We start from the raw sequence: 282,480 nt of genomic DNA, 5'->3' as shown, positions 1-282,480 counted from the left end.
GCTAACATCCAAAAGATCCAAGGGGTGAGACAGGAGAAGAGTGAATCTTCCTCAGCATTTTTGGAGAGACTAGAAGAGGCATATAGGAAATACAGCCCATATAATTTAGAAGATGAAAATGGGAGAAGGGCACTGCAGCAGTCTTTCATCAGCCAGGCAGCAGATGACATCCGAAGAAAAATTCAAAAACAACCGGGATTCATAGGAAAAAGTATGAATGAACTCCTAGCCATAGCAGAACAGGTGTATATGGCCAGAGATCAGAAAGAGGAAGAGAAGAAGAAGAGAGATCGTAAAGAAGGATATAAAGTATTGTTGACCATGATGGATGGAGAGACAGGAGGATCGAGAGGGAAAGGAAGGGGAAAAGGAGGAGAGCGAAAGAAGTTAGGATGGAATCAGTGTGCCAGATGCAAGAAGTATGGTCACTGGAAGGGGGAATGTACAGAGAAGGTGTCTGGAGAGGAAGGAGGCGAAGGACGAGGCAGAGGAAGAGGTAGAGGACGTGGAAGAGGCCGTGGAGGTTATACTCCGCACCAGAAGAGGGAAGCAGTAGTGGCTGCAATAGCAGAAGAAGAATGGGAGGATGCGGAGGAAGAAGAATGAACCGACCAGGCTCTCGTTTTGCTGGACCCCGGGGAGCCGATGGTCACTATAGAAGTAGGGGACCAGCAAGTTGACTTTTTAGTAGACACTGGGGCAGAACGATCAGTGGTGAACAAACTTATTGGTCCTACCAGCGCAGAAGTCACCAAAGTGGTGGGGCTGTCAGGAAAAATTCAGAAATGCCCTTTTCTACAGGAACGAACATGTAATCTGGCAGGCCATAGTGTGAGTCATAAATTACTATATCACCCTGATTGCCCAGTGTCATTATTAGGAAGAGACATTTTGTCAAAATTAAGAGCACAAATCCAATTTTTAGACGATGGCCAAATGGAGTTGACAATACCCATGGAAGAGGAATGGAGGATATACTTAGTACAACAGGAGAAGTCTACCCCGCAGCCAAAAGTTGAATGGCCCTGGGAGCGAACTCCTTTGGTGTGGGCTGAAGACAATCCTCCAGGACTGGCTAAATATGTGCCCCCAGTGGTAGTAGAGGTGAAGAAAGGAGCAGTCCCAGTCAAAAGACCACAGTACCCAGTGAGTCGGGAAGCTTCTGCAGGGATACAAGTTCACATTGACAGGTTGTTAGAACACGGAATTATTGTGCCCTGTAGTTCACCATGGAATACACCTCTGTTACCGATAAAGAAGCCAGGAACTAAGAATGAGTACCGCCCGGTGCAAGATCTTAGGGCAGTCAACCAAGCCACGGTGCTCCTCACCCCAGTAGTACCAAATCCCTACATTATGATGAGCCTAATCCCTTCGTGGACGGCGTGGTTTACAGTTTTGGACTTGAAGGATGCGTTCTTTTGCATCAGGTTAGCTCCAGTCTCCCAACCCATCTTTGCTTTCCAATGGAACACCCAGCAAGCGGGCCAAAAGACTCAATTTATGTGGAAGCGCCTTCCTCAGGGCTGGCAAAATAGCCCGACCATTTTCGGCCAGGCGCTCGCTAAGGACTTAGAGGAGTTCAAGATCCCTGAATCTGAAGGAATCTGGCTCCAGTATGTAGATGATTTACTGATAGCTTGCAAGACGCAAGAGGGATGCAGGCATTACACCTTACAGATGTTAGGAACATTGGAGGAAAAAGGCTACAAGGTATCAAAGAAAAAGGCCCAGCTGTGTCAAAGGACTGTAAAATACCTGGGATTTGAAATAACTGAAGGACATAGGTCTTTGGGAACAGAAAGAAAGGAAGTAATTTGTGCAATTCCTACACCGTCCACTAGGAGACAGGTGAGGGAGTTTTTGGGTGCAACAGGATACTGTAGACATTGGATTCCTGGGTACGCTACGTTGGCTAAACCTCTGTACCGAGCTACCCGAGGAAATAGAGAAGACCCTTTTGAATGGACTAAAGAGTGCCAGGAGGCTTTTGAGGCCCTAAAAGAAGCCTTGATGTCATCTCCGGCGCTCGGGCTCCCAGACTTGGAAAAACCGTTCGACTTGTTCGTGTCAGAAAAGGAAGGAGTGGCTATAGGGGTGCTTACCCAGACATTAGGATCATGGCAGAGACCAGTGGCTTATCTGTCAAAACAGTTAGACACGGTAGCACAGGGAATGCCGCCCTGTCTTCGTGCAGTGGCAGCAGCAGTAGATTTGATAAAAGAAGCAAGTAAATTGACCATAGGACAGCCACTGGCCGTCAAAGTACCACACCATGTAAAGGCGTTGTTAGACACCAAGGGACCGCGCTGGCTCACAAATGAGAGACTGACAAAATATGAGGGGGTGTTGTGTGATAACCCGATGGTGACCCTAGAAACTTGTGCCACCTTAAATCCGGCCACCTTGTTGCCTGCCCCAGGAGAGGAAACAGTCCACCAGTGCATTCAGGTGATGGAACAGGTATATTCCAGCCGACCTGACTTAAAGGACGTACCAATGTCCAAGGCAGACATGACCCTGTTCACAGATGGCAGTAGCTTCATGGAGAACGGTGAGAGGCGTGCAGGATATGCGGTGGTACAGGGGGGGGGAGAGATTCTGGAAGCAGAGTCGCTCCCTCCGGGAACCTCCGCTCAACGGGCTGAATTGATAGCCCTCACCAGAGCACTGCAGTTGGCAAAGGGAAAACGGGTCAATGTCTACACGGACTCAAAATACGCCTTTACTACGCTCCATGCCCATGGAGCTTTGTACAAGGAGCGGGGACTCCTTACGTCGGCTGGAAAGGGCGTTAAAAATGCAGCTGAGATTGTGGCCCTCCTGGAGGCGGTCTGGGACCCGGACAAAGTGGCTGTAATGCATTGCAAAGGACACCAAAGGGGAGAAGACCCAGTGACACAGGGTAATAGACTAGCTGATTTGGCCGCAAGAGAGGCAGCTAAGCACCCCCACAATAAGCAGCACCTGTTGGCCGTGACGGTAATAGGAGATCCCCCATTAGAAAAGTTTACATACACAAAAGAAGAGGAGAATTGGGCTTTGGGGGAAAAAGGAGAATGGAAGGGAGAGGTCATTGTGATGCCAGATAACCGCGTTTATGTCCCTAAGGATATGGCGTGGCACATAGTCCGACATATGCACTCCAACACACACCTGGGTAAGACAGCCTTAGCTAAGCTGCTAGAACGGCAAATGTACATTGATGGACTCCATAGCCTGGCAGCAGCAGCAGCACACAGATGCTGGACATGCGCCAAGAATAATCCTCGAGAAGGACCCTTAAAGCCACCAGGAATCCAACACATAGGCAACGTCCCATTCGAGGCAATTTTGACTGATTTTACTGAGATGCCCCCGCAAAAGGGCTACAAATATTTGCTTGTTTTTGTGGACACCTACACCGGGTGGGTAGAGGCATACCCAACCCAAACTGAAAAGGCAGTAGAAGTTTCAAGAGCACTTTTAAAGGACATAATCCCCAGATTTGGAATACCATTAGAAATAGGGTCTGACAACGGTCCAGCTTATGTACACAAGGTGATTCAAGGACTGTGTCAAATATTGGGCACAAAATGGAAATTGCATTGCGCTTATAGGCCCCAGTCCTCAGCTAAAGTTGAGAGAATGAATCGGACTCTAAAGACTGCTATGTCAAAAATCTGTCAAGAGACAGGGTTGGGTTGGACTGTAATACTGCCCATGGTACTATTGAGAGTAAGGTGTACCCCTCACAAGAGAACAGGTCTGACCCCCTATGAGAGACTATATGGCAGACCACCATTAAATTTGAGGTCGATACTGGACAAAGGGGGAGACCAACATGTGATTGGAGATAAACAAACCATTCAACAAGTGCAAGCCCTGGCTGGACAGATAAAACAAATTGCACAATATACTTCAGAGTTAAATCCACCCTATCCTACCACACCTTTGCATTGTTTCTCGCCAGGTGACGAGGTGCTTGTGAAAGAGTGGAAGATTGACCCACTAGGACCTAAGTGGAGAGGGCCCTATACTGTGCTGATATCAACCCCTACTGCCATTAAAGTGAAAGAAGTTAAACCTTGGATACATTACACCCGTGCCAAGCTGGCACCCCCCATGTGGGAGATAAAAAAGGCAGATCAGAGTGACCTGAGACTCAGGATCGTCCGGCAACTCCCTGAGGGGTCAACAAGGCCATGAAGCTGACCTCTTCGGGAACAACAGATCGTCGCAGGTCAAGTATGACGCAGTGTGGCCCAACGAAAGCCCTATCTTGGAAGTGGTGGATAAAGATTATAATGGGGAGGAGGGAAAGATGCCCTAGAAAACCAATAGGAGTTCGAACGGTTTTTGGATATATGATGCTTATAAACATGATCACTATGATACAGGGAAATTGGCTAAAAGAACATGCTAGATTCATGTTTGATCAGCATGGAAAAGATGTGACACTCCTATATGAACATCCAGAAAAAGTAGGTGACTTCTCTTTCCTCCCTACCCTAATAGCTGACCCCCAGGTGGTGCTCGGGGGGTTACAAGGAACTATTCAAAATCCCACCATATTTTCTCAGGTCCCCGATGGATTAAAACACATTAAATTTAGACGAATAAGATATACTGCCACCACGAGGGGAATGTGTTTTTGTTGTGCAAACAAAGGTACATGGAATCAAAAATGGAAAGGCTGGGAACACAGAAAAGCCTTCCTAACAAGGTTGACAAATTACACTCACTGTCAGGACAAGTTTTATTTGTATGGAACCTATAACTCTACATATGTTAACAAACAAAATCTGGCCGACACGGACTGGAAAGAACTGTACCCTGAATACCCACTGTTTGAGTCAAATTACACATCCCTGAGAAATGGAGGCAGTATTTGTTCAGGATGGCATATTAGAGATCCCAATATGTGGTTTTTCTTTGATAAATGGGCAACCAATTTTCATCCAGGAAGAAACCAGTGTGTTGGGGTAGGATACCTGACATTCCCTGTACGAGTCCTTAAACACCCTAGGAGGCTTCAGAGATCTTTAAAAGCCATAGCACCCCTAGGACCTGAGTGCTCAGACGAAGTGATTATGGACTCACAACTGTCCGAAACTGAAGGCTCAAGGATAGGAGGAGGATTAATAACAGGGCTCCTAACTCTCGGGTCCTATCCTGGAATAATGGCCCAAGAAAACAGAAAGAGTATCATGGGACTCACATGTAGATTAGAGAAAAGCATAAATGCCACAGGAAAAATAGTTAGACAATTACAATCAGAAATTGAAGAACTAAGCCAAATGGCAATGCAACACAAGCTAGCCCTAGATTATTTGTTGGCAACGAAAGGAGGATTCTGTTCTATAATAAAGGGCCAGTGCGTGGTCCAGTTTCATAATCTGAACCAAACAATTGAAGATGATTTGGAAAAATTGCAAGAGTTAATAAATCATAACGTAAAGGAAGATGGATGGCAACCTTTCTCATGGTTGACGTCTCTGCTTCCTTCAGCATCATGGCTTAGAGAAATAATACTTGTGATTATGCTATGCGGTTTTGTCTTTTTGTTGCTAATGTGCTGTTTTCCAATTTTGCTTCAAGTTTGCCAGAGATATATACATCAGGCAGCTTCGGTAGAAAAGATAGCTCTCATTAAAGGGCATAATTGGAGAGATCCGTAATATCTAACCCTTGCTGATTTGCTCTCGCTTTTGTAAATCGCTTCGCAAAACAAAAACATGTGGGAATAAGGCAGAAAGGTACAGCTGTAGGTATGCAGAAAGTTTGCATGTAGAAAAGAGAACGGATGGACTTGACCATATATGGGAGACAAAGATAGGCCCAAGATGAGTTTTTTATAAAAGGGTGAAAAATCGGTCATGAGACTTGCCAACTTTGCAGAAAGGAAATGGCCAAGGCTAAAGTTGAAACTCGCCAAGATCAGCAGATGTTTTCAGCTGTATTTTGCATGTCAGCGTCTTGAGATGTTTCCAAGAAGGGGCTTGCTTATTGCGAAGCGAAACTTAAAAATATATGAGCTAATTGCTTAATATAACTATAATATTGACAGCTTTCTTAACCAATGATTTAATCTTCGGGGCGGCTCTTAAAGCCGAACCCCTTTTGATGTATAAAAGAACACTACCTTTGATGCTGGTGGGCTTTCCCCAGAGACGCCATTGTTGCGTCGGAGAGCCTCTGGCAGCTGCTATGAATAAACTTTGATATTCTTGCTGAACCCAGTTGGCTGTCTTTCCTGACTCATCTGCGTCCGCAATTTGAACTGAAACGGAGCATTTTGGCTGAGCCTTTGAGCAATTGCTCAGAGAAAGAGAAAGCCTGCTTCAGCAGGGAGGATTGAGCAAGCTTGTCTTCTGCTTCCCTGGAGACTAGGACGCAATGGAACAATGGCTTCAAACTACAAGAAAGGAGATACCATCTGAACATGAGGAAGAACTTCCTGACTGTGAGAGCCGTTCAGCAGTGGAACTCTCTGCCCCGGAGTGTGGTGGAGGCTCCTTCTTTGGAAGCTTTTAAACAGAGGCTGGATGGCCATCTGTCAGGGGTGATTGAATGCAATATTCCTGCTTCTTGGCAGGGGGTTGGACTGGATGGGCCATGAGGTCTCTTCCAACTCTTTGATTCTATGATTCTATGAATCGTTCCAGGAGTTGCATGTGACGTCTGTAGACAGTCCACGTTTCGCAAGCATAAAGCAGGGTTAAGAGGACAATAGCTTTATAGACAAGCACCTTGGTATTCCTACGGATGTCCTGCTCCTCAAACACTCTCTGCTTCAGTCAGGAAAATGCTGCACTCGCAGAGATCAGGAGGTGTTGTATTTTTGTTTTTTGATTATTGTTATTATTTTACTACTGGTATTCAGATTTTGTTCATTTTAATGCTTTCCTCCTTTTTGTTGAAATTGTCCACATGCTTGTGGATTTCAATGGCTTCTCTGTGTAGTATTATTATAATCTCCCTTCGACCCCATTTAATCTCTATTAATATTTTATATATCCTACTGGTTGTCCTTTCCTGATACTCATTTTCTTCTTTCATCTGGTCTTTTAATATTAGGTTTCCAATTTTCATTAGCTCTCTTTTCCCTAAGCTCTTTTCTCTCCAACATCTAAACCCTTGCTCCAATTGTATCCAGTGGTTTGTTGTTTTTTTTGTTGTGTCAGGAGCAACTTGAGAAACTGCAAGTCGCTTCTGGTGTGAGAGAATTGGCCGTCTGCAAGGATGTTGCCCAGGGGACACCAAGATGATTTGATGTTTTTATCATCCTTGTGGGAGGCTTCTCTCATGTCCCTGCATGAGGAGCTGGAGCTGATAGAGGGAGCTCATCCGCCTCTCCCCGGATTTGAACCTTGGCAACGTCCTTGCAGATGGCCAATTCTCTATGGGAATTTGATCTTTTTTTTTTTGTGCTAAATTTAGTGCTTTGGACTTTATATTAAGGGAATAATAGCTTTCAGTTGAACTGCACAGAAGCCTAGGATACATAGTGCTTTATAGTGTCGAAGTTTTAGACGGTTTTAACCTATTTTGACTCATTATTTTAATGTCCTCCAAATAAGGACTTATGTTCCAGTTTGGGATATTTATAATGGTTTTGTTTTATATTGTGTGCTTTAATTCTGCTGTCCGCTCCAGCTCCTCATGCGGGGACTTGAGAGAAGCCTCCCACAAGGATGATAAAACATCGAATCATCCTGGCGTCCCCTGAGCAACGTCCTTGCAGACGGCCAATTCTCTCACACCAGAAGCGAGTTCCACAGGTGAGGGGCCACCACTGAGAAGGCCCTGCTCCTCGTCCCCACCAGCCTCACTTGTGATAGCGGTGGGGTCGAGAGCAGGGCCTCCCCAGATGATTTCAAACTCCTTGGAGGGCCATATCCGGCCCCCGGGCCTTAGTCTGAGGACCCCTAGTATATGTAATTCCCTTGAGTGCTCTAACTGGAGGTCAGCTGTGACCAGCAGTGCTGCAGAATTCGAAGAGGCACAAGTGGAGGGCGAAAGGGAGAAACGTGCCAAGAAGAAGAAGGCGCCTCACGCCAACCTTGACCGGGTAGACCCACTTATGACTCCACTGTATTGTCCACTCCTTTGCAGAAGTCATGCATAAGACTGAAATGTGGAAATCTGTGACACCCTTCCAACACAACTCTGATTTCTCAAAGGCTGTGGGCATGAATAGCTTGCTTGTGGTGGGTGCTTTGGTTGCATCTCCCACCCAAGCCTGTGTTCCTCCTCCTTGGGAAAAGGGAGCTGTGGGCCTTGACCCCAGGCTGAGACCTTTCTCTCTTGTAGGTGGAGGCTCTGCTCTGCTCCCTGGATTATTATTATTATTATTATTATTATTATTATTATTAAACTTATTTGTACCCCGCTAGCATCTCCCGAAGGACTTGATGCGGCTTACAAAGGCCAAGGCCTCAACACAACAACAGCAAAACAATAACGATACAATACAAAGCAAATTCAAAACATAAGCAATAACAAAACACGCAATAAAAACCAGGGCCGGGCCAGTGATGGGTACAGGTTAAAAAGTGCTGGGTGTGACAGGTGGTATGTTGGGATTCTGGGCAAGTGCAATGTGCAGAGAGTCTTAAACTCTAATAAAGTGCTTCTGGGACATCGTGCTGGGAGTCATCCTATTCTGGAAAGGCACATCGGAATAACCAGGTCTTCAAGTTCTTCCTAAAGACTGCCAACGTGGGTGCTAGTCTAATGTCTTTGGGGAACGGTGTTCCAAAGTCAGGGGCAACCACAGAGAAGGCCCTGTCCCTCATCCCCACTAAACGCGCCTGCGATGCAGGTGGGATCGCGAGCAGGGCCTCTCCGGATGAACGAAGAGAGCGTGTGGGTTCATAAACGGAGATGCGGTCATGCAGGTAGGCAGGTCCCAAACCGTTTAGGGCTTTGTAGGTAAGCACCTGCACCTTGAACTGGGCTCGGAAAATAAATGGCAGCCAGTGGAGCTCCTTAAACAGGAGGGTTGACCTCTCTCTGTAAGGAACCCCAGTTAACATCCTGGTCGCTGCCTGTTGGATTAGTTGGAATTTCCGAGCCGTTTTCAAGGGCAGCCCCACGTAGAGTGCATTACAGTAGTCCAGTCTAGAGGTGACCAAGGCATGGACCACCCTGGCCAGATTCCCTTGAGCGCTCTAACGGGAGATCAGCTGTGACAAGCAGTGCTGCAGAATTCGAAGAGGCATGAGTGGAGGGCGAAAGGGAGAAACGTGCCAAGAGGAAGAAGATGCCTCACACCAACCTTGACTGGGTAGACCTACTTATGGCTCCAATGTATTGTCCACTCCTTTGCAGAAATCATAAGACTGAAATGTGGAAATCTGTGATACCCTTCCAACACAAAGGCAGTGGGCATGAATAGCTTGCTTGTGGTGGGTCCTTCGGTTGTCTCTCCCACCCAAGCCTGTGTTCCTCCTCCTTGGGAAAAGGAAGCCGTGGGCCTTGACCCCAAACTGAGACCTTCTTTCTGTGTTGTAGGTGGAGGCTCTGTTCTGCTCTCTGAATGGATTGATCACCTTTAATGTTCAGTGGGGTTGGGAAGCAAGGGTTTGACAGAGAATAGTAATGGTAAAGGTTTTCCCCTGACATTAAGCCCAGCCGTGTATGACTCTGGGGGTTGGTGCTTATCTCCATTTCTAAGCCGAAGAGCCGATGTTGTCCATAGACACCTCCAAAGTCATGTGGCTGGCATGACTGCACAGAGCGCCTTCTCTGTGGTAGGTGGAGGCTCTGCTCTGCTCCCTGCATGGATGGATTCCCGTTAATGTTCAGTGGGGTTGGGAAGCAAGGGTTTGGCAGGGAGAGAAGATATCTAACTATCCAATTCTGGGCACCACAATTCAAGAGAAATATTGACAAGCTGGAATGTGTCCAGAGGAGGGCGACTAAAATGATCAAGGGTTTGGAGAACAAGCCCTATGAGGAGCGGCTTAAGGAGCTGGGCATGTTTAGCCTGAAGAAGAGAAGGCTGAGAGGAGATATGATAGCTGTGTATACAGGGCCGTAGCTAGAAAAAAAATTCGGGAGGGGTTGAAATTTGGGGGGGGGGTTTAAAATTCCATGGGGAGGGGCCTTGAAACCTGCCTCCTAGCTCACGCTGAAGCAAAGAGCACAGCAGGGGGCCGAGCAGCCTTCAATAGCCTGCAGCTCTGCCCCTGTCAACCACCTCCACCAAGTCTGGCCTCCTTAATGAAAGTATTCAACACACACACCCCCAACTTGGATGCTTCGCTACATCGGCTATTGCTGCAAGTAATGACAGTGTGAATAAATTGTCAATATTTGCTTGAGATAGTGCTTACAGTTCTGGAGGGACTCTTAATTTCATAGACTTAGCATGAGGATTTGGTTAACCAGTTAAAATTCATGAGTAAACCAGTTATTTAAAAAAATCTGAAACATTTCGGGGGGGGGGGGGGTTTGAACCCCTAAAACCACCCCCTCGCTACAGGCCTGCGTGTATAAATATGTGAGAGGAAGCCACAGGGAGGAGGGATCAAGCTTGTTTTCTGGAGACTAGGACGCGGAACAATGGCAATGGCTTCAAACTACAAGAGAGGAGATTCCATCTGAACACGAGGAAGAACTTCCTGACTGTGAGAGCCGTTCAGCAGTGGAACTCTCTGCCCCAGAGTGCGGTGGAGGCTCCTTCTTTGGAAGCTTTTAAACAGAGGCTGGATGGCCATCTGGATTGGCCACGGTAGTCCACGCTCTGGTTACATCCAGTTTAGACTACTGCAACGCTCTCTACGTGGGGTTGCCTTTGAAGACGGTCCAGAAGCTCCAACTAGTCCAACGCTCGGCAGCCATGATACTAACAGGAGCGGAGCGCAGGGAGCATACAACTCCCTTGCTGCACCAGCTCCACTGGCTGCCGATTTGCTACCGGGCTCAATTCAAAGTGCTGGCGTTGGCCTATAAAGCCCTAAGCAGTTCTGGCCGAAGCTACCTATCCGAACGTATCTCTGCCTATGAACCCACCAGGACTCTAAGATCTTCTGGGGAGGCCCTGCTCTTGATCTCGCCTGCATCGCAAGCACGGCTGGCGGGGACGAGGGACAGGGCCTTCTCTGTGGTGGCCCCTCGGCTGTGGAACGCCCTTCCCATGGACATTAGATCAGCCCCTTCGTTAATGGTGTTTCGAAGAAAACTAAAAACCTGGCTGTTTGAACAGGCGTTCGGATAAACAGTTCAATTGTACACGACGAATATAGGAAACGGAATTATGGATGACGAATTGGATCACGATTTTAGTTACGAGACGTTAATGTGTTGTTATTGATGTGTCATTACTTTGTATATTATGCTGTTAATGGTTTTAAATATTGTATGTTGTTATGATTGTCTTTTTGCTCTTGTTGTGAACCGTGTTGAGTCGCCTACGGGCTGAGAGCAAAGTAAATAAATAAATAAAATAAATAAATAAAATCTGTCAGGGGTGATTTGAATGCAATATTCCTGCTTCTTGGCAGAATGGGGTTGGACTGGATGGCCCATGAGGTCTCTTCCAACTCTTTGATTCTATGATTCTATGATCTTTCCATAGCTACATCTCTGCCATCATCTTGAGTCCTTTGGTTGCAGGGCTTTTGAGAGAAGCTCTTTCCTCTCCTTCCAGGGTCAGGCTGGGCAAGGAAGGGTTAAGGGCAGGGAGTGTGGTTCCCAGAGAGGCAAGAAGGAAGTGGGCCTCCTTAGACCTGCCTTTCCTGTCCCTCTAGGAACTAAACTTCCTCCCCTTCACCCTTTCTTGCCTGGCTTGGAGAGGGGAGTTTCTCCTTTGGCCTCCTCCTCCTCCTCCTCCTGGTGAGTCTTCTTCCCATTCCTTCTCCAAAGGGCCAAAGAGGGGCCCAAGCCCACCACACCTGGAGGGAGGGCCAAAGTGGGCCCAGGCCTCCTTCCTTCCCTCCCAGGCTGGCCTCCTAACACACACCCTGGCTGAGAACAAAGAGAAGCCTCTTCCACAAACTGTTGAATATTTCCCAATGACTTGTGTTGGTTCTTTCTTTCCAGGCTGCAAAGAGTCCTTCTTCTGGCAAAACGGATGATGTCTGAAATAAATACAACCTTCTTGGGATCACATTCATTTTGATTGTTGACATTCTCCCCAGTAGAGATCGGTCTAAACTCTTCCACCATTGTAAGTCTTTTTGTATCTCTTTCCATACTATTTCCATACTTTTTTCCCTTAATCATTCAGTTTCTGTTTGTCATCTGGATTTCCAAATATTGTACTTTAGCCGTAATATTGATTTTTGTCTCTTGTTTCAAAGTCTCTTGGTTCTTCTTTCCAGGAAATTATTATTATTATTATTATTATTATTATTATCATTATTAACTTTATTTGTACCCCGCTAGCATCTCCCGTAGGACTCGATGCAGCTTACAAAGACCAAGGCTTCAAAACACAACATAACAATACAATGGGAGGCCAGGTGGGTTTGGAGGCTGGAGAAGCAGAGGCCCAAGTGGAAGGAGGGCCCAGCATTAATAGTAATAATAATAATAATAATAATCTTTATTTATAGCCCGCCACCACCTCCCCAGTGGGGACTGAGAGCGGTTGACATGGGGCCAAGCCCGAACAACATATTACAACAAAATAAAACCAAAGTATAAACAAGAAACAACATGACCTGGCTCTGAAGTCAATAACGGGCTTGTTATTTCATTCTCCAAGAAAAAGCCTCCCGAAGCCTGTTGTCTCATTCTGCCTTTCTTTCACAGAGGAAAGGTGATTGTTGGCTGAGAATTTTGGAGTAGAGCCTGTTGAGGGATTTCTTTCCCTTGAGAGAGGAGGGAGGAAACGCATCTAGGATCCAGTTTGATTCTTCATCCATCAGTACTTCCAACATGGAGAGACCCAACTCACCTGGACCTGAAGCAGGCAGGCCTCCCGGGAGCAGTGGGGGATTCTGGGAAAGAACCACGCAGATGTTCCTAGATGCGCACATCCAGTGCCAGCGCTTCAGGCATTCCTCCTTCCGAGAGGGCGAGGGACCCAGAGAGGTTTGCAGCCGCCTCCACTCTCTCTGCCGCCAGTGGCTGAAGCCAGAGCAACACACCAAGGCGGAGATGCTGGACCTGGTGATCCTGGAGCAGTTCCTGAGCATCCTGCCCCCAGAGATGGGGAGCTGGGTCCGAGAGTGTGGGGCAGAGACCTCTTCCCAGGCGGTGGCCCTGGCGGAAGGCTTCCTCCTGAGTCGGGCAGAGGACGAGAAGCAAGAAGGACAGGTGAGAGCATTCCCTCTTGGCTTCACTCACCTTTGGACTGACATACATCCTGCCTTCCTTTTTTTTTTTAAGTAAGATTTTATTTACATACAATAACAACTTACAGAATAGACAAAACACAAAACAGTGAACATTTTACAAACACATAGCCCCACCACCAAGGCCTGAACAAGTATCATTTCCTTCACCATGTATTTATAAATCAACCATTAATCAAATGTCATCTCCAAAATTCCTGACCAACCAAATTCTGTTGTTTTCCATTTTCGCTCTCTAAGACATATTTAATAAAGACCGACCAGTATGCCTCAAAATCTGATCTGTTAATTTTGTCCTGCCTTTCTTCCAAGATGAGACCGATGGGAGTGAGAAGCCGGACTCTGCCCCCTCGGTCTCTTTTCCCCGCTGCTCTGCCCCTCCTGCTCTCACCTCCCTATCCACTGTAAGCTCGGTTGCTGCTCTATCCAAATTTGTTGACCCTAGATATCACATTGCAAATGATGGGAGGTGGAATATGGCCCACCTCAGAATGCAGTTTCTGCACATTTGGAAAATAACCCTTTTCTTATCTTTTTCCACACTACTTCCGAACGTCTCTGTCCTTTCAGGCCTTAAATAACTGTATTGAAGTCCAGCCTGATGTCTCTGCATCATCGGGTACCACCCAGTGCCTCCAGCAGAAGGAGTTCAAGCAGGAAGCAGATGGGGCTGCAGCCTTGGAGGGTAAGAAGGAACCCTTCCGGGAGTTTTGATGTTTTAGGCCAGTGAAAATTCCTCTTCAGGGAATCCACAATCAGTTTGAGCTAGAGAAGGTGCATATGCGGGATTGTTTGGCCTTGAGATGAGTGTATAGGTATGGAATGGATAAAAAGTGGCAAAGCCAATGCAAATATTGTACAGAGATAGGAAAATATGAGCTCTTGAATCAAGTTAAAGTTATAATGGAAATTGTGGTATGGGTATTGGGTGGGCGTAGAAAAGAAAAGAGTGACAAATAAGAAGAGGTTGGGGAAACATTGTCATTGATCAGGGGTCCATAAACGTTTTAAACAGAGGGCCTGGTAACGGTTCCTCAAACTGTTGGAGGGCTGGATTATAATTTGATAAAACAATGAATGAATTCCTATGCACACTGAATTCCTTTGCAGTGCAAAAAACACTTAAAGCAATAATACAATAATTAAAATGAAGAACAATTTCAACAAATATAAAATTATTAGTATTTCAATGGGAAGTGTGGGCCTGCTTTTGGCTAGTGAGATAGGATTGTTGTTATTGTTGTGTGCATTCAAGTCATTTCAGACTTAGGTTGACCCTGAGCGAGGGCTGGGTAAATGACCTTGGAGGGCGACATCCGGCCCCTGGGCCTTAGTTTGAGGACCCCTGTCATAGATGAATAAATGTACACAATCTATTTGTATAATGAATAATTAAAAATCTTTTCTTAAAAAGATGAGTATATAGGTAGGCATTTGGTTGCAAAAGGCGTAATTTGTTAGGGCATGTAAAATTCAGATGGTGAGTGTATAAACTGAAAATGCAAGATACGAAGCTGATTGGTTGGGCCATGCCCAGGAAACTAGCTGAGCCTGGGAGTTTTGGTAACAGATACATTTTGAGGCTTGAGCTGTGCAGAGAGAGAAAAAGTGCTTGCTTGATGAGCTGCTAGAAGGAGATTTTCCACATGGACACTGAAAGGCCCTTTATATCTCTCTCAACGGACATTGTGTAAGTCAATGCAACTGTTCATGTGATTGTATAAATGTTACTCTGCATTACAAAGAGTAAATTTATTTACTGATCATCTGTGTGGCATATATTCTTTCTCTGGCAAGACAGTGTGTGAACCATTCGTGATTTTCATTAGGCCAACATCATTTCAGTATGATTTGCAGTTTTTTTCTGGCAGTACTTCTACATTTGCATATTGTTGTGTGGGACTGAAAAATCAGCCCTTCAATATCATCCCAGGTGGGATCCGAAGCTAAGATGAGCCCTGAAACTGAGCTGGAAGACAGACAACAAACAGTAACTTTAGTCAATTGAAGTACCAAGCCCAGGACTAGTTTCACTCCAGCCTATTCACAGCACTGGTTGAGAGAAAAAGTCCTAATCTCCAAAATATTACCTATTATTGGGCTGGAGAATGCTTCTGCGTTTATTTCCTCATAGGTTTCTTTTTAGGACTATAATTATAACTTCTGAGACATGTCTGTGTGATCAGCTTTCCACACCTTGCTCTCTCTCTCTCTCTCTCTTTCTCAGGGGCTAGAATGATGTTGTTGCCGATTCCACAGTTGAATCTCCCCTTTTGTGATGGAGTGGAACTGAATCAGGTAAGCAGAGGGTTTCCTGGGAGAGGAAGAAGGGAGCTGCCTGGGGGTCATTTCTTCCAGGCTCAATCGTCTCTTCAAACAGAAAAGACTGAATGGGAGTTTCTTAAAAGTGAAATATTGAAGGCACAATTGCAAAGAGTCCCAAGCAGAAGGAAAAAAAGGGGAGATCTAAAGAAACCATAATAAATGGCTAAAGATCTTTCAGCTGAGCTAAGATTTAAAAGAGATGTGTACAAGAAATGGAGAAGGGGGTGGGTGGGAATCCCCAAAGAATAGTCCAAACGACTAACCAGCATAAGTTGGGAAAAGGCCTGACAAGCTAAAGCAGAAAATGAGCTCAGGCTTGCCAGAGAAATTAAAAACAATGAAAGGGGGTTCTCTGGTTGTGTCATTAGAAGAAGAAGAAAAGAGCAATTAAGACCAATTAAGATGGTCCGCCCCAGGAGGCTCATGGATCCGGACGGATTCCTGGTGGCTCTTGGGGGTATTTCCCGCCACCTCAGTGCTATTGGTGACTCTCTGGAATGGAGAGATGACTAGGGCAACAGACACAATTGCTCTGGAACATCCCCTCTCAAGTAGCCGAGCTAAACCAGCTCCTTAGTTCAACGAGGAGCTGGCAGCGATGAAGCAAACAAAAAGGGGCCTAGAGCACAGTGGTGGATGAAGCGCAACCGAACACGGCTGTGTCTTTATCTAAAAACATATGCTGCAGCAATCGACGCCATAAATAAACTCTCTCTGCGGTCAACATTGCGTCCACAAGGAACCTTCTGGCAGACGTTTGTTAAACCCTGCCTCACAAGATAGGGTCCCTGACCATTCAGCAGCTTGCTGTGAAGCATTTGCTCGGTTCTTTACAGACAAAGTCGCTTTAATCCGTTCTGACCTGGACACCATGTTAACTGCAGTCTCCGAGGATGTAAAATGAGCACCTGCTTGTCCGGTTTTAATGGATTCATTTCAACTGGTGCAGCTCGAGGATGACGACAAGATCCTTGGAGAGGCGAGGACAACCACATGCATCTTAGACCCCTGCCCATCCTGGCTGGTAAAGGAGGCCAGATGGGGTTTGACATGGTGGGTGGAGGTGGTGATTAATGCCTCCCTATAGGAAGGCAAAATTCCAGCCAGTCTAAAATAAGCTGCCATAAAACCACTGTTGAAGAAAGCACCACTGGACCCCACCCAGTTGAATAACTTTTGGCCAGTTTCCAATCTCCCCTTTCTGGGCAAAGTCCTGGAATGAGTGGTGGCCTCGCAACTCCAGGTGTTCTTGGTAGACACTGATTATCAAGATCTGGCGCAGTCTGGCTTTAGGTCGGGACATGGGAATGAGACAACCTTGGTCGCCTTAGTGCAGTGGTTCTCAACCTGAGGTCCCCAGATGTTTTGGGCCTACAACTCCCAGAAATCCCAGCCAAGCTGTTAGGATTTCTGGGAGTTGTAGGCCAAAAATATCTGGGGACCCCAGGTTGAGAACCACTGCCTTAGTAGATGATCTACACCGGGAACTAAACAGGGGGAGTGTGTCCCTGTTGGTTCTGATGGACCTCTCAGTGGCCTTCGATACCGTTGACCACAATATCCTTCTGGATGCCTCACGGTAATGGATCTTGGAGGTACTGTTTTACCGTGGCTCCGGTCCTTCCTGTAGGAACGTTCCCAAAGGTGGTGTTGGGGAACACCTGCTTGGTCTCACAAAGATTGTCTTGTAGGGTTCCACAGGGCTCAATACTGTCCCTCATGTTGTTTAACATCTACATGAAGCTGCTGGGAGAGACCATCCAGAGTTTTGGAGTTCAATGTCTTCTGTATGCAGATGACGTTCAGTTCTGTCACTCCTTCCCACCTGCTACTAAGGATGCAGTTCAGGTCCTGAACTGATGCTTGGCTGCTGTGACAGTCTGGATGAGGGCGAACAAATTGAAATTGACTCCATACAAGACAGAGGTCCTCCTGGTCAGTCGTAAGGCCGACTGACTAACCGAACACCTCTATAAAGCTTAAACTATGGCACGGAGGCCTTCGCTCTTTCCCTTTCAAACAACCAATAGGAATGTAAATCTGCTTTAAAAAGTTTATTGTAATTATTTTTCTTGATAGTTCTTATGTGAGAGGGAAATGTTTTCTTTTTCTACCAGGGCCCAATTGCCTTTGAGGATGTAGCTGTCCATTTCTCCCTGGAGGAGTGGGCTCTCCTGAATCCTGATCAGAAAGTCTTGCACAAGCAAATCATGGAGGAGATTCATGGGATGGTAGACTCTCTTGGTAAGGCTCACTCATTGTTGGGGATTTCTATTTCAAAAGTGCAGTCTCCCAGTCAACACTGGAAGGGATCAGGATCCTAAATCATCCCAATCTCTGAAAGTTCTCAAAGCAGGTCTTATGTTAGAAATATATGACAGAAGTGTAACATTGACTTGGTGCCTGAGTAACAGTGATGTTGGCACTAGTTCAGACTCCAATGGGAAGACTTTAGTAGTCAAATCCAAGTGTACCACACTTCCTCACAGCACCAGGGCCCCCTGGAACACCTCTCAAGTGTTCACCCCAGATCAGTCACACTATCTCTCTATCTATCTCTCTATCTATCTATCTATCTATCTATCTATCTATCTATCTATCTATCTATCTATCTATCTTTGTGAGTGTGTGTGTGAGTGAGAGAGAAGCAGGGGAAAGGGAAGAAGCAAATTTCCAATAAGGAACCCAGCAAACCTCCTGACTTCAGGCACACATTTCCAGCCAACTGCTTTTGCATCCTGTGTACCCTTGGAAGGCTTAGAAAGCCACTGTGTGCTTGAAGCCAATAGAAGTATGGAAAATGATGGGAAATAGTGGTTTTGCAAAAGCTGACTTGCTCTTGATGTCTGCTGACATGCTTCTTCCCAGTTACTCGGGTTCCCTGGAAATCTGTTAAGAGCCATCACCCAAATTGATTGGCGGGAGAGTGGGGCCAGCAAATGGATCATCAAGAAGCACAAACTTCCCCAAGCTTCACATACACATGCGCAGCTATACATCTTTTTATCAGAGTCATATTCAGACATGTTTTCCTCCCAGCCAGGCAGTCTAGCCTCTGCATGCCGGAAAACCAGGCTCTTGTCCCTTGCCTCAGTCATTTGCAAGATGGTGACCTGCAACATAATGTGTTCTATGTTCTGTGCTTCTGAATGGTTTGGGCTCGGGGATTTTTGTTTACAGTACAGAGAAAGGATTCCCCAAAGTACAAAGGCACGAGGCCACTATAATATAATCCAATAATGTAAACCATAAGAATGTTTCCCATTTATATACTATAATCATAGAGCATTCAGTGTACAAACAAAGCTTGTCGAATTTCAAAGTATGCTACACAATGATTCAAAATACAAGTATCTTAACACAAAATCTTCCTTACATGGGAAAGACAAATGATTCCTGAAGCAGAATCCAAAGGAATATGATGCATGTATTACAAACAAACATACTCATAGAGGGCATCTCTCCTATAATCAAGATTTGTGAGTCCAGTATCATATAAAGTTCATGTTCCACAGGTTGTAAATCTAATCCTATAAATCAAAGTTTGTAGGTCCTTATTAAACCCAAAGTTTTTTAACACAACTGGTTTCAACTGTGTAGAGTCTTCCTCAGGTGGTAATTTGTGAAGGTACGGAAATCATAGAATAGCCAATTTTCCAATGCAGAGAGTTCTTCAAGTGGATCAATATATAAGTGGATCTACAGGGAATACATATGAGTGGCTAGAAAACAGTACAAGACAAAAATTGCCAGGTGTATTAGAAGCATCAAAGACAGGAACATAAATACTCACGTAAGTTCTACAAGGATGCTCTGCTACTAGTTTGATTCCATGGCAAGCCCAGGAGAAGCAGGTAGAAACTACTGTATATAGGGATAAATTTAAAGGGGCCCAATATGGATATTGGTGTGGCTATGTTACAAATTTTTCATAAGAAGAACCAGTTTAAACTTAAAAGAGGCATGCACGGGCTCACAGGAAACATTGGAATGAAATGGAATCATTTAGACCCTTAGGGTGAACAGTTTTAAGAGTAAAGATCTAGAAGGCTTCACATTGTTGTAGTTTAGTGCATAAATCTATATTTGAGGAGGATGTCACTACCTCTAAAACTAAGACCCGAAATGAATCAGGACTATTGTTCATGACATTGAAATGTTTATACAGGCTTGAGTCAACGTCCTGATTCCTAATTTTGCTCTTGTGTTTGGTTACTCGGACTTTAATTTGCCTTCTGGTCTGGCCAACATACATCAGGAAACAGGGATAAATAATGATATAAATGACACCTTTGGTGGTGCACGTAGCAAAATGTTGCAGTTGATGAACTATCATAGTGTGAGGATTCTGAAAAACCTTAGTTTGAATAAATTGCGGCACAATGGTGATAAGGAAAAAATCCTACAAGATTAGGTCTAATTCTCATGATTTGGGAATGATAGTCAATATCTGAGGGTACCAACATGTCTCTCAAGTTCTGTGTTCTTTTATGTGCCACCATGGGGGATTTTTCACATCCCAGTATGTCACTTATCAGTTGCCAATTTTCTTTTTGCAGTTTTAATTACCTGTCTAGAGAAATTGGTTAATGTCAAGGGCTAGACCAATCTGCTGTCTGTGGACACAGATTTGTCTGCCAACAGGGTGGTATATGAAACTTTGGATGCCCTGATTATGGCATTATTGTCAAGATGTCCAGGATAGCCCATAGACCTAAATTGATTTTTAATCGATATTAAATTATGTTCAAAATATTGTTGCAGTGTGCAATTGCATTTGATTCTCAATATTTGAGAATAAGATAAATTGTTTTTTAAGGATAGTGAATGTTGGAATAATGAAGAGTTGAGCTTCAATCTCTGGGTTTTTGGTAATTGTTGACTACTCGTCTACTATTAAGTTTAGTAACCAAAATATCTAAATACGGAATGCTATTTGGGTCAATATGTCCAGTGAATTTAATGTCCAGATGAATGGTGTTGGCCCATATCAATAAGGTACGTGCAAGTTGTTGATTACTCATGATAATGAACACATCATTAGTTATCTAAAGTATTTATTCATTTGGCTATAAACTGGATTCTGTGTGGGGTTCAAAACAGATTTCATTTCCAAATCATCCATGAATAAATTGCCAATGGAGGGGGCAATTGGGCTACCCATGGCAACAACTTGAACTTAAAGGTAAAATTGACCATTGAATTTAAAATATTTTTTTCTCCAGAATAATGTTTTTGAATATAATTTAATGTTGGTTAAAAATCAACTTAGGTCCAAGGGTTATCCTGGACATCTTGTCAATAATGCCCATAATCAGGACTCGCAAACCTTGATTATAAGAGAGAAGCCTGTGAGACTGTGAGAGCTGTTCAGGAGTGGAACTCTCTGCCCAGAGTGTGGTGGAGGCTCCTTCTTTGGAAGCTTTTAAACAGAGGCTGGATGGCTATCTGTCAGGGATGATTTGAATGCAATATTCCTGCTTCTTGGCAGAATGGGGTTGGTCTGCATGGCCCATGAGGTCTCTTCCAACTCTAGGATTCTATGAGTATGTTTGTTTGTAATATATTGATCATATCCCTTTGGATTCTGCTTCAGGAATCATTTGTCTTTCCCATGTAAGGAAGATTTTGTGTTAAGATACTTGTATTTTGAATCATTCTGTAGTATACTTTGAACTTTGACTAGCTTTCTTTGTACTTTGAATGCTCTATGACTATAGTATATACAGTATATTCTGGCGTATAAGACTACTTTTTAACCCAAGAAAATCTTCTCAAAAGTCAGGGGTCGTCTTATATGCGGGTGTAGTCTTATGCATGGGAGTCATCTTAACTCTATATTTTAACTGGAAAAGTTGGGGGCCGTCTTATACGCCCAGTCGTCTTATATGCCGGAATATACGGTACATGAAAATCATTCTTACAGTTTATATTATTGGATTATATTATTGTTTGTAGTGGCCTCATGCCCTTGTTTTTTGTTTACAGTCACATGGGGAGAGAGAACTGGAGGTTGGGGGAGAGAAAGAAAAAGAAGGGAATGATGGTGAAATGGGTGGTAGCAAAGTAAAGTTTCAGCGAGAGAAAAATGCAAGAATTTGAATATGAAAGGAAAAGTGAGAAGGAGACAGAATAAAAAAAATGCGCTGGGCTGGGCTAAACAACAGGTATACTCTGGAACATATGTTACTCAGCTCTCCCTTAGAGGCTCCAGGCAGTCAGACAGGGCCAATCCGTACTGAACAAGGGGTGGGGAGAGGACAGTGTTTATATCTTAGACTCCATATCACTCACACTAAGGAATGATTGTTTCTGTCCTTCTTCACAACAGATAACTGGAAAAAGAGCAATGTATACTCCAAGCCTTGTGAGCACATTGGGGGCATTCCTAGACACCAGCAAATCCACAGTGAAGACGGAGGGTCTGCCATAGAAAGACCCTACAAATGCAGTGTATGTGGCCAGTGTTTTACCCATAACATGGCACTTGTGCTTCACAAGACACTCCATGCTGGGAAAAGCCATCTTAAAGTATCAGCAGAATTTGTTGCTAATTACAAATTCCCACATCTGAGCCAAGAAGAAATCTTTGAAGGAACTGAGGATATCTTAAGCCAGGAGTGTAGGAAATCTTTTATCCAGAGTTCACCCTTGGTGAAACATGAGAGATTTCACACAGGAGAGAAGCCATACCAATGCCAGGAGGGGGGAAAAGGTTTTGCCTACAGTTCACTTCTGGTGAAACACGAAAGGCTTCCCACAGGAGAGAAGCTATACCAATGCCAGGAATGTGGGAAATATTTTACTCAGAGTTCAGTATTGCTGAAGCACAAAAGAGTCCACACAGGAGAGAAGCCATACCAATGCAAGGAGTGTGGGAAATGTTTTGCTTACAGTTCAGATTTGGTAAGGCACAAAAGAGTCCACACAGGAGAGAAGCCATACCAATGTCAGGAGTGTGGCAAATGTTTTACTCAGAGTTCAATATTGTTGAGCCACAAAAGACTCCATGCAGGAGAGAAGCCATACCAATGCCAGGAATGTGGGAAATCTTTTACTCGGAGTTCACACTTGGTGACTCACAAAAGACTCCACACAGGAGAGAAGCCATACCAATGCCAGCAGTGTGGGAAATGTTTTACTTACAGTTCAGGCTTGGTGAGCCACAAAAGACTCCACACAGGAGAAAAGCCATACCAATGCCAGGAATGTGGGAAATGTTTTGCTTTCCGTTCAGTCTTTGTGAGCCATAAAAGACTCCATACAGGAGAGAGGCCATACCAATGCCAGGAGTGTGGGAAATGTTTTGCTTCCCGTTCAGCCTTTGTGAGTCATAAAAGACTCCACACAGGAGAGAAACCATACCAATGCCAGGAGTGTGGGAAATGTTTTGCTTCCCGTTCATCCTTTGTATGTCATAAAAGACTCCACACAGGAGAGAAGCCATACCAATGCCAGGAATGTGGGAAATGTTTTGCTGACAATGCAGCCTTGATGAGTCACAAAAGATTCCACACAGGAGAGAAGCCATACCAATGCCAGGAGTGTGGGAAACGTTTTGCTTCCAGTTCAGGCTTGGTGAGGCACAAAAGACTCCACACAGGAGAGAAGCCATACCAATGTCAGGAGTGTGGGAAATGTTTTAGTCGGAGTTCAGTCTTGGTGAGCCACAAAAGACTCCACACGGGAGAGAAACCATACCAATGCCAGGAATGTGGGAAATGTTTTCCTGACAGTTCAGTATTGGGGAAGCACAAAAGACTCCACACAGGGGAGAAGCCATACCAATGCCAGGAGTGTGGGAAATGTTTTACTTACAGTTCAGTCTTGATGAACCACAAAAGACTCCACACAGGAGAGAAGCCATACCAATGCCAGGAGTGTGGGAAATGTTTTACTCAGCGTTCAGGCTTGATGAACCACAAAAGACTCCACACAGGAGAGAAGCCATACCAATGCCAGGAGTGTGGGAAATGTTTTACTCAGAGTTCAGGCTTGGTGAACCACAAAATAGTCCACACAGGACAGAAGCCATACAAATGCCAGGAGTGTGGGAAATGTTTTGCTGACAGTGCAGCCTTGGTGAGGCACAAAAGACTCCACACAAGAAAGAAGACATACGAATGCCAGGAGTGCGGGAAATGTTTTACTCACAGTTCAGGCTTGGTGAACCACAAAATAGTCCACACAGGAGAGAAGCCATACCAATGCCAGGAGTGTGGGAAATGTTTTGCTGACAGTGCAGCCTTGGTGAGCCACAAAAGATTCCACACGGAAGAGAAGCCAAACCAATGCCAGGAGTGTGGGAAATGTTTTGCTCGCAGTTCAGCCTTCATGAGCCACAAAAGACTCCATAAAATCATAGAATCATAGAGTTGGAGACCTCATGGGCCATCCATAAACCTTTAAAAAAGATGAGTAAATATGTAGCATTTGGTTGCAAACGGTGTAATTTCAGTGTGATTTGCAGTTTTCTTTCTGGCAGTAATTCTATATTTGCATACTGTTGGGTGGGACTGAAAAATCATGTCTTCAGTATCTTCCCAGGTGGGATCTAAAGCTTAGATGAGCCTTGAACCAGAGCTGGAAGACAAACAGACAAGAAACAGTAACTTGAGTCAATTGAAATGCCAAGCCCAGTACTCGTTTCAGTCCAACCTATTCACAGCACTGGTTGACATAAAATGTCCTAAACTTCATCCGAGCCAGGATGAAAAACTCAATGAAGCCTTCTGTCAACAGTTGACGAAACAAGCACAAAGAGAAGATATAATAGTCATGGCAATTTCAACTATCCCGATATTTGCTGGAAAACAAACATGGCCAAGAGTACAAGAGATTCCTTGCTTGCCTTGCAGACAGTTTTATGGTCCAGAAGAGGCTGAATCCTTAGGGGCAAGTAACCATGTGTTCCTGCAATTTGCAAGACAATGGAAGGCTGAAACTAAGACAAGTCAAACTTGCATTCTGGATTTTAGGAGAGTTGACTTCCAAAAAATGAAGGAAATACTGAGCAGCATTCTGTGGACGCTGATATTAAAAGACAAGGGAGTTACGAATGGATGGGAGTTTTTCAAGAGTGAAATACTCAAGGCGCAACTGCAAACAGTGCCAACAAAGAGAAAAAAATAGGATAAGTGCAAAGAACCCAGAATTGATGTCAAAAAGAAATTCTAACTGGTCTAAGACTCAAAAGAGACATGTACAAGAAGTGGAAAAGGGGAGAAATCACCAAAGAAGAATTCAAACAAATAACCAACTCCTGTAGGGAAAAAGTTTGCAAGGCTAAAGCACAAAAGGAGCTCAGGCTTTCCAGAGACATTAGAAACTGTCTACGGTAGTAGAAAAAGGAAAAACAAGGAGGCGATAGGGCCTCTGCAAGGACAAGATGGGGAAATGCTGACAGGGGATAGGGAAAAGGCAGAACTATCTAATGCCGTCTTTGCCTCAGTCTTCTCACAAAAGGAAAGTCATCCTCAACCTCAGCAACATGAAGTGGACAAACGATTAGAGAAAATCCAACCCCAAATAGGGGAAGGAATATCTGGCCGCTCTAAACAAATTCAAGTCATAGAATCAAAGAGTTGGAAGAGACCTTGTGGGCCATCCAGTCCAACCCCATTCTTCCAAGAAGCAGGAAAATCATATTCAAAGCACCCCCAACAGATGGCCACCCAGGCTCTGCTTTAAAGCCTCCAAAGAAGGAGCCTTCACCATACTCCAGGGCAGAGAGTTCCACTGTTGAACCGCTCTCGAAGCCAGAAGTTCTCCTTAACTTTGGATTTCTTAGACAATTCTCTTCTTGGTTTCGAACTTTTTTTTTTTTTTTGGCTTTGTTTGACCTGGGACTGTTTTAGAGAACTCTTTTTTGCTTCTCTGGTCACGGGCATCACCATGGGACTGACTGGACTGGCTTTCGTCTGTTCAGCCTTTCTGGGTAAACATTTGATTTCAAACAGGACTGTTTGAGAAATTCTGCCTACGATTTGGTAGAGGCCACTTCCTTGTCCTTTGAATTCCTAAGTTGAGGTCTTCTTCTCTGGAGCAGCTGAAAGCAAGCTCCCTGTGACAATCCTTCAGAGGGTTAAATATGACTTGAGATGTCACTTTTTTCAAAAAACCACATGTAATTCCATCAGTTGTTCTTCTAGGCTTAGTTTCCAGCTCGTTTGCCCCCTAGGTTGCTAATTTCCAGTTTGTAAGTGTTGTCCTCCAGCAAAGATGGTGCTTCTGTTGAGGCCAAGCCAAAGGAAAATATGCTTGCACGGTTATTTCCCTTGATGTGCAAATCATATCTCTGGCTAGAATTTACTGCCTGTTTCCTTGGTCCTGGCACACACACTTTTAATCTGCATTAAATTGAAGAACACGAGTCTTGCTGTTATTTTAGTATTTATTTATTTACATACATCACTTCCATTTTGCCCTTCTCACCCTAAAAGAGATTCAGGGTGGATCACAGAACACATATACAGCAAACATTCAATGCTGATTATGCAGTGACATGACAGACAACGGAGAGAGGTATATTTAGGCTTTCTCTCATCATTCGGCATCTTTTGGAGGCTGTGCTCAGTTCTGGCCACGGGAGTGCGGACGCTCCATGTCCTTGCCGAAGAGCTTTCTTATTTATTTATTTAAAAGTTTTCTGTACCGATCTCACCTCCAGGAGGGTGTTCATATACAAAATACAAACCACACAATGCATTATCATTACACGTTAAAAACATATTACAATACAACATCGTCATCATCACAATTACACAGCCAGGTCATCAAAAACATTCATGGTCATAATTCACAGTTACTCATTCTCCTTCCATGTGGACCAGAGTTGACTCAGTTGTCAAAGGCCGCATTCCATAGCCAAGTCTTTGTTAATTTCCTGAACGTCAGGAGGGAGGGAGCCGTTCTAATCTCCTGTGGGAGGGAGTTCCAAAGCCGGGAAGCCACCACCGAGAAGGTCCTGTTTCTCATCCCCACCAACCGCGATTGTGACAGTGGTGGGATCGAGAGAAGCCCCCCCCCCCCGAAGATCTTAAAAACCTTGATGGTTCATAGGGGAGAATCCGTTCGGACAGGTAAACAGGGCCAGAGTCGTTTAGGGCTTTGTAGGTCAAAACCAGCACTTTGAATTGTGCTCGGAAGCTAATCGGCAGCCAGTGGAGCTGGCGTAACAGAGGGGTTGTATGCTCCCTGTACCCAGCCCCCGTTAGTAATCTGGCTGCCAAGCGTTGGACTAGCTGCAGCTTCCAGGCAGTCTTCAGAGGCAGCCCCACGTAGAGAGCGTTGCAGTAATCTAAACGGGATGTAACCAAAGTGTGGACCACCGTGGCCAAGTCAGACTTCCCAAGATACGGGCACAGCTGGCGCACAAGTTTTTTCTTTCTTTGTTCGTTAATTTTCTTCCGTGCCTAAGATACCTCCCCACTTAATGCAGTTGCTATTCATTTACTCACGTTGCTGTTTTCAATCAGCTAGGTGGGCGGGGGAGCTGGGATAAAGATCAGGAGCTCACACTGGCCCAGCTTCGAACATTCAGTTGGCTGCAGCTGCTGATTAACCTGCTGTGCTATAACCGGCCTAATGTTATATATCATTGATTTTGTTATAAACAGAGAATTTGATCTATTTTGCAAATTTAAGTCTCTGGATGTGATATTAAGGAAATAGTAATCACTTTTAATTGAACTGCACAGAATAACAACAACAACAACTTTATTTTTGTATCCTGCCACCATCTCCCCGAACGGACTCAGGGTGGCTTACGTGGGGACAAGCCCGGTCAAATATAAATTAAAATAAACACAGTAAAAATTCTAAAAGCAACATAAAACAACATACAAACAACCATCAACAAACAACCAATAGCCTGACATGGTAGTCAGATTACTAATACAATTGCAACAACAGGGCCGATGGAAAAAGTGCAGGAGCCAGATAATAAGTGGAGGTTAGAAGGGCAATGTCAATTAGAACAGTATAGCTATAGGGCAGGAAACAGTGGTAACGTGCAAGACACAAATATTGAGTTATGACTGGTGCAGGGGCAAATTATCTACTGAACTGTTTAATCAAAGTCACAATGGAACAGCCACATTTTTAGGTCTTTACGATTAGTGGACAGAATGGGCACCAGTCTAATCTTCCTGGGGAGAGAGTTCCAGAGCCGGGGAGCCACCATTGAGAAGGCCCTCTTCCTCGTCCCCACCAGCCACGCTTGTGACGGAGGTGGGAGTGAGAGAAGAACCTTTCCAGCAGATCTTAGGGCTCGCGCAGGTTCATAGGGAAAAATGCGATCACAAAGTTTTATTATTATTATTATTATTATTATTATTATTAAGTAAAGGTAAAGGTTTTCCCCTGACATTAAGTCCGGTTGGTCCGACTCTGGGGTGTGGTGCTCATCTCCATTTAATAATAATAATAATAATAATAATAATAATAATAATACTTTATTTGTACCCCGCTACCATCTCCCCAAGGGACTCGGTGCGGCTTACTTGAGGCCGAGCCCAAAGTACATCAAACAAAACATCAATAACACAACATTAATAAAACAGTCAATAAAATACAAAACATAAATCACATAAACAAAAAACAATAATCGATAGTGACATATAAACAGTTTTTAAAAAATGGCCGGGCCAAATGTAATATATTAAAATTGAAAATATGCTGATGTGAACAAGGGTAAATATAACTGGGATAGGATTTTTCAAAGAGAAACGAGGGAACGCAGTCCATCCTAAGTCAGTATTAAAGTGCATTTTGAGGACACATTGCTGAGAGTTCTCCTTATTCTGGGAAGGCTGGAACAACCACGTTTTCAGGCTCCTCCTAAAGACTGCCAATGTTGGGGCGTGTCTAATGTCCCTGGGAAGTGAGTTCCAGAGTCGAGGGGCCAGCACCGAGAAGGCCCTCTCCCTCGTCCCCATCAGTCGCACCTGCGAAGGAGGTGGGAGCATGAGCAGGGCCTCTCCAGATGATCGTGTGGGTTCATACACAGAAGTGCGGTCACGCATGTAGGAGGGTCCAAAGAGTCGACATTGTCCATAGACACCTCCAAGGTGATCCTGCCGGCATGATTACATGGAGCGCCGTTACCTCCCCGCTGGAGCGGTATCTATTGATCTACTCACATTTGCATGTTTTCAAACTGCTAGGTTGGCAGAAGCTGGGGCTAACAGCAGGAGCTCACCCCAGTTATCAAGCTTAGCAGCTCAGCAGTTTAACCCACTGTGCGACTGGGAGCTCAATACAAACTATCCTATGAATATGGAATGTTTCTTCCTTCGGTATATCTATTTATTTAGGGAGCTGGACAGGGGGTGTGTGACCCTGTTGGTTCTCTTGGACATCTCAGCGGCTTTCAATAACATCGATCATGGTATCCTTCTGGGATGCCTCTCCAGGATGGGCCTAGGAGGTATGGCTTTGTCATGGCTCCAGTCCTTCCTGGAGGATTGATCCCAGATGATGAAGCTGGGAGACACCTGCTCGGACCCCTGGCCTTTGACCTGTGGGGTCCTGCAAGGTTCCATTCTGTCTCCCATGCTTTTTAACATCTACATGAATCCGCTGGGTGAGGTCATCCGGAGTTTTGGAGTTGGGTGCCATCTATGCAGATGACACACAACTTCTTTTCCACCCAACTCCAAGGAGACCCCTCGAGTGCTAGACGAGTGCCTGACCGCTGTGGCTGTCTGGATGAGGATGAACAACCTGAAGATTAATCCCAACAAGACAGAGGTCCTCCTGGTCGATCGTAAACCAGACCAGCGTATAGGGTGGCAACCTGTGCTTGACAGGGTTGCACTCCCCCTGAAGTCACAAGTCTGCAGTTTGGGGGTCCTCCTGGATTCTTCACTTACGTTTGAGGCTCAGGCGTCGGTGGTGGCCGGGAGGGCCTTTGCACAACTAAGACTCATGCGCCAACTGCGACCGTACCTCAGGAAGGCGGATCTAGCCAAAGTGGTCCACGCCTTAGTCACCTCTAGACTGGATTACTGCAGTGCACTCTACGTGGGACTGCCCTTGAAAACGGCCCAGAAATGTCAGATGATCCAATGGACGGCAGCCAGGTTGCTAACTGGGGTGCCTTACAGGGAGCAGTCATCCCAACTGTTCAAGGAGCTCCACTGGCTGCTATTCATTTACCGGACCCAATTCAAGGTGCAGGATCTTACCTACAAAGCCCTGAACGGTTTGGGACCTGCATACCTGCGTGACCGCATCTCCATATACGAACCCACATGATCCCTTCGATCATCTGGAGAGGCCCTGCTCTCGATCCCACCAGCCTTGCAGGCGCGTTTGGTGGGGACAAGAGAGAGGGCCTTTTCGGTGGTGGCCCCTCGACTCTGGAACTCACTCTGTAAAGACATCAGACAGGCCCCAACTCTGGCAGTCTTCAGAAGGAGTTTGAAGACGTGGCTGTTCCAGTGTGCCTTCCCGGAATAATGATCCCATAGCACTTTGTCCTCCAAGCACTTTACATTTCTTTAGGTCTGCTCATATGTCTTCCACAAACACCACTATCACCTTTTCGTCCATGTCCCAGCATCACTTCCAATTTTAATTTTACATTTGGCCTCCCCACTGTTTTTAATTGTGTGCTGTCTTATTGATATGTTGTATATTTTATTGTCTATGTTTTTTATTTTAATTACTTGTATTGTTCGTTGCTTGTATTGTTGTATTTGGGCTCGGCCTCATGTAAGCCGCACCAAGTCCCTTGGGGAGATGGTAGTGGGGTACAAATAAAGTGGTATTATTTATTTATTTATTTATTTATTTATTTATTTATTTTATTTTGCATATTTCTCAGGGCAGCTTCACAACAGGCATTCATTTGATGCCAACGACAGTGATAAATAAGAATTACAATTAAAACAATTACATCCCGTTTAGACTACTGCAACGCTCTCTACGTGGGGTTGCCTTTGAAGACGGCCCGGAAGCTCCAATTAGTCCAACGTTCGGCAGCCATGATACTAACAGGAGCGGAGCGCAGGGAGCATACAACTCCTCTGCTGCACCAGCTCCACTGGCTGCCGATTTGCTACCGGGCTCAATTCAAAGTGCTGGCGTTGGCCTTTAAAGCCCTAAACGGTTCTGGCCCAACCTATCTATCTGAACGTATCTCAACCTATCAGCCCACCAGGACCCTAAGATCTTCTGGGGAGGCCCTGCTCTCAATCCCACCTGCTTCACAGGTGCGGCTGGTGGGGACGAGAGACAGGGCCTTTTCTGTGGTGGCCCCTCGCCTATGGAACGCCCTTCCCATGGAGGTAAGATCAGCCCCCTCGCTGATGATGTTCCGTAGAAAATTAAAAACCTGGATGTTCGAACAGGCATTTGGTTAAATCGGTGCAATGAATGTAATGATTAAAGGTTTGGTAATATGGACGACGAAACTGGATTACGATTTTAGTCAGGAGATGCATTGGTCTGTTATTGATGTGCGAATATTGTGTATTATGTTTTTATGGTTTTAAATTGTATACTGTTGATTGTTGTATTTTGTTGTAAACCGCGTTGAGTCGCCGGCTAGGCTGAGAAACAGCGGCATACAAGTATAGCAAATAAATAAATAAATAAATAAATTGACACATTACATTTTTTAAAAAAACTCATTTTAAATCACGCAGGTTATTATTATTATTATTATTATTATTACTAAACTTTATTTGTACCCTGCTAGCATCTCCCGAAGGACTCGATGCGGCTTACAAAGGCCAAGGCCTCAACACACAATATAACAATACAAAACCTAAGGCAAATTAAAACAATTAAAGCAATATTATTATTATTATTATTATTATTATTACTATAACTTTATTTGTACCCCGCTAGCATCTCCCGAAGGACTCGACGCGACTTACATAGGTCGAAGCCTCGAAACACAGTACAACAATACAATACCTAAAGCTAATTAAACACAGTTAAGCAGAATAAACAACAACAATAACAGTACATGAAGACACTATAAAACTGGGCCGGCCAGAGTAGTGGGTACAGGATGAAAAGTGCTGGTGTGGCAGGAGGTATGTAGGATTATAAAGTAAGTGCAGTGTGCGGTGTGCAGTGATCTTAGTTCTACTAAAGTGCTTCTGGGACTTGGTATTGGAGATTCCTAATCTGGGAAAGCACATCGGAACAGCCAGGTCTTCAAGTTCTTTCTGAAGACTGCCAGTGTAGGGGCCTGTCTAAGATCTTTTGGGAGGATGTTCCAAAGTGGGGGGGGGGGGGGGGGGCACCACAGAAAAGGCCCTGTCTCGAGTCCCCACCAAGCGCGCTTGCGACGCGGGCGGGATCACGAGCAGGACCTCTCCAGATGACCGAAGTGAACGTGTGGGTTCGTATAAACAACAAGCAATAAACAATACACTAAGACACAATAGTCTGACATGGTGGTTGTTGGTGTGGTCCAGCATTTCTGTGTTCTCAAATAATATGCTGTGTCCAGAGAGAACACAGAAATGCTGGACCACACCAACAACCACCATGTCAGACTAGACAGAGAAGCCATTGAAATCCACAAGCATGTGGATAATTTCAACAGGAAGGAAGAGGCCATGAAAATGAACAAAATCTGGCTACCAGTATTAAAAAAAATCCTCTAAAATTACAACAGCAAAACAACAGAGGGGAAACAACCAGGCACATCTTAACACCTCTCAACAAAAGATTTTCCCAGGCTCAGTGAGGCCTTCAAATGCTAATGAAGGTGGTCGGTTGAAACATTCACAGCTAGCTCCAACAGACAAGAGTCCTTTGTCCCACCCTAGTCATTCCACAGATATATAAACCCATTGTCCTAATTCCAACAGATCTCACTATTATTTATTTATTTACTTTACTTTACTTTACTTATATACCGCTGTTCTCAGCCCGAGGGCGACTCACAGCGGTTCACAACCAATAAAAACAGCAATAATTCAATGCAACAAGGTAACAACAATTAACAAATTAACATATTATCCAAACAATAAACAATTGCCTCTAGAACATGGCTCTATAGCCCGAAAAAAACCCCACAAGAACCTAGTGATTCCAGCCATGAAAGCCTTCGACAATACAATAAACAATTACTATATTAATCAATCGTCTCATCCTCCAAAAACATAATCCAGAATTCGTCATCCATTGTTCCATTCCTATGTTCATTGCCAATCATTGCACTGGTTATTCGAACGCCTGCACAAACAGCCAGGTCTTCAGTTTTTTGCGGAATACCATTAGAAATGGTGCTAGGCTAATGTCCGTGGGAAGAGCGTTCCACAGCCGAGGAGCCACCACCGAAAAGGCCTATCTCTCGTCCCCGCCAGCCGTGCTTGAGAAGCAGGCGGGATCGAGAAGCAGGTGGGATCAGAGTCCTGATGCTTGCCATAGATGCAGGCGAAACGTCAGGAGAAAATGCCTCTAGAACATGGCCCTATAGCCCGAAAAAAACCCACAAGAACCTAGTGATTCCAGCCATGAAAGCCTTCGACAATACAATCTTAGTTCTAATACAGTGCTTCTGGGACTTGGTATTGGAGATGTCCTATTCTGGGAAGGTCTTCAAGTTCTTTCTGAAGACTGCCAGGGTAGGTTCAAAATTATAGTCCAGGTCAATCCATGGTCAGTCACACAATGCCATCTCTGCCTTCATCTTCAGCCCTTGTGGTTGCAGGGCTTTGGAGAGAGGCTCTTTTCCCCTCCTTCCAGAGTAATGCTGGGCAAGGAAGGGTTAAGGGCAGGGAGTGTGGTTCCTAGAGAGGCAGGGAGGAAGTGGGCTTCCCCCCTCCCAGACCCGCCTTTCCTGCCCCTCTAGGAACCCGGCTGGGAGAGGAGAGTGTCCCCTTTGGCCTCTCCTTCCTCTTCCTCTCCTGGTTCCCTTCCTTCTCCTCCTCTTTCTCCTTCCTCCTCTTCTCCTCCTCCTGGTGAGTCTTCTTCCCATTCCTTCTCCAAAGGGCCAAAGAGGGGCTGAAGCCCAACACACCTGGAGGGAGGGAGGGAGGGACAAAGGGGGCCCAAGCCTCATTCCTTCCCTCCCAGGCTGGCCTTCTAACATCAGTCCCATCTTGCCTCCTGCCTATGTCATCAGCTGGGGACCCCCTCCACCAGCACCAACTGCTTCTCTGGGCCAGAGTGAAGAGAGAGGCGGGCAGGAGACAATTCCATCTTGTCTCCTGTGCTTTACTCATAATCTATACACTTAGAAACAAATGCAGTCATCGCTAATAGTCAACATGGATGTATCACAAACAAGTCATGCCAGACTCATCTGATCTCTTTCTTCGATAGAGCTACAAGCTGGGTAGATGCGGGGAATGCCGTGGATGTGGCGTACCTGGATTTCAGTAAGGCCTTCGACAAGGTCCCGCATGACCTTCTGGCAAGGAAACTAGTCCAATGTGGGCTAGGCAAAACTACGGTGAGGTGGATCTGGAATTGGTTAAATGGACGAACCCAAAGGGTGATTCTCCCCAAGGCTTCCTCTTCTTCATCCTGGAAAGAAGTGACGAGCGGAGTGCCATCAGCAGCGTTCCGTCCTGGGCCCGGTCCTGTTCAACATCTTCATTCATGACTTAGATGAAGGGCTAGAAGGCATGATCATCAAATTTACAGACGACACCAAATTGGGAGGGAGAGCCAGTCCTCCAGAGGACAGGAGCAGGATTCAAAGATCTTGACAGATTAGAGAGATGGGCCAAAGGTAACAAAATGAAGTTCAACAGTGACAAATGCAAGATACTCCACTTTGGCAGGAAAAACGAAATGCAAAGATACAGAATGGGGGACGCCTGGCTTGAGAGCAGTACGTGTGAAAAAGATCTTGGAGTCCTCGTGGACAACAAGTTAAACATGAGCCAACCATGTGATGTGGCGGCAAAAAAAGCCAATGGGATTTTGGCCTGCATCAAGAGGAGCATAGTGTCTAGATCTAAGGAAGTAATGCTACCCCTCTATTCTGCTTTGGTTAGACCACATCTGGAATATTGTGTCCAATTCTGGGCACCACGACTCAAGAGAGATATTGACAAGCTGGAATGTGTCCAGAGGAGGGCGACGAAAATGATCAAGGGTCTGGAGAACAAGCCCTATGAGGAGCGGTTTAAGGAGCTGGGCATGTTTAGCCTGAAGAAGAGAAGGATGAGAGAAGATGAGTTTTGTCGGTTTTTCCTTCCAGGCTTCAAAGAGTGCTCCCTCTGACAAAATTGGTATTGTCTGAAATAAATAGAGCATTTTTGAGATTACATTCATTTTGATTGTGGACATTCTCACCAATAGAGATGGGTCCAAATTCTTCCAACTTTGCAGGAATTTTTGTATCACTTTCCATATTTTTTCATAGTTGTTTTTAAATAATTCAGTTTCTGTTTGTCGTCTGGATTTCCAAATATTTTACTTTAGTCGTTACATTGATTTTTTTCTCTTGTTTCAAAATCTCTTGGTTCTTCTTCACAAGGAAGGCTATGGATCACGAGGCATCAGCTGAAAGAATCACGGGGGGATTCAGTATGGGTTGGGACTGAATGGGAGCTCAATGGGAGGCCAGGTGAGTCCAGGTGGGCCTGGAGGCTGGAGAAGCAGAGGCCCAAGTGAAAGGAGAGCCCAGCATTACCTGGCTCTGAAGTAAATAAAGGGCTTGTTATTTTACTCTCCAAGAAAAAGCCTCACGAAGCCTGTTGTCTAATTCTGCCTTTCTTTCACAGAGGAAAGGTGATTGTTGGAGTAGAGTTTTGGAGTAGAGCCTGTTGAGGGATTTCTTTCCCTTGAGAGAAGAGGGAGGAAACGCATCTAGGATCCAGTTGGCTTCTTCATCCATCAGTAGTTCCAACATGGAGAGACCCAACTCACCTGGACCTGAAGCACGCAGGCCTCCCGGGAGCAATGGCGAATTCTGGGAAAGAACTACGCAGACAATCCTGAATGCGCACATACAGCTCCAGCGCTTCAGGCATTCCTCCTTCCGAGAGGGCGAGGGACCCAGAGAGGTTTGCAGCCGCCTCCACTCTCTCTGCCGCCAGTGGCTGAAGCCAGAGCAACACACCAAGGCGGAGATGCTGGACCTGGTGATCCTGGAGCAGTTCCTGAGCATCCTGCCCCCAGAGATGGGGAGCTGGGTCCGAGAGTGTGGGGCAGAGACCTCTTCCCAGGCGGTGGCCCTGGCGGAAGGCTTCCTCCTGAGTCGGGCAGAGGACGAGAAGCAGGAAGGACAGGTGAGAGCATTGCCTCTTGGTGTCACTCACCTTGGGACTGATGGATACATTCATCCTGCCTCTCTTCCAAGATGAGTCCGATGGGAGTGAGAAGGCGGATTCTGCTCCCTCGGCCTCTTTTCCCACCTGCTCTGGCCCTCCTGCTCTCACCTCCATATTCACTGTAAGTTCAGTTGCATCTCAGTTCACATTTGTTGACCCCAGATATCACATTGAAAATGATGGCACGTGGAATATGGCTCATCTCAGAATGCAATTTCTGCACTTTTGAGGGGGGGGGGGGGGGGACATTTTCTAATCTTTCTCCATACTACTTCTAAAATTCTCTGTGCTCTTCCAGGCCCAAAATAACTGTATTGAAGTCCACCTCGGTGTCCCTGAATCAGAAAAGTCTCACTCAGACACCACCCAGAGCCTCCAGCAGAAGGAGCTCAAGCTGGAATCGGATGAAGCTGCAGCCTTGCAGGGTAAGAAGGAACCCTTCTGGGAGTGTTGGTGTTTTATGCCAGTGGAAATTCCCCTTCAGGGAAAATACAATCTGTTTGAGCTAGAGAAGATGCACATTTCAGCATGATTTGCAGTTTTCTTTCTGGCTGTACTTCTACATTTGCATACTGTTGGGTGGGAGTGAAAAATCATTCCTTCGGTAACTTCCCAGGTGGGATCCAAAGCTAAGAAGAGCCATGAAACTGAGCTGGAAACTGAACTGTTGGTATTTCAACAGTAACTGGAGTCACTTGAAATACCAAGTCCTGGACTCGTTTCACAGGTTGAGATAAAAAAAGTCCTAAACTCTAAAATGTTACATATTCCTGGGCGGGATAATGCTCCTCTGTCCATAGGGTCAATTCTTCATATGTTTCTTTTTAGGACTGTGATATTAACTTCTGAAACATGTTTATGTGATCAGTTTTCTACACCTTGCTCTCTCTCCCAGGGGCTGGAATGATGTTCCCGAATCCACAGTCGTTTATTCCCCTTTGTGAAGGAGTGGAACTGAATCAGGTAAGCAGAAGGATTTCTGGGAGAATCAAGGGAACTAGGACTCAAAAAGATCTCATCGTAGGCAACTACTACAGACCTCTGAGCCAGGATGAAAAGCTCGACAAAGCCTTCTGTCAACAAACAAGCACAAAGAGGAGATACAGTAGTCATGGGCAATTTCAACTATCCCGATATTTGCTGGAAAACAAATGCAGCCTAGAGTACAAAGTCCAACAAATTCCTCGCTTGTCTTGCAGACCGTTTTAGGGTCCAGAAGAGGCAACATCAATCTCATCCTAACAAATGCGGAGGACCTAATCAATGCAGTCAAAGTGGTTGAATCCTTAGGGGCAAGTGACCATGTGCTCCTGCAATTTGCGATACAAAGGAAGGCCGAAACTAAGACAAGTCAAACCCGCATTCTGGGCTTTAGAAGAGTTGACTTCCAAAAAATGAAGGAAATACTGAGAAGCGTTCCATGGACGCTGATACTAAAAGACAAGGGAGTTATGGATGGGTGGGAATTTTTCAAGAGTGAAATACTCTTGAAAATACAGTGCCAACAAAGAGAAAAAATAGGACAAGTGCAAAGAATGTCCAAAGAACCTCTAACTAGGCTAAGTCTCAAAAGAGACATGCACAAGAAGTGGAAAAAGAGAGAAATCACCAAAGAAGAATTCAAACACATTTCTGATTCTACATATCAATCAAGAAATGGTTCTTAACTGTGACCAACCAGATGTCTCTACAAGACTCAAACTATGGAACGGAGGCCATAGTCCTTTCCCTTTCAAACAAACAACAGGAATATAAATCTGTTTTAAAGAGTTTCTTGTAATTATTTCTCTTGATGACCCTTATGCGAAAAGGAAATGTGTTCTTTTTCCACCAGGGCCCAATCGCCTTTGATGTTGTGGCTGTTCATTTTTCCCTGGAGGAGTGGGCTCTTCTGAATCCTGGTCAGAAAGTCTTGCACATGCAGATCATGGAAGAGATTCATGGGATTGTGGACTCTCTTGGTAAGGCTTCCCCACAGATGGGGATTTTTATTTCAGAAGTGCAGCATCCCAATCAGCAGCTCCCTGGTGCGGGCAGGATCCTAAGTCATCTCAATCTCTGAGAGTTCTCAAGGCAGGGCTTATGTTAGAAATATATGACATAAGAGTAATATTGACTTGGTGCCTGAGCAACAGCCATTTTAGCACCATTTTGGACTCCAGTGGGAAGTCAAGTCCAAGCTCCCTCGCAGCACCAGGGCCCCCTCGAAAACCTCTCAAGAGTGATCACCCTAGATCAGTCACTAGATGAGTGTGTGTGTGAGGAAGAGGCAGGGGCGGGGGCATGGAGGGGGGAGCAAATATTCAATAAGTAGCCCAGCAAACCTATCCTGACTTCAGGCACACCTTTTCAGCAACCTGCTTTTGCATCCTGTGTACCCTTGGACTGCTTGGAAAGCCACTCCGTGCCTGAAGCCAAAAGGAGTACAGTGTCCCGTGGTTTGCTTTTAATGGACTTGCTGTTTTGCGGATTTTAAAAAAATATTAATTTAAAATATATATCATGGCATTTTCACTGTTTTGTGAGTTTTTGCCTCCACCGCTATCTGAGGTGCTTTCCCTCCTCAGTCCTCCCTGCCCCCCTCCAGCCTTGGTCCTTCCTTCCTTCCTTCCTTCCTTCCTTCCTTCCTTCCCTCCCTCCCTCCCTCCCTCCCTCCTTCCTCCCTTCACTTCACTTCACTTCACTTCACTTCATTTCACTTCACTTTATTTTAAGTTTATAAAGACTTAAAATAGTATATACCTACTAAAATAATGTATAAATATTAAAATAATCAGAGCATCCCTACTTTGCGGTTTTCATTTATTGCGGGAGGTCCTGGAATGCAACCCCCACAAGGAACACTGGATGGAAAATGATGGGAAATACTTGTTATTGCAAAAAGCAGACTTGCTCTTGATGTCTGCTGACATTCTTCTTACTCGGGCCCCAAGGAAATATATTGGAGTGGGGCCGGAGAATGGAACATAAAAAAACTTCTCCTGGCTTTAGATATGCAGACAGAGCTATACATATTTTTATCAGGGTGATATTCCACCTTCTTTTTCTTGCCAGCTCTTCATGTCTGCAGGCCAGGCTCTTTTTGTACGCTGCCGCTCCCAGCACACAAACTGTCCCTTGCTTCAGTCATTAGCAAGATGGTGACCTGCAACATAATGTGTTCTATGTTCTGTGCTTGTGAATGATTAGGGCTCGGGTTTTTTTTTTAGTCACATGGGGAGAAAGAAGGAAAAAGAAAGGAATGATTGTTAAATGGGTGGTAGCATGATACAATTTTAGCGAGAATAAAAGGCAAGGATTTGAATGTGAAGGCAAAAGGGAGGAGGAGACAGAATAAAAAAACATACTGGGCTGAGCAACAGGTATACTCTGGAACATATGTTACTCAGCTCTCCCTTAGAGGCTCCAGGCAGTCAAACAGTGTCTATTGTTAATGAACAAGGAGTGAGAAGAGGGCAGCATTTATATCTTTAGACTCTTTATCATCCACGCTGAGGAATGATTGTTTCTGTCCTTCTTCACAGCAGATAAATGGAAGAAGAGCAATGTCTACACCAAACGCAGTCAGCATTCTGGGCACAATGAGGGCCTTCCTAGACACCAGCAAACCCACAGTGAAGACGGAGTTTCTGCCAGAGAAAGGCCCTTCCTATGCAATGTATGCGGGCAGTGTTTTAAACATTATATGGCACTTGTGCTTCACAAGACACTCCATGCTGAGAAAAGGCATCTTAAATGGAAAGTATCAGCAAAATGTGTTGCTGATTACAAATTGCCACATCTGAGCCAAGAAGAAATATTTGAAGCAACTGAAGATTTCATAAACCAAGAGTGTGGGAAATCATTTATCCAGAGTTCGCACTTGAAGAAACATGAGAGATTTCACACAGGAGAGAATCCATACCAGTGCCAGCAGTGTGGGAAATGTTTTGCTGACAGTTCAGCCTTGGTGACGCATAAGAGAGTCCACACAGGAGAGAAACCATACCAATGCCAGGAGTGTGGGAAATGTTTTACTCACAGTTCAACCTTGGTGAACCACAAAAGACTCCACACAGGAGAGAAACCATACCAATGCCAGGAGTGTGGGAAATGTTTTACTCAGAGTTCAACCTTGGTGAGCCACAAAAGAATTCATACAGGAGAGAAGCCACACAAATGCCAGGAGTGTGGGAAATGTTTTGGTTACCGCTCAGACTTGGCGAGCCACAAAAGACTCCACACAGGAGAGAAGCCATACCACTGCCAGGAGTGTGGAAAATGTTTTGCTGACCGTTCATCCTTGGTGAGCCACAAAAGATTCCACTCAGGAGAGAAGCCATACCACTGCCAGGAGTGTGGAAAATGTTTTGCTGACAGTTCAGCCTTGGTGAGCCACAAAAGACTCCACTCAGGAGAGAAGCCATACCAATGCCAGGAGTGTGGGAAATGTTTTGCTTACAATTCAGCCTTGGCGAGCCACAAAAGACTCCATACAGGAGAGAAGCCATACCACTGCCAGGAGTGTGGAAAATGTTTTGCTGAGCGTTCATCCTTGGTGAGCCACAAAAGAGTCCACACAGGAGAGAAGCCATACCAATGCCAGGAGTGTGGGAAATGTTTTGGTTACCACTCACACTTGGTGAGCCACAAAAGACTCCACACAGGAGAGAAGCCATACCATTGCCAGGAGTGTGGGAAATGTTTTACTCAGCGTTCAGGCTTGATGAACCACAAAAGACTCCACACAGGAGAGAAACCATACCAATGCCAGGAGTGTGGGAAATGTTTTACTCAGAGTTCAGGCTTGGTGAACCACAAAATAGTTCATACAGGACAGAAGCCATACAAATGCCAGGAGTGTGGGAAATGTTTTGCTGACAGTGCAGCCTTGGTGAGGCACAAAAGACTCCACACAAGAAAGAAGCCATACGAATGCCAGGAGTGCGGGAAATGTTTTACTCACAGTTCAGGCTTGGTGAACCACAAAATAGTCCACACAGGAGAGAAGCCATACCAATGCCAGGAGTGTGGGAAATGTTTTGCTGACAGTGCAGCCTTGGTGAGCCACAAAAGATTCCACACGGAAGAGAAGCCAAACCAATGCCAGGAGTGTGGGAAATGTTTTGCTCGCAGTTCAGCCTTCATGAGCCACAAAAGACTCCATAAAATCATAGAATCATAGAGTTGGAGACCTCATGGGCCATCCATAAACCTTTAAAAAAGATGAGTAAATATGTAGCATTTGGTTGCAAACGGTGTAATTTCAGTGTGATTTGCAGTTTTCTTTCTGGCAGTAATTCTATATTTGCATACTGTTGGGTGGGACTGAAAAATCATGTCTTCAGTATCTTCCCAGGTGGGATCTAAAGCTTAGATGAGCCTTGAACCAGAGCTGGAAGACAAACAGACAAGAAACAGTAACTTGAGTCAATTGAAATGCCAAGCCCAGTACTCGTTTCAGTCCAACCTATTCACAGCACTGGTTGACATAAAATGTCCTAAACTCCAAAATGTGACATATTCCTGGGCTGGAGAATGCTCCTGTGTCCATAGCGTCAATTCTTTATAGGTTTCTTTATAGGACTTTTTTGTAATAACTCTTTATAACTCTTTTTTGCTTCTCTGGTCACGGCCATCACCATGGGACTGACTGGACTGGCTTTCGTCTGTTCAGCCTTTCTGGGTAAGCATTTGATTTCAAACAGGACTGTTCGAGAAATTCTGCCTACGATTTGGTAGAGGCCACTTCCTTGTCCTTTGAATTCCTAAGCTGAGGTCTTCTTCTCTGGAGCAGATGAAAGCAAGCTCCCTGTGACAATCCTTCAGAGGGTTAAATATGACTTGAGATGTCACTTTTTTCAAAAAACCATATGTATTCCATCAGTTGTTCTTCTAGGCTGAGTTTCCAGCTCCTTTGCCACCTAGGTTGCTAATTTCCAGTTTGTAAGTGTTGTCCTCCAGCAAAGATGGTGCTTCTGTTGAGGCCAAGCCAAAGGAAAATATGCTTGCACGGTTATTTCCCTTGATGTGCAAATCATATCTCTGGCTAGAATTTACTGCCTGTTTCCCTGCTCCTGGCACACACACTTTTAATCTGCATTAAATTGAAGAACACGAGTCTTGCTGTTATTTTAGTATTTATTTATTTATTTACTTACATCGCTTCCATTTTGCCCTTCTCACCCCAAAGGAGACTCAGTGTGGATCACAGAACACATATACAGCAAACATTCAATGCTGATTATGCAGTGGCATGACAGACAACGGATAGAGGTATATTTAGGCTTTCTCTCATCATTCTGCATCTTTTGGAGGCTGTGCTCAGTTCTGGCCACGGGAGTGCTGACGCTCCATCTCCTTTGCCGAAGAGCTTTCTTAGTTCGTTAATTTTCTTCCATGCCTAAGATACCTCCCCACTTAATGCAGTTGCTATTCATCTACTCACGTTGCTGTTTTCAATCAGCTAGGTGGGCGGGGGAGCTGGGATAAAGACCAGGAGCTCACACTGGCCCGGCTTCGAACTTCCTGACTGTGAGAGCAGTTCAGCAGTGGAACTCTCTGCCCCGGAGTGGTGTCGGAGGTCACAGGGGTTGGGTTCACGGGTGTGGGGTTAGAGGGACAATAAATGTTTATTATAACTGTACAGTCAAAGTTGATTTTTTTATATGTTTAATGAGCGCTGACTGTATACCATTCTGTAAACTTGCATACTCTTTTGTATATCTTTTGTATAGGGAAGGTGGTTCAAATATGTGGTGAACCAAACTAAGGGAAAACTTTTAGCCTGAGTGATTTAAATAAGTCAAGGGGACTTATTTAGGTTTGTGGTTTAGCTGTGTGCTAATAGGAGAAGTAATCCTACCGGGAATCTTTACTTCAGCAGGAAGCTGAAGGGAGACAAGGACATTAGCTGACCCTAGTTAATCTGTTAAATAAGGAAACGTATTTAGAAGTGTAACAACTAAAGAACTAGTTGGTTGAGTTAAAAACCTCCTAAAGTTATATTAAGATTTGTTGAAACTGTAACTCGTGAAGCTTTATACCTCAGGAGAGAGAACTCTGAAACCATGAAGACACTTCCATACTCCAAATAAACTTGCTCTAGTTTAGTAACTCAAGCCTCAGTATACTATTTCAAAGAGAAAACAAAATAACCTTGCTACACACCAAAAGAAACACTACAGAGTGATAGCAGCGAATCTATATGAAAATAGGGGAATCCATTAATCAACTGAATATTAATTGGTGGCAGCATAGCCTAGTACTTTGGTAACAGCATAGCCAGCATAGCCTGGCTCGAGAGCAGTACGTGTGACAAAGATCTTGGAGTCCTCGTGGACAACAAGTTAAACATGAGCCAACAATGTGATGTGGCGGCACAAAAAGCCAATGGGATTTTGGCCTGCATCAATAGGAGCCTAGTGTCTAGATCTAGGGAAGTAATGCTACCCCTCTATTCCGCTTTGGTTAAACCACACCTGGAATATTGTGTCCAATTCTGGGCACCACAATTGAAGAGAGATATTGACAAGCTGGAATGTGTCCAGAGGAGGGCGACTAAAATGATCAAGGGTCTGGGGAACAAGCCCTATGAGGAGCGGCTTAAGGAGCTGGGCATGTTTAGCCTGAAGAAGAGAAGGCTGAGAGGAGATATATGAGAGCCATGCATAAATATGTGAGAGGAAGCCACAGGGAGGAGAGAACAAGCTTGTTTTGTGCTTCCCTGGAGACTAGGACGCAAAACAATTGCTTAAAACTTCAACAGAGGAGATTCCATCTGAACACGAGGAAGTACTTCCTGACTGTGAGAGCCGTTCAGCAGTGGAACTCTCTGCTCCGGAGCGTGGTCTGGAGAACAAGCCCTATGAGGAGCGGCTTAAGGAGCTGGGCATGTTTAGCCTGAAGAAGAGAAGGCTGAGAGGAGACATGATAGCCATGAATAAATATGTGAGAGGAAGCCACAGGGAGGAGGAGGGAGCAAGCTTGTTTTCTGCTGCCCTGGAGACTAGGACGCAATGGAACAATGGCTTCAAACTACAAGAGAGGAGATTCCATCTGAACACGAGGAAGAACTTCCTGACTGTGAGAGCCGTTCAGCAGTGGAACTCTCTGCTCCGGAGCGTGGTCTGGAGAACAAGCCCTATGAGGAGCGGCTTAAAGAGCTGGGCATGTTTAGCCTGAAGAAGAAAAGGCTGAGAGGAGACATGATAGCCATGCATAAATATGTGAGAGGAAGCCACAGGGAGGAGGGAGCAAGCTTGTTTTCTGCTTCCCTGGAGACTAGGACGCAATGGAACAATGGCTTCAAACTACAAGAGAGGAGATTCCATCTGAACACGAGGAAGAACTTCCTGACTGTGAGAGCCGTTCAGCAGTGGAACTCTCTGCCCCGGAGTGTGGTGTAGGCTCCTTCTTTGGAAGCTTTTAAACAGAGGCTGGATGGCCATCTATCAGGGGTGCATTGAAGACAATAGTCCTGCTTCTTGGCAGAATGGGGTAGGACTGGATGGCCCATAAGGTCTCCTCCAACTCTTTGATTCTATCTTGAGTCCTTTTGGTTCCAAGGCTTTGGAGAGAAGCTCTTTCCCTCTCCTTCCAGTGTAACACTGGGCAAGGAAGGGTTAAGGGGAGAGAGTGTGGTTCCCAGAGAGGCAGGAAGGAAGTGGGCCTCCTTAGACGCGCCTTTCCTGTCCCTCTAGGAACCAAACTCCCTCCCCTTCACATTTCCTTATCCGGCTTGGACTACCTCCTCCTAGCGGGCCTTGCAGCCTGTCTCTCCTTCTCCTCCTCTTCCTCTCCTTCCGGTGAGTCTTCACAACACAAGGAGTTACCATCACTCAAAATTTTATGATTTTGTCATTTGGGACTTGTAGTTGTTGGGATTTATAGTTCACCTACCATCAAAGAGCATTGTGAACTCCATCAACGATGGAATTGAACCAAACTTGGCACACAAACTCTCATGACCAACAGAAAATACTGGAAGGGTTTGGTGGGCATTGACCTTGAGTTTGGGAGTTGTAGTTCACTTACATCCAGAGAGCACTGTGGACTCAAACAATGATGGATCCGGACCAAACTTGGCACAAGCACTCAATACGCCCAACTATGAACACAGATGGAGTTTAAGGGAAATAGACCTTGACATTTGGGAGTTGTCGTCACTGGGATTCACAGTTCACCTAGAAGCCCCCAGTGGCGCAGTGGGTTAAAGCCTTGCGCTGGCAGGACTGAAGACCGGCAGGTCACAGGTTCGAATCCCGGGAGAGGCGGATGAGCTCCCTCTATCGGCTCCAGCTCCTCATGCGGGGACATGAGAGAAGCCTCCCACAAGGATGTGTGCTTCACAGGTGCGGCTGGCGGGGACGAGAGACAGGGCCTTTTCTGTGGTGGCCCCTCGGCTATGGAACGCCCTTTCCATGGGGGTAAGATCAGCCCCCTCGCTGATGGTGTTCCGAAGAAGATTAAAAACCTGGACGTTTGAACGGGCATTTGGTTAATCGGTGCAATGAATGTGATGATTACAGGAATGGTAATATGGACGACGAAACTGGACCACGATTTTAGTCATGAGATGCATTGGGTTGTTATTGTTGTGTCAATATTGTGTATTATGCTTTTATGGTTTTAAATTGTATATTGTTGGCTGTTGTACCTTTGTTGTAAACTGCGTTGAGTCGCCTGTTAGGCTGAGAAACTGCGGTATACAAGTAAAGTAAATAAATAAATAATAAATAAAACATCAGAAATCGTCCCCTGGGCAACGTCCTTGCAGACGGCCAATTCTCTCACAACAGGAGCAGTTGCTCCTGACACGACCAAAACAGTTCACCTACAATCAAAGAGCATACTGAACCCCACGAATGAGAAAATCGGGGCAAACTTCCCACACTGAACCCGCATGACCAACAGAAAATACTTAAGGCCACCCAATCCAACTCCCTTCATCAGGGCAAGAAAACGTAATCAAAGCCCTCCTGAAAAAGAGCCATCCAGCCAGAGAGAGAGAGAGAGAGAGAGAGAGAGAGATATGATTCACACACACTGATAAAGTATCATAGATTTGAAAGGGACCCTTAAAGAAGGCCAATGATATGTTGCATGTTCCAGGGTGGGCAAACCAGACACTCTCCACAAAGAAACAGCAAGAAATACGGTTTACTCACAGGCATAAAGAAATTACATATATTAGAAACCAACACTTTCTCATTACTTTATTTTCCAGATCAACAGACTGGGCCACAGCAACGCGTGGCAGGGGACGGCTAGTATAATATAATATCTTGTATATACACACAATATTTATATATTACTAGCCGTCCCCTGCCACGCGTTGCTGTGGCCCAGTCTGGTGATATCTGGAAAATAAAGTAATTAGAAAGTGTTGGTTTATAATATATGTAATGTCTTTCTGCTTGTGGGTAAACAGTATTTCTTGCTGTTTCTTTGTCAGTGTTGATGTGGAGAGTGTCTGGTTTGCTTTGGTTAGACCACACTTGGAATATTGTGTCCAATTCTGGGCACCACAATTCCAGAGAGATAATGACAAGCTAGAATGTGTCCAGAGGAGGGCGACTAAAATGATCAAGGGTCTGGAGAACAAGCCCTATGAGGAGCGGCTTAAGGAGCTGGGCATGTTTAGCCTGAAGAAGAGATGGCTGAGGGGAGATATGATAGCCATGTATAAATATGTGAGAGGAAGCCACAGGGAGGAAGGAGCAAGCTTGTTTTCTGCTTCTCTGGAGACTAGGACGCAATGGAGCAATGGCTTCAAACTACAAGAGAGGAGATTCCATCTGAACATGAGGAAGAACTTCCTGACTGTGAGAGCTGTTCAGCAGTGGAGCTCTCTGCCCCGGAGCGTGGCGGAAGCTCCTTCTTTGGAAGCTTTTAAACAGAGGCTGGATGGCCATCTGTCAGGGGTGATTTGAATGCAATATTCCTGCTTCTTGGCAGAATGGGGTTGGACTGGATGGCCCATGAGGTCTCTTCCAAATCTAGGATTCTATGATTCTATGAAAGGTCACAGGTTTGAATCTGGGGAGTGGCTTGTGCTTCTGCTGTCAGCCTCAGGTCCTACCAACCAAATGTAATAATAATAAACTTTATTTATACCCCGCCACCATCTCCCCAATGGGGACTCGGGGCGTCTTACATGAGGTCAAGCCCAAACAACAAATTACAACAAAATAAAACCAAAAACACAAGAAACAAACAACAACCTCATAATTACATAAAACATATGAATACATTAATAATAAATAATAAAACTAATAATAAAACTTTATTTGTACCCTGCTACCATCTCCCCAAGGGACTTGGTGTGGCTAAAATGAGGCCGAGCCCACAATACATCAATTAACGATATAAGATAACAATAAACACAGTCACTGTGACAATGGGCGGGCTACATATGCGAAAAAATGGTTTTAAAAAACAGATAAAAAACTTGGGTGAGATAAAAAGAAGAAGCAGGTTATTTGCAGTTTGCAAACATGCAAATGTGAGTAGATCAATAGGTACCACTTTGGTGGGGAGGTAACGGCGCTTCATGCAGTCATGCCAGTGGCCACATGACCTTGGAGGTGTTTACGGACAACGCCGGCTCTTTGGCTTAGAAGTGGAGATGAGCACCAATCCCTAGAGTCAGACATGAATGGACTTAATGTCAGGGGACAACCTTTACCTTAACCTTAATGTAATACAATATAATAATAATAATAATAATAATAATAATAATAATAATAATAGCAGAGTGTCTGCTGTGAACTCATCTTGTTGTGTTTCAAATAATAATAATAATAATAATAATAATAATAATAATAATTGTTAAAAAACAAAGTATGGATTGTCGATGTTGCAATCCCAGGTGACAGCAGGATTGAAGAGAAACAACTGGAAAAGATGACACAATATGAGTATTTAAAGATCGAACTGCAAAGACTCTGGCACAAGCCAGTAAAGATGGTCCCAGGGGTGATTGGCACACTGGGTTCAGTGCCTAAAGACTTTGGCCTGCACTTAAACACAATCGGCACTGATAAAATTATCATCTGCCAGCTGCAGAAGGCCACCTTACTGAGATCTGCACGCTTTATTCGCCGATACATCACACAGTCCTAGACACTTGGGAAGTGTCCAACGTGTGATCCAATACAATAGCCAGCAGAGTGTCGGCTGTGGACTCATTTTGTGGTGTTTCAAATAATAATAATAGTAATAATAATAATCAGAGTGTCTGCAGTGGACGCATCTTGTTGTGTTTCAAATAATAATAAAAATACAATATTATAATTATATATTTTATATTGTAGGGGCAAAGAAACCAAAATATTTCCCAAAAAGCCGAAGCCTCCTTTCCAGTAGGGAGGGCGAGGAAGGACACCACAAAAGTTAAATCTTTTAAACTGCAAAAAAACTATTTATTGCATGGCCATAAGCAGTAACAACAAACAAGCATCCAGGAATGCAATCAAAGGGTTTGTCGCAACCCCCAATGGGACTGCAGGGTTTTTATCACTTTGGTAGTAAATGGAATACACATTTTCATTGGTTCCCAAAGACAAATAATTTCATTGGTCTAAGCTAGCTATACAGTTGTTCATTTGTTGTTTATTATTTCAATTGACATTATAGCACACATGAGATCCTAACAATGGCACAACTATAACACAACTATAGGAGATATGATAACCATGTATAAATATGGGAGAGGAAGCCACAGGGATGAGGAGGGAGCAAGCTTGTTTTCTGCTTCCCTGGAGACTAGGACGCGGAACAATGGCTTCAAACTACAAGAGAGGAGATTCCATCTGAACATGAGGAAGAACTTCCTGACTGTGAGAGCCGTTCAGCAGTGGAACTCTCTGCCCCGGAGTGTGGTGGAGGCTCCTTCTTTGGAAGCTTTTAAACAGAGGCTGGATGGCCATCTGTCAGGGGTGCATTGAATGCAATATTCCTGCTTCTTGGCAGGGGGATGGACTGGATGGCCCATGAGGTCTCTTCCAACTCTTTGATTCTATGATTCTATTGTTCTCTGACTGTGACTGTATCTTATCTGTTAGTTTCTTGCAAACATGGCTCCAGAGTGGCTGGGAAACTGGGGAGTACTAACTAGCCACCAGCTAGCCGGTTTTGTCTGGATATACTGTTATCCTTGAATAGTAACATCTTCTCTGGAGTACTGATTTCTCAAACCATCTGTAAACATAGGCCTACTGCAGAAATAGGCCAATATGGCAGTAAATCGGGACATATGGGCATTGGGAACATCTCTGAGAATTCCCTTTTTAAAACGATGTCCCCTCTAATATTGCATGTAATATTACTAATCATATTACAATATAATATTATACTGTACAATATAGTAATATGTAATACTGATATTGTACTACACTAATAATATAATATAATGTGTGTATATGTATCTTGTAAGCCGCTCTGAGTCCCCTTCGGGGTGAGAAGGGCGACATATAAATGTCGTAAATAAATAAATAATAACACACTGGCCGAGAACAAAGAAAGCACAACTTTCTAAACTCTCCTCCTTCCAAGGCGATGGATCATGGCCTTGCTTCACATGCACCATGGAGAAAAGGGGACCTGATGCTCAGTGATTGTAGGTGAACTATAAATCCCAGCAACTACAACTCCCAAATGTCAAGATTCTATTTTCCCCAAAACTCCACCAGTGTTCACATTTGGGCATGTTGAGTATTCGTGTAGAGTTTGGTCCAGGTCCATCATTGTTTGAGTCCACAGTGATCTCTGGATGTAGGTGAACTACAACTCCAAAACCAAAGGACACTGCCCACCAAACCCTTCCAGTATTTTCTGTTGGTCATGGGAGAACAGTGTGCCAAGTTTGGTTCAATTCCATCGTTGGTGGGGTTCAGAATGTTCTTTAATTGTTGGTGAACTATAAATCCCAGCAACTAAAACTCTCAAATGACAAAATCATTTTTTTAGTGAAGGACATACATTGGGTTGTTACGTGTCTTGTGTTCAAATTTGGTGTCAATTCGTCCAGTGATTTTTGAATTATGTTAATCCCACAAACGAACATTACAATTTTATTTATATAGATTTATGATATTTATAGCCCGCCTTTTTCAGCCATATGGCGACTCAAGGTGGGTTACAGATTGGCACAATTTGATGTCAGGCATTCACAAAACCATTCATCTCGAGAACAGAGAAGCATCCTGAGCTCTGAAGATCACCTGGGAAGGAATCCCACTGGAGCATTGCAGCGCACCCAAATACCTGGGAGTCACTCTGGACCATGCTCTTACCTACAAGAAGCACTGTGTAGTGAAATCTACCTTTAAGGCGACCAGGCTGAAGCCTGAAAGTCAGTAGCTGTCATCTTGAAAGACAGGCAGAAGCAGGAGGAGGAGTCAAGCCGACTCCTGATTGGTTAGAGCAATTAGGGGAGGAGTCGGTTGAAAGAGGAAAAAAAGGCTGTCAGCTTTTGACAGGAGAGAGAAGTGTCTTGACATCAGACACAGAAGGATGGGATTTTAAGAGAGGAAGCTAAAATAGGAGTCTGACAGGGCAAGAAAGCTTTAAAGTGAGCCTTAAGGATAGGGAATAAGTCGCAGACAAGGGCTAGGGTTACTGTATTGAGAGGATCAGTAACAGAAAGACTTGTCTTCTTATACTTAGGGAAAGTATAAGAGAGCTTATTGCCCTGTGTGTGAGACAGATAGGGGTCTGTTCTCCAGTATATACTGTTTCCAAGAGGGAGACAGTGTGATTAAGGAAACTCAGTTAATAAAAGCTTTATTGTCAGTAGAACTAACTGTTTAACCCAACTAAGTCTCTACAACTGAATCAAGTTTCTGTACCACTCATTCTATGAGTCGAAATACTCTTAAAGTTTAATAAACCTTTTCTAGTTCACTTTTAACTGGTGTCAGCCTCAGTCTGTCAAACCCTTTTAAAGACCAGTCAACCAGTAAAGGAGTTACAGAAGAACCAAGGGCAAACACACCTTACCTACAACACATTCACACCTTTGGTTCCTCAGACCAATAAAGCTGAGGTGGTGGCAGCTAATTCTACCAGAAACATCGGTCATTGATATATTTAACCTATGGTCAGCCGCTAATTATTTTACAGTGGTGTCCAGCGGCGAGTTACGTCACGTATAGTCTACATTATATTACATTGGTGGCAGTGGTCGGATTGAAAAGTCTTCCCCCCTGCCAAAGTCAGAAAGGTCAACGCTAATTTCTTTATACACTGCCTGAACATCATGCAAAAAGTGGGTGCTAGAAACAATATCATACGAAAGCTGACTGGCACAACCTGGGGATCACAACCAGATACAGTGAAGACATCTGCCCTTGCGCTGTGCTACTCTGCTGCGGAGTACGCATGCCCGGTGTGGAACACATCTCACCATGCAAAAACAGTGGATGTGGCTCTTCATGAGACATGCCGCATTATCACAGGTTGTCTGCTCCCCACACCACTGGAGAAATTACACTGCTTAGCCGGTATTGCACCACCTGACATCCGCCGGGAAGTAGCAGCCAATAGTGAAAGGACCAAGGCAGAGAATCTCCAGCTCATCCCCTGTTTTGGTATCAGCCAGCATGTCAACGACTTAAATCTAGAAATAGTTTTCTAAGATCTACAGAGACACTCGCTGGAACACCCCAGCAAGCGAGAGTCCAAAAGTGGCAGGCTCAAACCCAGAACCTCAATCAATGGCTGATACCAAATGAGTGACTCCCCCCTGGGCACACAGAAGACTGGGCGACATGGAAGGTGCTGAACAGACTGCGCTCTGCAGAGCCAACCTTGCAGAGCCAACCTTGCGGAGCCAACCTTGAGAAATGGGGCCACAAAGTGGAATCCACGACATGCGAGTGCGGAGAAGAGCAAACCACTGACCACCTGCTGCAATGCAACCTGAGCCCTGTCACATGCACGATGGAGGACCTTTTTGCGGCAACACCAGAGGCGAGTGGCCTGATACTGGTCAAAGGACATTTAATCAGCTACCAAGTTTGCAAAACTTGTGTTTCTTTGTTTTTGTTGTTGTTGTTGTTGTTTTTAATCGGTTAGTTTGTTTCTTTTGTTCTGTTAGAAATGTAATACAATGTTCTGGTTGCGGATGACACGATAAATAAATAACAAAACCATTAAATCATATAATCATCAGTGTCATCCTGTTAAAAACGTTATCCAGTAACATCGTCTGGCCATTCCATGTTCATCATTCATAGTTCCATGTTATCTATTCTGCTCCACTCTCAAAAGCTTGCTCAAAGAGCCAGGTCTTTACTTTTTTTCGGAAAATCAGGAAGGAGGGGCCGATCTAATATCCCTGGGGAGGGAGTTCCATAGCCGGGAACGTAATTAGATTAAGGAAAAACGTTTTCCCCTGATGTGAAGTCCAATCGAGGCTGACTCTGGGGGTTGGTGCTCATCTCCATTTCTAATCCAAAGAGCAGGCGTTGTCTGTAGACACCTCCAAGGGCAGGTGGCCATAGGGTTGACTGCATGGAGCGCCATTACCTTCCCTTGGTAGATTAGGACTGTTTAAATGTGTCACCGAGGAAGATTAAAGGGTCGGAGGGGGAAAGAGAACGCTTGTATTTGTTGTAATTGTTACATGTATATCTTTAACCCAAGCACTATTATTATACACACCATCTAAAGTTCCAAATGTCCTCCACCACAAATTCTTCATAGGTTTCTTTATAGGACTGTGATTGTAACTTCTGAGACATGTTTATGTGATCAGTTTCCACACCTTGTTCACTCTCTCTCCCAGGGGCTGGAATGATGTTGTTGCCGAATCCACAGTCGTTTCTTCCCCTTTGTGAAGGAGTGGAACTGAATCAGGTAAGCAAAAGGATTTCTGGGGGAATCAGGGGAACCGGGACTCAAAAATATCTCATCGTAGGCGGCTACTAGAGACCTCTGAGCCAGGATGAAAAGCTCGACAAAGCCTTCTGTCAACCAAACAAGCACAAAAGAGGAGATATAGTAGTCATGGGCAATTTCAACTATCCCGGTATTTGCTGGAAAACAAACACGGCCTAGAATACAAAGTCCAACAAATTTCTCACTTGCCTTGCAGACTGTTTTAGGGTCCAGAAGAGGCAACAAGGGGATTGGCTACTCTCAATCCTAACAAACATGAAGGACCTGATCAATGCAGTCGATGTTGTTGAATCCTTAGGGGCAAGTAACCATGTGCTCCTGCAATTTGCGATACAAAGGAAGGCCGAAACTAAGACAAGTCAAACCCGCATTCTGGACTTTAGGAGAGCTGACTTCCAAAAAATGAAGGAAATACTGAGAAGCGTTCCGTGGACACCGATACTAAAAGACAAGGGAGTTATGGATGGATGGGAGTTTTTCAAGAGTGAAATACTCTTGAAAATACAGTGTCAACAAAGGGAATAAAATAGGACAAGTGCATAGAATGTCGAAAGATGGGCATTCTTTGGATGTCCAAAGAACATCAAACTAGGCTAAGTCTCAAAAGAGACATGCACAAGAAGTGGAAAAAGGGAGAAATCACCAAAGAAGAATTCAGACAAATAGCCAACCCCTGTAGGGAAAAGGTTTGCAAGGCTAAAACGCAAAACTAGCTCAGGCTTGCTAGAGACATTAAAAATAATAATAAGGGCTTCTTTATCTACATCAGTAGAAAAAGGAAGAACAAGGAGGCGATAGTGCCTCTGCGAGGAGAAGATGGGGAAATGCTAACAGGAGATAGGGAAAAAGCAGAACTACTTAATGCCGTCTTTGCCTCATCTTCTCACAAAAAGAAAGCAACATGAAGTGGACGAAGGATTAGAGGAAATCTAACCCCAAATAGGGAAAGAAGTTATCCAGGAATACCTGGCCGCTCTAAACAAATTCAAGTCATAGAATCATAGCATTGATTGTGGGCCATCCAGTCTAACCCCATTCTGCCAAGAAGCAGGAAAGTTGCATTCAAAGCACCCCTGACAGATGGCCATCCAGCTTTTGTTTAAAAGCTGCAAAAGAAGGAACCTCCACCACACTCTGGGGCAGAGAGTTCCTCTGCTGAATAGTTCTCACAGTCAAAAAGTTCTTCCTAATGTTCAGGTGGAGTCTCCTTTCTTGTAGTTTGAAGCCATTGCTCCACATCCTAGTTTCCAGCAGAACACAAGCTTGCTCCCTCCTCCCTATGACTTCTCCTCACATATTTATACATGGCCATCATGTCTCCTCTTCTGAAGGCTAAACATGCCCAGCTCTTTCAACCAGTCCTCATAGAGCTTGTTCTCCAGACCCCTGATCATTTTAGTCGCCTTCCTCTAGACACATTCCATCTTATCAACATCTCCCTCCAATTGTGGTGCCCAGAACTGGACACAGTATTCCAGGTGTGGTCTGACCAAGGCAGCATAAAGGAGTAGCATGATTTCCCTGGATCTAGACACTATACTCATATATATGGAGACCAAAATCCCATTGGCTTTTTTTGCTGCCACATCACATTACTAGTTCATGTTTAACTTGTTGTCCACAACACATGTACTTCCCTCTAGCCAGGCCTCGTCTCCCAATCTGTCTTTGCATTTCCTTTTCTCTGCCTAAGTGGAGTATCTTGCATTTGTCCCTGTTGAACTTCATTAGGTTAGTTTTGGCCCATTATCTCTCTAATCTGTTGAGATTAGATGTTGATGTTGAAGGGGACCTTGCTGATGACACTCCACTCGTCACTTCTTTCCCGGATGAAGAGGAAACATTGGGCAGAATCACCCTCTGGATTTGTTCGCTTAACCAATTACAGATCCACCTAACCATAATTTTGCCTAACCCACATTGGACTAATTTGTTTGCCAGAAGGTCATGGGGGACCATGTCAAAGGAAGGCCTTCCTGAAATCTAGGTACACTCCATCCATGGCATTCACCACATCTACCAAGCGTGTAACTCTATTGAAAAAGGAGATCAGAGCAACGTTGGTGGAATACTCGAAGCAAATCTGACCGAGCCAACAATATGATGCAGCAGCTTAGAAGCCTGTGTGATTTTGGGTGCATCGAAAGGAATGTAGTGTCTACATTAAGGGAAATCATGGTGACTTTCTTTCTGCTTTGGTGAGACCTCACCTGGAATAACACTGTGTCTGATTCTGGGCAACACAATGAAAACTGGAACATGTCCAGATTCCATTTCTGATTCTACATATCAATTACGAAATGGGTCTTAACTGTGACCAACGAGATGTCTCTACAAGGCTCAAGCTATGGCACGGAGGCCTTAGTCTTTTCCCTTTCAAACATCCAACAGGAATATAAATCTGTTTTAAAGAGTTTCTTGTAATTATTTTTCTTGGTAGCTTTTGTGTAAGAAGGAAATGTGTTCTTTTCCCAGCAGGGCCCAATCACCTTTGAGGAGGTGGCTGTCCATTTCTCTTTGGAGGAGTGGGCTCTCCTGAGTCCTGATCAGAAAGCCTTGCACTTGCAGATCATGGAGGAGATTCATGGGATGGTGGACTCTCTTGGTAAGGCCCCCTCACGGATGGGGATTTCTATTTCAGAAGTGCAGCATCCCAATCAGCAGTTCCCTAGTGGGAGCAGGATCCTAAATCATTTCAATCTCTGAGAGTTCTCAAGGCAGGGCTTATGTTAGAAATATATGACTTAAGAGTAATATTGACTTCTCATGTCAGGGCAGCCAGTCAATTATATTGCATTTCTAACAGAACAAAGCAAACAAACAGAGAAAATACAAAATGTGTGGGTTTGGTAGTTGATTAAATGCCCTTTGACCAGTATCTGGCCACTTGGAGTGCCTCTGGTGTTGCTGCAAGGAGGTCCTCCATTGTCCATGTGGCAGGGCTCAGGTTGCATTGCAGCAGATGGTCAGTGGTTTGCTCTTCTCCACACTCGCATGTCGTGGATTCCACTTTGTAGCCCCATTTCTGAAGGTTGGCTCTGCATCTCGTGGTGCCAGAGCGCAGTCTGTTCAGCGCCTTCCAAGTCGCCCAGTCCTCTGTGTGCCCAGGGGGGAGTTTCTCATTTGGTATCAGCCATTGGTTGAGGTTCTGGGTTTGAGCCTGCCACTTTTGGACTCTCGCTTGCTGCGGTGTTCCAGCGAGGGGACATGAGAGAAGCCTCCTCGCAGGATTGCAAGACATCCGGGCGTCCCCTGGGCAACGTCTTCATAGACGGCTGATTCTCTCAATCCAGAAGCAACCAGCATGCAAGCAAGTATTGACTTGGTGCCTGAGCAACAGCCATTTTAGCACCATTTTGGACTCCAGTGGGAAGCCAAGTCCAAGCTCCCTCGCAGCACCAGGGCCCCCTCGAAAACATCTCAAGAGTGATCACCCCAAATCAGTCTCTCTCTCTCTATCTCTGTGAGTGTGTGTGTGAGGAAGAGGCAGGGGAGGGGACATGGAGGGGGGGGGGGAGCAAATATTAAATAAGTAACCCAGCAAACCTTTCCTGACTTCAGGCACACCTTTTCAGCCACCTGCTTTTGCATCCTGTGTAGCCTTGGGCGGCTTGGAAAGCCACTGCATACAGTGTTCCCTTGCGGTTTGCTTTTAATGCACTTGCTGTTTCACAGATTTTTTAAAAATCTTCCCTTCCCTTCCCTTCCCTTCCCTTCCCTTCCCTTCCCTTCCCCTTCCCCTTCCCCTTCCCCTTCCCCTTCCCCTTCCCCTTCCCCTTCCCCTTCCCCTTCCCCTTCCCCTTCCCCTTCCCCTTCCCCTTCCCCTTCCCTTTATTTTAAGTTTATAAAGACTTAAAATAGTGTATACCTACAAAAATAGTGTATAAATATTAAAATAAATAGAGCACCCGTACTTTGCAGTTTTTCACTTTTTGTAGGAGGTCCTGGAATGGAACCCCCGCAATAACTGAGGGAACATCAGATGGAAAATGATGGGAAAGACTTGTTTTGCAAAACCAGACGTGCTCTAGCAATGAAAAGGTACATTTGTAGGAGAGGAGCTCATGGGGGATTGAACAGTGGAATTAGACTTTCAGTAAGGTGGGGAAAGTGCAATATGAGGCAAGCAGTGTAGGTGAAACAACAGGCCTGGAATATATGGTCACTCTCCAAAGGCAATGGGAAAAGCCCAGTCTTTAGATCTTTCTTAAAGCCTGCTAGGGTGGGGGTTTGCCTAATCTCACAAGATTGCGAGTTCCATAGCCGGGGGGGGGGGGGGGGGGGGCACAGTGGAGAAGGCTCTCTCCCTCGTTCCCACAAGTCGTGCCTGTGATAGAGGAAGAAGTGAGAGGAGGGCCTCCCCTGAGGATCGGAGGGAACGTGCAGGTTTGTGAAAGGAGATGCGGTCATAAAGGTAGACGGGTCCCAAACCGTTTAGGGCTTTATAGGTGATAACCTGCAGCTTGAATTGGGACCAATGGAGCTCCTTAAACAGGGGGGTTGACCCCTCCCTGTAATTCGCCCCAGTTAGTAGTCTGGCTGCCAAATGTTGGACATATTGAAGTTTCTGGGCCATCTTCAAGGATCCTAAATCATCCCAACCTCTGAGAGTTCTCAAGGCAGGACTTATGCTAGAAATATATGACATAAGGGTAATATTGACGGTGCCTGCGCAACAGCAGTCTTAGCACCAATTTGGACTCCAGTGGGAAGACCTCCATAACTGGAGACAAGTCCAAGCACACTATAACCTCTCACAGCAGTGGGGCTCCCTGGAAAACCTTTCAAGAGTGATCAGCCCAGATCAGTCACACTACGTCTCTCTATCTCTGCGATTGAGGGAGAGCAGCAGGGGAGGGAGGGAGGGATGGAGGAGGGGAGTAAATATTCAAAAAGTCACCCATTAAATCTCTCCTGACTTCAGGCACACATTTCCAGTCCCCTGGTTTTGCATCCTGTGTTCCCTTGGACAGCTTGGAAAGCCACTTCATGCCTGAAGCCAAAAGGAGTCTGGAAAATGATGGGAAAGTGTGGTTTTGCAAAAGCTGGCTTGCTGTTGATGCCTGCTGACAGGCTTCTTCCCAGTAACTGGGGCTCCAAGGAAATTTATTGGAATGAGGCCGGAGAATCGAGCTTAAAAAAACTTCCCCTGGCTTTAGATATGCAGACATATTTTTATCAGGGTGGTATTCCACCTTGTTTTTCTTCCCTACTTGTGAATGATTGGGGCTTGGGTTTTTGTTTGTTTTGTTTTGTTTTGTTTACAGTCACACGGGGAGAGAAAACTGGAGGTTGGGGGAGAGATAAGAGAAGAAGGGAATAATTGTTGAATGGGTGGTAGCAAGGTAAATGTTTAGCTAGAGAAAAGGGCAAAGGTTTGAATGTGAAGGGAGAAGGCAGAAGGAGACAGAATAAAAAAACATGTTGGGCTGCGCAACAAGTATACTCTGGAATATAAGTTACTCAGCTCACCTTTAGAGGGTCCAGGCAGTCAAACAGTGTCTATTCTTAACGAACAAGGAGTGAGGAGAGGGCAGCATTTATATCTTTAGACTCTTTACCACTCATGCTGAGGAATGATTGTTTCTGTCCTTCTTCTTCACAGCAGATAAATGGAAGAAGAGCAATGTATACACCAAACACAGTAAGCATCCCGGGCACAATGAGGGCCTTCCTGGACACCAGCAAAGCTACATTGAAGACGGAGCTCCTGCCAGAGAAAGGCCTTTCCTATGCAATACATGCGGGCAGTGTTTTAGACATTATATGGGACTTGTGCTTCACAAGACTCTTCATGCTGAGAAAAGGCATCTTAAATGGAAAGTATCAGCAAAATGTGTTGCTGATTACAAATTGCTACATCTCAGCCAAGAGGAAATATTTGAAGGAACTGAAGATTGCATAAAACAGGAGAGTGTGGAATCTATTATCCAGAGTTCACACTTGGAGAAACATGGGAGATTTCCCACAGGAGAGAATTCATACCAATGCCAGGAGTGTGGGAAATGTTTTGCTGACAGTTCAGCCTTGGTGAAGCATAAAAGAGTCCACACAGGAGAGAAACCATACCAATGCCAAGAGTGTGGGAAATGTTTTGGTTACAGTTCACACTTGGTGAGCCACAAAAGATTCCACACAGGAGAGAAGCCATACCAATGCCAGGAGTGTGGGAAATGTTTTAGTTACAGTTCACACTTGGTGAACCACAAAAGACTCCACACAGGAGAGAAACCATACCAATGCCAGGAGTGTGGGAAATGTTTTACTCAGAGTTCAACCTTGGTGAGCCACAAAAGAATTCATACAGGAGAGAAGCCACACAAATGCCAGGAGTGTGGGAAATGTTTTGGTTACCACTCAGACTTGGCGAGCCACAAAAGACTCCACACAGGAGAGAAGCCATACCACTGCCAGGAGTGTGGAAAATGTTTTGCTGACAGTTCAGCCTTGGTGAGCCACAAAAGACTCCACACAGGAGAGAAGCCATACCAATGCCAGGAGTGTGGGAAATGTTTTGCTTACAATTCAGCCTTGGTGAGCCACCAAAGACTCCATACAGGAGAGAAGCCGTACCAGTGCCAGCAGTGTGGGAAATGTTTTACTCAGAGTTCAACCTTGGTGAGTCACAAAAGAATCCATACAGGAGAGAAGCCACACAAATGCCAGGAGTGTGGGAAATGTTTTGGTTACTACTCAGACTTGGTGAGCCACAAAAGACTCCACACAGGAGAGAAGCCACACCAATGCCAGGAGTGTGGGAAATGTTTTGCTCAGAGTACAGCCTTGGTGAGCCACAAAAGAATCCACACAGGAGAAAAGCCATACTAATTCCAGGAGTGTGGGAAATGTTTTGCTCACAGTTCAGTCTTCTTCAGGCATCAAAGACTCCACACAGTAGAGAAGCCATTCCAATGCCTGGAGTATGGGAAATGTTTTGCTCACAGTTCAAATCTGGTGAAGCACGAAAGAGTCCACACAGGAGAGAAGCCATACCAATTCCAACAGTGTGGGAAATGTCCATAGAGATCATAGAAATGCCAGATGTGTGGGATATGGTATTCTTGCACGTCATCACTTCTGAGACACCAGAGCATCCATGTAAGAGAGAAGCCATACCAATGCTAGGAGTGTAGGAAACGTTTTGCTCGAAGTTCATACCTTGTGAGCCACCAGAAAATTCATAGAGGAGAAAAACCATCCAAAGAGCTGGGACAAAAGTAATAACATGAATTGCAATAGGGAAATTGCAGGTTCTAGACCTTCTGGTGCTGTAGAGTATGCATTCAGCATTTCCCAATGAACTTAGTTAGCACTTGGCTTGACTTTCGACCAAGACAATTCTCTTCTTGTTTTCAGAATATTTTCAGGGTTGTTGCTTGTTTGTTTTTGCTTTGTTTGACCTGGGACTTTTTTGAAGAACTCTTTTGCTTCTCTAGTCACAGGCATCATGTCACTTATTTTAAAAATAAACCATATGTAATTCCATCAGTTGTTCCTCTGGGCTTAGTTCCCAGCTCCTTTACCACCTTGGTTGCTAATGTCCAGTTTGTGAGGGTTGTCTTTCAGCTGGGATTCCAGAATTGAACTCGGTGCTTCTTTTGAGGGGAAGCCAAAGGAAAAGATGTTTGCACTCTTATTCCCCTTGATGCGCAAATTGTATCTCTGGCTAGCATTTATTGTCTCTTTCCTTGCTCCTGGCACATACATTTTTAATCCACATTAAATTTAAGAACACGAGTCTTGTTATTATTTTAGAGTTAACCATTGCTTGAGAAAATCTAATTACCAGTAAAGAGATTACCATATATATGCAAATCTGAGGCGCACCCTGAGGCAGCGGGAACATGCACAAGCCTTACTGCCTGCCCCATAACGCCTTTGTCTTCGTCTTCGCCTCCTACACTCCCGGGGCCCACAAGAGCCAAATCACCTCAAATGGTTTGAGGAGCAAAGGCATACGTTGGATATCAAGTGCGCAGGGGCGGCTTGTCCATTACGCGAAGTAAGCGGTCGCAGAACACTTTTATTTTGTCAGGGGCGCAGAGGCGCCTCTGTAAATGCCCCTCGACCGCCACTTGAGGAGCGCCCCCTCAGCTCACAACAGCCCTAGCAATCCGGGGGGAGCCTCGGCTTTCTTGCCTCGCTGCCGGGCGATCCTCTTCCCAAGGGGCCGGGCCCTTGAGCCCCTCTTATTTCTGCCCCATCTGGCCACGGGGTGCGCGAGCAGAGCCGGCGCTCAATCGTTCTCCACGTTTGATCCCTTCCGCATGACCGGCTGCCTTTCCCGATCCCCCGGCACTCCACCTGCCTCCTCTCCTCTCCCCAATCCGCGGGTGGGCCAAGGGGCGGAGCCGCCGCGGCTGGCCCGCTTCGGGTCCAGAGGTGTGTCTGAAGACCAAAGTGTGCGCACCAAAAGTCGCCTCTTCTCCTGACTTTCTCTTCAGCCATTGGGACCAAGAGAGAGAGAGAGAGAGAGAGAGAGATAGCCAATACTCCAGAGGACAGGAGCAGGATTCAAAACGATCTTGACAGATTAGAGAGATGATTGGCCAAAACTAACAAAATGAAGTTCAACAGTGACAAATGCAAGATACTCCACTTAGGCAGAAAAAACAAAATGCAAAGATACAGAATGGGGGACAATACCTGGCTCGAGAGCAGGACGTGTGAAGAAGATCTTGGAGTCCTCGTGGACAACAAGTTAAACATGAGCCAACAATGTGATGCGGCAGCAAAAAAAGCCAATGGGATTTTGGCCTGCATCAATAGGAGCATAGTGTTTAGGTCCAGGGAAGTAATGCTACCCCTCTATTCTGCTTTGGTTAGACCACACCTGGAATATTCTGGGCACCACAATTCCAGAGAGATATTGACAAGCTGGAATGTGTCCAGAGAAGGGCGACTAAAATGATCAAGGGTCTGGAGATCAAGCCCTATGAGGAGCGGCTTAAGGAGCCGGGCATGTTTAGCCTGAAGAAGGGAAAGCTGAGAGGAGATATGATAGCCATGTATAAATATGGAATGCCCTCCCGAAAGATCTCAGACAGGCCCCTACTTTGGCGGTTTTCAGAAAGAACCTGAAAACTTGCCTGTTCCAACGTGCCTTCTCAGATTAGGAACCCCACTACCAAAGCCCAGAAGCACTTTAGTAGAGTCAAGATCACCTTCACCGCACACTGCACTTATATTTTAATCCCATATCCCTCCGACACTTAAGCACTTTTAACCCTGTACCCCACTCCGGCCGGCTCAGTTTTTTAACAATGTCCTGTTGTATTGCTATTGCTATTGTTTTTCTGCTTTAACTGTTTTATTTGCTATGTATTGTGTTGTTGTATTGCGTTGGGCTCCGGCCTATTGTAAGCCGCATCGAATCCCTTGGGAGATGCTAGCGGGGTACAAATAAAGTTATAATAATAATAATAATAATAATAATAATAATAATATGTGAGAGGAAGCCACAGGGAGGAGGAGGGAGCAAGCTTGTTTTCTGCTTCCCTGGAGACTAGGACGCAATGGAACAATGGCTTCAAACTACAAGAGAGGAGATTCCATCTGAACATGAGGAAGAACTTCCTGACTTGTGAGAGACGTTCAGCAGTGGAACTCTCTGCCCCGGAGTGTGGTGGAGGCTCATTTTTTGGAAGCTTTTAAACAGAGGCTGGATGGCCATCTGTCAGGGGTGATTTGGAATATTGTGTCCAATTCTGGGCACCACAATTGAAGAGAGATATTGACAAGCTGGAATGTGTCCAGAGGAGGGCGACTAAAATGATCAAGGGTCTGGAGAACAAGCCCTATGAGGAGCGGCTTAAGGAGCTGGGCATGTTCAGTCTGAAGAAGAGAAGGCTGAGAGGAGACATGATAGCCATGTATAAATATGTGAGAGGAAGCCACAGGGAGGAGGAGGGAGCAAGCTTGTTTTCTGCTTCCCTGGAGACTAGGACGCGGAACAATGGCTTCAAACTACAAGAAAGGAGATTCAACCTGAACATGAGGAAGAACTTCCTGACTTGTGAGAGCCGTTCAGCAGTGGAACTCTCTGCCCCGGAGTGTGGTGGAGGCTCCTTCTTTGGAAGCTTTTAAACAGCGGCTGGATGGCCATCTGTCAGGGGTGATTTGAATGCAATATTCCTGCTTCTTGGCAGAATGGGGTTGGACTGGATGGCCCATGAGGTCTCTTCCAACTCTTTGATTCTATGTCTCCTTCTAAGGGTGGCATTCCTCCAAGCCTGAGGGTTGTCCACATCTGAGGTGGTTTCCTCCTGAAACTCCCCATAATGTTGGTGTGACGTGGGTTGCGTGTCTAGGAGAGTGTGCTGTGCGGTGTCCAAGAACAGCTTGAGTTCCTGAATGTCCTTAAGACATCTTCAGTTCTTGGCTTCCATCACTTGGAGAGATGTTCTTTCCCCCTCCTTCCAGAGGAATGCTGGGCAAGGAAGGGTTAAGGGCAGGGAGTGTGGTTCCCAGAGAGGCAGGAAGGAAGTGGGCCTCCTTAGACCTGCCTTTCCTGTCCCTCTAGGAACCACACTCTCTCCCCTTAACCCTTCCTTGCCCAGCTGGGAGAGAAGAGGGGAGCCTCCCCCTTTGGCCTCTCCCTGCTTCTCCCCCTCCTTGCAAGGTGTTACTTCTCTTCCTCTTCCTCCATCTCCTTGCAGTCTTTTCCTTCTTCTTCTTCTCCTCCTTCTGGTGAGTCTTCTTCCCATTCCTTCTCCAAAGGGCCAAAGAGGGGCTGAAGCCCAACACACCTGGAAGGAGGGCCAAAGTGGGCCCAAGCCTCATTCAGTCACAGAACAATGGCTTCAAACTACAAGAAAGGAGATTCCACTTGAACATCCTGACTGTGAGAGCCGTTCAACAGTGGAACTCTCTGCCCTGGAGTGTGGTGGAGGCTCCATCCTTGGAGGCTTTTAAACAGAGGTTGGATGGCCATCTGTCAGGGGTGCTTTGAATGCAATATTCCTGCTTCTTGGCAGAATGGGGTTGGACTAGATGCCCAGCTCCTTAAGCCACTCCTCATAGGGTTTGTTCTCCAGATCCTTGGTCGACAGCAAGCTACACAAATTAGTTGGAAGCTCATTCCGACCTGGGCTGGCTTCGAACTCATGACCTTTTGGTCAGTAGTGATCTTAATGCAGCTGACACCCAGCTAGCTGCGCCACAGTCCGGACGCAGCTATCATTCTATCACTGCACCAACCCCCAGAGTCAGACACGAGGTCTCTTCCAACTCTAGGATTCTATGATTCTATTATAACTTCCTGACAGTGAGAGCCGTTCAGCAGTGGAACTCTCTGCTCCGGAGTGTGGTGGAGGCTCCTTCTTTGGAGGCTCTAAAACAGAGGCTGGATGGCCATCTGTCGGGGGTTCTTTGAATGCGATTTTCCTGCTTCTTGGCAGAATGGGGTTGGATGGCCCATGAGGTCTCTTCCAACTCTTTGATTCTATGATTCTGTGATCCTCGATTGGCCTTCTGACTCACTTGCCGTGTATGTGTGTGTGTAAGGTGAAGGTAGGTAAAGGTTTTCCAGTGACATTAAGTCCAGTCGTGTCTGACTCTGGGGGTTGGTGCAGTGATAGTATGATAGCTGCGTCCGGACTGTGGCGCAGCTAGCTGGGTGTCAGCTGCATTAAGATCACTACTGACCAAGAGGTCATGAGTTCGAAGCCAGCCCAGGTCGGAATGAGCTTCCAACTAATTTGTGTAGCTTGCTGTTGACCAAGGATCTGGAGAACAAGCCCTATGAGGAGCACCTTAAAGAGCTGGGCATGTTTAGCCTGCAGAAGTGAAGGCTGAGAGGAGATATGATAGCCATGTATAAATATGTGAGAGAAAGCAACAGGGAGGAGGGAGCAAGCTTGTTTTCTGCTTCCCTGGAGACTAGGACGCAATGGAACAATGGCTTCAAACTGCAAGAGAGGAGATTCCATCTGAACATGAGGAAGAACTTCCTGACTGTGAGAGCCGTTCAGCAGTGGAACTCTCTGCCCCGGAGTGTGGTGGAGGCTCCTCCTTTGGAAGCTTTTAAACAGAGGCTGGATGGCCATCTGTCAGGGGTGATTTGAATACAATATTCCTGCTTCTTGGCAAAATGGGGTTGGACTGGATGGCCCAGGAGGTCTCCTCCAACTCTTTGATTTGATTCTATGATTTGCAGCCTGAAAGACAGTTGCATCTGTCAAGTAGGAAATTTAAGTACCACTTTGTGGGGAGGCTAATTTAACTAATTTACGAGGCTATAAAGATCAGCGAGCATGCAGGGAATGAGGAAGTACTTCATCAGTGTCGCAGATGGACAGTGAAGCAACAGCTCTCCTGGTGGCCAGAAGAAGCTGGAATGTTAAATAGCCTCTGACAGTCTGTCTATATGTGTTGTGTGTCTATGGCATTGAATGTTTGCCATATATATATATGCACATTGTGATCCGCCCTGAGTCAGGATTTTAATTCGGGGGGGGGGGGGGTGAGTTTGATTGGGCCGGCTCAGGATCTACCCTAGCAAACCTTTTGTATCATTATCCCAATACCCCCATGCATATGGGATATCAGATCATGCTATTTATTTATTTGTCGTGTCAGGGCAACCAGTAAATTATATTACATTTCTAACAGAACAAAGCAAACAAACAGACAAAATACAAAAAAATTGTGAGTTTGGTAGTTGATTAAATGTCCTTTGACCAGTATCTGGCCACTTGGAGTGCCTGTGGTGTTGCCGCAAGAAGGTCCTCCCTCGTGCATGTGGCAGGGCTCAGGTTGCATTGCAGCAGGTGGTCAGTGGTTTGCTCTTCTCCGCACTCGCATTTCGTGGATTCCACTTTGTAGCTCCATTTCTTGAGGTTGACTCTGCATCTCGTGGTGCCAGAGCGCAGTCTGTTCAGCACCTTCCAAGTCGCCCAGTTTTCTGTGTGTCCAGGGGGGGGAGTCTCTCATTTGGTATCAGCCATTGATTAAGGTTCTGGGTTTGAGCCTGCCACTTTTGGACTCTCGCTTGCTGAGGTGTTCCAGCGAGTGTCTCTGTAGATCTTAGAAAACTATTTCTTGATTTAAGTAGTTGACGTGCTGGCTGATGCCCAAACGGGATGAGCTGGGGATGTCTCTGCCTTGGTCCTTTCGCTATTGGCTGCTACTTCCCGGCGAATGTCAGGTGGTGCAATACCAGCTAAGCAATGTAATTTCTCCAGTGGTGTAGGGTGCAGACACCCTGTGACAATGTGGCATGTCTCATTAAGAGCCACATCCACTGTTTTAGTGTGGTGAGATGTGTTCCACACTGGGCATGCGTACTCAGCAGCAGAGTAGCACAGCGCAAGGGCAGATGTCTTCACTGTGTCTGGTTGTGATCCCCAGGTTGTGCCAATCAGCTTTCGTATGATGTTGTTTCTAGCACCCACGTTTTTCTTGATGTTCAGGCAGTGCTTCTTGTAGGTCAGAGCACGGTCCATGGTGACTCCCAGGTATTTACATAACAGTTTAAATAATGTACCAGTAAGGCCTTCTCTTTGAGGAGACAGCAAAGACAATGATGCTGGGGAAAGTGGAAGGCAAAAGGAAGAGGGGCCGACCAAGGGCAAGATGGATGGATGGCATCCTTGAAGTGACTGGACTGACCTTGAAGGAGCTGGGGGTGGTGACGGCCGACAGGGAGCTCTGGCGTGGGCTGGTCCATGAGGTCACGAAGAGTCAGAGACGACTGAACGAAGGAACAACAAGGCCTTCTCACAGACCACCTTGAGAATTTGGGGGGGGGGAGGCTGAAGCCATTCAAGCCCCCCCCCCCAGCTATGGGCCTGCGCCACCCACAGTAGAGTTACCCCTCAACCCACCCCCAGTGCTACCCACCACTTTGGCTTCCGTCACTGCTCTCCATAGAGTTTATGCACATTTTGTTTAACCCTCTATGCTTCTAGCTCAATAAATTCCTCTTGTTTTTATTTCTTTAAACCTCCCGTCAAGTATGCTAAGGCCAGCTTCCAGCGTCTTTCAAATATTTCATGATTTTCATATTTCAAATTGCTAGAAATCTTGGGAGACCAAGGCTGCCTCAGTTCCATGACCCGGTCTGAAGCCAGACTGCAACGGATCCAGATAATTTATTTACTATTTATTTACTATTCTTGTATAGCGCTGTATCTCAAGCCCGAGGGCGACTCACAGCGGTTTCCAAACAGCAAAGACAATAAAAACAACAGTAATTAATATACAGTAACAGTTAAATTACGCATTTCCCTTAATCACTAATAAGCAATCATCAATACACAGATATCACAATCTCCTCCCTAATCGCCTCATCATCCAAGCGTAATCCAAATTCGTCGTCCATTGTTCCATTCCTATGTTCAAATTACCAAAATTGCACTGAATTACTCAAACGCCTGCACAAACATCCATAATCAGCGTCATCTCCCATAATTCCTATCAGCCTTCCTAACAGCCTTTTTGGGGTTGGAGTTGTTTTTGTCGCTGTGAACAGAACTAAGATATGTTAGATGAGTGAGTGGATAATATAGAAGGGAGGAAGAGTGAGAAATAGGAAGAGGTTGGGGAAGCATTGTCAGAGATGAGTGACGTGTATGGAATAAATGTACAAAATCTACTCATAGAATGCATAATAATAATATAGGTAGGCATTTGGTGTAATTTCAGCGTGATTTGCAGTTTTCTTTCTGCCATTACTTCTACATTTGCATTCTGTTGGGTGGGACTGAAAAATCATTCCTTCAATAACTTCCCAGGTGGGATCCAAAGCTAAGAACAGCCATGAAACTGAGCTGGAAGACAGACAACAACAGCAACACGAATCAATCGAAATATCAAGCCCAGGACTCGTTTCAGCCCAGCCTATTCACAGCTCTGGTTGAGATCAAAAGTCCTATACTCCAAAATGTGACATATTCCTGGGCTGGAGACCATAGGGTCAATTCTTCATAGCAGGCATGGGGAACCTTCGGCCCTCCAGGTGTGGTGGACTTCAACTCCCACAATTCCTTGAGGCTCGGCATTCGCCCCAAAGGCTTACCGAGCCTCAAGGAATTGTGGGAGTTGAAGTCCACCACACCTGGAGGGCCGAAGGTTCCTGACCCCTGCTTCATAGGTTTCTTTATAGCACTGTGATTATAACCTCTGAGACGTGTTTGAGTGATCAGCTTTCCACCCCTTGCTCTCTCTCTCTCTCTCTCTCTCTCTCTCTCCCAGGGGCTGGAATGATGTTGTTGGCAAACCCAGAGTCGTTTCTTCCCCTTTGTGAAGGAATGAAACTGAATCAGGTAAGCAGAAGGATTTCTGGGAGAATCGAGGGCTATAACTTCTTTCACAGAAGCATCTGGATAAGAATCAAGGGAACTGGGACTCAAAAGCTCTCGTTGTGGGTGTCTACTACAGACCTCCGAGCCAGGATAAAAAACTGGGTGAAGTCTTCTGCCAACAGTTGACCAAACAGGCACAAAGAGGAGATATAGTAGTCCCGGGCAATTTCAACTATCCCAATATTTGCTGGAAAACAAACACGGCCTAGAGTACAAAGTCTAACAAATTCCACACTTGCCTTGCAGACAGTTTTAGGGTCCAGAAGAGGCAACAAGGGGATTGGCTACTCTCGATCTCATCCTAACAAATGTGGAGGACCTGTTCAATGCAGTCGAAGTGGTTGGATCCTTAGGTGCAAGTGACCATGTGCTCCTGCAATTTGTGATATGAAGGGAGGCCAAAACTAAGACAAGTCAAACTCGCATTCTGGACTTTAGCAGAGCTGACTTCCAAAAAAATGAAGGAAATACTGAGCAGCATTCTGTGGATGCCATAGTAAAAGACAAGGGAGTTATGGGTGGATGGGAGTTTTTCAAGAGTGAAATACTCAAAGCACAATTGCTAACAGTGCCAACAAAGAGAAAAAATAGGACAAGTACAAAGAGGCCAGAATGGAGGTCCAAAGAAGTTCTAACAGTGTTAAGACTCAAAAGAGACATGCATAAGAAGTGGAAAAAGGGAGAAATCACCAAAGAAGAATAGCCAACTCCTGTAGGGAAAAGGTTTGCAAGGCTAAAGTGCAAAACGAGCTCAAGCTTGCCAGGGACATTAAAAACAATTAAAAAAGTCTTCTTTGTCGACGGCAGTAGAAAAAGTAAAAATATGGAGGTGATAAGGCATCTTCAAGGAGGAGATGGAGCAATGCTGACGGGATAGGGAAAAGGCAGAACTACTTAATGCCATCTTTGCCTCGTTTTCTCACAAAAAGAAAGCCATCTTCAACCTCAGCAACATGAAGTGGATGAAGGATTAGAGGAAATCCAACCCCAAATAGGGAAAGAAGTCATCCAGGAATACCTGGCCACTCTAAACGAATTCAAGACGTAGAATCATAGAGTTGGAAGAGACCTCATGGGCCATCCAGTCCCATTCTGCCAAGAAGCAGGAAAATTGCATTGAAAGCACCCCTGACAGATGGTCATCCAGCCTCTGTTTAAAAGCCTCGAAAGAAGGAGCCTCCACCACACTCCGGGGCATAGAGTTCCACTGCTGAACAGCTCTCACAGTCAGGAAGTTCTTCCTAATGTTCAGGTGGAATCTCCTCTCTTGTAGTTTAAAGCCATTGTTCCGTCTCCTAGTCTCCAAGGAAGCAGAACACAAGCTTGCTCCCTCCTCCCTATGACTTCTCCTCACATATTTATACATGACCATCATGTCTCTTCTCATCCTTCTCTTCTTCAGGCTAGACATGCCCAGCTCTTGAAGCCACTCTTCATAGGGCTTGTTCTTCAGACCCTTGATCATTTTAGTCGCCTTCCTCTGGACACATTCCAACTTGTCAACATCTCCCTCCAATTGTGGTGTCCAGAACTGGACACAGTATTCCAGGTGTGGTCTGACCAAGGCAGAATAAAGGAGTAGCATGATTTCCCTGGATCTAGACACTATACTCATATATATATATGGAGGCCAAAATCCCATTGGCTTTTTTTTTTGCTGCCCCATCACATTGCTGGCTCATGTTTAACTTGTTGTCCACGAGGACAACTAAGATCTTTTTCACACGTACTGCTCTCGAGCCAGGCATCGTCCCCCATTCTGTCTCTTTGCATTTCCTTTTCTCTGCCTAAGTGGAGTATCTTGCATTTGTCCCTGTTGAACTTCGTTTGGTTATTTTGGTCCATTATCTCTGTAATCTGTTGAGATTAGATGTTGATGTTTAGCGGGACCTTGCTGTTGGCACTCCACTCGTCACTTCTTTCCCGGATGAAGAGGAAGCATTGGGGAGAATCACCCTCTGGGTTCGTTCGCTTAACCAATTACAGATCCACCTAACCATAGTTTTGTCTAGCCCACATTGGACTAGTTTGTTTGCCAGAAGGTCATGGGGGACCATGTCTAAGTAAGGCCTTACTGACGCCCAGATACGCTACATCCACAGCATTCCTCGCATCTACCCAGCTTGTAACTCCATCGGAAAAAAAGATCAGACGAGTCTGGCATGACTTGTGTTTGAGAAATCCATGTTGATTATTAGCTACGACCGCATTCGTTTCTAAGTGTTTGAAGACCACTTCCTTAACAATCTTTTCCAGAATCCAGCCTGGTTTGCTCAACAGTCTTCCTTCCTGAGCTAGCCAGGTTGCTCTCGAGGTTGGCCTTGGTCTCAGTGGCTAATAGTGCTAGGAGACTTCAACATCCAAGATGGGACTGCCCTGTCAGGAGTGGCTCAGGACTTCATGGCCTACATGACAACCATGGGTCTGTCCTAGGTGGTGTCTTACTCTACCCATGCTGTGCAGGATGGGATTGTGGTGATGGTGGTGTGGAGGAACTGGCCACTATTCTGTTGTCATGGACTGACCACTACCTGGCCAGGTTTAGACTCGCTGGGTCTCCAAACCTCTGCAAGGGTGGGAGACCGACTAAGACGGTCCGTCCCAGGAGGCTTATGCATCCGGATGAACTCCTGAGAGCTCTTGGGGACTTTCCTGTCACCTTGACAGGCGATTCTGTTGAAACCTTGGCTCACCTCTGGAATGGAGAATTGGCTGGGGTGGTGGACACAATCATTCCTGAAGGTCCCCTCTCATGGAGCAGAGCCAAAGCAGCCCCTTGGTTTTGCAAGGACTTGGCGGAGATGAAGCAAGTGAGATGGAGACTCAAGCAATGTTGGTGGAGATCTCAAAGCAAATCTGACCTAGCCAACAATGTGATGCAGCAGCTTAAAAGCTTATGTGATTTTGGGTGCATCCCCAGAAATGTCGTGTCTACATTAAGGGAAGTCACAGTGAGCTTCTTTCTGCTTTGGTTAGACTTCACCTGGAATAACACTGTGTCCGATTCTGGGCAACACAATAAAAACTGGAACATGTCCAGATTCCATTTCTGATTTTACATATCAATTACGAAATGGTTCTTAACTGTGACCAGCCAGATGTTTCTACAAGACTCAAACTATGGCACGGTAGGTCTTAGTCCTTTCCCTTTCAAACATCCAACAGGAATATAAATCTGTTTTAACGAGTGTCTTGTAATTATTTCTCTTGATGGCCCTGATGTGAGAAGGAAATGCTTTCTTTTCCCACCAGGGCCCAATCGCCTTTGAGGACGTGGCTGTGCATTTCTCCGTGGAGGAGTGGGCTCTCCTGAATCCTGGTCAGAAAGCCTTGCACGTGCAGATCATGGGGGAGATTCATGGGATTGTGGACTCTCTTGGTAAGGCTCCCTCACTCGTGGGGGAGAAATGCAGCATCCCAATCAGCAGCTCCCTGGTGGGAGCAGGATCCCAAATCATCTTAATCTCTGGCAGTTCTCAAGGCAGGGCTTATGTTAGAAATGTATAACATAAGGGTGATATTGACTTGGTGCCTGAGCAACAGCCATTTTAGCACCATTTTGGACTCCAGAGGGAAGTCAAGTCCAAGCTCCCTCGCAGCACCAGGGCCCCCTCGAATACATTTCAAGAGTGATCTCCCCAAATCAGTCTCTCTTTATCTATCTCTGTGAGTGTGTGTGTGAGGAAGAGGCAGGGGAAGGGAAAAGGATGGGGGAGCAAATATTCAATAAGTAACCCAGCAAACCTCTCCTGACTTCAGGCACACCTTTTCAGCCACCTGCTTTTGCATCCTGTGTACCCTTGGACGGCTTGGAAAGCCACTGCATACAGTGTTCCCTTGCGGTTTGCTTTTAATGGATTTGCTGTTCCGCAGATTTTTAAAAAATATTAATTTAAAATATATGTCATGGTATTTTCACTGTTTTGTGAGTTTTTGCCGCCACCGCTCTCCGAGGCGCTTTCCCTCCTCAGTCCTCCCTGCCTCCCTCCCTCCAACCTTGAAGGGCCTTTCCTTCCTTCCTTCCTTCCTTCCTTCCTTCCTGCCTTCCTTCCTTCCTTCCTCCCTTCCTCCCTTCCTATCCTTCACTTTATTTTAAGTTTATAAAGACTTAAAATAGTGTATACCTACTAAAATAAGGTATAAATATTAAAATAAATAGAGCGTCCCTACTTTGCGGTTTTTCACTTATTACGGGAGGTCCTGGAACGTAACCCCCGCAATAAGTGAGGGAACACTGGATGGAAAATGATGGGAAAGAGTGGTTTGGCAAAAGCAAACTTGCTCTTGATGTCTGCTGACATGCTTCTTCTGGGGCTCAAAGGAACTTTATTGGAGAATAGAGCATTAAAAAACTTCCCCTGGCTTTAGATATGGAGACAGAGCAATACATATTTTCATCAGGGAGATATTCCATTTTGTTTTTCTTCCCTGCTCTGCATGTCTAAAGGCCGGGCTCTCTTTGGACGCTGCTTCTCCCAGCACACAAACTGTCCCTTGCCTCAGTCATTGGCAAGATGGTGATTGGCAACATAATTAAACTCAAACTACAAGAAAGGAGATTCCATCTGAACACGAGGAAGAACTTCCTGACTGTGAGAGCCGTTCAGCAGTGGAACTCTCTGCCCCGGAGTGTGGTAGAGGCTCCTTCTTTGGAAGCTTTCAAACAGAGGCTGGATGGCCATCTGTCAGGGGTGATTTGAATGCAATATTCCTGCTTCTTGGCAGAATGGGGTTGGACTGGATGGCCCATGAGGTCTCTTCCAGCTCTTGGATTCTATAATGTGTTCTATGTTCTGTGGTTGGGAATGGTTGAGGCTCAGGGTTTTTGTTTTTCGTTTTTTCGTTTACAGTCACGTGGGGAGAGAGAAAGAAAAATAAAGGAATGATTGTTGAATGGGTGGTAACAGGATACAATTTTAGCTAGAAAAAAAGGCAACGATTTGAATGTGAAGGGAAAAGGGAGGAGGAGTCAGAATAAAAAAAACATGCTGGGCTGAGCAACAGGCATTTGTTGTTCATTCGTTCAGTCGTCTCCGACTCTTAGTGACCTCATGGACCAGCCCACGCCAGAGCTCCCTGTCGGCCATCACCACCCCCAGCTCCTTCAAGGTCAGTCCAGTCACTTCAAGGATGCCATCCATCCATCTTGCCCTTGGTCAGCCGCTCTTCCTTTCACCTTCCACTTTCCCCAGCATAATTGTCTTCTCTAAGCTTTGCTGTCTCCTCATGATGTGGCCAAAGTACTTCAGCTTTGTCTCTAGTATCCTTCCCTCCAGTGAGCAGTCAGGCTTTATTTCCTGGAGGATGGACTGGTTGGATCTTCTCGCAGTCCAAGGCACTCTCAGCACTTTCTTCCAGCACCACAGTTCAAAAGCATCGATCTTCCTTCGCTCAGCCTTCCCTAAGGTCCAGCTCTCACATCCGTAGGTGACTACAGGGAATACCATGGCTTTGACTAGGCAATGGATCTTTGTTGCCAGTGTGATGTCTCTACTCTTTACTATTTTGTCGAGATTGGACATTGCTCTCCTCCCAAGAAGGAAGCGTCTTCTGATTTCCTGGCCACAGTCTGCGTCTGCAGTCATCTTTGCACCTAGAAATACAAAGTCTGTCACGGCCTCCACATTTTCTCCCTCTATTTCCCAGTTGTCAATCATTCTTGTTTCCATAATCTTGGGTTTTTTTATGTTTAGCTGCAACCCGGCTTTTGCGCTTTCTTCTTTCACCTTGATTAGAAGGCTCCTCAGCTCCTCCTTGCTTTCGGCCATCAAAGTGGTGTCATCTGCATATCTGAGGTTGTTAATGTTTCTTCCAGCAATTTTCACCCCAGCCTTGCATTCCTCAAGCCCCGCACATCGCATGATGTGTTCTGCATACAAGTTAAATAGGTTGGGTGAGAGGATGCAACAGGTTACTCAGCTCACCTTTAGAGGGTCCAGGCAGTCAAACAATGTCAATTGTTAATGAACAAGGGGTGAGAAAAAGGCAGCATTTATATCTTTAGACTCTTTATCACTCATGCTGAGGAATGATTGTTTCTGTCCTTCTTCTTCACAGCAGATAAATGGAAGAAGAGCAATGTCTACACCAAACGCAGTAAGCATCCCGGGCACAATGAGGGCCTTCCTGGACACCAGCAAAGCTACATTGAAGACGGAGCTCCTGCCAGAGAAAGGCCCTTCCTATGCAATACATGTGGACAGTGTTTTAGACATTATATGGGACTTGTGCTTCACAAGACTCTCCATGCTGAGAAAAGGCATCTTAAATGGAAAGTATCAGCAAAATGTGTTGCTGATTACAAATTGCTACATCTCAGCCAAGAAGAAATATTTGAAGAAACTGAAGATTGCATAAAACAGGAGTGTGTGGAATCTATTATCCAGAGTTCACACTTGGAGAAACATGGGAGATTTCCCACAGGAGAGAATTCATACCAATGCCAGCAGTGTGGGAAATGTTTTGCTGACAGTTCAGCCTTGGTGAAGCATAAAAGAGTCCACACAGGAGAGAAACCATACCAATGCCAAGAGTGTGGGAAATGTTTTGGTTACAGTTCACACTTGGTGAACCACAAAAGATTCCACACAGGAGAGAAGCCATACCAATGCCAGGAGTGTGGGAAATGTTTTAGTTACAGTTCACACTTGGTGAGGCACAAAAGACTCTACGCAGGAGAGAATCCATACCAGTGCCAGCAGTGTGGGAAATGTTTTGCTGACAGTTCAGCCTTGGTGAAGCATAAAAGAGTCCACACAGGAGAGAAACCATACCAATGCCAGGAGTGTGGGAAATGTTTTAGTTACAGTTCAAGCTTGGTGAGCCACAAAAGACTCCACACAGGAGAGAAGCCATACCAATGCCAGGAGTGTGGGGAATGTTTTACTCGGAGTTCAATCTTGGTGAGCCACAAAAGGATCCACACAGGAGAGAGGCCATACCAATGCCAGGAGTGTGGGAAATGTTTTAGTTACAGTTCAAGCTTGGTGACCCACAAAAGACTCCACACAGGAGAGGAGCCATACCAATGCCAGGAGTGTGGGAAATGTTTTACTCGGAGTTCAACGTTGGTGAGCCACAAAAGGATCCACACAGGAGAGAAGCTATACAAATGCCAGGAGTGAGGGAAATGTTTTGTTTCGTTCAGACTTGATAAGCCACAAAAGACTCCACACAGGAGAGAGGCCATACCAATGCCAGGAGTGTAGGAAACATTTTGCCCGGAGTTCATACCTTGTGAGCCACCAGAAAATTCATAGAGGAGAAAAACCATCCAAAGAGCTGGGACAAAAGTAATAACATGAATTGCAATAGGGAAATTGCAGGTACTAGACCTTCTGGTGCTGTAGAGTAGAGTATGCATTCAACATTTCCTGATGAGCACGTGCTATTCCTTTGACTTTAGCTAGCACTTGGCTTGACTTTGGACGAAGACAATTATCTTCTTGTTTTCAAAGTCTTTTCAGGGTTGTTGTTTGTTTGTTTGTTTGTTTTTGCTTTGTTTGACTTGTTACTGTTTTGGAGAACTCTTTTGCTTCTCTGGTCACGGGCATCACCATGGGACTGGAGTGGCTTTCCTCTGTTTAATCCCTTGTGGGTAAACATCCGATTTCAAACAGGACCATTTGAGAAGTTCTGCCTACGATTTGGTAGAGTTCACTTTCTTGCCCTCTGAATTCCTAACCTGGGGTTCTCTTCTCTGGAGGAGCGGAAAGCAACCTCCCTGTGACAATCCTTCAGAGAGTTAAATACAATTGTCATGTCATTTATTTTAAAAATAAACCATATGTAATTCCATCAGTTGTTCCTCTGGGCTTAGTTCCCAGCTCCTTTACCACCTTGGTTGCTAATTCCCAGTTTGTGGGTGTTTTCTTTCAGCTGGGATTCCAGAATTGAACTCAGTGCTTCTTTTGAGGGGCAAATTGTATCTCTGGCTAGCATTTTTGTCTGCTTCCTTGCTCCTGGCACATATATTTTTAGAATTAACCATTGCTTGAGAAAATCTAATTACCAGTAAAGAGATTACCATATTTATGCAAATCTGAGGCGCACCCTTTTTAGCTAAGTGACCGTGCCAAAATTGAGGTGCGCATTACATTTGTGTAATATGGTAAAGTGTGGGCGGGCAGAGGCATTCACACAGGAGAGGCAGCGGGAACATGCATGAGCCTTACTGCCTGCCCCATAACGCCTTTGTCTTCGTCTTCGCTTCCTACACTCCCAGGGCCCACAAGGGCCAAAGTCATAGAATCATAGACTCAAAGAGTTGGAAGAGACCTCATGGGCCATCCAGTCCAACCCCATTCTGCCAAGAAGCAGGAATATTGCATTCAAATCACCCCTGACAGATGGCCATCCAACCTCTGTTTAAAAGCTTCCAAAGAAGGAGCCTCCACCACACTCCGGGGCAGAGAGTTCCACTGCTGAACGGCTCTCACAGTCAGGAAGTTCTTCCTAATGTTCAGATGGAATCTCCTCTCTTGTAGTTTGAAGCCATTGTTCCGCGTCCTAGTCTCCAAGGAAGCAGAAAACAAGCTTGCTCCCTCCTCCCTGTGGCTTCCTCTCACATATTTATACATGGCTATCATATCTCCTCTCAGCCTTCTCTTCTTCAAGCTAAACATGCCCAGCTCTTTAAGCCGCTCCTCATAGGGCTTGTTCTCCAGACTCTTGATCATTTTAGTTGCCCTCCTCTGGACACATCAAATGGACTGAGGAGCAAAGGCATAAGTTGGATATCAAGTGCGCCATCAAAACTTCAGTAATATCCATTGTATTTTGGGCTCTATTTTGGTTTTATTTATCATTCTAACAAAGTGGATGAAAATCTGCCCCTCACTGAGTTACAACATACAACACAATAGCCCACTTGTACACAGAAAGAAAAATAAATCGGTTCAGCCAGTAATGTGACTGGTGAAATTTACTATACAGTTCCAAATCATAGCATTCACAAAACAATATTATATGCGTTTGGTTCAGTAACTCAAAAAAGTATCAATGCTGTATGTTCTTGCGTTGAGTTGAACTTAAATCCGTTGTCTGTAGTTAATACTTTTTAACTACGGTCTATGATTGGGGATGGAACATCTGCATGATTGTGTAAGTGCGAAAGTTGTGAAACGTTGTCCCTGTCCGGGCTATCCCACACCCACTGATCAAGGATAAGCCATTCTGGTCTTCCCCAAGATGTTGCATTTCCTGGTCAGGTGTTAGTTGTGTGAGAATTTGGAATCTGTTGTGTAACTGCAGCTGAGAAGTAGTATTCTGAGGCGGCTTCCTGGTCCACTTTACCTGGAATATTGTGTTCAATTCTGGGCACCACAATTCAAGAGAGATATTGACAAGCTGGAATGTGTCCAGAGGAGGGCGACTAAAATGATCAAGGGTCTGGAGAACAAGCCCTATGAGGAGCGGCTTAAGGAGCTGGGCATGTTTAGCCTGAAGAAGGGAAAGCTGAGAGGAGATATGATAGCCATGTATAAATATGTGAGAGGAAGCCACAGGGAGGAGGGAGCAAGCTTGTTTTCTGCTTCCTTGGAGACTAGGACGCGGAACAATGGCTTCAAACTACAAGAGAGGAGATTCCATCTGAACATGAGGAAGAACTTCCTGACTTGTGAGAGCCGTTCAGCAGTGGAACTCTCTGCCCCGGAGTGTGGTGGAGGCTCCTTCTTTGGAAGCTTTTAAGCAGAGGCTGGATGGCCATCTGTCAGGGGTGATTTGAATGCAATATTCCTGTTTCTTGGCAGAATGGGGTTGGACTGGATGGCCCATGAGGTCTCTTCCAACTCTTTGATTCTATGTCTCCTTCTAAGGGTGGCATTCCTCCAAGCCTGAGGGCTGTCCACATCTGAGGTGGTTTCCTCCTGAAACTCCCCATAATGTTGGTGTGACGTGGGTTGCGTGTCTAGGAGAGTGTGCTGTGTGGTGTCCAAGAACAGCTTGAGTTCCTGAATGTCCTTAAGACATCTTCAGTCCTCTGGTTCCAGGGCTTTGGAGAGATGCTCTTTCCCCTCCTTCCAGGGTAATGCTGGGCAAGGAAGGGTTAAGGGGAGGGAGTGTGGTTCCCAGAGAGGCAGGAAGGAAGTGGGCCTCCTTAGACCTGCCTTTCCTGTCCCTCTAGGAAGCAAACTCTCTCCCCTTAACCCTTCCTTGCCCAGCTGGGAGAGAAGAGGGGAGCCTCCCCCTTTTGGTCTCTTCCTGCTTCTCCCCCTCCTTGCAAGGTGTTACTTCTCTTCCTCCATCTCCTTGCAGTCTTTTCCTTCTTCTTCTCTTTCTCCTTCTGGTGAGTCTTCTTCCCAGACCTTCTCCAAAGGGCCAAAGAGGGGCTGAAGCCCAAAACACCTGGAGGCAGGGTTGGAGTGAGCCCAGTCCTCATTCACTCATGGAACAATGGCTTCAAACTACAAGAAAGGAGATCCCACCTGAACATAAGGAAGAACTTCCTGAGTTGGAAGAGACCTCATGGGCCATCCAGTCCAACCCCATTCTGCCAAGAAGAAGGAATATTGCATTCAAATCACCCCTGACAGATGGCCATCCAGCCTTTAAACAGAGGCAGGATGGCCATCTGTCAGGGGTGATTTGAATGCAATATTCCTGCTTCTTGGCAGAATGGGGTTGGACTGGATGGCCCAGGAGGTCTCTTCCAACTCTTTGATTCTATGATTCTATGACTGTGAGAACCGTTCAGCAGTGGAACTCTCTGCCCCGGAGAGTGGTGGAGGCTTCATCTTTGGAGGCTTTTAAACAGAGGCTGGATGGCCATCTGTCAAGGGTGATTTGAATGCAATATTCCTCCTTCTTGGCAGAATGGGGTTGGACTGGATGGCCCATGAGGTCTCTTCCAACTCTTTGATTCTATGATTCTATGACTGTGAGAACCGTTCAGCAGTGGAACTCTCTGCCCCGGAGAGTGGTGGAGGCTTCCTCTTTGGAGGCTCTTAAACAGAGGCTGGATGGCCATCTGTTAGGGGTGCTCTGAATGCGATTTTCCTGCTTCTTGGTAGAATGGGGTTGGACTGGATGGTCCACGAGGTGTCTTCCAACTCTAGGATTCTATGATTCTGTGATCCTAGGTTAGCCTTCGGACACACTTGCTGTGCGTGTGTGTGTGTGTAAGGTAAAGTTAGGTTTTCCCTTGAATCATAGAATCCTAGAGTTGGAAGAGACCTCATGGGCCATCCAGTCCAACGCCCTGCCAAGAAGCAGGAATATTGCATTCAAAGCATTAAGTCCAGTCGTGTCCGACTCTGGGGGTTGGTGTGGTGATAGTATGACAGCTGTGTCCGGACTGTGGCACAGCTGGCTGGGATTCAGCTGCATTAAGATCACTACTGACCATAAGATCATGCGTTCGAAGCCAGCCCGAGTCAGAGTGAGCTTCCGACCAAATTTGTGTAGCTTGTTGTAGACCTTTGCAGCCCGAAAGACAGTTGCGTCTGTCAAATAGGAAATTTAGGTACCACTTTGTGGGGAGGCTAATTTAACTCATTTACGAGACCATGAAGATCAGCGAGCATGCGGGGAATGAGAAAGTACTTCATCAGCGTCGCAGATGGACAGTGAAGCGACAGCTCCCCTGGTCGCCAGAAAAAGTTGGAATGTTAAATAGTTTCTGACTGTCTATCTATATGTGTTCTGTGTCTATGGCACTGAATGTTTGGCATGTATATGTACATTGTAATCTGCCCTGAATCCCCTGTGGGGTGAGAAGGGCGGAATATTGTGTCCAATTCTGGGTACCACAATTCAAGAGAGATATTGACAAGCTGGAATGTGTCCAGAGGAGGGCGACTAAAATGATCAAGGGTCTGGAGAACAAGCCCTATGAGGAGCAGGTTAAGGAGCTGGGCATGTTTAGCCTGAAAAAGAGAAGGCTGAGAGGAGACATGATAGGCATGCATAAATATGTGAGAGGAAGCCACAGGGAGGAGGGAGCAAACTTCTTTCCTGCTTCCCTGGAGACTAGGACGGGAAACAATGGCTTCAAACTACAAGAGAGGAGATTCCATCTGAACATGAGGAAGAACTTCCTGATCATGAGAGCCATTCAGCAGTGGAACTCTCTGCCCCGGAGTGTGGTGGAGGCTCCTTCTTTGGAAGCTTTGAAACAGCGGCTGGATGGCCATCTGTCAGGGGTGATTTGAATGCAATATTCCTGCTTCTTGGCAGAATGGGGTTGGACTGGATGGCCCAGGAGGTCTCTTCCAACTCTTTGATTCTATGAATATAAATACTGTAAATAAATAAGATGTGAATAAGGGAAGAGAGGGGCCGGAGTGAGAGTGGGGAGAGCGAAGGAAGGATAGAAAGGAGGGGACACTTAGGGTAAGGGTTAGGGTAAGGTTTTTTTTTGAGAAAAAATTTAAAAGGTAATACACCAACCATATACATTGGAGACATATACACATACACATACCACCCGCCACCCACAGTAGTTACCCCTTGTAAAGGAGGATAAAACTACTGCCACCAAATGTGTGAGGAAAGCCGGCCAATGATCAATATCAGTTTAAGAGTTGGTTTATAAAGGGACTATTAGTTACAGAAGTATTTATTTATTTGATAGCGTAGCATTTACTGTGCCTGGTTTGGTTTTCCTACTTATGCAGGCTGTTCGACTTAGGAGAAACTGTATCAGGCAAGGCTTGAGGAGAACAGTAACAATGTTATTGGAACAAGCAAGGTATAACAGATTTGATAGTTTCTTCACAAGAGGCACGGATCTTGACTGGTTACATTAGTAAGGTTTCATGAGTAACCTCAGGCACAGACTTCCAAAGGTTTCTATAAGCAGATGTATTTTTCCTGGACAACTGTCCCAACAAAACAAATAAGCCAAAAGGCCTATTCAACAGAATTGGCTCCCAGCCAAACCTTGATTCTTAACCCAGAATCAATAACCCCCTGTAGCTTTATCACTACCAGGTCCTTTCCTGTAACCCCTTTGGTCACAAATTAATTCCCTGTTTCTCCCACTAGAGAAACCAGTCCTTCCCTGTAGCTCACCAGCTTACAGACTGCCACTTTCAAACAGCTGCCCCGTGAAGAGGCAGTTGGCTCCGCCCCCGTTGCTATGGAAACTCAGCTCAAGCCACCAGCCACCATCTCTAACAAAATATAATCCTACATACTTACCATTTATTAACTACTGTTTAAACACATAACCATAAGAATAAAAGTTACACATCGTCACACCCCTCAACCCACCCCCAGTGCTTCCCACCACCTTGGCTTCCATCTCTAATCCCTGCAGAGTTTATGCACATTTTGTTTAACCCTCTATGCTTCTAGTTCAATAAATTCCTCTTGTTTTTATTTCTTTAAATCTCCCATCAAGTATGCTAAGGCCAGCTTCCAGTGTCTTTCAAATATTTCATGATTTTCATATTTCAAATTGCTAGAAATCTTGGGAGACCAAGGCTGCCTCAGTTCCATGACCCGGTCTGAAGCCAGATTGTGACGGATCCAGATAATCGTGTCATAGAATCATAGAATCAAAGAGTTGGAAGAGACCTCATGGGCCATCCAGTCCAACCCCATTCTGCCAAGAAGCAGGAATATTGCATCCAAATCACCCCTGAGAGATGGCCATCCAGCCTCTGTTTAAAAGCTTCCAAAGAAGGAGCTTCCACCACACTCTGGGGCAGAGAGTTCCACTGCTGAACGGCTCTCACAGTGAGGAAGTTCTTCCTCATGTTCAGATGGAATCTCCTCTCTTGTAGTTTGAAGCCATTGTTCCATTGCGTCCTCGTCTCCAGGGAAGCAGAAAACAAGCTTGCTCCCTCCTCCCTGTGGCTTCCTCTCACATATTTATACATGGCTATCATATCCCCTCTCAGCCTTCTCTTCTTCAGGCTAAACATGCCCATCTCCTTAAGCCGCTCCTCATAGGGCTTGTTCTCCAGACCTTTTATCATTTCAGTCGCTCTCCTCTGGACACATTCCAGCTTGTCAATATCTCTCTTGAATTGTGGTGCCCAGAATTGGACACAATATTCCAGGTGTGGTCTAACCAAAACAGAATAGAGGGGAAGCATGACTTCCCTAGATCTAGATCATCTCCCACAATTCCTAACAGCCTTCCTAACAGCCTTGTTTCTTTCTTACAAGAAAGGTTATGGATTATGAGGCATCAGCTGAAGGAATCCTGGGGGGATTCAGTGTGGGTTGGGACTGAATGGGAGCTCAATGGGAGGCCAGGTGGGCCTGGAGGCCGGAGAAGCAGAGGCCCCAGTGGAAGGAGGGCCCAGCATTACCTGGCTCTGAAATAAATGAAGGGCTTGTTCTTTTTACTCTCCAAGAAAAAAAACCTCCTGGAGCCTGTGATCTAATTCTGCGCTTATTTCACAGAGGAAATGTGATTGTTGCCTGAGCATTTTGGAGTTGAGCCTGTTGAGGGATTTCTTTCCCAGAAAGAAGAGGGAAGAAAGGCATTTTGGATACAGTTTGGTTCTTCATCCATCAGTGGTTCCAACATGGAGAGACCCAACTCACCTGGACGTGAAGCAGACAGGGACTCTTGGGGAATCGGGGAAAGGACTACACAGACGTTCCTGAATGCGCACATATGGTGCCAGCGCTTTAGGCATTCCTCCTTCCGAGAGGGCGAGGGACCCAGAGAGGTTTGCAGCCGCCTCCACTCTCTCTGCCGCCAGTGGCTGAAGCCAGAGCAACACACCAAGGCGGAGATGCTGGACCTGGTGATCCTGGAGCAGTTCCTGAGCATCCTGCCCCCAGAGATGGGGAGCTGGGTCCGAGAGTGTGGGGCAGAGACCTCTTCCCAGGCGGTGGCCCTGGCGGAAGGCTTCCTCCTGAGTCAGGCAGAGGACGAGAAGCAGGAAGGACAGGTGAGAGCATTGCCTCTTGGGTTTCCTCACCTTGGGACTGATCGAGACATTAAACATACATCCTGCCTTTCTTCCAAGATGGGACCAATGTGAGGGAGAAGCCAGACCATGCTCCCTCAGCCTCTTTTCCCACCTGCTCTGCCCCTCCTGCTCTCATCTCTATATCCACTGTAAGCTCACTTGCATCTCAGTTCAGATATAACATTGAAAGTGATTAGCGGTAGAATATGATTAGCAGTAGAATATGGCACGTGGAATATGGCTCTTTCAGAATGCAGTGTCTGCACATTTGGAAAAAAAAATCCCTTTCTAATCTTTCTCCATACTATTTCTGAAATTCTCTGTATTTGTTCAGGCCCAAAATAACCGCATTGAAGTCCAGCCTGATGTCCCTGCATCAGAGAAATCTCACTCAGACACCACCCAGAGCCTCCAGCAGAAAGAGTTCAAGCAGGAAGAAGATAAGGCTGCAGCCTTGCAGGGTAAGAGGGAACCCTTCTGGGAATTTTGGTGTTTTATGCCAGTGCAAATTCCCCTTCAGGGAATCCACAATCGGTTTGAGCTTGAGAAGGTGCATATGCGGGATTGTTTGGCCTTGAGATGAGGATATAGGTATGGAATGGATAAAAAGTGGTGAGGCTAATGTCAATATTGTACAGAGATAGGAAAAGTGGAGCTTATGAAAGTTATAATGGAAATAGTGGTATGGGTATGAGGTGGGGGGAGGAAAGAAAAGAGTGAACAGAACTAAAATATGTTAGATGAATGAGTGGATAATATAGAAGGGAGGAAGAGTGAGAAATAGAAAGAGGTTGGGTAAATGTTGCCATAGATGAATGACATGTATGGAATAAATGTACAATATGTACTCATATAATGCATAACAATAACAATAACAATATCTTTTTTAAAAGATGAGTAGATAGGTAGGCATTCGGTTGCAAAATGTGTAGTTTCAGTGTGATTTGCAGCTTTCTTTCTTGCAATACTTCTACATTTGCATACTGTTGGGTGGGACTGGAAAATCAGCCCTTCAGTATCTTCCCAGGTGGGATCCAAAGCTAAGAACAGCCATGAAACTGAGCAGGAAGACAAACAGACAACAACAGTAACTTGAGTTAATTGAAATACCAAGTCCAGGACTCGTTTCAGCCCAACCTATTGACAGCACTGGTTGAGATCAAAAGTCCTAAACTCCAAAATGTGACATATTCCTGGGCTGGAGAATTCTCCTGTATTCATAGGGTCATTTCCTCATAGGTTTCTTTTCAGGACTGTGATTGTAACCTCTGAGATGTGTTTATGGGATCAGCTTTCCACACCTTGCTCTCTCTCTCAGGGGCTGGAATGGTATTGTTGGCAAATCAAGAGTCGTTTCTTCCCCTTTGTGAAGGAGTGGAACTTAATCAGGTAAGCATAAGGATTTCTGGGAGAACTGAGGGCTATAACCTCTTTCAGAGAAGCATCTGGATAAGAATCAAGGGAACCAGGACTCAAAAAGCTCTCGTTGTGGGTGTCTACTACAGACCTCCGAGCCAGGATAAAAAACTCAATGAAGTCTTCTGCCAACAGTTGACCAAACAAGCACAAAGAGGAGATATAGTAGTCATGGACAATTTCAACTATCCTGATATTTGCTGAAAAACAAACACAGCCAAGAGTACAATGTCCAACAAATTCCTCGCTTGCCTTGCAGACAGTTTTAGGGTCCAGAAGAGACAACAAGGGGATTGGCTACTCTCAATCTCATCCTAACAAATGTGGAGGACCTGTTCAATGCAGCCCCTTATGGGCAAGGGGTTTTTTTTGGTTTTGTTTTGTTGTTGTTTTTTTGTCATGTCAGGAACGACCTTAGAAACTGCAACTCACTTCTGGTGTGAGAGAATTGACCGTCTGCAAGGACGTTGCCCAGGGGACACCCGGATGATTTGATGTTTTATCATCCTTGTGGAAGGCTTCTCTCATGTCCCCTCCTTGTGGGAGGCTTCTCTCATGCTCATCTATCAGCTGGAGCTGATAGAGGGAGCTCATCCACCTCTCCCCAGATTCGAAACTGCGACCTTCAGTCCTGCCAGCACAGGGGTTTAACCCACTGCTCCACCGGGGGCTCCTTAGGGGCAAGTGATCATGTGCTTTTGCAATTTGTGATACAAAGAAAGGCTGAAACTAAGACAAGTCAAACCTGCATTCTGGACTTTAGGAGAGCTGACTTCCAAAAAATGAAGGAAATACTGAGCAGCATTCTGTGGATGCCAATACTAAAAGACAAGGGAGTTACGGGTGGATGGGAGTTTTTCAGGAGTGAAATACTCAAGGCACAATTGCAAACAGTGCCAACAAAGAGAAAAAATAGGACAAGTGCAAAGAAGCCAGAATGGATGTCCAAAGAACTTCTAACTGTGCTAAGACTCAAAAGAGACATGCACAAGAAGTGGAAACAGGGAGAAATCACCAAAGAAGAATTCAAATGAATAACCAACTCCTGTAGGAAAAAGGTTTGCAAGGCTAAAGCACAAAACGAGCTCAGGCTTGTTAGGGACATAAAAAACAATAAAAAGGTTTTCTTTGTCTACGGTAGTAGTAGAAAAAAAAAAACCAAGGAGGCAAGGAGAAGATGGGGAAATGCTGACAGGGGATAGGGAAAAGGCAGAGTTATGTTGGAGGAGAACTCAAAGCTAATCTGACCAAGCCAACAATATGATGCAGCAACTTAGAAGCCTATGGGATTTTGGCCTGCATCCAAAGGAATGTAGTGTCTACATTAAGGGAAGTCATGGTGAGCTTCTTTCTGCTTTGGTGAGACCTCACCTGGAATAACATTGTGTCCCATTCTGGGCAATATAATAAAAGCTGGAACATGTTCAGATTTTATTTCTGATTCTACATCTCAATTAAGAACTGTTTCTGACTGTGACCAACCAGACGTCTCTATAAGGCTCAAAGTATGGCACAGAGGACTTAGCCCTTTCCCTTTCAAACAACCAACAGGAATGTCAATCTGTTTTAAAGAGTTTCTTGTAACTATTTTTCTAGTTAGCCCTTATGTGAGAAGGAAATGTATTTTTTTTTCCACCAGGGCCCAATGGCCTTTGAGGACGTGGCTGTCAATTTCTCTTTGGAGGAGTGGGCTCTTCTGAATCCTGGTCAGAAAGCCTTGCACTTGCAGATCATGGAGGATATTCATGGGATTGTGGAATCTCTTGGTAAGGCACCCACAATGATGGGGATTTCTATTTCAGAAATCAGCAGCTCTCTGGTGGGAGCAGGATCCTAAATCATCCCAATCACTGAGAGTTCTCAAGGCAGGTCTAATGTGGAATGAATTTACGGACTCTGAGCTGGCAAACGTTGAGCACTAGATTGGTTTTTATTGATTATGATGTATAATTGATTGTTTTAATTGTTTTAATTACTGTTTATATATGTTTATTTTTATCTTATTGTTGTGTTGACATCAAATTGTGCCTTTTGTAAGCCGCCCTGAGTCCCCGCTCGGGGGTTGAGAAGGGTGGGGTAGAAGTGTGAGAAGTAAATAAATAAATAAATGTTAGAAATATATGACATAAGAGTAATATTGACTTGGTGCCTAAGCAACAGCCATCTTAATACCATTTTGGACTCCAGTGGGAAGACTTCCATAACTGGAATCAGGTCCAAGCTCCCTCGCAGCACCAGGGTCCCCTCGAAAACCTCTCAAGAGTGATCGCCCTAGTCCCCCCCCCTTTCTCCCTCTGTGAGTATGTATGTGAGGCAGAGGAGGGGGTGTAGGGGTGGGGAGAGCAAAAATTCAAAAAGTAACCCAGTAATACTCTCCTGACTTCAGGCACACATTTCCAGCCCCCTGCTTTTGCATTCTATGTACCCTTGGAAGCAGGGGCGGCTCGTCCATTACGCGAAGTAAGCGGTCGCAGAACACTTTTTTTTGCCAGGGGCGCAGAGGCGCCTCTGTAAATGCCCCTCGACCGCCACTTGAGGAGCGCCCCTCAGCTCACAACAGCCCTAGCAGTCCAGGGGGAGCCTTGGCTCTCTTGCCTCACTGCCGGACGATCCTCTTCCCAAAGGGGCCGGGCCCTTGAGCCTTGCCTAGCCCCTCTCGTTCCTGCTTCACCTGGCCACTGGGTGCGCAAGCAGAGCCAAAAGAGAGAGAGAGAGAGAGCATCTCCGGCTGGAGGTATCTCCCACCTCCGCTCCCTCCTCTGTTTTTGCGCCTACCTTCAGGAAAGGTGGGCATCTCCACCTCTGTCTCTCTCTCTCTTGGTTCCAATGGCTGAGGAGAAAGTCAGGAGAAGAGGTCACTTTTGGTGTACACGCTGGGGGTCTTCAGGCACGCCTCCGGACCCAAAGTGGGCCAGGCAAGGGAGTAAGTGCGGCAAGTGTAGTTACTGCATAGTTCACCTACAATCAAAGAGCATTCTGAACTCCACCAATGATGGAATTGAACCAAATATGGCACACAGAACTCCCACGACAAACAGAAAATATATATCAATGATTGGTTGGGGGGGGGGCACCAAAATACTGTTTGCTTACCGTTGAAAATTACCTAGGGCCGCCTCTGCTTGGAAGGCTTGGAAAGCCACTGTGTGCCTGAAGCCAAAAGGAGTCTGGAAAATGATGGGAATGAGTGGTTTTGCAAAGGCTTACTTGCTCTTGATGTCTGCTGACATGCTTCATCCCAGTAACTTGGGCTCCAAGGAAATTGATTGGCTGGAGAGTGGGGCTGGAAAATGGAGCATAAAAAACCTAACTTCCCCTAGCTTTAGATACGCAGACAGAGCTATACATATTTTCATCAAGGTGATATTCCACCTTTTTTTTCTTTCCAGCTCTGCATGTCCGAAGGCCAGGCTCTCTTTGGACGCTGCCTCTCCCAGTACACAAACTGTCCCTTGCCTCAGTCATTAGCAATATGATGATCTGCAACATAATGTGTTCTATGTTCTGTGCTTGTGAATGATTGGGGCTCAAGGTTTTTTGTTTACAGTCACATGGGGAGAGAGAACTGGAGATTGGGGGAGAGAGAGAAAAAGAAAGGAATTGTTGTGAAATGGGTGGTAGCAGGATAAAGTTTTAGCTAGAGGATTTGCGAGGATTTGAGGCGAGGATTTGAATGGGAAGGTGTCCTCTGGAATGTGTCCAGATGAGGGCGACTAAAATGATCAAGGTTCTGGAGAACAAGCCCCATGAGGAGCGGCTTAAGGAACTGGGCATGTTAGCCTGAAGAAGAGAAGGCTGAGAGGGGATATGATAGCCATGTATAAATATGTGAGAGGAAGCCACAGGGAGGAGGGAGCAAGCTTGTTTTCTGCTTCGCTGGAGACTAGGATGCAGAACAATGTCTTCAAACTACAAGAGAGGAGATTCCATCTGAACATGAGGAAAAACTTCCTGACTGTGAGAGCCGTTCAGCAGTGGAACTCTCTGCCCCCGAGTGTGGTGGAGGCTCCTTCTTTGGAAGCTTTTAAACATAGGCTGGATGGCCATCTGTCAGGGGTGATTTAAATGCAATATTCCTGCTTCTTGGCAGAATGGGGTTGGACTAGATGGCCCATGAGGTCTCTTCCAACTCTATGATTCTATGATTCTAAGAGAAATGGGAGAAGGAGACAGAATAAAAAAACCATGCTGGGATTAGGAACATATATACTGTGGAAGATATGTTACTCAGCTCACCCTTGGAGGCTTCAGGCAGTCAGTGTCAATTGTTAATGAACAAGAGGTGAGAAGAAGGCAGCATTTATATCTTTATAGCCTTATCACTCATGCTGAGGAATTATTGTTTCTGTCCTTCTTCACAGCAGATAAATGGAAGAAGAGCAATGTATACACCAAACACAGTCAGCATTCTGGGCACAATGAGGGCCTTCCTAGACACCAGCAATCCCACAGCGAAGATGGAGGTTCTGCCAGAGAAAGGCCCTTCCTATGCAATGCATGCGGGCAATGTTTTAGACATTATATGGCACTTGTGCTTCACAAGACTCTCCATGCTGAGAAAAGACATCTTAAATGGAAAGGATCAGCAAAATGTGTTGCTGATTACAAATTGCCACATCTGAGCCAAGAAGAAATCTTTGAAGGAACTGAGGATATCATAAGCCAGGAGTGTGGGAAATCTTTTATCCAGAGTTCACACTTGGAGAAACATGAGAGATTTCACACAGGAGAGAAGCCATACCAATGCCAGCAGTGTGGGAAATGTTTTGCTTACAGTTCAGCCTTGGTGACACATAAACGAGTCCACACAGGAGAGAAGCCATACCAATGCTGTGAGTGTGTGAAAAGTTTTGCTGACAGCTCAGCCTTGGTGAGGCATAAAAGGCTCCACACAGGTGAGAAGCCATTCCAATGCCAGGAGTGTGGGAAATGTTTTGCTGCCAGTTCAGGCTTGGTGAGGCACAAAAGACTCCACACAGGAGAGAAGCCATACCAATGCCAGCAGTGTGGGAAATGTTTTGCTTACAGTTCAACCTTGGTGAAGCATAAACGAGTTCACACAGGAGAGAAGCCATACGAATGCCATGAGTGTGTGAAAAGTTTTGCTGACAGCTCAGCCTTGGTGAGGCATAAAAGGCTTCACACAGGTGAGAAGCCATTTCAATGCCAGGAGTGTGGGAAATGTTTTGCTGCCAGTTCAGGCTTGGTGAGGCACAAAAGACTCCACACAGGAGAGAAGCCATACCAATGCCAGGAGTGTGGGAAATGTTATACTCAGAGTTCAGTCTTGATGAGCCACAAAAGAATCCACACAGGAGAGAAGCCATGCAAATGCCAGGAGTGTGGGAAATGTTTTACTCACAATTCAGCCTTGGTGAGCCACAAAAGACACCACACAGGAGAGAAGCCATACAAATGCCAGGAATGTAGGAAATGTTTTTCTGAAATTTCAGACTTGGTGAGGCACAAAAGACTCCACACAGGAGAGAAGCCATACCAATGTCAGGAGTGTGGGAAATGTTTTGCTTACAGTTCAGCCTTGGTGAGCCACCAAAGACTACATACAGGAGAGAAGCCATACCAATGCCAGGAGTGTGGGAAATGTTTTACTCAAAGTTCAACCTTGTTGAGCCACAAAAGAATCCACACAGGAGAGAAGCCATAACAGTGCTAGGAGTGTGGGAAATGTTTTGCCTACAGTTCAGCCTTGGTGAGGCACAAAAGACTCCACACAGGAGAGAAGCCATACCAATGCCAGGAGTGTGGGAAATGTTTTGCTCACAGTTCAAATTTGGTGAGGCACAAAAGAGTCCACACAGGAGGGAGACCACAGAAATGCCAGGTGTGTGGGATATGGATGAGAGCTAACAAATTGAAATTGAATCCAGACAAGACAGAGGTCCTACTGGTCAGTCCTAAGGCCGAACAGGGTATAGGGTTACAGCCTGTGCTGGATGGGGTTACACTCCCCCTGAAGACTCAGGTTTGCAGCTTGGGAGTGATCCTGGACTCATCGCTGAGCCTGGAACCCCAGGTTTCAACGGTGGCCGGGAGAGCTTTTGCACAATTAAAACTTGTGCACCAGTTGCGCCCGTACCTTGGGAAGTCTGATCTGGCCACAGTGGTCCACGCTCTTGTTAAATCCCAAATAGACTACTGCAACGCTCTCTACGTGGGGTTGCCCTTGAAGACGGTTCGGAAACTTCAACTGGTCCAGTGAGCGGCAGCCAGGCTGCTCACCGGAGCATCATACAGGGAGCACACCACCCCCCTGCTGTGTCAGCTCCACTGGCTGCCGGTACAGTTCCGAGCACAATTCACGGTGCTGGTTTTGACCTACAAAACCCTGTACGGTTCCGGTCCAGTGTATCTGTCCAAACATATCTCCCTCTATGTCCCACCCCGGAATTTGAGATCATCTGGGGGGCCCTGCTCTCGACCCCACCACTATCCCAAGTGGGGCTGGTGGGGACGAGGAGCAGGGCCTTCTCAGTGGTGGCCCCTCACCTGTGGAACTCACTCCCGGGGGAAATTAGGGCATCAACATCCCTCCTCTCCTTCAGGAGGAAGGTAAAGACGTAGTTGTGGGACCAGGCCTTTGGGCAATCTACTAACTAGATAAGGACAACCAGACGAATAGGACTGACAGGACTGACAATTGTGGAATTGGAATTTGAACTATGAGATAGCGAACGCTGACCGGCAACAAGGAGTAATTGGTTTGTATTGGTGATTTTTATTTGTCTTATTGGTTTTATCAGTTTATAGATGTAATGTAGAATTGTGGTTTGATTGCTAATTTACGCTATTTTGTTTTATTACTGTTGTGTGACACGGGCATCGAATTGTGCCTTGTTTTTTGTAAGCCGCCCTGAGTCCCCTTCGGGGTGAGCAGGGCGGGGTAGAAGTAAACAAAATAAATAAATAAATAAATAAATAAATAAATAAGGTATTCTTGCAAGTCATCACTTCTGAGACACGAGAGCATCCATATAAGAGAGAAACCGTACCAGTGCTAGGAGTGTGGGCAATGTTTTGCCTAGAGTTCTTATCTTGTGAGCCACCAGAGAATTCATAGAGGAGAAAAACCATCCAAAAAGCTGGGACAAAAGTAATAACGTGAATTGCAATAGGGAAATTATATAGCCAAATCCAAGTTGGATTCAACGACCAGCGACCCAGTCCAACGCCTGTCCATTATCAAATCTCAAAAACATTGTAATTGCTATCAAACCTATGAGGAGCGGCTTAGGGAACTGGGCATGTTTAGCCTGAAGAAGAGAAGGCTGAGAGGAGATATGATAGCCATGTATAAATATGTGAGAGGAAGCCACAGGGAGGAGGGAGCAAGCTTGTTTTCTGCTTCCCTGGAGACTAGGACGCAATGGAACAATGACTTCAAACTACAAGAGAGGAGATTCCATCTGAACATGAGGAAGAACTTCCTGTGAGAGCCGTTCAGCAGTGGAACTCTCTGCCCCGGAGTGTGGTGGAGGCTCCTTCTTTGGAAGCTTTTAAGCAGAGGCTGGATGGCCATTTGTCAGGGGTGATTTGAATGCAATATTCCTGCTTCTTGGCAGAATGGGGTTGGACTGGATGGCCCATGAGGTCTCTTCCAACTCTTTGATTCTATGATTCTATGATTCTATAAACCTGCTGCCTGAAAGCCTGGTCCCAAAACCATGTTTTGAGCTTCTTCCTAAAAGAGAGGAGGGATGGAGCTAACCTTATTTCACTGGGAAGCGTATTCCATAGGCAGGGGGCCACCACCGAGATGGCCCTGTCTCTCGTCTCCACCAGTCGTGCTTGCGAAGATGACGGGATCGAGAGCTGGCCCTCCCCAGACGATCTTAGATTCCGCAGCGGGACGTAGAGGGAGATACGTTTGGACAGCTAAGCTGGGCTGGGACCATATAGGGCTTTATAGGCTAAGACCAGCACTTTTAATTGTGCCGGCACAATGGGGGAGGCATGCTCCCTGTATGTCGCTCCAGTGAGTAATCTGGCTGCCACCCATTGGACTTGTTGGAGTTTCCAAATAGTCTTCAAAAGAAGCCCCATTGCTTGAAAAAATCTAATTACTAGTAAAAGGATTACTATATTTCTGCAAATCTAAGGCACAATTTTTTTAGTTAAGTGGCCATGCCAAAATTGGGGTGCGCATTACATTTGTGTAATATGGTAAAGTATGAGCGAGCAGGTGCATCACACAGGAGAGGCAGCGGGAGCATGCACTAGCCTCCCTGCCTGCCCCATAACACCTTTGCCTCCTCCGCTCCCGGGGCCCACAAGAGCCAGAGCCACCTCGAATGGATTGAGGCGCAAAGGCATAAGTTGGATATCAAGTGTGCCATCAAAACCTCAAAGATACCCAATGTATTTTGGGCTCCTTTTGTTTTACTTATTCTAACAAGGTGGATGAAAATCTGCACCTCATTGAGTTCACTGAGCCTGGGTATATCTACTATTACTCCACTATATTTGCCACTCCTTTGAAGTAGTCATGTGCAAGATTGAAATGCGGGGTTGATATCGAGCTGCTTTTAGGAGGATCTCCCCAGCCGAGGAGATCCTGAGGACCGCACCAAAAAGAGTCCTAGAACCTTGGTGAGGCCAGCGAAGCCAATTTCAGCAGCAAAAATAATTAAATAATAAATCCTCACCAAAGCAGAAGTTCAGCAATCGAGGTGTCTTTATTAGCGATTCAGCTGAGATCGGATACATTGTAGGAATAATTCCACCACAAGCATGCAGGAGCACAGTGATGTAGGCATATTTATACAATTTTTGAAAACCCAGAGTTCAAACTTCCCGCCCCGGCTCCTCTGACATTCCCCGCTGTGATTGGGCAACAGGGCGAGCAGCTGGGGAGGAGCCTCCCATCCCCATGGCTCCTGGACCAATCATGGAGCTTCAGGGGCGTGCTGGATCCAAAGGGGAGGGCTGCTGTCGCCCGCCGGCCAGCGAATCAGAAGAGGGGAGGCGGGACGACAGAACACAAAGAGAGTTCATGAATGGGTCAATGGAAACTGGCCATGTGCTCAGCGAAACAAAGGAAAAATGTCTCCAGCTGATGCAGCTTATTGTCCTTTGAGGGGTTTGGTGAGGGAAACACAGGGTCAGGGCAGCGGACCTCGGGGGGGGGGGGGGATCAACGCTGCCCTTTGTAAATCAATCATAATGTCCGTATTCCAAATAGACTTCCTTATCTCACTGGACCAACTCCGAGGGCGAGACAAAGGAAACCATAAATGGCTATTGTTCCATGCAGATGTGAAATAATCAAATAAGAAAGGGAGGTGGTGGTTCTCCCTCGAGCATTTCAACAGTCCTGGGTCACATTTTCTAGGGTAAAAGGCAAAAGGGGAAAGGCAATATTTCATAGCAAGATACATACATTCATAATCATAAGCATCTCATAGCAACAAAACCCTATCTTTGTCCCACATTCCAAGTATATTTAATAAGAGAATTAATTTTCATGAAGAAGCCTGAAGTCCAATGTTTTAAAAGGTCTTTGAGGAAAGTTCATGAGGGAGATAGTATGTACTGAAGTCCAAGGCATGCAGGCAGAGAGTCCATTATCATTGGGAAGGCTGGCAGATGAAACCTCAGCTGTGCTGCAACTGATTCATGCTTTTGTTCCTTGGGAAACTACAACTCTCACAAAGGGCAAGTCCCAAGATCCAGCCATTTCACAAAAGCCTCGTGGGGTCCTTATTGTTGACAGTGCCTTGGCAATGTGACCAAGACTTAACCCTTGTTGTGTAGTCTGTAGTCACTATCCCTTATTTGGGGGGGGGGGGGTGCTCGACATCAGGGTTGGGTGTATCTACTTACTCCACTGTATTTGCCACTCCATCGTAGTCATGTGCATGTTACACCATTTTCTAATGGTGTAACATTAGAAAATGTTGACCATTTCCGCTCCCTTGGCAGCCACCCCTCCACAAAAGTCAACATTGACACTGAAATACAACACCGCCTGAGCTCTGCGAGTGCAGCGTTTTCCCAAATGAAGCAGAGAGTGTTTGAGGACCGGGACATCCGTAGGGAGACCAAGGTCCTTGCTTATAAAGCTATTGTCCTCCCAACCCTGCTAAATGCCTGTGAGACATGGACTGTCTACAGACGTCATGTGCAACTCCTGGAACGATTCCAGGATAGTTTTGTTTGGATGTACTGTTATCCTTGAATAGTAACTTTCTTCTTTGGAACACTGATTCCTCAAACAATAAGCATTTTCTGTAAATATAGGCCTACTGCAGAAATAGCCCAATATGGCAGTAAATCGGGACATATGGGCATTGGGAACATCTCTGAAAATTCCTTTAAAAAAAAACACACGTCCCCTCTGTCCCAAAGCAGTTGGTCTATTCCGAGCTCAAGAACGGAAAACGGAATGGATGACAGGAAAAGAGATTTAAAGATGGGCTCAAAGCCAACCTTAAAAACTCTGGCATAGACACAGACAATTGGGAAGCCCTGGCCCTTGAGCGCTCCAGCTGGAGGTCAGCTGTGACCAGCAGTGCTGTAGAATTCGAAAAGGCACGAATGGAGGGTGAAAGAGAGAAACGTGCCAAGAGGAAGGCGCATCGAGCCAACTCCGACCGGGACCACCTTCCATCTGGAAACCAATGCCCTCACTGCAGGAGAAAATGCAGGTCAAGAATAGGGCTCCATAGTCACCTACGGACCCACCCCCAGGACACCCATCTTGGAAGACAATCCTACTCGGACAACGAGGCATCACCTAAGTAAGTAAGTAAAGTCCTGTGCAAGACTGAGATGTGGAAATCGGTGACACCCTTCTAACCAAAATCTGAATGAAGCTTCCCCGGCCTTGGCAGAGAGCGGCTTTGGAGAGCAAGTCTTGCAGCGGGATTTCTCAGAGGCCGTGGGCAATGAAGAGCCTGCTTGTGTTGGGTGCTTTGGTTGCATCTCCCACCCAAGTCTGTCCTCCTCCTCCTTGGGAAAAGGGAGCCCTGGGACTTGATCTCAGGCTGAGACCTTCTTTCTCTGTTGTAGGTGGGGGCCCTGCTCTGCTCCCTGGACTGATGGGTTACCTTTAATGTTCAGTGGGGTTGGGGAGCAATGGTTTGGCAGGGAGAGAATACAGCTCACTAACTATCCTATGAATAGGGATTATGATGGCACAACCGGGAAGATTTAAGGGAAAACTATATGTGTCTGGCTATTTTCCCAGTGACCATCAGTATGCCCTATATGTACTTTAATTCCCCCAAAATAAAACTCTAGAGACAAGACCAAAATTAACCAATTAATAAGTTCTTGTGGGTTTTTTCGGGCTATATGGCCATGTTCTAGAGGCATTTCTCCTGACGTTTCGCCTGCATCTATGGCAAGCATCCTCAGAGGTGAGGTCTGTTTGGTAACTGGGAAAAGGGTTTATATATCTGTGAAATGACCAGGGTGAGACAAAGGACTTTTGTCAGTTGGGCTAGGCGTGAATATTTCAACTGACCACCTTGATTAGTATACAACGGGCTGACTGTGCCTGGAGCAAACTCTTCTTGAAAGGTAATTATATGCCCCTGCCTGTTTCCTCTCTGCTGTTTTTGCTGTTGCAATTTTAGAATTTTTTTTAATACTGGTAGCCAGATTTTGTTCATTTTCATGTTTTCCTCCTTTCTGTTGAAATTGTCCACATGCTTGTGGATGTCAGTGGCTTCTCTGTGTAGTCTGACATGGTGGTTGTTGGTGTGGTCCAGCATTTCTGTGTTCTCAAATAAAATGCTGTGTCCAGGCTGGTTCATCAGGTGCTCTGCTATGGCTGACTTCTCTGGTTGGAGTAGTCTGCAGTGCCTTTCGTGTTCCTTGATTCTTGTTTGGGTGCTGGCAGGCATGTAACCCCCCCCCCCCGAAAATTCTCATGATGGTTCGCGAAAAGGCCTTACTGGTGCATTATTTAAACTGTTATGTTTATTCATATCATGATCTGATCACCATACTCAATATATCCCATATGCATGGGGGTATTGGGGTAATGATACAAAAGGTTTGCTAGGCTAGACCCTCTTTCACTCAGACTCAGCCCCCCCCCAAACTCAGCCCCCCGAACCCCCCCCCCCCGAAAAAATTCAGTCCCCCCCCCCCCCCCGAAACGAAATCCTGGCTATGGGCCTGGGCGCTGCGTTTGGTGGTCCCTATGTAGACTTGTCCACAGCTGCATGGTACTCTTTCAAGAAGAGTTTGCTCCAGGCACAGTCAGGCCATTGTATGCTAATCAAGGTGGTCAGTTGAAACATTCACACCTAGCCCAACTGACAAAAGTCCTTTGTCCCACCCCAGTCATTCCACAGATATATAAACCCATTGTCCTAATTCCAACAGACCTCACTACCTCTGAGGATGCTTGCCATAGATGCAGGCGAAACGTCAGGAGAAATGCCTCTAGAACATGGCCATATAGCCCGAAAAAAACCACAAGAACTTAGTGATTCCAGCCATGAAAGCCTTTGACAATACATTAACCAATTAAGTTTACTGAATAAACAAGGTATACAAAGGTGCAGTTTGATTTTGATATAGAGTTAGAATAATAAGGAACACGTTTAAGGTGCCACTCTGAGGTAAATAACAAAACTATAGGTTCTTGTCGGTTTTTTTCGGGCTATAGTGATTCCAGCCATGAAAGCCTTCGACGATACAACAAAACTATATTCTATGAGGTAAGTACTCTATAAACTCTGGGACATGTACTGCTTAGGTCTCTGGCATGTTTTATCTATGTTCTATAAGGCAAATATTGGTCAATTCTATGGCATATATGTGCTAAGGATGGCCTGTTCAGGCTGCTAAGCCAGACCAGACACGTTCTGGCTAACTACTAAAAACTATGTCCAAAAGGTCCTTCCACCAGGCTATGAGCCAGAATGGGCTGAACCAAAAGAGTGGGCCTATAGGGGGAGCCTAAGCTCCCACTCTAAAACTTAGCAGAATGGAACAGTCCAACTCCAGGGAGCAAACAGAGGGGAGTAAAAACTAGGCCGAGACTTCACAGGAATTTTTTTTCCTCCATGACTCTATCTCTGCCTTCATCTTTCATCCTTTGGTTCCAGGGCTTTGGAGAGAGGCTCTTTCCCACTCCTTCCAGTGGAACGCTGGGCAAGGAAGGGTTAAGGGGAGGGAGTGTGGTTCCCAGAGAGGCAGGAAGGAAGTGGGCCTCCCTAGAGCTGCCTTTCCTGCCCCTCTAGGAACCAAACTCCCTTGTCTTAACCCTTCTTTGCCTGGCTGGGAGAGGAGAGTTGGCCCTGTCAGCCTCTCCTTCCTCCTCTTCCTCATCTTAGCCTGCCTCCTTCCCCTCCTTCCCATTCCTTCTCCAAAGGGCCGAAGAGGGGCTGAAGCCCAACACACCTGGAGGGAGGGCCAAAGGGGGGCCAGGCCTCATTCACTCACAGGTTGGCCTTCTGCACACTCGTGTGTGTGTGTGTGTGTGTGTGTGTGTGTGTGTAGGCAGTTATAAAATATCTAAATTGCTATCAAACCTGCTGCTATGTTTTGAGCTTTTCCTAAAGAAGAGGAGGGATGGAGCTGACCTAATTTCACATTTCCATAGGCAGGGGGCCACCACCGAGACAGCCCTGTCTGGAGGCTGGAGAAGCAGAGGCCCCATTGAAAGGAGGGCCCAGCATTACCTGGCTCTGAAATAAATAAATAAATGGCTTGTTGGGTTGTTGTAGGATTTTCGGGCTATGTGGCCATGTTCTAGAGGCATTCTCTCCTGACATTTCGCCTGCATCTATGGCAAGCATCCTCAGAGTTAGTGAGGTCTGTTGGAACTAGGAAAAGGGGTTTATATATCTGTGGAATGACCAGGGTGGGGCAAAGGACTCTTGTCTGCTGGAGCTAGGTGTGAATGTTTCAACTGACCACCTTGATTAGCATTGAATGGCTTGGAAGTGCCTGGGGGGAATCTTTTGTTGAGAGTGATTTGATGTGCCTGATTCTTTCCTCCCTGTTGTTTTGCTGTCGTAATTTTAGAGGTTTTTTTTTAATACTGGTAGCCAGATTTTGTTTATTTTCATGGTTTCCTCCTTTCTGTTGAAATTGTCCACATGCTTGTGGATTTCAATGGCTTCTCTGTGTAGTCTGGCATGGTGGTTGTGAGAGTGGTCCAGCATTTCTGTGTTCTCAAATAAAATGCTGTGTCCAGGTTGGTTCATCAGGTGCTCTGCTATGGCTGACTTCTCTGGTTGAAGGAGTCTGCAGTGCCTTTCGTGTTCCTTGATGCGTGTCTGGGCAATGCTGCGTTTCGTGGTCCCTATGTAGACTTGTCCACAGCTGCATGGTACACGGTAGACTCCTGCAGAGGTGAGAGGATCCCTCTTGTCCTTTGCTGAACATAGCATTTGTTGGATTTTCTTGGTGGGTCTGTAGATAGTTTGTATGTTGTGTTTCCTCATCAGCTTCCCTCTGCGGTCAGTGGTTCCCTTGATGTATGGCAAGAACACTTTTCCTCTGGGTGGATCTTCGTCTTTATTCTCATGGCTTGTTCTCGGTCTTGCAGCTCTTCTGATGTCTGAATGGCTTGTTATTTCACTCTCCCAAGAAAAATCCTCCTGAAGCCTGTTGTGTAATTCTGCCTTTCTTTCACAGAGGAAATGTGATTGTTGGCTGAGAAATTTGGAGTTGAACCTGTTGAGGGATTTCTTTCCCTTAAGAAGAGGGAGGAAAAGCATCTTGGATACGGTTGGGTTCTTCATCAGAGTGGTTCTAACATGGAGAGACTCAGCTCACCTGGACCTGAAGTAGGCATGTCCCCTGAGAGCAGTTTTGAATCCTGGGAAAGAACTACGCAGACGTTCCTGGATGCGCACACACAGTGCCAGCGCTTCAGGCCTTCCTCCTTCCGAGAGGGCGAGGGACCCAGAGAGGTTTGCAGCCGCCTCCACTCTCTCTGCCGCCAGTGGCTGAAGCCAGAGCAACACACCAAGGCGGAGATGCTGGACCTGGTGATCCTGGAGCAGTTCCTGAGCATCCTGCCCCCAGAGATGGGGAGCTGGGTCCGAGAGTGTGGGGCAGAGACCTCTTCCCAGGCGGTGGCCCTGGCGGAAGGCTTCCTCCTGAGTCGAGCAGAGGACGAGAAGCAGGAAGGACAGGTGAGAGCATTGCCTCTTGGCTTCACTCACCTTGGGACTGATGGAGAGATGAAATCTATATCCTGCCTTCCTTCCAAGATGGGAGCAAATTGGAGGGATAGCCTATCCCTTCTCCCTCAGCCTCTTCTCCCACCTGCTCTGCCCCCCCCCCCCCCCTGTTACCTCCATATCCACTGTAAGCTCAGTTGCTGCCATACTCTAATTTGAAAATGATGGGAGGTGGAATGTGGCCAATCTCAGAATGCAGTTTCTGCACTTTGGGGGTGGGGGTGGGGTGGGGAATCCTTTTGTAATCTTTCTCCATGATACTTCTAAATTTTTCTGTGTTCTTTCAGGCCCACAGTAATTGTACTGAAGCCCAGCCTGATGTCCTTGCATCGGAGAAATCCTACTCAGACACCACCCATAACCCCCAGCAGAAGGACCTCAAGCAGGAGGAAGATGGGGCTGCAGCCTTGGAGGGTAAGAAGGAACCCTTCTTCTGGTGTTTTATGCCAGTGAACATTCCCCTTCAGAGGGATTGTAGCACATCCACAATCCATTTAACCTTGAGAAGGCCCACATGCAGGATCATTTGGCCTTGAAAAGAGTAGATAAATATGGAACGGATAAAAACGGTGAAGCCAGTGTAAAATATCAAAATTCCTATCAAGCAGCTCATGGATGAAGTTAAAGTTATAATGGAAATTGTGGTATGGGTATGGGGCGGGGGAGGAAAGAGTGAACAGAACTAAGATATGTTAGATGAATGAGTGGATAATATAGAGGGGAGGAAGAGGGAGAAATAGGAAGAGGTTGGAGAAATGTGGTCATAGATGAAAAAAATGTGCAAAATCTACTCCTATAATTAATAATAATAAATCTTTTTAAAAGATGAATATATAGGTAGTCATTCAGGTTGCAAAACTGTAATTTTCAGTGTGATTTGCAGGGGTTTTTTTTCTGGCAATACTTCTACATTTGCATACTGTTGGGTGGGACTGGAAAATCAGCCCTTCAATATCCTCCCAGGTGGGATCCGAAGCTAAGATGAACCTGAAACTGAGCTGGAAGACAAACAGACAACCAACAGTAACTTTAGTCAATCGAAATACCAAGCCCAGGACTCGTTTCATTTAAATGTATTTAAATGTATTCACAGCATTGCTTGCGAGATAAAAAGTCCTAAACTCCAAAATGTTACCTATTCCTGGGCCGGAGAATGCTCCTGTGTTCACAGGGTCATTTCCTCATAGATTTCTTTATAGGATAGTAATTCTCTCCTCTGAGACATGTTTATGTGATCAGCTTTCCACACCATGTTATCTATTTCCTAGAGGCTGGAATGATGTTCCCGAATCCTCCGTGGTTTCTTTCGCTTCGTGATGGAGTGGAAATGAATCAGGTAAGCAGAAGGATTCCTGGGAGATGAGGAAGGGAGCTGCCTGGGGGTCATTTGCTTCCTGGCTTCATCATCAAACATCTCTTGAAACAGAAAAGATAGAATGGGAGTTTATTAAATGTGAGATACTGAAGGCACAATTGCAAACAGAGCCAACAAGGAGGGGAAAAAAACCAAATAAGAGCAGTCTAAAGAAACCTAGAATGGAAATGAGCTCAAGCTTGCCAGACAGATTAAAAACAATAAAAAGTGGTTATTGGTTGTGTCAGAACAAGAAGAAGGAACAAGTCAAGAGTAGGGTCTTTGCCTGGAGAAGGTGGTGAAATGCAAACGGGGTGGGGAAAAGGGAGAACGTGGCTTCAGTCTTCTCCCAAAAGGGAATCAGTATTCTACTTGAGCAACATGGACCAGGTTAGGTAATAGGGGAAATGCAACCCAAAATAGGTAAAGAAGTGGTTCAGGAATATCTGGGCCCTCTCAATGAATGCAAGTCTCCAGGGCCACAGGAACAACATCCAAGAGTCCTGAAGAAACTCGCAGAAGAAATTTCAGAACCACTGGCAATAATCTTTGAGAACTCCCGGAGAACGGGAGAAGTCTGAACGGACTGGAGGGGGCAAATAGTGTCTCTGTCTTCCAGAATGGACAAGGGGTGCTCACCAGCGGTTCCTCTTCATCCTGGAAAGAAGGGAGGAGTGCTGCAGGGCTCTTTTGGGGGTTCTGTCCTGGGCCCAGTGCTGTTCCACACCTTTCTTATTGGCTTGGATGAAGGTTCAGAGGGCATGCTTATCATGTTTGCAGATGACACCAAATGAGGAGGGATATATAATACTTACTCCAGAAAACAGGATCCGAATTCAAAATGGTCTGAACTTTGAGAGAGCTGGGTGAAAACTAAAAACAAAGAGAAATGTAGGAAATACACAACGCACAGATACAGGTAACATCTGGCTAGACATTGGTACATGCGGAAAGGATCTTGGAGTGTTAGTAAACCACAAGGGGAAAAAAGAGAAATCTAAAGAAACCAGAATAAATATCGAGTCGCCTTTGGGTTGAGAAAGGCAACATAGAACTACCGTAAATAAATCAATAAGATTTAAAAGGAATGTGTACAAGAAATGGAAAAGCTGGGGTGTGGGAATTCCCAAAGAAGATTTCAAATTCACCAGCATAAGGAGGGAGAAAACCTGACAAGCTAAAGGGGAAAATGAGCTCAGGCTTGCCAGAGGGATTAAAACCAATGAAAGGGGGTTCTTTGGTTGCATCAGTAAAAGAAGGAAAAAAGAGCCAACAGTAGGGTTTGCTCAACAGTCTCCCTTCCTGGGCTAGCCGGGGTGGTCTCGGGGTTGGCCTTGGAGTCTCAGTAGCTAATAGTGCTGGGAGACTTCAACATCCATGTTGGGACTGCCCTGTCAGGAGTGGCTCAGGACTTCATGGCCTCCATGACAACCATGGGCCTGTCCTAGGCAGTGTCTTGCTCTACCCATGCTGCTGGACACACTTTGGACTTTGTTTTCTGTGCAGGATGGGATGATGGTAATGATGATGGTGTTGGTCACAGTTCCGTTGTCATAGACCGATCACTACCTGGTCAGGTTTAGACTTGCCAGGACTCCAAACCTCTGCAAGGGTGGAAGACCGATTAAGACAGTCTGTCCCAGGAGGCTTATGGATCCGGATGGGTTCCTGACGGCTCTTGGAGACTTTCCTGTCACTTTGGCAGGCGATTCTGTTGAAGTTCTGGCTGACCTCTGGAATGGGGAACTGGCCAGGGCAGTGGACACAATTGCTCCCAAATGTCCCCTCTTGTGTAATGCAGCCAGAGCAGCCCCTTGGCTTTCCAAGGAGTTGGCAGAGATGAAGCAAGTAAGACGGAGACTAGAGCGACATTGGCAGAGAACTCGAAGCAAATCTGACTGAGCCAAAAATGTGATGCAGCAGCTTAGAAGCCTATAGGATTTTTGGGCTACATCCAAAGGAATTAAGGGAAGACATGGTGAGCTTCTTTCTGCTTTGGTGAGAACTCACCTGGAATATCACTGTGTCCCATTCTGGGCAATACAATAAAAGCTGGAACATGTCCAGATTCCATTTCTGATTCTAAATGTCAATTGAGAAATGGTTGTGACTGTGACCAATCGGACGTCTCTACAAAGTCTAAACTATGGCATGGAGGCCTTAGCCCTTTCTCTTTTGAACACTCAACAGGAAGGTAAATCTCCTTTAAAGATTTTCTTGTAATTATTTTCCTAGATAGCCCTTGTGTAAGAAGGAAATGTTTTCTTTTTCCACCAGGGCCCAATCGCCTTTGAGGACGTGGCTGTCCATTTCTCTTTGGAGGAGTGGGCTCTCCTGAGTTCTGATCAGAAAGTCTTGCACATGCAAATCATGGAGGAGATTCATAGGATTGTGGACTCTCTTGGTAAGGCTCCCCCATTGGTAAGGATTTTTATTTTAAAATGCAGGATCCCAATCAGCAGCTTCCTTGTGGGAGCAGAATCCTAAATCATCCCAATCTCTGTGAGTTCTCAAGGCAGGTCTTCTATTAGAAATATATGACATAAGAGTAATGTTGACATTCACGCTGAGGAATGATTGTTTCTGTCCTTCTTCACAGCAGATAACTGGAAGAAGAGCAGTGTATACACCAAACACAGTAAGCATTTTGAGCAAGATGGGGGCTTTCCTAGACACCAGCAAACCCACAGTGAAGATGGAGGGTCTGCCAGAGAAAGGCCCCACAAATGCAATGTGTGTGGCCAATGTTTTACTCAAAATATGGCACTTCTGCTTCACAAGACACTCCATGCTGGGAAAAGCCATCTTAAATATAAAGTATCAGCTGAATGTGTTGCTGATTACAAATTGCCACATTGGAGCCAAGATGAAAGCTTTGAAGGAACTGAGGATTTCATAAGCCTGGAGTGTAGGAAATCTTTTATCCAGAGTTCACACTTAGAGAAACATAAGGGATTTCACACAGGAGAGAAGCCGCATCAATGCCAGGAGTGTGGGAAATGTTTTGTTCGCAGTTCAGCCTTGGTGAGCCACAAAAGAGTCCACACAGGAGAGAAACCATACCAATGCCAGGAGTGTGGGAAATGTTTTGTTGACAGTTCAGCTTTGGTGAGGCACCAAAGACTCCACACAGGAGAGAAGCCATACCAATGCCAGGAGTGTGGGAAATATTTTGCCGACAGTTCAGCCTTGGTGAGGCACAAAATACTCCACACAGGAGAGAAGCCATACCAGTGCCAGGAGTGTGGGAAATGTTTTGCTGACAAATCAGCCTTGTGGAGCCACAAAAGAGTCCACACAGGAGAGAAGCCATACCAATGCCATGAATGTGGGAAATGTTTTGCACGCAGTTTTGGTTTGGTAAGCCACAAAAGACTTCACACAGGAGAGAAGCCATACCATTGCCAAGAGTGTGGGAAATCTTTTGCTCGTAGTTCAAACTTGGTGAACCACAAAAGACTCCACACAGGAGAGAGAACATACAAATGCCAGGAGTGTGAGAAATGGTATTCTTGTAAGTCATCACTTCTGAGACACCAGAGTGTCCACACAGGAGAGAAGCCACCCCAATGCCAGTTATGTGGGAAGTGTTTTGCTGACAGTTCGGCCTTGCTGAGGCACAAAAAACTCCACACAGGAGAGAAGCCATATCCATGCCAAGAATGTGGGAAATGTTTTGCTGACACTTCAGCCTTGGTGAGCCACAAAAGACTTCACACAGGAGAGAAACCATACAAATGCCAGGAGTGTGGAGAATGTTTTGCTCGCAGTTCACTCTTGGTGAGGCACAAAAGACTCCACACAGGAGAGAAGCCGTACCAATGCCAGGAGTGCGGGAAATGTTTTGTTGACAGTTCAGCCTTGCTGAGCCACAAAAAACTCCACACAGGAGAGAAGCCATACCAATGCCTGGAGTGTGGGAAAAGTTTTGCTCGCAGTTCAAACATGATGAGGCACCAAAGTGTCCACACAGGAGAGAGACCATACAAATGCCAGGAGTGTGGGAAATTGTATTCTTGCAAGGCATCACTTCTGAGACACCAGAGCAACCACACAGGAGAGAAGCCATACCAATGCCAGGAGTGTGGGAAATGTTTTACTCAGAGTTCATACCTTGTGAGTCATCAGAGAATTCATAGAGGAGAAAAACCACCCAAAGAACTGGAACAAAAGTAATAAAATGAATTGCAACAGGGAAATTGCAGGTTTGGACATTCTGGTCCTGTAGACCATACATTCAACATTTCCTGATAAACACATGATTCCCTTGACTTCAATGAGCACTTGGCTTGACTTCAGACTGATGTCTTAGACTACCCTTTTCTTGGTTTTGAACTCTGTACAAGTTTTTTTGCTTTGCTTGACTTGGGGCTGTTTTGGAGAACTCTTTTGCTTCACCAGGGGACTGGACTGGCTTTCCTCTCTTCTGCTTTTGTGGTTAGATATCGCATTTCAAACAGGACTGTTTGGGAAGATTTTGTAGAGTCCACTTTCTTGTCCCGTGACAATTCTTCAGAGGGTTAAATATGATTGTCATGTCATAGAGGGGGATAGGGGTGGGGTGGGAGTGGGGGTTTGAGGGGAATTTAATTGATCTATATTGAACTATAGAGGGGAAGTCATAGGGAGGAGGGAGCAAGCTTGTTTTCTGCTGCCCTGGAGACTACAGGAAAGGAGATTCCACCTGAACATTAGGAAGAACTTTCTGACTGTGAGAGGTGTTCAGCAGTGGAACTCTCTGTCCCAGAGTGTGGTGGAGGCTCCTTTGGAGGCTTTTAAACGGGCTGGATGGCCATCTGTCAGGGGTGATTTGAATGCAATATTCCTGCTTCTTGGCAGAATGGGGTTGGACTGGATGGCCCATGAGGTCTCTTCCAACTCTATACGTACCCCATTCAAGCTAAATAACCTGGAGCCCCCAATAGCGCAGTGGGTTAAACCCCTGTGCCGGCAGGACTGAAGATCGACAGGTCGCAGGTTCAAATCCGGGGAGAGCATGGATGAGCTCCCTCTGTCAGCTCCAGCTTCCCATGCAGGGACATGAGAGAAGCCTCCAACAAGGATGGTAAAAACATCAAAACACCCTGGCACCCCCTGGGCAATGTCCCTGCAGACGGCCCATTCTCTCACACCAGAAGCGACTTGCAGTTTCTCAAGTCACTCCTGACATTAAAAAAAACCCCTAAATCACCTGTATATATCCACAACTATCCCTCCCCCGCTTCCCTTGAATTCCCCCTTTTTATTTACATCTTCAATGTGAAAACTTTCAATAAAGATTATGACAAAAAACAAAACAGCATTTGTATAATTAATACATGCTTCCCAACAAGTCACTTCCAATTGCTTGAGTGTCAGCTGCATTAAGATCACTCTGACCAAAAGGTCATGAGTTCGAAGCCAGCCCGGGTTGGAGTGGGTTTCCAACCAATTGTGTGTAGCCTGTTGTCGACCTTTGCAACCCGAAAGACAGTTGCATCTGTCAGGTAGGAAAATAAGGTACCATCTTAAAAGTGTGGGGAGGCTAAATTAACTGATTTATGAGGCCATAAAGAAGACTCCAGCAAAGCATTCCAGGGGGGAAGCATGTGGGGAATGCGGAAGTGCTTCATCAGCGTCGCAGATGGACGATGAAAGCGACAGCTCCCCTGGTGGCCAGAAAAAAAAGTTAAATAGCCTCTGTGTATGTCTGTATATGTTTGTATGTCAAAAATTGGCATTGAACGTTTGCCATATATGTGTACACTGTAATCCGCCCTGAGTCCCCTGCGGGGTGAGAAGGGCGGAATATAAAAGCTGTAAATAAATAAACAATAAATAAATTGAGAAAATTTAATTACCAGTAAAGCGATTACCGTATTGGGTTGTCATAGGTCAGTGGTTCTCAGAGGTATCCTCAGAGGTATTGAGGTTCCTGTTGGAACTAGGAAAAAGGGTTTATATATCTGTGGAATGACCAGGGTGGGACAAAGGACTCTTGTCTGCTGCAGCTAGCTGTGAATGTTTCAACTGGCCACCTTGATTAGCATATGATGGCCTGGCAGTGCCTGGAGCAATCTTTTGTTGAGAGGTGGTTAGATGCCCTTGTTTGTTTCCTCTCTGTTGTTGTGCTGTTGTAATTTTAGTTTTTTTAATACTGGTAGCCAGATTTTGTTCATTTTCATGGTTTCTTCTTTTCTGTTGAAATTGTCCACATGCTTGTGGATTTCAATGGCTTCTCTGTGTAGTCTGACATGGTGGTTGTGAGAGTGGTCCAGCATTTCTGAGTTCTCAAATAATATGCTGTGTCCAGGTTGGTTCATCAGAGGTATCTACTATCTCATATACCTCCGACATGACGTGCTATCTGTTCCCGATGGCTTCTCTGTGTAGTCTCGCACAACCACCATGTCAGACTACACAGGGAAACCATTTAAATACACAAGCACGTGGACACTGTCAGGCCATTATATGCTAATCAAGGTGGTCAGTTGATACATTCACACCTAGCTCCAGCAGACAAGAGTCCTTTCCCACACTTCCCACTGAAATACTAATAATTTTATATTTGTTGAAATTGTTCTTCATTTTAATTATTGTATTGATTTTAAGTGCTTTTTTGCACTACAAATAAGATATGTGCAGCGTGCATAGGAATTCATTCATGTTTTTTTTTTCAAATTATAATCTGGCCCTCCAACAGTTTGAGGGACTGTGATTTTGCCCTCTGTTTAAAAAGTTTGTGGACCCCTGGTGTCGTGGGTCAAACCCTTGTGCCGGCAGGACTGCAGGGTGAGCTCCCACCTGTCAGCTCCAACTTCTTATGAGGGGACATGAGAGAAGCCTCCCACTGGATGGTAAAACATCCGGGCGTCCTCTAGGCAACGTCCAATTTTCTCACAACGGACGTGCTTTGCAGTTCCTTAAGTCGCTCCTCAGACAAAAAAATAAAACTCAGTTCTTGTGGGTTTTTTCGGGCTATATGGCCATGTTCTAGAGGCATTTCTCCTGATGTTTCTCCTGACGTTCCAGCAGACCTCACCTCTGAGGATGCTTGCCATAGATGCAGGTGAAACGTCAGGAGAAATGCCTCTAGAACATGGCCATACAGCCTGAAAAAACCCACAAGAACTGAGTGATTCCAGCCATGAAAGCCTTCGACAATACAAAAATAAAAATAAAAAATCGAGAGATGAGCTTTCCCCCTCCTTCCAGTGTATATGTAATTCCCTTGAGTGCTCTAACTGGAGGTCAGCTGTGACCAGCAGTGCTGCAGAATTTGAAGAGGCACGAGTGGAGGGCGAAAAGGAGACATGTGCCAAGAGGAAGGCACCTTTGATGGGGTTGGGGAGCAAGGGTTTGGCAGGGAGAGAATACATCTCACTAACTATCCTATGAATATGGAGTGTTTCCTCCCTGACTCTGTCTCTGCCTTCATCTTTCATCCTTTGGTTCCAGGGCTTTGGAGAGAGAGAGATGCTCTTTCCCCCTCTTTAGAGTGTAACTCTGGGCAAGGAAGGGTTAAGGGGAGGGAGTGTGGTTCCTAGAGAGGCAGGAAGGAAGTGGGCCTCTCCCCCCCTCCCAGACCCTCCTTTCCTGCCCCTCTAGGAACCAGACTCCCTCCCCTTCACACTTCCTGATCCGGCTAGCAGAGGGGAGTGGGTTCTCTTGGCCTCTCACCCTTCCTCCTTCCTCTCCTCCTTCCAGTGAGTCCTCTTCCCATTCCTTCTCCAAAGGGCCAAAAAGGGGCTGAAGCCCAACACACCTGGAGGGAGGGCCAAAGGGGGGCCAGGCCTGGACTTACCTGGGGTTGGGGGTCCCCACATTCTCCAATTGGGAGATAACAACCATATCTATTCCAATTGAAGAGTGTTGATAGATCAATTATGTAAAGTCTCTGAAGTCTCTTGAACACTGAGTTTCTGAATAGTACAAGAGAGGCCCTGGATGAGGGAGCCTCAGCTGAAGGAGTCTTGGGGGGATCCAGCCTGGGTTGGGACTGAATGGGAGCTCACTGGGAGGTTGGGTGGGTCTGGAGGGTGGAGAAGCAGAGGCCCCAGTGGAAGGAAGGAGGGCCCAGCATTAGTAATAATAATCTGTTATGGCCAGAGTTAACTTCACACTCGCACAGCCTCAGCGCGTTCCAGCAGCTTTCCTCCTGCTCAAACTACAAGAGAGGAGATTCCATCTGAACATGAGGAAGAACTTCCTGACTGTGAGAGCCGTTCAGCAGTGGAACTCTCTGCCCCGGAGTGTGGTGGAGGCTCCTTCTTTGGAGGCTTTTAAGCAGAGGCTGGATGGCCATCTGTCAGGGGTGATTTGAATGCAATATTCCTGCTTCTTGGCAGAATGGGGTTGGACTGGATGGCCCATGAGGTCTCTTCCAACTCTTTGATTCTATGATTCAGCACTTTTCAGTCTTCTCCTTCCAAAGTAGACACTTGAGCACATGCCCGGCCATTATCCAGTTTTTATTGTTGTCTTTCTCCCAGTTTAGATGATATTACAGATTCACAGACTCACCACAGTATGCAGTATCTTGTCCAAGTAGACAGGTTCTTTTATAGTCTTTGACGAATAACATCACAACAGCACAACATCAAAGGAAGGGGAATATACATTGTACATGGTTTCCTTATATACAATACATTTACAATACATTTACTCCTTGATTGGTTACCAACTAATTGACCCAACCCAAACCCAGGATTGCTTCATTGACAATCACTCTGAGTAGGCAAAAACACACTTCCCAAATGATTCCCCACATACAATCAATGCATTCACAGCATTCCCAACAGAAACCCATTAGCTCATTAGTAGTGCATGACTCACTACATAGTAAAACCTAACATAATCATCATAATAATCTGGGGACTCAGAGCGGCTGACATGGGGCCAAGCCCAAACAACATATGACAACAAAATAAAACCAAAGTATAAATAAACAACATGACCTGGCTCTGAAGTCAATAAAGGGCTTGTGAGTTCACTCTCCAAGAAAAAGCCTCCTGAAACCTGTTGTCTGATTCTGCCTTTCTTTCACAGAAGAAACGTGAGCATTTTGGAGTACAGCCTGCGGAGGGATTTCTTTCCCTTGAGAGGAATGGGAGGAAACACATCTTGGATACTGTTTGCTTCTCCATCAAACAGTGGCTCCAACATGGAGAGACCCAACTCACCTGGACCTGAAGCAGGCAGACCTCCCGGGAGCAGTGGGGAATCCTGGGAAGGAACTACGCAGACGTTCCTGGATGCGCACATCCAGTGCCAGCGCTTCAGGGATTCCTCCTTCCGAGAGGACGAGGGACCCAGAGAGGTTTGCAGCCGCCTCCACTCTCTCTGCCGCCAGTGGCTGAAGCCAGAGCAACACACCAAGGCGGAGATGCTGGACCTGGTGATCCTGGAGCAGTTCCTGAGCATCCTGCCCCCAGAGATGGGGAGCTGGGTCCGAGAGTGTGGGGCAGAGACCTCTTCCCAGGCGGTGGCCCTGGCGGAAGGCTTCCTCCTGAGTCGGGCAGAGGACGAAAAGCAGGAAGGACAGGTGAGAGCATTGCTTCTTGGGTTCCCTCACCTTGGGACTGATGGAGAGATTAAACATACATTCTGCCTTCTTTCCAAGATGGGACCGATGAGAGGGAGAAGCCAGACTCTGCTCCCTTGGCCTCTTTCCCCCCCTTCTCTGCCCCTCCTGCTCTCACCTCCATATCCACTGTGAGCTCAGTTGCTGCTCTACCCAAATTTGTTGTCCCCGGGTATCGCCCTGGAAATGATGGGAGGGGGAGTGTAGCATTAGTTAGGTGGCCATCTCAGAAGTTGTTCTTTCAAAAAAAATTCCATGCAGTTTCTGCACATAGGTCTGTGATATTTTTGAAAATTCTCCGTACTACTTCTGGAATACTATCTGCTCTTCCAGGCCCAAAATAACTGCATTAAAGTCCACCCTGATGTCCTTGCATCAGAAAAGCCTCACTCGGACACCAAGCAGAGCCTCTGGCAGAAGGAGCTGAAGCAGGAAGGAGAGGGGGCTGCAGCCTGGCAGGGTAAGAAGGGACCCTTCTAGGAGTTTTGGTGCTTTATACCAGTGGAAATTCCCCTTCAGATGGATTGTAGCACATCCACAGTTTGAACTTGAGAAGGTTCACATGCAGGATTATTTCGCCTTGAGATTGGTGAATACCTTTAACTCACATCCTTTGTTTGGTATCTATTTTATGTACTTTAATATGTATTTCATAGAAATGTAGCTTTAATGTGTAGTCACGCGGAGAGACAGATCATAAATAAAATTGTTATTATTATTACTATTAATATTTGTACAAGTGCTACGCTCAGCAAAGCACAAGAAGAGTTCTCTCACCTCTGCAGCAGTCTACCGTATACCATGCAGCTGTGGACAAGTCTACAGAGGGGCCACCAAACACCACAGCAGCATTGCCCAGACATGAATTAAGGCAAAAGAAAGGCACCCTAAAATTTTACATATTCTTGGTCTGTTGAGTGCTCCTGTGTTCATAGGGCCATTTCCTCATAGGTTTCCTTATAGGACTGTAATTGTAACCTTTGAGGCATGTTTATGTGTTCAGCTGTCCACACTATACTCTCTCTCTGTCTCTCTCCCAGGGGCTGGAATGAGGTTGTTGCCGAATCCTCAGTCGTTTTGTGATGGAGTGGAAGTGAATCAGGTAAGCAGAAGGATTCCTGGGAGAGGAGGAAGGGAGCTGCCTGGGGATCATTCCTTCTAGGCTTCATCCTCAAACATCTCTTGAAACAGAAAAGATAGAATGGGAGTTTCTTAAAAGTGAGATATTGAAGGCACAATTGCAAACAGTCCCAACAGGGAGGAAAAAATAAATAAGAGTAGTCTAATGAAACCAGAATGGATGTTCAAAGAACTTTCAGCTGAGCTAAGATTTAAAAGGGACGTGTTCGAGAAACGGAAAAGGGGGGAAATCACCAAAGAATTCAAAGAACTAACCAGCATAAGTAAGAAAAATGTCTGACAACCTTGCCAGAGAGATTACAAAGAATAAAAAGCGGTTTCTTTGGTTGTGTCAGAAGAAGGAAAAACGAAGAAGTGACAGGGTCTGTGCCTGGAGAAGGTGGTGAGATGCAAACAGGGGATGGGAAGAGGGAGAGCATGGCCTCAGTCTTCACCCAAAAGGGAATTCGTATTCTGCTTGAGCAAGATGGAGTAGAGGGCATAACGGGAAATGCGACCCAAAATAGGTAAAGAACTAGTCCAGGAATAGCTGGGCACTCAATGAATTCCGGTCTCCAGGGCCACAGGAATGACACCCAAGAGTCCTGAAGGAACTCACAGAAGAAATTTCAGAACCACTGGCAATAATTCTTGGAGAACTCCCGGAGAACGGGAGAAGTCTGACCAGAGTGGAGGAGGCAAAGAGTGTCTCTGTCTTCCAGACAAGGGACAAGGGGTGCTCACCAGTGGTTTGTCTTCATCCTGGAAAGAAGGGAGGAGTGCTGCAGGGCTCTTTTGGGGGTTCTGTCCTGGGCCCAGTGCTCTTCCACGTCTTTCTTATTGGCTTGGATGAAGGTTCAGAGGGCGTGCTTATCATGTTTGCAGATGACATCAAATGAGGAGGGATAGATAATACTCCAGAAGACAGGATCAGAATTCAAAATGAACACTAAAAGTTAATTTCAACAAAGAGAAATGTAGGAAATACGCAACGCATAGATACAGGATGGGTAACATCTGGCTTGACAGGGATCTTGGAGTGTTAGTAGACCACAAGTTGGACATGAGCCAACAGTGAGATGCACAGGTATACAAGTCTCAGGTGAGAAGGATTTTCTCTTTCTTTTCCCTCCAGGGCCCAATTGCCTTTGAGGAGGTGGCTGTCCCTTTCCCCCTGGATGAGTGGGTTAACCTGAATCCTGATCAGAAAGCCTTGCACATGCAGATTATGGAGGAGATTCATGGGATGGTGGACTCTCTTGGTAAGGCCCCCTCATTCCTGGGGATTTCTGTTTCAAAATGCAGCATCCCAGTCAGCAGCTCTCTGGTGGGAGCAGGATCCTCCGTCATCCCAGTCTCTGAGAGTTCTCAAGGCAGGGCTTTGGTTGGAAATATATGACATTAGTGGAACATGGACTTGGTGCCTGAGTCACAGTGGTGTTGGCACCAATTCACACTCCAATGGGAAGACTTCCAAAACTGGAGCCAAGTGCAAGTGTACCACACTCCCTCACAGCAAAGCCCCCCGGAAAACCCATCAAGAGTAGTCCCCCCAGATCAGTCACACTACTCTCTCTCTCTTTCTCTCTTCTCTCTCTCTCTCTCTCTCTCTCTCTCTCTCTCTCTCTCTCTCTCTCTCAGTGTGTGTTCTGCCTCTGTGTTAATTGGGTTGAATTGGAAGGAATTTTACGCAAAGGACAGATTGGAGGCTGTGTGGGAAGTAAAATAATTGTTTATTTGAACAAACTGAATTTTCTTTCCTTTAGTTTCCGTTGTATGAAAGGAAACCTGATAATCTTCTGCAGCCTTGTACTTAACCCAGAATGTGACTGCCTTTACTTTACTAAATAGATATTAAATGTGACTTTTAATTATTTATTTATGTATTTTATTTTATTTTAAATAGGCGACTCAGAGCGGTTAACAACACAGTTTCAATATACATAGTACAAAATCATTCGACATTTAAGGCAATTGTAACAATTAATTAAACATCAAACATCAATATAACAAATCCATCATGTCTCATCGATAGAATCAGAATCCAGTCTCATTATCCTTATTCCGTGTTCCAATAATCGATTACACTGCCTAGTCGAACGCCTGTTCGAAAAGCCAGGTCTTCACTTTCCTCCGGAATGATTTCTGTAGGAAGGGCGTTCCACAGCCGAGGGGCCACCACTGAGAAGGCCCTGTCTCTCGTCCCCGCCAGGCGTGCTTGTGAAGCTGGCGGGATCGAGAGAAGGACCTCCCCGGGCGATCTTAATGCCCTCACTGGTTCATAGGAGGAGATGCGTTCGGACAGTTAGGTCGGGCCAGAACCGTTTAGGGCTTTAAAGGCTAAAGCCAGCACTTTGAATTGTGCCCGTTAGCAAATTGGCAGCCAGTGGAGCTGGGCAACAGAGGAGTTGTATGCTCCCTGAGTGCCGCTCCTGTTAGCATCCTGGCTGCTGATCGTTGGACCATTTGGATCTTCCGAGCAGTCTTCAGAGGCAACTGCAGAGGCAACTTTTTCTATACTACAGTGGTCCCTCGCTACTTCGCAGTTTGCCTCTCGCGGACTCGCAGTTTCGCGGTTTTTCAATGTGGACTTAAGCGCATTTGTCTGTATAGAGAGGCTGCCTCTGCAGATCAAGCCGGAGCCGAGGATTAGGTTCAAGGAGGGTCATGTAGTGTATAAGTGTGTGCGGAGGGTTTATAAAGACTTAAAATAGTGTATAACTGTAAATAAAGTACGAACACTATCTTTATTTTAATGTATAAAATATATATTTATATATATTTATTTTAATATTTATAGATTAAAATAATTATAGTGTTCCTACTTTGCAGATTTTCACTTTCTGCGGGTGGTCCTGGAACATAACACCAGGGATAAGTGAGGGAACACTGTATATCCAAATCTATGCCGCTATGTCACTACTATATCTAATCTTTATCTAAAGGAGCCCCTGGTGGCACAGTGGGTTAAACCCCTGTGCCGGCAGGGCTGAAGACCAACAGGTTGCAGGTTCGAATCCGGGGAGAGGCGGATGAGCTCCCTCTATCAGCTCCAGCTCCTCATGCGGGGACATGAGAGAAGCCTCCCACAAGGATGATAAAAACATCAAATTATCCAGGCATCCCCTGGGCAACGTCCTTGCAGACGGCCAATTCTCTCACACCAGAAGCGACTTGCGACACGACCAAAAAACCAAAAAAATCTAAATGACATATCTATCTATCGCTGATTGTACTATCTATATTATTTTACTTCCTATTAACGCCAACGTGACATGGATCCTTGTGCTCTTTTTCAATTATATATAACGATAATAAAGCAATAGTAGGACTTCTTGTGCTCTTTCTGCCCCTCTGCTGCCTTCCAATAATAAACTCCAACTGATTTCCTAACCATCAAAACTGCCATTCTAAAGCAGGATTGAGTTCCTCTCCCCCCCCCCCCCCCCCTTACCCTTAGAGGACAGGGAGCATATTATGAATTCTGCCTCTGGAGGTGGGACAAAGAGAGAGAGGGAGGAAGCAGATTGGCTGGAAAGAGGGGCCAGAGAATGGATCCTCAAAAAGAACAAACTTCCCTGGCTTCAGATACGCAGGCGCGGCTATATATCTTTTTACCGGTGTGGTATTCAGCTGTTTTTCCTCCCAACCAGGCAGGCTGGCCTTTGCATGTCTGACGGCTAAGCTCTCTTTCTGCGTTGCTTCTCCCAGCACACAAACAGCCCCTGACCTCAGTCATCCGCATTATGGCGACTTGTAATATAATTCATTCTATGTTCTGTGATTGGGAATGATGGGGGCTTGGTTTACGCCCTGGGAGAGGCATCTAGCAGTAATCCCACTCTAGGCCCCTCTCTTTCCAATGGTACGTTCGCCACTATCTCTGGCTGAGGGTGGGGAAACGACAACAGTTCGGTCGTCTCTACCTCCGTGTCTAGGCTGTTTTAGGAATCCTTTCAATCCACTCCTTATCCCACTTCCTCAGAGTCCTCATCACTCATGCTGAGGAATGATTGTTTCTGCCCTTCTTCTTCCCAGCAGATAACTGGAAGAAGAGCAATGTGTGCACCAAAGACAGGACGCATTTGGGACACAACGGGGACCTTCCTGGACACCAGCAAACTCACAGTGAAAATGGAGATTCTGCCAGAGAAAGGCCCTACAAATGCAATGTGTGTGGACAATGTTTTACGCAAAATATGGGACTTATACTTCACAAGACAGTCATTGCTGGGAGAAGCCATTGTAAATGGAAAATATCAGCAAAATGTATTGCTGATTACGAATCGCCACATTGGAGCCAAGAAGAAATCCTTCAAGGAACTGACGATATCATAAGCCAGGAGTTTGGGACATCTTTTATGCAGAGTTCACACTTGAAACATGAGCGATTTCACACAGGACAGGAACCATATAAATGCCAGAAGTGTGGGAAATTTTTTCCTGACCGTTCAGCCTTGGTAAGCCACAAAAGACTCCACACAGGAAAGAAACCATATCACTGCCAGGTGTGTGGGAAATGTTTTGCTCAAAATGCACACTTGGTGAGGCACAAAAGAGTCCACACAGGAGAGAAACCTTACCAATGCCAGGAGTGTGGGAAATGTTTTCCTCGCAGTTCAAACTTGGTGAGGCACAAAATAGTCCACACAGGAGAGAAGCCATACCAATGCCAGCAGTGTGGGAAATGTGTTGCTGACCGTTCATCTTTGGTGAACCACAAACGACTCCACACAGGAGAGAAGCCATACCAATGCCAGGAGTGTGGGAAGTGTTTTAGTTACCGTTTAGCCTTGGCGAAGCACAAAAAACTCCACACAGGAGAGAAACCATAACAATGCCAGGAGTGAGGGAAATGTTTTGCTTACAGTTCACACTTGGTGAGGCACAAAAGACTCCACACAGGACAGAAGCCTTAGAAATGCCAGGAGTGTGAGAAATGTTTTGCATTCCCCACACCCACAAAAAACTACACAAGGGATAGAAAGGTAAAAAGATCCAGAAGTATGGGAAATGTTTTATTTAGATGTCCTCCCATAACATGCACTAGAGAATACAAACAGGCTAAAAAACATACAAATGCTAAGACGTGGGAAATATTTTAGTTGAGGTTCTTAACTTTTGAACTGTCACAGACTACGTACAGGAGAGACATCATCCAAAGAGCTGGGACAAAATTAATAAAATGTTTTGCAACAGGGAAATGGCAGATGAAATGGCTTCCAGTAACACTTGGCTTCACTTTGGACTCATTTCTTTGACCATTTTCTTCTTAGTCTCATGCTACCCGTGCTCTGGTCTGCCTTGGTCAGACCACACCTCGAATCACACTCTCTCTCTTTCTTTTTCTCTCTCTCACTTTTTCTATCTTTTCTTAATTGATTTTAAATGTTTTTATGGAAAACTTTCAATAAAGATTATATTAAAAAAAAGTTGGGTAGCAATATGCAATGGTTTGACAGGGAGAGAATAGATCTCACTAACCATCCTAGAAATACAGATTTTTTTTCTTCCATCACTACATCTCTGCCACCATCTTGTGGAGAAGAGCAAACCACTGACCACCTGCTGCAATGCGACCTGAGCCCTGCCACATGCACAATGGAGGACCTTCTTGCGGCAACACCAGAGGCACTCCAAGTGGCCAGATACTGGTCAAAGGACATTTAATCAGCTACCAAGTTTGCAAAATTTGTGTGTGTGTTTTTTAATCGGTTTGTTTGTTTTGTTCTGTTAGAAATGTAATACAATGTTCTGGTTGCGGATGACACGATAAATAAATGCCACCATCTTTACTCGAAGCCCCCGTTGGTGTCGTGGGTCCAACCCTTGTGCCTTCCACAAAATAACCCACTTATACAGAAAATAGTAAATAAGTGAATTCAGCGAATCATTGTAGAAACCTGTTAAACTGTTCAAATTCACATTAATCATAAACAATATTGTATGGATTCTATACAATCCCTCTGAGATGGGATCAACGCTGTGTCTTCTTCTGCCGAGTGGAACAGGGCCGGTTTGGGCCTCACTCCAGGCCTTCCTCTGGCGGTCAAGTTATACACGTGACACTTGTTCTCCTTCTTAGAGAGACAGGTTTTTATACTCAGTAGGATGGGATGTTTATTATTTACTAGCCGTCCCCTGCCACATGTTGCTGCAGCCCAGTCTGTGTATATGTGTTTTGTGCGCATATCTTTGTGCATATGTGTGTTTGCATATATGTGTGTGTGCGCGCACACACTTTTGTACATGCGTTGTAATATGTTTTTGCTTTTTGGCTTTTTGAGTCTCCTTTGTTATGTTTTTCCATGTTTTTATGAGTGATGGTCACTTGTTGGCCTGATAGGTGTCTTGTGTCCAAATTTGCTGTCAATTAGTTCAATGGTTTTTGAGTTATGTTAATCCCACAAGCGAACATTACGTTTTTATTTATCTAGATTTATTACTTCCATTATTTCCATCCCGTTCCTTCTCAACCTCTGAAGGGGGACTCCAGACGACTTACATTTGGCAGCAATTTGATGGCACTACATGTAACAGAGCAATATAATAACAGTTAAAACAATAAGTAAAACATTCAAAAACAGTATTAACATCCGTATCTCCATTCCAGCCAATTCCATACCTAATTCCATGTCCAATGTGCTATTTATGCGTGTTAGAGGTCATCTTGGCTTACCAGATTTGGTCACACAGTAGGTTAGGTTTTGCCCCCCACGAGTTAATAAATTTTGGGGCAAACGTATGCTCAACTGTATCTCAAAGAGCTCTCGACATTGCTGCACAAAATGATCTCATGATCACAGCGCAAGCTAGAGCCACTCCATTCCTGGCCAAATGTAAATGTAACTTGGGCATGGGACCTTACCTCTCCAATGTGCTGTCTATGCCTGTTGTCCTAAAGCCTGGTCCCAGGACAACGACTTCAATTTCTTCCTAAATGACAGAAGGGACGGAGCCGATCTAGCCTCAGTGGGAAGCAAGTTCCACAGGCGGGAGCCACAGCTGAGAAGGCCCTGTCTCTCGTCCCCGCCAGACGTATTTGCGAAGCCAGCGGGAGCGAGAGCAGGGCCTCCCTGGATGATCTTAAACTGCGAGGCGGGACATAGAGGGAGATGCGTTTGGACAAGTAAGCTGGGCCAGATCCTCTGCGGTGGGTTTCATTCTAATCTCTTGTGCCGCCAGGACTGCTAATTGAAAGGTCTGTGGTTCGATTCTGTCCACGAGCGCAGCTGGTAGCCCCGCCTTCACATTGGTATGAGCTGCAGCGGAGAGTTCCGCAGTTCCTGGACCAAGCTTTTGAAGCCAACAGATGGAATGCGCCCCAGCCGCTAGCTCCAAGATCAGGAATGCCTGCAGCTTCGGCTAACTTTCCCTCTCCCTTCACTTTGTATCTTTCCCTAATAAAGTACTTGAAACTCGCAACTTTCTATCTCTCCGCATGTTACTTTTGTATCCTTCCTTGACTCAGACCCAAGAACTCCTCCATAAACCCCTTTCCGGGCTCCGGAGAGCCGTGAGCCTGCGGGGGGGCGCCTCCAGGCGCCCCCCGGACCCTGAATCTGCGTTCGATTAGACCGCGGATACGGAAACCGCCATTACAAACCCCGCTATCCACAAAAACACTTAAAATGGCAGATTGCCGCCGTTCCAATTTTATATTTTTCTATGACTAATTCTAAGGCTAACTGTCATCTCCCTTTCTTCGTTTTGGGCTCCTCCACCCGAGAAAAAATTAGTTTTGTTTAGATATTTTGCCTTGCAGAAAAACAGCTGATTGTCAGTCTGGCTGGGTTCTCCGCTTCTCCGCGGCAGTGCTCGCTCCACGTTGATCCTGGCAGCCTGGGACCCGCAGCGGTCGCCCGCAGGAGCCCCGGGGAGGGGGCTGGATGGGTCCCGGGCCTCAGCTGGGAGATGCAGTTTTCTGAAGAACATTGCCCCACACTTCACCATTTGGAAACTCTTTGCGGACCCTTTTTTTTTGCCCTCACTTATTGACTTCATGCCCTACCGTCTTGGACCTTCTTTACGGACTCCGAACCAGGCTTCCCTTTGAAGGAACAACGGCCTCCGCCTGTGTGTGTGCCTTCGCCAAGGGGATCATAATTCTGGCAGAAATGAAATGCTTTTACTATCAACTATTATTGTCTTTAATAAATTTTGCTGGGTTGGGGATGGGGATCCATTTATGAACTATATGAAGAATGTAAAAATCTGTAATATGTATAAGATGAAGTCTATGAAATGTACCCTTGCCCTCTTCCCAACCTTTTTCCCTCTGAACTTTGTCCCAGAAAAAGGAATGTGACCTGAGGTTACTGTTGAGGGAAATCCAATTTCCTCAGAATAAATCCATTCATATTAACATTTGCATGGGCCGGGGTTGATCCTATCTCGGGGCTCATTTTCAGAGTTCAGACAATGGGCTGAGAGATAAGTCAACCGAAACCCGGAAAAAAGGATTGATTAACTCAACCCATGGTATTTGTGCAGCTCCTTTGTCTTCAGGGTCCCCTTGTTTACAGAGTTTTGAGATCCAAATGCCATCAACAGCCCCTTTTCATATCTCTACACATCCTCAATCAAGGAACCAGGAAGCTCTTTGTTTCTCTCGTCTGCCACCCCGCCGCTAAGAACAAAAGCTCACAGATCAGCTGGCGGATACCTCCCAGGCATTCCGCCCCTTCTGAGCTGTCAAACTATGTCCCGCCTCCTGGCTGCTGATTGGACTATCTTCGGAGGCGCTAGGGGAGCTCCGATTGGCCCCCTGGAGGCGGCAGCGCCCAGTGATTGGAGGAGAGGCGGGACATACGGCCAGGCCTCCTCCCAGTTGTTCCGGGGCCAGCCAATCAGGGTAGAGCAAACTGACAGAGGGCGGGCGGGATTTTCAAACTGATTTTCCTTTGTTCTGACTGTATAAATATACCAAAAAATCATTGTAATGTTATGCTTATGGTGGAATTATCCCTGTAACGCATCCTTTCCAGCTGAATCGCAGAAATAAACGCTTCGGTCACTGTTACCTCTTCAGCCTTGGGTGAGATTAATTTTTAACATTTTTGCATCTTTGGATTGGCGTTCTCTGGCTGCTCACCGAGGTCAAGGACCCCTTTAGCGGTCCTCTGGGACCCCTCTTACCGGGAGGGCCCCCCAAAAGAGCTCGATATCAATTCCATGGAGCAGGGTGAGCTCCCGTCTGTCAGCTCCAGCTTCTCATGCGGGGACATGAGAGAAGCCTCCCACGGGATGGTAAAACATGCGGGCATCCCCTGGGCAATGTCCAATGGCCTCATACAAGAAGTCCTTTGTTTCCAGGTCTTTGGAGAGAGAGAGAGGCTCCTTCCCCTCATTCCAGGGTCAGGCTGGGCAAGGAAGGGTGAAGGGGAGGGAGTGTAGTCTTCCTAGAGAGGCAGGAAGGAAGTGGGCCTCCCCACCCCAGACCCACCTTTTCTGTCCCTCTAGGAACCAGGCTCCCTCCCCTTAACCCTTCCTTGCCTGGCTGGGAGAGGAGAGTGTCCCCTTTGGCCTCTCCTTCCTCCTCCTCCTCCTGGTTTCCTTCCTTCTCTTCCTCTCCTTCCCATTCCTTCTCCAAAGGTGGTTTTTGGCTGAGCATTTTGGAGTTGAGCCAGTTGAGGGATTTCTTTCCCTAGAGAGAAGAGGGAGGAAAGGCATCTGGGATAAGGTTGGGTTCTACATCAGAGTGGCTCCAAGATGGAGAGACCCAACTCACCTGGACCTGAAGCAGGCAAAGCCTCCGGGAGCAGTGGGGAACCCTGGAGGAGAACTACACAAATGTTCCTGGATGCAGACACACAGCGCTATCGCTTCAGGCATTCCTCCTACTGAGAGGGCGAGGGACCCAGAGAGGTTTGCAGCTGCCTCCACTCTCCCTGCCGCCAGTGGCTGAAGCCAGAGCAACACACCAAGGCGGAGATGCTGGACCTGGTGATCCTGGAGCAGTTCCTGAGCATCCTGCCCCCAGAGATGGGGAGATGGGTCCAAGAGTGTGGGGCAGAGACCTCTTCCCAGGCGGTGGCCCTGGCGGAAGGCTTCCTCCTGAGTCGGGCAGAGGACGAGAAGCAGGAAGGACCTCTTGGGTTCCCTCACCTTGTGACTGATGGAGAGATTGAATGTACATCCTGCCTTCCTTCCAAGATGGGACCGATGTGAGGGAGAAGCCGGACTCTGCTCCCTCGGCCTCTTTTCCCCCCTGCTCTGCCCCTCCTGCTCTCACCTCCATATCCACTGTAAGCTTGGTTGCTGCTCCATCCAAATTTGTTGAATCCAGATATAACACTGAAAGTGACAGGAGGGGGAATATGGCATTAGTTAGGTGGCCATCTCAGAAATTATTCTTTTAAAAAAATCCATGCAGTTTCTGTTATGACCAGAGTCAACTTCACAATTGCACAGCTTCAGCACGTTCCAGCAGCTTTCCTCCTGCTCAGCATTTTTCAGTCTTCTGCTTCCACAGTAGATACTTGAGCACATGCCCGGCCATTATCCAGTTTTTACCATTGTCTTTCCCCCAGTTTTAGATGATATTACAGACTTACAGACTCACCACAGTACACAGTATCTTGTCCAAGTAGACAGGTTCTTTTATAGTCTTTGACGAATAACATCACAACAGCACAACATCAAAGGAAGGGGAATATACATTGTACATGGTTTCCTTATATACAATACATTTACAATACATTTACTCCTTGATTGGTTACCAACTAATTGACCCAACCCAAACCCAGGATTGCTTCATTGACAATCACTCTGAGTAGGCAAAAACACATTTCCCAAATGATTCCCCACATACAATCAATACATTCTCAGCATTCCCAACAGAAGCCCATTAACCCATTAGCAGTGCATGACTCACTACATAGTAAAACCTAACAGTTTTTGCACATAGGTCTGTGATATTTTTGAAAATTCTCTGTACGACTTCTGGAATACTATCTGCTCTTCCAGGCCCAAAATAACTGCATGGAAGTCCAGCCAGATGTCCCTTCACCAGAAAAGCCTCACTCGGACACCAAGCAGAGCCTCCGGCAGAAGGAGCTGAAGCAGGAAGGAGAGGAAGGAGAGGAAGGAGAGGGGGCTGCAGCCTGGCAGGGTAGGAAGGAACCCTTCTGGGAGTTTTGGTGCTTTATGCCAGTGGAAATTCCCCTTTGAGGTGATTGTAGCACATCCCCAGTTTGAGCTTGAGAAGGTGCACATGCTGGATCATTTGACCTTGAGATGGGTATATATCTTAAACTCACATCCTTTGTTTGATATCTGTTTTATGTACATTAATATGTGTTTAAGAGAAAATCAGTTTAAATGTGTATCATTTATAGAAATATGTATATTTGTTGAATTTTGCAATGTTTGTGTTTTGTAAATTGTGTTCTAACCCTCCTCGAGCCAGACAGAGAGACAGATAAGAAATAATAATAATAATAATAATAATAATAATAATAATAATAATAATGTGTTGCTATGCCTTTTTCGGGCTGTCTGGCCATGTTCCAGAAGGATTCTCTCCTGACGTTTCACCCACATCTATGCCAGGCATCTTCAGAGGTTGAGGGGTCTGTTGGAAACTAAGTAAGTGAGGTTTGTATATCTGGAATGTCCTGGTTGTGTTTGTACAGATGCTACGCTCAGCAAAGGACAGGAGGGGTCCTCTCACCTCTGCAGGAGTCTACCGTATCCCATGCAGCTGTGACAAGTCTCCAGAGGGACCACCAAACACCGCAGCAGCATTGCCCAGACACGAATTAAGGCAAAAGAAAGGCACTGCAGACTGATTCAACCAGAGAAGTCAGCCATAGCCAAGCCCTTCATGAACCAACCTGGGCACAGCATAGTATTTGTGAACACAGAAATGCTGGACTACTCTCACAATCACCCAAACCGAAGATGAGCCTGAGCTGGAAGACAAGGAGACAACAAACAGTAACTTCTGTCAATTGCCATACCAAGCCAGGACTCGTTTCCTTTCAGCCTACTTACAGTACTCCTTGTGAGGCAAAGTCCTAAACCCTAAAATGTTACATATTCTTGGACTGTTGAATGCTCCTGTGTTCATAGGGCCATTTCCTCATAGGTTTCTTTATAGACTGTAATTGTAACCTCTGAGGCATGTTTATGTGTTCAGCTTTCCACACTTTACTCTCTCTCTCTCTCTCTCTCTCTTTCTCTGTCCCAGGGGCTGGAATGATGTTGTTGCCGAATCCTCAGTCGTTTTGTGATGGAGTGGAAGTGAATCAGGTAAGCAGAAGGATTCCTGGGAGAGGAGGAAGGGAGCTGCCTGGGGGTCGTTTCTTCCAGGCTTCATAATCAAACATCTCTTGAAACAGAAAAGATCGAATGGGAGTTTCTTAAAAGTGAGATACTGAAGGCACAATTGGAAACAGTGCCAACAGGGAGGAAAAAATAAATAAGAGTAGTCTAAAGAAACCAGGATGGATGTTCAAAGAACTTTCAGCTGAGCTAAGATTTAAAAGGCACGTGTTTGAGAAACGGAAAAGGGGGGAAATCACCAAAGAATTCAAACGACTAACCAGCAGAAGTAAGAAAAGGTCTGACAAGCTAAAGCAGGAAACGAGCTCAGGTTTGCCAGAATTTAAAAACAATAAAAAGTGGTTCTTTGGTTGTGTCAGTACAGGCCCGTAGCCAGGATTTTGTTTCGGGGGGAGCTGAGTTTGATTTGGGGGGGGGGGGGCTGAGTCTGAGTGAAAGAGGGTCTACCCTAGCAAACCTTTTGTATTGTTACCCCAATACCCCCATGCATATGGGATATATGGAGCATGGTGATCAGATCATGATATGAATAAACATAACAGTTTAAATAATGTACCAGTAAGGCCTTCTTGTGGACCACCATGAGAATTTCGGGGGGGGGGGCTGAAGCCCCCCAAGCCCTCCCCCTGGCTACATGCCTGTGTCAGTAGAAGAAGGAAAAATGAAGAAGTGATAGGGTCTGTGCCTGGAGAAGGTGGTGAGATGCAAACGGGACGGGGAAGAGGGAGAACGTGGCCTCAGTCCTCTCCCAAAAGGGAATCTGTATTCTGCTTGAGCAAGATGGAGCAGATGGCGTAATAGGGGAAATGCGACCCAAAATAGGTAAAGAAGTTGTCCAGGAATAGCTGGCCACTCTCAATGAATTCAGGTCTCCAGGGCCACAGGAATGACACCCAAGGGTCACAGAAAAAATTTCAGAACCTCTGGCAATAATCTTTGAGAACTCCCGGAGAACGGGAGAAGTCTGACCAGAGTGGAGGAGGCAAAGAGTGTCTCTGTCTTCCAGAATGGACAAGGGGTGCTCACCAGCGGTTCCTCTTCATCCTGGAAAGAAGGGAGGAGTGCTGCAGGGCTCTTTTGGGGGTTCTGTCCTGGGCCCAGTGCTCTTCCACACCTTTCTTATTGACTTGGATGAAGGTTCAGAGGGCATGCTTATCATGTTTGCAGATGAGCCTCAGTTAATTCCAACAAAGAGAAATGTAGGAAATACGCAACGCACAGAGATACAGGATTGGGTAATATCTGGCTCGACAGAAGTCCATGTGAAAGGGATTTTGGAGTGTTAGTAGACCACAAGTTGGAGATGAGCCAACAGTGAGATGCACAGGTATACAAGTCTCAGGTGAGAAGGATTTCTCTTTCTTTTCCCTCCAGGGCCCAATTGCCTTTGAGGAGGTGGCTGTCCCTTTCGCCCCGGAGGAGTGGGTTAACCTGAATCCTGATCAGAAAGCCTTGCACATGCAGATCATGGAGGAGATTCATGGGATGGTGGACTCTCTTGGTAAGGCCCCTTCATTCCTGGGGGTTTCTGTTTCAAAATGCAGCATCCCAGTCAGCAGCTCTCTGGTGGGAGCAGGATCCTCAGTCATCCCAATCTCTGAGAGTTCTCAAGGCAGAGCTTTTGTTGGAAATATAGGACATTAGTGTCACATGGACTTGGTGCCTGAGTCACAGTGGTGTTGGCACTAATTCACGCTCCAATGGGAAGACTTCCATAACTGGAGCCAAGTGCAAGCGCACCACACTCCCTCGCAGCAACCGGGCCCCCTGGAAAACCCCTCAAGAGTAATCATTCCAGATCAGTCACACTTCTCTCTCTCTCTCTCTCTCTCTCTGTGAGTGTGTGTGTCCTGCCTCTGTGTTACTTGGGTTGAATTAGAAGGAATTTTACACAAAGCACAGACTGGAGGCTGTGTGGGAAGTAAAATAATTGTTTATTTGAACAAACTGAATGTCCTTCCTTTGGTTTCCGCTCTATGAAAGGAAACCCGATAATCTTCTGCAGCCTTGTACTTAACCCAGAATGTGACTGCCTTTACTTTACTAAATAGATATTAGATTTGACTTCTATACTACAGTGGTCTCTCGCTACTTTGCAGTTCGCCTCTCACAGACTCGCAGTTTCACGGTTTTTCAATATGGACTTAAGCGCATTTGTCTGTATGGAGAGGCTGCCTCTGCAGATCAAGCCGGAGCCGAGGATTACGTGAACAGCACGTTCAAGGAGGGTCATGTAGTGTATAAGTGTGTGGGGAGGGCTTATAAAGACTTAAAATATAGTAGGAAAACTATCTTTATTTTAATGTATAAAATATTCTGTCTCCTTCTCTCCCCCCGAGAGGGAGCCTCTGGAGCATGTGTCACTCATCTCTCTCTTCGAGGCTCCAGGCAGTCCAACAATGTCCATCTTGACTGAACAAGGGGTGGGGAAACGACAACAGTTCTCTCTTCTCTACCGCCATATCTAGGCTGTTTTAGGAATCCTTTCAATCCACTCCTTATCCCACTTCCTCAGAGTCCTCATCACTCATGCTGAGGAATGATTGTTTCTGCCCTTCTTCTTCCCAGCAGATAACTGGAAGAAGAGCAATGTGTGCACCAAACACAGGACGCATTTGGGACACCATGGGGACCTTCCTAGACACCAGCAAACCCACAGTGAAAATGGAGATTCTGCCAGAGAAAGGCCCTACAAATGCAACGTATGTGGACAATGTTTTACGCAAAAGATGGGACTTATACTTCACAAAACAGTCATTGCTGAGAGAAGCCATTGTAAATGGAAAATATCAGCAAAATGTATTGCTGATTACAAATCGCCACATTGGAGCCAAGAAGAAATATTTCAAGGAACTGACAATATCATAAGCCAACAGTGTGGGACATCTTTTGTGCAGAGTTCACACTTGAAACATGAGCGATTTCACACAGGACAAGAACCATATAGATGCCAGGAGTGTGGGATATGTTTTACTGACCGTTCAGCCTTGGTGAGCCACAAAAGACTCCACACAGGAAAGAAATCATACAAATGCCAGGAGTGTGGGAAATGTTTTGCTCTAAATGCAAACTTGGTGAGCCACAAAAGAGTCCACACAGGAGAGAAACCATACCAATGCCAGGAGTGTGGGAAATGTTTTACTGGCAGTTCAAATTTGGTGAGGCACAAAAGGCTCCACACAGGAGATAAGCCATACCAATGCCAGGAATGTGGGAAATGTTTTGCTCAAAATGCATATTTGGTGAGCCACAAAAGAGTTCACACAGGAGAGAAGCCATACCAATGCCAGGAGTGTGGGAAATGTTTTGGTTACTGTTTAGCTTTGGTGAGCCATAAAAGAGTCCACACAGGAGAGAAGCCATACCAGTGCCAGGAGTGTGGGAAATGTTTTACTCAGAGTTCAACCTTGGTGAGCCACAAAAGAATTCATACAGGAGAGAAGCCATACCACTGCCAGGAGTGTGGGAAAAGTTTTGCTCGCAGGTCACATTTGGTGAGCCACAAAAGAGTCCACACAGGAGAGAAGCCATACTAATGCCAGGAGTGTGGGAAAGGTTTTGCTGACCGTTCACATTTGGTGAGGCACAAAAGACTCCACACAGGACAGAATCCTTAGAAATGCCATGAGTGCGAGGTATATTTTTCTTTCCCCACACCTACAAAAAACTACACAAAGGATAGAAAGGTTAAAAGATCCAGAAGTATGGGAAATGTTTTATTTAGATGTCATCCCATAATAAGCACGAGAGAATATACGCAGACTAAAAAACATACAAATGCCGGGCATGTGGGAAATATTATAGTTGAGGTTGTTAACTTTTGAACTATCACAGAATAGATACAGGAGAGACATCATCCAAAGAGCTGGGACAAAATTAATAAAATGTTTTGCAACAGGGAAATGGCAGATCAAATGGCTTCCAGTAACACTTGGCTTGACTTTAGACTCATTTCTTTGACCATTTTCTTCTTAGTGTCATGCTGTCCATGCTCTATTCTGCCTTGGTCAGACCACACCTGGAATCACACACTCTCTCTTTCTTTTCTCTCTCCCCCACTTTTTCTACTTTTTCTTAATTGCTTTTAAATGTTTTTATGGAAAACTTTCAATAAAGATTATTTTAAAAAAAAAGTTGGGGAGTAATGCACAATGGTTTGACAGGGAGAGAATAGATCTCACTAACCATCCTAGAAATACAGATTTTTTTTCTTCCATCACTACATCTCTGCCACCATCTTGTGGAGAAGAGCAAACCACTGACCACCTGCTGCAATGCACCCCGAGACCTGCCACATGCACGATGGAGAACCTTCTTGCGGCAACACCAGAGGCACTCTAAGTGGCCAGATACTGGTCAAAGGACATTTAATAGAATACCAAGTCTGCAAAATTTGTGTGTGTGTTTTTTAATCTGTTTGTTTATTTTGTTCGGTTAGAAATGTAATACAATGTTCTGGTTGTGGATGACACGATAAATAAATGCTACCATCTTTAGTCGAAGCCTCCGTTGGTGTCGTGGGTCCAAACCTTGTGCCTTCCACAAAATAGCCCACTTATACCAAAAATAGAAAATAAGTGAATTCAGCTAATAATTGTAGAAATCTGTTAAACTCTTCTAATTCACAGTAATCACAAACAATATTATATGGATTCTATAAAATCACTCCGAAATGGGATCAACGCCGTGTCTTCTTCTGCCGAGTGGAACAGGACCGGTTTGGGCCTCACTCCAGGCCTTCCTCTGGCGGTCAAGTTCTAAACATGACACTTGTTCTCCTTCTTAGAGAGACAGGTTTTTATACTTAGTGGGATGGGATATTTATTATTTACTAGCCGTCCCCTGCCACACATTGCTGCGGCCCAGTCTGTGTGTATGCGTTTTGTGTGTGTGTATATATATATATGGTTTTGCACATGTGCTGTAATATGGTGTGGTTTTTTTTTGCTTTTTGGCTTTTTAGGTCTCTTCTGTTGTGTTTTTCCATGTTTTTATGAGTGATGGTCACTCGTTAGCCTGATAGGTTTATTGTGTCCAAATTTGGTGTCGATTTGTCCAGTTGTTTTTGAGTTATGTTAATCCCACAAACGGATCATTATTATTAATTTTTTCTTTATTTGCTACATTTGTATCCTGCCCCTCTCAGCCCGCAGGCGACTCGAGGTGGTTCACAAGGCAACAATTCAATGCCAACAACATCATAAAAACATTACAACATTAAAAAGTATTAACACATCAATTAAAGCCATGACAATAATAAAAACAATCATTTCATCTCCTAGATAAAAACATAATCCAATCTAATAATCCAATTGTTCCATGATCCTATGTCTAATTACACTGCCTTTTCAAAACACCTGCTCGAATAGCCAGGTTTTGACTTTTTTCCAGAAGTCAAAAGGCTGATCTTATGTCCCTAGGAAGGGCGTTCCATAGCCGAGAGGCCACTACTGAGAAGGCCCTGCCTCTCGTCCCTGCCAAACATATTTGTGACGCAGATGGGGTCGAGAGCAGGGCCTCCCCAGACTATCTTAATGTCCTAGATGGTTCATAAGGGGAGATGCGTTCGGACAGGTAAGTTGAGCCAGAACTGTTTAGGGCTTTATAGGCTAAAGCCAGCACTTTGAATTGTGCCCGGTAGCAAACTAGCAGCCAGTGGAGCTGGTGCAGCAGAGGAGTTGTATGCTCCCTGAGCGCCACTCCTGTTAGTAATCTGGCAGCCGTCAGTTCGACCAGTTGAAGCTTCCAAACAGTCTTCAAAGGCAACCCCTCGTAGAAAGCGTTGCAGTAGTCTATACGAGATGTAACCACAGCGTGGACTACCGTGGCCAAGTCAGACTTCCCAAGGTACGGGCGCAGCTGGCACACAAGTTTTAACCGTGCAAATGCTCCCCTGGTCATCACCGAGACCTGGGGTTCCAGGCTCAGGGATGAGTCCAGGATCACTCCCAGGCTGCGAACCTGCATCTTCAGGGGGAGTGTAATCTCATCCAACACAGGCTGTAACCCTATGCCCTGTTCGGCCTTGCGACTGACCAGGAGGACCTCTGTCTTGTCTGGATTCAGTTTCAATTTGTTTGCCCTCATCCAGTCCAACACAGCAGCCAAGCACCGGTTCAAGGTCTGAACAACCTCCTTAGTAACAGGTGGGAAGGAGTGACAGAGTTGGACGTCATCTGCGTACAGGTGACATTGCACCCCGAAACTCCGGATGATCTCCCCCAGCGGCTTCATGTAGACGTTAAACAACATGGGAGACAGTATTGAGCCCTGAGGAACCCCGAAACTCCTTCCCCTCCTTCCAGGGCCAGGCTGGGCAAGGAAGAAGGATGAAGGGGAGGGAGTGTAGTCTTCCTAGAGAGGCAGGAAGGAAGTGGGCCTCCCCACCCCAGACCCGCCTTTCCTGCCCCTCTAGGAACCAGACTCCCTCCCCTTCACACTTCCTTCTTCCCTGGATCCTTCTCTTCCTCCTCCTCCTCCTCCTCCTCCTCTTCTCTTTCCTCTCCTCCTTCCAGTGAGTCCTCTTCCCATTCCTTCTCCAAAGGGACAAAGAGGGGCTGAAGCCCAACAAACACACCTGGAGGGAGGGAGGGCCAAAGGGGGGCCAGGCCTAGACTAACCTGAGGTCGGGGGTCACCAGGGGATCCCAAGGTGTGCAGCCACTTCTCTTCTCACTGAGGAGTGCTGAAGAGAGGCCAGTGATGCCAAGTGTCTCTGAAGCAGCGGTGTCCCTCCGCCTTCCTCATCCCGCGACCCCTTCACGCAGTTCCTGGTGTGGTGGTGACCCCAATCATCACATTATTTGTGTTGCTACTTCACAACTGTCATTGTGTTCCTGTTATGAATCATAATGTAAATATCTGGTATGCAGGATGTATACCCGATACACCCAATTTTGAATACTGGTGGGGTTGGGGGGACTGAGTTTGTCATTTGGGAGTTGTAGTTGCTGGGATTTATAGTTCACCTACAATCCAAGAGCATTCTGAACTCCACCAATGATGGGATTGAACCAAACTTAGCACGCAGAACTCCCATGACCAGCAGAAAATACTGGAAGGGTTTGGTGGGCATTGACCTTGAGTTTGGGAGTTGTAGAGTTGTAGTTGGGAGTTGGGAGTTGTAGTTCACCTACATCCAGAAAGCACTGCGGACTCAAACAATGATGGATCTGGACCAAACTTGGCACGAATACTCAATATGCAGCAGTGGAACTCTCTGCCCCAGAGTGTGGTGGAGGCTCCTTCTTTGGAAGCTTTTAAACAGAGGCTGGATGGCCATCTGTCAGGGGTGATTTGAATGCAATATTCCTGCTTCTTGGCAGAATAGGGTTGGACTGGATGGCCCATGAGGTCTCCTCCAACTCTTTGATTCTATGATTCTATGATTCTATGCCCAAATGTGAACACTGGTGGAGTTTGGGAGGAAATAGAGCTTGACATTTGAGAGTTGTAACTGCTGGGATTTATAGTTCACCTACAATCAAAGAGCATTCTGAACTCCACCAACAATGGAATTGAATCAAACTTGGCACATAGAACTCCTGTGACCAACAGAAAATACTAGAATGGGTTTAGTGGGTATTCATCTTGATTTCTAGAATTGTAGTTCACCTACATCCAGAAAGCACTGTGGACTCAAGCAATGATGGATCTGGACCAAACTTGACACGAATACTCAATATGCCCAAATGTGAACACTGGTGGAGTTTGGGAGGAAATAGAGCTTGACATTTGAGAGTTGTAACTGCTGGGATTTATAGGTCACCTACAATCAAAGAGCATTCTGAACCCCACCAACACAGAACTTCCATAACCAACAGAAAATGCTGTGTTTTCTGACGGTCTTTGGTGACCCCTCTGACACCCCCTCATGAGCCCCCCCCAAGGGGTCCCGACCCCCAGGTTGAGGAAAGCTGCTCTGAAGTCTCTTTGTATAATAGTCCAAAATGAACCTACAACCCATGAATCCCATTGTAGTCCACACTCCCTGCTGTGCTCCCCTTCCTTTGGTTCTTTAGACATTCAATGAAGGGTTTCCATTCTTCTGGAAGTTTGTGTATATTTGTTTGTTTTGCAGCCAGAGTTAATTTCTCTGTTTTTGGGCATTTCCATCCAATTTTCTGGTGTTGGCCTGTTTTGTTGTTTCCATCGTTTTGTGTTTTCGGTTCCTGCTTCTGTTGGAACTAGAAAAAGGGTTTATATATCTGTGGAATGACCAGGGTGGGACACAGGACTCTTGTCTGTTGGAGCTAGGTGTGAATGTTTCAACTGACCACCCTTCCCTGGTCATTTCACAGATATATAGACCCTTTTTCCTAATTCCAACAGACCTCACTACCTCTGAGGATGCTTGCCTTAGATGCAGGCGAAACATCAGGAGAGAATGCTTCTAGAACATGGCCATATAGCCTGAAAAAACCTACAACAACCCAGTGATTCTGGCCATTTTCTCTCTCAAGGGTTGGGAAGAAGCTTATGAAGGGAGAGAAGATCCACAGTCTGAGATTTTCTTAGGCATTTCAGATTACTTGTTTCAATGTCTTTTATCTATCTGTAATGCCATATGAACTTGGGTTCAAACCCCTTTTCTTTTGCTATCTTAAAACTGTCTAACTCTTCCCAGTGGTGGTGTCCAAAATACTCACACCAAACCATAAAAACCAGAAGTAGTTACATAGTGAGTGAAGGCATTTAATGCATTTATTTAAACACTGAACAAAATGGTAATTGGTTTCTCTTTTCTTTTTTAAGTAAAATATTGCCACAAGAGTTATGCAGTTTAAGGACAAGAAGGTTTAGTAGTTTAGTTATTAGATAGATGTTTTCGGCTTGACAGTTCTTTCAGATTTGTCTTTTATCATGCAATTGTTCTGCGTCATCTGCAGAATTTTATAGACATCTCCACACTGTCATATTTTATTTAATAACCATCCAAAGTTTGCCTAGGAGTTCCTTCATCTTTTTTCTTTACACCAAAACTGTGTTAAGAAGGGACACTGCCTGAATCCTATTAATAGCTCCAACTAGAAGAAATCAATTGAATGGGAGTTAATGTATGTGTAAATCCCATTCATTCAATAGGTTTGCTTTAATTGAGATAACCAGACCTGTGGTTTGATTGGTAGATTCCAGCCATGAAAGCCTTCGACAAGCTCTTCGACAAAACTCCAGTTTTTCAGGAGTTATGTGCCATCTATATATAATTTTGTTAAAATGTTTCTGATGATGTGACTCCTGGTAAGTTTTAATCATTTCTTTCCAGAGTTCTTCCCTTTCTTCTTGACTTCTTCTGCCTTTTTTTCACAGAGGAAATGTGAGGGTTGCCTGAGCATTTGCAGTTGAGCCTGTTGAGGGATTTCTTTCCCTTGAGAGAAGAGGGAGGAAAGGCATCTGGGATACGGTTGGGTTCTTCATCAAAGAGTGGCCCCAACATGGAGAGACCTGGACCTGAAGCAGGCAAGCCCCCCGGGAGCAGTGGGGAATCCTGGGAAATAACTACACAGATGTTCCTGGATAAACACACACAGCGCCAGCGCTTCAGGCATTCCTCCTTCCGAGAGGGCGAGGGACCCAGAGAGGTTTGCAGCCGCCTCCACTCTCTCTGCCGCCAGTGGCTGAAGCCAGAGCAACACACCAAGGCGGAGATGCTGGACCTGGTGATCCTGGAGCAGTTCCTGAGCATCCTGCCCCCAGAGATGGGGAGCTGGGTCCAAGAGTGTGGGGCAGAGACCTCTTCCCAGGCGGTGGCCCTGGCAGAAGGCTTCCTCCTGAGTCGGGCAGAGGACGAGAAGCAGGACGGACAGGTGAGAGCATTGCCTCTTGGGTTCACTCACCTTGGGACTGATGGAGAGATTAAGCGTACATCCTGCCCTTCTTCCAAGATGGGACCCATTTGAGGGAGAAGCCGGACTCTGCTCCCTCGGCCTCTTCTCCCCCCTGCTCTGCCCCTCCTGTTCCCACATCCTTATCCCCTGTAAGCTCACTTGCATCTCATTTCAGAGTTCTTGACCTCCAATATGACATCGGAAAGGATGGGAGGTGGAATATGGTCAATCTCAGAATGCAGTTCCTGCACATTTTGAAAAATAATCCTTTTGTAATCTTTCTCTATACTGCTTCTGAAATTCTTTGTGCTCTTTCAGGATCAAAATAACTGTATGGAAGCCCACCTCTGCTCCCTCAGCCTCTTTTCCCACTTTCTCTGCCCCTCCTGCTCCCACCTCCATATCCACTGTAACCTCAGTTGCTGATCTATCCAAATTTGTTGACCCTGGATATCACACAGGGAATGATGGGAGGGGGAGTGTAGCATTCGTTAGGTTTCCATCTCAGAAGTTATTCTTTCAACAAAAAATCCATGCAGTTTCTGCACATATGTCTGTGATATTTTTGAAAATTCTCTGTACTTCTTCTGGAATACTATCTGCTCTTCCAGGCCCAAAATAACTGCATGGAAGTCCACCCTGATGTCCCTTCATCAGAAAAGCCTCACTCAGACACCAAGCAGAGCCTCCAGCAGAAGGAGCTGAAGCAGGAAGGAGAGGAAGGAGAGGAAGGAGAGGGGGCTGCAGCCTGGCAGGGTAAGAAGGAACCCTTCTGGGAGTTTTGGTGTTTTATGCCAGTGGAAATTCCCCTTTGAGGGGATTGTAGCACATCCCCAGTTTGAGCTTGAGAAGGGTCACATGAAGGATCTTTTGGCCTTGGGATGGGTATTTATTCTAAACTCACATCCTTTGTTTGATGTCTGTTTTATGAACTTTAATATCATAGAAATACAGTTTTAATGTGGATCTTTTATAGAAATATGTATATTTATTGAATTTTGCAATGTTTGTGTTATTATTATTATTATTACTATTATTATTATTATTATTTTACTGACACAAAAACACAGTATGTTACAGCAAACAAGATCTATATGCTGGATTTCGTATCACAAATCACAAGTAGAACACTTCCCAAGTGTCTAGGACTGTGTGATGTATTTTGAATGATGCACGCAGATGCAAGTCAGGTGGCCTTTTGCAGTTGACAGATCGTGATTTTGTCAACGTTTATTATTTCCAAATGCCGACTGAGACCACTGGGACCACCTGGACTGGTTGATGCCAGAGCCTTTGCAGTTCCATTTTGAGGTCCTGATAATGGCTGAGTTTTTCCTGTTGTTTTTCCTCAATGCGACTATCACCTGGAATGGCAACATCGATAATCCAGACTTTTTTCTTTTCCACAATCGTAATTTCTGGTGTATTGAGTTCCAAAACTTTATCAGTCTGTATTCGAACGTCCCACAGTAGTTTTGCGTGTTCATTTTCCACGATCTTTGCAGGTTTATGATCCCACCAATTCTTTACTAATGGCAGGTGGTACTTGCGACATCATTTGTGCCACAGAGTTGTGTAGTCCATCTTGCAACAGCTGAGGAGATGATCCATGGTTTTATCAGTTTCCTTGCACAGTCTGCATTTTGGGTCATCCTCTGATTCTTCAATCGTGTCCTGAATGGCACTGGTTCTGATGGCTTGCTCCTGGGCTGCCAGAACCAGGCCTTCTTCTGTCTCCTTCTTCAGGGTTCCATTCGTGGGCTGTAACCAGGTCTTCTCCTTATCAACTTTTCCTTCAATTTTGTCAAGGAACTGCCCATTCAATGCTTATTATTATTATTGTGTTGCTATGTATTTTTCGGGCTGTCTGGCCATGTTCCAGAAGCATTCTCTCCTGACGTTTCACCCACATCTATGCCAGGCATCTTCAGAGGTTAAGGGGTCTGTTGGAAATTAAGTAAGTGAGGTTTATATATCTGTGGAATGTCCAGGGTGGGTTTGTACAAATGCTACGCTCAGCAAAGGGCAGGAGGGGTCCTCTCACCTCTGCGGGAGTCTACCGTATACCATGCAGCTGTGGACAAGTCTACAGAGGGGCCACCAAACATCACAGCAGCATTGAAAAGCTGGCCCACTCTCACAATCACCCAAACCTAAGATGAGCCTTGAAACTGAGCTGGAAGACAAACAGGCAACAAACAGTAACTTTAGTCCATTGAAATACCAAGCCCAGGACTCCTTTCCTTTCAACCTACTCACAGCACTGCTTGTGAGACAAAGTCCTAAATCCTAAAATTTTACATATTCTTGGGCTGTTGAATGCTCCTGTGTTCATAGGGTCATTTCCTCATAGGTTTCTTTATAGGACTGTAATTGTCACCTCTGAGGCATGTTTATGTGATCAGATTTCCACCCCTTGCTCTCTCTCTCTCTCTCTCTCTCTCTCTCTCTCTCTCCCAGGGGCTGGAATGAGGTTGTTGCCGAATCCTCAGTCGTTTTGTGATGGAGTGGAAGTGAATCAGGTAAGCAGAAGGATTCCTGGGAGAGGAGGAAGGGAGTTGCCCGAGGGTCATTTCTTCCAGGCTTCCTCCTCAAACATCTCTTGAAACAGAAAAGATCGAATGGGAGTTTCTTCAAAATGAAATACTGAAGGCAGAATTGGAAACAGCGACAACAAGGGGAAAAATATAAGAGAAGTCTAAAGAAACCAGAATGGATGTCCGAAGAAGTGAGCTAAGATTTAAAAGGAACATCTACAAGAAATGGAAAAGGGGGGAAATCACCAAGGATTTCAGACAGCTAACCAGCATAAGGAGGGAAAAGGTCTGACAAGGCAAAACAGGAAATGAGCTCAGGTTTGCCAGAGAGATTCAAAACAATAAAAAGTGGGTTCTTTGGTTGTGTCAGTTGAAGAAGGAAAAACGAGCCCAGAGTAGAGTCTGTACCTGGAGAAGGTGGTGCTATGACCACAGGGGATGGGGAAGAGGGAGAGCGTGGCCTCAGTCCTCTCCCAAAAGGGAATCTGCATTCCGCTTGAGCAAGACGGAGTAGGTGAGGTAAGAGGGGAAATGCAAAATAGGTAAAGAAGCAGTCCAGGTATAGCTGGCCACTCTCAGTGAATTCAGCTCTCCAGGGCCACAGGAACGACACCAAAGAGTCCTGAAGGATTTCGCAGAAGAAATTTCAGAACCACTGGCAATAATCTTTGAGAACTCCCGGAGAACGGGAGAAGTCTGACCAGAGTGGAGGAGGCAAAGAGTGTCTCTGTCTTCCAGAATGGACAAGGGGTGCTCACCAGAGGTTCCTCTTCATCCTGGAAAGAAGGGAGGAGTGCTGCAGGGCTCTTTTGGGGGTTCTGTCCTGGGCCCAGTGCTCTTCCACACCTTTCTTATTGACTTGGATGAAGGTTCAGAGGGCATGCTTATCATGTTTGCAGATGAGACCAAATCAGGAGGGATAGATAATACTCCAGAAGACAGGATCAGAACTCAAAATGGCCTTAACATGTTAAATTAAATTAATTTCAACAAAGAGAAATGTAGGAAATATGCAATGCACAGATACAGGATGGGTAACATCTGGCTCGATAACAGTCCATGTGAAAGGGATTTTGGAGTGTTAGTAGACCACAAGTTGGACATGAGCCAACTGTGAGATGCACAGGTATGGAAGTCTCAGGTGAGAAGGAGTTCTCTTTCTTTTCCCTCCAGGGCCCAATTGCCTTTGAGGAGGTGGCTGTCCCTTTTGCCCCGGAGGAGTGGGTTCTCCTGGATCCTGATCAGAAAGCCTTGCACATGCAGATCATGGAGGAGATTCGTGGGATGGTGGACTCTCTTGGTAAGGCCCCTCATTCCTGGGGATTTCTGTTCCAAAATGCAGCATCCCAGTCAGCAGCTCTCTGGTGGGAGCAGGATCCTCCATCATCCCAATCTCTGAGAGTTCTCAAGGCAGGGCTTTTGTTGGAAATATAGGGCATTATTGAACATGGACTTGGTGCCTGAGTCACAGTGGTGTTGGCACCAATTCACATTCCAATGGAAAGACTTCCATGACTGGAAAATCTATCCCTTTTCCCTTTTAGAGCAAACTTCCAAAAACTGTAAGAGTCCCATTCAGTAGTTGATGTTAAAAGCAGAACCATATCTGCAGGCCTCCAGAATTCGGTCTGGAACCTTCTACGTTGGAGTAGAAAAATCCATCCTTATCTGAAGATGGGAAGAGAGAAGTGGACGTTAGGGAGAGAAATAAAAAGGAAGGTAGAAGGGAAAGTCTTAAGCGAGATAAAAAGCAAAGCCTTTGGATGTGAAGGGAAAAGGCATCCATTCCCCCCGAGAGAAGGAGACAGAATACAAACCTGGACTGGGCTGAGCAACAGGGAGCCTCTGGAGCATGTGTCACTCATCTCTCTCTTCGAGGCTCCAGGCAGTCACACAGGGTCCATCTTGACTGAATAAGGGGTGGGGAATGACAACAGTTCTGTCTTCTCCACCTCCGTGTCTAGGCTGTTTTAGGAATCCTTTCAATCCACTCCTTATCCCACTTCCTCAGAGTCCTCATCACTCACGCTGAGGAATGATTGTTTCTGCCCTTCTTCTTCCCAGCAGATAACTGGAAGGAGAGCAATGTGTGCACCAAACACAGGACGCATTTGGGACACAACGGGGACCTTCCTAGACACCAGCAAACTCACAGTGAAAATGGAGATTCTGCCAGAGAAAGGCCCTACAAATGCAATGTATGTGGACAATGTTTTACGCAAAAGATGGGACTTAGACTTCACAAGACACTCAGTGCTGGGAGAAGCCATTGTAAATGGAAAATATCAGCAAAATGTATTGCTGATTACGAATTGCCACATCGGAGCCAAGAAGAAATCTTTCAAGGAACTGATGATATCATAAGCCAGGAATGTGGGACATCTTTGATGCAGAGTTCACACTTGAAATATGAGCGATTTAACACAGGACAGGAGCCATATAGATGCCAGGAGTGTGAAAAGTGTTTTCCTTCCAGTTCACAACTGATGAGGCACAAAAAGCTTCACACAGGAAAGGAAGGGTACAAGTGCCAGAAGTGTGGGAAATGTTTTACTCAGAATACACAACTTATAGACCATGGGAGATCCCACACAGGAGAGAAGCCATACCAATGCCAGGAGTGTGGGAAATGTTTTGCTTACAGTTCAGTCTTGGTGAGCCACAAAAGACTCCACACAGGAGAAAAACCGTACCAATGCGAAGAGTGTGGGAAATGTTTTGCTTACAGTTCAGTCTTGGTGAGCCACAAAAGACTCCACACAGGAGAGAAACCGTACCAATGCGAAGAGTGTGGGAAATGTTTTGCTGACTGCTCAGCCTTGATGAGGCACAAGAGACTCCACACAGGAGAGAAACCATACCAATGCCAGCAGTGTGAGAAATGTTTTGCTGACCCTTCAGCCTTGGTGAGCCACAAAAGACTCCACACAGGAGAGAAACCATACCAATGCCAGGAGTGTGGGAAATGTTTTGCTTACAGTTCACACTTGGTGAGGCACAAAAAACTCCACGCAGGACAGAAGCCTTAGAAATGCCAGGAGTGTCAGAAATGTTTTGCTTTCCCCACACCCACAAAAAACTACACAAAGGCTAGAAAGGCTAAAAGATCCAGAAGTATGGGAAATGTTTTATTTAGACGTCCTCCAATAACAAGCACTAGTGAATATACACAGGCTAAAAACATACAAATGCTAAGACATGTGAGAAATGTTTTAGTTGAGGTGGTTAACTTTTGAACTATCACAGACTACATACCGGAGAGACATCATCCAAAGAGCTCGAACAAAATTAATAAAATGTTTTGCAACAGGGAAATGGCAGATGAAATGGCTTCCAGTAACACTTGGCTTGACTTTGGACTCATTTCTTTGACCATTTTCTTCTTAGTGTCATGCTACCTGTGCTCTAGTCTGCCTTGGTCAGACCACACCTGGAGTCACACACTCTTTCTTTCTTTTCTCTCTCTCCCACTTTTTCTATCTTTTCTTAATTGCTTTTAAATGTTTTTATGGAAAACGTTCAATAAAGATTATTTTAAAAAGAGTTTGGGAGCAATGTTTTGACAGGGAGAGAAGATATCTAAGTAATCATCCTAGAAATGCATATTTTTTTCTTCCATCACTACATCTCTGCCGCCATCTTTACTCGAAGCCCCTGTTGGTGTTGTGGGTCCAACCCTTGTGCCTTCCACAAAATAGCCCACTTACACCGAAAATAGAAAAATGGTGAATTCAGCGAATAATTGTAGAAATCTGTTAAACTCTTCAATTTCACAGTAATCACAAACAATATTAAATGGATTCTATACAATCCCTCTGAGATAGGATCAGCGCCGTGTCTTCTTCTGCCGAGTGGAAAAAGGACCGGTTTGGGCCTCACTCCAGGCCTTCCTCTGGCGGGCAAGTTGTAAACGTGACACTTGTTGTCCTTCTTAGAGAGACAGGTTTTTAATACTTAGTGGGATGGGATATTTATTATTTACTAGCCGTCCCCTGCTACATGTTGCTGTGGCCCAGTCTGTATATGTGTTTTGTGTGTGTATGTTTGTGTATATGTGTGTTTGTGTATATATATGCGGTTTTGCACATGTGGTTTAATGTTTTGTTTTTTGGCTTTTAAGGTCTCTTCTGCTGTGTTTTTCAATGTTTTTATGAGTGATGGTCACTCGTTGGCCTGAAAGGTGTCTCGTGTCCAAATTTGGTGTCAATTTGTCCAGTGGTTTTTGAGTTGTTAATCCCACAAAGGAACATTACATTTTTATTTATCAAGATTTATTATTTGCAGTATTTCTATCCCGTTCCTTCTCAACCCCCGAAGGGAGAGTCAGGATGACTTACATTTGGCAGCAATTTGATGTCATTACATAGAACAGAGCAATATGATAACAATCAAAACAATAAGTAAAGCATTAATTAAAACAGTATTAGCATCCGTATCACCATTCCAGTCAATTCCACATCCAATTCCATATCCAAAGTGCTATCTGTGCCTGTGGTCCAAAAGCCTGGTCCCAGGACCACGACTTCAATTTATTCCTAAATGACAAGAGGGACGAAACCGATCTTGCCTCGGTGGGAAGCACCGGGATTGTGGCGCAGCTGGCTGAGTGTCAACTGCATTAAGATCACTCTGACCAAAAGGTCGTGAGTTCGGGTTGGAGTGGGTTTCCAACCAGTTGGGTAGCCTGTTGTCGACCTTTGCATCCCGAAAGACAGTTGCATCCATCAAGTAGGAAAATTAGGTACCACCTTAAAGTGTGGGGAGGCTAAATTAACTGATTTATGAGGCAAAGCACGCCAGCAAAAAAGCATGCGGGGAATGCGGAAGTGCTTCATCAGTGTCGCAGATGGACGATGAAAGCGATGAAAGCGACAGCTCCCCTGGCGGCCAGAAAAAGTTACATAGCCTCTGTGTATGTCTGTATATGTTGTATGTCAAAATTGGCACTGAATGTTTGCCATATATGTGTACACTGCAATCCGCCCTGAGTCCCCTACGGGGTGAGGAGAAGGGCGGAATATAAATGCTGAAAATAAATAAATAAAATCTGTGCCTGTTGTCCAAAAGCCCGGTCCCAGGACCACGACTTCAATTTCATCCTAAATGACAAGAGGGACGGAGCTGATCTAGCCTCAGTGGGAAGTGCGTTCCATAGGCGGGGGGCCACGGCCAAGAAGGCCCTGTCTCTCGTCCCAGCCAGACGTATTTGCGATGCGGGCGGGAGCGAGAGCAGGGCCTCCCCGGATGATCTTAAACTGCGAGGCGGGACGTAGAGGGAGATGCATTCGGACAAGTAAGCTGGGCCAGATCCTCTGCGGTGGGTTTGATTCTAATCTCTTGTGCTGCCAGGACTGCTGACTGAAAGGTCTGTGGTTCGATTCCGGGGAGCAGGGTGAGCTCCTGTCTGTCAGCTCCAACTTCTCATGAGAGAAGCCTCCCACAGGAGGGTAAAACATCTGGGCATCCCAATTGCCTCACACCAGAAGTCCTTTGTTTCCAGTGCTTTGGAGAGAGAGAGGCTCTTTCCCCTCCTTCCAGGGTGAGGCTGGGCAAGGAAGGGTTAAGGGGAGCGAGTGTGGTGCCTAGAGAGGCAGGAAGGAAGTGGGCCTCCTCCCAGACCCACCTTTCCGGTCCCTCTAGGAACCAGACTCCCTCCCCTTCACCCTTCCTTGCCTGGCTGGGAGAGGAGAGTGTCCCCTTTGGCCTCTCCCTTCCTCATTCTCCTCTTCCTCTTCCTCCTCCCTCTCTTCCTTCCGGTGAGTCCTCTTTTCCCATTCCTTCTCCAAAGGGCCAAAGAGGAGCTGAAGCCCAAAACTCCTGGAGGGAGGGAGGGAGGGAGGGCCAAAGGGGGGCCAGGCCTGGCCTCACCTGGGGTTGGTTGGGGGTCCCCACATTCTCCAACTGGGGAGAACAAGGAGTGCAGCCACTTCTATTCCCATTGAAGAGTGCTGAGAGATCTATTATTTCAAGTCTCTTGAACATAGAGTTTGTAAATAGTACAAGAGAGGCCCTGGATGAGGGAGCCTCAGCTGAAGGGAACTTGGGGGGATCCAGCCTGGGTTGGGACTGAATGGGAGCTCACTGGGAGGCCAGGTGGGCCTGGAGGCTGGAGAAGCAGAGGCCCCAGTGGAAGGAAGGAGGGCCCAGCATTCCTAATAATCATAATAATAATCTGGGGACTGAGAGCGGCTGACTTGGGGCCAAGCCCGGACAACATATGACAACAAAATAAAACCAAAGTATACACAGCAAACAACATGACCTGGCTCTGAAGTCAATAATGGGCTTGTGAGTTCACTCTCCAAGAAAAAGCCTCCTGAAACCTGTTCTCTGATTCTGCCTTTCTTTCACAGAAGAAACGTGAGCATTTTGGAGTACAGCCTGTGGAGGGATTTCTTTCCCTTGAGAGAAATGGGAGGAAACGCATCTGGGATACAGTTGGGTTCTTCATCCAACAGTGGCTCCAACATGGAGAGACCCAACTCACCTGGACCTGAAGCAGGCAAGGCCTCCGGGAGCAGTGGGGAATCCTGGGAAGGAACTACGCAGACGTTCCTGGATGCGCACATCCAGTGCCAGCGCTTCAGGGATTCCTCCTTCCGAGAGGGCGAGGGACCCAGAGAGGTTTGCAGCCGCCTCCACTCTCTCTGCCGCCAGTGGCTGAAGCCAGAGCAACACACCAAGGCGGAGATGCTGGACCTGGTGATCCTGGAGCAGTTCCTGAGCATCCTGCCCCCAGAGATGGGGAGCTGGGTCCAAGAGTGTGGGGCAGAGACCTCTTCCCAGGCGGTGGCCCTGGCAGAAGGCTTCCTCCTGAGTCGGGCAGAGGACGAGAAGCAGGACGGACAGGTGAGAGCATTGCCTCTTGGCTTCACTCACCTTGGGGCTGATGGATAGATGGAACGTACATCTCTGCCCCTCCTGCTCTCACCTCCATATCCACTGTAAGCTCGGTTGCTGCTCTATCCAAATTTATTGAGCCTGGATATCACACTGGAAATGATGGGAGGGGAAGTGTAGCATTAGTTAGGGTGCCATCTCAGAAGTTATTCTTTAAAAAAATCCATGCAGTTTCCGCACATACATCTGTGATATTTTTGAAAATTCTCCGTACTACTTCTGGAATACTATCTGCTCTTCCAGGCCCAAAATAATTGCATGGAAGTCCAGCCTGATGTCCCTGCATCAGAAAAGCCGCACTTGGACACCACGCAGAGCATCCGGCAGAAGGAGCTGAAGCAGGAAGGAGAGGAAGGAGAGGAAGGAGAGGGGGCTGCAGCCTGGCAGGGTAAGAAGGAACCCTTCTGGGAGTTTTGGTGTTTTATGCCAGTGGAAATTCCCCTTTGAGGGGAGTGTAGCACATCCCCAGTTTGAGCTTGAGAAGGTTTTGTCATTGTGTCTTGTTTCCAAATGCCGGCTGAGATCTTTTGGCACGGCACCCAGTGTGCCCATTACCACTGGGACCACCAGTAATGGTTTATGCCAGAGCCGTTGACGTTCGATTTTGAGGTCCTGATAACGGCTGAGTTTTTCCTGTTGTTTTTCTTCAATGCGACTCTCACCTGGTATGGCGACATCGATAATTCAAACTTTTTTCTTTTCCACAATTGTGCTGTTTGGTGTATTGTGTTCCAAAAATTTGTCAGTCTGGATTCGAAAGTCCCAAAGTAGGTTTGCATGTTCATTTTCCACAGGTTTATGATCCCACCAATTTTTTACTACTGGCGGGTGGTACTTGTGACATAAGTTCCAGTGAATCATTTGAGCCACAGAGTTGTGCCTTTGTTTGTAGTCTGTCTGTGTGATTTTCTTGCAACAGCTGAGGAGATGATCCATGGTTTCATCGGCTTCCTTGCACAGTCTGCATTTTGGGTCATCCGCTGATTTTTCAATTTTGGTTTTAATGGCATTGGTTCTGATGGCTTGCTTCTGGCCTGCCAGAACCAGGCCTTCTTCTGTCTCCTTCTTCAGGGTTCCATTTGTGAGCCAGAACCAGGTCTTCTCCTTGTCAACTTTTCTTCAATTTTGTTAATTGCAATGCTTATTATTATTATTATTATTATTATTATTATTGTGTTGCTATGTATTTTTTGGGCTGTATGGCCATGTTCTAGAGGCGTTTCACCCACATCTATGCCAGGCATCTTCAGAGGTTGAGGGGTCTGTTGAAAACTAAGTAAGTGAGGTTTATATATCTGTGGATTGTCCAGGGTGGGTTTGTACAAATGCTACGCTCAGCAAAGGACAAGAGGAGTCCTCTCACCTCTGCAGCAGTCTACCGTACACCATGCAGCTGTGGACAAGTCTACAGAGGGGCCACCAAACACCACAGCAGCATTGCCCAGACATGAATTAAGGCAAATGAAAGGCACTGCAGACCGATTCAACCAGAGGAGTCAGCCATAGCCGAGCCCTTCATGAACCAACCTGGGCACAACATATTATTTGTGGACACAGAAATGCTGGACCACTCTCACAATCACCAACCTACTCACAGCACTACTTGTGAGACAAAGTCCCAAAGCCTAAAATTTTACATATTCTTGGGCTGTGATCATAGGGACATGTCCTCGTAGGTTTCTTTCATAGAATCATAGAGTTGGAAGAGGCCTCATGGGCCATCCAGTCCAACCCTGCTCACGATCCCACCTGCAGCTCAGGCGCGTTTGGTGGGGACGAGGGACAGGGCCTTCTCTGTGGTGGCCCCCCGACTCTGGAACTCTCTCCCCAAAGACATCAGACAAGCCCCAATGTTGGCAGTCTTTAGGAAGAGTTTGAAGACCTGGCTGTTCCAGTGTGCCTTTCCAGAATAGGAAACTCCAAGCATCATGTCCCAAACGCACTTTACTAGAGATTTAAGATTGTCTGCACATCACACCTACCCTAAGATCCTTACATTTCACCTGTCATGTCCAGCACTTTTAACTTTATCCATTACACTTGGGCCGGCCCTATTTTTAAATGTGTTATGATGTATAGTTTTATTGTTTTACTGTTACTGCTTTAATGTTTATTGGTTTGCTTTATGAGTTTTATTGTTGTATTTGTTATGCTGTTGTTTTCTTGAGGGCCTTGGCCTTTGTAAGCCGCACCGAGTCCTTCGGGAGATGTTAGCGGGGTACAAATAAAGTTAATAATAATAATAATAATAACCCCCTGCCAAGAAGCAAGAATATTGCATTCAAAGCACCACTGACAGATGGCCATCCAGCCCCTGTTTAAAAGCATCCAAAGAAGGAGCCTCCACCACACTCCGGGGCAGAGAGTTCCACTGCTGAATGGCTCTCACAGTCAGGAAGTTCTTCCTCATGTTCAGATGGAATCTCCTCTCTTGTAGTTTGAAGCCATTGTTCCATTGCATCCTAGTCTCCAGGGCAGCAGAAAACAAGCTTGCTCCCTCCTCCCTATGACTGCTTTTCACATACTTATACATGGCCTTCATCATGTCTCCTTTCAGCCTTCTCTTCTTCAGGCTAAACATGCTGAGCTCTTTAAGCCACTACTCATGGGGCTTGTTCTCCAGACTCTTGATCATTTTAGTTGCCTTCTTCTGGACACATTTCAGCTTGTGAACATCTCCCTACAATTGTGGGGCCCAGACTTGGACACAGTATGATTCCAGGTGTGGTCTAACCAAGGCAGAAGAGAGCATGGGGAGCATGGCTTCCCTGGATTTTTATAGGACTGTAATTGTCACCTCTGAGGCATGTTTCTGTGATCAGCTTTCCACCCCTTGCTCTCTCTCTCTATCTCTCAGGGGCTGGAATGATGTTGCCGAATCCTCAGTCCTTTCTTCCCTTTTGTGATGGAGTGGAACTGAATCAGGTGAGCAGAAGGATTCCTGGGAGAGGAGGAAGGGAGCTGCCTGGGGCCATTTCTTCCAGGCTTCATAATTAAAGATCTCTTGAAACAGAAAAGATAGAATGGGAGTTTCTTCAAAGTGAGATACTGAAGGCACAATTGCAAACAGTCCCAACAGGGAGGAAAATAAATAAATAAGAGTAGTCTAAAGAAACCAGAATGGATGTTCAAAGAACTTTCAACTGAGCTAAGATTTAAAAAGGGACATGTTTGAGAAACAAAAAAGGGGGGAAATCACCAAAGAATTCAAAGAACTATCCAGCATAAGTAAGAAAAAGGTCTGACAACCTTGCCAGAAAGATTAGAAACAATGAAAAGCGGGTTCTTTGGTTGTGTCAGTAGAAGAAGAAAAAACGAAGAAGTGATAGGGTCTGTGCCTGGAGAAGGTGGTGAGATGCAAACAGGGGATGGGGAAGAGGGAGAGCATGGCCTCAGTCCTCTCCCAAAAGGGAATCAGTGTTCTGCTTGAACAAGATGGAGTAGATGGCATAATAGGGGAAATGCGATCCAAAATAGGTAAAGAAGCAGTCAAGGAATAACTGGCCACTCTCAATGAATGCAGGTCTCCAGGGCCACAGGAACCACACCCAAGAGTCCTGAAGGAACTCGCAGAAGAAGTTTCAGAACCACTGGCAATAATCTTTGAGAACTCCCGGAGAACGGGAGAAGTCTGACCGGAGTGGAGGAGGCAAAGAGTGTCTCTGTCTTCCAGAATGGACAAGGGGTCCTCACCAGCGGTTCCTCTTTATCCTGGAAAGAAGGGAGGAGTGCTGCAGGGCTCTTTTGGGGGTTCTGTCCTGGGCCCAGTGCTCTTCCACACCTTTCTTATTGACTTGGATGAAGGTTCAGAGGGCATGCTTATCATGTTTGCTGATGAGACCAAATGAGGAGGGATAGATAATACTCCAGAAGACAGGATCAGAATTCAAAATGGCCTCAACATGTTAGAGAGCTTGTTGAAAACTAAAATTTAATTTCAATAAAAAGGGAAATGTAGGAAATACGCAAAGCACAGATACAGGGTGGGTAACGTGGTTCGACAACAGTCCATGTGAAAGGGATCTTGGAGCGTTAGTAGATCACAAGTTGGACATGAGCCAGCAGTGAGATGCACAGGTATACAAGTCTCAGGTGAGAAGGATTTCTCTTTCTTTTCCCTCCAGGGCCCAATTGCCTTTGAGGAGGTGGCTGTCCTTTTCACCCTGGAGGAGTGGGTTCTCCTGGATCCTGATCAGAAAGCCTTGCACATGCAGATCATGGAGGAGATTCGTGGGATGGTGGACTCTCTTGGTAAGGCCCCCTCATTCCTGGGGATTTCTGTTTCAAAATGCAGCATCCCAGTCAGCAGCTCTTTGGTAGGAGCAGGATCCTCCATCATCCCAATCTCTGAGAGTTCTCAAGGCAGGGATTTGGTTGGAAATATATGACGAGTGTAACATGGACTTGGTGCCTGGGTCACAGTGGTTCCATAACTGGAGCCAAGTCGAAGCGTACCACACTCCCTCGCAGCAACAGGGCCCCCTGGAAAACCCCTCAAGAGTAATAATTCCAGATCAGTTACACTACTCTCTCTCTCTCTCTCTCTCTCTCTCTCTCTCTGTGTGTGTGTGTATTCTGCCTCTGTGTTCCTTGTGTTGAATTAGAAGGAATTTTACACAAAGGACAGATTGGAAACAATCATTTATTTCAACAAACTGAATTTCCTTTCCTTTGGTTTCCGCGGTATGAAAGGAAACCCTATGATCTTCTGCAGCCTTGTACTTAACCCAGAATGTGACTGCCTTTACTTTACTAAATAAATACTAAATGTGACTTCTATACTATGTCTAACTCTATGCCACTATCTATATCTAATCTTTATCAAAATGACATGTAGGAAACACTGCTTGAACACCAAGCACAAAGTAGCTGCACACAATAACATCCTGCGGAAACTTACTGGCAGCACATGGGGTGCAGACCCCAAATTAGTAAGAACCTCAGCCCTGGCCTTGTCTTACTCAACTGCCGAGTATGCCTGCCCTGTTTGGCATAGGTCTGCCCATGCAAAGCAGGCGAACATAGCATTGAATGAAACATGCAGAATAATCACAGGGTGTCTTAAACCTACACCTGTTGATAAAGTCTACTAGCTAGCTGGCATTGCCCCCCCCCCCCCAAATGTGCAATGGGAAGTTGCTGCTAAATGTGAGAGAAATAAGGTTGAACACTGTGAAAGCCACCCACTACATGGCAACTAGCCTCCTCCCAGTAGACTCAAATCGAGGAAAAGCTTTATGAGAACTACCACTCCTCTTGGCGTCCCCCCAGCAAAGCAAGAGCATCCCTCTGGGCAGCTAGACCAGGAAACCCCAACTGGATGGCCCCCCACGAGAGAGGGTCTTCCTCCAGGGGCAAACCAAGAATGGGCAACAGAAGGAGACAGAATACAAACCTGGGCTGGGCTGAGCAACAGGGAGCCTCTGGAGCATGTGTCACTCACTCCCTCTCTGAGAGGCTCCAGGCAGTCACACAGGGTCCACCTTGACTGAACAAGGGGTGGGGAGACAACAACAGTGATATCTTCTCTACTTCCATGTCTAGGCTGTTTTAGGAATCCTTTCAATCCGCTCCTTATCCCACTTCCTTAGGGTCCTCATCACTCACGCTGAGGAATGATTGTATTGTCAAAGGCTTTCATGGCCGGAATCACTCAGTTCTTGTGGGTTTTTTCGGGCTATATGGCCATGTTCCAGAGGCATTTCTCCTGACGTTTCGCCTGCATCTATGGGAAGCTTCCTCAGAGGTGAGGTCTGCTGGAGCTGGGAAAAAAGGGGTTTATATATCTGTGGAATGACCAGGGTGAGACAAAAGGCTTTTGTAAGTTGGGCTAGGTGTGAATCTTTTCAACTGACCACCTTGATTAGCATACAATGGGCTGACTGTGCCTGGAGCAAACTCTTCTTGAAAGGTGATTAGATGTCCCTGCCTGTTTTTCTCTCTGCTGTTTTAATTTTAGAATTTTTTAATACTGGTAGCCAGATTTTGTTCATTTTCATGGTTTCTTCCTTTCTGTTGAAATTGTCCACATGTTTGTGGATTTCAATGGCTTCTCTGTGTAGTCTGACATGGTGGTTGTGAGAGTGGTCCAGCATTTTTGTGTTCTCAAATAAAATGCTGTGTCCAGGTTGGTTCATCAGGTGCTCTGCTATGGCTGATTTCTCTGGTTGCAGTAGTCTGCAGTGCCTTTCATGTTCCTGGATTCTTGTTTGGGCGCTGCGTTTGCCTTTTGTCTCACCCTGGTCATTCCACAGATATATAAAACCCCTTTTTTCCCAGCTCCAGCAGGCCTCACCTCTGAGAAAGCTTGCCATAGATACAGGCGAAACGTCAGGAGAAATGCCTCTGGAACATGGCCATATAGTCCGAAAAAACCCACAAGAACTGAGGAATGATTGTTTCTGCCCTTCTTCTTCCCAGCAGATAACTGGAAGAAGAGCAATGTGTGCACCAAACACAGGACGCATTTGGGACACAACGGGGACCTTCCTAGACACCAGCAAACTCACAGTGAAAATGGAGATTCTGCCAGAGAAAGGCTCTACAAATGCAATGTATGTGGACAATGTTTTACGCAAAATATGGGACTTATACTTCACAAGACAGTCATTGCTGGGAGAAGCCATTGTAAATGGAAAATATCAGCAAAATGTATTGCTGATTACGAATCGCCACATTGGAGCCAAGAAGAAATCTTTCAAGGAACTGATGATATCATAAGCCAGGAGTGTGGGACATCTTTTGTGCAGAGTTCACACTTGAAACAGGAACCATATAGATGCCAGGAGTGTGGAAAGTGTTTTGCTTCCAGTTCACAATTGATGAGGCACAAAAAGCTTCACACAGGAAAGGAATGGTACAAGTGCCAGAAGTGTGAGAAATGTTTTACTCAGACTACACAACTTATAGACCACTGGAGATCCCACACAGGAGAGAAGCCATACCAATGCCAGGAGTGTGGGAAATGTTTTGCTTACAGTTCACATTTGGTGAACCATAAAAAACTCCACACAGGAGAGAAAACATACCAATGCCAGGAGTGTGGGAAATGTTTTGCTCGCAGTTCATACTTGGTGAGGCACAAAAGACTCCACACAGGAGAGAAACCATATCAATGCCAGGAGTGTGGGAAATGTTTTGCTGACCGTTCAGCCTTGGTGAGCCACAAAAGACTCCACACAGGAGAGAAGCCATACCAGTGCCAGGAGTGTGGGAAATGTTTTGCTGACCGCTCAGCCTTTGTGAGCCACAAAAGACTCCACACAGGAGAGAAACCATACCAATGCCAGGAGTGTGGGAAATGTTTTGCTCACCATTCAGCCTTTGTGAGCCACAAAAGAGTCCACACAGGAGAGAAGCCATACCAATGTCAGGAGTGTGGGAAATGTTTTGCTGGCCTCTCAGCCTTGGTGAGCCACAAAAGACTCCACACAGGAGAGAAACCATACCAATGCCAGGAATGTGGGATATGTTTTGCTCGAAGTTCACAATTAGTGAGCCACAAAACTCTCCACACAGGAGAGAAACCATACCAATGCCAGGAGTGTGGGAAATGTTTTGCTGGCCGTTCAGCCTTGGTGAGCCACAAAAGAGTCCACACAGGAGAGAAACCATACCAATGCCAGGAGTGTGGGAAATGTTTTGCTGGCCAGTCAGTCTTGGTTAGCCACAAAAGAGTCCACACAGGAGAGAAACCATACCAATGCGATGAGTGTGGGAAATGTTTTGCTCACCATTCAGCCTTGGTGAGGCACAAAAGACTCCACACAGGACAGAAGTCTTAGAAATGACAGAAGTTTGAGAAATGTTTTGCTTTCCCCACACCCACTAAAATCTACACAAAGGATAGAAAGGTTAAAAGATCCAGAGGTATGAGAAGTGTTTTATTTAGACTTCATTCCATAACCAGCACGAGAGAATATACACAGGCTAAAAACATACAAATGCTAAGACATGTGGGAAATGTTTTAGTTGAGGCTTTTAACTTTTGAACTATCACAGACTAGATACAGGAGAGACATCATCCAAAGAGCTGGGACAAAATTAATAAAATGTAATAAAGTGGCAGATGAAATGGCTTCCAGTAACACTTGGCGTGACTTTGGACTCATTTCTTTGACCATTTTCTTCTTAGTGTCATGCTACCCGTGCTCTAGTCCGCCTTGGTCAGGCCACACCTCGAATCACTCTCTCTCTCTCTCTCCCACTTTTTCTATCTTTTCTTAATTGCTTTTAAATGTTTTTATGGAAAACCTTCAATAAAGATTATTTTTAAAAAAGTTGGGGAGCAATGAGCAATGGTTTGACAGGAAGAGAATACATCTAACTAACCATCCTAGAAATACAGATTTTTTTTCTTCCATCACTACATCTCTGCCGCCTCAATTCATGGGTGATACCAGATGAGAGACTCCCCCCTGGGCACTCAGAAGACTGGGCGACTTGGAAGGCGCTGAACAGATTGCGCTCTGGCACCACGAGATGCAGAGCCAATCTTAAGAAATGGGGCTACAGGGTGGAATCCTCGGCATGCGAGTGCGGAGAAGAACAAACCACTGACCACCTGCTGCAATGCACCCTGAGCCTTGCCACATGCACGATGGAGGACCTTCTTGCGGCAACCCCAGAGGCACTCCAAGTGGCCAGATACTGGTCAAAGGACATTTAACCAAATACCAAATTTACAAAATCTGTGTGGGTTTTTTTTTCTTTTTCTTTTTCTTTTTCTTTTTAATCTCTGTGTTTGTTTTGCTCTGTTAGAATTGTAATACAATGGTTGCTGATGACACGATAAATAAATATCTCTGCCGCCATCTTTAGTTGAAGCCCCCGTTGGTGTCGTGGGTCCAACCCTTGTGCCTTCCACAAAATAGCCCACTTAGACAGAAAATAGAAAATAAGTGAATTCAGCGAATCATTGTAGAAACCTGTTATACTCTTCAAATTCACAGTAATCGCAAACAATATGATTTGGATTTTATGCAATCCCTCTGAGATGGAATCAGCGCCGTGTCTTCTTCTGCCGAGTGGAACAGGACCGGTTTGGGTCTCACTCCAGGCCTTCCTCTGGCGGTCAAGTTCTAAACGTGACACTTGTTCTCCTTCGAGAGACAGGTTATTATACTTAGTGGGATGGGAGATTTATTATTTACTAGCCGTCCCCTGCTACACGTTGCTGCAGCCCAGTCTGTGTATAAGTTGTTTTTTTTGTGTATATATGTGTGTATATTTGTGTATATGTGTTTGTGTATATATGTGGTTTTGCACATGTGGTGTAATGTTTTGTTTTTTGGCTTTTTAGGTCTCTTCTGGTGTGTTTTTCAATGTTTTTATGAGTGATGGTCACTCGTTGACCTGATAGGTGTCTTGTCTCCAAATTTGGTGTCAATTGGTTCAATGGTTTTTGAGTTATGTTAATCCCACAAGCGAACATTACGTTTTTATTTATCTATATTTATTATTTCCAGTATTTCTATCCCGTTCCTTCTCAAACCCCCCCCCCCCCCCCGAAGGGAGACTCAGGACAACTTACATTTGGCAGCAATTCAATGCCATTCTGTATAACAGAGCAATATAATAACAATCAGAACAATAAGTAAAACATTCATTAAAACAGTCAAAAACAGTATTAACAGCTGTATCTCCATTCCACTCAATTCCATATCTAATTCCATGTCCAATGTGCTGTCTATGCCTGTTGTCCAAAAGCCTGGTCCCAGGACCACGACTTCAATTTCTTCCTAAATGACAGGAGGGACAGAGCCGATCTAGCCTCAGTGGGAAGCCAGTTCCATAGGCGGGGGGCCACAGCCGAGAAGGCCCTGTCTCTCGTCCCCACCAGACATTTTTGCAACGATGGCAGGAGCGAGAGCACAGCCTCCCCTGATGATCTTAACCTGCGAAGCGGGACTTAGAGGGAGATGCCTTCGGACAAGTAAGCTGGGCTGTGGGTTTGATTCTAATCTCTTGTGCCGCCAGGACTGCCGACTGAAAGGTCTGTGGTTTGATTCCATGGAGCAGGGTGAGCTCCCGTCTGTCAGCTCCAGCTTCTCATGTGGGGACATGAGAGAAGCCTCCCACAGGATGGGAAGACCTCCCCTGGGCAACCAGAAGTAACTTGCAGCTTCTCAAGTCATTCCTCATACAAAAAAAGACAAAACCATCTTTCCTCCTTTGTTACTTCCAAGGCTTTGGAGAGAGAGAGGCTCTTTCCCCTCCTTCCAGGGTCAAGGAAGGGTGAAGGGGAGGGAGTGTGGTCTTCCTAGAGAGGCCAGCAGGAAGTGGGCCTCCCCACCCCAGATCCGCCTTTCCTACCCTTCTAGGAACCAGACTCTCTTCTCTTAACCCTTCCTAGCCCGGCTGGGAGAGGAGAGTGTCCCCTTTGGCCTCTCCTTCCTCTTCCTCCTCCTGGTTTCCTTCCTCCTTCCTCTCCTCCTTCCGGTGAGTCCTCTTCCCATTCCTTCTCCAAAGGGTGGAAGAGGGGCTGAAGCCCCAAACTCCTGGAGGGAGGGCCAAAGGGGGCCCAGGCCTGGCCTCCCCTGGGGTTGGTTGGTTGGGGGTCCCCACATCCTCCAACCGGGGAGAGAGAACAAGGTGTGCACCCACTTCTCTTCTCCCTGAAGAGTGCTGAGAAACCAATTCCTTCAAGTCTCTGAAGTCTCTTTGTGTCATAGTCCAAAATGCACCCACATCCTCTGAATCCCATTATAGTCCACACCCCCTGCTCTGCTCCCCTTCCTTTGGTTCTTTAGACATTCACTGAAGGGTTTCCATTCTTCTTGAAGTCTGTGTGTATTGGATTGTTTTGCAGCCAGAGTTAATTTCTCCATTTTGGGGCATTTCCATCCAATTTCCTGGTGTTGCCATGTTGTGTTGTTTCCATAATTTTGCGTATGGTGGTTGTTGGCGTGGTCCATATTATCTGAGAACACAGAAATGCTGGACCACTCCAACAACCACCATGTCAGGCTACACAGAGAAGCCATTGAAATCCACAAGAAGCATGTGGACAATTTCAACAGAAAGAAGGAGACCATGAAAATGAACAAAATCTGGCTACCAGTATTTAAAAAACTCAGAAATTACTACAGCAAAACAGCAGAGAGGAAACAACCAGGCACATCTTAACACCTCTCAACAAAAGATTCCCCCAGGCTCAGCCAGGCCTTCAAGTGCTAATGAAGGTGGTCAGTTGAAACATTCACACCTAGCCCCAGCAGAGAAGAGCCCTTTGCCCCACCCCAGTCATTCCACAGATATATAAACCCATTTTCCTAATTCCAACAGACCTCACTACCTCTGAGGATGCTTGCCATAGATGCAGGTGAAACGTCAGGAGAAAATGCCTCTAGAACATGGCCATACAGCCCAAAAAAACCCACAAGAACCTAGTTTCCATGTTTCTTTGTCTCACAATCCCAGGAGAAAAAGTTCTGGTTTTACTGGGAGTTTGTGCTTTAGTCTAATTTCCGTGTCTCTGTGGATTTTTATCCAGAACTCTTTGAGAGGAAGTTCCAGTTACTTGTTTCCATTCCCAACATACGTTGGATCTTTTAAAAGTTCTTTCACAGTTTTTCAGGAGTTATGTCCCATCTGTATATAATTTTGTTAAAATGTTTTTGATGGTGTGACTCCTGGTAAGTTTCAGTCATTTTTTCCCAGAGTTCTTCCCATTCTTCTTGACTTCTTCTGCCTTTCTTTCACAGAGGAAATGTGAGGGTTGCCTGAGCATTTTGGAGACGAGCTTGTTGAAGGATTTCTTTCCCTTGAGAGAAGAGGGAGGAAAGGCATCTGGGATACGGTTGGGTTCTTCATCAAAGAGTGGCTCCAACATGGAGAGACCCAACTCACCTGGACCTGAGGAATCCTGGGAAGGAACTACGCAGACATTCCTGAATACAAATATACAGCGCCAGTGCTTCAGGCATTCCTCCTTCCGAGAGGGCGAGGGACCCAGAGAGGTTTGCAGCCGCCTCCACTCTCTCTGCCGCCAGTGGCTGAAGCCATATCAACACACCAAGGCGGAGATGCTGGACCTGGTGATCCTGGAGCAGTTCCTGAGCATCCTGTCCCCAGAGATGGGGAGATGGGTCCGAGAGTGTGGGGCAGAGACCTCTTCTCAGGCGGTGGCCCTGGCGGAAGGCTTTCTCCTGAGTCGGGCAGAGGACGAGAAGCAGGACGGACAGGTGAGAGCATTGCCTCTTGGGTGAACTCACCTTGGGACTGATGGATAGAGTAAACGTACATCCTGCTTTCCTTCCAAGGTGGGACCCATGTGAGGGAGAAGCTGGACTCTGCTCCATTGGCCTCTTTCCCCCCCTGCTCTGCCCCTCCTGCTCTCGCCTCCATATCCACTGTAAGCTGGGTTGCTGTTCTATCCAAATTTGTTGACCCCAGATATCAAACTGGAAATGATGGGAGGGGGAGTGTAGCATTAGTTGGGTGGCCATCTCAGAAGTTATTCTTTAAAAAAAAAAACCATGCAGTTTCTGCATATAGGTCTGTGATATTTTTGAAAATTCTCCGTACTTCTTCTGGAATACTATCTGCTCTTCCAGGCCCAAAATAACTGCATGGAAGTCCACCCTGATGTCCCTTCATCAGAAAAGCCTCACTCGGACACCAAGCAGAGCCTCCAGCAGAAGGAGCTGAAGCAGGAAGGAGAGGAAGGAGAGGGTATATATCTTAAACTCACATCCTTTGTTTGATATCTGTTTTATGTACATTAATATGTATTTCATAGAAAATTAGTTTAAATGTGGATCTTTTATAGAAATATGTATATTTGTTGAATTTTGCAATGTTTGTGTTTTGTAAATTGTGTTATAACCCTCCTCGAGGCAGACAGAGACAGATAAGAAATAAAATAATAATAATAATAATAATAATAATAATAATAATAATAATAATAATAATAGTGTTGCTATGCCTTTTTCGGGCTGTCTGGCCATGTTCCAGAAGGATTCTCTCCTGACGTTTCACCCACATCTATGCCAGGCATCTTCAGAGGTTGAGGGGTCTGTTGGAAACTAAGTAAGTGAGGTTTATATATCTGGAATGTCCAGGGTGTGTTTGTACAAATGCTACGCTCAGCAAAGGACAAGAGGGGTCCTCTCACCTCTGCAGCAGTCTACTGTATACCATGCAGCTGTGGCCAAGTCTACAGAGGGACCACCAAACACCGCAGCAGCATTGCCCAGACATGAATTAAGGCAAAGGAAAAGCACTGCAGACTGATTCAAGCAGAGAAGTCAGCCATAGCCGAGCCCTTTATGAACCAACCTGGGCACAGCATATTATTTGTGAACCCGGAAATGCTGGACCACTCTCACAATCACCCAAACCGAAGATGAGCCTTGAAACTGAGCTGGAAGACAAACGAGCAACAAGCAGTAACTTTAGTCAATTCAAATACCAATCCCAGGACTCCTTTCCTTTCAACCTCCTCACAGCACTCCTTGTGAGGCAAAGTCCTAAACCCTAAAATTTTACATATTCTTGGGCTGTTGAATGCTCCTGTGTTCATAGGGTCATTTCCTCATAGGTTTCTTTATAGGACTGTAATTGTAACCTCTGAGGCATGTCTATGTGATCAGCTGTCCACACTTTACTCTCTCTCTCTCTCTCTCTCTCTTTCCCAGGGGCTGGTATGATGCTGTTGCCGAATCCTCAGTCGTTTCTTCCGCTTTGTGATGGAGTGGCAGTGAATCAGGTAAGCAGAAGGATTCCTGGGAGAGGAGGAAGGGAGATGCCTGGGGGTCATTTCTTCCAGGTTTCATCATCAAACATCTCTTGAAACAAAAAAGATTGACTGGGGGTTTTTTAAATGTGAGATACTGAAGGCACAATTGGAAACAGTGGCAACAAGGAGGAGAATAAATAAATAAGAGTAGTCTAAAGAAACCAGCTGAGCTAAGATTTAAAAGGGATGTGTTCGAGAAACGGAAAAGGGGGGAAATCACCAAAGAATTCAAAGAACTAACCAGCATAAGTAAGAAAAAGGTCTGACAACCTTGCCAGAGAGATTACAAAGAATGAAAAGCGGGTTCTTTGGTTGTGTCAGTAGAAGAAGGAAAAACGAAGAAGTGATAGGGTCTGTGCCTGGAGAAGGTGGTGAAATGACCACAGGGGATGGGAAGAGGGAGAACGTGGCCTCAGTCCTCTCCCAAAAGGGAATCTGTATTCCGCTTGAGCAAGATGGAGACAGAGGGTGCTCACCAGAGGTTCCTCTTCATCCTGGAAAGAAGGGAGGAGTGCTGCAGGGCTCTTTTGGGGATTCTGTCCTGGGCCCAGTGCTGTTCCACACCTTTCTTATTGACTTGGATGAAGGTTCAGAGGGCGTGCTTATCATGTTTGCAGATGACACCAAATGAGGAGGGATAGCTAATACTCCAGAAGACAGGATCAGAATTCAAAATGGCCTCAACATGTTAGAGAGCTTGTTGAAAACTAAAAATTGATTTCAACAAAGAGGAATGTAGGAAATACGCAACACACAGAAACAGGATGGGTAAGATCTGGCTCGACAACTGTCCATGTGAAAGGGATCTTGGAGTGTTGGTAGACCACAAGTTGGACATGAGCCAACAGTGAGATGCACAGGTATACAAGTCTCAGGTGAGAAGGATTTCTCTTTCTTTTCCCTCCAGGTCCCAATTGCCTTTGAGGAGGTGGCTGTCCCTTTCCCCCCGGAGGAGTGGGTTCTCCTGGATCCTGACCAGAAAGCCTTGCACATGCAAATCATGGAGGAGATTCATGGGATGGTGGACTCTCTTGGTAAGGCCCCCTCATTCCTGGGGATTTCTGTTCCAAAATGCAGCATCCCAGTCAGCAGCTCTCTGGTGGGAGCAGGATCCTCCATCATCCCAGTCTCTGAGAGTTCTCAAGGCAGGGCTTTTGTTGGAAATATAGGACAGAAGTGTAACATGGAATTGGTGCCTGAGTCACAGTGGTGTTGGCAGCAATTCACCCTCCAGTGGGAAGACTTCCATAACTGGAGCCAAGTGCAAGCGCACCACACTCCCTCGCAGCAAAAGACACCCCCCCCCCCCCAATTCTGGAAAACTCCCCTCTAGAAAGAGGGGCCAGAGAATGGATAATCAAAAAGAACACACTTCCGTGGCTTCAGATACGCAGATGCAGCTATACATCTTTTTACGGGTGTGGTATTCAGCTGAGTTTTTCCTCCCAACCCGGCAGGCTGGCCTTTGCATGTCTGACGGCTAAGCTCGCTTTCTGCGTTGCCTCTCCCAGCACAAAACAGCCTCCGACTTCAGTCATCCGCATTATGGTGACTTGTAATGTATTCTATGTTCTCTGATTGTAAACGACGAGGGCTCAGGGTTGATTGTGCCCTGGGAGAGGCATGCAGCAGTCATCAAACTGGTTGGGGAGAGAAATAAAAAGGAGGGAAGAAGGGACTGTAAGAATCCCATTCAGTAGCCTCTGGAGCATATGTGACTCAATCTCTCTTAGAGCCTCAAGGCAGTCCAACAGGGTCCATCTTGACTGAACAAGGGGTGGAGAAACGACAACAGTTCTCTCTTCTCTACCTCCATGTCTAGGCTGTTTTAGGAATCCTTTCAATCCGCTTCTTATCCCACTTCCTCAGAGTCCTTATCACTCACGCTGAGGAATGATTGTTTCTGCCCTTCTTCTTCCCAGCAGATAACTGGAAGAAGAGCAATGTGTGCACCAAACACAGGACGCATTTGGGACACAATGGGGACCTTCCTAGACACCAGCAAAATCACAGTGAAAATGGAGATTCTGCCATAGAAAGGCCCTACAAATGCAATGTGTGTGGACAATGTTTTACGCAAAATATGGGACTTATACTTCACAAGACACTCAGTGCTGGGAGAAGCCATTGTAAACGGAAAATATCAGCAAAATGTACTGCTGATTACGAATTGCCACATCAGAGTCAAGAAGAAATCTTTCAAGGAACTGACGATATCATAAGCCGGGAGTGTGGGACATCTTTTTTGCAGAGTTCACACTTGAAACATGAGCAATTTCACACAGCACAGGGACTATATAGATGCCAGGAGTGTGGAAAGTGTTTTGCTTCCAGTTCACAATTGATGAGGCACAAAAAGCTTCACACAGGAAAGGAAGGGTACAAGTGCCAGAAGTGTGGGAAATGTTTTACTCAAAATACACAACTTATAGGCCACTGGAGATCCCACACAGGAGAGAAGCCATACCAATGCCAGGAGTGTGGGAAATGTTTTAGTTACCATTCACTCTTGTTGAGGCACAAAAGTGTCCACACAGGAGAGAAGCCATACCAATGCCAGGAGTGTGGGAAATGTTTTGCTGACCGTTCACACTTGGTGAGACATAAAAGAGTCCACACAGGAGAGAAACCATACCAATGCCAGGAGTGTGGGAAATGCTTTGCTGACCGTTCAGACTTGGTGAAGCACAAAAGACTCCACACCGGAGAGAAACCATACCAATGCCAGGAGTGTGGGAAATGTCTTGCTTACCCTTCAGACTTGGTGAGCCACAAAAGACTCCACACCGGAGAGAAACCATACCAATGCCAGGAGTGTGGGAAATGTTTTGCTTACCCATCAGACTTGGTGAGCCACAAAAGACTCCACACAGGAGAGAAACCATACCAATGCCAGGAGTGTGGGAAATGTTTTGCTCGCAGTTCACACTTGGTGAACCACAAAAGACTCCACACAGGAGAGAAGCCATACCAGTGCCAGGAGTGTGGGAAATGTTTTGCTCACAGTTCAGTCTTGCTGAGGCACAAAAGACTCCACACCGGAGAGAAACCATACCAATGCCAGGAGTGTGGGAAATGTTTTGCTCATAGTTCATACTTGGTGAGGCACAAAAAAATCCACACCGGAGAGAAGCCATAGCAATGCCAGGAGTGTGGGAAATGTTTTGCTTGCCGTTCAGACTTGGTGAGGCACAAAAGACTCCACTCCGGAGAGAAACCATACCAATGCCAGGAGTGTGGGAAATGTTTTGCTCACAGTTCAGTCTTGGTGAGCCACAAAAGACTCCACACAGGACAGAAGCCTTAGAAATGCCAGAAGTGTGAGAAAGGTTTTGCTTTCCCCACACCCACAAAAAACTACATAAAGGATAGAAAGGTTAAATGATCCAGCAGTATGGGAAATGTTTTATTTAAACGTCCTCCAATAGCAAGCACTAGAGAATATACACAGGCTAAAAACATACAAATGCAGGCATGTGGGAAATGTTTCAGTTGAGCTTCTTACCTTTTGAACTATCACAGACTACATTCAGGAGAGACATCATCCATAGAGTTGGGACAAAATTAATAAAATGTTTTGCAACATGGAAATGGCAGATGAAATAGCTTCCAGTAACACTTGGCTTGAGTCCAATTTCTTTGACAATTTTCTTCTTAGTTTCATGCTACCTGTGCTCTATTCTGCCTTGGTCAGACCACACCTGGAACCACACTGTGTCCAATTCTGGGCACTGCAATTGAAGGGAGATGTTGTGTAGCTGGAATGTGTCCAGAGGAGGGCGACTCAAATGATCCAAGGGTCTGGAGAACAAGCCCTATGAGGAGTGGCATGAAGAGCTGGGCATGTTTAGCCTGAAGAAGAGAAGGCTGAGAGGAAACATGATGAGGGCCATGTAGAAAGATGTGAGGGAAAGTTGTCAGTGTATGGTTTTTGTATGATGTGCGTTTAAATGTAATTTTATGTAATAGGATTGTGATTGTAAAAGGATTGTATTGCCAGAATGTATTCTGACACAGAAGGGTTAAACAGCAGAGTTAGCAAGCTGTGAAGATGTGACCCTGAGTTCTTGCCTTGAGAGATTAGGGAGTGAACAGAGGTAACTCCCTTCTAGCTACAGTGTGTGTATTGGCTTCTATCTTTTTCGGTTTGTTCTTCGTGTCTGTCTGCTGATTGTGTATGGTGTATATTTTGAGCTGCTTTAGTAAAGCTGAATACCTGTTTTTACCAGAGTCTCCAGAGTCTGTTATTCTGAGCTTCAAAAGCTTCTGCTATACTCTGCTAACGCTGACAAAATTCAAGCTTGTTTTCTGCTGCCCTGGAGACGAGGACGCAATGGAACAATGGCTTCAAACTACAGGAAAGGAGATTCCACCTGAACATGAGGAAGAACTTCCTGACTGTGAGAAGTGTTCAGCAGTGGAACTCTCTGCCCCGGAGTGTGGTGGAGGGCTCCTTATTTGGAGGCTTTTAAGCAGAGGCTGAATGGCCATCTGCCAGGGGTGCTTTGAATACGATTTTCCTGTTCCTTGGCAGAATGGAGTTGGAGTGGATGACCCATGAGGTCTCTTCCAGCTCTATGATTCTATGAAAGTGATGGAAATCATGGACGTGGATAAATTAACGCAATTAATGAAGAAACACACAGGAAGACCCATTCAATCTACTCACTCCGCTCTATTGGCCACTCCTTGGTAATAGTCCTGTTTATATTTGTCGTGTCAGGGCAACCAGTCAATTATATTACATTTCTAACAGAACAAAGCAAACAAACAGACAAAATACAAAATTTGTGAGTTTGGGAGTTGATTAAATGTCCTTTGACCAGTATCTGGCCACTTGGAGTACCTCTGGTGTTGCCGCAAGAAGGTCCTCCATTGTGCATGTAGCAAGGCTCAGGGTGCATTGCAGCAGGTGGTCAGTGGTTTGCTCTTATTCACACTCGCATAACGAGGATTCCACTTTGTAGCCCCATTTCTGAAGGTTGGCTCTGCATCTCGTGGTGCCAGAGCGCAGTCTGTTCAGTGTCTTCCAAGTCGCCCACTTTTCTGTGTGCCCAGGGGGGAGTCTCTCATCTGGTATCAGCCATTGGTTGAGGTTCTGGGTTTGAGCCTGCCACTTTTTTTTTTAAGCAGAGGCTGGATGGCCATCTTCCAGGGGTGCTTTGATACGATTTTACTGTTTCTTGGCAGAATGGAGTTGGGGTGGATGGCCCATGAGGTCTCTTCCAACTCTGTGAGTCCATGAAGGGTTTGGTGGGCATTGACCTTGAATTTGGGAGTTTTAGTTCACTTACATCCAGAGACTACCATGGATCTGGACCAAACTGGCATGAATATTCAATATGCCCAAATGTGAACACTGGTGGAGTTTTGGGGAAATAGACCTTGACATTTGGGAGTTGTAATTACTGGGATTTATAGTTCACCTACAATCAAAGAGCGTTCTGAACCCCACCAATGACAGAATTGGGGCAAATTTCCCACACAGAACCCCCATGAGCAACAGAAAATACTCAAGGCCATCCAGTCACCGAGGCAAGAAAACATAATCAAAGTCCTTCTGACAAAGAGCCATCCTGCCATCTTTATTTGTTTATTTGTTTATTTATTTATCGTGTCAGGAGCAACCAAACAATTGCATTGCATTTTTAACAAACAAACAAACAAAACACAAAGTTTGCAAGCTTGGTATTCTATTAAATGTCCTTTGAGCAGTATCTGGCCCCTTGGAGTGCCTCTGGTGTTGCCGCAAGAAGGTCCTCCATGGTGCATGTGGCAGGGCTCAGGGTGCATTGCAGCAGGTGGTCAGTGGTTTGCTCTTCTCCACACTCGCATGTCGTGGATTCCACTTTGTGGCCCCATTTCCGAAGGTTGGCTCTGCATCTCGTGGTGCCAGAGCGCAGTCTGTTCAGCGCCTTCCAAGTCGCCCAGTCTTCTGTGTGCCCAGGGGGGAGTCTCTCATTTGGTATCAGCCATTGGTTGAGGTTCTGGGTTTGAGCCTGCCACTTTTGGACTCACGCTTGCTGGGGTGTTCCAGCGAGTGCCTCTGTAGATCTTAGAAAACTATTTCTTGATTTCAGTCGTTGACGTGCTGGCTGATACCCAAACAAGGGATGAGCTGGAGATGTCTCTGCCTTGGTCCTTTCACTATAGGCTGCTACATTCCCGGCGGATGTCAGGTGGTGCAATACCGGCTAATCAGTGTAGTTTCTCCAGTGGTGTAGGGTGCACACTGGGCATGCATACTCATCAGCAAAATAGCAGAGCACAAGGTCAGATGTCATCACTGTGTCTGGTTGTGATCCCCAGGTTGTGCCAGTCAGCTTTCGTATGATATTGTTTCTAGCTCCCACTTTTTGCTTGATCTTCAGGCAGTGCTTCTTGTAGGTCAGAGCACGGTCCAGAGTGACTCCCAGGTATTTGGGTGTGCTGCAGTGCTCCAGTGGGATTCTTTCCCGGCTACATGCCTGGATCTGTAATTGGTTAAATGGACGAACCCAGAGGGTGATTCTCCCCAATGCTTCCTCTTCATCCTGGAAAGAAGTGACGAGCGGAGTGCCATCAGCAGGGTTCTGTCCTGGGCCCGGTCCTGTTCAACATCTTTATTAATGACTTAGATGAAGAGCTAGAAGGCAGGATCATCAGGTTTGCAGACGACACCAAATTGGGAGGGAGAGCCAATAGTCCAGAGGACAGGAGCAGGATTCAAAACGATCTTGACAGATTAGAGAGATGGGCCAAAACTAAGAAAATGAAGTTCAACAGTGACAAATGCGAGATACTCCACTTTGGCAGAAAAAACGAAATGCAAAGATACAGAATGGGGGACAATGCCTGGCTCGAGAGCAGTACGTGTGAAAAAGATCTTGGAGTCCTCGTGGACAACAAGTTAAACATGAGCCAGCAATGTGATGTGGCGGCAAAAAAAGCCAATGGGATTTTGGCCTGCATCAATAGGAGCATAGTGTCTAGATCTAGGGAAGTCATGCTACCCCTCTATTCTGTTTTGGTTAGACCACACCTGGAATATTGTGTCCAATTCTGGACACCACAATTCAAGAGAGATATTGACAAGCTGGAATGTGTCCAGAGGAGAGCGACTAAAATGATAAAAGGTCTGGGGAACAAGCCCTATGAGGAGCGGCTTGGGGAGCTGGGCATGTTTAGCCTGAAGAAGAGAAGGCTGAGAGGGGATATGATAGCCATAGTATAAATATGTGAGAGGAAGCCACAGGGAGGAGGGAGCAAGCTTGTTTTCTGCTTCCCTGGAGACTAGGATGCAATGGAACAATGGCTTCAAACTACAAGAGAGGAGATTCCACCTGAACACGAGGAAGAACTTCCTGACTGTGAGAGCCGTTCAGCAGTGGAACTCTCTGCCCCGGAGTGTGGTGGAGGCTCCTTCTTTGGAAGCTTTTAAACAGAGGCTGGATGGCCGTCTGTCAGGGGTGATCTGAATGCAATATTCCTGCTTCTTGGCTGAATGGGGTTGGACTGGATGGCCCATGGGGTCTCTTCCAACTCTTTGATTCTATGATACTATCTCACTAACCATCCTATAAATACTGATTTTTTTTCTTCCATCTCTAGATCTATGCTGTCATCTTTAGTTGAAACCCCAGTTGGTGTCGTGGGTCCAGCCCTTCTGCCGGCAGGACTCCGGACGGAAAGGTCTGTGGTTGTATTCCGGGGAGCAGGGTGAGCTCCCACCTGTCAGCTCCAACTTCTTAGGAGGGGAGAGGAGAGAAGCCTCCCACTGGAGGGTAAAACATCTGGGCATCCTCTGAGCAATTTTCTCACAACAGAAGAGACTTGCAGTTTCTCAAGACACTAATCAGACAAAAATAAATAAAAAATAAAAATGGAGAGAGGCTCTTTCCCCTCCTTGGAGTGTCAGGCTGGGCAAGGAAGAAGGGTGAAGGGGAGGGAGTCTGGTTCCTAGAGAGGCAGGAAGGAAGTGGACCTCCCCCCCAGACCCGCCTTTCCTGTCCCTCTAGGAACCAGACTCCCTCCCCTTCACACTTCCTGATCCGGATAGCAGAGGGGAGTGGGTTCTCTTGGCCTCTCACCCTTCCTCCTTCTTCCTCTCCTTCCGGTGAGTCTTCTTCCCCTTCCTTCTCCAAAGGGCGGAAGAGGGGCTGAAGCCCAACACACACACCTGGAGGGAGGGAGGGAGGGCCAAATTGGGCCCAGGCCTGGCCTCCCCTGGGGTTGGTTGGTTGGGGGTCCCCACATTCTCCAACCGGGGAGAGAGAACAAGGCGTGCAACCATTTCTATTCTCACTGAAGAGTGCTGAGAGATCCATTGTTTAAAGTCTCTGAAGTCTCTTGAACATAAGAGTTTATGAAGAGTACAAGAGAGGCCATGGATGAGGGAGGCTCAGCTGAAGGAGTCTTGGGGGGATCCAGCCTGGGTTGGGACTGAAGGGGAGCTCAGTGGGAGGCCGGGTGGGCCGGGAGGCTGGAGAAGCAGAGGCCCCAGTGGAAGGAAAGAGGGCCCAGCATTAATCATCATAATAATCTGGGGACTCAGAGCGGCTGACATGGGGCCAAGCCCCAACAACATATGACAACAAAATAAAACCAAAGTATAAACAACAAACAACATGACTTGGCTCTGAAGTCAATAAAGGGCTTGTGAGTTCACTCTCCAAGAAAAAAGCCTCCTGAAAACTGTTGTCTAATTCTGCCTTTCTTTCACAGAAGAAACGTGAGCATTTTGGAGTACAGCTTGTGGAGGGATTTCTTTCCCTTGAGGGAAATGGGAGGAAACGCATCTGGGATACAGTTTGCTTCTCCATCAAACAGTGGCTCCAACACGGAGAGACCCAACTCACCTGGACCTGAAGCAGGCAAGGCCTCCGGGAGCAGTGGGGAATCCTGGGAAGGAACTACGCAGATGATCCTGAATACAAATATACAGTGCCAGCGCTTCAGGCATTCCTCCTTCCGAGAGGGCGAGGGACCCAGAGAGGTTTGCAGCCGCCTCCACTCTCTCTGCCGCCAGTGGCTGAAGCCAGAGCAACACACCAAGGCGGAGATGCTGGACCTGGTGATCCTGGAGCAGTTCCTGAGCATCCTGCCCCCAGAGATGGGGAGCTGGGTCCGAGAGTGTGGGGCAGAGACCTCTTCCCAGGCGGTGGCCCTGGCGGAAGGCTTCCTCCTGAGTCGGGCAGAGGACGAGAAGCAGGAAGGGCAGGTGAGAGCATTGCCTCTTGGGTTCCCTCACCTTGGGACAGATGGAGAGATTGAACGTACATCCTGCCCTTCTTCCAAAATAGGACCAATGTGAGGGAGAAGCCGGACTCTGCTCCCTCGGCCTCTCTTCCGCCCTGCTCTGCCCCTCCTGCTCTCACCTCCATATCCACTGTAAGCTCGGTTGCTGCTCTATCCAAATTTGTTGACCCGGGATATCACACTGAAAATTATGGGAGGGGGAGTGTAGCATTCGTTAAGTGGCCATCTCAGAAGTTATTCTTTCCAAGGAAATCCATGCAGTTTCTGCACATAGGTCTGTGATATTTTTGAAAATTCTCCGTACTACTTCTGGAATACTATCTGCTCTTCCAGGCCCAAAATAACTGCATAGAAGTCCAGCCTGATGTCCCTTCATCAGAAAAGCCTCACTCGGACACCACGCAGAGCCTCCGGCAGAAGGAGCTGAAGCAGGAAGGAGAGGAAGGAGAGGAAGGAGAGGGGGCTGCAGCCTGGCAGGGTAAGAAGGAATCCTTCTGGGAGTTTTGGTGTTTTATGCCAGTGTAAATTCCCCTTTGAGGGGAGTGTAGCTCATCCCCAGTTTGAGCTTGAGAAGGTGCACATGAAGGATCTTTTGGCCTTGAGATGGGCGTATATCTGAAAGTCACATCCTTTGATGTCTGTTTTATGAACTTTTATATGTATTACATATAAATGCAGTTTTAATGTGGATATTTTATGGAAATACGTATATTTATTGAATTTTGCAATGTTTGTGTTTTGTAAATTGTGTTGTAACCCATCTTGAGCCACACGGAGAGACAGATAAGAAGTAAAATAATAATAATAATAATAATAATAATAATAATAATTATTATTATTATTGTGTTGCTATGCATTTTTCGGGCTGCCTGGCCATGCTCCAGAAGCAATCACTCCTGACATTTCACCCACATCTATGCCAGGCATCTTCAGAGGTTAAGGGGTCTGTTGGGAACTAAGTAAGTGAAGTTTATTTATCTGTTTATATATCTGTGGAATATGTCCAGGGTGGGCACTTCTTCCTTTCACCTCTTCCTCTATCACAGGCATGACTTGTGGGAAGGAGGGAGAAAGCCTTCTCCACTGTGGCTCCCCATTTTGGAATTCACTACCTGGTGAGATTGGGCAAGCCCCCACCTTTAGCAGCCTTTAAGAAAAACCTGAAACCTTGGCTCTTCCGATGTGCCTTTGGCCATTGTCCCATTTTTGTCTGTTCCATCTATGATGCACTTTCCCCCGCCCTAAACTGAAAGCCTAACCCCGCTGTTCATCCTTTTTGGGCTCCTCTCAATTACACTTTTTCTATTCCGACCTCATCCAGGGTTTTATCATTTTACCTCCTCCATTTGGCCTGCCAATTGTGTTTGATTTTATACTATGTCAATTTGCTTGGTTTATTTTATTTTGCTACTTTATGTATTTTATTCTGATATAATTTTGTTGTCTATACTTTGTATTTTATTTTGCTGTATTGTATCTTTGGGCTTGGCCTCATGTTAGCTGCCCCGAGTCCCCCTCGAGGAGATGATGGCATGACATCAATTATTATTATTATTATTATTATTATTATTATTATTATTATTTGTACAAATGCTACGCTCAGCAAAGGGCAAGAGAGATCCTCTCACCTCTGCAGCAGTCTACTGTATACCATGCAGCTGTGGACAAGTCTACAGAGGGGCCACCAAACACCACGGCAGCATTGCCCAGACATGAATTGAGGCAAAGGAAAGGCACTGCAGACTGATTCAACCAGAGAAGTCAGCCATAGCCGAGCCCTTCATGAACCAACCTGGGCACAGCATATTATTTGTGAACCCAGAAATGCTGGACCACTCTCACAATCACCCAAACCGAAGATGAACCTTGAAACTGAGCTGGAAGACAAACAGGCAACAAACAGCAACTTCAGTCAATTGAAATACCAAGCCCAGGATTCTTTCCTTTCAACCTACTCACAGCACTCCTTGTGAGACAAAGTCCTAAACCCTAAAATTTTCCATATTTTTGGACTGTTGAATGCTCCTGTGTCCATAGGGTCATTTCCTCATGGGTTTCTTTATAGGACTGTAATTGTAACCTCTGAGGCATGTTTATGTGTTCAGCTTTCCACATTTTATTCTCTCATCTCAGGGGCTGGAAGGATGTTGTTGCCGAATCCTCAGTCTTTTCTTCCCTTTTGTGATGGAGTGGAAGTGAATCAGGTAAGCAGAAGGATTCCTGGTAGAGGAGGAATGGATCTGCCTGGGGGTCATTCCTTCCAGGCTTCATCCTCAAACATCTCTTGAAACAGAAAAGATCGAATGGGAGTTTCTCCAAAGTGAAATATTGAAGGCACAATTGGAAACAGTGGCAACACGAGGCAAAAAATATAAGAGAAACCTAAAGACACTAGAATGAATGTCCAAAGAAGTGAGCTAAGATTTAAAAGGAACATCTACAAGAAATGGAAAAGGGGGGAAATCACCAAGGATTTCAGACAGCTCATCAGCATAAGGAGGGAAAAGGTCTGACAAGGCAAAACAGGAAATGGGCTCAGGTTTGCCAGAGAGATTGAAAAGAATACAAAGTGGTTCTTTGGTTGTGTCAGTAGAAGAAGGAAAAACGAGCCCAGAGTAGAGTTTCTGCCTGGAGAATAATCTTTGAGAAGTCCTGGAAAACGGGAGAAGTCTGACCAGAGTGGAGGAGGCAAAGAGTGTCCCTCTCTTCCAGAATGGACAAGGGGTGCTCACCAGCAGTTCCTCTTCATCCTGGAAAGAAGGGAGGAGTGCTGCAGGGCTCTTTTGGGGGTTCTGTCCTGGGCCCAGTGCTGTTCCACACCTTTCTTATTGACTTGGATGAAGGTTCAGAGGGCATGCTTATCATGTTTGCAGATGAGACCAAATGAGGAGGGATAGATAATACTCCAGAAGACAGGATCAGAATTCAAAATGGCCTTAACATGTTAGAGAGCTGGTTGAAAACTAAAAATTAATTCCAACAAAGAGATATGTAGGAAATATGCAACACACAGATACAGGATGGGTAACATCTAGCTCGACAACAGTACACGTGAAAGGGATCTTGGAGTGTTAGTAGACCACAAGTTGGAGATGAGCCAGCAGTGAGATGCACCAGTTTAAAAGCCTTATGTGAGAAGGAAATGTGTTCTTTTCCCTCCAGGGCCCAATTGCCTTTGAGGAGGTGGCTGTCCCTTTCCCCCCAGAGGAGTGGGTTCTCCTGGATCCTGATCAGAAAGCCTTGCACATGCAGATCATGGAGGAGATTCATGGGATGGTGGACTCTCTTGGTAAGGCCCCTCATTCCTGGGGATTTCTGTTTCAAAATGCAGCATCCCAGTCAGCAGCTCTCTGGTGGGAGCAGGATCCTCCATCATCCCAATCTCTGAGAGTTCTCAAGGCAGGGCTTTGGTTGGAAATATAGGACATTAGTGTAACATGGACTTGGTGCCTGAGTCACAGTGGTGATTGCACCAGTTCACCCTCCAGTGGGAAGACTTCCATAACTGGAGTTGATTCCAAGCGCACCAAACTCGCTCTCAGCAAAAGACACCCCCCCCCCCCAATTCTGGAAAACTCCCCACTAGAAAGAGGGGCCAGAGAATGGATCATCAAAAAGAACACACTTCCGTGGCTTCAGATACGCACATGCAGCTATACATCTTTTTACTGATGTGGTATTCAGCTGAGTTTTTCCTCCCAACCAGGCAGGCTGGCCTTTGCATGTCTGACGGCTAAGCTCGCTTTCTGCGTTGCCTCTCCCAGCACACAAACAGCCTCCGACCTCAGTCATCCGCATTATGGTGACTTGTAATGTATTCTATGTTCTCTGATTGTGAACGACGAGGGCTCAGGGTTGATTGTGCCCTGGGAGAGGCATGTAGCAGTCATCAAACTGGTTGGGGAGAGAAATAAAAAGGAGGGAAGAAGGGACTGTAAGAATCCCATTCAGTAGCCTCTGGAGCATGTGTCACTCACTCTCTCTTAGAGCCTCAAGGCAGTCCAACAGGGTTCATCTTGACTGAACAAGGGGTGGAGAAACGACAACAGTTCTCTCTTCTCTACCTCCATGTCTAGGCTGTTTTAGGAATCCTTTCAATCCGCTTCTTATCCCACTTCCTCAGAGTCCTTATCACTCACGCTGAGGAATGATTGTTTCTGCCCTTCTTCTTCCCAGCAGATAACTGGAAGAAGAGCAATGTGTGCACCAAACACAGGACGCATTTGGGACACAATGGGGACCTTCCTAGACACCAGCAAAATCACAGTGAAAATGGAGATTCTGCCATAGAAAGGCCCTACAAATGCAATGTATGTGGACAATGTTTTACGCAAAATATGGGACTTAGACTTCACAAGACACTCAGTGCTGGGAGAAGCCATTGTAAACGGAAAATATCAGCAAAATGTACTGCTGATTACGAATTGCCACATCAGAGTCAAGAAGAAATCTTTCAAGGAACTGACGATATCATAAGCCGGGAGTGTGGGACATCTTTTTTGCAGAGTTCACACTTGAAACATGAGCAATTTCACACAGCACAGGGACTATATAGATGCCAGGAGTGTGGAAAGTGTTTTGCTTCCAGTTCACAATTGATGAGGCACAAAAAGCTTCACACAGGAAAGGAAGGGTACAAGTGCCAGAAGTGTGGGAAATGTTTTACTCAAAATACACAACTTATAGGCCACTGGAGATCCCACACAGGAGAGAAGCCATACCAATGCCAGGAGTGTGGGAAATGTTTTAGTTACCATTCACTCTTGTTGAGGCACAAAAGTGTCCACACAGGAGAGAAGCCATACCAATGCCAGGAGTGTGGGAAATGTTTTGCTGACCGTTCACACTTGGTGAGACATAAAAGAGTCCACACAGGAGAGAAACCATACCAATGCCAGGAGTGTGGGAAATGCTTTGCTGACCGTTCAGACTTGGTGAAGCACAAAAGACTCCACACTGGAGAGAAACCATACCAATGCCAGGAGTGTGGGAAATGTCTTGCTTACCCTTCAGACTTGGTGAGCCACAAAAGACTCCACACCGGAGAGAAACCATACCAATGCCAGGAGTGTGGGAAATGTTTTGCTCGCAGTTCACACTTGGTGAGCCACAAAAGACTCCACACAGGAGAGAAGCCATACAAATGCCAGGAGTGTGGGAAATGTTTTGCTCACAGTTCAGTCTTGCTGAGGCACAAAAGACTCCACACAGGAGAGAAACCATATCAATGCCAGGAGTGTGGGAAATGTTTTGCTGACCGTTCAGCCTTGGTGAGCCACAAAAGACTCCACACAGGAGAGAAGCCATACCAGTGCCAGGAGTGTGGGAAATGTTTTGCTGACCGCTCAGCCTTTGTGAGCCACAAAAGAGTCCACACAGGAGAGAAGCCATACCAATGTCAGGAGTGTGGGAAATGTTTTGCTGGCCTCTCAGCCTTGGTGAGCCACAAAAGACTCCACACAGGAGAGAAACCATACCAATGCCAGGAATGTGGGATATGTTTTGCTCGAAGTTCACAATTAGTGAGCCACAAAACTCTCCACACAGGAGAGAAACCATACCAATGCCAGGAGTGTGGGAAATGTTTTGCTGGCCGTTCAGCCTTGGTGAGCCACAAAAGAGTCCACACAGGAGAGAAACCATACCAATGCCAGGAGTGTGGGAAATGTTTTGCTGGCCAGTCAGTCTTGGTTAGCCACAAAAGAGTCCACACAGGAGAGAAACCATACCAATGCCAGGAGTGTGGGAAATGTTTTGCTGGCCAGTCAGTCTTGGTTAGCCACAAAAGAGTCCACACAGGACAGAAGTCTTAGAAATGACAGAAGTTTGAGAAATGTTTTGCTTTCCCCACACCCACTAAAATCTACACAAAGGATAGAAAGGTTAAAAGATCCAGAGGTATGAGAAGTGTTTTATTTAGACTTCATTCCATAACCAGCACGAGAGAATATACACAGGCTAAAAACATACAAATGCTAAGACATGTGGGAAATGTTTTAGTTGAGGCTTTTAACTTTTGAACTATCACAGACTAGATTACAGGAGAGACATCATCCAAAGAGCTGGGACAAAATTAATAAAATGTAATAAAGTGGCAGACGGAATGGCTTCCAGTAACACTTGGCGTGACTTTGGACTCATTTCTTTGACCATTTTCTTCTTAGTGTCATGCTACCCGTGCTCTAGTCCGCCTTGGTCAGGCCACACCTCGAATCACTCTCTCTCTCTCTCTCCCACTTTTTCTATCTTTTCTTAATTGCTTTTAAATGTTTTTATGGAAAACCTTCAATAAAGATTATTTTTTAAAAAGTTGGGGAGCAATGAGCAATGGTTTGACAGGAAGAGAATACATCTAACTAACCATCCTAGAAATACAGATTTTTTTTCTTCCATCACTACATCTCTGCCGCCATCTTTAGTTGAAGCCCCCGTTGGTGTCGTGGGTCCAACCCTTGTGCCTTCCACAAAATAGCCCACTTATACCGAAAATAGAAAATAAGTGAATTCAGCGAATCATTGCAGAAACCTGTTATACTCTTCAAATTCACAGTAATCGCAAACAATATGATTTGGATTTTATGCAATCCCTCTGAGATGGAATCAGCGCCGTGTCTTCTTCTGCCGAGTGGAACAGGACCGGTTTGGGCCTCACTCCAGGCCTTCCTCTGGCGGTCAAGTTCTAAACGTGACACTTGTTCTCCTTCGAGAGACAGGTTATTATACTCAGTGGGGTGGGAGATTTATTATTTACTAGCCGTCCCCTGCTACACGTTGCTGTGGCCCAGTCTCTGTATAGGCTTTTTGTGTGTGTATATATGTGTGTATATTTGTGTATATGTGTTTGTGTATATATGTGGTTTTGCACATGTGGTGTAATGTTTTTTTTTGTGGCTTTTTAGGTCTCTTCTGGTGTGTTTTTCAGTGTTTTTATGAGTGATGGTCACTCGTTGACCTGATAGGTGTCTTGTCTCCAAATTTGGTGTCAATTGGTTCAATGGTTTTTGAGTTATGTTAATCCCACAAGCAAACATTACGTTTTTATTTATCTATATTTATTATTTCCAGTATTTCTATCCCGTTCCTTCTCAACCCCCCCCCCCCCCCCAAAGGGAGACTCAGGACAACTTACATTTGGCAGCAATTCGATGCCATTCTGTATAACAGAGCAATATAATAACAATCAGAACAATAAGTAAAACAGTATTAACAGCTGTATCTCCATTCCACTCAATTCCATATCTAATTCCATGTCCAATGTGCTGTCTATGCCTGTTGTCCAAAAGCCTGGTCCCAGAACCACGACTTCAATTTCTTCCTAAATGACAGGAGAGACAGAGCCGATCTAGCCTCAGTGGGAAGCCAGTTCCATAGGCGGGGAGCCACAGCCGAGAAGGCCCTGTCTCTCGTCCCCGCCAGACATTTTTGCGCCGATGGCAGGAGCGAGAGCACGGCCTCCCCTGATGATCTTAACCTGCGAAGCGGGACGTAGAGAGAGATGCCTTCGGACAAGTAAGCTGGGCTGTGGGTTTGATTCTAATCTCTTGTGCCGCCAGGACTGCTGACTGAAAGGTCTGTGGTTTGATTCCATGGAGCAGGGTGAGCTCCCGTCTGTCAGCTCCAGCTTCTCATGTGGGGACATGAGAGAAGCCTCCCACAGGATGGGAAGACCTCCCCTGGGCAACCAGAAGTAACTTGCAGCTTCTCAAGTCATTCCTCATACAAAAAAAGACAAAACCATCTTTCCTCCTTTGTTGTTTCCAGGGCTTTGGAGAGAGAGAGGCTCTTTCCCCTCCTTCCAGGGTCAAGGAAGGGTGAAGGGGAGGGAGTGTGGTCTTCCTAGAGAGGCCGGCAGGAAGTGGGCCTCCCCACCCCAGATCCGCCTTTCCTACCCCTCTAGGAACCAGACTCTCTTCTCTTAACCCTTCCTAGCCCGGCTGGGAGAGGAGAGTGTCCCCTTTGGCCTCTCCTTCCTCTTCCTCCTCCTGGTTTCCTTCCTCCTTCCTCTCCTCCTTCCGGTGAGTCCTCTTCCCATTCCTTCTCCGAAGGGCCAAAGAGAGGCTGAGGCCCAACACACCTGGAGGGAGGGAGGGAGGGCCAAAGGGGGCCCAGGCCTGGCCTCCCCTGGGGTTGGTTGGTTGGGGGTCCCCACATCCTCCAACCGGGGAGAGAGAACAAGGTGTGCACCCACTTCTATTCTCCCTGAAGAGTGCTGAGAAACCAATTCCTTCAAGTCTCTGAAGTCTCTTTGTGTCATAGTCCAAAATGCACCCACATCCTCTGAATCCCATTATAGTCCACACCCCCTGCTCTGCTCCCTTTCCTTTGGTTCTTGAGACATTCACTGAAGGGTTTCCATTCTTCTTGAAGTTTGTGTGTATTGGATTGTTTTGCAGCCAGAGTTAATTTCTCAATTTTGGGGCATTTCCATCCAATTTCCTGGTGTTGCCATGTTGTGTTGTTTCCATAATTTTGCGTATGGTGGTTGTTGGCGTGGTCCATATTATCTGAGAACACAGAAATGCTGGACCACTCCAACAACCACCATGTCAGGCTACACAGAGAAGCCATTGAAATCCACAAGAAGCATGTTGGCAATTTCAACAGAAAGGAGGAGACCATGAAAATGAACAAAATCTGGCTACCAGTATTTAAAAAACTCAAAAATTACTACAGCAAAACAGCAGAGAGGAAACAACCAGGCACATCTTAACACCTCTCAACAAAAGATTTCCCCAGGCTCAGCCAGGCCTTCAAATGCTAATGAAGGTGGTCAGTTCAAACATTCACACCTAGCTCCAGCAGAGAAGAGCTCTTTGCCCCACCCCAGTCATTCCACAGATATATAAACCCGTTTTCCTAATTCCAACAGACCTCATTACCTCTGAGGATGCTTGCCATACATGCAGGCGAAACATCAGGAGAAAATGCCTCTAGAACATGGCCATACAGCCCGAAAAAACCCACAAGAACCTAGTTTCCATGTTTGTTTGTCTCACAATCCCAGGAGAAAAAGTTCTGGTTTTACTGGGAGTTTGTGCTTTAGTCTAATTTCCGTGTCTCTGTGGATTTTTATCCAGAACTCTTTGAGAGGAAGTTCCAGTTACTTGTTTCCATTCCCAACATATGTTGGGAATCTTTTAAAAGCTCTTTCACAGTTTTTCAGGAGTTATGTGTCATCTGTATATAATTTTGTTAAAATGTTTTTGATGGTGTGACTCCTGGTAAGTTTTAGTCATTTCTTTCCAGAGTTCTTCCCTTTCTTCTTGACTTCTTCTGCCTTTCTTTCACAGAGGAAATGTGAGGGTTGCCTGAGCATTTTGGAGACGAGCTTGTTGAAGGATTTCTTTCCCTTGAGAGAAGAGGGAGGAAAGGCATCTTGGATACGGTTGGGTTCTTCATCAAAGAGTGGCTCCAACATGGAGAGACCCAACTCACCTGGACCTGAGGAATCCTGGGAAGGAACTACGCAGACATTCCTGAATACAAATATACAGCGCCAGTGCTTCAGGCATTCCTCCTTCCGAGAGGGCGAGGGACCCAGAGAGGTTTGCAGCCGCCTCCACTCTCTCTGCCGCCAGTGGCTGAAGCCAGATCAACACACCAAGGCGGAGATGCTGGACCTGGTGATCCTGGAGCAGTTCCTGAGCATCCTGTCCCCAGAGATGGGGAGCTGGGTCCGAGAGTGTGGGGCAGAGACCTCTTCTCAGGCGGTGGCCCTGGCGGAAGGCTTCCTCCTGAGTCGGGCAGAGGACGAGAAGCAGGACGGACCGGTGAGAGCATTGCCTCTTGGGTGAACTCACCTTGGGACTGATGGATAGAGTAAACGTACATCCTGCTTTCCTTCCAAGGTGGGACCCATGTGAGGGAGAAGCTGGACTCTGCTCCATTGGCCTCTTTCCCCCCCTGCTCTGCCCCTCCTGCTCTCGCCTCCATATCCACTGTAAGCTGGGTTGCTGTTCTATCCAAATTTGTTGACCCCAGATATCAAACTGGAAATGATGGGAGGGGGAGTGTAGCATTAGTTGGGTGGCCATCTCAGAAGTTATTCTTTAAAAAAAACAACCATGCAGTTTCTGCATATAGGTCTGTGATATTTTTGAAAATTCTCCGTACTTCTTCTGGAATACTATCTGCTCTTCCAGGCCCAAAATAACTGCATGGAAGTCCACCCTGATGTCCCTTCATCAGAAAAGCCTCACTCAGACACCAAGCAGAGCCTCCAGCAGAAGGAGCTGAAGCAGGAAGGAGAGGAAGGAGAGGGTATATATCTTAAACTCACATCCTTTGTTTGATATCTGTTTTATGTACATTAATATGTATTTCATAGAAAATTAGTTTAAATGTGGATCTTTTATAGAAATATGTATATTTGTTGAATTTTGCAATGTTTGTGTTTTGTAAATTGTGTTATAACCCTCCTCGAGGCAGACAGAGACAGATAAGAAATAAAATAATAATAATAATAATAATAATAATAATAATAATAATAATAATAGTGTTGCTATGCCTTTTTCGGGCTGTCTGGCCATGTTCCAGAAGGATTCTCTCCTGACGTTTCACCCACATCTATGCCAGGCATCTTCAGAGGTTGAGGGGTCTGTTGGAAACTAAGTAAGTGAGGTGTATATATCTGGAATGTCCAGGGTGTGTTTGTACAAATGCTACGCTCAGCAAAGGACAAGAGGGGTCCTCTCACCTCTGCAGCAGTCTACCGTACACCATATAGCTGTGGACAAGTCTACAGAGGGACCACCAAACACCACAGCAGCATTGCCCAGACATGAATTAAGGCAAATGAAAGGCACTGCAGACTGATTCAACCAGAGAAGTCAGCCATAGCCGAGCCCTTTATGAACCAACCTGGGCACAGCATATTATTTGTGAACCCGTAAATGCTGGACCACTCTCACAATCACCCAAACCGAAGATGAGCCTTGAAACTGAGCTGGAAGACAAACGAGCAACAAGCAGTAACTTTAGTCAATTCAAATACCAATCCCAGGACTCCTTTCCTTTCAACCTCCTCTCAGCACTCCTTGTGAGGCAAAGTCCTAAACCCTAAAATTTTACATATTCTTGGGCTGTTGAATGCTCCTGTGTTCATAGGGTCATTTCCTCATAGGTTTCTTTATAGGACTGTAATTGTAACCTCTGAGGCATGTCTATGTGATCAGCTGTCCACACTTTACTCTCTCTCTCTCTCTCTCTCTCTCTTTCCCAGGGGCTGGTATGATGCTGTTGCCGAATCCTCAGTCGTTTCTTCCGCTTTGTGATGGAGTGGAAGTGAATCAGGTAAGCAGAAGGATTCCTGGGAGAGGAGGAAGGGAGATGCCTGGGGGTCATTTCTTCCAGGCTTCATCATCAAACATCTCTTGAAACAAAAAAGATTGACTGGGGGTTTTTTAAATGTGAGATACTGAAGGCACAATTGGAAACAGTGGCAACAAGGAGGAAAATAAATAAATAAGAGTAACCAGCTGAGCTAAGATTTAAAAGGGATGTGTTCGAGAAACGGAAAAGGGGGGAAATCACCAAAGAATTCAAAGAACTAACCAGCATAAGTAAGAAAAAGGTCTGACAACCTTGCCAGAGAGATTACAAAGAATGAAAAGCGGGTTCTTTGGTTGTGTCAGTAGAAGAAGGAAAAACGAAGAAGTGATAGGGTCTGTGCCTGGAGAAGGTGGTGAAATGACCACAGGGGATGGGGAAGAGGGAGAAGGTGGCCTCAGTCCTCTCCCAAAAGGGAATCCGTATTCCGCTTGAGCAAGATGGAGACAGAGGGTGCTCACCAGAGGTTCCTCTTCATCCTGGAAAGAAGGGAGGAGTGCTGCAGGGCTCTTTTGGGGGTTCTGTCCTGGGCCCAGTGCTGTTCCACACCTTTCTTATTGACTTGGATGAAGGTTCAGAGGGCATGCTTATCATGTTTGCAGATGAGACCAAATGAGGAGGGATAGCTAATACTCCAGAAGACATGATCAGAATTCAAAATGGCCTCAACATGTTAGAGAGCTTGTTGAAAACTAAAAATTGATTTCAACAAAGAGGAATGTAGGAAATACGCAACACACAGAAACAGGATGGGTAAGATCTGGCTCGACAACTGTCCATGTGAAAGGGATCTTGGAGTGTTGGTAGACCACAAGTTGGACATGAGCCAACAGTGAGATGCACAGGTATACAAGTCTCAGGTGGGAAGGATTTCTCTTTCTTTTCCCTCCAGGGCCCAATTGCCTTTGAGGAGGTGGCTGTCCCTTTCCCCCCGGAGGAGTGGGTTCTCCTGGATCCTGACCAGAAAGCCTTGCACATGCAAATCATGGAGGAGATTCATGGGATGGTGGACTCTCTTGGTAAGGCCCCCTCATTCCTGGGGATTTCTGTTCCAAAATGCAGCATCCCAGTCAGCAGCTCTCTGGTGGGAGCAGGATCCTCCATCATCCCAGTCTCTGAGAGTTCTCAAGGCAGGGCTTTGGTTGGAAATATAAGACAGAAGTGTCACATGGAATTGGTGCCTGAGTCACAGTGGTGTTGGCACCAATTCACCCTCCAGTGGGAAGACTTCCATAACTGGAGCTGATTCCAAGCGCACCAAACTCGCTCTCAGCAAAAGACACCCCCCCCCCCAATTCTGGAAAACTCCCCTCTAGAAAGAGGGGCCAGAGAATGGATAATGAAAAAGAACACACTTCCGTGGCTTCAGATACGCAGATGCAGCTATACTTCTTTTTTCCGGTGTGGTATTCAGCTGAGTTTTTCCTCCCAACCAGGCAGGCTGGCCTTTGCATGTCTGACGGCTAAGCTCGCTTTCTGCGTTGCCTCTCCCAGCACACAAACAGCCCCCGACCTCAGTCATCCGCATTATGGTGACTTGTAATGTATTCTATGTTCTCTGATTGTGAACGACGAGGGCTCAGGGTTGATTGTGCCCTGGGAGAGGCATGTAGCAGTCATCAAACTGGTTGGTAGAGAAATAAAAAGGAGGGAAGAAGGGACTGTAAGAATCCCATTCAGTAGCCTCTGGAGCATATGTGACTCAATCTCTCTTAGAGCCTCAAGGCAGTCCAACAGGGTCCATCTTGACTGAACAAGGGGTGGAGAAACGACAACAGTTCTCTCTTCTCTACCTCCATGTCTAGGCTGTTTTAGGAATCCTTTCAATCCGCTTCTTATCCCACTTCCTCAGAGTCCTTATCACTCACGCTGAGGAATGATTGTTTCTGCCCTTCTTCTTCCCAGCAGATAACTGGAAGAAGAGCAATGTGTGCACCAAACACAGGACGCATTTGGGACACAATGGGGACCTTCCTAGACACCAGCAAAATCACAGTGAAAATGGAGATTCTGCCAGAGAAAGGCCCTACAAATGCAATGTATGTGGACAATGTTTTACGCAAAATATGGGACTTATACTTCACAAGACACTCAGTGCTGGGAGAAGCCATTGTAAACGGAAAATATCAGCAAAATGTACTGCTGATTACGAATTGCCACATCAGAGTCAAGAAGAAATCTTTCAAGGAACTGACGATATCATAAGCCGGGAGTGTGGGACATCTTTTTTGCAGAGTTCACACTTGAAACATGAGCAATTTCACACAGCACAGGAACTATATAGATGCCAGGAGTGTGGAAAGTGTTTTCCTACCCGTTCACAACTGATGAGGCACAAAAAGCTTCACACAGAAAAGGAAGGGTACAAGTGCCAGAAGTGTGGGAAATGTTTTACTCAAAATGCACAACTTATAGGCCACTGGAGATCCCACACAGGAGAGAAGCCATACCAATGCCAGGAGTGTGGGAAATGTTTTAGTTACCATTCACTCTTGTTGAGGCACAAAAGTGTCCACACAGGAGAGAAGCCATACCAATGCCAGGAGTGTGGGAAATGTTTTGCTGACCGTTCACACTTGGTGAGACATAAAAGAGTCCACACAGGAGAGAAACCATACCAATGCCAGGAGTGTGGGAAATGCTTTGCTGACCGTTCAGACTTGGTGAAGCACAAAAGACTCCACACCGGAGAGAAACCATACCAATGCCAGGAGTGTGGGAAATGTTTTGCTTGCTGTTCAGACTTGGTGAGCCACAAAAGACTCCACACCGGAGAGAAACCATACCAATGCCAGGAGTGTGGGAAATGTTTTGCTTACCCTTCAGACTTGGTGAGCCACAAAAGACTCCACACAGGAGAGAAACCATACCAATGCCAGGAGTGTGGGAAATGTTTTGCTCGCAGTTCACACTTGGTGAGCCACAAAAGACTCCACACAGGAGAGAAGCCATACCAATGCCAGGTGTGTGGGAAATGTTTTGCTCACAGTTCAGTCTTGCTGAGGCACAAAAGAGTCCACACAGGAGAGAAACCATACCAATGCCAGGAGTGTGGGAAATGTTTTGCTCATAGTTCATACTTGGTGAGGCACAAAAAACTCCACACCGGAGAGAAGCCATACCAATGCCAGGAGTGTGAGAAGTGTTTTGCTTGCCGTTCAGACTTGGTGAGGCACAAAAGACTCCACTCTGGAGAGAAACCATACCAATGCCAGGAGTGTGGGAAATGTTTTGCTCACAGTTCAGCCTTGGTGAGCCACAAAAGACTCCACACAGGACAGAAGCCTTAGAAATGCCAGAAGTGTGAGAAAGGTTTTGCTTTCCCAACACCCACAAAAAACTACACAAAGGATAGAAAGGTTAAATGATCCAGCAGTATGGGAAATGTTTTATTTAGATGTCATCCCATAACAAGCACTAGAGAATATACACAGGCTAAAAACATACAAATGCAGGCATGTGGGAAATGTTTTAGTTGAGCTTCTTACCTTTTGAACTATCACAGACTACATACAGGAGGGACATCATCCATAGAGTTGGGACAAAATTAATAAAATGTTTTGCAACATGGAAATGGCAGATGAAATAGCTTCCAGTAACACTTGGCTTGAGTCCAATTTCTTTGACAATTTTCTTCTTAGTTTCATGCTACCTGTGCTCTATTCTGCCTTGGTCAGACCACACCTGGAACCACACTGTGTCCAATTCTGGGCACTGCAATTGAAGGGAGATGTTGTGTAGCTGGAATGTGTCCAGAGGAGGGCGACTCAAATGATCCAAGGGTCTGGAGAACAAGCCCTATGAGGAGTGGCATGAAGAGCTGGGCATGTTTAGCCTGAAGAAGAGAAGGCTGAGAGGAAACATGATGAGGGCCATGTAGAAAGATGTGAGGGAAAGTTGTCAGTGTATGGTTTTTGTATGATGTGCGTTTAAATGTAATTTTATGTAATAGGATTGTGATTGTAAAAGGATTGTATTGCCAGAATGTATTCTGACACAGAAGGGTTAAACAGCAGAGTTAGCAAGCTGTGAAGATGTGACCCTGAGTTCTTGCCTTGAGAGATTAAGGAGTGAACAGAGGTAACTCCCTTCTAGCTACAGTGTGTGTATTAGCTTCTATCTATTTCGGTTTGTTCTTCGTGTCTGTCTGCTGATTGTGTATGGTGTATATTTTGAGCTGCTTTAGTAAAGCTGAATACCTGTTTTTACCAGAGTCTCCAGAGTCCGTTATTCTGAGCTTCAAAAGCTTCTGCTATACTCTGCTAACGCTGACAAAAGTCAGGAGGGAGCAAGCTTGTTTTCTGCTGCCCTGGAGACTAGGACGCAGAACAATGTCTTCAAACTACAGGAAAGGAGATTCCACCTGAACATGAGGAAGAACTTCCTGACTGTGAGAAGTGTTCAGCAGTGGAACTCTCTGCCCTGGAGTGTGGTGGAGGGCTCCTTATTTGGAGGCTTTTAAGCAGAGGCTGAATGGCCATCTTCCAGGGGTGCTTTGAATACGATTTTCCTGTTCCTTGGCAGAATGGAGTTGGAGTGGATGACCCATGAGGTCTCTTCCAACTCTATGATTCTATGAAAGTGATGGAAATCATGGACGTGGATAAATTAACGCAATTAATGAAGAAACACACAGGAAGACCCATTCAATCTACTCACTCTGCTCTATTGGCCACTCCTTGGTAATAGTCCTGTTTATATTTGTCGTGTCAGGGCAACCAGTCAATTATATTACATTTCTAACAGAAGAAAGCAAACAAACAGACAAAATACAAAATGTGTGAGTTTGGGAGTTGATTAAATGTCCTTTGACCAGTATCTGGCCACTTGGAGTGCCTCTGGTGTTGCCGCAAGAAGGTCCTCCATTGTGCATGTGGCAGGGCTCAGGTTGCATTGCAGCAGGTGGTCAGTGGTTTGCTCTTTTTCACACTCGCATGCTGAGGATTCCACTTTGTAGCCCCATTTCTGAAGGTTGGCTCTGCATCTCGTGGTGCCAGAGCGCAGTATGTTCAGTGTCTTCCAAGTCGCCCAGTTTTCTGTGTGCCCAGGGAGGAGTCTCTCATTTGGTATCAGCCATTGGTTGAGGTTCTGGGTTTGAGCCTGCCACTTTTTTTTTTTAAGCAGAGGCTGGATGGCCATCTTCCAGGGGTGCTTTGATACGATTTTACTGTTCCTTGGCAGAATGGAGTTGGGGTGGATGGCCCATGAGGTCTCTTCCAACTCTGTGAGTCCATGAAGGGTTTGGTGGGCATTGACCTTGAATTTGGGAGTTTTAGTTCACTTACATCCAGAGACTACCATGTATCTGGACCAATCTGGCATGAATATTCAATATGCCCAAATGTGAACACTGGTGGAGTTTTGGGGAAATAGACCTTGACATTTGGGAGTTGTAATTACTGGGATTTATAGTTCACCTACAATCAAAGAGCGTTCTGAACCCCACCAACAACAGAATTGGGGCAAACTTCCCACACAGAACCCCCATGAGTAACAGAAAATACTCAAGGCCATCCAGTCACCGAGGCAAGAAAACATAATCAAAGTCCTTCTGACAAAGAGCCATCCAGCCATCTTTATTTGTTTATTTATTTATCGTGTCAGGAGCAACCAAACAATTGCATTGCATTTTTAACAAACAAACAAACAAAACACAAAGTTTGCAAGCTTGGTATTCTATTAAATGTCCTCTGACCAGTATCTGGCCACTTGGAGTGCCTCTGGTGTTGCCGCAAGAAGGTCCTCCATTGTGCATGTGGCAGGGCTCAGGTTGCATTGCAGCAGGTGGTCAGTGGTTTGCTCTTCTCCGCACTCGCATGTCGTGGATTCCACTTTGTGGCCCCATTTCCTAAGGTTGGCTCTGCATCTCGTGGTGCCAGAGCGCAGTCTGTTCAGCGCCTTCCAAGTCGCCCAGTCCTCTGTGTGCCCAGGGGGGAGTCTCTCATTTGGTATCAGCCATTGGTTGAGGTTCTGGGTTTGAGCCTGCCACTTTTGGACTCTCGCTTGCTGGGGTGTTCCAGCGAGTGCCTCTGTAGATCTTAGAAAACTATTTCTTGATTTCAGTCGTTGACGTGCTGGCTGATACCCAAACAAGGGATGAGGTGGAGATGTCTCTGCCTTGGCCCTTTCACTATAGGCTGCTACTTCCCAGCGGATGTCAGGTGGTGCAATACCAGCTAATCAGTGTAGTTTCTCCAGTGGTGTAGGGTGCACACTGGGCATGCATACTCATCAGCAAAATAGCAGAGCACAAGGTCAGATGTCATCACTGTGTCTGGTTGTGATCCCCAGGTTGTGCCAGTCAGCTTTCGTATGATATTGTTTCTAGCACCCACTTTTTGCTTGATGTTCAGGCAGTGCTTCTTATAGGTCAGAGCACGGTCCAGAGTGACTCCCAGGTATTTGGGTGCGCTGCAATGCTCCAGTGGGATTCTTTCCCGGCTACATGCCTGGATCTGTAATTGGTTAAATGGACGAACCCAGAGGGTGATTCTTCCCAATGCTTCCTCTTCATGCTGGAAAGAAGTGACGAGCGGAGTGCCATCAGCAGGGTTCCGTCCTGGGCCCGGTCCTGTTCAACATCTTTATTAATGACTTAGATGAAGGGCTAGAAGGCATGATCATCAAGTTTGCAGACGACACCAAATTGGGAGGGAGAGCCAATAGTCCAGAGGACAGGAGCAGGATTCAAAACGATCTTGACAGATTAGAGAGATGGGCCAAAACTAAGAAAATGAAGTTCAACAGTGACAAATGCGAGATACTCCACTTTGGCAGAAAAAACGAAATGCAAAGATACAGAATGGGGGGCAATGCCTGGCTCGAGAGCAGGACGTGTGAAAAAGATCTTGGAGTCCTCGTGGACAACAAGTTAAACATGAGCCGACAATGTGATGTGGCGGCAAAAAAAGCCAATGGGATTTTGGCCTGCATCAAGAGGAGCCTAGTGTCTAGGTCCAGGGAAGTAATGCTACCCCTTCTATTCTGTTTTGGTTAGACCACACCTGGAATATTGTGTCCAATTCTGGACACCACAATTCAAGAGAGATATTGACAAGCTGGAATGTGTCCAGAGGAGAGCGACTAAAATGATAAAAGGTCTGGAGAACAAGCCCTATGAGGAGCGGCTTGGGGAGCTGGGCATGTTTAGCCTTCAGAAGAGAAGGCTGAGAGGGGATATGATAGCCATGTATAAATATGTGAGAGGAAGCCACAGGGAGGAGGGAGCAAGCTTGTTTTCTGCTTCCTTGGAGACTAGGACGCAATGGGACAATGGCTTCAAACTACAAGAGAGGAGATTCCATCTGAACATTAGGAAGAACGTCCTGACTGTGAGAGCCGTTCAGCAGTGGAACTCTCTGCCCCGGAGTGTGGTGGAGGCTCCTTCTTTGGAAGCTTTTAAGCAGAGGCTGGATGGCCATTTGTCAGGGGTGATTTGAATGCAATATTCCTGCTTCTTGGCAGAATGGGGTTGGACTGGATGGCCCAGGAGGTCTCTTCCAACTCTTTGATTCTATGATTGTATGATTCTATGAAATGATCAAGGGTCTGGAGAACAAGCCCTATGAGGAGCAGCTTAAGGAGCTGGGCATGTTTAGCCTGAAGAAGAGAAGGCTGAGAGGGGATATGATAGCCATGTATAAATATGTGAGAGGAAGCCACAGGGAGGAGGGAGCAAGCTTGTTTTCTGCTTCCTTGGAGACTAGGACACAATGGAACAATGGCTTCAAACTACAAGAGAGGAGATTCCATCTGAACATTAGGAAGAACTTCCTGACTGAGAGCCGTTCAGCAGTGGAACTCTCTGCCCCGGAGTGTGGTGGAGGCTCCTTCTTTGGAAGCTTTTAAACAGAGGCTGGATGGCCATCTGTCAGGGGTGATCTGAATGCAATATTCCTGCTTCTTGGCAGAATGGGGTTGGACTGGATGGCCCATGAGGTCTCTTCCAACTCTTTGATTCTATGATTCTATGATTCCGGGGAGCAGGGTGAGCTCCCACCTGTCAGCTCCAACTTCTTAGGAGGGGACAGGAGAGAAGCTTCCCACTGGAGGGTAAAACATCTGGGCATCCTTTGGGCAACGTCCAATTGCCTCAGACCAGAAGTCCTTTGTTTGCAGGGCTTTAGAGAGGGGGGCTCTTTCCCCTCCTTGGAGTGTCAGGCTGGGCAAGGAAGAAGGGTGAAGGGGAGAGAGTGTGGTTCCCAGAGAGGCAGGAAGGAAGTGGGCCTCCCCCCCCCCCGACCCTCCTTTCCTGCCCCTCTAGGAACCAGACTCTCTCTCCCCTTCACACTTCCTGATCCGGCTAGCAGAGGGGAGTTGGTTCTCTTGGCCTCTCACCCTTCTTCCTTCCTCTCCTCCTTCCGGTGAGTCTTCTTCCCATTCCTTCTCCAAAGGACGGAAGAGGGGCTGAGGCCCAACACACACACCTGGAGGGAGGGAGGGAGGGAGGGGCAAAGGGGGCCCAGGCCTGGCCTCCCCTGGGGTTGGTTAGGGGTCCCTGCATTCTCCAATTGGGAGATAACAAGGTGTGCAACCATATCTATTCTAATTGAAGATTGCTGATAGAACAATTATTTAAAGTCTCTAAAGTCTCTTGAAGACTGAGTTTATGAAGAGTACAAGAGAGTCCCTGGATGAGGGAGCCTCAGCTGAAGGAATCCTGGGGGGATCCAGCCTGGGTTGGGACTGAATGGGAGCTCCCTGGGAGGCCGGGTGGGCCTGGAGGCTGGAGAGGAAGAGGCCCAAGCCAAGTGGAAGGAAGGGGGGCCCAGCATTCATAATCATAATCATAATCTGGGGACTCAATGCGGCTGACATGCGGCCAAGCCCGAACAACATATGACAACATAATAAAACCAAAGTATAAACAACAAACAACATGACTTGGCTCGGAAGTCAATAAAGGGCTTGTGAGGTCACTCTCCAAGAAAACGCCTCCTGAAACCTTTTGTCTGATTCTGCCTTTCTTTCACAGAAGAAACGTGATTGTTTGTTGAGCATTTTGGAGTACAGCCTGCGGAGGGATTTCTTTCCCTTGAGAGAAGAGGGAGGAAAGGCATCTTGGATACGGTTGGGTTCTTCATCAGAGTGGCTCCAACATGGAGAGACCCAACTCACCTGGACCTGCAGTAGGAAAGGCCTCCGGGAGCAGTGGGGAATCCTGGGAAAGAACTACGCAGACGTTCCTGGATGCAGACACACGGCACCAGCGCTTCAGGCATTCCTCCTTCCGAGAGGGCGAGGGACCCAGAGAGGTTTGCAGCCGCCTCCACTCTCTCTGCCGCCAGTGGCTGAAGCCAGAGCAACACACCAAGGCGGAGATGCTGGACCTGGTGATCCTGGAGCAGTTCCTGAGCATCCTGCCCCCAGAGATGGGGAGCTGGGTCCGAGAGTGTGGGGCAGAGACCTCTTCCCAGGCGGTGGCCCTGGCGGAAGGCTTCCTCCTGAGTCGGGCAGAGGACGAGAAGCGGGAAGGACAGGTGAGAGCATTGCATCTTGGGTTCCCTCACCTTGGGACTGATGGAGAGATTGAACGTACATCCTGCCTTCCTTCCAAGATGGGACCAATGTGAGGGAGAAGCCGGACTCTGCTCCCTCGGCCTCTTTCCCCCCCCTGCTCTGCCCCTCCTGCTCTCACCTCCATTTCCACTGTAAGCTCGGTTGCTGTTCTATCCAAATTTGTTGACCCTGGATATCACACTGGAAATGATGGGAGGGGGAGTGTAGCATTAGTTAGGTGGCCATCTCAGAAGTTATTCTTTCAAAGGAAATCCATGCAGTGTCTGCACATAGGTCTGTGATATTTTTGAAAATTCTCTGTACTACTTCTGGAATACTATCTGCTCTTCCAGGCTCAAAATAACTGCATGGAAGTCCAGCCTGATGTCCCTTCACCAGAAAAGCCTCATTCGGACACCAAGCAGAGCCTCCGGCAGAAGGAGCTGAAGCAGGAAGGAGAGGAAGGAGAGGGGGCTGCAGCCTGGCAGGGTAAGAAGGAACCTTTCTGGGAGTTTTGGTCTTTTATGCCAGTGGAAATTCCCCTTTGAGGGAATTGTAACACATCCCCAGTTTGAATTTGAGAAGGTGCACATGCTGGATCTTTTGGCCTTGAGATGGGTATATATCTTAAACTCACATCCTTTGTTTGATATCTGTTTTATGAAGTTTAATATGTATTTAATAGAAATGCAGTTTTAATGTGGATCTTTTATAGAAATATGTATATTTGTTGAATTTTGCAATGTTTGTGTTTTCTAAATTGTGTTGTAATCATCCTCGAGCCACACAGACAGACAGATAATAAATAAAATTATTATTATTTTACTGACACAAAAACACAGTATGTCACAGCAAGTGAGATCTATATGCTGGATTATTGTTATGCTATGGATTTTCAGAGGTTGAGGGGTCTGTTGGAAACTAAGTAAGTGAGGTTTATATATCTGTGGATTGTCCAGGGTGGGTTTGTACAAATGCTACACTCAGCAAAGGACAAGAGGGGTCCTCTCACCTCTGCAGCAGTCTACCGTATACCATGCAGCTATGGACAAGTCTACAGAGGGGCCACCAAACACCAGAGCAGCATTGCCCAGACATGAATTGAGGCAAATGAAAGCCACTGCAGACTGATTCAACCAGAGAAGTCAGCCATAGCAGAGCCCTTCATGAACCAACCTGGGCACAGCATATTATTTGTGAACACAGAAATGCTGGACAACTTTCACAGTCACCCAAACCTAAGATGAGCCTTGAAACTAAGCTGGAAGACAAAGAGGCAACAAACAATAACTTTAGTCCATTGAAATACCAAGCCCAGGACTCATTTCCTTTCAACCTACTCACAGTACTCCTTGTGAGGCAAAGTCCTAAACCCTAAAATCTTGCATATTCTTGGGCTGTTGAATGCTCCTGTGTTCATAGAGTCATTTCCTCATAGGTTTCTTTATAGGACTGTAATTGTAACCTCTGAGGCATGTTGATGTGTTCAGCTTTCCACACTTTACGCTCTCTCTCTCTCTCTCTCTCTCTCTCTCTCTCTCCCAGGGGCTGGAATGAGGTTGTTGCCGAATCCTCAGTCGTTTTGTGATGGAGTGGAAGTGAATCAGGTAAGCAGAAGGATTCCTGGGAGAGGAGGAAGGGAGCTGCCTGGGGGTCATTCCTTCCAGGCTTCATCCTCAAACATCTCTTGAAACAGAAAAGATCGAATGGAAGTTTTTTAAAAGTGAAATATTGAAGCACAGTTGCAAACAGTGACAACAAGGGGGGAAAATATAAGAGAAATCTAAAGAAAGCAGAATGGATGTTCAAAGAAGTGAGCTAAGATTTAAAAGGAATATCTACAAAAAATGGAAAAGGAGGGAAATCACCAAGGATTTCAGACAGCTAACCAGCATAAGGAGGGAAAAGGTCTGTCAAGGCAAAACAGGAAATGAGCTCAGGTTTGCCAGAGATATTGAAAAGAATACAAAGTGTTTCTTTGGTTGTGTCAGTAGAAGAAGGAAAAACGAGCCCAGAGTAGGGTCTGTGCCTGGAGAAGGTGGTGCAATGACCAAATGGGATGGGGAAGAGGGGGAGCGTGGTCTCAGTCCTCTCCCAAAGGGGAATCCGTATTCCGCTTGAGCAAGATGGAGCAGGTGAGGCAATAGGGGAAATGCAACTCAAAATAGGTAAAAAAGTAGTCCAGGAATAGCTGGGCACTCTCAATGAATTCAGGTCTCCAGGGCCACAGGAACGACACCCAAGAGTCCTGAAGGAACTCGGAGAAGATATTTCAGAACCACTGGCAATAATCTTTGAGAACTTCCAGAGAACGGGAGAAGTCAGACCAGAGTGGAGGAGGCAAAGAGTGTCTCTGTCTTCCAGAATGGACAAGGGGTGCTCACCAGCGGTTCCTCTTCATCCTAGAAAGAAGGGAGGAGTGCTGCAGGGCTCTTTTGGGGGTTCTGTCCTGGGCCCAGTGCAGTTCCACACCTTTCTTATTGGCTTGGATGAAGGTTCAGAGGGCATGCTTATCATGTTTGCAGATGAGACCAAATGAGGAGGGATAGATAATACTCCAGAAGACAGGATCAGAATTCAAAATGGCCTTAACATGTTAGAGAGCTTGATGAAACTAAAAATTAATTTCAACAAAGAGAAATGTAGGAAATACACAACGCACAGATACAGGATGGGTAACGTGTGGCTCGACAACAGTGCATGTGAAAGGGATTTTGGAGTGTTAGTAGACCACAAGTTGGACATGAGCTAACGGTGAGATGCACAGGTATACAAGTCTCAGGTGAGAAGGATTTCTCTTTCTTTTCCCTCCAGGGCCCAATTGCCTTTGAGGACGTGGCTGTCCATTTCTCTTTGGAGGAGTGGGTTCTCCTGAATCTTGATCAGAAAGTCTTGCACGTGCAAATCATGGAGGAGATTCATGGGATGGTGGACTCTCTTGGTAAGGCCCCCTCATTCCTGGGGATTTCTGTTTCAAAATGCAGCATCCCAGTCAGCAGCTTTCTGGTGGGAGCAGGATCCTCCATCATCCCAATCTCTGAGAGTTCTCAAGGCAGGGCTTTGGTTGGAAATATAGGACATTGGTGTAACATGGACTTGGTGCCTGAGTCACAGTAGTGTTGGCACCAATTCACACTCCAATGGGAAGACGTCCATAACTGGAGCCAAGTCCAAGCACACCACCTCGCAGCAAGAGCCCCCCCCCCCCCCCCCCCGGAAAACCCATCAAGAGTAATCACCCCAGATCAGTCACACTACTCCCTCCCTCTCTCTCCCTCTCTCTCTCTCTCTCTCTCTCTCTCTCTCTCTGTGAATGTGTGTGTTCTGCCTCTGTGTTCCTTGTGTTGAATTGGAAGGAATGTTACACAAAGGACAGATTGGAGGTTGTATGGGAAGTAAAATTACCGTATTTTGAACAAACTGAATTTCCTTTCCTTTGGTTGCCTCTGTATGAAAGAAAACCCTATGAATGTGACTGCCTTTACTTTATCTAATAATAGATATTAGATGTGACTTCTGTACTATATCTAACTCTATGCCCCTATCTAGATCTAATCTTTATCAAAATGACTCTAAAACTATCTATCTATCTATCTATCTATCCATCCATCCATCCATCCCTGATTGTAGTATCTATATAATTTCACTTCCTATTAACTCTGACACGACGTGGATTCTTGTGCTCTTTCTGCCCCTCTGCTGCCTTAAGTGGGGAACACTCCCCACCTAAAACTTATTAATAACTTTTACCCCCTTAGCAATAATAAATTAACACTGATCTATGAATTCTTCCCTGTGAAATAACAAAGTCCATAGTTGGTCTTCCGATGCTTCTGGCACTTGATGTCTTCGATGTTTTCCTTCTTACCTTCGATCCTCCTTCATGAGGACGATGTCCTCTCCGGTTGAAATGACCCAGTAATGCTGGAACCTGAAAGGCAAAGTTGTCCTAAGAGTCAAACCTGTCCATTGCGATACTGCGACACAGGTCCCGGCTTCTCTGGACCCATGGACACTCTTGTCCCAGCTTCTTCCTGGGAGGTAATTTACTGTTTCTCTTGAGGGTCAGAAAGAGAGCAATTCACTACGTCTCTTGAGGTTTGGAAAGAGAAGAATCCACTGTTCTCCCTCTGTGTTAGTTGGGTTGAATTGGAAGGAATGTTACACAAAGGACAGATTGGAGGTTGTATGGGAAGTAAAATTACCGTTTTTTGAACAAACTGAATTTCCTTTCCTTTGGTTGCCTCTATATGAAAGAAAACCCTATGAATGTAACTGCCTTTACTTTACTAAATAGATACTAAATGTGACTTCTATACTATATCTAACTCTATGCCACTATCTAGATCTAATCTTTATCAAAATGACTCTAAAACTATCTATCTATCTATCTATCCATCCCTGATTGTAGTATCTATATAATTTCACTTCCTATTAACTCTGACACGACGTGGGTTCTTGTGCTCTTTCTGCCCCTCTGCTGCCTTAAGTGGGGAACACTCCCCACCTAAAACTTATTAATAACTTTTACCCCCTTAGCAATAATAAATTAACACTGATCTATGAATTCTTCCCTGTGAAATAACAAAGTCCATAGTTGGTCTTCCGAATCTTCTGGCACTTGATGTCTTCGATGTTTTCCTTCTTACCTTCGATCCTCCTTCATGAGGACGATGTCCTCTCCGGTTGAAATGTCCCTGTAATGAAGGAACCTGAAAGGCAAAGTTGTCCCGAGAGTCAAACCTGTCCATTGCGATACTGCGACACAGGTCTCGGCTTCTCTGGACCCATGTACACTCTTGTCCCAGCTTCTTCCTGGGAGGTAATTTACTGTTTCTCTTGAGGGTCAGAAAGAGAGCAATTCACTATGTCTCTTGAGGTTTGGAAAGAGAAGAATCCACTGTTCTGCCTCTGTGTTAGTTGGGTTGAATTGGAAGGAATTTTACACAAAGCACAGATTGGAGGTTTTATGGGAAGTAAAATAATTGTTTATTTGAACAAACTGAATTTCTTTTCCTTTGGTTTCCGCTGTTTGAAAGGAAACCCGATAATCTTCTGCAGCCTTGTACTTAACCCAGAATGTGACTGCCTTTACTTTACTAAATAGATATTAGATGTGACTTTGATACTACAGTGGTCCCTTGCTACTTCGCAGTTGGCTTTTTGCAAACTCGCTGTTTTGTGGTTTTTCAGTATGGACTTAAGAGCATTTGTCTGTCTGGAGAGGCTGCCTCTGCAGATCAAGCCGGAGCCGAGGATTACGTGAACAGCACGTTGAAGGAGGGTCATGTCGTGTATAAGTGTGTGGGGAGGGTTTAGAAAGACTTCAAATAGTGTATAACTCTAAATAGTGTATAACTTAAAATAGTGTATAACTCTAAATATAGTAGGAACACTATCTTTATTTTAATGCATAAATATTTTCACTTTTTGTGGATTTTCACTTTTTGCGGGTGGTCCTGGAACATAACACCAGCGATAAATGTATATCAAACTCTATGTCACTACTATATCTAATCTTTATCTAAATGACTCTATAACTATCTATGACTTCACTATCTATATTATTTCACTTCCTATTAACTCTGACGTGACGTGGATTCTTGTGCTCTTTCTGCCCCTATGCTGCCTTCCAATAATAAAACCCAAGTGATTTCCTGTCAAAACTGCCATTCTAAAGCAGGCTTGAGCTCCTCTCCCCCCCCCCCTTACCCTTAAAGGCACAGGGAGCATATTATGAATTCTGCCTCTGAGGAGGAATAATGAGTGACAGAGAAAGAGAGAGAGAGGCTGGAAGAGGGAGGAAGCAGATTGGCTGGAAAAAGGGGCCAGAGAATGGATCCTCAAAAAGAACAAGCTTCCCTGGCTTCAGATACGCAGGCGTGGCTATACATCCTTTTACTGGTGTGGTATTCAGCTGAGTTTTTCCTCCCAACCAGGCAGGCTGGCCTTTGCATGTGTGACGGCTAAGCTCTCTTTCTGCGTTGCCTCTCCCAGCACACAAACAGCCCCCGACCTCAGTCATCCACATTATGGTGACTTGTCATATCATGCAGTCTATGTTATGTGGTTGCGAATGATGGGGCTCGGGGTGGTTTGTGCCCTGGGAGAGGCATCTAGCAGTAATCCAACTCTAGGCCCCTCTCTTTCCAATAGTACATTCGCCCCTCAACTATTCCCAACTTTGTCAGGCAAATCTATCCCTTTGGAACTCACGTTTACAGCAAACTTCCAAAAACTGTCAGAGTTCAATTCAGTAGTTGATGGTCAAAGCAAAACCATCTCTGCAACCCTCCAGAATTCGGTCTGGGACCTTCTACGTTAGAGTAGAAAAATCCAACCTTATCTGAAGATGGGAAGAGAGAACTGGAGGTTAGGGAAAGAAATAAAAAGGAGGGAAGAAGGGAAAGTCTTAAGCGAGAGAAAATGCAAAGCCTTTGAATGTGAAGGGAAAAGGCATCCATTCCCCCCGAGAGAAGGAGACAGAATACAAACCTGGACTGGGCTGAGCAACAGGGAGCTTCTGGAGCATGTGTCACTCATCTCTTTCTTTGAGGCTCCAGGCAGCCACACAGGGTCCATCTTGACTGAATAAGGGGTGGGGAAACGATAACAGTTGTATCTTCTCCACCTCCATGTCTAGGCTGTTTTAGGAATCCTTTCAATCTACTCCTTATCCCACTTCCTCAGAGTCCTCATCACTCACGCTGAGGAATGATTGTTTCTGCCCTTCTTCTTTCCGGCAGATATCTCTCAAGCACCTGACGATATCATAAGCCGGGAGTGTGGGACATCTCTTATGCAGAGTTCAGCCTTGGTGAAACATGAGCGATTACACACAGAACAGGAACCATACAGATGCCCGGAGTGTGGAAAGTGTTATCCTTCCAGTTCACAATTGATGAGGCACAAAAAGCTTCACGCAGGAAAGAAAGGGCACAAGTGCCAGAAATGTGGAAAATGTTTTACTCAGAACACACAACTTATAGACCACTGGAGATCCCACACAGGAGAGAAGCCATACCAATGTCAGGAGTGTGGGAAATGTTTTAGTTACAGTTCAGACTTGCTGAGACACAAAAGACTCCACACAGGAGAGAAACCATACCAATGCCAGGAGTGTGGGAAATGTTTTGCTCAAAGTTTTAACTTGGTGAGGCACAAAAGAGTCCACACAGGAGAGAAACCATACCAATGCCAGGAGTGTGGGAAATGTTTTGCTCTCAGTTCACGTTTGGTGAGGCACAAAAGGGTCCATACAGGAGAGAAGCCATACCAATGTCAGGAGTGTGGGAAATGTTTTAGTTACCGTTCAGACTTGGTGGGCCACAAAAGACTCCACACAGGACAGAAGCCATTCCAATGCCAGGAGTGTGGGAAATGTTTTGCTGGCCGTTCAGCCTTGGTGAGGCACAAAAGAGTCCACACAGGAGAGAAACCATACCAATGCCAAGAGTGTGAGAAATGTTTTGCTGACCGTTCAGCCTTTGTGAGCCACAAAAGACTCCACACAGGAGAGAAACCATATCAATGCCAGGACTGTGGGAAATGTTTTGCTGGCCGTTCAGCCTTGTTGAGGCACAAAAGACACCACACAGGAGAGAAACCATACCAATGCCAAGAGTGTGGGAAATGTTTTGCTGACCATTCGACCTTGGTGAGGCACGAAAGACTCCACACAGGAGAGAAACCATACCAATGCCAAGAGTGTGGGAAATGTTTTGCTGACCATTCGACCTTGGTGAGGCACAAAAGACACCACACAGGAGAGAAACCATACCAATGCCAAGAGTGTGGGAAATGTTTTGCTGACCATTCGACCTTGGTGAGGCATGAAAGACTCCACACAGGAGAGAAGCCATACCAATGCCAGGAGTGTGGGAAATATTTTGCTGACTGTTCAGCCTTGGTAAGCCACATAATACTCCACACAGGAGAGTAACTATACCAATGCCAGGAGTGTGGGAAATGTTTTGCTCACCATTCAGCCTTGGTAAGCCACAAAAGACTCCATACAGGACAGAAGCCTTAGAAATGCCAGGAGTGAGAAATGTTTTGCTTTCCCCACACCTACAAAAAAACTACACAAAGGATAGAAAGGTTAAAAGAACCAGAAGTATGGGAAATGTTTTATTTAGACGTCATCCCATAACAAGCACTAGAGAATATACGCAGAATAAAAAACATACAAATGCCAGGCATGTGGGAAATGTTTTAGTTGAGGTTCTTAACGTTTGAACCATCACAGACTACATACAGGAGAGGCATCATCCAAAGAGCTGGGACAAAATTAATAAAATGTTTTGCAACAGGGAAATGGCAGGTGAAATGGCTTCCAGTAACACTTGGCGTGACTTTGGACTCATTTCTTTGACCATTTTGTTCTTAGTGTCATGCTACCCGTGCTCTATTCTGCCTTGGTCAGACCACACCTGGAATCACACACACACTCTCTCTTTCTTTTTTCTCTCTCTCCCACTTTTTCTATCTTTTCTTAATTGCTTTTAAATGTTTTTATGGAAAACTTTCAATAAAGATTTTTTTTTAAAGTTGGGGAGAAATGAGCAATGTTTTGACAGGGAGAGAATAGATTTTTTTTTCTTCAATCACCATCTCTGCCGTCATCTTTACTCGAAGCCCCCGTTGGTATCGTGGGTCCAACCCTTGTGCCTTCCACAAAATAGCCCACTTATACTGAAAATAGAAAATAAGTGAATGCAGCAAATCATTGTAGAAACCTGTTATACTCTTCAAATTCACAGTAATCACAAACCATATGATATAGATTCTGTACAATCCCTCTGAGATGGGATCAGCGCCGTGTCTTCTTCTGCCGAGTGGAACAGGACCGGTTTGGGCCTCACTCCAGGCCTTCCTCTGGCGGTCAAGTTCTAAGCGTGACACTTGTTCTCCTTCTTAGAGAGACAGGTTTTTATACTTTGTGAGATGGGAGATTTATTATTTAGCAGCTGTCCCCTGCTACACGCTGCTGTGGCCTAATCTGTGTGTATGTGTTTTGTGTGTATATATTTGTGTATATGTGTGTTTGCGTTTTGCACATGTGCTATTGAGTTTTTTTGTTTGTTTTTTGGCTTTTTAGGTCTCTTTTGCTGTGTTTTTCCACTTATTCATGAGTGATAGTCACTCGTTGGCCTGATAGGTGTCTTGTGTCCAAATTTGGTGTCAATTTGTCCAGTGGTTTTTGATTTGTGTTAACGAACATTACATTTTTATTTATCTAGATTTATTATTTCCAGTATTTCTATCCCGTTCCTTCTCAACCTCCGAAGGGAGACTGAGGGCAACTTACATTTGGCAGCAATTCGATGCCATTGCGTATAACAGAGCATAGAATCATAGAATCAAAAAGTTGGAAGAGACCTCATGGGCCATCCAGTCCAACCCCATTCTGCCAAGAAGCAGGAATATTGCATTCAAATCACCCCTGACAGATGACCATCCAGCCCCTGTTTAAAAGCTTCCAAAGAAGGAGCCTCCACCACACTCCGGGGCAGAGAGTTCCACTGCTGAACGGCTCTCACAGTCAGGAAACTCCTCCTCACATTCAGATGGAATCTCCTCTCTTGTAGTTTGAAGCCATTGTTCCGCGTCCTAGTCTCCAAGGAAGCAGAAAACAAGCTTACTCCCTCCTCCCTGTGGCTTCCTCTCACATATTTATACATGGCTATCATATCCCCTCTCAGCCTTTTCTTCTTCAGGCTCCTTAAGCTGCTCCTCATAGGGCTTGTTCTCCAGACCTTTTATCATTTTCGTCCTCTGGACACATTCCAGCTTGTCAATATCTCTCTTGAATTTTGGTGCCCAGAATTGGACACAATATTCCAAGTGTGGTCTAACCAAAGCGGAATAGAGGGGTAGCATGACTTCCCTAGATCTAGACACTATGCTCCTATTGATGCAGACCAAAATCCCATTGGCTTTTTTTGCCGCCACATCACATTGTTGGCTCATGTTCAACTTGTTGTCCACGGGGACTCCAAGATCTTTTTCACACATACTGCTCTCGAGCCAGGCATCCCCCATTCTGTATCTTTGCATTTCGTTTTTCCTGCCAAAGTGGAGTATCTTGCATTTGTCACTGTTGAACTTCATTTTGTTAGTTTTGGCCAATCATCTCTCTAATCTGTCAAGATCGTTTTGAATCCTGCTCCTGTCCTCTGGAGTATTGGCTATCCCTCCCAATTTGGTGTCGTCTGCAAACTTGATGATCCTGCCTTCTAGCCCTTCATCTAAGTCATTAATCAAGATCCTGAACAGGACCGGGCCCAGGACGGAACCCTGCGGCACTCCACTTGTCACTTCTTTCGAAGATGAGGAAGCATTGGTGAGCACCCTCTGGGTTCGTCCATTTAACCAATTCCAGATCCACCTCACCGTAGTTTTGCCTAGCTCACATTGGACTAGTTTCCTTGCCAGAAGCTCATGGGGGACCTTGTCGAAGGCCTTCCTGAAATCCAGGTACGCTACATCCACGACATTCCCCGCATCTACCCAGCTTGTAGCTCTATCGAAGAAAGAGATCAGATTAGTCTGGCATGACTTGTTTTTGATAAATCCATGTTGACTATTAGCGATGACTGCATTTGTTTCAAAGTGTTTGCAGACCGCTTCCTTAACAATCTTTTCCAAAATCTTGCCCGGTATCGACGTGAGGCTGACCGGACGGTAGTTGTTTGGGTCGTCCTTTTTTCCCTTCTTGAAGATTGGGACCACATTGGCCCTCCTCCAATCTGCTGGAACTTCTCCCGTTCTCCAAGAACTCTCAAAGATGGTTGCCAATGGTTCCGAAATGACTTCCGCTAGTTCCTTCAATACTCTGGGGTGTAGTTGATCTGGCCCTGAAAGGGGACTTGAACTCATTGAGAGCGGCCAGGTATTCCTGTACGACTTGTTTCCCAATTTGGGGTTGGATGTCCTCTAATCCCTCATCCACTCCGTCTTGCTGAGGTTGAAGATGACTTTCTTTTATTGAGAAGACCGAGGCAAAGAAGGCTTAAGTAGTTCTGCCTTTTCCCTATCCCCTGTCAGCATTGCCCCATCTTCTCCGCGAAGAGGTCCTATCGCCTCCTTGTTTTTCCTTTTTCTACTGACATAAGAAAATAATCCCTTTTTATTGTTTTTAATGTCCCTGGCAAGCCTGAGCAACATAATAACAATCAAAACAATAAGTAAAACATTCATTAAAACAGTCAAAAACAGTATTAACAGCTGTATCACCCTTCCAGTCAATTCCAAATCCAATGTGCTACCTATGCCTGTTGTCCAAAAGCCTTGTCCCAGAACCACGACTTCAATTTCTTCCTAATTTACAGCTGATCTCACCTCAGTGGGAAGCCAGTTCCACAGGCGGGGGCCACAGCCCGAAAGGCCCTGTCTCTCGTCCCTGCCAGACATATCTGCGACGCCGGCGGGAGCAAGAGCGAGAGCAGGGCCTCCCTGGATGATCTTAAACTGCGAGCCGGTACTTAGAGATGTTGTTGTTGTTCATTCGTTCAGTCATTTCCGACTCTTGGTGACCTCATGGACCAGTCCAGGCCAGAGCTCCCTTTGGGCCGTTACCACCCCCAGGTCCTTCAGGGTCAATCCAGTCACTTCAAGGAAACCATCCATCCATCTTGCCCTTGGTCGGCCCCTCTTCCCCTTTCCTTCCATTTTCCCCAGCATCATTGTCTTCTCTAAGCTTTCCTTTCTTCTCATGATGTGGCCAAAGGACTTCATCTTGGCCTCTCATTTCCTTCCCTCCAACGAGCAGTCGGGCTTTATTTCCTGAAGGATGGACTGGTTGGATCTTCTCGCGGTCAAGGTACTCTCTGGACTTTCCTCCAACAGCACAGTTCAAAAGCATCTTTCTTCCTTCGCTCAGTCTTCCTTATGGTCCAGCTCTCACATCCGTAGGTGACAATGGGGAATACCATTATTATTATTATTATTATTATTATTATTATTATTATTATCTTTATTTGTACCCCGCTAACATCTCCTGAAGGACTCTATGCGGCTTACAAAGGCCAAGGCCTCAATAAAACAATAATACAACAATACACATAAACCATAAAGCAAATCAAAACATTAAAGCAATAACAGTAAACAGCAAAAACAGTACAGCATAGCACAATAAAACTAAGATCGGGCCAAGTGTAAATGGGTACAGATGAAAGGTGCTGAGTATGACAGTTGAAATATAAGGATTTTTGGGTAAGTACAATGTTCGGGCAATCTTAAGTCTCTAGTGAAGTGCTTCTGGGACATATTGCTGGGGTTTCCTATTCTGGAAAGGCACACCAAGTCTTCAAGCTCTTCCTAAAGACTGCCAGCGTAGGGGCCTGTCTGATGTCCTTGGGGAGGGCGTTCCAGAGTCGGGGGGCTACCACAGAGAAGGCCCTGTCCCTCGTCCCCACCAACCGCGCTTGCAACACAGGTGGAATCGTGAGCAATTGTCTTTTAAACCAGGATGTGCTCTTTGTGCCCAGCGGGACGCTGGGGTGCCTCAACCGAGAGGCCCTATGGATTTTCCTAAATAATGTCTTTAGAAACTTGGAAAGCTTAACGAAGTTCGTTATTATTGCTTAGATCTTCAAAAACACACAAATCCTTCTTAACTTGCCCACAAAGGACAGGCAGCTTGCTTCGTGAACTATTTCTTTCGTTAACAAGGAAAACCCTCCGACCCCTCCCTGGGCAATCTGTCTTTAGGCTGGCTGGCGTGGGACCTTACTCCCGGTTCCAATTTGCCTTTTGGGTACCCGAGTAAACCTTACCGGCCAAAACTTTAGAGATTTTCCAGCTGGAGACCTTTGGATTTGTAAAACCGTTTTCTTCAGAAGCTTTCGGGCTGTCTTCCTCAGAGGCTTGTAGAGCTGTGAGGCTGTAAGTTCCCCAGCCAGAGCTTTGAGAATTGTCTTCCCCAGAAGCTTTGGGACTACTTTCCCCCGGAGCTTTGTAAGAAACGGAGCTTCTCTACAGGTGGGAAAAGCTCTCACGTCCTGTAACTGAGCTTCCAAACTGCAAGACTGAACTAAAAACTTTCTTTTCCCTCCCAGAACCCTGGGGAAAGGGGCGGAAGTAAAGAACGATGACAGGCAGGTGGCTGGCCCTATGGCTGCAGCCTGGAAGGAACCACCCAACTGCAAAATGCATGGCCAAAACAAACACATGCATAGAAAGGAAATTTAGGCTTCTGGTACAGCTGTATCAGCACACAAAGAAACTGGGATACAGGGCAGAAAAACAGTCCCCTTTTTATACCCTTGAAGGTTTTGAAATTCCCTCCACACAGGAGGCATCAGCGGGAGAGGTTCCAATTGGAGGAGGGAATCTGGCTGGAAGGGGGTGCTGGTCCTCTGTCCAATCTGTCCATATGCCTCTGGAGTTGTCCAACCACAGAGAGGGGGGACTTGGCCAGACAGCCAGTGCTTGGCCAGACAGACCGTTGGGGGTTACTGGTTTTGGGCCCTTCCGCCCTGCCAAAGGAGTCATTGTGTGTGGACTGGGCATGACAGGGCCTCTTCCAAGGAGGCAGCCTAGTGGCTCCAGGCTATTACGATCCAATCAGAGAATATAACAATATCATGTAGAATTGCAGAGGCGAGGGGGATGAGTGGAGACCAACAGTATTTCCCGCGAGGTGAGCGGTCCCACACACTGAGACGACAATGCAAATGGAGGACTACCCCAGGTGGGCAGGAGATGGGCAATCAGAAGAGCCATCGTCCTGCCCAGGAACTGTTATTGTGTTGCCTTTGTCTGGATGAGTCCATAGATGGAGGCGAGGCTGGGAATGGATGAAGGCAGCCCAGCACAGTATCCTCCCCATAATAGGCTATGAACTCCAAAGGAAGACAGGACTGTGATTGAACAAAAGACCTTCAGAGGAGGGGAAGGGTCCCAAGGGCATCTGAACACAATACATTTTATGTAATATAATAAGGCAAAAGGAACACGTAAGGACAAAACACGGGGGTTTGGAGGATCCGGTGTGCACAGGAGGCATAGTTTTCCCAAGTACATACAGATATCCAAGCCAGGCTCCCTTGTGTGCAGGTCAAGGCACAAGGAAGAGAAAAACATAGAAATCATACAGTTCCATGCTGGGGAAAGGGAAGCATGCGGAATGGGCTTTTAGGGGGGCTTTGGTACACGTCGCAAGGATGGGAATAGATAAGGAAAACCACCTTACAATATATGATGATTCAGCAGGCAAAGAGTCCTTTTGAACAGCCGTCCTGGGAGACATAGTTTTTCAGGTTGGAAAGCATAGTCTTCAGAATCCCTGGGTGGAGTGAGGTCCCGAAAGAGGCCAGAGAGTGTGCTCTGAGGCAGGGAGGGTGGCAGGAGAGAAATCGAAGGAACAGAGAGAGCTTAGACTCTCAGAGGCTTTCTCGTGGGGGAACCAGCTATCTGGAAAGAGGAGAAAGGAGGAAAGAGACAGGATGGCTGGGAAAGGTACATTAGAGCAAGGAAAGGGTGAGAGAAGCACAGAGTTCAGGGTAACCAGTTTATTGAGGGATCAGAAGCAGTCTGGACTTAGTTTCCTGATTGTCTGAACATGTGGAGAGCCAATTAAACTTTGTGTGCCTGTAACCTTTGGAACTCTCTGCTGCAGGCATGAAGGGAACAAATAATAAGTAGATTCTTGTGGGTTTTTTTGGGCTATATGGCCATGTTCTAGAGGCATTTTCTCCTGACGTTTTGCCTGCATCTATGCCAAGCATCCTCAGAGGTAGTGAGGTCTGTTGGAACTAGGAAAAAGGGGTTTATATGTCTGTGGAATGACTGGGGTGGGGCCAAGAGCTCTTGTCTGCTGGAGCTGGGTGTGAATGTTTCAACTGACCACTTTCATTAGCATTTGAAGGCCTGGCTGAGCCTGGGGGAATCTTTTGTTGAGAGGTGTTAAGATGTGCCTGGTTGTTTCCTCTCTGCTGTTTTTAATAGTGGTAGCCAGATTTTGTTCATTTTCACGGTCTCCTCCTTTCAGTTGAAATTGTCCACATGCTCTTGTGGATTTCAATGGCTTTTCTGCGTAGCCTGACATGGTGGTTGTTGGAGTGGTCCAGCATTTCTGTGCCCTCAGATAATATGCCCCACCCTAGTCATTCCACAGATATATAAACCCCTTTTCCTAGTTCCAACAGACCTCACTACCTCTGAGGATGCTTGCCTTAGATGCAGGCGAAACGTCAGGAGAAAATGCCTCTAGAACATGGCCATATAGCCCGAAAAAACCCACAAGAACCTAGTGATTCCAGCCATGAAAGCCTTCGACAATATACTTCGTTATTGGCGGTTTTTATGACAGAACCAATTAGAAGTTTTGTTAGAGTTCTGAAATTTTCACCACCAGAACTTTAGAAACAGTTTAAAAGCAAAGCACCAGCTGTTTCCAGGGCTTGTTTTTCAAAGTGTTCCATGTAGAAATTAGCTATGACCGGGCTGAGAGGGCTCCCCATAGCTGCTCCATCTTTCTGTTCATAGAACTCATTGTCCCACTGAAAGTAGCTGGTGGTGAGGCAATGGTGAAACAGAGCTGTGAGGTCTTCTCTGGTTGATGAGTGCCATGGTGTCTGCAACTGGGACCATGTAAATAGAGACACCACATCGAAACTGATCAGTTTGTCGTTGGTATTTAGCTTGAGATTGCTGATTTTTTCTATGAAGTGGGCCGAGTCCTTGATGTAGTGTGGACCACCATGTCAGACTACATGGAGAAGGCATTGAAATCCACAAGCATGTGGACAATTTCAACAGAAAGGAGGAAACCATGAAAATGAACAAAATCTGGCTACCAGTATGAAAAAACTCTAAAATTACAACAGCAAAACAGCAGAGAGGAAACAAACAAGGACATCTAATCACCTCTCAACAAAAGATTGCTCCAGGCACTTCCAGGCCATTGAATGCAAATCAAGGTGGTCAGTTGAAACATTCACATCTAGCTCCAGCAGACAAGAGTCCTTTGTCCCACCCTGGTCATTCCACAGATATATAAACCCATTTTCCTAGTTCCAACAGACCTCACTACCTCTGAGGATGCTTGCCACAGATGCAGGCGAAATGTCAGGAGAACATGGCCCTATAGCCCGGAAAAACCCACAAGAACCTAGTGATTCCAGCCAGGAAAGCCTTCGACAATACATGGAACAAATGATTTTGCCCAGGGGGGTTTGGTGCAACAGGGTGAGCTCCCGCCTGTCAGCTCCAGCTTCTCATCTGGGGACATGAGAGAAGCCTCCCAGAGGATGGTAAAACATCCGGGCATCCCCTGGGCAACCAGAAGTAATTTGCAGTTTCTCAAGTCGCTCCTGGCACGAAAAAGGGGGAAAAAAACCATCTTTCCTCCTTTGGAGAGAGAGAGGGGGGGGGGCTCTTTGCCCTCCTTCCAGGGTCAGGCTGGGGGAAGGAGTGTGGTTCCTAGAGAGGCAGGAAGGAAGTGGGCCTCCCTATCCTGGCCTTTCCTGCCCTTCTAGGAACCAGGCTCCCTCCCCTTCCCCTTCCTCCTTCCTCTTTGGCCTCTCCTTCCTCTCCCTCCTCCTGGCTCCCTTCCTCCTCCTCTTCCTCTCCTTCCTCCTCCTTCTTCCCATTCCTTCTCCAAAGGGCCCAAGAGGGGCTGGAGCCCCACACACCTGGAGGGAGGGAGGGAGTGCCAAAGGGGGCCAGGCCTGGACTCCCAGGGCATTGGGGGGGAGGGGGTCCCCACACCCTCCAGCCAGGTCTGGAGCCATGGAGAGTCCCATTCAAGGCTGCTGAGAGACCCATTCTTCACAGTCTCTGGAATATAGAGTGTATCCATAGTCCAAAAGGAGCCTACACATTAGCCCTGGAAGGAAAAGGTCTGGTTTCAGTGGGAGTTTGTGCTCTAGTCTAGTTTCCGTGTCTCTGTGGATTTCCACCCAGAATTCTTTAGCTTTTGGACCAGTCCAATGAGGGAGACATAGTTTCAATAAGGGAATGCTTTCCATGACTGTAATATCTCCTGATTGACTGCCATATGTCCTGATGTGCAGAGGCCTTTGTTTGGAGAAAACGCTGCCGCAGAGAAGAAGGGACCTTTCAATACCTTCCAGAACTGGTTAGCTAGCACTCCTTCATTTCCCAGCCGCTTGGAGTCTGTGCTTGAAACCCAAAAGCAGGTGAGACTGATTCATTAAGGCAGCCAGGGTCAGAGAGACGAAAGGCCATAATGGTGCCTGTTTTCCTTCCTGGTTGTGAGAATTATAGGGAGCCAATGACAATCAGCTTAAAGCAGTGGTTTCCAACCTTTTTTTCATCAGGGACCCCTTTGACCAGAGACCACTTGATCAGGAACCTCTTTGACCGAGGAACACTTTGACCAGGGAACCCTTTGATCAGGAACCTCTTTGTCTGGGGACTACTAGAGTAGGGACCCCTTTGGTCAGTGACCACTTGACCAGGAACCCCTTTGATCAGGGACCAAAAAATCCTAACAGCTGTTAAACTGGCTGGGATACCTGGAAGTTGTAGGGCAAAACACCTGGGGACCCACAGGTTGAGAACCACTGCCCTTGGTTCTTCATTCCAAGTAAGGCTATGGATGATGTCTCATCAGCTGAAGGAATCTTGGGGGGATTCAGTGTGGGTTGAGACTGAATGGGAGCTCAGTGGGAGGCCAGGTGGGTCTGGAGGCTGGAGAAGAAAAGGCCCAGGTGGAAGGAGGGCCCAGCATTACCTGGCTCTCCAAGAAGAAACATCTCCTGAAGCCTGTTGTCTGATTCTGCCTTTCTTTCACAGAGGAAAGGGGATTTTTGCCTGATAAGTCTGGAGTAGAGCCTGTTGAGGGATTTCTTTCCCTTGAGAGAAGAGGGAGGAAAGGCATCTTCGATACGGTTGGGTTCTTCATCAGAGTGGCTCCAACATGGAGAGACCCAACTCACCTGGACCTGAAGCAGGCAAGGCCTTCGGGAGCAGTGGGGAATCCTGGGAAAGAATCAGACAGACGTTCCTGGATGCGCACACACAGCGCCAGCGCTTCAGGCGTTCCTCCTTCCGAGAGGGCGAGGGACCCAGAGAGGTTTGCAGCCGCCTCCACTCTCTCTGCCGCCTGTGGCTGAAGCCAGAGCAACACACCAAGGCGGAGATGCTGGACCTGGTGATCCTGGAGCAGTTCCTGAGCATCCTGCCCCCAGAGATGGGGAGCTGGGTCCGAGAGTGTGGGGCAGAGACCTCTTCCCAGGCGGTGGCCCTGGCGGAAGGCTTCCTCCTGAGTCGGGCAGAGGACGAGAAGCAGGACGGACAGGTGAGAGCATTGCCTCTTGGCTTCCCTCACCTTGGGACTGATGGAGAGTTTAGATGTACATCCTGCCCTTCTTCAAAAATAGGACCTATGACAGAGAGAAGCTGGACTCTTCTCCCTGGCCTCTCTTCCGCCCTGCTCTGCCCCTCCTGCTCTCACCTCCATATCCACTGTAAGCTCGGTTTCTGCTCCATCCAAATTTGTTGACCCTGGATATCACACTGGAAATGATGGGAGGGGGAGTGTAGCATTAGTTAGGTTGCCATCTCAGAAGTTATTCTTTCAAATAAAATCCATGCAGTTTCTGCACATAGGTCTGTGATATTTTTGAAAGTTCTCCATACTACTTCTGGAATACTATCTGCTCTTCCAGGCCCAAAATAACTGCATGGAAGCCCAGCCTGATGTCCCTTCACCAGAAAAGCCGCACTCGGACACCAAGTCTGTTCAGCGCCTTCCAAGTCACCCAGTCTTCTGTGTGCCCAGGAGTCTCTCATTTGGTCTCAGCCATGGATTGAGGTTCTGGGTTTGAGCCTGCCACTTTTGGACTCTCGCTTGCTGAGGAGTTCCAGCAAGTGTCTCTGTAGATCTTCGAAAACTACAGAGGATGGGCCGGAGATGTCACTGCCTTGGTCCTTTCAGTATTGGCAGATGTCAGGTGGTGCAATACCGGCTAATCAGTGTAGGGCAAAGACACCCCGTGATAATGCTAGCATCGTATGATGCTTTTGTTAGGCTGCCTTGAGTCCCCCTTCAAGGGCAGAAGGGCGGGGTATAAATATAGGAGATAAATAAATAAATACAGGCCAATGGAGACTCCACCGCAGACATCAGAAGAGCTGCAAGACTGAGAACGAGCCACGAGAGTAAAGACAAAGAGGAAAAGTGTTCTTGCCAGACATCAAGGGAACCACTGACCGCATAGGGAAGCTGATGAGGAAACACAACATACAAACCACTTACAGACCCACCAAGAAAATCCAACCAATGCTCCGTTCAGCAAAGGACAAGAGGGATCCTCTCACTTCTGCAGGAGTCTACCGTGTACCATGCAGCTGTGGACAAGTCTACAGAGGGACCACCAAAAGCAGCAGCATTGCCCAGACATGAATTAAGGAACAGGAAAGACACTGCAGACTACTTCAACCAGAGAAGTCAGGCATAGCAGAGCACCTGAGGAACCAGCCTGGACACAGCATTTTATTATTTGAGAACACAGAAATGCTGGACCACTCTCACAACCACCATGTCAGACTACACAGAGAAGCCATTGAAATCCACAAGCATGTGGACAATTTCAACAGAAAGGAGGAAACCATGAAAATGAACAAAATCTGGCTACCAGTATTAAAAAACTCTAAAATTACAACAGCACAACATCAGAGGGGAAACAAACAAGGACATCTAATCACCTCTCAACAAAAGTTTGCTCCAGGCACTGCTAGGCCATCAAATGCTAATCAAGATGGTCAGTGTAAACATTCACACCTAGCTCCAGCAGACAAAGAGTCCTTTGTCCCACCCTGGCCATTCCACAGATATGTAAACCCCTCCTTTTTCCTATTTCCAACAGACTTCATTCCTCTGAGGATGCTTATTTATTTTGTTTATTTACAGCTTTCATATTTCGCCCTTCTCACCCCGCAGGGGACTCAGGGCGGATTACAGTGTACACATACATGGCAAACATTCAATGCCCATTTTGACTTACAACATATGCAGACATACACAGAGGCTATTCAACTTTTTCTGGCTGCCAAGGGAGCTGTCGCTTTCCTTGTCCATCTGCGACACTGATGAAGTACTTCCGCATTCCCCGCATGCTTTTTTGCCGGCGTGCTTTGCTGGAGTCTTTTTTATGGCCTCATAAATTAGTTACTTTAGCCCCCACACACTTTAAGGTGGGACCTAATTTTCCTACTTGACAGATGCAACTGTCTTTCGGGTTGCAAAGGTCGACAACAGGCTACACAATTGGTTGGAAACTCACTCCAACCTGGGTTGGCTTGGAACTCATGACCTTTTGGTCAGAGTGATCTTAATACAGCTGATACTCAGCCAGCTGCGCCACAATCCCGGTTTATTTATCGTGTCAGTGCAACCAGTCGATTATATTACATTTCTAACAGAACAAAGCAAAAAAAAAAAAGACCAGACTAAATACGAAAATTGTGAGTTTGGTAGTTGATTAAATGTCCTTTGACCAGTATCTGGCCACTTGGAGTGCTTCTGGTGTTGCTGCAAGAAGGCCCTCCATTGTGAATGTGGCAGGGCTCAGGGTGCATTGCAGCAGGTGGTCAGTGGTTTGCTCTTCTCTGCACTCGCATGTCGAGGATTCCACTTTGTAGCCCCATTTCTGAAGGTTGGCTCTGCATCTTGTGGTGCCAGAGCGCAGTCTGTTCAGCGCCTTCCAAGTCGCCCAGTTTTCTGTGTGCCCAGGAGGGAGTCTCTCATTTGGTATCAGCCATTGGTTGAGGTTCTGGGTTTGAGCCTGCCACTTTTGGACTCTCGCTTGCTGAGGTGTTCTAGCGAGTGTCTCTTTAGATCTTAGAAAACTATTTCTTGATTTAAGTCGTTGACGTGCTGGCTGATACCCAAACAGGGGATGAGCTGGAGATGTCTCTGCCTTGGTCCTTTCACTATTGGCTGCTACTTCCCGGCGGATGTCAGGTGGTCCAATACCGGCTAAGCAGTGTAATTACTCCAGTGGTGTAGGGCGCAGACACCCCGTCATAATGCGGCATGTCTCATTAAGAGCCACATCCAGTGTTTTAGCGTGGTGAGATGTGTTCCACACCGGGCATGCATACTCAGCAGCAGAGTAGTATAGCGCAAGGGCAGATGTCTTCACTGTGTCTGGTTGTGATCCCCAGGTTGTGCCAGTCAGCTTTCGTATGATATTGTTTCTAGCGCCCACTTTTTGCTTGATGACCAGGCAGTGCTTCTTGTAGGTTAGAGCACGGTCCAGAGTGACTCCCAGGTATTTGGGTGCGCCGCAATGCTCCAGAGGGATTCCTTCCCGGCTACATGCCTGCATCTCACTAACCATCCTATAAATACAGATGTTGTTCCTCCATCACTAGATCTGTGTCGTCATCCTTAGCTGAAAGCCCCGTTGGTGTCATGGGTCAAGCCCTTCTGCCGGCAGGACTGCGGACGGGAAGGTCTGTGGTTCTATTCCGGGGAGCAGGGTGAGCTCCCACCTGTCAGCTCCAACTTCTTAGGAGGGGACAGGAGAGAAGCCTCCCACTGGAGGGTAAAACATGCAGGCATCCTCTGGGCAACGTCCAGTTTTCTCACAACAGAAGTGACTTGCAGTTTCTTAAGTCAGACAAAAATAAAATCTAACTATGGTATTATTATGGAATGTTTCTTCCATGACTCTGCCTCTGCCTTCATCTTTCATCCTTTGTTTCCAGGGCTTTGGAGAGAGAGAGAGAGAGAGAGGCCCTTTCCCCCTCCTTGGAGTGTCAGGCTGGGCAAGGAAGGGTTAAGGGCAGGGAGTGTGGTCTTCCTAGAGAGGCAGGGAGGAAGTGGGCCTCCTTTATATAACCTCTCCTGCCACTCTAGGAACCAGATTCCTTCCCCTTCACACTTCCTGATCCGGCTAGCAGAGGGGAGTGGGTTCTCTTGGCCTCTCACCCTTCTTCCTTCTTCCTCTCCTCCTTCCGGTGAGTCTTCTTCCCCTTCCTTCTCCAAAGGGCGGAAGAGGGGCTGAAGCCCAACACACACACCTGGAGGGAGGGAGGGAGGGCCAAAGTGGGCCCAGGCCTGGCCTCACCTGGGGTTGGTTGCTTGGGGGTCCCCACATTCTCCAACCGGGGAGAGAGAACAAGGTGTGCAACCATTTCTATTCCAATTGAAGAGTGCTGAGAGATCCATTGTTTAAAGTCTCTGAAGTCTCTTGAACACTGAGTTTATGAAGAGTACAAGAGGGGCCCTGGATGAGGGAGGCTCAGCTGAAGGAGTCTTGGGGGGATCCAGCCTGGGTTGGGACTGAATGGGAGCTCCATGGGAGGCCGGGTGGGTCTGGAGGCTGGAGAAGCAGAGGTCCCAGTGGAAGGAAGGAGGGCCCAGCATTCATAATAATCATAATAATCTTTATTTATACCCCGCCACCATCTCCCCAGTGGGGACTCAGAGCGGCTGACATGGGGCCAAGCCCGAACAACATGTTGTTGTTCATTCGTTCAGTCGTCTCCGACTCTTCGTGACCTCATGGACCAGCCCACGCCAAAGCTCCCTGTCGGCCGTCACCACCCCCAGCTCCTTCAAGGTCAGTGCAGTCACTTCAAGGATGCCATCCATCCACCTTGCCCTTGGTCGGCCCCTCTTCCTTTTACCTTCCACTTTCCCCAGCATCATGCAAGATACTCCACTTTGGCAGAAAAAATGAAATGCAAAGATACAGAATGGGTGACGCCTGGCTCGAGAGCAGTACGTGTGAAAAAGATCTTGGAGTCCTCGTGGACAACAAGTTAAACATGAACCAACAATGTGATGTGGCGGCAAAAAAAGCCAATGGGATTTTGGCCTGCATCAATAGGAGCCTAGTGTCTATATCCAAGGAAGTAATGCTACCCCTCTATTCCATCTGAACATTAGGAAGAACTTCCTGTGAGAGCCGTTCAGCAGTGGAACTCTCTGCCCCGGAGTGTGGTGGAGGCTCCTTCTTTGGAAGCTTTTAAGCAGAGGCTGGATGGCCATTTGTCAGGGGTGATTTGAATGCAATATTCCTGCTTCTTGGCAGAATGGGGTTGGACTGGATGGCCCATGAGGTCTCTTCCAACTCTTTGATTCTATGATTCTATGATTCTATCATTGAATAGGAATACGAAATCTCCAATACCAAGTCCCAGAAGCACTTTATTTGGTTGGACCACACCTGGAATATTGTGTCCAATTCTGGGCACCACAATTCAAGAGAGATATTGACAAGCTGGAATGTGTCCAGAGGAGGGCGACTCAAGTGATCAAGGGTCTGGAGAACAAGCCCTATGAGGAGCGGCTTAGGGAACTGGGCATGTTTAGCCTGAAGAAGAGAAGGCTGAGAGGAGATATGATAGCCATGTATAAATATGTGAGAGGAAGCCACAGGGAGGAGGGAGCAAGCTTGTTTTCTGCTTCCTTGGAGACTAGGACGCAATGGAGCAATGGCTTCAAACTACAAGAGAGGAGATTCCATCTGAACATTAGGAAGAACTTCCTGACTGTGAGAGCCGTTCAGCAGTGGAACTCTCTGCCCCGGAGTGTGGTGGAGGCTCCTTCTTTGGAAGCTTTTAAGCAGAGGCTGGATGGCCATTTGTCAGGGGTGATTTGAATGCAATATTCCTGCTTCTTGGCAGAATGGGGTTGGACTGGATGGCCCATGAGGTCTCTTCCAACTCTTTGATTCTATGATTCTATCATTGAATAGGAATACGAAATCTCCAATACCAAGTCCCAGAAGCACTTTATTAGAACTAAGATTGCCGCACACTGCACACTGCACTTACTCTGAACGTATTCTCCACTATGAACCATCAAAATGCTGGTCGCTTCTGTGGCGACCAGCATCTTGATGGTTCATAGTGGGAGAATACGTTCATGCTGGTCGCTTCATGCTGGGGATCACAACCAGATACAGTGAAGACATCTGCCCTTGCGCTTTGCTACTCTGCTGCTGAGTATGCATGCCCAGTGTGGAACACATCTCACCACACTAAAACAGTGGATGTGGCTCTTAAAGAGACATGCCACATTATCACGGGGTGTCTGCGCCCTACACCACTGGAGAAATTACACTGCTTAGCCGATATTGCACCACCTGACATCCGCCGGGAAATGGCAGCCAATAGTGAAAGGACCAAGGCAGAGACATCTCCAGCTCATCCCCTGTTTGGGTATCAGCCAGCACATCAACAACTTAAATCTAGACATAGTTTTCTAAGATCTACAGAGACACTTGCTGGAACACCTCAGTAAGCGAGAGTCCAAAAGTGGCAGGCTCAAACCCAGCATCTCAACCAATGGCTGATACCAAATGAGAAACTCCTTCCTGGGCACACAGAAGACTGGGCGACCTGGAAGGTGCTGAACAGACTGCGCTCTGGCACCACGAAATGCAGAGCCAACCTTCAGAAATGGGGCTACAAAGTGGAATCCTTGACTTGAGAGTGTGGAGATGAGCGAACCACTGACCACCTACTGCAATGCAACATGAGCCCAGCCACATGCACAATGGAGGACCTTCTTGCAGCCACACCGGAGGCACTCCAAGTGGCCAGATACTGGTCAAAGGACATATAACCAACTACCAAACTCACAAGTTTTGTATCTTTCTGTTTGTTTGCTTTGTTGTGTTAGAAATGTAATATAACGGACTGGTTGCTCTGACACGACAAATAAATACCATCAAGATTACTAAGATCGCCTGGAGGGGCCCTGCTCTCGGTCCCACCGGCCTCACAGGCGCGGCTGGTGGGGACGAGGGACAGGGCCTTCTCGGTAGTGGCCCCGCGACTCTGGAACTCTCTCCCGCCTGAGGTCAGAACCGCCCCAACAATCCTGACATTCAGGAAACAGGTGAAGTCGTGGTTGTGGAGACAGGCTTTCGAAGAATGAGACAACGATCTGGATGGAAGGCGGTGTATATTCGATTTTAGTATGACGACTGACCTCTATAGTTTTAAATATATGTGCTTTTCTAGTGTTTTATTGTAATTATGTACTTTGATATTTTACCGATTGTATATGTTTTTATGGTTGGAGTCCCTCTAATGAGGTAAGAAGCTCGGTATATAAAACTTTGAAATAAGTAAATAAATACCCTATAATCCTTATATACCACCTGTCACATCAGCACTTTTAATTTTGTACCCATTACTCTGGCCCGGCCCAGTTTTATTGTGTTTTGGTGTATTGTTTGTTGTTTTGTTGTTTAATATGACTTTAATTGTTTTTAATTTGCTTCAGGTTTTGTATTGTTAGGCTGTGCATTGAGGCCTTGGCCTTTGTAAGCCGCACTGAGTCCTTCGGGAGAACCGGACTCCCTCCCCTTCACCCTCCCTTGCCTGGCTGGGAGAGGAGAGTGTCCCCTTTGGCCTTTCCTTCCTCCTCCTCTTCCTCCTCATTCTTCCTCTCCTCCTTCCGGTGAGCCTTCTTCCCCTTCCTTCTCCAAAGGGCGGAAGAGGGGCTGAAGCCCAGCACACCTGGAGGGAGGGAGGGAGGGAGGGAGGGAGGGCCAAAGGGGGCCCAGGCCTGGCCTCCCCTGGGGTTGGGGGTCCCCACATTCTCCAATCAGGGAGAACAAGGTGTGCAGCCACTTCTCTTCTCCCTGAAGAGTGCTGAGAGACCAATTATTTGAAGTCTCTCAAATCTCTTGAACATGGAGTTTATGAATAGTACAAGAGAGGCCATGGATGAGGGAGCCTCAGCTGAAGGAGTCTTGGGGGGATCCAGAGTGGGTTGGGACTGAAGGGGAGCTCACTGGGAGGCCAGGTGGGCCTGGAGGCTGGAGAAGCAGAGGCCCCAGTGGAAGGAAGGAGGGCCCAGCATGGCCTGGCTCTCCAAGAAGAAACACCTCCTGAAGCCTGTTGTCTAATTCTGCCTTTCTTTCACAGAGGAAAGGGGATTTTTGCCTGAGGATTTTGGAGTCGAGCCTGTTGAGGGATTCTTTCCCTTGAGAGAAGGGGGAGGAAAGGCATCTTGGATACGGTTGGGTTCTTCATCAAAGAGTGGCTCCAAGATGGAGAGACCCAGCTCACCTGGACTTGAAGTAGGCGGGGCCCCTAAGAGCAGTGGGGAATCCTGGGAAAGAACTACGCTGACATTCCTAGATGCGCACACACAGCGCCAGCACTTCAGGCATTCCTCCTTCTGCGAGGGCGAGGGACCCAGAGAGGTTTGCAGCCGCCTCCACTCTCTCTGCCGCCAGTGGCTGAAGCCAGAGCAACACACCAAGGCGGAGATGCTGGACCTGGTGATCCTGGAGCAGTTCCTGAGCATCCTGCCCCCAGAGATGGGGAGCTGGGTCCGAGAGTGTGGGGCAGAGACCTCTTCCCAGGCGGTGGCCCTGGCGGAAGGCTTCCTCCTGAGTCAGGCAGAGGACGAGAAGCGCGAAGGACAGGTGAGAGCATTGCCTCTTGGGTTCCCTCACCTTGGGACTGATGGACAGATTACAGGTACATCCTGCCTTCCTTCCAAGATGGGACTGACGGGAGGGAGAAGCTGGACTCTGTTCCCTCAGCCTCTTTTCCCCTCTGCTCTACCCCTCCTGCTCTCGCCTCCATATCCACTGTAAGCTCAGTTGCTGCTCTACCCAAATTTGTTGACCCCGGATATCACACTGGAGTGTAGCATTAGGTGGCCATCTCAGACGTTATTCTTTCAAAAAAGAAAAAAGTTTCTGCACATAGGTCTGTAATATTTTTGGAAATTCTCTGTACTCCTTCTGGAATACTATCTGTTCTTCCAGGGCCAAACTAACTGCATGGAAGTCCACCCTGATGTCCCTTCACCAGAAAAGCCTCACTCGGACACCAAGCAGAGTCTCCGGCAGAAGGAGCTGAAGCAGGAAGGAGAGGAAGGAGAGGGGGCTGCAGCCTGGCAGGGTAAGAAGGAACCCTTCTGGGAGTTTTGGTGTGTTATGCCAGTGGAAATTCCCCTTTGAGGGGATTGTAGCACATCCACAATTTGAACTTGAGAAGGTGCACATGAAGGATCTTTTGGCCTTGAGATGGGCGTATATCTGAAAGTCACATCCTTTGTTTGATGTCTGTTTTATGAACTTTAATATGTATTTCATAGAAGTGCAGTTTTAATGTGTAGTCACGCTGAGAGACAGATAATAAATAAAATTATTATTATTATTATTATTATTATTATTATTATTATTATTATTATTACTATTATTATTTGTACAAATGCTACACTCAGCAAAGGACAGGAGGGGTCCTCTCACCTCTGCAGCAGTCTACCGTATACTATGCAGCTGTGGACAAGTCTACAGAGTGGCCACCAAACACCGCAGCAGCGGTGTTTGGTGGTTTAATGTGGATCTTTTATAGAAATATGTATATTTGTTGAATTTTGCAGTATTTGTGTTTTGTAAAGTGTGTTGTAACCCTCCTTGATTAGAAGTAAAATTATTATTATTATGAATTATAATTATGCTATAATTTATTATAATAATTGTTGTTTTTCATTCGTTCAGTCATCTCCGACGCTTCGTGACCTCATGGACCAGCCCACGCCAGAGCTCCCTGTCAGCCTCACCACCCCCAGCTCCTTCAAGGTCAATCCAGTCATAGAATCATAGAATCAAAGAGTTGGAAGAGACCTCATGCGCCATCCAGTCCAACCCCATTCTGCCAAGAAGCAGGAATATTGCATTCAAATCACCCCTGACAGATGGCCATCCAGCCTCTGCTTAAAAGCTTCCAAGGAAGGAGCCTCCACCACACTCCAGGGCAGAGAGTTCCACTCCTGAACGGCTCTCACAGTCAGGAAGCTCTTCCTCATGTTCAGATGGAATCTCCTCTCTTGTAGTTTGAAGCCAGTGCTCCATTGTGTCCTAGTCTCCAGGGCAGCAGAAAACAAGCTTGCTCTCTCCTCCCTGTGGCTTCCTCTGACATATTTATACATAGCTATCATATCTCCTCTCAGCTTCTCTTCTTCAGGCTAAACATGCCCAGTTCCCTAAGCCGCTCCTCATAGGGCTTGTTTTTCAGACGCTTGATCATTTCAGTCGCCCTCCTCTGGACACATTCCATATTGTCAATACCTCTCTTCAATTGTGGTTCCCAGAATTGGACACAGTGTGATTCCAGGTGTGGTCTAACCAAGGCAGAATAGAGCATGGGGAGCATGACTTCCCTGGATATTTATAGGACTGTAATTGTCACCTCTGAGGCATGTTTATGTCTTAAGCTTTCCACACTTTACACACTCTCTCTCACTCTCTCTCTCTTTCTTTCTCTCTCTCTCTCCCAGGGGCTGGAATGATGTTGTTGCCGAATCCTCAGTCGTTTTGTGATGGAGTGGAAGTGAATCAGGTAAGCAGGAGGATTCCTGGGAGAGGAGGAAGGGAGCTGCCTGGGGGTCGTTTCTTCCAGGCTTTATCCTCAAACATCTCTTGAAACAGAAAAGATCGAATGGGAGTTTCTTCAAAGCGAGATACTGAAGGCACAATTGCAGACAGTGCCAACAGCAAGGGAAAAAAAGAAATAAGAGAAGTCTAAAGAAAGCAGAATGGAACCAGATAAAAAACAATAAAAAGTGGTTCTTTGGTTGTGTCAGTAGAAGAAGGAAGAATGAGCCCAGAGTAGGGTCTGTGCCTGGAGAAGGTGGTGCCATGACCACAGGGGATGGGGAAGAGGGAGAACGTGGCCTCAGTCTTCCCCCAAAAGGGAATCCGTGTTCTGCTTGAACAAGATGGAGTAGAGGGCATAATAGGGGAAATGCGACCCATAACAGGTAAAGAAGCAGTCCAGGAATAGCTGGGCACTCTCAATGAATTCAGGTCTCCAGGGCCACAGGAATGACACCCAAGAGTCCTGAAGGAACTCGCAGAAGAAATATCAGAACCACTGGCAACAATCTTTGAGAACTCCCGGAGAACGGGAGAAGTCTGACCAGAGTGGAGGAGGCAAAGAGTGTCTCTGTCTTCCAGAATGGACAAGGGGTGCTCACCAGCGGTGCCTCTTCGTCCTGGAAAGAAGGGAGGAGTGCTGCAGGGCTCTTTTGGGGGTTCTGTCCTGGGCCCAGTGCTGTTCCACACTTTTCTTATTGACTTGGATGAAGGTTCAGAGGGCATGCTCATCATGTTTGCAGATGAGACCAAATGAGGAGGGATAGATAATACTCCAGAAGACAGGATCAGAATTCAAAATGGCCTCAACATGTTAGAGAGCTTGTTGAACACTAAAAATTAATTCCAACAAAAAGTTGGACATGAGCCAACAGTGAGATGCACAGGTATACAAGTCTCAGGTGAGAAGGATTTCTCTTTCTTTTCCCTCCAGGGCCCAATTGCCTTTGAGGAGGTGGCTGTCCCTTTCCCCCCGGAGGAGTGGGTTCTCCTGGATCTTGATCAGAAAGCCTTGCACATGCAGATCATGGAGGAGATTCGTGGGATGGTGGACTCTCTTGGTAAGGCCCCCTCATTCCTGGGGATTTCTGTTTCAAAATGCAGCATCCCAGTCAGCAGCTCTCTGGTGGGAGCAGGATCCTCCATCATCCCAATCTCTGAGAGTTCTCAAGGCAGGGCTTTTGTTGGAAATATAGGACATTAGTGGAACATGGACTTGGTGCCTGAGTCACAGTGGTGTTGGCACCAATTCACCCTCCAATGGGAAGACTTCCATAACTGGAGCCGATTCCAAGCGCACGACACTCCCTCTCAGCAAAAGACAGCCCCTCCCCCATTCTGGAAAACTCCCCCCTAGAAAGAGGGGCCAGAGAATGGATCATCAAAAAGAACGAACTTCCCTGGCTTCAGATACGCAGATGCAGCTATACTTCTTTTTTCCGGTGTGGTATTCAGCTGAGTTTTTCCTCCCAACCAGGCAGGCTGGCCTTTGCATGTCTGACGGCTAAGCTCTCTTTCTGCGTTGCCTCTCCCAGCACACAAACAGCCCCCGACCTCAGTCATCCGCATTATGGTGACTTGTAATGCAGTCTATGTGCTGTGATTGTGAACAACTGGGGCTCAGGGTGGTTTGTGCCCTGGGAGAGGCATCTAGCAGTCATCAAACTGGTTGGTAGAGAAATAAAAAGGAGGGAAGAAGGGAAAGTCTTAAGCAAAGCCTTTGGATGTGAAGGGAAAAGGCATCCATTCCCCCCCCCCCCCCCCCCCGAGAGAAGGAGACAGAATACAAACCTGGACTGGGCTGAGCAACAGGGAGCCCCTGGAGCATGTGTCACTCACTCTCTCTTTGAGAGGCTCCAGGCAGTCACACAGGGTCCATCTTGACTGAACAAGGGGTGGGGAAACGACAACAGTGATATCTTCTCCACCTCCATGTTTTAGGAATCCTTTCAATCCACTCCTTATCCCACTTCCTCTGAATCTTCATCACTCACGCTGAGGAATGATTGTTTCTGCCCTTCTTCTTCCCAGCAGATAACTGGAAGGAGAGCAATGTGTGCACCAAACACAGGACGCATTTGGGACACAACGGGGACCTTCCTAGACACCAGCAAATTCACAGTGAAAATGGAGATTCTGCCATAGAAAGGCCCTACAAATGCAATGTATGTGGACAAGGTTTTACGCAAAATATGGGACTTAGACTTCACAAGACACTCAGTGCTGGGAGAAGCCATTGTAAATGGAGAATATCAGCAAAATGTACTGCTGATTACAAATCGCCACATCAGAGCCAAGAAGAAATCTTTCAAAGAACTGACGATATCATAAGCCGGGAGTGTGAGACATCTTTTATGCAGAGTTCACACTTGAAACATGAATTTCACACAGGACAGGAACTATATAGATGCCAGGAGTGTGGAAAGTGTTTTCCTACCCGTTCACAACTGATGAGGCACAAAAAGCTTCACACAGGAAAGGAAGGGTACAAGTGCCAGAAGTGTGGGAAATGTTTTACTCAAAATACACAACTTATAGGCCACTGGAGATCCCACACAGGAGAGAAGCCATACCAATGCCAGGAGTGTGGGAAATGTTTTAGTTACCATTCACACTTGGTGAGACATAAAAGAGTCCACACAGGAGAGAAGCCATACCAATGCCAGGAGTGTGGGAAATGTTTTGCTCACAGTTCAGTCTTGCTGAGGCACAAAAGACTCCACACAGGAGAGAAACCATACCAATGCCAGGAGTGTGGGAAATGTTTTGCTCATAGTTCATACTTGGTGAGGCACAAAAAACTCCACACCGGAGAGAAGCCATACCAATGCCAGGAGTGTGGGAAATGTTTTGCTTGCTGTTCAGACTTGGTGAGGCACAAAAGACTCCACTCCGGAGAGAAACCATACCAATGCCAGGAGTGTGGGAAATGTTTTGCTTACAGTTCACACTTGGTGAGGCACAAAAGACTCCATACAGGTCAGAAGCCTTAGAAATGCCAGAAGTGTGAGAAAGGTTTTGCTTTCCCCACACCCACAAAAAACTACACAAAGGATAGAAAGGTTAAATGATCCAGCAGTATGGGAAATGTTTTATTTAAACGTCCTCCAATAACAAGCACTAGAGAATATACACAGGCTAAAAACATACAAATGCAGGCATGTGGGAAATGTTTCAGTTGAGCTTCTTACCTTTTGAACTATCACAGACTACATACAGGAGAGACATCATCCATAGAGTTGGGACAAAATTAATAAAATGTTTTGCAACATGGAAATGGCAGATGAAATAGCTTCCAGTAACACTTGGCTTGAGTCCAATTTCTTTGACAATTTTCTTCTTAGTTTCATGCTACCTGTGCTCTATTCTGCCTTGGTCAGACCACACCTGGAACCACACTGTGTCCAATTCTGGGCACTGCAATTGAAGGGAGATGTTGTGTAGCTGGAATGTGTCCAGAGGAGGGCGACTCAAATGATCCAAGGGTCTGGAGAACAAGCCCTATGAGGAGTGGCATGAAGAGCTGGGCATGTTTAGCCTGAAGAAGAGAAGGCTGAGAGGAAACATGATGAGGGCCATGTAGAAAGATGTGAGGGAAAGTTGTCAGTGTATGGTTTTTGTATGATGTGCGTTTAAATGTAATTTTATGTAATAGGATTGTGATTGTAAAAGGATTGTATTGCCGGAATGTATTCTGACACAGAAGGGTTAAACAGCAGAGTTAGCAAGCTGTGAAGATGTGACCCTGAGTTCTTGCCTTGAGAGATTAGGGAGTGAACAGAGGTAACTCCCTTCTAGCTACAGTGTGTGTATTGGCTTCTATCTATTTCGGTTTGTTCTTCGTGTCTGTCTGCTGATCGTGTATGGTGTACATTTTGAGCTGCTTTAGTAAAGCTGAATACCTGTTTTTACCAGAGTCTCCAGAGTCCATTATTCTGAGCTTCAAAAGCTTCTGCTATACTCTGCTAATGCTGACAAAATTCAGGAGGGAGCAAGCTTGTTTTCTGCTTCCCTGGAGACAAGGACGCAATGGAACAATGGCTTCAAACTACAGGAAAGGAGATTCCACCTGAACATGAGGAAGAACTTCCTGACTGTGAGAAGTGTTCAGCAGTGGAACTCTCTGCCCTGGAGTGTGGTGGAGGGCTCCTTATTTGGAGGCTTTTAAGCAGAGGTTGAATGGCCATCTGCCAGGGGTGCTTTGAATACGATTTTCCTGTTCCTTGGCAGAATGGAGTTGGAGTGGATGACCCATGAGGTCTCTTCCAGCTCTATGATTCTATGAAAGTAATGGAAATCATGAACGTGGATAAATTAACGCAATTAATGAAGAAACACACAGGAAGACCCATTCAATCTACTCACTCCGCTCTACTGGCCACTCCTTGGTAATAGTCCTGTTTATATTTGTCGTGTCAGGGCAACCAGTCAATTATATTACATTTCTAACAGAACAAAGCAAGCAAACAGACAAAATACAAAATTTGTGAGTTTGGGAGTTGATTAAATGTCCTTTGACCAGTATCTGGCCACTTGGAGTGCCTCTGGTGTTGCCGCAAGAAGGTCCTCCCTCGTGCATGTGGCGGGGCTCAGGGTGCATTGCAGCAGGTGGTCAGTGGTTTGCTCCTCTCCGCACTCGCATGTCGTGGATTCCACTTTGTAGCCCCATTTCTGAAGGTTGGCTCTGCATCTCGTGGTGCCAGAGCGCAGTCTTTTCAGTGTCTTCCAAGTCGCCCAGTTTTCTGTGTGCCCAGGAGGGAGTCTCTCATCTGGTATCAGCCACTGATTGAGGTTCTGGGTTTGAGCCTGCCACTTTTTTTTTTAAGCAGAGGCTGGATGGCCATCTTCCAGGGGTGCTTTGATACGATTTTACTGTTCCTTGGCAGAATGGAGTTGGGGTGGATGGCCCATGAGGTCTCTTCCAACTCTGTGAGTCCATGAAGGGTTTGGTGGGCATTGACCTTGAATTTGGGAGTTTTAGTTCACTTACATCCAGAGACTACCATGTATCTGGACCAAACTGGCATGAATATTCAATATGCCCCAATGTGAACACTGGTGGAGTTTTGGGGAAATAGACCTTGACATTTGGGAGTTGTAATTACTGGGATTTATAGTTCACCTACAATCAAACAGCGTTCTGAACCCCACCAATGACAGAATTGGGGCAAATTTCCCACACAGAACCCCCATGAGTAACAGAAAATACTCAAGGCCATCCAGTCACCGAGGCAAGAAAACATAATCAAAGTCCTTCTGACAAAGAGCCATCCAGCCATCTTTATTTGTTTATTTGTTTATTTATTTATCGTGTCAGGAGCAACCACACAATTGCATTGCATTTTTAACAAACAAACAAACAAAACACAAAGTTTGTAAGCTTGGTATTCTATTAAATGTCCTTTGACCAGTATCTGGCCCCTTGGAGTGCCTCTGGTGTTGCCGCAAGAAGGTCCTCCATTGTGCATGTGGCAGGACTCAGGGTGCATTGCAGCAGGTGGTCAGTGGTTTGCTCTTCTCCACACTCGCATGTCGTGGATTCCACTTTGTGGCCCCATTTCCTAAGGTTGGCTCTGCATCTCGTGGTGCCAGAGCGCAGTCTGTTCAGCGCCTTCCAAGTCGCCCAGTCTTCTGTGTGCCCAGTGGGGAGTCTCTCATTTGGTATCAGTCATTGGTTGAGGTTCTGTGTTTGAGCCTGCCACTTTTGGACTCTCGCTTGCTGAGGTGTTCCAGCGAGTGCCTCTGTAGATCTTAGAAAACTATTTCTTGATTTCAGTCGTTGACGTGCTGGTTGATACCCAAACAGGGGATGAGCTGGAGATGTCTCTGCCTTGGTCCTTTCACTATAGGCTGCTACATTCCCGGCGGATGTCAGGTGGTGCAATACGGGCTAATCAGTGTAGTTTCTCCAGTGGTGTAGGGTGCACACTGGGCATGCATACTCATCAGCAAAATAGCAGAGCACAAGGTCAGATGTCATCACTGTTTCTGGTTGTGATCCCCAGGTTGTGCCAGTCAGCTTTCGTATGATATTGTTTCTAGCTCCCACTTTTTGCTTGATCTTCAGGCAGTGCTTCTTGTAGGTCAGAGCACGGTCCAGAGTGACTCCCAGGTATTTGGGTGCGCTGCAATGCTCCAGTGGGATTCTTTCCCGGCTACATGCCTGGATCTGTAATTGGTTAAATGGACGAACCCAGAGGGGGATTCTCCCCAATGCTTCCTCTTCATCCTGGAAAGAAGTGACGAGCGGAGTGCCATCAGCAGGGTTTTGTCCTGGGCCCGGTCCTGTTCAACATCTTTATTAATGACTTAGATGAAGGGCTAGAAGGCAGGATCATCAAGTTTGCAGACGACACCAAAGTGGGAGGGAGAGCCAATACTCCAGAGGACAGGAGCAGAATTCAAAACGATCTTGACAGATTAGAGAGATGATTGGCCAAAACTTACAAAATGAAGTTCAACAGTGACAAATGCAAGATACTCCACTTTGGCAGGAAATACGAAATGCAAAGATACAGAATGGGAGACAATGCCTGGCTCGAGAGCAGTACGTGTGAAAAAGATCTTGGAGTCCTCGTGGAAAAGAAGTTAAACATGAGCCAACAATGTGATGTGGCGGCAAAAAAAGCCAATGGGATTTTGGCCTGCATCAATCGGAGCATAGTGTCTAGATCTAAGGAAGTAATGCTACCCCTCTATTCTGCTTTGGTTAGACCACACCTGGAATATTGTGTCCAATTCTGGGCACCACAATTCAAGAGAGATATTGACAAGCTGGAATGTGTCCAGAGGAGGGCAACTAAAATGATAAAAGGTCTGGAGAACAAGTCCTATGAGGAGCGGCTTAAGGAGCTGGGCATGTTTAGCCTGAAGAAGAGAAGGCTGAGAGGGGATATGATAGCCATGTATAAATATGTGAGAGGAAGCCACAGGGAGGAGGGAGCAGGCTTGTTTTCTGCTTCCTTGGAGACTAGGACGCCATGGAACAATGGCTTCAAACTACAAGAGAGGAGATTCCATCTGAACACGAGGAAGAACTTCCTGACTGTGAGAGCCGTTCAGCAGTGGAACTCTCTGCCCCGGAGTGTGCTGGAGGCTCCTTCTTTGGAAGCTTTTAAGCAGAGGCTGGATGGCCATCTGTCAGGGGTGATCTGAATGCAATATTCCTGCTTCTTGGCTGAATGGGGTTGGACTGGATGGCCCATGGGGTCTCTTCCAACTCTTTGATTCTATGATACTATCTCACTAACCATCCTATAAATACTGATTTTTTTCTTCCATCTCTAGATCTATGCTGTCATCTTTAGTTGAAACCCCAGTTGGTGTCGTGGGTCCAGCCCTTCTGCCGGCAGCACTGCGGACGGAAAGGTCTGTGGTTGTATTCCGGGGAGCAGGGTGAGCTCCCACCTGTCAGCTCCAACTTCTTAGGAGGGGAGGGAAGAGAAGCCTCCCACTGGAGGGTAAAACATCTGGGCATCCTCTGAGCAATTTTCTCACAACAGAAGAGACTTGCAGTTTCTCAAGACACTAATCAGACAAAAATAAATAAAAAATAAAAATGGAGAGAGGCTCTTTCCCCTCCTTGGAGTGTCAGGCTGGGCAAGGAAGAAGGGTGAAGGGGAGGGAGTCTGGTTCCTAGAGAGGCAGGAAGGAAGTGGGCCTCCACCCAGACCCGCCTTTCCTGTCCCTCTAGGAACCAGAGTCTCTCTCTCCTTCACACTTCCTGATCCGGATAGCAGAGAGGAGTGGGTTCTCTTGGCCTCTCACCCTTCCTCCTTCTTCCTCTCCTCCTTCCGGTGAGCCTTCTTCCTCTTCCTTCTCCAAAGGGCGGAAGAGGGGCTGAAGCCCAGCAAACACACCTGGAGGGAGGGAAGGAGGGCCAAAGGGGGCCCAGGCCTGGCCTCACCTGGGGTTGGTTGGGGGTCCCTGCATTCTCCAACTGGGGAGAGAGAACAAGGTGTGCAACCACTTCTATTCCCATTGAAGAGTGCTGAGAGATCTATTATTTAAAGTCTCTTGAACACTGAGTTTATGAAGAGTACAAGAGAGGCCATGGATGAGGGAGCCTCAGCTGAGGGAATCCTGGGGGGATCCAGCCTGGGTTGGGACTGAAGGGGAGCTCACTGGGAGGCCGGGTGGGCCTGGAGGCTGGAGAAGCAGAGGCCCCAGTGGAAGGAAGGAGGGCCCACCATTCATAATAATCATAATCTGGGGACTCAGAGCGGCTGACATGGCGCCAAGCCCGAACAACATATTACAACAAAATAAAGCCAAAGTATAAACAACAAACAACATGACCTGGCTCTGAAGTCAATAAAGGGCTTGTGAGTTCACTCTCCAAGAAAAAGCCTCCTGACACCTGTTCTCTGATTCTGCCTTTCTTTCACAGAAGAAACGTGAGCATTTTGGAGTACAGCCTGTGGAGGGATTTCTTTCCCTTGAGAGAAATGGGAGGAAACGCATCTTGGATACTGTTTGCTTCTCCATCCAACAATGGCTCCAACATGGAGAGACCCAACTCACCTGGACCTGAAGCAGGAAAGGCCTCCGGGAGCAGTGGGGAATCCTGGGAAGGAACTACACAGACGTTCCTGAATACAAATATACAGTGCCAGCGCTTCAGGCATTCCTCCTTCCGAGAGGGCGAGGGACCCAGAGAGGTTTGCAGCCGCCTCCACTCTCTCTGCCGCCAGTGGCTGAAGCCAGAGCAACTCTCCAAGGCGGAGATGCTGGACCTGGTGATCCTGGAGCAGTTCCTGAGCATCCTGCCCCCAGAGATGGGGAGCTGGGTCCGAGAGTGTGGGGCAGAGACCTCTTCCCAGGCGGTGGCCCTGGCGGAAGGCTTCCTCCTGAGTCGTGCAGAGGACGAGAAGCAGGAAGGACAGGTGAGAACATTGCCTCTTGGGTTCCCTCACCTTGGGACAGATGGAGAGATTGAACGTACATCCTGCCCTTCTTCCAAAATAGGACCAATGTGAGGGAGAAGCCGGACTCTGCTCCCTCGGCCTCTCTTCCGCCCTGCTCTGCCCCTCCTGCTCTCACCTCCATATCCACTGTAAGCTCGGTTGCTGCTCTATCCAAATTTGTTGACCCGGGATATCACACTGAAAATTATGGGAGGGGGAGTGTAGCATTCGTTAAGTGGCCATCTCAGAAGTTATTCTTTCCAAGGAAATCCATGCAGTTTCTGCACATAGGTCTGTGATATTTTTGAAAATTCTCCGTACTACTTCTGGAATACTATCTGCTCTTCCAGGCCCAAAATAACTGCATAGAAGTCCAGCCTGATGTCCCTTCATCAGAAAAGCCTCACTCGGACACCACGCAGAGCCTCCGGCAGAAGGAGCTGAAGCAGGAAGGAGAGGAAGGAGAGGAAGGAGAGGGGGCTGCAGCCTGGCAGGGTAAGAAGGAACCCTTCTGGGAGTTTTGGTCTTTTATGCCAGTGGAAATTCCCCTTTGAGGGGATTGTAGCACATCCCCAGTTTGAGTTTGAGAAGGTGCATATGCCGGATCATTTGATCTTGAGATGGGTATATATCTTAAACTCACATCCTTTCTTTGATATCTATTATGTACATTAATATATATTTCATAGAAAATTAGTTTAAATGTGGATCTTTTATAGAAATATGTATATTTGTTGAATTTTGCAATGTTTGTGTTTTGTAAATTGTGTTATAACCCTCCTCGAGCCAGACAGAGACAGATAAGAAATAAAATAATAATAATAATAATAATAATAATAGTAATAATAATAATAATAATAATAGTGTTATGCTTATTATTATTATTGTTTTGCTATGCCTTTTTCGGGCTGTCTGGCCATGTTCCAGAAGGATTCTCTCCTGACGTTTCACCCACATCTATGCCAGGCATCTTCAGAGGTTGAGGGGTCTGTTGGAAACTAAGTAAGTGAGGTTTATTTATTTATTTATTTATTTATTATTTATTTGATGCATTTATTAACCGCCATTCTCAGCCCTTTAGGGCGACTCATGGCGGTGTACACACATATAAAAGACAATTTACAAAGAGGCAATTACAACAACATATAAACTACATAACAATTACAAAAACTACACTAAAAATCCGCTTCGTCTCATAGTGGAATCATAACCAATCTCATATTCCTTGTTCCATTCCAGTCATCTTTACCACATTGTTATAGCACTTAATTAAATGCCTTCTCGAACAGCCATGTCTTGAGGCTTTTTCGGAAGGACATGAGGGAGGGCGCCTGTCTGATGTCTGCAGGGAGAGTGTTCCACAGCCGGGGGGCCACCACCGAGAAGGCCCTCTCCCTCGTCCCCGCCAAACGTGCCTGTGAGGCAGGCGGGATCGAGAGAAGGGCCTCCCCAGACGATCTCAAGGTCCTCGTGGGCTCGTAGGCCAAGATGCGGTCCGAAAGGTATTTTGGGCCGGAACCGTTTAGGGCTTTGTAGGCCAAAACCAGCACCTTAAATTGGGTCCGGTAGCAAATCGGCAGCCAATGGAGCTGGGACAACAAGGGCGATGTATGCTCCCTGCCACCCGCTCCAGTTAGTAACATGGCTGCCGCGCGCTGAACCAGCTGAAGCTTCCGGGCCGTCTTCAAGGGCAGCCCCACGTAGAGAGCGTTGCAGTAGTCAAGGCGGGATGTGACCAGAGCGTGTACCACCGTGGCCAAGTCAGACTTCCCGAGATACGGGCGCAGCTGGCGCACGAGCCTGAGCTGTGCAAATGCTCCCCTGGTCACCGCTGACACCTGGGGATCCAGGCTCAACGATGAGTCCAGGGTCACACCCAAGCTGCGAACCTGCGCCTTCAAGGGGAGTGCGACCCCATCCAGCACAGGCTGTAACCCTATACCCCGTTCGGCCTTGCGACTGACCAGGAGTACCTCTGTCTTGTCTGGATTTAATTTCAGTTTGTTCGCCCTCATCCAGACCGTTACAGCAGCCAGGCACCGGTTCAGGACCTCGACAGCCTCCTTAGTAGCAGGTGGGAAGGAGTGACAGAGTTGGACATCATCTGCGTACAGATGACACCGCACCCCGAAACTCCGGATGATCTCACCCAGCGGCTTCATGTAGATATTAAACAGCATGGGGGACAGTATGGAACCCTGTGGAACCCCACAAGTCAAAGGTTGTGGTGTAGAACAGGAGTCCCCCAATAACACCTTCTGGGTGCGGCCCTCCAGGAATGACTGGAGCCACTGCAAAGCAATGCCCCCAAGGCCCATTTCCGCAAGGCGCCCCAGAAGGATACCGTGGTCGACGGTATCGAAGGCCGCTGAGAGGTCCAGGAGCACCAACAGGGACACACTCCCCCTGTCTAGCTCCCGACGCAGATCATCCACTAAGGCGACCAAGACCGTCTCGGTACCATGTCCCGGTCTGAAACCAGACTGTGCCGGATCCAGATAATCCGTGTCTCTCAAGAATACCTGGAGTTGTGAGGCCACCACGCTTTCCATGACTTTGCCCAAAAAGGGGAGATTGGAAACAGGCCGAAAGTTGTCCAATTTAGTGGGGTCCAGTGATGGTTTCTTCAACAGCGGCTTTATAATAGCCTGTTTTAGGCTCGCTGGAATCTTGCCTTCCCGAAGGGAGGCATTCACCACCACTGTTACCCACTCAGCCAATCCCCCTCTGGCCTCCCTTAGAAGCCAGGATGGGCAGGGGTCTAGGATGGACGTGGTGGGCCTCATTCCTCCAAGTATCTTGTCCACATCCTCGGGTTTCACAAACTGAAAAGAATCCATCAAAATAGGACAAGCAGGTGCTCTTGTTACATCCTCGGAGACTGCATTTAACGCGGCGTCCAGCTCAGAACGGATCAAGGCGACTTTGTCTGCAAAGAACCGAGCAAATGCTTCACAGCGCGTGACCGAATTGTCAGGGCTCCCACCTGAGGTGGCGGGAGTTAAAAGACCTCTGACAATCCGAAACAACTCAGTCGGACGGTTCTTTGCAGACGCAATAGTGGCCGCAAAGAAGGTTTTCTTTGCGGCCTTTATTGCCGCGGCATATGCCCTAAGAAAGGACACAAACCGTGCTCGATTTGACTCGCTCGGATCCGAGCGCCACACGCTCTCTAGTTCCCTCTTCCTTCGCTTCATCACTGCCAGCTCCTCAGTTTATATATCTGGGTGGGTTTGTACAAATGCTACGCTCAGCAAAAGACAAGAGGGGTCCTCTCACCTCTGCAGCAGTCTACTGTATACCATGCAGCCGTGGACAAGTCTACAGAGGGGCCACCAAACACCACAGCAGCATTGCCCAGACATGAATTAAGGCAAAGGAAAGGCACTGCAGACTGATTCAACCAGAGAAGTCAGCCATAGCCGAGCCCTTCATGAACCAACCTGGGCACAGCATATTATTTGTGAACCCAGAAATGCTGGACCACTCTCACAATCACCGAAACTGAAGATGAGCCTTGAAACTGAGCTGGAAGACAAACAGGCAACAAACAGTAACTTTAGTCAATTCAAATACCAATCCCAGGACTCCTTTCCTTTCAACCTCCTCACAGCACTCCTTGTGAGGCAAAGTCCTAAACCCTAAAATTTTACATATTCTTGGGCTGTTGAATGCCCCTGAGTTCATAGGGTCATTTCCTCATAGGTTTCTTTATAGGACTGTAATTGTAACCTCTGAGGCATGTCTATGTGATCAGCTGTCCACACTTTACTCTCTCTCTCTCTCTCTCTCTCTCTCTCTCTTTCCCAGGGGCTGGAATGATGCTGTTGCCGAATCCTCAGTCATTTCTTCCGCTTTGTGATGGAGTGGAAGTGAATCAGGTAAGCAGAAGGATTCCTGGGAGAGGAGGAAGGGAGATGCCTGGGGGTCATTTCTTCCAGGCTTCATCATCAAACATCTCTTGAAACAAAAAAGATTGACTGGGGTTTTTTTAAATGTGAGATACTGAAGGCACAATTGGAAACAGTGGCAACAAGGAGGAAAATAAATAAATAAGAGTAGTCTAAAGAAACCAGCTGAGCTAAGATTTAAAAGGGATGTGTTCGAGAAACGGAAAAGGGGGGAAATCACCAAAGAATTCAAAGAACTAACCAGCATAAGTAAGAAAAAGGTCTGACAACCTTGCCAGAGAGATTACAAAGAATGAAAAGCGGGTTCTTTGGTTGTGTCAGTAGAAGAAGGAAAAACAAAGAAGTGATAGGGTCTGTGCCTGGAGAAGGTGGTGAAATGACCACAGGGGGTGGGGAAGAGGGAGAACGTGGCCTCAGTCCTCTCCCAAAAGGGAATCTGTATTCCGCTTGAGCAAGATGGAGACAGAGGGTGCTCACCAGAGGTTCCTCTTCATCCTGGAAAGAAGGGAGGAGTGCTGCAGGGCTCTTTTGGGGGTTCTGTCCTGGGCCCAGTGCTGTTCCACACCTTTCTTATTGACTTGGATGAAGGTTCAGAGGGCGTGCTTATCATGTTTGCAGATGACACCAAATGAGGAGGGATAGCTAATACTCCAGAAGACAGGATCAGAATTCAAAATGGCCTCAACATGTTAGAGAGCTTGTTGAAAACTAAAAATTGATTTCAACAAAGAGGAATGTAGGAAATACGCAACACACAGAAACAGGATGGGTAAGATCTGGCTCGACAACTGTCCATGTGAAAGGGATCTTGGAGTGTTGGTAGACCACAAGTTGGACATGAGCCAACAGTGAGATGCACAGGTATACAAGTCTCAGGTGGGAAGGATTTCTCTTTCTTTTCCCTCCAGGGCCCAATTGCCTTTGAGGAGGTGGCTGTCCCTTTCCCCCCGGAGGAGTGGGTTCTCCTGGATCCTGACCAGAAAGCCTTGCACATGCAAATCATGGAGGAGATTCATGGGATGGTGGACTCTCTTGGTAAGGCCCCCTCATTCCTGGGGATTTCTGTTCCAAAATGCAGCATCCCAGTCAGCAGCTCTCTGGTGGGAGCAGGATCCTCCATCATCCCAGTCTCTGAGAGTTCTCAAGGCAGGGCTTTGGTTGGAAATATAGGACAGAAGTGTAACATGGAATTGGTGCCTGAGTCACAGTGGTGTTGGCACCAATTCACCCTCCAGTGGGAAGACTTCCATAACTGGAGCCAAGTGCAAGCGCACCACACTCCCTCGCAGCAAAAGACACCCCCCCCCCCAATTCTGGAAAACTCCCCTCTAGAAAGAGGGGCCAGAGAATGGATAATCAAAAAGAACACACTTCCGTGGCTTCAGATACGCAGATGCAGCTATACTTCTTTTTTCCGGTGTGGTATTCAGCTGAGTTTTTCCTCCCAACCAGGCAGGCTGGGCTTTGCATGTCTGACGGCTAAGCTCGCTTTCTGCGTTGCCTCTCCCAGCACACAAACAGCCCCCGACCTCAGTCATCCGCATTATGGTGACTTGTAATGCAGTCTATGTTCTCTGATTGTGAACGACGAGGGCTCAGGGTTGATTGTGCCCTGGGAGAGGCATGTAGCAGTCATCAAACTGGTTGGGGAGAGAAATAAAAAGGAGGGAAGAAGGGACTGTAAGAATCCCATTCAGTAGCCTCTGGAGCATATGTGACTCAATCTCTCTTAGAGCCTCAAGGCAGTCCAACAGGGTCCATCTTGACTGAACAAGGGGTGGGGAAACGACAACAGTTCTCTCTTCTCTACCTCCATATCTACGCTGTTTTAGGAATCCTTTCAATCCACTCCTTATCCCACTTCCTCAGAGTCCTCATCACTCACGCTGAGGAATGATTGTTTCTGCCCTTCTTCTTCCCAGCAGATAACTGGAAGAAGAGCAATGTGTGCACCAAACACAGGACGCATTTGGGACACAATGGGGACCTTCCTAGACACCAGCAAACTCACAGTGAAAATGGAGATTCTGCCAGAGAAAGGCCCTACAAATGCAATGTATGTGGACAATGTTTTACGCAAAATATGGGACTTAGACTTCACAAGACACTCAGTGCTGGGAGAAGCCATTGTAAACGGAAAATATCAGCAAAATGTACTGCTGATTACGAATCGCCACATCAGAGTCAAGAAGAAATCTTTCAAGGAACTGACGATATCATAAGCCGGGAGTGTGGGACATCTTTTTTGCAGAGTTCACACTTGAAACATGAGCAATTTCACACAGGACAGGAACTATATAGATGCCAGGAGTGTGGAAAGTGTTTTCCTACCCGTTCACAACTGATGAGGCACAAAAAGCTTCACACAGAAAAGGAAGGGTACAAGTGCCAGAAGTGTGGGAAATGTTTTACTCAAAATGCACAACTTATAGGCCACTGGAGATCCCACACAGAAGAGAAGCCATACCAATGCCAGGAGTGTGGGAAATGTTTTGCTGACCGTTCACACTTGGTGAGACATAAAAGAGTCCACACAGGAGAGAAACCATACCAATGCCAGGAGTGTGGGAAATGCTTTGCTGACCGTTCAGACTTGGTGAAGCACAAAAGACTCCACACCGGAGAGAAACCATACCAATGCCAGGAGTGTGGGAAATGTTTTGCTTACCCTTCAGACTTGGTGAGCCACAAAAGACTCCACACCGGAGAGAAACCATACCAATGCCAGGAGTGTGGGAAATGTTTTGCTTACCCTTCAGACTTGGTGAGCCACAAAAGACTCCACACCGGAGAGAAACCATACCAATGCCAGGAGTGTGGGAAATGTTTTGCTTACCCTTCAGACTTGGTGAGCCACAAAAGACTCCACACAGGAGAGAAACCATACCAATGCCAGGAGTGTGGGAAATGTTTTGCTCGCAGTTCACACTTGGTGAGCCACAAAAGACTCCACACAGGAGAGAAGCCATACCAATGCCAGGTGTGTGGGAAATGTTTTGCTCACAGTTCAGTCTTGCTGAGGCACAAAAGACTCCACACAGGAGAGAAACCATACCAATGCCAGGAGTGTGGGAAATGTTTTGCTCATAGTTCATACTTGGTGAGGCACAAAAAACTCCACACCGGAGAGAAGCCATACCAATGCCAGGAGTGTGGGAAGTGTTTTGCTTGCCATTCAGACTTGGTGAGGCACAAAAGACTCCACTCTGGAGAGAAACCATACCAATGCCAGGAGTGTGGGAAATGTTTTGTTCACAGTTCAGCCTTGGTGAGCCACAAAAGACTCCACACAGGACAGAAATGCCAGAAGTGTGAGAAAGGTTTTGCTTTCCCCACACCCACAAAAAACTACACAAAGGATAGAAAGGTTAAAAGATCCAGCAGTATGGGAAATGTTTTATTTAAACGTCCTCCAATAACAAGCACTAGAGAATATACACAGGCTAAAAACATACAAGTGCAGGCATGTGGGAAATGTTTTAGTTGAGCTTCTTACCTTTTGAACTATCACAGACTACATACAGGAGAGACATCATCCATAGAGTTGGGACAAAATTAATAAAATGTTTTGCAACATGGAAATGGCAGATGAAATAGCTTCCAGTAACACTTGGCTTGAGTCCAATTTCTTTGACAATTTTCTTCTTAGTTTCATGCTACCTGTGCTCTAGTCTGCCTTGGTCAGACCACACCTGGAACCACACTGTGTCCAATTCTGGGCACTGCAATTGAAGGGAGATGTTGTGTAGCTGGAATGTGTCTAGAGGAGGGCGGCTCAAATGATCCAAGGGTCTGGAGAACAAGCCCTATGAGGAGTGGCATGAAGAGCTGGGCATGTTTAGCCTGAAGAAGAGAAGGCTGAGAGGAAACATGATGAGGGCCATGTAGAAAGATGTGAGGGAAAGTTGTCAGTGTATGGTTTTTGTATGATGTGCGTTTAAATGTAATTTTATGTAATAGGATTGTGATTGTAAAAGGATTGTATTGCCAGAATGTATTCTGACACAGAAGGGTTAAACAGCAGAGTTAGCAAGCTGTGAAGATGTGACCCTGAGTTCTTGCCTTGAGAGATTAGGGAGGGAACAGAGGTAACTCCCTTCTAGCTACAGTGTGTGTATTGGCTTCTATCTTTTTCGGTTTGTTCTTCGTGTCTGTCTGCTGATCGTGTATGGTGTATATTTTGAGCTGCTTTAGTAAAGCTGAATACCTGCTTTTACCAGAGTCTCCAGAGTCTGTTATTCTGAGCTTCAAAAGCTTCTGCTATACTCTGCTAACGCTGACAAAAGTCAGGAGGGAGCAAGCTTGTTTTCTGCTGTCCTGGAGACGAGGACGCAATGGAACAATGGCTTCAAACTACAGGAAAGGAGATTCCACCTGAACATGAGGAAGAACTTCCTGACTGTGAGAAGTGTTCAGCAGTGGAACTCTCTGCCCTGGAGTGTGGTGGAGGGCTCCATATTTGGAGGCTTTTAAGCAGAGGCTGAATGGCCATCTGCCAGGGGTGCTTTGAATACGATTTTCCTGTTCCTTGGCAGAATGGAGTTGGAGTGGATGACCCATGAGGTCTCTTCCAACTCTATGATTCTATGAAAGTGATGGAAATCATGGACGTGGATAAATTAACGCAATTAATGAAGAAACACACAGGAAGACCCATTCAATCTACTCACTCCGCTCTATTGGCCACTCCTTGGTAATAGTCCTGTTTATATTTGTCGTGTCAGGGCAACCAGTCAATTATATTACATTTCTAACAGAACAAAGCAAACAAACAGACAAAATACAAAATGTGTGAGTTTGGGAGTTGATTAAATGTCCTTTGACCAGTATCTGGCCACTTGGAGTGCCTCTGGGGTTGCCACAAGAAGGTCCTCCATTGTGCATGTGGCAGGGCTCAGGGTGCATTGCAGCAGGTGGTCAGTGGTTTGCTCCTTTCCGCACTCGCATGTCGTGGATTCCACTTTGTAGCCCCATTTCTGAAGGTTGGCTCTGCATCTCGTGGTGCCAGAGCGCAGTCTGTTCAGTGTCTTCCAAGTCGCCCAGTTTTCTGTGTGCCCAGGGGGGAGGCTCTCATTTGGTATCAGCCATTGGTTGAGGTTCCGGGTTTGAGCCTGCCATTTTTTTTTTTAAGCAGAGGCTGGATGGCCATCTTCCAGGGGTGCTTTGAATACGATTTTACTGTTCCTTGGCAGAATGGAGTTGGGGTGGATGGCCCATGAGGTCTCTTCCAACTCTGTGAGTCCATGAAGGGTTTGGTGGGCATTGACCTTGAATTTGGGAGTTTTAGTTCACTTACATCCAGAGACTACCATGTATCTGGACCAAACTGGCATGAATATTCAATATGCCCAAATGTGAACACTGGTGGAGTTTTGGGGAAATAGACCTTGACATTTGGGAGTTGTAATTACTGGGATTTATAGTTCACCTACAATCAAAGAGCGTTCTGAACCCCACCAACAACAGAATTGGGGCAAACTTCCCACACAGAACCCCCATGAGTAACAGAAAATACTCAAGGCCATCCAGTCACCGAGGCAAGAAAACATAATCAAAGTCCTTCTGACAAAGAGCCATCCAGCCATCTTTATTTGTTTATTTGTTTATTTATTTATCGTGTCAGGAGCAACCAAACAATTGCATTGCATTTTTAACAAACAAACAAACAAAACACAAAGTTTGCAAGCTTGGTATTCTATTAAATGTCCTTTTACCAGTATCTGGCCACTTGGAGTGCCTCTGGTGTTGCCGCAAGGAGGTCCTCCATCGTGCATGTGGCAGGGCTCAGGTTGCATTGCAGCAGGTGGTCAGTGGTTTGCTCTTCTCCACACTCGCATGTCGTGGATTCCACTTTGTGGCCCCATTTCCTAAGGTTGGCTCTGCATCTCGTGGTGCCAGAGCGCAGTCTGTTCAGCGCCTTCCAAGTCGCCCAGTCTTCTGTGTGCCCAGGGGGGAGTCTCTCATTTGGTATCAGCCATTGGTTGAGGTTCTGGGTTTGAGCCTGCCACTTTCGGACTCTCGCTTGCTGGGGTGTTCCAGCGAGTGCCTCTGTAGATCTTAGAAAACTATTTCTTGATTTCAGTCGTTGACATGCCGGCTGATACCCAAACGGGATGAGCTGGAGATGTCTCTGCTTTGGTCCTTTCACTATAGGCTGCTACTTCCCGGCGGATGTCAGGTGGTGCAATACCGGCTAATCAGTGTAGTTTCTCCAGTGGTTTAGGGTGCACACTGGGCATGCATACTCATCAGCAAAATAGCAGAGCACAAGGTCAGATGTCATCACTGTTTCTGGTTGTGATCCCCAGGTTGTGCCAGTCAGCTTTCGTATGATATTGTTTCTAGCTCCCACTTTTTGCTTGATCTTCAGGCAGTGCTTCTTGTAGGTCAGAGCACGGTCCAGAGTGACTCCCAGGTATTTGGGTGTGCTGCAATGCTCCAGTGGGATTCTTTCCCGGCTACATGCCTGGATCTGTAATTGGTTAAATGGACGAACCCAGAGGGTGATTCTCCCCAATGCTTCCTCTTCATCCTGGAAAGAAGTGACGAGCGGAGTGCCATCAGCAGGGTTCTGTCCTGGGCCCGATCCTGTTCAACATCTTTATTAATGACTTAGATCAGGGGTCCTCAAACTAAGGCCCGGGGGTCGGATGCGGCCCTCCAATGTCATTTACCCGGCCCTCGCTCAGGATCAACCTAAGTCTGAAACGACTTGAAAGCACACAACGACGACAGCAATCCTATCTCATGAGCCAAAAGCAGGCCCACACTTCCCATTGAGATACTAATAAGTTTAAATTGGTTAAATTGTTTTTCATTTTAATTATTGTATTGCTTTTAAGTGATTTTTGTACTACAAATAAGATATGTGGTATGGATAGGAATTCATTCGTGTTTTTTTCAAATTATAATCCGGCCCTCCAGCAGTTTGAGAAACTGCGACCTGGTCGTCTGTTTAAAAAGTTTGTGGACTCTTGACTTAGATGAAGGGCTAGAAGGCATAATCATCAAGTTTGCAGACGACACCAAATTGGGAGGGGTAGCCAATACTCCAGAGGACAGGAGCAGAATTCAAAACGATCTTGACAAATTAGAGAGATGATTGGCCAAAACTTACAAAATGAAGTTCAACAGTGACAAATGCAAGATACTCCACTTTGGCAGGAAAAACGAAATGCAAAGATACAGAATGGGGGACAATGCCTGGCTCGAGAGCAGTACGTGTGAAAAAGATCTTGGAGTCCTCGTAGACAACAAGTTAAACATGAGCCAACAATGTGATGTGGCGGCAAAAAAAGCCAATGGGATTTTGGCCTGCATCAATAGGAGCATAGTGTCTAGATCTAGGGAAGTCATGCTACCCCTCTATTCTGCTTTGGTTAGACCACATCTGGAATATTATGTCCAATTCTGGGCACCACAATTCAAGAGAGATGTTGACAAGCTGGAATGTGTCCAGAGGAGAGCGACTAAAATGATAAAAGGTCTGGGGAACAAGCCCTATGAGGAGCGGCTTAAGGAGCTGGGCATGTTTAGCCTGAAGAAGAGAAGGCTGAGAGGGGATATGATAGCCATGTATAAATATGTGAGAGGAAGCCACAGGGAGGAGGGAGCAGGCTTGTTTTCTGCTTCCCTGGAGACTAGGACGCAATGGGACAATGGCTTCAAACTACAAGAGAGGAGATTCCACCTGAACACGAGGAAGAACTTCCTGACTGTGAGAGCCGTTCAGCAGTGGAACTCTCTGCCCCGGAGTGTGGTGGAGGCTCCTTCTTTGGAGGCTTTTAAACAGAGGCTGTATGGCCATCTGTCAGGGGTGATCTGAATGCAATATTCCTGCTTCTTGGCAGAATGGGGTTGGACTGGATGGCCCATGGGGTCTCTTCCAACTCTTTGATTCTATGATACTATCTCACTAACCATCCTATAAATACTGATTTTTTTCTTCCATCTCTAGATCTATGCTGTCATCTTTAGTTGAAACCCCAGTTGGTGTCGTGGGTCCAGCCCTTCTGCCGGCAGGACTCCGGACGGGAAGGTCTGTGGTTAGATTCCAGGGAGCAGGGTGAGCTCCCACCTGTCAGCTCCAACTTCTTAGGAGGTGACAGGAGAGAAGCCTCCCACTGGAGGGTAAAACATCTGGGCATCCTCTGAGCAATTTTCTCACAACAGAAGAGACTTGCAGTTTCTCAAGAAACTAATCAGACAAAAATAAATAAAAAATAAAAATGGGGAGAGGCTCTTTCCCCTCCTTGGAGTGTCAGGCTGGGCAAGGAAGAAGGGTGAAGGGGAGGGAGTCTGGTTCCTAGAGAGGCAGGAAGGAAGTGGGCCTCCCCCCCCAGACCCGCCTTTCCTGTCCCTCTAGGAACCAGAGTCTCTCTCTCCTTCACACTTCCTGATCCGGATAGCAGAGAGGAGTGGGTTCTCTTGGCCTCTCACCCTTCCTCCTTCTTCCTCTCCTCCTTCCGGTGAGTCTTCTTCCCATTCCTTCTCCAAAGGGCGGAAGAGGGGCTGAAGCCCAACACACACACCTGGAGGGAGGCAGGGAGGGAAGGAGGGCCAAAGGGGGCCCAGGCCTGGCCTCACCTGGGGTTAGTTGGTTGGGGGTCCCCACATCCTCCAACCGGGGAGAGAGAACAAGGTGTGCAACCACTTCTATTCCCATTGAAGAGTGCTGAGAGATCAATTATGTAAACTCTCTAAAGTCTCTTGAACACTGAGTTTCTGAATAGTACAAGAGAGGCCCTGGATGAGGGAGCCTCAGCTGAAGGAGTCTTGGGGGGGATCCAGCCTGGGTTGGGACTGAATGGGAGCTCACTGGGAGGCCGGGTGGGCCTGGAGGCTGGAGAAGCAGAGGCCCCAGTGGAAGGAAGGAGGGCCCAGCATTCATAATAATCATAATCTGGGGACTCAGAGCGGCTGACATGGCGCCAAGCCCGAACAACATATGACAACAAAATAAAACCAAAGTATAAACAACAAACAACATGACTTGGCTCTGAAGTCAATAAAGGGCTTGTGAGTTCACTCTCCAAGAAAAAGCCTCCTGAAACCTGTTGTCTAATTCTGCCTTTCTTTCACAGAAGAAACGTGAGCATTTTGGAGTACAGCCTGTGGAGGGATTTCTTTCCCTTGAGGGAAATGGGAGGAAACGCATCTGGGATACAGTTTGCTTCTCCATCAAACAGTGGCTCCAACATGGAGAGACCCAACTCAGCTGGACCTGAAGCAGGAAAGGCCTCCGGGAGCAGTGGGGAATCCTGGGAAGGAACTACACAGATGTTCTCAAATACACACGTACAGCGCCAGCGCTTCAGGCATTCCTCCTTCCGAGAGGGCGAGGGGCCCAGAGAGGTTTGCAGCCGCCTCCACTCTCTCTGCCGCCAGTGGCTGAAGCCAGAGCAACTCTCCAAGGCGGAGATGCTGGACCTGGTGATCCTGGAGCAGTTCCTGAGCATCCTGCCCCCAGAGATGGGGAGATGGGTCCGAGAGTGTGGGGCAGAGACCTCTTCCCAGGCGGTGGCCCTGGCGGAAGGCTTCCTCCTGAGTCGGGCAGAGGACGAGAAACAGGAAGGACAGGTGAGAGCATTGCCTCTTGGGTTCCCTCACCTTGGGACTGATGGAGAGATTGAACGTACATCCTGCCCTTCTTCAAAAATAGGACCAATGTGAGGGAGAAGCCGGACTCTGCTCCCTCGGGCTCTCTTCCGCCCTGCTCTGCCCCCCCTTCTCTCACCTCCATATCCACTGTAAGCTCGGTTGCTGCTCTATCCAAATTTGTTGACCCGGGATATCACACTGGAAATTATGGGAGGGGGAGTGTAGCATTCGTTAAGTGGCCATCTCAGAAGTTATTCTTTCAAAGGAAATCCATGCAGTTTCTGCACATAGGTTTGTGATATTTTTGAAAATTCTCCGTACTACTTCTGGAATACTATCTGCTCTTCCAGGCCCAAAATAACTGCATGGAAGTCCAGCCTGATGTCCCTTCATCAGAAAAGCCTCACTCGGACACCACGCAGAGACTCCAGAAGAAGGAGCTGAAGCAGGAAGGAGAGGAAGGAGAGGGAGGAGAGAGGGCTGCAGCCTGGCAGGGTAAGAAGGAACCCTTCTGGGAGTTTTGGTGTTTTATGCCAGTGGAAATTCCCCTTTGAGGGGATTGTAACACATCCCCAGTTTGAATTTGGGAAGGTGCACATGCTGGATCTTTTGGCCTTGAGATGGGTATATATCTTAAACTCACATCCTTTGTTTGATATCTGTTTTATGAAGTTTAATATGTATTTAATAGAAATGCAGTTTTAATGTGGATCTTTTATAGAAATATGTATCTTTGTTGAATTTTGCAATGTTTGTGTTTTCTAAATTGTGTTGTAATCATCCTCGAGCCACACAGAGAGACAGATAATAAATAAAATTATTATTATTTTACTGACACAAAAACACAGTATGTCACAGCAAGTGAGATCTATATGCTGGATTATTGTTATTGTTATTATTGTGTTGGTATGCATTTTTGGACTGTATGGACATGTTCCAGAAGCATTCTCTCTTGACGTTTCACCCACATAAATGCTAGGCATCTTCAGAGGTTGAGGGGTCTGTTGGAAACTAAGTAAGTGTGGTTTATATATCTGTGGATTGTCCAGGGTGGGTTTGTACAGATGCTACGCTCAGCAAAGGGCAGGGGGGGTCCTCTCACCTCTGCAGCAGTCTACCGTATACCATGCAGCTGTGGACAAGTCTACAGAGGGGCCACCAAACACCACAGCAGTATTGCCCAGACATGAATTGAGGCAAAGGAAAGGCACTGCAGACTGATTCAACCAGAGAAGTCAGCCATAGCAGAGCCCTTCATGAACCAACCTGAGCACAGCATATTATTTGTGAACACAGAAATGCTGGACAACTTTCACAGTCACCCAAACCTAAGATGAGCCTTGAAACTGAGCTGGAAGACAAAGAGGCAACAAGCAATAACTTTAGTCCATTGAAATACCAAGCCCAGGACTCGTTTCCTTTCAACCTACTCACAGCACTCCTTGTGAAACAAAGTCCTAAACCCTAAAATTTTACATATTCTTGGGGTGTTGAATGCTCCTGTGTTCATAGGGCTATTTCCTCATAGGTTTCCTTATAGGACTGTAATTGTAACCTCTGAGCATGTCTATGTGATCAGCTGTCCACACTTTACTCTCTCTCTCTCTCCCAGGGGCTGGAATGAGGTTGTTGCCGAATCCTCAGTCGTTTCTTCCGCTTTGTGATGGAGTGGAAGTGAATCAGGTAAGCAGAAGGATTCCTGGGAGAGGAGGAAGGGAGCTGCCTGGGGGTCATTCCTTCCAGGCTTCATCCTCAAACATCTCTTGAAACAAAAAAGATTAACTGGGGGTTTCTTAAATGTGAGATACTGAAGGCACAATTGCAAACAGTGGCAACAAGGAGGAAAATAAATAAATAAGAGTAGTCTAAAGAAACCAGAATGGATGTTCAAAGAACTTTCAGCTGAGCTAAGATTCAAAAGGGACAATTACAAGAAATCACCAAAGAATTCAAATGACTAACCAGCAGAAGTAAGAAAAAGGAGCTTGCCAGAGAGATGAAAAACAATCAAAAGCGGGTTCTTTGGTTGTGTCAGTAGAAGAAGAAAAAACAAAGAAGTGATAGGGTCTGTGCCTGGAGAAGGTGGTGCAATGCAAACGGGATGGGGAAGAGGGAGAACGTGGCCTCAGTCCTCTCCCAAAAGGGAATCCGTGTTCTGCTTGAGCAAGATGCAGCAGATGGCGTAACAGGGGAAATGCGACCCAAAATAGGTAAACAAGGAGTCCAGGAATAGCTGGCCACTCTCAATGAATTCAGGTCTCCAGGGCCACAGGAATGACACCCAAGAGTCCTGAAGGAACTCACAGAAGAAATTTCAGAACCACTGGCAATAACCTTTGAGAACTCCCGGAGAACGGGAGAAGTCTGACCAGAGTGGAGGAGGCAAAGAGTGTCTCTGTCTTCCAGAATGGACAAGGGGTGCTCACCAGCGGTTCCTCTTCATCCTGGAAAGAAGGGAGGAGTGCTGCAGGGCTCTTTTGGGGGTTCTGTCCTGGGCCCAGTGCTCTTCCACACCTTTCTTATTGGCTTGGATGAAGGTTCAGAAGGCATGCTTATCATGTTTGCAGATGACACCAAATGAGGAGGGATAGATAATACTCCAGAAGACAGAATGAAAATTCAAAATGGCCTTAACTTGTTAGAGAGCTGGTTGAAAATTGAAAATTAATTTCAACAAAGAGAAATGTAGGAAATACGCAATACAGAGATACAGGGTTGGTAACATTTCGCTCGACAACAGTCCATGTGAAAGGGATCTTGGAGTGTTAGTAGACCACAAGTTGGAGATGAGCCAACAGTGAGATGCACAGGTATGCAAGTCTCAGGTGAGAAGGATTTCTCTTTCTTTTCCCTCCAGGGCCCAATTGCCTTTGAGGAGGTGGCTGTCCCTTTCCCCCCGGAGGAGTGGGTTCTCCTGGATCCTGATCAGAAAGCCTTGCACATGCAGATCATGGAGGAGATTCGTGGGATGGTGGACTCTCTTGGTAAGGCCCCCTCATTCCTGGGGATTTCTGTTTCAAAATGCAGCATCCCAGTCAGCAGCTCTCTGGTGGGAGCAGGATCCTCCATCATCCCAATCTCTGAGAGTTCTCAAGGCAGGGCTTTGGTTGGAAACATATGGGGTATATGTTTAGGTGTGTGTAAGAGAGAGAGGCTATAAACAATCTTGCTATTGTTAAAAAGTTTATTATCATATCTTTATCCTCTTTTTTCAATTGTTTATTATTATATAACGATAATAAAGCTATACTAGGACTTCTTCTTGTGCTCTTTCTGCTCCTCTGCTGCCTTCCAAATAAAATCCAACTGATGTTCTAATTGTCAAAACTGTCATTCTAAAGCAGGATTGAGCTCCTCTCCCCCCCCCCCCCTCCCCTTACCCTTAAAGGCACAGGGAGCATATTATGAATTCTGCCTCTGGAGGTGGAACAGTGTGTGTGAGAGAGAGAGAGGCTGGGAGAGACAGGAAGCAGATTGGCTGGAAAGCGGGGCCAGAGAATGAATCCTCAAAAAGAACGAACTTCCCTGGCTTCAGATACGCAGGCGCGGCATTACATCTTTTTATGGGTGTGGTATTCAGCCGAGTTTTTCCTCCCAACCAGGCAGGCTGGCCTTTGCATGTCTGACGGCTAAGCTCTCTTTCTGCGTTGCCTCTCCCAGCACACAAACAGCCCCTGACCTCAGTCATCCGCATTATGGCGACTTGTAAAATCATGCAGTCTATGTTCTGTGATTGGGAATGATGGGGGCTCGGGGTGGTTTGTGCCCTGGGAGAGGCATCTAGCAGTAATCCCACTCTCGGCCCCTCTCTTTCCAATGGTACGTTCGCCCCTCTATCTGGCTGACTCCTGCAGACTTTCCTTTTTTTCTCCCTTCTCGGCCTTCATGGTTGTTTCCCTCTTATTCTCCACAGTCCCTATCTTGCATCTTCCCAACTTTGTCAGGCAAATCTATCCCTTTGGAACTCACATTTACAGCAAACTTCCAAAAACTGTCAGAGTCCCATTTAGTAGTTGATGGTCAAAGCAGAACCATCTCTGCAGCCCTCTAGAATTCGGTCTGGGACCTTCTACGTTGGAGTAGAAAAACCCAATCTTATCTGAAGATGGGAAGAGAGAACTGGAGGTTGGGGAGAGAAAGAAAAAGGAGGGAAGAAGGAAAGTCTTAAGCGAGAGAAAAAGCAAAGCCTTTGGATGTGAAGGGAAAAGGCATCCATTCCCCCCGAGAGAAGGAGACAGATTACAAACCTGGACTGGGCTGAGCAACAGGGAGCCTCTGGAGCATGTGTCACTCATCTCTCTCTTCGAGGCTCCAGGCAGTCACACAGGGTCCATCTTGACTGAACAAGGGGTGGGGAAACGACAACAGTTCTGTCTTCTCCACCTCCATGTCTAGGCTGTTTTAGGAATCTGGGTTGTTGCAGGTTTTTTCGGGCTATATGGCCATGTTCTAATCTAGAGGCATTTCTCCTAATGTTTCGTCTGCATCTAATTCACTTATTTTCTATTTTCTGTATAAGTGGGTGGTCAGTCGAAACATTCACACCGTACTCCAGCAGACAAGAGTCCTTTGTCCCACTCTGGTCATTCCACAGATATATAAACCCCCTTTTCCTAGTTCCAACAGACCTCACTACCTCTGAGGATGCTTGCCATAGGTGCAGGCGAAACTTCAGGAGAAATGCCTCTAGAACATGGCCATATAGCCCGAAAAAACCTACAACAACCCAGTGACTCTGGCCTTTGACAATACATTGTTTTAGGAATCCTTTCAATCCACTCCTTAACGCACTTCCTCAGAGTCCTCATCACGCATGCTGAGGAATGATTGTTCCTGCCCTTCTTCTTCTCAGCAGATAACTGGAAGAAGAGCACTGTGTGCACCAAACACAGGACGCATTTGGGACACAGTGGGGACCTTCCTGGACACCAGCAAACTCGCCGTGAAAATGGAGATTCTGCCAGAGAAAGGCCCTACAAATGCAATGTATGTGGACAATGTTTTACGCATAATATGGGACTTAAACTTCACAAGACACTCAGTGCTGGGAGAAGCCATTGTAAATGGAGAATATCAGCAAAATGTATTGCTGATTACAAATTTCCACATCGGAGCCAAGAAGAAATCTTTCAAGGCACTGATGATATCATAAGCCAGGAGTGTGGGACATCTTTGATGCAGAGTTTACACTTGAAACATGAGCGATTTCACACAGGACAGGAACCATATAGATGCCAGGAGTGTAGAAAGTGTTTTGCTTCCAGTTCACAATTGATGAGGCACAAAAAGCTTCACACAGGAAAGAAAAGGTACAAGTGCCAGAAGTGTGGGAAATGTTTTACTCAGAATACGCAACTTATAGACTGTTTGTGAACCGCTGTGAGTCGCCTTCGGGCTTGAGATACAGCGGTATATAAGCAAAGTAAATAAATAAATAATAAATAAATAGACCACTGGAGATCCCACACAGGAGAGAAGCCATACCAATGCCAGGAGTGTGGGAAATGTTTTGCTAAGAGTTCACACTTGGTGAGGCACAAAATAGTCCACACAGGAGAGAAACCATACCAATGCCAGGAGTGTGGGAAATGTTTTGCTAACTGTTCAACCTTGGTGAGGCACAAAATAGTCCACACAGGAGAGAAAACATACCAGTGTCAGGAGTGTGGGAAATGTTTTGGTTATCGTTCAGACTTGGTGAGCCATAAAAGACTCCACACAGGAGAGAAACCATACCAATGCCAGGAGTGTGGGAAATGTTTTGCTAAAAGTTCACACTTGGTGAGGCACAAAATAGTCCACACAGGAGAGAAACCATACCAATGCCAGGAGTGTGGGAAATGTTTTCCTCGCAGTTCAAACTTGGTGAGGCACAAAATAGTCCACACAGGAGAGAAGCCATACCAATGCCAGGAGTGTGGGAAATGTTTTGCTCAAAGTTCAGTCTTGGTGAGGCACAAAAGACTCCACACAGGAGAGAAACCATACCAATGTCAGGAGTGTGGGAAATGTTTTGCTGACCGTTCAGGCTTGGTGAGGCACAAAATACTCCACACAGGACAGAAGCCTTAGAAATGCTAGGGATGTCAGAAATGTTTTGCTTTCCCCACACCCACAAAAAACTATACAAAGGATAGAAAGGTTAAAAGATCCAGCAGTATGGGAAATGTTTTATTTAGATGTCATCCCATAACAAGCACGATAGAATATACACAGGCTAAAAAACATACAAATGCCAAACATGTGGGAAATGTTTTAGTTGAGGTTCTTAACGTTTGAACCATCACAGACTACAGATAGGAGAGACATCATCCAAAGAGCTGGGACAAAATTAATAAAATATTTTGCAGGGAAATGGCAGATGAAATGGCTTCCAGTAACACTTGGCTTGACTTTGGACTCATTTCTTTGAGCATTTTCTTCTTAGTCTCATGCTACCCGTGCTCTGGTCTGCCTTGGTTAGACTACACCTAGAATCAAACTGTTTCCAATTGTGGGCACCGCAATTGAAGGATGATGTTGTCTAGCTGGAGTGTGTCCAGAGGAGGGCGACTCAAATGACCAAGGGTTTGGAGAACAAGCCCTATGAGGAGCGGCTTGAAGATCTGGGCATGTTTAGCCTGAAGAAGAGAAGGCTACTTCCTCCACTCTATTGGCTACTCCTCGGTAATAGTCCTGTGCAAGACTGAGATGTGGAAATCAGTCCAACCAAACTGAAGGAAGCTTCCCCGGCTTTGCAGAGAACGGCTTTACAGAGCAGGTCTCGCAGCAGGTGATGCCTCCAAGGCCGAGGGCAAGGAAGAGCCTGCTTGTGGTGGGTGCTTTTGATGTTGTGATAAATCCTTGCAGGACCAAGTATGTGTGTGAAGAAAAACCTTCTTGAGTGGTCATTCCCTTGTTCAGCTGGCTAAGGAGGTCAACCAGCAATCTTGTACCACACCGAAGAGGCCATCACTCTTTGAGGTTTTTGAGTATCACCTTCTGGAGTTGTGGTCCACCAGCGTGGCGTTCCAGCAGGAGATGCTGAGGGAGAGCTTCTGAGGAGCCTTTTCTCGGAGGAGACCTATGGACAGAGGCTTGGCTCTGGGGAGCAGTTTGGAGAAGCTACTCCGAGGAAGCTATGGTGAAATAGCTCTTTACTTCAGGTTTATTTTGATCTCTGAATAGCTGTGAAGATGATGATGCCTTATTTTATGTTTATTATTGTGTAAATATGTGGCACCGCTGATTGTGTGTATGCAACATTGCCAGTTTTGTTTCATCTCTGCAAAGTAAAGAGAGTAAAGGTTTTTCTGTTCACTTTTACTATTGGTCTGTGGTCTTTTGCATTTGGGCTTTGGGCGCCGGGACGTCTGGCTGAAACACACGCTGCGTATCCAAGTCTGTGTTCCTCCTCCTTGGGAAAAGGGAGCCCTGGGACTTGGCCCCGCGGGGCTGAGACCCCCTTTCTCTCTCGTAGATGGAGGCTCTGCTCCCTGGACTGCCAGACAACCTTTAATGTTGGGGAGCAACAAGCCATTTATTTATCTATCTATTTATTTATTTACTATACTTGTATACGGCCTTTCTCAGCCTATCGGTGACTCAAGGCGGTTTACAACAAGTTAGTACACACAATAGCAAAATACAGATTAAGCATTAAAACTATATAAAACCACAATAGGAACAATAAAAACCAACATCATTATCATTATCATTAGCGTCTCCTAGTTAATGATCTTATGGTATCTTAAAACTAACAGGGAGAGAATATATCTAGCTAACCATACTAGAAATACAGATATTTTTCTTCCATCACTGTCAGGATCCAGTTTCCGGAGCCCAGACTTTGGCGCCGAAAACTAGACTCCGGACGTTTCACCCCGATAAGGAATCTGCAGCTGGTGGCCTTGGAGGGAGGCAGTTGTCTGGTGGCGGGAAGCTTTTGCGCGGGGTTTTGGGTTTGGCAGGAGTTCACGTTTTGAACTGGTGGGAGTGTATATAAGGGATTGCCTGCTGCGACCAGGCAATCCCGGCTTTTCTGTGTCTGAGTATCTGATAGTAAAGTTCTTTGTTTGATTACGATGGAAGTCTCGTGTCATCATTGAGCCCAGCTGTCGTGAACTGACACATCACTATATCTATTTTTCCCCCATCACTATATCTTATTTACTAGCCATCCCCTGCCACACGTTGCCGTGGCCCAGTCTGTCTATATATGTGTTTTGTGTGTATATATTTATGTATGTATATTTGTATATATGTGTGTTTGTGTATATATGTGGTTTTGCGCATGTGATGTAATGTTTTGGGTTTTTTTGGCTTTTTAAGTCTCCTCTACTGTGTTTTTCCATGTTTTTATGAGTGATGGTCACTCGTTGGCCTGATAGGTGTCTTGTGTCCAAATTTGTCCAGTGGTTTTTGAGTTCTGTTAATCCCACAAACAAACATTACATTTTTATTTATCTAGATTTATTACTCCCAGTATTTTTATCCCGTTCCTTCTCAACCCCCGAAGGGGGACTCAGGACGACTTCCATTTGGCATCAATTTGATGCCCTTGCGTATAACACAGCAATATAATAACAATTAAAAAAAAAAAAGTAAAACATTAATTAAAACAGTAAAAAAAACTAGTATTAACAGCTGTATCACCATTCCAGTCCATTCCATATCTAATTCCATATCCAATGTGCTATCTATGCCTGTTGTCCAAAAGCTTGTTCCCAGAACTACGACTTCAATTTCTTCCTAAATGACAGGAGGGACGGAGCCGATCTTACCTCAGTGGGAAACGGGTTCCACAGGCAGGGGGCCACAGCCGAGAAGGCCCTGTCTCTCGTCCCCACCAGATGTATTTGCGATGCTGGCGGGAGAGAGAGCAGGGCCTCCCCAGATGATCTTAAACTGCGAGGCGGGACTTAAAGAGAAATGTTGTTCATTCGTTCAGTCGTTTCCGACTCTTTGTGACCTCATGGACTAGCCTACGCCAGAACTCCCTGTCGGCCGTCACCACCCCCAGCTCCTTCAAGGTCAATCCAGTCACTTCAAGGATGCCATCCATCCACCTTGCCCTTGGTTGGCCCCTCTTCCTTTTTCTGTCCATTTTCCCCAGCATCATTGCCTTCTTTCTTCTCCTGATGTGGCCAAAGTACTTCATCTTGGCCTCTATTCTCCTTCCCTCCAATGAGAAGTCAAACTTTATTTCCTGAAGTATGGACTGGTTGGATCTTCTGGCGGTCCAAGGCACTCTCAGAACTTTCCTCCAGCACCACAGTTCAAAAGCATCCCTCTTCTTTCGCTCAGCCTTCCTTATGGTCCAGCTCTTACATCCATAGGTGACTACGGGGAATACCATTGCTTTGTCCCCGGGGGACATGAGAGAAGCCTTCTCGCAGGATTGCAAGACATCCAGGCGTCCCCTGGGCAACGTCTTCGTAGACGACTGATTCTCTCACTCCAGAAGCAACTTGCAGCATGCAAGCGAGCAAGCAAAACAACCAACGGACCTTTTCAGGACCAACCATGACAAGAATCTCAATCAACATTGAAGACATGTCAGCTGCCAAAGAACAACTGCTGTATGAACTGTGCCGAGATAAGAAATGTGATGTGCTGTGTGTCCAAGAAATACACATGGATGAACAACAGAAACGACCAAAAGTTTCCAGGAATGATCTTAGTAGTGGAAAGACCACATGCGCAGTATGGAAGCGCCGTCTTTGTAAAACCAGGCCTCCAAGTCAGCCGTGCCCACAACACTGAAGAAAACAGTATAGAGGTTATAACAGTAGAGCTTAATAACATCACAACTCCCTCTGTGTACAAGCCTCCAAATGAAGAGTTTCGTTTCTCCTCCCCTGAGAACTTGGATAGGCAGTAGTAATTGGTGACTTTAACACTCATAGCCATGTGTGGGGCTATGCTCAAGAGGACAAAAATGGAGAGGCTGTCCTCTCCTGATCTGAACTGCACAAACTATCACTCATTCAAGATAGTAAGCTCCCAACATCCTACAACAGCGGGAGATGGCACCGAGGATATAACCCAGACTTCTTATTTGTGAGCGACAGCATTGTACAGCAATGCACTAAATCAGTGGGACCACCAATCCCAAACACACAGCACCGACCAATAGTATACCAACTGTTCCCAACTGTAAGGCCTCAAGAAACGAAGATTCAACTTCAGAAGGGCAGATTGGACTAAATTCTCAGACATGTTAGATGACATGATCACATCGGTCGCGCCAATCCCTGAGGAATATGAGCACTTTATTGAAAACACGAAAACATGCTCACGGACCTCTATACTGAGAGGCTGCAGAACCAACTACCTCCAGGGCATTACTCCTGAAACAGTTGCCTTGTTGGAAAACTATTACAGGCTCCACAACCAAGACCCATTTAGTGAGCAAACCCTTCAGGCAGTGCAGAGCATTGTGTCCTCCATCTCTGAAGCCAAGAAAGAACAGTGGATCAAGCTGATCACAGAGGTCGACATGGGCAGGAGCAGCCAGAAGGCCTGGAGGCTGCTGAGACGGTTGAGCAATGACCCCTCACAAACTAATACCCATGCCAACATAAAGGCAGATCAGATAGCACACCAACTCTTGAAGAATGGGAAACCCAACCTTGCCACCAAAGTAGGAAAGAAACCAATAGCCAGGCAACCAGATACTGAGAACAACCACCTTCATGAACCTTTTACATCTACTGAATTGGGCATGGCTCTCAATAAATGTAAAAATGGCAAAGCAGCTGGCTTGGATGATCTACGGATGGAACAAATCAAGAACTTTGGTCCAAAAGCAAGGCGCTGGCTGCTGGAGCTGATGAACAACTGCACTGCATCCTGTCAGATCCCCACAATCTGGAGTAAAGCAAGAGTCATCGCCATCTTGAAGCCAGGCAAAGACCGTAATGATCCCAAAAGCTACAGACCAATCTCCTTATTATGCCACCTCAACAAAGTTCTGGAGAGACTTATTTTGCATCGAATTATGGAAAGAAATAGTCCCATGTCTGATTCCACAGCAAGCTGGCTTCAGGAAAGGTAAAAGCTGCACATCGCAAGTGCTGAACCTGACTCAGCACACAGAAGATGGCTTTGAAAGGCAGCAGATCACAGGAGCTGTCTTCATAGACCTGTCAGCAGCCTATGATACTGTAAACCACCACCTCCTCCTGAGAAAAATGTATAATATCGCAAAGGACGACCACCTGACCCGCCTCATAGGAAACCTGCTACAAAACAGGAGCTTTTTTGTTGAGTTCCAGGGCCAGAGAAGCAGATGGCGGAAACAGAATGGCCTGCCTCAGGGGAGCGTGCTTGCTCCATCCATGTTCAACATCTACACAAATGACCAGCCAATGCCAGAAGGGACAGAGAGTTTCATCTATGCTGATGATCGTGCCATTACTGCTCAAGCAGGGAGCTTTGGGATGGTTGAACAGAAGCTCTCCGAAGCTCTAGGTCCCAGGGTTCCCTTTTCCCAAGGGGGAGGGACACAGACTTGGGTGGGAGACACAACAACAGCACCCACCATAAGTGGGCTCTTCCTTGGCCAGGGCCTTGGAGGCATCACCTGTTGCAAGACCTGCTCTCCAAAGGCCGGGGAAGCTTCCTTCAGAGTTTGGTCAGAAGGGTGTCACTGTTTCCACATTTCAGCCTTGCACATCGTTACTACCAAGGAGTAGCAACTATAGTGGAGTAAGTAGACATACCCAGCCTGTCCCCAGTACCACTGACTGTAAGACTGACAGAATTGGGGCAAACTTCCCACACAGAACCCCCGTGAGCAACACAAAATACTCAAGGCCATGCAGTCACAGGGTCAAGAAAACATAATCGAAGCCCTTCTGACAAAGAGCCATCCCGCCATATTTATTTGTTTATTTGTTTATTTATTTATCGTGTCAGGAGCAACCAAACAATTGCATTGCATTTTTAACAAACAAACAAACAAAACACAAAATTTGCAGACTTGGTATTCTATTAAATGTCCTTTGACCAGTATCTGGCCACTTGGAGTGCCTCTGGTGTTGCCGCAATGAGGTCCTCCCTTGTGCATGTGGCAGGGCTCAGGGTGCATTGCAGCAGGTGGTCAGTGGTTTGCTCTTCTCCGCACTCGCATGTCGTGGATTCCACTTTGTAGCCCCATTTCTGAAGGCTGGCTCTGCATCTCGTGGTGCCAGAGTGCAGTCTGTTCAGCGCCCTTCAAGTCGCCCAGCCTTCTGTGTTCCCAGGGGGGAGTCTCCCATTTGGTCTCAGCCATGGATTGAGGTTCTGGGTTTGAGCCTGCCACTTTTGGACTCTCGCTTGCTGAGGAGTTCCAGCAAGTGTCTCTGTAGATCTTAAAAAACTATTTCTTGATTTAAGTCGTTGACACGCTGGCTGATACCCAAACAAGGGATGAGCTGGAGATGTCACCGCCTTAGTCCTTTCACTCGTGGCTGCTACTTCCTGGCGGATGTCAGGTGGTGCAATACCGGGTAGACAGTCCAATTTTTACCATGGTGTAGGGCGTAGACACACCGTGATAATGCGGCATGTCTCATTAAGAGCCACATCCACTGTTTTAGCGTGGTGAGATGTGTTCCACACCGGGCATGCGTACTCAGCAGCAGAGTAGCACAGCGCAAGGGTCGATGTCTTCACTGTGTCTGGTTGTGATCCCCAGGTTGTGCCAGTCAGCTTTTGTATGATATTGTTTCTAGCGCCCACTTTTTGCATGATGACCAGGCAGTGCTTCTTGTAGGTCAGAGAACGGTCCAGAGTGACTCCCAGGTATTAGGGTGCGCTGCAATGCTCCAGAGTGATTCCTTCCCGGCTACATGCCTGCATCTCACTAACCATCCTATAAATACAGATGTTGTTCTTCCATCACTAGATCTGTGCCGTCATCCTTAATTGAAAGCCCCATCGGTGTTGTGGGTCCAACCCTTCTGCCGGCAGGACTGCGGACGGGAAGGTCTGTGGGCAGTGCTTCTTGTAGGTCAGAGCACGGTCCAGAGTGACTCCCAGGTATTTGGGTGCGCTGCAATGCTCCAGAGGGATTCCTTCCCGGCTACATGCCTGCATCTCACTAACCATCCTATAAATACAGATTTTGTTCTTCCATCACTAGATCTGTGCCGTCATCCTTAGTTGAAAGCCCCATCGGTGTTGTGGGTCCAACCCTTCTGCCGGCAGGACTGCGGACGGGAAGGTCTGTGGGCAGTGCTTCTTGTAGGTCAGAGCATGGTCCAGAGTGACTCCCAGGTATTTGGGTGCGCTGCAATGCTCCAGAGGGATTCCTTCCCGGCTACATACCTGCATCTCACTAACCATCCTATAAATACAGATGTTGTTCTTCCATCACTAGATCTGTGTCGTTGAAACGCCCGTTGGTGTCGTGGGTCAAGCCCTTCTGCCGGCAGGACTGCGGACGGGAAGGTCTGTGGTTCTATTCCGGGGAGCAGGGTGAGCTCCCACCTGTCAGCTCCAACTTCTTAGGAGGGGACAGGAGAGAAGCCTCCCACTGGAGGGTAAAACATCCAGGCATCCTCTGGGCAACGTCCAGTTTTCTCACGACAGAAGTGACTTGCAGTTTCTTAAGTCAGACAAAAATAAAATCTAACTATGGTATTATTATGGAATGTTTCTTCCATGACTCTGCCTCTGCCTTCATCTTTCATCCTTTGTTTCCAGGGCTTTGGAGAGAGAGAGAGAGAGGCCCTTTCCCCCTCCTTGGAGTGTCAGGCTGGGCAAGGAAGGGTTAAGGGAAGGGAGTGTGGGCTTCCTAGAGAGGCAGGAAGGAAGTGGGCCTCCTTTAGATCACCTCTCCTGCCCCTCTAGGAACCAGACTCCTTCCCCTTCACACTTCCTGATCCGGCTAGCAGAGGGGAGTGGGTTCTCTTGGCCTCTCACCCTTCCTTCCTCATCTCCTTCCGGTGAGTCTTCTTCCCCTTCCTTCTCCAAAGGGCGGAAGAGGGGCTGAAGCCCAACACACACACCTGGAGGGAGGGAGGGAGGGAGGGCCAAAGTGGGCCCAGGCCTGGCCTCCCCTGGGGTTGGTTGGTTGGGGGTCCCCACATCCTCCAACCGGGGAGAGAGAACAAGGTGTGCAACCATTTCTATTCCAATTGAAGAGTGCTGAGAGATCCATTGTTTAAAGTCTCTGAAGTCTCTTGAACATAGATTTTGTAAATAGTACAAAAGAGGCCCTGGATGAGGGAGGCTCAGCTGAAGGAGTCTTGGGGGGATCCAGCCTGGGTTGGGACTGAAGGGGAGCTCCATGGGAGGCCAGGTGGGTCTGGAGGCTGGAGAAGCAGAGGCCCCAGTGGAAGGAAGGAGGGCCCAGCATTCATAATAATCATAATAATCTTTATTTATACCCCGCCACCATCTCCCCAGTGGGGACTCAGAGCGGCTGACATGGGGCCAAGCCCGAACAACATGTTGTTGTTCATTCGTTCAGTCGTCTCCGACTCTTCGTGACCTCATGGACCAGCCCACGCCAGAGCTCCCTGTCGGCCGTCACCACCCCCAGCTCCTTCGAGGTCAATCCAGTCACTTCAAGGATGCCATCCATCCACCTTGCCCTTGGTCGGCCCCTCTTCCTTTTGCCTTCCACTTTCCCCAGCATCATGCAAGATACTCCACTTTGGCAGAAAAAATGAAATGCAAAGATACAGAATGGGGGACGAGGCCTGGCTCGAGAGCAGTACGTGTGAAAAAGATCTTGGAGTCCTCGTGGACAACAAGTTAAACATGAGCCAACAATGTGATGTGGCGGCAAAAAAAGCCAGTGGGATTTTGGCCTGCATCAATAGGAGCATAGTGTCTAGATCTAAGGAAGTAATGCTACCCCTCTCTTCCGCCTTGGTTAGACCACACCTGGAATATTGTGTCCAATTCTGGGCACCACAATTGAAGAGAGATATTGACAAGCTGGAATATGTCCAGAGGAGGGCGACTAAAATGATCAAGGGTCTGGAGAACAAGCCCTATGAGGAGCGGCGTAGGGAACTGGGCATGTTTAGCCTGAAGAAGAGAAGGCTGAGAGGAGATATGATAGCCATGTATAAATATGTGAGAGGAAGCCACAGGGAGGAGGAGGGAGCAAGCTTGTTTTCTGCTTCCTTGGAGACTGGGACGTGGAACAATGGCTTCAAACTACAAGAGAGGAGATTCCATCTGAACATTAGGAAGAACTTCCTGACTGTGAGAGCCGTTCAGCAGTGGAACTCTCTGCCCCGGAGTGTGGTGGAGGCTCCTTCTTTGGAAGCTTTTAAGCAGAGGCTGGATGGCCATTTGTCAGGGGTGATTTGAATGCAATATTCCTGCTTCTTGGCAGGGGGTTGGACTGGATGGCCCATGAGGTCTCTTCCAACTCTTTGATTCTATGATTCTATCATTGAATAGGAATACGAAATCTCCAATACCAAGTCCCAGAAGCACTTTATTAGAACTAAGATTGCCGCACACTGCACACTGCACTTACTCTGAACGTATTCTCCACTATGAACCATCAAAATGCTGGTCGCTTCTGTGGCGACCAGCATCTTGATGGTTCATAGGGGGAGAATACGTTCATGCTGGTCGCTTCATGCTGGGGATCACAACCAGATACAGTGAAGACATCTGCCCTTGCGCTGTGCTACTCTGCTGCTGAGTATGCATGCCCAGTGTGGAACACATCTCACCACACTAAAACAGTGGATGTGGCTCTTAATGAGACATGCCGCATTATGACGGGGTGTCTGCGCCCTACACCACTGTAGAAATTACACTGCTTAGCCGATATTGCACCACCTGACATCTGCCGGGAAATGGCAGCCAATAGTGAAAGGACCAAGGCAGAGACATCTCCAGCTCATCCCCTGTTTGGGTATCAGCCAGCACGTCAACAACTTAAATCTAGACATAGTTTTCTAAGATCTACAGAGACACTTGCTGGAACACCCCAGTAAGCGAGAGTCCAAAGGTGGCAGGCTGAAACCCAGCACCTCAACCAATGGCTGATATCAAATGAGAAACTCCCTCCTGGGCACACAGAAGACTGGGCAACCTGGAAGGTGCTGAACAGACTGCGCTCTGGCACCACGAAATGCAGAGCCAACCTTCAGAAATGGGGCTACAAAGTGGAATCCTCGACATGAGAGTGTGTAGATGAGCAAACCACTGACCACCTACTGCAATGCAACATGAGCCTAGCCACATGCACAATGGAGGACCTTCTTGCAGCCACACCGGAGGCACTCCAAGTGGCCAGATACTGGTCAAAGGACACATAACCAACTACCAAACTCACAAGTTTTGTATCTTTCTGTTTGTTTGCTTTGTTGTGTTAGAAATGTAATATAACGGACTGGTTGCTCTGACACGACAAATAAATACCATCAAGATTACTAAGATCATCTGGAGGGGCCCTGCTCTCGGTCCCACCGGCCTCACAGGCGCAGCTGGTGGGGACGAGGGACAGGGCCTTCTCGGTAGTGGCCCCGTGACTCTGGAACTCTCTCCCGCTTGAGGTCAGAACCGCCCCAACAATCCTGACATTCAGGAAACAGGTGAAGTCATGGTTGTGGAGACAGACTTTCGAAGAATGAGACAATGATCCGGATGGAAGGCGGTGTATATTCAATTTTAGTATGACGACTGACCTCTGTAGTTTTAAATATATGTGCTTTTCTAGTGTTTTATTGTAATTATGTACTTTTATATTTTACCGATAGTATATGTTTATATGGTTGGCTGAGTCCCTCTAATGAGGTAAGAAGCTCGGTATATAAAACTTTGAAATAAGTAAATAAATACCCTATAATCCTTACATATCACCTGTCACATCAGCACTTTTAATTTTGTACCCATTACTCTGGCCCGGCCCAGTTTTATTGTGTTTTGGTGTATTGTTTGTTGTTTTGTTGTTTAATATGACTTTAATTGTTTTTAATTTGCTTCAGGTTTTGTATTGTTAGGCTGTGCATTGAGGCCTTGGCCTTTGTAAGCCGCATTGAGTCCTTCGGGAGAACCGGACTCCCTCCCCTTCACCCTCCCTTGCCCGGCTGGGAGAGGAGAGTGTCCCCTTTGGCCTTTCCTTCCTCCTCCTCTTCCTCCTCATTCTTCCTCTCCTCCTTCCGGTGAGCCTTCTTCCCCTTCCTTCTCCAAAGGGCGGAAGAGGGGCTGAAGCCCAGCACACCTGGAGGGAGGGAGGGAGGGAGGGAGGGAGGGCCAAAGGGGGCCCAGGCCTGGCCTCCCCTGGGGTTGGGGGTCCCCACATTCTCCAATCGGGGAGAACAAGGTGTGCAGCCATTTCTCTTCTCCCTGAAGAGTGCTGAGAGACCAATTATTTAAAGTCTCTAAAATCTCTTGAACATGGAGTTTATGAATAGTACAAGAGAGGCCATGGATGAGGGAGCCTCAGCTGAAGGAGTCTTGGGGGGATCCAGAGTGGGTTGGGACTGAATGGGAGCTCACTGGGAGGCCAGGTGGGCCTGGAGGCTGGAGAAGCAGAGGCCCAAGTGGAAGGAAGGAGGGCCCAGCATGGCCTGGCTCTCCAAGAAGAAACACCTCCTGAAGCCTGTTGTCTAATTCTGCCTTTCTTTCACAGAGGAAAGGGGATTTTTGCCTGAGGATTTTGGAGTCGAGCCTGTTGAGGGATTCTTTCCCTTGAGAGAAGGGGGAGGAAAGGCATCTTGGATACGGTTGGGTTCTTCATCAAAGAGTGGCTCCAAGATGGAGAGACCCAGCTCACCTGGACTTGAAGTAGGCGGGGCCCCTAAGAGCAGTGGGGAATCCTGGGAAAGAACTACGCTGACATTCCTAGATGCGCACACACAGCGCCAGCGCTTCGGGCATTCCTCCTTCCGAGAGGGCGAGGGACCCAGAGAGGTTTGCAGCCGCCTCCACTCTCTCTGCCGCCAGTGGCTGAAGCCAGAGCAACACACCAAGGCGGAGATGCTGGACCTGGTGATCCTGGAGCAGTTCCTGAGCATCCTGCCCCCAGAGATGGGGAGCTGGGTCCGAGAGTGTGGGGCAGAGACCTCTTCCCAGGCGGTGGCCCTGGCGGAAGGCTTCCTCCTGAGTCGGGCAGAGGACGAGAGGCAGCAAGGACAGGTGAGAGCATTCCCTCTTGGCTTCACTCACCTTGGGACTGATGGATAGATGAAACATACATCCTGCCTTCCTTCCAAGATGGGATCAATGTGGGGGAGAAGCCGGACTCTGCTCCCTCGGCCTCTTTTCCCCCCTGCTCTGCCCCTTCTGCTCTCGCCTCCATATCCACTGTAAGCTGGGATGCTGCTCTACCCAAATGTGTTGGCCCCGGATATCACACTGGAAATGATGAGGGGGGAGTGTAGCATTAGTTAGGTGGCCATCTCAGAAGTTATTCTTTCAACAACAAAAAAAATCCATGCAGTTTCTGCACATAGGTCTGTGATATTTTTGGAAATTCTCTGTACTCCTTCTGGAATACTATCTGCTCTTCCAGGCCCAAAATAACTGCATGGAAGTCCAGCCTGATGTCTCTTCACCAGAAAAGCCTCACTCAGACACCAAGCAGAGCCTCCAGCAGAAGGAGCTGAAGCAGGAAGGAGAGGAAGGAGAGGGGGCTGCAGCCTGGCAGGGTAAGAAGGAACCCTTCTGGGAGTTTTGGTCTTTTATGCCAGTGGAAATTCCCCTTTGAGGGGATTGTAGCACATCCACAATTTGAACTTGAGAAGGTGCACATGAAGGATCTTTTGGCCTTGAGATGGGCGTATATCTGAAAGTCACATCCTTTGTTTGATGTCTGTTTTATGAACTTTAATATGTATTTCATAGAAGTGCAGTTTTAATGTGTAGTCACGCTGAGAGACAGATAATAAATAAAATTATTATTATTATTATTATTATTATTATTATTACTATTACTATTATTATTTGTACAAATGCTACACTCAGCAAAGGACAGGAGGGGTCCTCTCACCTCTGCAGCAGTCTACTGTATCCTATGCAGCTGTGGACAAGTCTACAGAGGGGCCACCAAACACCGCAGCAGCGGTGTTTGGTGGTTTAATGTGGATCTTTTATAGAAATATGTATATTTGTTGAATTTTGCAGTGTTTGTGTTTTGTAAAGTGTGTTGTAACCCTCCTTGATTAGAAGTAAAATTATTATTATTATTATGAATTATAATTATGCTATAATTTATTATAATAATTGTTGTTTTTCATTCGTTCAGTCATCTCCGACTCTTCGTGACCTCATGGACCAGCCCACGCCAGAGCTCCCTGTCGGCCTCACACCCCCAGCTCCTTCAAGGTCAATCCAGTCATAGAATCATAGAATCAAAGAGTTGGAAGAGACCTCATGCGCCATCCAGTCCAACCCCATTCTGCCAAGAAGCAGGAATATTGCATTCAAATCACCCCTGACAGATGGCCACCCAGCCTCTGCTTAAAAGCTTCCAAGGAAGGAGCCTCCACCACACTCCAGGGCAGAGAGTTCCACTCCTGAAGGGCTCTCACAGTCAGGAAGCTCTTCCTCATGTTCAGATGGAATCTCCTCTCTTGTAGTTTGAAGCCAGTGCTCCATTGTGTCCTAGTCTCCAGGGCAGCAGAAAACAAGCTTGCTCCCTCCTCCCTGTGGCTTCCTCTGACATATTTATACATAGCTATCATATCTCCTCTCAGCTTCTCTTCTTCAGGCTAAACATGCCCAGTTCCCTAAGCCGCTCCTCATAGGGCTTGTTTTTCAGACGCTTGATCATTTCAGTCGCCCTCCTCTGGACACATTCCAGATTGTCAATACCTCTCTTCAATTGTGGTTCCCAGAATTGGACACAGTGTGATTCCAGGTGTGGTCTAACCAAGGCAGAAGAGAGCATGGGGAGCATGACTTCCCTGGATATTTATAGGACTGTAATTGTCACCTCTGAGGCATGTTTATGTCTTAAGCTTTCCACACTTTACTCTCTCTCTCTCTCTCTCTCTCTCTCTCTCTCTCCCAGGGGCTGGAATGAGGTTGTTGCCGAATCCTCAGTCGTTTTGTGATGGAGTGGAAGTGACTCAGGTAAGCAGGAGGATTCCTGGGAGAGGAGGAAGGGAGCTGCCTGGGGGTCATTCCTTCCAGGCTTTATCCTCAAACATCTCTTGAAACAGAAAAGATCGAATGGGAGTTTCTTCAAAGCGAGATACTGAAGGCACAATTGCAGACAGTGCCAACAGGGAGGGAAAAAAAGAAATAAGAGTAGTCTAAAGAAAGCAGAATGGAACCAGATTAAAAACAATAAAAAGTGGTTCTTTGGTTGTGTCAGTAGAAGAAGGAAGAATGAGCCCAGAGTAGGGTCTGTGCCTGGAGAAGGTGGTGCCATGACCACAGGGGATGGGGAAGAGGGAGAAGGTGGCCTCAGTCCTCTCCCAAAAGGGAATCCATATTCTGCTTAAGCAAGATTGAGTAGGTGATGTAAGAGGGGAAATGTGACCCATAACAGGTAAATAAGCAGTCCAGGAATAGCTGGGCACTCTCAATGAATTCAGGTCTCCAGGGCCACAGGAATGACACCCAAGAGACCTGAAGGAACTCACAGAAGAAATTTCAGAACCACTGGCAATAATCTTTGAGAACTCCCGGAGAATGGGAGAAGTCTGACCAGAGTGGAGGAGGCAAAGAGTGTCTCTGTCTTCCAGAATGGACAAGGGGTGCTCACCAGCGGTTCCTCTTCGTCCTGGAAAGAAGGGAGGAGTGCTGCAGGGCTCTTTTGGGGGTTCTGTCCTGGGCCCAGTGCTGTTCCACACCTTTCTTATTGGCTTGAATGAAGGTTCAGAGGGCATGCTCATCATGTTTGCAGATGAGACCAAATGAGGAGGGATAGATAATACTCCAGAAGACAGGATCAGAATTCAAAATGGCCTTAACATGTTAGAGAGCTTATTGAAAACTAAAAATAAATTCCAACAAAAAGTTGGACATGAGCCAACAGTGAGATGCACAGGTATACAAGTCTCAGGTGAGAAGGATTTCTCTTTCTCTTCCCTCCAGGGCCCAATTGCCTTTGAGGAGGTGGCTGTCCCTTTCCCCCCGGAGGAGTGGGTTCTCCTGGATCCTGATCAGAAAGCCTTGCACATGCAGATCATGGAGGAGATTCGTGGGATGGTGGACTCTCTTGGTAAGGCCCCCTCATTCCTGGGAATTTCTGTTCCAAAATGCAGCATCCCAGTCAGCAGCTCTCTGGTGGGAGCAGGATCCTCAGTCATCCCAATCTCTGAGAGTTCTCAAGGCAGGGCTTTGGTTGGAAATATAGGACAGAAGTGTCACATGGACTTGGTGCCTGAGTCACAGTGGTGTTGGCACCGATTCACACTCCAATGGGAAGACTTCCATAACTGGAGCTGATTCCAAGCGCATCACACTCCCTCTCAGCAAAAGACAGCCCCCCCCCCCATTCTGGAAAACTCCCCCCTAGAAAGAGGGGCCAGAGAATGGATCTTCAAGAAGAGCAAACTTCCCTGGCTTCAGACATGCAGATGCAGCTATACATCTTTTTACCAGTGTGGTATTCAGCTGAGTTTTTCCTCCCAACCAGGCAGGCTGGCCTTTGCATGTCTGACGGCTAAGCTCTCTTTCTGCGTTGCCTCTCCCAGCACACAAACAGCCTCCGACCTCAGTCATCCGCATTATGGTGACTTGTAATGTATTCTATGTTCTCTGATTGTGAACGACGAGGGCTCAGGGTGGTTTGTGCCCTGGGAGAGGCATGTAGCAGTCATCAAACTGGTTGGTAGAGAAATAAAAAGGAGGGTAGAAGGGAAACTCTTCAGCAAAGCCTTTGGATGTGAAGGGAAAAGGCATCCATTCCCCCCGAGAGAAGGAGACAGAATACAAACCTGGACTGGGCTGAGCACCAGGGAGCCTCTGGAGCATGTGTCACTCATCTCTCTCTTCGAGGCTCCAGGCAGTCACACAGGGTCCATCTTGACTGAACAAGGGGTGGGGAAATGACAACAGTAATATTTTCTCTACTTCCATGTTTAGGCTGTTTTAGGAATCCTTTCAATCCACTCCTTATCCCACTTCCTCAGAGTCCTCATCACTCACGCTGAGGAATGATTGTTCCTGCCCTTCTTCTTCCCAGCAGATAACTGGAAGAAGAGCCATGTGTGCACCAAACACAGGATGCATTTGGGACACAATAGGGACTTTCCTAGACACCAGCAAACTCACCGTGAAAATCGAGATTCTGCCAGAGAAAGGCCCTACAAATGCAACGTATGTGGACAATGTTTTACGCAAAATATGGGACTTAGACTTCACAAGACACTCAGTGCTGGGAGAAGCCATTGTAAATGGAAAACATCAGCAAAATGTATTGCTGATTACGAATTGATACATCGGAGCCAAGAAGAAATCCTTCAAGAAACTGATGATATCATAAGCCGGGAGTGTGGGACATCTTTTCTGCAGAGTTCACACTTGAAACATGAGCAATTTCACACAGAACAGGAACCATACAGATGCCAGGAGTGTGGAAAGTGTTTTGCTTCCCGTTCACAATTGATGAGGCACAAAAAGCTTCACACAGGAAAGAATGGGTACAAGTGCCAGAAGTGTGGTAAATGTTTTACTCAGAATACGCAACTTATAGACCACTGGAGATCCCACACAGGAGAGAAGTTATACCAATGCCAGGAGTGTGGGAAAGGTTTTGCTCAAAGTTCAGACTTGGTGAGCCACAAAAGAGTCCATACAGGAGAGAAGCCATACCAATGTGAGGAGTGTGGGAAATGTTTTGGTTATCGTTCAGGCTTGGTGAGCCACAAAAGACTCCACACAGGAGAGAAGTCATACCAATGCCAGGAGTGTGGGAAATGTTTTACTCAGAATATACAACTTATAGACCATGGGAGATCCCACACAGGAGAGAAGCCATACCAATGCGAGGAGTGTGGGAAATGTTTTTCTCAAAGTGCAAGCTTGGTGAGGCACAAAAGAGTCCACACAGGAGAGAAGCCATACCAATGCCAGGAGTGTGGGAAATGTTTTTCTCAAAGTTCAAACTTGCTGAAGCACAAAAGTGTCCACACAGGAGAGAAGCCATACCAATGCCAGGAGTGTGGGAAATGTTTTGCTGACCGTTCACACTTGGTGAAACATAAAGGTGCCCACACAGGAGAGAAACCATACCAATGCCAGGAGTGTGGGAAATGCTTTGATTACCCATCAAGCTTGGTGAAGCACAAAAGACTCCACACCGGAGAGAAACCATACCAATGCCAGGAGTGTGGGAAATGTTTTGCTTACACTTCAAACTTGGTGAGCCACAAAAGGCTCCACACCGGAGAGAAACCATACCAATGCCAGGAGTGTGGGAAATGTTTTGCTTACCCTTCAGACTTGGTGAGCCACAAAAGACTCCACACAGGAGAGAAACCATACCAATGCCAGGAGTGTGGGAAATGTTTTGCTGACCGTTCAAACTTGGTGAACCACAAAAGACTCCACACAGGAGAGAAGCCATACCAATGCCAGGAGTGTGGGAAATGTTTTGGTTGCAGTTCACATTTGGTGAGGCACAAAAGACACCACACAGGACAGAAGCCTTAGAAATGCCAGAAGTGTGAGAAAGGTTTTGCTTTCCCGGAAACATGATGAGGGCCATGTAGAAAGATGTGAGGGAAAGTTGTCAGTGTATGTTTTTTGTATGATGTGTGTTTAAATGTAATTTTATGTAATAGGATTGTGATTGTAAAAGGATTGTATTGCCAGAATGTATTCTGACACAGAAGGGTTAAACAGCAGAGTTAGCAAGCTGTGAAGATGTGACCCTGAGTTCTTGCCTTGAGAGATTAGGGAGTGAACAGAGGTAACTCCCTTCTAGCTACAGTGTGTGTATTAGCTTCTATCTTTTTCGGTTTGTTCTTCGTGTCTGTCTGCTGATTGTGTATGGTGTATATTTTGAGCTGCTTTAGTAAAGCTGAATACCTGCTTTTACCGGAGTCTCCAGAGTCCATTATTCTGAGCTTCAAAAGCTTCTGCTATACTCTGCTAACGCTGACAAAAGTCAGGAGGGAGCAAGCTTGTTTTCTGCTGTCCTGGAGACAAGGACGCGGAACAATGGCTTCAAACTGCAGGAAAGGAGATTCCACCTGAACATGGGGAAGAACTTCCTGACTGTGAGAAGTGTTCAGCAGTGGAACTCTCTGCCCCGGAGTGTGGTGGAGGGCTCCTTATTTGGAGGCTTTTAAGCAGAGGCTGGATGGCCATCTTCCAGGGGTGCTTTGAATACGATTTTCCTGTTCCTTGGCAGAATGGAGTTGGAGTGGATGACCCATGAGGTCTCTTCCAGCTCTATGATTCTATGAAAGTGATGGAAATCATGGACGTGGATAAATTAACGCAATTAATGAAGAAACACACAGGAAGACCCATTCAATCTACTCCCGATTGAGATCAGATCTGCCCCCTCCCTCCTGTCCTTCAGGAGGCTGGTGAAACCCTGGATATGGAAGGAAGCATTTCCAGAGTAATGGTTGAAACCGGCTACAGAACAAAGTTATCGACCACACATACGGACTGAGTTGGACAGGATTTTATCTTGGCGATTTGGCTTATGTGTAATTTTAATCGAGATGTATTTTAACCCGTTATTATATGATGTTTTTAGATTGTACTATTATCATTGAATCCTTGCTGTAAGCCGCTCTGAGTCCCTCTACGGAGGTTGAGAAGACCGGGATATAAAAGTTTTAAATAAGTAAATAAATAAATCCAGAACTCCCATGACCAATAGAAAATACTGGAGGGGTTTGGGGGAAAATAGACCCTGACATTTGATAACTACAGTTGCTTGGTTTATAGTTCACCGGCCATCAAAAAGCATTCTGAGCTCCACCAACAACTGAACTGAACCAAACTTGGCATACACAACTCCCATGAGCAACAGAAAATACTGGAGAGGTTTGGGGAAAATAGACCCTGAAATATGGGAATTACAGTTGTGTGGATTTATAGTTCACCAGCCATCAAAGAGCATCCTGAGCTCCACCAACAACCAAACTTGGCATACACAACTCCCATGAACAACAGAAAATACTGGAGAGGTTTGGGGAAAATAGACCCTGAAATATGGGAATTACAGTTGTGTGGATTTATAGTTCACCAGCCATCAAAGAGCATCCTGAGCTCCACCAACAACCAAACTTGGCATACACAACTCCCATGAGCAACAGAAAATACTGGAGAGGTTTGGGGAAAATAGACCCTGAAATATGGGAATTACAGTTGTGTGGATTTATAGTTCACCAGTCATCAAAGAGCATTCTGAGCTCCACCAACAACCAAACTTGGCATACACAACTCCCATGAACAACAGAAAATACTGGAGAGGTTTGGGGAAAATAGACCCTGAAATATGGGAATTACAGTTGTGTGGATTTATAGTTCACCAGTCATCAAAGAGCATTCTGAGCTCCACCAACAACCAAACTTGGCATACACAACTCCCATGAGCAACAGAAAATACTGGAGAGGTTTGGGGAAAATAGACCCTGAAATATGGGAATTACAGTTGTGTGGATTTATAGTTCACCAGCCATCAAAGAGCATCCTGAGCTCCACCAACAACCAAACTTGGCATACACAACTCCCATGAGCAACAGAAAATACTGGAGAGGTTTGGGGAAAATAGACCCTGAAATATGGAAATTACAGTTGTGTGGATTTATAGTTCACCAGTCATCAAAGAGCATTCTGAGCTCCACCAACAACCAAACTTGGCATACACAACTCCCATGAACAACAGAAAATACTGGAGAGGTTTGGGGAAAATAGACCCTGAAATATGGGAATTACAGTTGTGTGGATTTATAGTTCACCAGCCATCAAAGAGCATCCTGAGCTTCACCAACAACTGAACTGAACCAAACTTGGCATACACAACTCCCATGAACAACAGAAAATACTGGAGAGGTTTGGGGAAAATAGACCCTGAAATATGGGAATTACAGTTGTGTGGATTTATAGTTCACCAGCCATCAAAGAGCATCCTGAGCTCCACCAACAACCAAACTTGGCATACACAACTCCCATGAACAACAGAAAATACTGGAGAGGTTTGGGGAAAATAGACCCTGAAATATGGGAATTACAGTTGTGTGGATTTATAGTTCACCAGCCATCAAAGAGCATCCTGAGCTTCACCAACAACTGAACTGAACCAAACTTGGCATACACAACTCCCATGAACAACAGAAAATACTGGAGAGGTTTGGGGAAAATAGAGCCTGAAATATGGGAATTACAGTTGTGTGGATTTATAGTTCACCAGCCATCAAAGAGCATCCTGAGCTCCACCAACAACTGAACTGAACCAAACTTGGCATACACAACTCCCATGAACAACAGAAAATACTGGAGAGGTTTGGGGAAAATATGTTAGAAGTATTGTAAAATGTGCAAAATTATATTGTTCATTGTATGTATTTGGTTATATTTGTGCCTTTAATTGCTGAAATGCTTGTGGTTTGGGTTTGGTCAATTGGGTGCAGGTGGATCTCATTGCTGCTGTTATAATGGTTTGCATCTGCCTGCAGTCTTTAGGTCTTGGTCTTGGATTTGGTTGGAGGTTTTTGTTTAGGGTCTGATGTCTGATTTCTGAGTTTCCACTATGAAGCTATAATAAAGTAAGCTTCTGCTGTAGAATTGTTATTTTTTATTTGATATTATAACTCTGCTGACAGGTTATGGGCCCAGAACGCTGCATAATCCATGTGTCTGAGGTGATGTTTGTTTTTGAAATATGTGGTGGAACATTAAGAAGTTTTTTGAAGGCATTTTTGAGTCTTCTGCTCCTGGCTGCTTTGGTGAGCAGCGAGGTTTAAAGTGATAGCTTGCTGCTGAACACTAAACCTTGGAAGATTTGCCTTCAGAGAAATCAAGAAGATTTATGGCTTGCTATGTTGGAGAATTTGCCTTCTATGTGCCTGAGCAGCAAGGGCCAACTATGTTGCTTTCCTGTCTTGCCTTGCACAAAAGGTTTTTTCAGCAAATGTTTCTGAAGCCAAAAGAAGAAGCAAACAGTTTGTGAGTCAGACCCTGTGTTTGAATTCCAGAGAATTACTGCAAAGTTTTGAAAGATATTGGACTGCTAGAAGCCAATTTTACTTGAAGAAGTGAATATAAATTGGCTGGGCTGAAACCCGGGTATACTGGGGGTCCTTTCTTTTTTGGTGCAGTAAGTATTTGTTTCTGGAACTTTGGGACTTTAAAGTGAAATACCAAAATGGCTTTGCCGCCTCTTCAAGTTGGTTCACTCCCTTTTGATAAACTATCTGATAGTAACTGGCTCAGTTGGAGCATCAGATTTAAAGCTTATCTTGTTTCCCAGAATTTATGGGACATAATTGAGAATTTGCCAGCTCAACTAACTCCTGCGGATCAACAAAAAGATGAAAGAGCTTTGGCGCTTCTTCAGTTGTCTGTGTCAGATTCTTTGTTGGTTCACATTCATAATATTCCTCATGCACAAACTGCGTGGAATCTGTTTAAAGATATGTTTCAAAGACAATCAAGTGGTTCAAAGATAATTCTTATGCGACAGCTGTTTAACCTCAAACATGAGGAGGGCACTCCAGTTCAAACTCATGTTACAAAAGTTGTGGCTCTTTTTTCGGAATTGAGAGCAAGAGACATTATTTTTCCCCCTGAGCAACAAGCGTTAATCTTGATGGGATCTCTATCTCGCCCTTTTTATGCGTTTATGGACTCTCTTCATGGAATTCCAGACAGGGATCTTACGATACCTTTTATTTCGGGGAAAATTATGGAATTTGAAGCTCAACGCAAATTGAGAAGTTTTGCTCCTATGCAGAAGAGTTCAAGTTCTGGGACTGCTTCTAATGACACTGCTTGTGTTGCTAAGCCAAAGTCACAAGTTGTGTGCTTTAAATGTAAAAAGAAAGGGCATTATGCTAAGAATTGCAAACAGAATCCAGGACAATGGAGAAACAAGCAAGTGGAGAGACCTAGTTCTTCAAAGGACTTACAGCATGCTTTCCTGGTGACCTCTAAGAAGGATACAATGAACTCTTTCATTATTGACTCAGGCTGTTCTCAGCATTTGGTAAAAACTATAGAACGGTTGACAAATGTGAGAGACTCTGATATAAACTTTATTTCTTTGGCAGATGATAGAAAAGTTAAAGTATTTTCTTGTGGTGATCTTTATATTGACAGTCTGAAATGTACTCTTGAGAATGTGTACTATGTACCAGAAATTATGTATAATATTCTCAGTGTCAACAAACTTTTGGATGAAGGTTTTGAGGTGTCTTTAAAGAAAGAAAAGTCTATGCTAATTGATCTTCAAGGTAATGAAGTGCAACTGAGACAAGAAAAGGGATTTTTTGTTTTAAAGTCTGCTACAAATGTGTCTGCTTGCATTAAGCAGATACCTGATAATCCCAGGCCATTACACGACAAATGTATTCATGAATTTCACAGGAAAATGGGTCATTTGTCATGGCAGTATCTAAGACAGACAGCTGAGTTGTGTGAGATTCCTATTCAAGGATGTAAGAATTTTCTAGATTGTGAAATTTGTGCAGCAGAAAATCTTAAGAAAGCTCCTATAGCAAAATACAGTGCTAGAGTTTCAAAAAGGGTCTTAGAGCTTGTCCATATTGATGTATCTGGTCCTCATCCTACTTCTGTAGGCGGGTCGAAATATTTTTTGATTTTGGTAGATGATTTTTCACGGTTGAAGTTCACCTTCTTTCTAAGAACTAAAGGTGAAGTTTTTCAAAGAATTTCTGCTTGGCTGAAGCTAATGCAAACACAGTTTCCTGAGTACCCAGTACAAGCTTTTCAGAGTGATCGTGGTGCTGAGTTTATGTCCAAACAAATGCAAAATTTGCTTGAAAAGTTTGGCATAGTTCACAGGTTAACAAATCCTTACTCACCCAGTGAAAATGGGGTTGCAGAAAGGTGGATAGGTGTTGTAAAGGTTGTGGCTAGAAAAATGTTAAGAGATGCTAGTTTATCTGATGGATTGTGGGCTGAAGCCGTGGCAAACGCCACCTTTGTGCTCAATCGTTCTTTTTGCAAAAGTGTCAATAGTATTCCTTATGTGTTGTTTTTTGGAAAAACTCCTGATTTGAGTTCAATCAGAGTTTTTGGAAGTGACTCATATGTCTTAATTCCTTCTCAACAAAGACATAAAAAGGATTCTATTTGGAAGAAATTGAAATATCTAGGCCCTGCTTCTGAGTCAAAAGGTTGGAGATTTTGGTGTGGTAATAATAGGGTGTTAGTTTCTAAAAATGTGAAGTTCCAACAACACAGTGGTTGGGAAAGGATTCATTCAAATAAGGAAGTGTTTCTGCCTTTCAATACTACTCAAATGCACACACCACTAACCACACAGCCAACTACACAGCAAGTTTCACAGCGGCCTGCTACACAAGTGCAATCAGTTTCACAACAGACTGCACAGCAAAATATACAACCAAGCACATCTCAAGATACACAGTTTGGAACACGAGTGCAAGTGAAGCAAGAATCTGTTTCTAGTCAGTTACAAGGCAGTAGTCCTGTAATTAAAAGGACAGAACCTCAGAAGAGAAAAGCTGAAGCTGAATCTTCTAGTTCAGAAAGTACTAGCTCTAGTAATTCAGAAACTGATGAGACTGATGGAGGAGATAGTACTAGGACCATTCCCAGGCGCAGTTCTAGGACAACTAAGGGTATTCCTCCAAAGAGATACCATTGTGAAGTTGTGAAAATACAAGAACATGACTGGTCTGAACCTCAAAGTTATAAAGAGATGTTGAAAAGAGATGAGACTGAGAGAAATCTTTGGTTAAAAGCAATGCAAAGTGAATTTGATTCTTTGAAAGATTTGCAAGTCATGGAGAAGTCTAAAACAGTTGACAATGTAAAGGTTCTAAGTTGTCGTTGGGTTTATAGACGTAAACAAACAAAGGATGGTGGTTTTTTGTACAAAGCCAGGTTAGTTGCTAGAGGTTTTGAACAGATATATGGAGAAAATTTTAATGAGATATTTAGCCCCACAGTGTCTGGGGAAGCACTAAAAATAACCCTTGCAATTGCCAGTAATAGGAATGTAAAAGTCAAACATTTTGATGTGAATACTGCGTATCTTCATGCAGACTTGGAGGAGAAAGTTTATATATCTGCTATCCCAGGTTTTGAATCTGACCTTCCTGAAGGGACTTATCTTCTTAAGAAAAGTCTTTATGGTCTTAAACAAAGTGCACGTAATTGGAACCTACATTTAGACAAAGTGTTGACAAAGTTGAATTTTGTTGCCAATAGTTTTGATCCTTGTTTGTACTCAAAAGGAAGTGGAGACACACAAATGTTTATTGTAATTTATGTGGATGATGTGTTATGTATTGGATCTGAGGAACAAATTCAGGAAGTATTTCAGAATTTGAGCAAAGTATTGAAAATCAAAAATCTTGGAGATGTTAATAGATATCTTGGCATAAATATTGCCAGAAATGAAAGTGGTTTTGAATTAAACCAAACTGACAAGATTTATGATCTTTTGAGAAGAACCAGAATGGAAAATGCAAACACTGTTAATACACCCATGGCTCTTCAGTTTTTACAACATGTAGATGGAGAAGTGTTTGATAACAATTTCATTTATCGTTCAGTTATTGGCTCTTTATTGTACATTGCAAACAACACAAGGCCTGACATTTCTTTTTCTGTTGGTATCCTAAGTCAAAGGATTCAAAATCCCTCACATACAGACTGGGCTGGAGTAAAAAGAGTTCTGAGATATTTAAAACAAACTGCTGAAAAAGTTTTCAGAATTTGTCCAGATGACAAAAAGTCTTTAGAAATACATTGCGATAGTTCTTTCGCAAATCTAAAGGAAAATAAATCTGTTACTGGATTTGTAATAAAATACGCAAATACACCAGTGTGCTGGAAGAGCAGAAAACAGAACATTGTGGCATTAAGTACTGGAGAAGCTGAATTCTCAGCGTTGTCTGATGCTTTGACATCAGCAGAATGGCTAGAATCTTTGATTAAAAGTCTGAACATTGATTTAGAATTGCCAATACAAGTTTATGTTGATTCTCAAACCTGCATCGCTTTGGGTAAAAGTCAAAATATGAAAACGAAGTCTAGATACATTAATGTTAGATATTCAAATGTGCAACAATTTGTTAAGGACAAAAGAATTGTTCTCAATTATGTTCCTTCAGTTGAAAATGTTGCAGATATTTTGACGAAACCTCTTACTTGTGAAAAACATAACCAGTTTTGTGAAAAATTGAATTTATGAATGTATAAATATGAACTAATATAATTTTGTGGAGGAGTGTTAGAAGTATTGTAAAATGTGCAAAATTATATTGTTCATTGTATGTATTTGGTTATATTTGTGCCTTTAATTGCTGAAATGCTTGTGGTTTGGGTTTGGTCAATTGGGTGCAGGTGGATCTCATTGCTGCTGTTATAATGGTTTGCATCTGCCTGCAGTCTTTAGGTCTTGGTCTTGGATTTGGTTGGAGGTTTTTGTTTAGGGTCTGATGTCTGATTTCTGAGTTTCCACTATGAAGCTATAATAAAGTAAGCTTCTGCTGTAGAATTGTTATTTTTTATTTGATATTATAACTCTGCTGACAAAATAGACCCTGAAATATGGGAATTACAGTTGTGTGGATTTATAGTTCACCAGCCATCAAAGAGCATCCTGAGCTCCACCAACAACCAAACTTGGCATACACAACTCCCATGAGCAACAGAAAATACTGGAGAGGTTTGGGGAAAATAGACCCTGAAATATGGGAATTACAGTTCTGTGGATTTATAGTTCACCAGCCATCAAAGAGCAATCTGAGCTCCACCAACAATCAAACTTGGCATACACAACTCCCATGAGCAACAGAAAATACTGGAGAGGTTTGGGGAAAATAGACCCTGAAATATGGGAATTACAGTTGTGTGGATTTATAGTTCACCAGCCATCAAAGAGCATTCTGAGCTCCACCAACAACTGAACTGAACCAAACTTGGCATACACAACTCCCATGAACAACAGAAAATACTGGAGAGGTTTGGGGAAAAACTACCAAGCTGGCAAACTTTGTGTTTTGTCTGTCTGTCTGTCTATTTGTTAAAAAATGCAACACAACTGTTTGGTCTGCTCCTGACACGATAAATAAATAAAACCACTTTAATTACCGTGACTCAATGCTATGGAATCATGGGAACCTTCTTTGCCAAACAGAGGGTGCTGGCTCTTCACCAAACTACAAATCCCAGGATTCTATAGCATTGAGGCATGATAATGGTGTCAAACTGCATAAATTCTGTAGTGTGGCTTCACTCAAAGGCTCAAAGAAACAGGAAGAGAAACTCCCAATCTATTATTGGGTGAAATATCAATTCAGTAATTATTAATAATAATGTGTATTTATAACCGTGACAATATATTGCCTCGACCTTGACCAAGCCAAGCAAAAAATAAAAGGATACACTAGATTTGTTGTCGAAGGCTTTCATGGCCGGAAACACTGGGTTGCTGTAAGTTTTTCGGGCTGTATGGCCGTGTTCCAGAAGCATTCTCTCCTGACGTTTCGCCTGCATCTATGACAGGCATCCTCAGAGGTTGTCAGAACTCACAACTTCTGAGGATACTTTCCATAAATGCAGGCGAAATGTAAGGAGAGGATACACTAGAATTGTTTGTTGGGAGAAAAAGAGACATTCGCTCCAATATCTTTTTGCGGCCACTTGAGGAAGAAGGGGAAAAAATGCACGTGGCCCCTTTAAGCAGAGCCCGTCTACCTTTCCCTTTTTACCTGCTTTTTTGGAATGCCACCCCGATTGCCTGGCGGGAGGGGACACCCAGCACTTCTTCCTGGTAAAAAAGGTAAAGGTTGTCCTCTGACATTAAGTCCAGTCATGTCCGACTCTGGGGCGTGGTGCTCATCTCCATTTCTAAGCCAAAGAGCCAGCATTGTCCGTAGACATTTCCAAGGTCCTGTGGCCACTGGCATGACTCCATGCAGAGGCAGCCCTAGGTAATTTTCAACGGTAAGCAAACAGTATTTTGGTGCCCCCCCCCCCCCCAACCAATCATTGATATATATTTTCTGTTTGTCGTGGGAGTTCTGTGTGCCATATTTGGTTCAATTCCATCATTGGTGGAGTTCAGAATGCCCTTTGATTTAGGTGAACTATACATCCCAGTAACTACATTTGCCGCACTTGCTCCCTTGCCTGGCCTGCTTTGGGTCCGGAGGCGTGCCTGAAGACCCCGGCGTGTGCACCAAAAGTCACCTCTTCTCCTGACTTTTTCCTCAGCCATTGGGACCGAGAGAGAGAGAGAGAAAGAGAGAGAGAGAGGTGGAGATGCCCACCTTTCCTGAAGGTAGGCGCAAAAACAAAGGAGGGAGCGAAGGTGGGAGATACCTCCAGCCAGAGGGACTCTCTCTCTCTCTCTCTCTCTCTCTCTCTTGGTCCCAATGGCTGAAGAGAAAGTCAGGAGAAGAGGCGACTTTTGGTGCACACGCTGGGGTCTTCAGACATGCTTCCGGACCCGAAGTGGGCCAGGCACGGCGGCTCCGCCCCTTGGCCCACTTGTGGATTGGGGAGAGGAGAGGAGGCGGGTGGAGTGCCGGGGGATCGGAAAAGGAAGCCGGTCATGGGGAAGGGGTCGAACGCGGAGAACGATGGAGCGCCGGCTCTGCTCGCGCACCCGGTGGCTGGGTGGAGTAGGAACGAGAGGGGCTAGGCGAGGCTCAAGGGGCCTCTCCCCTTTGGGAAGAGGATCGCCTGGCAGCGAGGCAAGAAAACCGAGGCTCCTTCTGGACTGCTAGAGCTGTTGTGAGCTGAGGGGGCGCTCCTCAAGTGGCGGTCGAGAGGCATTTACAGAAGCGCCTCTACACCCCTGGCAAAAAAAAGTGTTCTGTGACCGCTTACTTTGCGTAATGGACGAGCCGCCCCTGACTCCATGGAATGCCATTACCTTCCCACAGGAAATGTCCTGCTCCTATTTTATCTCATTTAAGTCTTTTAATTGTTTTTATCTTGTATATGCGGCCCGTCCATTATCGTTATCATGATTGTGTTTATTAGAATGTTATTTTATGACTGTTATTTTATGTTATTTTATGACTGCATTTTTTAATGTTATTTTGATGATGTTATTTGTGGTTTATGTTTGATTTTATTGCTGTAATATGTTGGCCCCATGTAAGCCACTCCGAGTCCCCACCGGGGAGATGGTGGCAGGATATAAATAAAAATTATTATTATTATTATTATGTAGTCTTATAGTGATATCCAAAAATTTCTTCCCCCAGGTGTTAAGTGATTTGCTTGTGTTTACCCATAAGTGATTAAAGTTTGTTTGCGTAATGTTGTTTAATTTTTTTTTAGAATTTATACTCCTAGATATTTTAGCTCCTTTCCCCCCAATTTCTCACCTATAATGTTGTGGGTAGTTTTTCGTTCTTTCCATATTAGATTCTTATGGAGAATTTCTGATTTCCCAAAGTTAATTGTGAGCCCCGAAATTTCTCCAAAATCCTTAATTATTTTGACTATTGAGCTTAGTAACTCCTTCACCTTGCTTAAAATTACAATGGCATCCTCTGCATAAAGATTGATTTTGATTTCCTCTTTAGCAGCCTGATATCCTTTGATGGTTTGCTCCTTTCCAATTAAACTTGCGAATGGTTCAATGGCCAGCATGACAATCGTATTGAACCCTCGGAAGGATTGCCACAGGGAGCTTGCTTTCTGCTGCTCCAGAAAGGAGGACCTCCACTTGTGGATTCAAACAACAAGACAGAGGAATCAACCAAATCTTAGGCTGAACTTCTGGAATGGCCCTCTTTGGGATCAGATGATATGGGTGTCCAGAGAAGCAAAATGCTTTTCCAAAACAGCCCCAAGTCAAGAACAGCTAAAAACCTGAACAAAGCTCGAAACTAAGAAGCAAATAGTCAAAGAAATGAGTCCAAAGACAAGTCAAGTGTTACTGGAAGCCATTTCATCTGCCATTTCCCTGTTGCAAAACATTTTATTAATTTTGTCCCAGCTCTTTGGATGTCTCTCCTGTATGTAGTCTGTGATGGTTCAAAAGTTAAGAACCTTAACTAAAACATTTCCCACATGCTTGGCATTTGTATGTTTTTTAGTCTGCGTATATTCTCTAGTGCTTGTTATGGAATGATGTCTAAATAAAACATTTACAATACTTCTAGATCTTTTAAGCTTTCTGTCTTTGTGTAGTTTTCTGTGGGTGTGGGGAAAGTAAAACATTTCTCACACTCCTGGCATTTCTAAGGCTTCTGTCCTGTGTGGAGTCTTTTGTGCCTCACCAAATGTGAACTGCGACCAAAACATTTCCCACACTCCTGGCATTGGTATGGCTTCTCTCCTGTGTGGAGTGTTTTGTGGCTCACCAAGGCTGAAATTTGAGCAAAACATTTCCCACACTCCTGGCATTGGTATGGCTTCTCTCCTGTGTGGGCACTTTTGTGCTTCAGCAAGTTTGAACTTTGAGAAAAACATTTCCCACACTCCTGGCATTGGTATGGCTTCTCTCCTGTGTGGATTCTTTTGTGCCTCACCAAGGCTGAACTGTGACCAAAACATTTCCCACACTCCTGGCATTGGTATGGCTTCTCTCCTGTGTGGAGTGTTTTGTGGCTCACCAAGGCTGAAATTTGAGCAAAACATTTCCCACACTCCTGGCATTGGTATGGCTTCTCTCCTGTGTGGACTCTTTTGTGCCTCACCAAATGTGAACTGCGAGCAAAGCATTTCCCACACTCCTGGCATTGGTATGGTTTCTCTCCTGTGTGGGCACTTTTATGTTTCACCAAGTGTGAACGGTCAGCAAAACATTTCCCACACTCCTGGCATTGGTATGGCTTCTCTCCTGTGTGGGCACTTTTGTGCTTCAGCAAGTGTGAACTTTGAGAAAAACATTTCCCACACTCCTGGCATTGGTATGGCTTCTCTCCTGTGTGGACTCTTTTGTGCCTCACCAAGTTTGAACTTTGAGAAAAACATTTTCCACACTCCTGGCATTGGTATGGCTTCTCTCCTGTGTGGGATCTCCCATGGTCTATAAGTTGTGTATTCTGAGTAAAACATTTACCACACTTCTGGCACTTGTACCCTTCCTTTCCTGTGTGAAGCTTTTTGTGCCTCATCAGTTGTGAACTGGAAGGAAAACACTTTCCACACTCCTGGCATCTATATGGTTCCTGTCCTGTGTGAAATCGCTCATGTTTCAAGTGTGAACTCTGCATCAAAGATGTCCCACACTCTTGGCTTATGATATTGTCAGTTCCTTGAAAGATTTCTTCTTGGCTCCAATGTGGCAATTCGTAATCAGCAATACATTTTGCTGATATTCTCCATTTACAATGGCTTCTTCCAGCACTGAGTGTCTTGTGAAGTCTAAGTCCCATATTTTGCGTAAAACATTGTCCACACACATTGCATTTGTAGGGCCTTTCTCTGGCAGAATCTCCATTTTCACTCTGAGTTTCCTGGTGTCTAGGAAGGTCCCCATTGTGTCCCAAATGCGTCCTGTGTTTGGTGCACACAGTGCTCTTCTTGCAGTTATCTGCTGGGAAGAAGAAGGGCAGAAACAATCATTCCTCAGCGTGAGTGATGAAGACTTAGAGGAAGTGGGATAAGGAGTGGATTGAAAGGATTCCTAAAACAGCCTAGACATGGAGGTAGAGAAGAGAGAACTGTTGTTGTTTCCCCTCCCCTTGTTCAGTCAAGATGGACCCTGTGTGACTGCCTGGAGCCTCGAAGAGAGAGATGAGTGACACATGCTCCAGGGGCTCCCTGTTGCTCAGCCCAGTCCAGGTTTGTATTCTGTCTCCTTCTCTCGGGGGGAATGGATGCCTTTTCCCTTCACATCCAAAGGCTTTGTTTAAGACTTTCCCTTCTTCCCTCCTTTTTATTTCTCTCTTCAACCTCCAGTTCTCTCTTCCCATCTTCAGATAAGGTTGGGTTTTTCTACTCCAACGTAGAAGGTCCCAGACCGAATTCTGGAGGGCTGCAGAGATGGTTCTGCTTTGACCATCAACTACTAAATGGGATTCTGACAGGTTTTTGGAAGTTTGCTGTCAATGTGAGTTCCAAAGGGATAGATTTGCCTGAAAAAGTTGGAAATATGCAAGATAGTGACTGTGGAGAAAAAGAGGGAAACAACGATGAAGGCCGAGAAGGGAGAAAAAAAGGAAAGTCTGCAGGACTCAGCCAGAGATAGTGGCGAACGGACCATTGGAAAGAGAGGGGCCTAGAGTGGGATTACTGCTAGATGCCTCTCCCAGGGCACAAACCACCCCGAGTCCCCGTCATTCACAATCACAGAACATGGAACACATTATATTACAAGTCGCCATAATGCGGATGACTGAGGTCGGGGGCTGTTTGTGTGCTGGGAGAGGCAACGCAGAAAGAGAGCTTAGCCGTCAGACATGCAAAGGCCAGCCTGCCTGGTTGGGAGGAAAAACTCAGCTGAATACCACACCGGTAAAAAGATGTATAGCTGCATATGCGTATCTGAAGCCAGGGAAGTTTGTTCTTTTTGAGGATCCATTCTCTGGCCCCTCTCTCCAGCCAGAGAATCTGCTTCCTCCCTCTCCCAGCCTTCATCTGCTTCCTGTCTCTCCCAGCCTCTCTCCCACACACACACTTACAGAGTGATGAAGTAGTGACTGAACTGGGGTGATTACTCTTGATGGGTTTTCGGGGGGGGGGGGGGGGCTCTTGCTGAGAGGGAGTGTGGTGCGCTTGGAATCGGCTCTAGTTATGGAAGTCTTCCCATTGGAGTGTGAATTGGTGCCAACACCACTGTGACTCAGGCACCAAGTCCATGTGACACTTCTGTCCTATATTTCCAACCAAAGCCCTGCCTTGAGAACTCTCAGAGATTGGGATGATGGAGGATCCTGCTCCCACCAGAGAGCTGCTGACTGGGATGCTGCATTTTGAAACAGAAATCCCCAGGAATGAGGGGGCCTTACCAAGAGAGTCCACCATCCCATGAATCTCCTCCATGATCTGCATGTGCAAGGCTTTCTTATCAGGATCCAGGAGAACCCACTCCTCCAGGGGGAAATGGACAGCCACCTCCTCAAAGGCGATTGGGGCCTGGCGGGAAAAGAAAGAAAAATCCTTCTCACCTGAGACTTGTATACCTGTGCATCTCACTGCTGGCTCATGTCCAACTTGTGGTCTACTAACACTCCAAGATCCTTTTCACAAGTATTGTTGTCGAGCCAGATGTTACCCACTATGTATCTTTGCATTGCGTATTTCCTACATTCATCTTTGTTGAAATTAATTTTTAGTTTTCAACCAGCTCTCTAACACGTTAAGGCCATTTTGAATTCTGATCCTGTCTTCTGGAGTATTATCTATCCCTCCTCATTTGGTGTCATCTGCAAACATGATAAGCACGCCCTCTGAACCTTCATCCAAGGTTCAATAAGAAAGGTGTGGAACAGCACTGGGCCCAGGACAGAACCCCCAAAAGAGCCCTGCAGCACTCGTCCCTTCTTTCCAGGATGAAGAGGAACCGCTGGTGAGCACCCCTTGTCCATTCTGGAAGACATAGACACTCTTTGCCTCCTCCACTCTGGTCTGACTTCTCCCGTTCTCCGAGAGTTCTCAAAGATTGTTGCCAGTGGTTCTGAAATTTCTTCTGCGAGTTCCTTCAGGACTCTTGGGTGTCATTCCTGTGGCCCTGGAGACCTGAATTCATTTTTTGTGCCCAGCTATTCCTGGACGACTTCTTTATCTATTTGGGGTTGCATTTCCCCTATGACGCCAACTGCTCCATCTTGCTCAAGCGGAATACGGATTCCCTTTGGGGAGAGGACTGAGGCAACGTTCTCCCTCTTCCCCATCCCGTTTGTATTGCACCACCTTCTCTCGGCACAGATCCTATCACTTCTTCGTTTTTCCTTCTTCTACTGACACAACCAAATAACCCGCTTTTTATTGTTTATAATCTCTCTGGCAAGGTTGTCTGACCTTTTTCTTACTTCTGGTGGTTAGTTCTTTGAACATCCATTCACGTTTCTTTAGACGACTCTTATTTATTTTATACTCCTTGTTGCCACTGTTTGCAATTGTGCCTTCAGTATCTCACTTTTAAGAAACTCCCATTCAATCTTTTCTGTTTCAAGAGATGTTTGAGGATGAAGCCTGGAAGGAATGACCCCCAGGCAGCTCCCTTCCTCCTCTCCCAGGAATCCTGCTTACCTGATTCACTTCCACTCCATCACAAAACGACTGAGGATTCGGCAACAACCTCATTCCTGCCCCTGGAAGAGAGAGAGAGAGAGGGCAAGGGGTGGAAAGCTGACCACATAAACATGCCTCAGAGGTTACAATTACAGTCCTATAAAGAAACCTATGAGGAAATGGCCCTATGAACACAGGAGCATTCAACAGCCCAAGAATATGTAACATTTTAGGGTTTAGGACTTTGCCTCACAAGGAGTGCTGTGAGGAGGTTGAAAGGAAAGGAGTCCTGGGATTGGTATTTCAATGGACTAAAGTTACTGCTTGTTGCCTGTTTGTCTTCTGGCTCAGTTTCAAGGCTCATCTTAGGTTTGGGTGATTGTGAGAGTGGTCCAGCATTTCTGTGTTCAGAAATAATATGCTGTGCCCAGGTTGGTTCATGAAGGGCTCGGCTATGGCTGCTTCTCTGGTTGAATCAGTCTGCAGTGCCTTTCATGTTCCTTGATTCATGTTTGGGCCTTGCTGCGTTTGGTGGTCCCTCTGTAGACTTGTCCACAGCTGCATGGTATACGGTAGACTCCTGCAGAGGTGAGAGGACTGCTCTTGTCCTTTGCTGAGCGTAGCATTTGTACAAATAATAATAGTAATAATTTTATTTGTTATCTGTCTCTCCGTATGGCTACACATGAAAATTGCATTTCTATGAAATACATATTAAAGTACATAAAACAGATGCCAAACAAAGGATGTGAGTTTAAGATATATACCCATCTCAAGGACAAATGTGCTACAATCCCCTCAAAGGGGAATTTACACTGGCATAAAACTCCCAGAAGGGTTCCTTCTTACCCTGCCAGGCTGCAGCCCCCTCTCCTTCCTCTCCTTCCTGCTTCAGCCCCTTCTGCCTGAGGCTTTGGGTGGTGTCCAAGTGAGGCTTTTCTGGTGAAGGGACATCGGGCTGGACTTCCATGTAGTTATTTTGGGCCTGGAAGAGCAGATAGTATTCCAGAAGTAGTATGGAGAATTTTCAAAAATATCACAGACCTATGTGCAGAAACTGCATGGGTTTCCTTTGAAAGAACAACCTCTGAGACGGCAACCTAACCCAATGCCATACCCCCCCTCCCGTCATATTCAGTGTGGGATCTGAGGTCAACACATTTGGATAGAGCAGCGAGTTCACAATGGATATGGAGGTGAGAGAAGGAGGGGCGGAGCAGGTGGGAAAAGAGGCCGAGGGAGCGGGGTCTGACTCCTTCCTCATAAACATACAAAATTTAGGCAGAAAACATGAAACGCTGAATTGCAAGGAAGAAAACAGCAAACCACACTGAAATCACACCTTTTGCAACAGAATGGGGGACGCCTGGCTCAAGAGCAGTACGTGTGGAAAAGATGCTGGAGTTCTTGTGGACAACAATGTCCTCGTGAGCCAACAATGTCAGGCAGCGGCAAAGAAATCCCATTGGATTTGGGCCTGCATCAATCGGAGTCGAGTGTCTAGATCCGGGGAAGTCATTCTCCCCATGCTCTATGCTGCCTTGGTTAGACCACACTTGGAATCACACTGTGTCCCATTCTGGCCACCACAATTGAAGGGACATGTTGACAATCTGGAATATGTCCAGAGGAGGGCAACTAAAATGATCAAGGGTCTGGAGAACAAGCCCTATGAGGAGCGCCTTGAAGAGCTGGGCATATTTAGCCTGCAGAAGAGAAGGCTGAGGGGAGAGATTATCAGGGCCGTGTATCAATATGTGAGGGGACGTCACAGGGAGGAGGGAGGAGGCTTGTTTTCTGCTGCCCTGGAGACAAGAATGCGGAACAATGGCTTCAAACTACATGAAAGGAGATTTCACCTGAATATGAGGAAGAACTTCCTGACTGGGAGAACTGTTCAGCAGTGGAACTCTCTGCCCCGGAGTGTGGTGGAGGCTCCTTCTTTGGAGGTTTTTAAACAGAAGCTAGATGGCTATCTGTCGAGGGTGCTTTAAAAGCAAGATTCCTGCTTCTTGGCAGAATGGGGTCGGACTGGATGGCCCACCAGGTCTCTTCCAACTCTATGATTCTATGATATGTAGGTTTAATCTGCCCATCAGTCCCAAGGTGAGTGAAGTCAAGAGGCAATGCTCTCACCTGTCCTTCCTGCTTCTCGTTCTCTGCCCGACTCAGGAGGAAGCCTTCCGCCAGAGCCACCGCCTGGGAAGAGGTCTCTGCCCCACACTCTCGGACCCAGCTCCCCATCTCTGGGGGCAGGATGCTCAGGAACTGCTCCAGGATCACCAGGTCCAGCATCTCCGCCTTGGTGTGTTGCTCTGGCTTCAGCCACTGGCGGCAGAGATCGTGGAGGTGGCTGCAAACCTCTCTGGGTCCCTCGCCCTCTCGGAAGGAGGAATGCCTGAAGTGCTGGCGCTGTGTGTGCACATCCAGGAACATGTGTGTAGCTATTTTCCAGGATTCCCCACTGCTCCTGGGGCCCCCACATGCTTCAGGTCTAGGTGAGTTGGGTCTCTCCATGTTGGAGCCACTCTGATGAACCCAACCTTATCCAAGGTGCTTTTCCTCCCTCTTCTCTCAAGGGAAAGAAATCCCTCCACAGGCTCTACTCCAGACTTATCAGGCAAAAATCCCCTTTCCTCTGTGAAAGAAAGGCAGAATCAGACAACAGGCTTCAGGAGATGTTTCTTCTTGGAGAGCCAGGTAATGCTGGACCCTCCTTCCACTTGGGCCTCTTCTTCTCCAGCCTTCAGACCCACCTGGCCTCCCATCAGCTCCCATTCAGTCCCAACGCACGCTGAATCCCGCCGGTTGTTCCTTCAGCTGATGCTACATCATCCATAGCCTTTCTTGGAAAGAAGAACCAAGGGCAGTGGTTCTCAGCCTGTGGGTCCCCAGGTGTTTTGCCCTACAACTCCCAGGTATCCCAGACAGTTTACCAGCTGTTAGGATTTTTGGGTCCCTGGTCAAAGGGGTCCCTGGTCAAAAGAGTTCCCAGTCAAAGTGGAGCCCCTGGTGGTGCAGTGGGTTAAAGCCCTGTGTTGGCAGGACTGAAGACCGACAGGTTGCAGGTTCGAATCCGGGGAGAGGTGGATGAGCTCCCTCTACCAGCTCCATCTCCTCATGCGGGGACATGAGAGAAGCCTCCCAAAGAAGCGACTTGCAGTTTCTCAAGTCTCTCCTGACACGACAAAAAAAAAAAAAGTCAAAGTGGTTCCCGGTCAAAGTGGTCACTGGCAAAAGGGGTCCCTGGTCAAAGTGGTTATTGGTCAAAGAGGTTCCTGCTTATGTGGTCCCTGGTAAAAACAAAAGGTTGGGAACCACTGCTCTCAGCTGATTTTCATTGGCTCCCTATAATTCTCACAACCAGGAAGGAAAATAGGCCCAGTGGCTAACAATGGCACAACTATGGCCTTTCGTCTCTCTGACCTTGGATGTCTTCATGAATCAGTCTCACCTGCTTTTGGGTTTCAAGCATAGACTCCAAGCGGCTGGGAAATCAAGGAGTGCTAGCTAACCAGTTCTGAAAGGTATTGAAAGGTAATTTCTTCTCTGCGGCAGCGTTTTCTGCAAACAAAGGCCTCTGCACATCAGGAGATACGGCAGTCAATCAGGAGATACGGGACTTACAGTCATGGAAAGCATTCCCTTATTGAAACTATGTCTCCCTCATTGGACTGGTCCTAAAGCTAGAAAATTCTGGGTAGAAATCCACAGAGACACGGAAACTAGACTAGAGCACAAACTCCCACTGAAACCAGACCTTTTCCTTCCAGGGATATGAGACAAACACACATGGAAAGACCGAGAAGAGATCTTTCTTTGTAGGACAACAGAAGCAAGAACTGAATTGGCAAAACGATGGAAACAAGAAGACATAACAACACCAGGAAATGGGATGGAAATGCCCCAAATGGAGAGATGGACTTGAGCTGCCACACAAACCAGTAGAGAGAAACCCTTCAGGGAATGAATGCCTGGAGAGCCAAAGGGAGGGAGGGGAGCCCAGCAGGGAGTGTGGTGGGCTCAGAGGGTGGGATGCAGAGGGTGTGGGCTCACTTGGGACTGTGGACAGAAGAAGGAAGAAGGTCTGGGAAGAAGGAGAAGGAAGGAGAGGAAGAGGAGGAGGAAGGAAGGAAACCAGGAGGAGGAAGAGGGAGGGAGTCGGGGTCCTAGAGGGGCAGGAAAGGCGGGTCTGGGGGGGAGGCCCACTTCCTTCCTGCCTCTCTAGGATCCACACTCGCTCCCCTTCACCCTTCCTTGACCCTGGAAGGAGGGGAAGGAGCCTCTCTCTCTCTCTCCAAAGCCCTGCAAACAAAGGACTTCTGCTATAATGCAATTGGACCTTGCCCAGGGGATGCCTGGGTGTTTTACCATCCTGTGGGAGGAGGCTTCTCTCGTGTCCCCACATGAGAAGCTGGAGCTGACAGACGGGAGCTCACCCTCTTGCATGAAACCCCCCCCCCGGCAAAATTATTTGTTCCCTTCGTGCCTGTAGCAGAGAGTTCCAAAGGTCACAGGCCGCCCCAAAGTGTAATTGTTTGGCTCTGCACATGTTCAGACAATCAGGAAACTAAGTCCAGGCTGCTTCTGATCCCTCAATAAATTGGTTACCCTAGACTCTGGGCTTCTCTTGCCCTTTCCTTGCTCTAATGTACTTTTCCCAGCCATCCTGTCTCTTTCCTCCTTTCTCCTCTTTCCAGATAGCTGGTTCCCCCATGAGAAAGCCTCTGATAGCTAGTTCAAGCTCTCTCTGCTCCTTAGATTTCTCTCCTGCCACCCTCCCTGCCTCAGAGCACACTCTCTGGCCTCTTTCGGGACCTCACTCCACATATATATACACAAACACACATATACACAAATATATACACACATACACAGACTGGGCCACAGCAAAGTGTGGCAGGGGACGGCTAGTAAATAATAAATCTCCCACCCCACTAAGTATAAAAACCTGTCTCTCGAAGGAGAACAAGTGTCATGTCTAGAACTTGACTGCCAGAGGAAGGCCTGGAGTGAGGCCCAAACCGGTCCTGTTCCACTCGGCAGAAGACGACACGGCGTTGATCCCATCTCAGAGGGATTGTATCAAATCCATATAATGTTATTTGTGATTACGGTGAATTTGAACAGTATAACAGGTTTCTACAACGATTCGCTGAATTCACTTATTTTCTATTTTCTTTATAAGTGGGCTATTCTGTGGAAGGCACAAGGGTTGGACCCACAACACCAACGGGGGCTTCAACTAAAGAAGAAGAAAAATCTGTATTTCTAAGATGGTTAGTTATTCTCAACCTGTCAAAACATTGCTCATTGCTCCCCAACTTTAAAAAAAAATCTTTATTGAAAGTTTTCCATAAAAACATTTAAAAGCAAGTAAGAAAAGATAGAAAAAGTGGGAGAGAGAGAAAAAAGAAAGAGAAAGAGAGTGTGTGATTCCAGATGTGGCCTGACAAAGGCAGACAAGAGCACGGGTAGCATGAGACTAAGAAGAAAATGGTCAAAGAAATGAGTCCAAAGTCAAGTCAAGTGTATTTATTTATCGTGTCATCAGCAACCATACCCTTGTATTAGAACTCTAACAGAGCAAAACAAAC

General features: G+C 46.2%; 13 protein-coding genes and 2 pseudogenes across 17 annotated transcripts in view; 14 read left to right on the top strand and 1 right to left on the bottom strand.

Moving 5' to 3' along the window:
* LOC132765774 (zinc finger protein 850-like) overlaps window positions 1-41,968 on the top strand; it is a 1,095,673-nt gene extending 1,053,705 nt beyond the window's left edge. The window contains exons 7-12 of the mRNA XM_067463680.1: window positions 21,946-23,984; window positions 35,357-35,827; window positions 36,168-36,294; window positions 36,765-36,832; window positions 37,704-37,830; window positions 39,394-41,968. Coding sequence (XP_067319781.1) covers window positions 21,946-23,984; window positions 35,357-35,827; window positions 36,168-36,294; window positions 36,765-36,832; window positions 37,704-37,830; window positions 39,394-41,033 — 4,472 coding nt within the window. The 3' untranslated portion in view covers window positions 41,034-41,968. The remainder of the gene's footprint in view (window positions 1-21,945; window positions 23,985-35,356; window positions 35,828-36,167; window positions 36,295-36,764; window positions 36,833-37,703; window positions 37,831-39,393) is intronic.
* A 36,244-nt stretch (window positions 41,969-78,212) lies between these two features.
* On the top strand, window positions 78,213-90,735 carry LOC132766010 (zinc finger protein 345-like). Its single transcript, XM_067465276.1, has 6 exons — window positions 78,213-78,346; window positions 82,417-82,913; window positions 83,269-83,395; window positions 84,253-84,323; window positions 85,990-86,116; window positions 88,712-90,735. The coding sequence occupies exons 2-6, from the start codon at window positions 82,542-82,544 to the stop codon at window positions 90,013-90,015; spliced, it is 2,001 nt and encodes a 666-aa protein (XP_067321377.1). The 5' UTR covers window positions 78,213-78,346; window positions 82,417-82,541; the 3' UTR covers window positions 90,016-90,735.
* Window positions 90,736-97,366: 6,631 nt separating this feature from the next.
* LOC137094752 (zinc finger protein 708-like) lies at window positions 97,367-128,074 on the top strand. Of its 3 annotated transcripts, none has more exons than XM_067465213.1 (6): window positions 97,367-97,771; window positions 98,970-99,472; window positions 122,524-122,668; window positions 123,749-123,810; window positions 125,218-125,344; window positions 126,412-128,074. In XM_067465213.1, the coding sequence occupies exons 2-6, from the start codon at window positions 99,092-99,094 to the stop codon at window positions 127,377-127,379; spliced, it is 1,683 nt and encodes a 560-aa protein (XP_067321314.1). In that variant the 5' UTR covers window positions 97,367-97,771; window positions 98,970-99,091; the 3' UTR covers window positions 127,380-128,074. The 3 variants fall into 3 exon arrangements, with proteins under 3 accessions (XP_067321314.1, XP_067321313.1, XP_067321312.1); XM_067465212.1 differs by lacking the exons at window positions 122,524-122,668; window positions 123,749-123,810; window positions 125,218-125,344; window positions 126,412-128,074 and adding exons at window positions 99,808-99,934; window positions 100,789-100,856; window positions 103,152-103,278; window positions 103,477-106,721 and having other exon boundaries at window positions 97,558-97,771; XM_067465211.1 differs by lacking the exons at window positions 122,524-122,668; window positions 123,749-123,810; window positions 125,218-125,344; window positions 126,412-128,074 and adding exons at window positions 99,808-99,934; window positions 100,789-100,856; window positions 103,152-103,278; window positions 103,474-106,721 and having other exon boundaries at window positions 97,559-97,771.
* LOC132765775 (zinc finger and SCAN domain-containing protein 31-like) lies at window positions 108,460-117,730 on the top strand. 2 transcript variants are annotated; one of them, XM_067465364.1, is made up of 6 exons: window positions 108,460-108,559; window positions 109,902-110,397; window positions 110,770-110,896; window positions 111,477-111,538; window positions 112,691-112,817; window positions 115,597-117,730. In XM_067465364.1, the coding sequence occupies exons 2-6, from the start codon at window positions 109,960-109,962 to the stop codon at window positions 116,388-116,390; spliced, it is 1,548 nt and encodes a 515-aa protein (XP_067321465.1). In that variant the 5' UTR covers window positions 108,460-108,559; window positions 109,902-109,959; the 3' UTR covers window positions 116,391-117,730. The 2 variants fall into 2 exon arrangements, with proteins under 2 accessions (XP_067321465.1, XP_067321463.1); XM_067465362.1 differs by having other exon boundaries at window positions 115,594-117,730.
* Window positions 128,075-130,623: 2,549 nt separating the features above from the next.
* On the top strand, window positions 130,624-139,717 carry LOC137096273 (zinc finger protein 397-like; annotated as a pseudogene).
* A 2,131-nt stretch (window positions 139,718-141,848) lies between these two features.
* Window positions 141,849-151,193, top strand: LOC132766113 (zinc finger protein 436-like). Of its 2 annotated transcripts, none has more exons than XM_067465242.1 (6): window positions 141,849-141,962; window positions 142,560-143,055; window positions 143,350-143,494; window positions 145,964-146,031; window positions 147,231-147,357; window positions 149,530-151,193. In XM_067465242.1, exons 2-6 carry the CDS (start codon window positions 142,618-142,620, stop codon window positions 150,888-150,890), a joined length of 2,139 nt encoding a protein of 712 aa, XP_067321343.1. In that variant the 5' UTR covers window positions 141,849-141,962; window positions 142,560-142,617; the 3' UTR covers window positions 150,891-151,193. The 2 variants fall into 2 exon arrangements, with proteins under 2 accessions (XP_067321343.1, XP_067321342.1); XM_067465241.1 differs by having other exon boundaries at window positions 149,527-151,193.
* A 2,274-nt stretch (window positions 151,194-153,467) lies between these two features.
* LOC137096271 (zinc finger protein 436-like) lies at window positions 153,468-161,072 on the top strand. The gene is made up of 6 exons (XM_067465301.1): window positions 153,468-153,546; window positions 154,812-155,291; window positions 155,664-155,781; window positions 156,747-156,817; window positions 157,755-157,881; window positions 158,770-161,072. Exons 2-6 carry the CDS (start codon window positions 154,938-154,940, stop codon window positions 159,984-159,986), a joined length of 1,887 nt encoding a protein of 628 aa, XP_067321402.1. The 5' UTR covers window positions 153,468-153,546; window positions 154,812-154,937; the 3' UTR covers window positions 159,987-161,072.
* On the top strand, window positions 153,468-172,393 carry LOC132766149 (zinc finger protein 431-like). The gene is made up of 6 exons (XM_067465185.1): window positions 153,468-153,546; window positions 165,551-166,046; window positions 166,418-166,562; window positions 168,218-168,288; window positions 169,247-169,373; window positions 170,261-172,393. Exons 2-6 carry the CDS (start codon window positions 165,609-165,611, stop codon window positions 171,895-171,897), a joined length of 2,418 nt encoding a protein of 805 aa, XP_067321286.1. The 5' UTR covers window positions 153,468-153,546; window positions 165,551-165,608; the 3' UTR covers window positions 171,898-172,393.
* A 1,631-nt stretch (window positions 172,394-174,024) lies between these two features.
* LOC137096263 (zinc finger protein 431-like) lies at window positions 174,025-181,620 on the top strand (annotated as a pseudogene).
* On the top strand, window positions 174,025-232,280 carry LOC132766029 (zinc finger protein 431-like). The gene is made up of 6 exons (XM_067465487.1): window positions 174,025-174,099; window positions 223,637-224,132; window positions 224,504-224,648; window positions 227,964-228,034; window positions 228,973-229,099; window positions 229,987-232,280. The coding sequence occupies exons 2-6, from the start codon at window positions 223,695-223,697 to the stop codon at window positions 231,549-231,551; spliced, it is 2,346 nt and encodes a 781-aa protein (XP_067321588.1). The 5' UTR covers window positions 174,025-174,099; window positions 223,637-223,694; the 3' UTR covers window positions 231,552-232,280.
* LOC132766162 (zinc finger protein 24-like) lies at window positions 203,592-206,288 on the top strand. Its single transcript, XM_067463666.1, has 5 exons — window positions 203,592-203,757; window positions 203,948-204,057; window positions 204,677-205,181; window positions 205,552-205,619; window positions 206,234-206,288. The coding sequence occupies exons 3-5, from the start codon at window positions 204,801-204,803 to the stop codon at window positions 206,286-206,288; spliced, it is 504 nt and encodes a 167-aa protein (XP_067319767.1). The 5' UTR covers window positions 203,592-203,757; window positions 203,948-204,057; window positions 204,677-204,800.
* Window positions 208,742-219,158, top strand: LOC137096284 (zinc finger protein 397-like). Its single transcript, XM_067465343.1, has 6 exons — window positions 208,742-208,849; window positions 212,780-213,285; window positions 213,634-213,769; window positions 215,151-215,212; window positions 216,182-216,308; window positions 217,282-219,158. The coding sequence occupies exons 2-6, from the start codon at window positions 212,905-212,907 to the stop codon at window positions 218,238-218,240; spliced, it is 1,665 nt and encodes a 554-aa protein (XP_067321444.1). The 5' UTR covers window positions 208,742-208,849; window positions 212,780-212,904; the 3' UTR covers window positions 218,241-219,158.
* Window positions 232,281-235,758: 3,478 nt separating the features above from the next.
* Window positions 235,759-244,969, top strand: LOC132765994 (zinc finger and SCAN domain-containing protein 30-like). Its single transcript, XM_067465492.1, has 7 exons — window positions 235,759-236,102; window positions 237,148-237,643; window positions 238,015-238,159; window positions 239,277-239,347; window positions 240,522-240,648; window positions 242,517-242,943; window positions 243,283-244,969. Exons 1-7 carry the CDS (start codon window positions 236,026-236,028, stop codon window positions 243,734-243,736), a joined length of 1,797 nt encoding a protein of 598 aa, XP_067321593.1. The 5' UTR covers window positions 235,759-236,025; the 3' UTR covers window positions 243,737-244,969.
* Window positions 244,970-251,488: 6,519 nt separating this feature from the next.
* LOC132766035 (zinc finger protein 431-like) lies at window positions 251,489-261,601 on the top strand. The gene is made up of 6 exons (XM_067465234.1): window positions 251,489-251,577; window positions 255,240-255,745; window positions 256,122-256,257; window positions 257,622-257,683; window positions 258,653-258,779; window positions 259,746-261,601. The coding sequence occupies exons 2-6, from the start codon at window positions 255,365-255,367 to the stop codon at window positions 261,212-261,214; spliced, it is 2,175 nt and encodes a 724-aa protein (XP_067321335.1). The 5' UTR covers window positions 251,489-251,577; window positions 255,240-255,364; the 3' UTR covers window positions 261,215-261,601.
* An 11,289-nt stretch (window positions 261,602-272,890) lies between these two features.
* LOC137096317 (zinc finger protein 726-like) lies at window positions 272,891-275,782 on the bottom strand. The gene is made up of 2 exons (XM_067465462.1): window positions 275,659-275,782; window positions 272,891-274,244 (listed from the first exon to the last, which is right to left on the bottom strand). The coding sequence occupies exons 1-2, from the start codon at window positions 275,699-275,701 to the stop codon at window positions 272,944-272,946; spliced, it is 1,344 nt and encodes a 447-aa protein (XP_067321563.1). The 5' UTR covers window positions 275,702-275,782; the 3' UTR covers window positions 272,891-272,943.
* Window positions 275,783-282,480: the final 6,698 nt, after the last annotated feature.

This window comes from Anolis sagrei, chromosome 2, assembly GCF_037176765.1.
Source record: "Anolis sagrei isolate rAnoSag1 chromosome 2, rAnoSag1.mat, whole genome shotgun sequence".
NCBI lineage: Eukaryota > Metazoa > Chordata > Lepidosauria > Squamata > Dactyloidae > Anolis > Anolis sagrei.
Note: the sequence above shows the minus strand (reverse complement) of the source record. Positions and strands in the feature narration are given on the sequence as shown.

What these genes read in the sequence shown, in the direction of transcription:
- LOC132766010 (XM_067465276.1), top strand. Translation starts at nt 82,542, where the DNA reads ATGGAGAGACCCAACTCACCTGGACGTGAAGCAGACAGGGACTCTTGG. An exon ending in AAGGAGTGGAACTTAATCAG is followed by an intron (nt 84,324 to 85,989) that starts GTAAGCATAAGG and finishes TTTTTCCACCAG; the next exon opens with GGCCCAATGGCCTTTGAGGA. An exon ending in TGGGATTGTGGAATCTCTTG is followed by an intron (nt 86,117 to 88,711) that starts GTAAGGCACCCA and finishes CCTTCTTCACAG; the next exon opens with CAGATAAATGGAAGAAGAGC.
- LOC137094752 (XM_067465211.1), top strand. Translation starts at nt 99,092, where the DNA reads ATGGAGAGACTCAGCTCACCTGGACCTGAAGTAGGCATGTCCCCTGAG. An exon ending in ACGAGAAGCAGGAAGGACAG is followed by an intron (nt 99,473 to 99,807) that starts GTGAGAGCATTG and finishes GTGTTCTTTCAG; the next exon opens with GCCCACAGTAATTGTACTGA. An exon ending in TAGGATTGTGGACTCTCTTG is followed by an intron (nt 103,279 to 103,473) that starts GTAAGGCTCCCC and finishes CCTTCTTCACAG; the next exon opens with CAGATAACTGGAAGAAGAGC.
- LOC132765775 (XM_067465362.1), top strand. Translation starts at nt 109,960, where the DNA reads ATGGGAGGAAACACATCTTGGATACTGTTTGCTTCTCCATCAAACAGT. An exon ending in GGGGGCTGCAGCCTGGCAGG is followed by an intron (nt 110,897 to 111,476) that starts GTAAGAAGGGAC and finishes TCTCTCTCCCAG; the next exon opens with GGGCTGGAATGAGGTTGTTG. An exon ending in TGGGATGGTGGACTCTCTTG is followed by an intron (nt 112,818 to 115,593) that starts GTAAGGCCCCCT and finishes TCTTCTTCCCAG; the next exon opens with CAGATAACTGGAAGAAGAGC.
- LOC132766113 (XM_067465241.1), top strand. Translation starts at nt 142,618, where the DNA reads ATGGGAGGAAACGCATCTGGGATACAGTTGGGTTCTTCATCCAACAGT. An exon ending in ACGAGAAGCAGGACGGACAG is followed by an intron (nt 143,056 to 143,349) that starts GTGAGAGCATTG and finishes CTGCTCTTCCAG; the next exon opens with GCCCAAAATAATTGCATGGA. An exon ending in GGGGGCTGCAGCCTGGCAGG is followed by an intron (nt 143,495 to 145,963) that starts GTAAGAAGGAAC and finishes TCTATCTCTCAG; the next exon opens with GGGCTGGAATGATGTTGCCG.
- LOC137096271 (XM_067465301.1), top strand. Translation starts at nt 154,938, where the DNA reads ATGGAGAGACCCAACTCACCTGGACCTGAGGAATCCTGGGAAGGAACT. An exon ending in ACGAGAAGCAGGACGGACAG is followed by an intron (nt 155,292 to 155,663) that starts GTGAGAGCATTG and finishes CTGCTCTTCCAG; the next exon opens with GCCCAAAATAACTGCATGGA. An exon ending in GGAAGGAGAGGAAGGAGAGG is followed by an intron (nt 155,782 to 156,746) that starts GTATATATCTTA and finishes TCTCTTTCCCAG; the next exon opens with GGGCTGGTATGATGCTGTTG.
- LOC132766149 (XM_067465185.1), top strand. Translation starts at nt 165,609, where the DNA reads ATGGGAGGAAACGCATCTGGGATACAGTTTGCTTCTCCATCAAACAGT. An exon ending in ATGGAGTGGAAGTGAATCAG is followed by an intron (nt 168,289 to 169,246) that starts GTAAGCAGAAGG and finishes TTTTCCCTCCAG; the next exon opens with GGCCCAATTGCCTTTGAGGA. An exon ending in TGGGATGGTGGACTCTCTTG is followed by an intron (nt 169,374 to 170,260) that starts GTAAGGCCCCTC and finishes TCTTCTTCCCAG; the next exon opens with CAGATAACTGGAAGAAGAGC.
- LOC132766162 (XM_067463666.1), top strand. Translation starts at nt 204,801, where the DNA reads ATGGAGAGACCCAACTCACCTGGACCTGAAGCAGGCAAGGCCTTCGGG. An exon ending in ACGAGAAGCAGGACGGACAG is followed by an intron (nt 205,182 to 205,551) that starts GTGAGAGCATTG and finishes CTGCTCTTCCAG; the next exon opens with GCCCAAAATAACTGCATGGA. An exon ending in AAGCCGCACTCGGACACCAA is followed by an intron (nt 205,620 to 206,233) that starts GTCTGTTCAGCG and finishes TGTACCATGCAG; the next exon opens with CTGTGGACAAGTCTACAGAG.
- LOC137096284 (XM_067465343.1), top strand. Translation starts at nt 212,905, where the DNA reads ATGGAGAGACCCAGCTCACCTGGACTTGAAGTAGGCGGGGCCCCTAAG. An exon ending in ACGAGAAGCGCGAAGGACAG is followed by an intron (nt 213,286 to 213,633) that starts GTGAGAGCATTG and finishes CTGTTCTTCCAG; the next exon opens with GGCCAAACTAACTGCATGGA. An exon ending in GGGGGCTGCAGCCTGGCAGG is followed by an intron (nt 213,770 to 215,150) that starts GTAAGAAGGAAC and finishes TCTCTCTCCCAG; the next exon opens with GGGCTGGAATGATGTTGTTG.
- LOC132766029 (XM_067465487.1), top strand. Translation starts at nt 223,695, where the DNA reads ATGGGAGGAAACGCATCTTGGATACTGTTTGCTTCTCCATCCAACAAT. An exon ending in ACGAGAAGCAGGAAGGACAG is followed by an intron (nt 224,133 to 224,503) that starts GTGAGAACATTG and finishes CTGCTCTTCCAG; the next exon opens with GCCCAAAATAACTGCATAGA. An exon ending in ATGGAGTGGAAGTGAATCAG is followed by an intron (nt 228,035 to 228,972) that starts GTAAGCAGAAGG and finishes TTTTCCCTCCAG; the next exon opens with GGCCCAATTGCCTTTGAGGA.
- LOC132765994 (XM_067465492.1), top strand. Translation starts at nt 236,026, where the DNA reads ATGCTGTCATCTTTAGTTGAAACCCCAGTTGGTGTCGTGGGTCCAGCC. An exon ending in GCAGGACTCCGGACGGGAAG is followed by an intron (nt 236,103 to 237,147) that starts GTCTGTGGTTAG and finishes TTTCTTTCACAG; the next exon opens with AAGAAACGTGAGCATTTTGG. An exon ending in TCCAGTTCACAATTGATGAG is followed by an intron (nt 242,944 to 243,282) that starts GCACAAAAAGCT and finishes AACCTTGGTGAG; the next exon opens with GCACAAAATAGTCCACACAG.
- LOC132766035 (XM_067465234.1), top strand. Translation starts at nt 255,365, where the DNA reads ATGGAGAGACCCAGCTCACCTGGACTTGAAGTAGGCGGGGCCCCTAAG. An exon ending in ATGGAGTGGAAGTGACTCAG is followed by an intron (nt 257,684 to 258,652) that starts GTAAGCAGGAGG and finishes TCTTCCCTCCAG; the next exon opens with GGCCCAATTGCCTTTGAGGA. An exon ending in TGGGATGGTGGACTCTCTTG is followed by an intron (nt 258,780 to 259,745) that starts GTAAGGCCCCCT and finishes TCTTCTTCCCAG; the next exon opens with CAGATAACTGGAAGAAGAGC.
- LOC137096317 (XM_067465462.1), bottom strand. Translation starts at nt 275,701, where the DNA reads ATGCAGATCATGGAGGAGATTCATGGGATGGTGGACTCTCTTG. An exon ending in TGGGATGGTGGACTCTCTTG is followed by an intron (nt 274,245 to 275,658) that starts GTAAGGCCCCCT and finishes TCTTCTTCCCAG; the next exon opens with CAGATAACTGCAAGAAGAGC.